This window comes from Colius striatus, chromosome 3 (assembly GCF_028858725.1).
Source record: "Colius striatus isolate bColStr4 chromosome 3, bColStr4.1.hap1, whole genome shotgun sequence".
Lineage (NCBI taxonomy): Eukaryota > Metazoa > Chordata > Aves > Coliiformes > Coliidae > Colius > Colius striatus.
The window spans coordinates 14,433,932-14,719,802 of NC_084761.1; the positions used below are offsets into that span (position 1 = coordinate 14,433,932).

The window sequence follows — 285,871 nt, forward strand, 5'->3', positions numbered from 1 at the left end:
TGTAAACAAATGTATTTGTAACCAATTTGCAAGCACTTTGCATAAGGGGCCCAGAACACTCGTGCCTGTTTGATGCATTTTGACATTAATTTGATAATAGCGGCTTAACAAGGAATCCAGGCTCCCTAGCTATAAATATGCTGCTTTTCCACTTCCTTTTATCTGCACAGTGAAATAATGTTTTTCCCCCTGCTGCAATAACCACCATCCAACCCTTTCATGAATGCCCTTTATGTCCTTTAGCATTTTCAAGGCTCTTTTTTTTTTCCCTTCCCCTCCTCCTCCTGGAGAAAGTAAAAAGGGTTTTATTAGTTGTATTTTTAATTCCTGTTCATTGGGAGGAGAAGAGAGGACAGAGATGGTGCTCTGATAATGTAGCTTGCAGGAGATGGGGATGAGAGACTTGTTTGTTCAGAAATGCTTCTCCATCCGTCTGTGCTTCATAGGATAGAGAAAGCTCATCCCTCTTCACTCACTGCAGCTCTACCTCTCCATGCAAGTCTTCACCAGGAAGCAAATTCAAGCACGGTGAAATAGGAAGGGGACTACAGAGTCTGCTCTGATGACAACCAACAAGCCACCATGGCTACCAGCCCTAAAGGTTGGCACTACAGGACCACTCTGCTCCTGATCTCTGCTGGATGGGACAGGCCACATCACCATGAGAACCATCACGTATCCCATGGGGACACAAAAGGGGCTGGATCAGGGGGAATGAAATGAGGCTATGGCTTACCCATGTCCTGACACCACCATTTCTCGTCTCCTGTTCCACTCCAAGACTATTCACCTCTTTCTGTGGTCAGAACCTGGCTCACATGCAGGCTCTTGCTCATGCACGCATCCTGCACCAGAGACAGCCTGTCTCTGGGGCCTGGGAAGTAGCAAGCACAAAATTAGCACCTTGGAAATTAATTGTCAGCTGCATCCTGCAGACACAAATGAAGCCTCTGGGAGATGAAGTAATCTGGCCTCTCTCCTCCACTCTCCTTTCTCCCCGGCTTCCACCTTGAAGCCGTGATGCAGAAGCTGCGAATAAATTGATCCTGAAGGTGATAAGTCACACTCAGAGCACAGATCCAGAGGATCTCTCCTCCTGCCATCCCAGGCCTAGAGACCTCCCAGAGAAGGTCTCAGCAGATAAAAGAACAAGCATTCGCTGCTGTAGGCTGAGAGTGAGAATGTAGGAGGTGTTTTAGCCAGCACCCTGCAGACCTGCCCCTTCTGAGGTGCTCTCACCTGAGACACATTGCATGCTGAAGAGCAGCTGCTGGGAGATAAGGGCCACAAGAAACAGATCAGGTGGACCAGTCCAGAGAGCAGCATTGGTGCTCATCCATGCTTCCCCTTTTGACCTGCAGTGCTCAGGTATCCAGCAGCAAGAGACTGTGGAAAGTGACAAGAGGACCAGAGATCTCCAGGCAGAGAACGGCATCATCTGGTCCATGTAAGTGTCCTCTTCAAACCCTGAACTACAATTACCACCAGCTGCTTTCCATGGCTAGAGATGCTACTAAAGCTGCTCTGCCTTTGCCTCCTCGCTGAAGCTCCAGGGTTTCTCCACACCCCAGGTGCATCAGCCCCCTACATTGACGCTGTTCTGCCCAATGAGCAGGCTGCAGAACTGCCACACCATGACCTGCTGCCTTCCCAGCAGGCTGGTACCTGTTGCCCAGTCAAACCAGGCAGCAAAAAGCCAGTTGGGCAGAGCACACGGGCAGAGAGGTGAAGGGAGTAGGGGACAGCCACCACCTCACCACAGCACTTTGGTAGGCAGTGAAAATTTTTGATCACCCAGACCCGCAGGTACCATGTCCCTGTTTATTTCCCCCTCTTTAAACATATCCTGGATTGCCATGATCCAGTCTGAGGCACTTGCCCAGCTTCCTCCTTTCCCACAGCAAGCAGAAGTGCCTCCTGCTCCCACTCCATGAATCCTCCTGGCAGAAATTAATACTCCTTTTGCTCACATAAGGCTGTACAGGCGAGGGCCAAACCAGAAACACCCTAAAACATCCAAGAGGGTGCAGGAGGTGTCCCCTATTCTAAGTTGAGCTCTTCAGTCCCAATCTTTTCACACCTCTGTTCTAGTTCCCCCTCCTGGAAACTGAGCCTCATCAGATATGCTGGCAGAGGGCCCCAGATCAGCATGGGGTAGGGAGAGCATTGCTCTGGGGGATCCTTCCCCAGGTTTTCCTTCACCCCAGCCCTTTCTGCCATTTCCCCCTTGAGTCCTCCTCTGGGATTGTTAATGCCGAAGAAGCCCCATGGCAAGCTCCAGTGATAAGTTAGAGGCTTAGCAGAGTCCAAAAGCACATTCTTTCCTCAGCCTCCTCCCTCCTTATCTCTTTCCTCCCTCCCCCAAAAAGACATTTAGATAAAAGTTATTGGAACAATAAAATCCATAACTTAAACACAAGGGCAGGAGTGCTGGTGGGAGGATCTCCGCTCCCTGCCCTGGTTAGTGGACCTGCCAGAGCAGAAAAACAGAGGACAGCCCCTGATCCCCTCTGAAACAAAACCTGATGCAGGACCTTGGATCCTGCAGGGAGATATCTCACAGTCCCACCACAGTCCTGCACAGACTCATTCACCTTTAAAAAACTGATCATACATCAATTTTGAGTGATCCCCTACTGCTTCACCTACCTGGGCTGCGCTGATTTAAGCACACGTGTACGTGAGCTGCACCATCTTCCGCTGAGCTCTTCCTCCTCATTGTTTGCTTTGTGGATTTTTTAATCCAAAGTAGGTGCTGCAGGTACCTGAAGGATGATTTCTCTGTGTGTCACTACCCTGCAGCTCAGAAACAGCAACACAAGAGGCAGCTCAATGTGCTGCATATGTTTTCTTTAGCATCCATCAGCCCTCCCACGCAGGCAAGCCCAGAGGCTGGCGCTGCCCCAGCTGCAGCGTTCACCCCCATCCCACTCCCCCCAACCCCTTACAGGTGCTTTCAGCCACCAACACCACAGGGCCCCAGGATCCAGAGAGCCTCACAATCTGCCACTGGCAGAAGTGCTGCTGCCAGGGCAAGTTAGTGTCTGCAGTGTCTCCTTCACCACGAGCAGCCTGCACTGCCCACTTCCAATGCCCCGGCTTCCCTTTCCCATAGCCTCAGCCATCCTGACTTCGCTACATCCACTCATGGGATTTTAGCCACCCCAGTTCACATTTAACCAGACCCTCGATTCCAGCACTTGGCTTCTTGCGAAGCAGCAGTGCAGGTCCAGACTGCTGCCCAAGTGGTCAGAGCAAGGTGGAGGTTGTAGCCCGGGGTTTCTTAGAGCAATGGACCTTCTGCAAGTCGCTTTGCTTCACTTACCCAGGGATAAGGGTTGTTTTGTCCCATGCGAACACAGCTCAGCAGTTGAGTGCTCCATGGAGGAAAAGCATTTCCAAACATAAGATAAACATAAAGTAGCTCCTTTATTGTGCTGCTGAGCTCACAGCCACAAGCATCGAGGTGTGCAGCATCCACAAAGCTCCGACCTTGGGGAATGGGGCTGCGAACCTCATTAGCAGCACTCAGCCCAGCTGTGACACTTGCACAGCTCCCAGTCCAGACTGGAGCTACAGCCAGGCACATCCCTGCCCACTCAAGCCTGGCCACAACAGCTCACCTCACACCCCTGAAACCCCATGCCAGAGCGTCTGTCCTTGGAGGATGGCTGTGGGCTTCAGCACTTGAGGGACACATGAATGAGGCAGGAGGCAACGAGAGAGACCTGCTTCAAAAATCAGTTTCACTCTTTATTGGAAGTTTTACATGCCACCAGCGTACATGAAAGTTGCACATTCAGAATTCGACTCACTAACTAGAACAAAGGGCCAGATGCAAACACAAGTGTCAGACGAGCGCACGGATGGAGGAGCCCGAACCGAGGAGCTGGTCGGGATGGGCGACGCGGCCACGCCGCATCCCGATGGCACTCGAGGCCTCAGAGGCAGACCCACAGTTTGAGGGGGGAGCCACTTCCCTTGGCCATCTCTAGGATTGTTAGCTGTGACCTGGGTCTTGTCTCCTAAAGCAGCACCGTTCTCTTTCAACAAGCTAAACAAGCGGTTTTGGTAATGTCTCTAGCAGAACCCAGGGGGTTTGGAGACCAACTGCCCATTTAATGCTTTTCTGAATTCCCCTTTCTATCAATGCCAGCAGCTTTTACAATGAGAAACAATTTCCACCCGCTGTTTATAGGGAGAGACGACAGAAATAGGGACTCTTACACTGACATTTTATTTTCAAAGAAAGTTTTGATAGAAAAACATTTTCCCCAGCAGCCTTGGGCAGGGAGTTGCAGCTTCCACTTCAAAGGACAAACTTCAAAACCAAATCCAGTGTCCTAATGGTTTTGTGCTACATTACTTAATTGTCATACAGCTAATTAGCAATGCCTGATTTCACATTCTCTGTACATAGATGAAGTTCACAAAAGAAGGGGCTACTTAAAACAATAAATAAAACAAGGCACCAGGCAGCCAGACTCTGACGACATGAACATAAAACGTTACACTTTACCATTTAAAAAACCGAAATAAAACCCCCATCACGATTAAACCTGCATTGATCTGTCTCCCCTCAGATCTCAGAGCTTTGAACCCCTGCAAGGAAGGTGGGGGAAGGCGAGGCGGGAAGCGGGGCCCCGGCTCTGGATCCAGCGCGCAGCACGGATCTTTACAATTCTAATTATTTCCCTATCACCGAGTGAGAGGGGGATCAATAGATGGTACAAACCAACCAACCCCTTTCCTCCAGTGTCAGGGGGAAGCTGGAAAAAAAAAAAAAAGGAAGGGGAGGGCGAAAGGAGAGCGTCAGAGGTCAATGCCACAAAACAATAGATATTGATGTCTCCATTCATTTCAAACAGCGGAAAGGTCAATGCCTCCCTTGCTTCGTGTTTTATGGCTGAAATCCTGCTGCTAACAGCAACAATGTTAGCAGTCAGACCTCATCCATCCCTTTTTATTATTATGATTATTTCTAACCGGGTTAGCCATTTTGAAAATTTGATGAAAGCTGGGAAGCAGCAGTGGGGGACAGGGGAGGAGGAGAAAAGGGGAAGCTGGAAAGGGGGAATTAATGGAAGGGATGGTTTCCATGAGGTTCTGAGCCTGCCTGTCCCCTCACCTGTGCTCCTATTTGGCCCTCGCTGCCCCCTAAAAAATGAAAAAGGCCCAAGGCAATGTCCCTTCACTATTAATCGTTATTCCCTGTGGAGCATCCTAACTGGTTTCTATGGAAATGATTCTCCTGCCGGAGCACCCCGCCTGCCTGCACGGCTCACGGGAGAGGCAGGACAGCGGCCATGGAAGGAGACTGGCCTGCGGGCCCCAGCACGGCTGGACGGGCCCCACACAGGGCTCCCTGCAGAAAAGGGCAGGGAGCTTCTGCCAGACACTCTTGGCCAGGCAAGCCACAGGGGGATTGCATCTCCCTTAGGCAGGGAGAACAACCCTTCCACATCCGTGCACTCTGCAGGGGGACACCCCATCCTAAAAAAAGGCTGCTGGGAGAAAACCAGCTGTGCACAGTCCCTCATGGTGCACAGTCCCCTTCCTGCACACCGCCCCAGGACTCTCACAGCTCTGAAGATCAGCAAGGCAAAGGGACAGATCCTGCTCTGCTGCCCTGGCAGTCTCACACCACCCAGCTGAGGAGGAGGCAGGCATGCGAGTGAAAGCCAGTAGGGTCCCTGCTCTGCTCTGCCAGCCCCAGGAGCAGCCCCAGGCCTGCCCTCTCCTCCCCAGGGAGCACCACCTCGCTGGAGGGAGTGCTCCCATGTGCCAGGCAGGTGAGCTCTCTTCCCTCTTCACACGTGGGGAAACTGAGGCTAAGTCTCACAGCACATTTCTGGCTTCCAGCTCGAGGCCCATGACACAGTCCTGCTCTGCCTCCTTTCACTCCCAACTCATCTCCTCCCGCTGAACCACTTGCCTGACTGACGAGCCACTGCAGTCAGAGCTCTTCAAAGGGAGAGGCCACTGCTAAACGGCCCCCTGTCCAAACTCAGCAGTGGATACACTGCCGTTTTCTTAAGGGACCATAAAATCAGCTTTGCAAAGCAGCCATGGAAGCAATCCTTTCACCTAGAGTCCTAAGAAACCTACCCAGACACTGATGAATCAGCCCCGACAAACTCCCCACCCCAAAACTACTGTCACTCTTCAGCCTGCAGGAACCAAATGCCACTTTGCTAAACGAGACTTTGGACATTAGGAGAACAGCAAACAACTGATTTTCCACACTGATCCAGAATATCCTTCTCTCAAAAAAGCACAAGCACCTCGTTGGTGGTCAAAACAAAGATTCCCTCTGCAGTGCCCAAAGATCAGAGGTCTGATTTGGAGCACAGCAAGAGGGATGCCAGCAGGGGCTGGGAATCCAGCAGAGACACTCCCTGCGAGAAGGGCACCTTCTGTAATTGAATTCATTTATTTTACACGACGGACAGTGGCATCAGCAGGCTCAGAGATCACCTCATTAGATGCTCACAGATAGCAAGAGGGAGATTTCTGGAGTGATGGGGACAGAGACCAGAGGAAAGCAGGTGGAATTTCTTCTTAAATAGAAAAAAATGAGGAACAGAACAGCCATGTCTCCATTCTCCTCTCCTCCTCTAACGCTGCACACCGGAGTCTCAGCGCTGAGTGGGCTCCAAGACCCATATATTGCTCTGCTCAGAACATATGGTGCTATGTTTAATAGCCCAGCTCTGCCAATTGGGGACTATTAGGGTGGGTTCTTTTCCCAGTGTAAATGTTGCAGAATATAAATTGTAATTAACACCGATGCCAAAATAGCACTTAGAGAAAATAAGCACATTATTAACATCTGGTGAATCCTGCCTGGAGTGCAGAAGCAGCGGAAATTCTCACTCACCAGAAGAGGATTTGTAGTAGAGACATCGAGCATTGGCTCGGAGTTGGGGAGCTGGGAGTGGAAGGAATTTTTAGCTCTTTATCATTATTTGTGGTGCTATCTTTATTACCTGTGGGCGACCTTTCCTAGCCACGATTATAACTGGTAGCATTTGCACCAGGACTTCTGACCCGCTTGTGTGAATACAGATGTCTAAACATCATACCCCAGGCAACAGAATAATGGCCTTATAAAACATGCCTGATTGCCTGCCCTGATCTAGCAAGACACGAGGCAGATGGGTATGGCTTTGCCAAGCAAAAGGTACAGCATGTTTTATCAGGTTACTCTAACCCCCTAGACCAAAGGGCTGACACCCCCATTAGGCAATGGCCGGGTTTTCCTGCACACCACTGCCCTCCACACAGGGCTTCCAGCAGGATGGGAACTGGCGGTTCTGCCAAGCTTCTGCCATCAGGATTCCTGCAAAGGACACGACAGGTCCCCTCAGGCATTGGAGAGCTGGCTCCATATCCTCAAGCCTTTCCTCTAACCCTGCCCTGAGGCTAGAGGCACAAGGAGGAGAAAGCAGCTTTGTAAACACTCCCCACCTAATCTTCACTATTCCAGGAAAGAAACCCAGACAAAAACTAGGCAGAGCTGAAGTGGCCTGAAGTGGACAGAGCAGCAGCTCACATTCCTGCCAAAAAGCACATCTGATTTACTGAGATGAGGGAGAGAGAAGAAAGCTGTTGGAGAAGGAGAGAGACTCAAACAGGTGAGTAACGTGACAAGAGCTAGAACGAACGACCTCGCTGGGAGAGCGGGAGAGCAAACAGTGGCAGGATGCCAGGAACAGGGCACCAGCTCCTCGTGCTCACCCGCACCGTGTGGAACCTGAGGCAGAGGCTCAAATACTTTCGGAGCAATGGCAGCTTTGCTGCAGCTTTCCCAGAGCAGAAGCCAGCCTTACCACCTTCTTATAGCTGCAAGAACCCTGTCCTGAGGGAGGAAGGCAGAGAAACTCGGGACAGACAGCAAACACGTGCAGGGGTTAGTTTTAGAATGCCCAGAGCTGTGCTAGTAGAAGGCTAACATTAACTTGCTCGTTAACACCATCGACTCTCTGAGCACAAGGGTTACTGCAGTCTGGCTGAAGATTTACATCAGCAAGACAGATTTCCAGGCAGGTTCACAGCTGACTGATGGGAAACTCTTCCAAAGCTGTGAAATGCATTCTGCTCTCAAAGCTAAACCATCAAACCAGGCTTCCTACCAACCAATGGCTGCAGGACACCAATTGGGAGACAGCATTTTGTGTAGAAAATGCCAACAAGGAGATGGGGATATCGTCTTTGGACAACACTGGGCCTCCCCAGAAAAGCACTGCTCAACACATCAGGGAGTGTTTGTTTGGGTAGAGAAGTTGCAGGGCTCTGGTTAGTAGCTGTTTTGCAGAAGACACACCCAGTGTGCTACCACAAAACACTCCAGCAGAAGGGAAACCCCACTGCCACCCAGAAATGTAGCTCCAGGAATTCGTCACTTGGCTTTTGGTACAGCTGCCTGATGCTTTCAAAAGTGCTCAGTAAATAAGGCAATATGAAAGTGATCCAGACCACTACTGATGCCTGAGGAAGTTCTGTGGAGCAGAGAAGCTGACTGAAATCACACTGTGAAAATACTTCATAACATCTCTAAAATTAGCATGATCTCAAAGCATGGGATCTAAGGACAGAACTGGAACACTGCATTCCCATCTACACTGCAAGACAGGCTGCATTTAAATCAGATCCCAGCGAGCCTCAACTTACTCACTGCAGGCACCATCTACCCTAGGAGGAGGATTTCCAAAACAGCTGAGAACTTTTTCCACCAGAGCAGTGGAAACAGTAAGAACATACCACAGTTGAGGTGCTAACGACCTTAATTTGTTATTCAAAAGTAAAAAGAGAGTCCTTGTGGTACTTCTCAATCCAAACAAAACCCCCTTTAAATATCTGTGATTGCATGTGTGTGACTAAAAAGGCATCTTTGTCACAGAGAAAAGATGTGATGCAGTTCAGTTGAGCAACACAGTTTTGTGCCTCTTAGCTGGCTTTAGGCTTTCTACTTTGCCAAAAATCGACCGAAGCAGAGAATGATTACCACCAATATCACAAAGCACACTGCCAAAGTACACAGGGGCCCTTAGGAAACACACCGGGCGACACAGGGGAAAGAGCATCATTAATTCTGTTTCTCTTACCTTTAACTTCAGTAAAATAACAAAACATTTCCTATTAACCACAAGGAAATACTTATCAGATTCCAGAAGCCTTTGAGATAGGATTTTCAGATGCAAGCAATATCCAACAGATGTTTCCCCACTGCAAAGGACCAGCATTTTTTAATTATTATTATTACTTTGCAATTGCACCTATTCAAAGTGATTGTACAGCATCCAGTGAGGTGGCCAGGAGCTGAAGATGGAGAATCCAGGCCAACAAGAAGCTATTTCACATGTTCACGCTGACTGTCCTTTCCATGATGTGACAGTCACCACCACAAGTTGGGAGGTTCCTCAGCCACTCTGCTTTTGAACAAGGTAATTTCATCCAAGTGCCGCATGGGGACATCTCTGATGACCTCTGTCAAGTCCTCATGAAGCAGAGGGAAAATGACAACATTTAATGCAGGGCGGTCCGCCTGGAAACTGAATCAGACACAGGTTATCAGCCGAGGCAAAACAGGAATTCTCCAGTGCAAGAGAAGGGGATTGATGGACATAGATCATGCAACAGTGGGGGCAAGGAAGGAGCCAGGAGGTGTAACTGGAAGTCAAGCTCTCCCACTCTCCTCTGTGTGTCAGCAGGGAGCACAGGCTGTGTTACACTCCTCTTCAGAGAGTCTCCTGAGCTGACACAAGGCCAAATTGGGCCTAAATTGGAGGAGGAGGAGGAAGTTTTAAAAATTAATAAAGAAATCACAACACACAGGTATTCTTAGATGACCAGAGATCCCAAGAGCTTTCCCCAAGCTGGGCAAGGTGCTCAGAGATAACAATTTAAACTGCCTACAAACCAGTGGCAAGTTGCAGAGCCATTATGAAAATCAGGCCAGAGCAGTGCCAGGCACTCCCCCGGGGGCTGAGCCTGGGATTATCACTTCAGGCTGGCTCATTCTGCATGCAGAGTCTACGCTCTGCAATTAGAGCACAGGCGAGTTTAGAAAGCTCAGATCTGCAGATAAGCATTTAAGGTTCGGCACACACACACACACACACACACACACACACTGCAGCCTCCTTTTTAATCCAAGTTGCAGAAAACCTGTCTTAGCACCACAGGAATTTGCTCAAACAGAAACAGACACAAGCATCCCTGTTTGCCAATTGAATTTTGGGTTCCAGTTTCTGAATCTACAGCCTCAGTGTTTTGGTCCCCTCTTACAGAAATCTGCATTCTCCTCCTGCCCTCCCAGCTCTTCTTGCCAGCATCACAGCACTGGCCCTGCCTTCCAGCACACATCGCAGACCTTGCAGGTGTGAGGCCTGATATGGCAACATGAGAGAGGAGAAGCAGGGTTATAACTACAGAGCAGAGGAAGAGAACAGAAAAAGTTAAAGCTATTTATACAATCTAAAAAGAAGCATTCAAAAAACCCTCAAGTCCCCATCAGCAAGTGTGCTACATGACGGCAATCTGGTTAGTAAGGGAACATGGGGAAAGAGAAACAGTGTTTGTCAGCGTAGCACAACAAGAGTTCATTTTTTTAAAGCTGGAAGGTAAAGGGAAGTTATGCTGTAGCTTGTTACACTCTTTTAAAATTAAAAGACTTGAGACTAATAGCCCCAATGCCATCAAGATGCTTCCTCCGAGCCGTACGACAAGGGCCAGTTCATTATCTCTCTAAAGGAGGCAGAGTCAAAGTGGCAGCATCAGTCCCTTGAGGCTGAACCAAGTTGTGTTGGGTCAAAGGAGGAGTTCACTGCTCAGCAAACTTCTCTTGGACAGATGTGTGTCTGGAAAATTCCCAGCTCATCTCTAGCTCTGAAACGGCCAGATTTCTGTCAGGCAGAGAGGGAAGGGCTTTAGATTTGGCTGCTGGAAACATGTATGAAAACCCCAGGTAGCGATACAGGCAGGTGAAGAAAAGGCCACAACAGACTGGCATTTCCCAGGAGACAGAAAGGATGTTCCCATGCACAAATGATTTGGAGCAGAGCTGCCAAAAACGTTGCAGAGAAACTCCCAGGCTAGTTGCTCAGTCCTGGTGGGTTAAATTAATTTGCCTGAACTTAAGTAGCTGCAGGAGTAAGGATTTGCAGCCACAAAACAACCCGGGGCAATTTTATATCTTTCTGCATCATAGACCTGCCCTTCATGCCTCATGCCTAAGGGCTGGCAGAAAAGGACATGGCTCCTTGAGGGGATCTGGGGGCTTGGGTGGGAGCTGCACAGCTTCTTACTTTCACAGCACTGCCTACAAAGAAATCAACCCAGCAAATAACCACTGATCTGGGAGGCAGCGGGTGAAGTCTGCAGTAGAATTACATAAAATAGAGCAAATGCTTTTTTGATAGTCCCTCCTCTGCCTCAGCTCTTCGTGTTTCTTATCCAACACCACAGTCCTGCAGAGAAAATCATGTTAATAGACCAAGTTTACTGAAGTTTAGCTAGGAAGAAACAGCCATCTCCCCAAGGCGAAGAAACCTCTGCTTCTTTCTTTGTATATAGACTCTCCCAAATTAGATCTGCGTGCTGCCTTCTCACCAGATACAAAATTGTAGTTTATAAGCAGGCTTTACATGCAGCTATAACAAACGAGAACCTACACGGGTCTACATGACAATCTGCCACCAGGACAACTGAAAAGCCTCAACACAGCAAAAGTACACCTTCCGATGAGGTTGTATTTATGGGAGAGGTTTGAACTTAAGCTAAAAAGAGAAGGGAAAATAAAGGGGAAGGGGAAAAAAAAAAAAAGACAGCTTTGTAATTTTCTGCCCCCCTCAACAGGAAACTGTATGTTACTGCAAACCTTGTAAATTCCATACCCCAGCAAGTTGACGCCGGAGAATTCTTTCCATGTACAATTTGCGTGATTTAAGGAAAAAAAAAGAATCAAATGCACATGGTTCACTATTATTCTCAGCTAAATGTGCGTGCAGAGCCTCTCCTTTAACTGCCTGTTAAAAAACACCCTGATTTTAACGAGCAGCTGTCATAATGTTAAACTGGGATTAGCAGTTCCCAAAAGCAGACTCCCTCTGCAATCTATGCGCCTTTAGTCCTTCCCCGGAAGGCAATTCCTTTCTTCATACACCTGTCCAGGTGGGTTAGATTAAGTGAGAAGCACTTAGAGCACCAGTTCAAAAAGCCCCAGGCATGGGGAGGAGATAACAAGAAGGGGAAGAGATTGAGTTAATGAGTTGCAGAATAGCTCCTGTAATCTTCTTGAGGGTTCTTTCCTCATTCCACACCTGGATGGACTTCAAACTGGATCTACCTCTGCAAGCATGGCTTGTAAAATTGAAACCTGAAGGACAGAGAAGGATGTCGACCTGGGGAGACAAAAGAGCTGCAGTTTCAGACATGAAACCCTGCTTTTTTTTACCAAGGGAAACAGGCCAAGGATATGCTTGCTTGCTCTCTCCTACAAAACCTCCAGACTAAACTCATCATGATTAATTAAATGAAAGCAAGTTTTCCAGGCAACTGACTAGCAGCCCCTTCAAAACAGATCCTTTCATCAGAAACAACCACCAGGATAACAAAGGAAATACGCCCCCCACCACATATTTTCCAGCATAGCCTCTGGTCCAGCAGACTCAACAACAAACCAACAACCACCCAACAGGAACTTTACAAGGAGGTCTCTGAAGTGTCTTCATTTGTCCATGGACACAGCAGGTCTGGCTTCAGCAGCTGGTTGGAATCGCTCAGGGAGGTGGGAAATGAACCGCAAAGCACACCCTGTGTCACAGACTCCTCCTGACATCAGCAGGGGAACAGCATGTGGCTGAAAGGGTTAATGCCACTTTGTTATTTGCCTCCAAAATTATCTCAGAACAGGTGTAGACTGGACATAGTAAGGTTATTTTCAAACGAACAGCTTGGTAAATAGCCTAACACTACAGCCTCAATTACTTCCAACCATCCTGGCAGGATCCAATATGTAGGTCAGGGACAAAGTCAAAAAGAAAGAGAACAAGTCTAAAGCAAGGCTGCACTTTGATCAAGTTTCCTCGATTTTAACAAGACAAAAGAGTCACTCCCTGGAATGCAGTTATCTCCTGGCAAACACTCTGTGTTTTCAGACATACTTCTCCAGAGAGGTCAGTGAGTCCCAAGACTCCACCTGCTGATAGCGCTAAAGGGCAGCCCAAAGCCACAGGAGAACTCACCAGCCAGCCTGTAACAACGGATTATGCCCCCTGCAACTCTCTGCACCACAGACCCCAGAAGATGACAACTCCACCACGTTAAGTGCTGCTCAAACGTACCTTCTGTTATTTGTAAGGCAAGGATAAGGCAGGATTTGGGACTTAAGAATGTATTTCCCCTTGAGATTTCCAGAGAAACCTAAGAAAAGCCCTACAGCAAATGCAGACGTTTCAGCACATCCCACTTCAGAGAAGCTGGCACGCAGCAAGAAGGGCACACAAGGAGGTGTAATTAAGCGTTGGCAACAAAAGCAGCACGCACCAGATAAAATGAGGAAACACAGTGTACCAGGAGTGGATCCTGGCCAGCTTTTGAACTTCATGTACAGAGATGAGCTTATGAGAAAAGAGGCTGTAGAAAAGGAAAGTGAGGAAGGAAACCAGGAGCAGCTTGATTTGAGGGAACAGTGTGGCAGAGACAGTGCAGAGGTAGACTCCGGTTTGCATGACTCTCACAAACACAAACCCATCTCTGCTGGGGTGACACAACGTTCTCCCCTCTCCATTTAGACTTCCCCCTCAGGGCTGGTGAACTGCTGCTGTTCTAGAGAAGCACAAGTTTCCCAAGAGAGAGACTTCAGACCAACTCACTTCCGCCCCAGCTCCCCAGCATACACAGCTCTTTCACCTACACGCACAAAGCCCCAGTTAGTCCTCTGCCAGGCACCGCATACGTCTGTTTTCTCTGGAAGACTTGCTCATATCTGAAAGTTCAAATGTGGCATCTGTTTTGAAAGCTTCAGCCAGCACACCTGAGCCAAGCTGGAAAGTCCCATCCCTGCAGCATGGCACGGGGCGAACAAAGGAAGTGCCAGGACAAGCTGGAGCAGCTGACAAGCTGCCATGACCCAACACACACACACACACACACACACACACTTTCCTCAGCTTTTCACTGAAGGCCAGACACACACTCAAAATGTGTTCCATAGGCTGTGTCATGAATTTGGTACCAGGAAACTGCAAAAGCTCTCCACGCTTTACAGTTACTGCCAATAGCATAAAATGAAGCTTTCCCCATGCACCTTCTAGCCATGCCAAAGAAAGTGCAGGTGGGATTCCCTCAGGCCCTTTCCTCTGCCAGCAAGGAGGACACTTTTGCCCCCCACTTGTCCCCCTGAAGCCTCTCAAGAGGGGTCTGAAGCCTCCACACACTGACTCTAAAGCAGAGCCATGCCCTAGTGCTATTCTCACTTTTAACCCTGCCAGATTACGAGCACTGTGCAGACTTCTTCTGACCTGTGCAGACTTCATCTTCTGACCTCAGAAACAGACTCCAAAAGCTCCCAAGGAAATCTGTTGTGATTCCTCAGGTTGCTCTGAACTCCATACAATGAGATTTTTCCTTCATAAGGTGTTTTCCTTTAAGACTGTCTTCCATCCCCTCATGTCTACACAGACCAACTGGCATTCTCCCAAGGCCCATGACTTCCCCTCACCTTAAGTCCCATCACTACAGCCTCGAACCTGAGATGAAGGGGCATAGATGGGACTCTAGAATCCACTTGCATCCAACACTGCCAACTCTCCCATTATCTTCAAGGCAGCATCCTTTGCCACTGCATCATGTCATGGGGAAGCAGCAACACACGTCAGACTCATTCCCAGTAGAGGCAAAATTACATCTCTCTGCTGTGGTTTCTCTTTGTGAGGCATAACGATGCTCCGCTACTTCTCCTGTGAGCTGAGGTTTATATCAAACACGCTCACAGGCTGAGGTTCTTACATTCTTTTGCCAGCTGAACTCTGCAGCAGTCAAATGTGACCGGACAATTAGAGAGGGAGGGAATAAGAACCCAAAGAACGATGCCAGAGTGCCCAGGACATGTCCTAGGGGAGTGCTCTGCCAGAGCAAGCTGGAAGTTATTTCCTAATCTCTTCCACAAATTAAAAAGCTGCTGCAATAACTGCTCAATTAGATTTATTTACTATGGAAATGCTTTAAAGCTGCAGTTAATGCTTCCGTTCAGCCTTTTACACCCTCATGAACAGAAGGCAGGACAGTGCTATTCCAGTATTATCTCTTAGGCGAGAGAGAGAGAGAGAGAGAGAGAGAGAGAGAGAGAGAGAGAGAGAGAGAGAGAGAGAGAGGAGGACTTACTTGAAACCCACTTCATGCACAAACCGATCTACCCTCTAAGGAAGGTTTCAGGACTGAATTCCCTTCAAAACACATGAGCTAGCAGTTAGAACCAGCCATTTGGGTCAACCACGGGAATGCAGTTAAGAAGAGGGTGTGTAAATACCCCTAAAAGAAGATACATTAATATGCCAAATTGGGGATGGCTTGTCAAATATGTGAACCCACCCATAAACAACATCCCTGGTAGAAGGGAAGGTGCCCGAGCCACACCTCATGCAGAGTCAGCCTTCGCCAAGGAATTCTTGGGTAACGCAAGCTGACAAGGATGCAGTTTGTTATTCAGTCTGTGACAGAATGATTCAGGGGTTTCCAAGAGCAGGAAATGAAACAGACAATGAAGGCTGGAACAGGATGCTAATGATTCACTACACCAGCTTAGCGATACATTAAGTCTTCCGCAATCAGAGGCAGGGCCTGAGCCCACAACATGCTTAGGCTAGCGGAGTGGGCTTGGCAGCTACCACGCTGGCTCTGGGATCCAGGAGAGGCAGCAGTGCACTGAGGGGGACTTTTTCAAGGTCAGAATGAAAAGAAGGTGGTGAAAGGATGCAAAAGCAGCTTGAAAATCTCAAATAAGCCCTAGGTGCTAATACCAGCTTTTTGCAGTGTCAATTCCATTGCAGCAGCCAGGTGGGCAGTGCAGGAGGGAGGATGGAGGACTCTGCTGAATCCAAAGATGGTCTCGCACTCACTTACTGCCCTAACAGCTCCCTCCCAGCCAATCTAACAGTAAAAAGGATTACTCAAAAGGGCTTTTCTGAGGCAGAGCACACAATAAGAATCCAGGCAAGAGGAATACTGCCGGGATATTCAGGGCAATAGCAACAAGGGCGGGGGGGGAATTAATCTGTAATAGATAGGGGCTGTGCAAAAATTTATCTCTGATAGTTCAGTCTATCTAAATGCCAGGAGAGAGACTGTCTCACTCAGCACTTTCCAAATACTCAGTCTCACCCCCATGCTCCCACCTGCAAGCTTTATTTCTGCAACTGAATCCCAGGAGCATGCTTCAATCTCTTCAGCGAGCAACATGGCTCTCACAGACACACTGGGCCACTGGAATCAGGTTAAGAAAGGGTAAGATCCAGCCAAGAGTTTCATGTTAAAAAAAACAACAAGCAGGGGAAAATTTAGGGTAAAGCTACAGAAGCTCCAATAGTAAGATCTAATTCAGACTGACATAGCTATTCCTGGAAAGTGGCAGGAGTCTTATTGGGAAAGTCACTTCAAACGAAGTGACCTGATCTAGGTGAACCTGCTTCTGCAGGGGGGTTGGACTAGATGATCTCTAAAAGTCCCTTCCAACCCCTACCATTCTATAATTCTATGATTCTAAGCGGTGCTCATACCTGACACAGACAGAAGGAAAGTTAAGGTAGAGTTTATCTTTCACTGGGTCTTGGATGCCCAGAACAGGCAGATTATCCTAAAACAGTAAATCCCTCTGCACTTCCCAGCACTGTTAACCAGAGTCATCCAAGTCACAGATTCACTTTGCAAAGCCATTGTGGCTAGGGGAACCGGGGCAGGGAGCTCGAGCCAGCACTGCCAGCTCCCCAGTCTGACCCTGCAGCTCTTGGGGAACGCTGCACCAGGACTCCAGTCAGCCCCAATCCCCTGCACCTTTTCCCAACAGCTATCGGACCCCAGGAGATTACAGCTGAGCTTTTGGGAGACACAGGCAGCTGAGCCCAGCTACCCACCCACCTCCCCAAAACACGTTCCAGCTGCACCGCCATCTCTCGCTGCCTGACCACACTCTCTACTGTGGCTCACCGTGGATTGCATTTCTATAAATCACAACTCACCTCTCTGCCTCGACACTCTCCTGTATATGAAGAATCCTTAATGGCACTGTGTTCTCAGAGGTTTTTTTGGGTTCCTTTGGGTTTCAGTTCTTTTTGGTTTGGGGTTTTTTTTTACTGTTGTTTTCTTGATCTTTTTTCCAAGGTGTTTTTTTCAAGGACTTTTCACATGCCTGTGTTGTCTGTTGTCATAGAGTCCTTGGAATCACTACAATGATTGGAGCTATCTAAACACTTAAGCTAAAACCGACAAAATTCTAAAGGAACACACTGAAAAATCAAATCTGTCCTTGAGACCAAGAGGATATTTGCCAAAGCATTTCCCATCCCCTCTTCCAGCCTGTTTTTTGTTGCTAAGCTTCACGGGAAAGCAGCTTCTCCTGCACATTTGTGAAGTGCCCACTAACCACGCCATGTAGCTGTGCAGTCCTGAAGTCATCCAAATTCCTTGCCCGCAAGATTTCTGGGGCAGAGAAATACAGGCGCTTAAATACGATTACTTAGCATGCAACACATCGGTAAGCAGTGAGACACCTTCCATAGGTCACAGCTCCATCTACTGACTATTTGCAAAATAACAGCGTGGAAACCCTCCGGGAAAGCTGCTCGAAACAACCCCTGTCCCCTTTGGGCACAGTGCTCTTCGGAAGCGCCTAGGAAGAAACACAGCACGGCAACTCAGCCCAAAAGGGAGTCGCAAATCTCTTTTTTTTCCTGCAAAGAGGCCTCTTTACACAGCAAGAGGTCCGGGGTCATGGCTGAACCTCCAACCGTGGGTCTACGAATGGTGGTATTTTAGTATTTCTGGAATTACCACTGCAGGGGTTTCAACGAAGAGTTATTTAGCCAAAAACAAGATAAGCACTTTGGCAAAGTTGGGGTGCAAGTATAAAAGGGAAAACAATTTGTTCATTAGATCTGCTACTGTCTGAAGTGTGGCAGCAGCTGAGCACCATGTGATAGGAAAAAAAAAATGTCATTCTACAGAGAAACTGAGACCAGACTACTGTCACATGTGAAATCTGAGGAAGATCAGGGAAGCAGATATGGATCACTCAAGCCACATCTCCCGCTGTAACCACTAGGTCCTTCGTATGTGCACAGAGTATCTCCCTGAACCATAAAGGAGGTTACCCCTCCCCTTCACACAGAAGAAAAAAGAATAAAGAAAAACACTGCAATGATTTATCTGCCCAGAGGGAAACAGTCTTCTGTAAAGCTCAGAGGAGACCTTGCCCTTGCAAGCCTCTTGTTTGCTGATGAAGGCTCCAGATGAGTGCTGCCCCGCTTACCGTATTTCATTGCAAAAGAGGTAGAACTGAATCACAGGCTTTCAATGACTTGAATACATAAACTTGTCTGTCCCAAATAGCTGCAAACTTCAACCAGAAAGCTGCTCACAAGAAAACTGGACACCACAGGGTCTGGTTTAGAGCTGTCACAAGACTAACAGACTCTCTTTTTGCACCAACAGAGCAGAAATACATAATACTACTCTCATTTTACAGAAGAGGGGAAGAGTTTGAGAATCAGTTCAGGCTTTAAGCCAGCAGTGTGATGCAGGAGATTTAATACCCAAGCTCCCATCACCACACCCTGTACATATACTATTTTCCAGTACAATTCTGCAGCTGAAACCAGTCTGTTCTCCCCAAATAGGTCACAGCCTCTTCTGTGCATCCACATCTGCACTAGATTGCATTTTCAAGCCCTCCCAGCTCTACCACCTGCAGCAAACTACTGGTGCATGCCCAGCCCAAGGCCTTGTCAGTTACCACTTGCATTTCTTCTCTTTTTTAGAGGCATTGGGAAAATGGGATTCCCTTTGGCCACATGTCTGTATTCAACAATCATTTGGCTGCCCTCAGCCTAATCAAGACCATCTCCGTAGCCCCATAACAGAAACTCGAACCCTTAATGGGATTCAAGGAATATGGATCAATTCCCTCAGCACAAGGAAGGGAGCAAACAAAGGCAGGCTCACAGCCTTGCCTTCTCTCCTCTCGCCTCCTCCTTCCCACCCACACTCCAAGTTTTCCCCACACAGGCAGCATCTGCACATGTTCCAAACAAACAAACAAAAAAGGATAAATCACCTTATTTCACTCTGGCACAAGGATATAGAACTTCAAACTTGCTGCCCAGCGGGCTCTTCCAATTTAAAACTTGGATTAGAGAGATACTAGCAGCACATTTTTAGAAGAAGCCATGCTGTGTGAATTAGAGCCTTATCCACAGGCTTAAGCAATGAACTAGCTCACACACAGATTTTACTGTGCGTCTCTTTGCCCTTGGAGAAGCAGACCAAATGCAGCCAACACAAAGTCAATTCCCGACCCCCTCTGAGGGCACATTTGTGCAAGGATGAGAATGGGATCCCTGGAAAAGTCACGTGGTTAAAGACTCACTGATGGCTCGTGGAAGACTCCAGGCTTTGCTTACACATCATTTTCTGTATTTTGTTCTTTCTATTTTATTACTGGAGACAGTTGCATGAGAACGAGGTCTCTGTTGCTTAGGAGAGCATCTGCTCCCACTGCTTATCTTCCTCCTGAAGTCATAATCTTACGTGACATCAAAACCATTTCCAGAGCCACCAATTACAATGTCACAGAAGATTATGACTTCAGGTGTAGAATCTGCAGTGGGAGCAGATGCTCTCTTGAGGGGGGAAAAAACAAAACCAGCACCTTTGAAAAACCCTGTTTTCATACCAATGTCTCTATTAATAAAACACAAATGAAGAAAAACAGTACGACAGCCAGAACTCTTGCTAAATATAAAATAGTCTTTAACATTTCCACGAGGTATCAGCTGCTCTTTGGAAAGTTCCCAGGGTTTAAATTATTAAGAGGTACAGAATGTAGTGAGAATCTGTCTGCAACAGAGAAAAAGAGAGAGAAAAGACTGCAGAAGAGCGTGTTTCTCCTCAGTAAGAGGACGTGAAAATTTTGGCCAGTGCTGCAATGGCATCTCAGAGGGGAAGGCAAAATGAAAAAATGGGAACTGCAGATCTTTGCCTCTTTCTAAGGATGCCCAAAACATGACTGACACCAACCAAGAAATGTTTTTACAGATAAAAAGCCCTGTGAAAAACCAAACTGAAAGCATCCTTGTCACATCACAAGGAATTTATTTGGATGTCTCCAACAATCACTATCCCAGAAGGACACAGAGCCTTTTAGAGGCAGTAACAAACAATCTTGTGTGCAGTTTGTAGGTAGCTAATATAGTCATAGGCTCTTCTGGATTTGATCCATGGAAACAAGCCAAGTGTAATAAGTCATTTTGAAGCTGGAGAAAGGCTGGGGGGGGAGGAGCACCCTTTTGGATGCAGTAATAATGCCATGTGATTTGAAATTTTTATTAGAGCTTAACAGGGCAAAGCAACAGTAGGTGACAAAGAAAACAGACTGAAGGTGGAGAAAAAGCCTTATAGGGAAGAACAAAAAAAAAAAAAAAATGGAAAGTCTGTTGCATGGGAAATATTTTGTAAGATGACTGCCACTATTAGAAGATTTCAAAATGCCAAGCATAATTAAAAGCTCTCTTTCCAAATGCAGTTCACGGCTCACACACAAACGTTTCCCGCCACGTGAGCCTCAGAACACTGCAAGGGGCAAGGCAAAATGCATTTAACAAGTGCCAAACTGCAAAGGCAGTTTGTAGGAATTCTCTCCTCCTGCACCCCCCCCCAAAGAAAAACCCTTCACAACAACCCTTTAAAGGCTTTGAATTGCACTGCCAGGGGATTATCAGTAAGTGACATTTACAAGTGATTAGAGGACAGAGAATTATCTTAGTCACTTGTGGGAAAGGAAGAAAGCTTCAAGGTCAAATCTCTCAGCACTTAAAATGTCGGCAGACGTTTTGTTTACACAAAAAGTGTCATTTGATTTATGGTGGAGCTTTACATCCAGAACTTCAACTCGGCCAACAGAACTGCAGAGAACATGGGTGGGAACAGAATCAAAAATTCATATCATACCTTCAAATATTTCACTGGTTCGCTCTTATTAAAATAAGAGGCCTGCTCATGTGCCAAGCGGTTACACAGTACCTATTAGCTTCTTGGAACAAGTGCTCCAAGCCATATAAAGCTTGGCAAGCAAAGGAATGGAGATAAATCTTCAAGAGCTCCAGAAATCCCACAGCAACCCCTTTCCGCACTCACCTCCGGACAATGGATTGCTGGAGATTTTTGCAAACGGTAAGAGATTCTCCCATAAACATGTGGCACATGATGACTTCGAGGCAGTTGGCCATGAATGACATCACTGCGTCAGACTGCAGAGTCCCGCTCCGGGAGACGATGCAAAGCCGCTGGAGAGAGGAGCAATGACTCAGTGCCTGGAAGAACTGGGCGCCCGCACAGAAGTACGGCTGCTCCAGCCTGCAAGAAGAAACAAAACCGAGTCAATGGGTAATTCATGTTTGGGCCACTTTCAGACCAGAGGGAAGGCAGAACATTCAGGGAAGTGCTGGCAAACAGAGCAACCACCGTCCCACACCGCCAGTTTCACTTACACACACGATAACCTTCTACCCGCGTGTGCCAATGCGACATAACAAACCCGACGTCCGAGCTCAGACCTCTTGCTTGCCAGTTACTCTTGAACACTGTGTGCTAAAGGACAAGACATAAATAGGCAGAAAGGCCCAAAACTGCAGAATTCCAGCCCCCACAGGGAGCAGCTCTGGTTTTGCAAGTTTTCCACACAGCAGGTTGGGTAAGACGGGCCTGAGGGCTGAGCAGCAGATCCATCCTGGTCAAGGACAACCACAACCTGGCTTTTGCTACTTGACATCCACCAAGCAGTTGATGTGGATTTTAAGGACTTATTGCTCCAGTACACCAAACACTGACCAAGTGGGGCATCTTCAGTTTACTGCCTAGAGAAGCAGGCATGAAAAATTCACAGTGCACCTGAATTCTGTGAATGCACAACTCAGGCCTCTGAGTCAACAGAGTGAGCACAACCCGCCCTCCTTAGTCAAGAGATGGCAAAGGATCAAAGTTACTGCTCTCCCACCAGGATAACTATCATCAGTCCAACCTTTATCTTAAATGCTTGGCCCAGAGAAGACAGACAGGATTTTCTATCATGGCTATCCACAATCTTATATCTCAGCCCTGAGTAGGACAACAAAATGACATGGTGAAGCCATACACGACCAGCAAGTGCTCCATGTTTTGTCAGCCAGCCATAATGGATGACTCCCTCATAGAACTCAGTCTGCAGGAAGCAGAACATGCTTGGGCCTGGTGTCACCAGAAGAGTGTGTCTGCTTAGTGCAGATTTACTACAGGCCCTCAGAGCACTTGCGAATCCCAGTCATTGGGTCAGCAAAGCCAAAACCTCAGAGAAGGTTAATCCAGGAGGTGATAACACGCTGTCGGTCCCAACCTGACCTGGATAATCTCTGTGGAGGCTTTTGTAGTACACGAGGGTCTCTCAGCAACTTAATCCTGTTAATTGATAAATTCTGTTTTAGAGTCTCAGCCTGCAACTGCTGGTCAGGCAGCATTGCCTGAAGAAATCCTAACAGCCCACGAGCCTTTGGGTAATCGCTTAAAATTCAGGAAATGGGAAGCTTCTCCAATTTTTAAGGAGCATTATTGGTCTATCATGGTTACAGGACAAAAAGCACAGAAGCCCCTGCACCCTCACAGAAGGTTTCTAGGTTAATCTCTGTGACACGACAGCCATACTTGCAATACTGCCTTTCACTCACTAGATGACAATGTTGCTTTGGGAGTAGCCCCTTGATCGAGTATTCTCAGCCTGGAAAAAGGGGAGGGAAAAAGACTAGAAGCAGCAGAGAATTAGACAAATGTAAAGGAAACTACATTATCGAGAGGAAGTGCTAAATATTAAAATCCTCTTAAGCCTTAGACTTTATTCAAGGCAGAACAATGACAGCTTACATGGAAATGCCTGGCTGTTATAAGGAGACACCCCTGGTTCGTTCTTTCTTCGAGGCTTTACACTGCCTCCCATCTTTATCACACTTGGCCTCCATCTCAAAGTCTCTGGAAGCTGCAAGGTCTTGACTGAGTGAAGCAAGACTGCATCACCCAAACCTTAGTTTTTCTATGGCTGTTTAGTCTCCTGAAGGTTAAAGATAACATTCACTTGACTCAACTCATTAAGCAACTGTGTTGCCAACAGCTGCTACCCCTCGCATGACTGATCAACGTGCTCCTTGCCCCTTATAAACGGGAAATGGTGGAAAATGAAAACCCTCGTGAAGTGTTTCAGCTACCCTGCCTCCCCTCACTATTGCTACGGATCAGGAACATGCACACAAACACCAGCCTCAGCTCATCAGCAATAATTTTAGTCACATTGACTGTGTGATCGCAGGAGTGACCTTGTGTTATCACTTGTAGGCATTTTAGACTCGTTTGTGAATGGAGGAGGATAATGGGACTGAGAGGTGGAGCAGTTTCACCAACAGAAGCCTATTTAGGGGGAAAAAAAGGAAGAAAAAAAAAAGCATCTTTCTAAAGTAATATCATTTGTGTTCATATAGACAGGTAGGAGGAAACTAACATGGTTCATGCACTTTGCTTTCATAAGCACATTTTGTCTACTGTGAAGCAACTTTGTGCAACCTTTAGGATCAGATCCCTGTTAGGATCCCTTAAATCCAACTGGGAGAGGAACACCAACAGGACAAACTTAAAATCAGGAACGTTTTCACTATATTATCAAGAAAAGAAAAAGAAAACATAACAAAACAGAAAGGCAAGATTTTAATACAAACCAAAGGAACTAAAATATCTCATTGGCAAACCTGAGGGGAATTTGTCGTTATCTAAATGTTGTAGGAGTCTCTTCCTTCCTGGAAATTTAGCAGATGTACGTGTACAGAAAGCCAAAAAGTCAGCAAAGGCATGTAATATTTAACCTAGCCCTGACAGGCTGTTAGCACCCAAATCTGCAGCATCCGCTCTTCCTTATCTAAAAGGAAGGCAGTTGCAGCACAGAGACTTTTTGCTCTTAAAACACTGGTAAAGAGCAAGGATGGCCTGTGATGCCTTCCTGTTCTCCACAAGTCAGGAAGGAAAATACCCAGTTTCCGTGACACTGCAGCTACTTTTGACCAGAACAAGCGCAACCGCAGTTTTCACGCTGGCCTCAACAAACCACGCACGACATTGGTGGAGATCCACAAGCAAAATGGAGATGTGTGACAGCAGCCCCTCACCTGAGATCTCTCAAACACTTGCAGTGTTTCAGCATGTCCATGAGGGCAGACATATAAACCACTTTCCCCATCATGCCCAGGTTGGCCAAGGAAAGAGTCCGCAAATGCTGGCACTGCAATCCAACGTTAATAAGCCCAGAGCCAGTAAGAATATTTGGCAGTTGTGCTAAGGTGAGGCTCTGCAAGTAAGTCAATTGGCTAATGGCAGCCACCTCTGAATCCCCCACGCTTTGTGCCCGTACACAAGGAGGCAATGAGTTCCGAATTGCTGGCTCATTGCGGGGCATTGCAGAGGAAAAACTGGACCCAATTATTTCCAAGGTTTCCAAAAACCGGAGGCTTCCCATCAGAGCCCAGAACACCGAAGACTCTATCTTCTGGTCAGCTAAGTTCCTCGGAAATGTCTGTATCCCAATCCGAACTTTCCTTCCAAACGTTTGGGGCACCAAATTAGATGCCGTGGGAGTCTTCTCCACGTTTGCAGCAACATCTGTGATGGAGCAAACGGGTAGTGCTAAGGACAGCAGGTGCTTCAGCCTGGACAGAAGCTGGCACAAGTGATTCCCTATGCTTTCGGAGCTGTGATGGTGAGCTGCAGAGAGGTTGAGGTGTCTCAGGTTGCAGCAAGACACTACCAGGCTTTCCAGAATGCTACTGTCAATGTCATCTTCTGCTTTTCGAAACAAAGATTCCGGAGCCAGACAGTGAACGCAGCCGCTGAGGTTCAAACTCGTCAAGCTTTTAAGATCCTTCCCACCGTTAATAACCCTCTGGATCAGGTGACCACCAGATAAGGTGCATCGGCTAAAGCTGAAGTAGAAAGGGTTGTTGAACTTCAAGTGTTGCAGGAGCCCAGAGCCATTAATCCAAGCTTTGGGCAATTGTAAAGCATCCAGACGTACATTTCGAGCCATAGAGTCCAGAAGGTTCTTAGTGGCTCCCGTCTCTGCAAAGCTCCCAGGGGCAGAAATAAGGAAGGCGTGAAGGTTCTCAGGTGTCCGATCACTCAGCACTGCCAAGTACAGCCTCACCACCTCCTGGTTAACGTAGCCAGGAGCCAGCCTGGCATAGAAGACACGGAGGTTCTGGTAATGGGGCACATTGCTTTCACCTACCATAAGCTGCCCGGAAAGCATAAAACCTTCTCGCGAGCGATCGAGGATCTCAAAATAAAGCAGCAGTTTCTCCAGGCTGGTGCAGCACGGAACAACTCCGTAGGAGGGCGTGTAAAGGGTTTGCTTCAATTCCGAGACACGGCTAAGAGTGGCTTTGCACTCACTGCTCAGCTGGCTGGCGTCGAAGCCCGGATTCACGTCTATGGCCAGGGAGCGCAGGTGCTGGAGCGTGGACAGCATCTTAGAGAGGCGAAGGGAGGTGACGTGGCACCCAGACAAGTTCAGTCTTACCAGGTTCTTGCATCGTGTTACGTGATCGATTGTGGAGCTGGGCAGCCAATAGCACCCAGCCATGTTCAGCTGGTAAATCTCCTTCCCGATATCCCTCATCAGTTGCTTCACTTTGTCTTTGTTTACCTGGACTCAAACAAAACCACATTCAATGAGATATACGGCAATGGTGTGTACTGACTCAGTTTCCCCTCTGACAACGGGGATGAGTGGCTAGCGCTTAGATTACATGGCTCATCCAAAGGTTTTGGGATGCTAGCACAGCCTAAGGATTATGAGACTGCTGGTAGCTGGCTTAGTCTGCCACGCTTTGGACTCTTAAGACTACACTTCCTTTAGCTTCTCAGTCTGTGCAGTTCTGCGTTACTGACTGTGAGGCCAAACCCATTCAGCAACTGACAGTGGAATGGAGGACCATCTCCACTTCCTAACACCAAAGCTACTTCAGCAGAACTAGCTATGTGCAGAAACTCAAAGCGAAAGAGGAATGCTTCCATTCTCCTTCATCCAGCTTCCTCTTTTGGAAATGAGTATGAGAGGCTTCCCCTTCCCTGCACTCAGCGATACCATCCTCATAAAACGTTATCACCCTTCACTCCCAAGCTTTATTTTTGTTATAACACACATACCATTTCTGGCTTAGCTGACTGCATGCCTGACAGCAATATGCACAAGATTTTTCTTGCACATCGTGGAAAATGTATTTTGAGAAAATGATAACTTTACACAACCACAACTGCCAATGGAAAGTCACATTTACTTTCATTTTGGCTTCCAGAAGCACAGAGAAGATAGTTTTCACTGACAGTATTGTATCTAACTAAGGGAGCACAGAGCTGTTCTAACAAAGCATTCTGGAAAACAAATGCTTTTATAAAACAGTTTATTGTTTATTTGATTTCAGAGGTCAAAAGCATTTCATATACGCAGACACACTGGCAAGTTCTACTTCTCAGCGTTTTTTTACAAGTCAGATTTATCTTCACAGCTAACAGAAGCAGCAAGCTACTCTCCCCACCTTATAGTCTTTCTGAAGCAAAACTGTATGGGTTAGACTCTTGTCAAGGCAAAGCATTGCGAGTTTCCTGCAGGTTCTCCTGACGTTCAGGACAAGGTCTGTACAAGGGACGTAGCTGAGGATGTGCAAAAGGATCTCATCTGAGAACTCCATCAAGTTGACGCCGCTACTTTCTTCCTCGCTCTCCCCACTTACGATCTCCTGGGGGAGGGAAAACAAAGAGAAGAAGGAAAAAAAAGAAGAAAAAACCAAAAGCCACTAGCTCAGAAACTGCATCAAAGCTTGTGAAGGAAATGCAGACCCTGGGTCTCATAAGGATTTATAAAGCGAGATGAAACAGAAACACTTGAATCTTTAAGTACGTCCATCTGCTCCCATGGGAGCCAATACAGAGGTAGTGCAAAACCTCCTGCAAAGCCACAGAACCTTCCCTCGCTCTTTCACTGTTGGCTACTTTGGAATGAGGAGAAAAAAAAATGTTTACACTCATTCCATTTTTGCCACTGACTCTGCAATTGGAAAAGGGACTGTCCCCGATTGTTTTCTAAACAAAACACAGCAGTCTCTTCCTATCTCTGTCCTCTAAGCACCATCCGTTTCAGTAATCCGTTTTAATATACAAATGTTACATAACCATTTCTGTACAGATAGATACGTACAAACAAAACTGAAGCCCAGCATCTGATCACACAAAGCTTTTCTGCAACATGCTTACACCTTAACCATACAAGACCACACCACTGACAGATGGAGCCCAAAGGGGACCACAGAGTCCCTTTGCTCCTCCACCCCACGCCCTCTTCCTTCGACACTCGGGTGACAAGGGGCACCTCAACAATCCCACCCCAAACCCTCCGAGGCCTGCCCGACAAGGCAGCAACTGCCTTGCGTGGTGCAGGGATCCGACATGGCCCCAAGCCCCCTCCACCGCAGTGATGGCCGTTCCGAGGGGGCAGCCGGGACTTGAGCACCATCTTTCCGAGAGCTCAAACTGGCGTTAATGTTATGGCACTCCCTGAAGGGAAGCGAGGAGCTGGTCCCACCTCGCAGCCCCTGTAAAACCCGCGGCACTCCAGAGGATGACGATTCCGGTGCCCGTGCCCAGCCCCGTTAGGCGGCGGCAGGCCCGCCTCAGAAACCGGCTCCCCGGGGCCTCCCCTCGCCGCCGGGCAGCCCGTGCCGGGCCCCACGGGGAGAGGGGCCGCCGGTACCTCCCGGTCCCACCGCCGCCATGTGATTCCCTTCGCTTCCCCCGGAGCCCAGCCCAGCCCCTCTCGCCTCGCTCCGATCCCTGAGGGGGGCCCGGCTTCCCCCAGCCCCAGCCCAGGGAGACGGCGGCGGAGCACGAGCTCTGCTACAGCCCCGCTTCACGGCCCTCCGAGGGGCCGGGGCGGACGGGGAAGCGGGGGGCGAGCAGAGCCCTCCCCCGCCCCGGCTCACCTCTCCACAGCGGAACATGGCGGCAGCCACACAATCCCGCCGCCGCCTCCCCCGGCTACGGCTTAAACCGGCCGCGTCCCGGCCTGGCTCCCCGCCGGCCCGGCCGCCGCACGGCTCTTCCGGCGCTGCCATGACCCGGCTTCCGCGGCTCGCCACACCCCTGGCGCCCCCTCGGCCGCCCCGCGCCGCCATCTTGAGCGTGGCGCGGCGGGCGGTGGGAGGGGACGCGCGCGCCAGCCGCTGCTCGGCGCCATCTTGGGAGCGGCGGCGGCGCCATGATGGGAGCGGCGGGGCCATGTTGGGGCGCCCGCCTCAGCTGCGCCGTCCCCTCGCAGCCCGGCTGTCTCTGATGGCGCCTTCGTCTTGAGGGCGGCAGCTCTCCGCAGAGGCGACATCGGAACTGTTTGCCGGGCAGCGGCCAGGCTCCCTCACCTTAGCTCCAAGGTTGCCGGTGCTGAGGCTTCAGAAACGGCGGGAGCTAGGTGGCAGCCTCTCGGCCTCCTGCAGCAGAGAGACGCCGGCCCTGCTCGCCACGAAGCGCTGAGTCGGCCCTGAAGATGTACGTTCACCCATCGAGGAGCCATGCGGGAGGGTGGTGGCTCAGCAGGGGGCAGAGGAGCTCCACTGGTGTGGGGGGACACGCAGGGCACCCACTGCCTCAGTGCCACGGTTTTCTAGGGAGGTGGCATCGCGATTGGGAGAATGGTCCTCTCTCAGGTCATGCGGTGGGCTGGAAGCAGCCGGGGTGTGGAAGACAGGACACCTGTGAGCACTGAAAGGGTTGGTGCCAGCAAAGGGGCTTCAGGTACCACCCCCTTTCTCCTGGGAATACCCTAAATACAAACCTGTCAGCTTCAGGGTCACTGCTCATGTATGCAACGATCATCAATCAGGTTCTAAATATCCTGACTCTGTGTCTGTGAGATATGATCCTTCCCTTTGCTGATGCACAGAGGGCCTGTGCAGCGGTTACCCAGGGCTGCTGTGAACGTGGCCATTGCACACAGCAACGTCCCAAGGGAGCAGCTGGCTCAGTACTGTTACTATTAGCTCCTGATCCCAAATCTCAAGTACAGGCAGGACTAGAGCTCTGGAATTTCCAGTTACGTGTATGCTTCGGGAATTTTGTTCATAGAAAATGTGTTTTAAAGATGACCCACAAAGGAACATTAATAGGTTGTTGCTTTCTTCCTGCTTCATCGTTGCCATTTAAGGCCATGAATTAGATTAAAGGTGAATTTTGGATTTCACTTAGGAAGAGCAAGTGCTTCAAGTCTTGATTACCTATTCTGCTTCTAGGCCTGTGAGAAGGCCCTGGAGTTAGAAGCCAAAAAAAACCCCTCTTACCGCTTAGATGAAGGACAGCTTCAGTAAGAGAATCTGTACCTGCTTTGTTTGTCATGTGGTTCACTTAAATAGAAGGTAGCGACAAATTAAAACCAGAGGCCCTTCAGTCAAGACTGACTTGTTTGACATCTGGGAAAAATACCAACCTACCATATTTACAGTCATCAGGGAAAGCAGAGAGCAGGGTGGAGGAGACCTGCATTTCCAATGCAAATGGTAAATAGAATCATCAGCAAGGCCCATCAGCAGAGTAAAAGCCCTGCCCAGAGAGCCAGATCGGCTGGAGCAGCCTGTGTTGGGACTAGCCACGAGTTCCTTCCAGGCCTGGGGCTTACATAGACCAGACAGGCAGTTGACAACCACAAATAAGAACTAGGAACAGAGATAGGTGTAAGAACCTCCTGAGGAGAAATCAGGCTTGCAGCAGTTTGTAAGAGGAGCTGCTCGTGGACTTGTGATCCACCAAATAAATGAGCAGTGTGGCAGTATAGGTAAAACACAGAGGCTGAACACAAGGCGCAGTGTAGGTAAAACACAGAGGTTGAACACAAGGCAGCAGCAGGACATCAGATGAGTGGTAGAGGAGGAAGGAAGTGAACAGCTGAACCAAACTCTGGCATTTCTCTTGATGCTCACTGGGAGGTGGTCAACTGGTGAGAGGACAAACCCTCGCTTCAAGAACACCCCTCTCAGTGTGGGCACTTGGGAGCCTACTGTGCTGGGCCATCTCAGGGTGGACTTTGTTCACCTTATGACTAATACAGAGTTTTCTTAGCCCAAAGAAGGCAGGCACATACCATGCTGCCTCATTTTGCTCTCTGTGCAAGACAAACTCTCTTGACTGTTTCAAGACCAGACTGACCTGGGGATTTTATACTTTTTCCCTCTGCAGAGTCTTGTGTCATTTCTCTCCTCTGATTATTCTTAAGACCGACACAGTGCAGACATCTCATCTTTTTGCCAACACGACTAAAGCCCAGCTGGACTACAGTGGCCAGAGCACTTGGTGTGCCTGAGTGAACTGCTAGCTCCACTGCCGTAAGTGATTTTTAATACTTGATACAGTTTAATACTCTAAGGCCTGCTAAAGTAGATTACAGATGGGTATAATGCAAGTCAGGGCAGGCTCTAGGTCAGCAATCCTTCTGCAAAGACAAGCTTCAAAGACCAGCACTCCTCCTGCCCCAAGCACAGCCAATACCCACAGTCCCACCCCTGACCTGATACCTCAGAAATCTCATTCTTCAAAGCTGCTGCTTTGTACCCCTGAAGGGGACCTCTGCCATTAAGGGGCTGGTTTTGTTTGAATGCTCTGGGATTCCCTGGGACTTTTGTGTGCAGCCAGCTCCTGAAGCAGCACATGCTTGCTAAGGAGAGAATGGACCACCCTCCCCCAAGATGGGGGGAGGTTGTGGCTCTCAAGATTTAGCCCTGAAGGGTCTTGTTTTCTCAGCTGTGTCAGGGGGTTGACAAGAAGACAACAAGACCCTTCAGGGCTACATCTTGAGAGCCACAACCGTCACCTTTGCCAAGGACATCACTAATTCCTGGCAATGGCTTGATTCCATAAGTGGCTCAGTGAGGTGACTTTCCAGGTCACCAGCTAATTGCAGGTGAAGTGCCTGTGACTGTCTCCAGCAGGAGCGAAAGTTGGGAGCTCCGGGGAAAGAAAGTGTAAAATGTGTCTGCTCAGCTCCCTTGAGCTGTGCCAGCTCCCCAGGGCAGCTGAAGGTTGGTGAGAAAGGACCTAGAGCCCAGTCCTGCCGCCTCTGCAGCCTGAGAAGTCTCTCACCGCTGCTGAGCCAGAGCTGGGGACACGCTCAGCCTGGCCCATGGGGAACTGTTTTAACCTCGTGGTCCTCCCACAACCCCTGGCTATTTGTGTGCTCGAGAGGGTAGCCAGGGGATTGATTATTCCCTACATATCACCTTTGAGCCTTGCCCATGACTGGTGGCTTCAAGAGAGCTTCAAGACAGCTGAACCAGCTTCTCCCCCGCCCTCCATGTGCCAGTCCCCTTGGCATTTCCCCGCCTCTGCGAAACTGAGCCCTCTGAAACACCATGACAGAGAAAACGCAGTTAAAAAAATCCCCCCTCTTCCAGCGCCTGGTGTTCCTGACAAGAAACCACCCTGGGCTCTCCCCTGCTTGCTGGAGTCGGCAGCAGTGAGTAATACTCACAGGCTTCCTTGCCCAACTCCACATTCTTTTCTCCAGCATGTAATGGCCCAGAGGAGGAATAAAGGGAGCCTTGCTGGAGCAGCCTGCATAGTGGCTGTGCACGCTGCGGCCCCGTGCCAGAGAGGCATCGGGGAGGGCTGTGAAAGGCTCAGCCTCATTTTTGGGGGGAGATCTAAGTGCCTGAACTAGTGAATGAATTAGGAAGAGAGGAGAAACACCACCCTGTAGAGCCTTGGCTAACATAAAGCCTTGCCTGCTGCACTCTGGAGCATGAAAACCATCCCATCTCCTCTTTGCACAGCAGCTCTGCACCAGCCCTTTGCTTGCCTTTACCCTTTGCCCACACCTCTGCCTGCCTGAGCTGCTCTGGGGTTTCTCCCTCACTGCTACTGTCATCTTTTCTGTTCTTTGAGTCTTAACACATTTTTCCACAATGATCAGTGACCATTTCAGGAAGGGCTGAAGGAGTCATAGAATCATAGAATGGTAGGGGTTCTCTTCTTGCCTCCAGGCCTTTTTCCTGCCCCATTCCCACCAGCTCCCTCCCCAGGAGCTGCCATTGCCTCCATCTCACCTCATTTCCCCAAGATATCAGCCCACTTTGAGCCTTGCTCCAACCTGTTTCACCTCCCCGGTTGCAAACTGGTGCTTCCAGTAGCAAATCTGCCCAGCCCAGTCTCTGCACCTACAGCCCTGCCAGGCTCCTACTGCACCCAGGGCAGCTGGGAGGGAGGCTGGGGAGATGAAGGGCAGAAACCAGCAGGTCCACCCTGAATACAGCATGATGCCAGAGAAGGATCAGGCCAGGCAGAGGATTAAAGAGCCACTGGAGGCTGTTCCGTACCTTTCATCTGCTGTGGGCATGACACAATCACAGTCATTAGCTCTTCAAAGCCAGGCAGGCTGGAGAAGCCTTGGGAAGCCAGCACAGCCTGTCAGCGAGGCCCCAAGGGCTGGTCTGCCTGAGTTGGCAACCACTGAGTAGTCACCTGGCTTTGCTCTCCCTGAGCTGGCAGCCTTGGTCACCTCTGCGGTGGCTTTGCTGTGCCCATCAGGATCTCAGCTCCCAGCAGTTTGTGAGGCTCCCCACTGTGCCTGCTCCTTTGTGTGAAACTGCAGAGCTTGATCCATCAAACAAGGCTGAAGCTTCTCAGAAGGTTCAGAAGCACAGAGCAGGACAGAGCCAAGAGGCCATGCAAACCTCCTTCATGGGAGAGGCTGGGCTAGAGCAGGTAGCAACCGGGCCCGCAGCAAGCCCTGGAAGCGTAGGTGGCACTTACCATGGGAGAGCTTCCTCCCTTCCCACACCCTGTTCCCAGCCCCACCCCTGTCCAACCATGTGTAGCTGTGTCCTTGTTATCTTCAATTTTTTTCCACTTCACAGAAGACTTTCTCTTTCTTGTATTTGAAAGTCACTCCACCCAGCAAGCAGGCTGCCAGAGAGCACGAATCTCCCAGCCTGAGCTCAGACCTTCCCTCCAGGTGCAGATCAGACATCAAGCACCTGATGCAGGGATAGGACACAGCCCAACAGGCCAGGGTGGGCTGCAGAATGGGCCCCAGGAGCCTTGGCCAAGTGAGAAACCCACTGCTGTGGCATACTTAAGAGCCTCCCCACCGCCCCCAACTTGCTTTTGCTAGGCCCCAGCCAGTCATACTGCATTGCTAAGGACACATACAGGGCAGTGTTATTTCAGGAGGTGCAGTTGGATCCCCACTAAGCCCAGCTCCTCCAGCATCTCCCCTCCGCACAGCAGCAGTATCTGGAGAGCTCCAGCCCAGGGCAGTCTTGCAGACTTGCAGGTCTGGCAGGCTCAGCCCTTCCCCCTTGTATCACCCTGACCCATCTGGCTCACACACCAGACACCCCCCAGTCAGATAGCTGGCCCACACAGGCTGGCAAGGCAAGATCACAGCATGCACCAACCGTCAGGAAGCACCACAGAAGGAAAGAAAATGAATCATCACCACCAGTCAAGCCTCTATGGTGTGCACTTTTATTTGAACTGGTCTTAAGTCAGTGTACAGGTAAGCCCCTCGCTCCCCCTCGTACTGGCACCACTTCTAGACCCTGCGGGGGACTGTAAAGCCTTCATTCACATCTATCACTGGGGAACACAGCCTGCTCGCTTGACAAATCGAAGAGAAAAAGGATCAAGTGTGTTTTGTTTTTTAAGGCGGAAAGATACAAAAAAGACACTTGTTGGGTTACATAATTTACAGACAAGCAATTATAACCTAACACCAGTAACTGGCATCTGCTCCCTCCGAGCTGGGCTGCTGCCTTCACAGAGGCGAGTAACTTCCTGTAACAATGCATTAGAACAATATTTGGAATGACTATTAAAAAAAGAAACAAATGTACAATCAAAGTCCTCAGATGCATTGTAGAACTTTGGGGGCGTTCGCTCCGACATGTTTCATTTTAAGACTGCTGCTGACACCTTCACCGTTCCAGTTTTTTAATCCTGAGTCAAGCGCCAAAAAAAAACAACAAATAAAGCCATGCCAATCTCGTCTGGTTTTATGCGCGTTTATGGGTTTTCATCTCATCACAAACAAGGGTGTGGGTGTTGGTAACAGTCCGGTTTAGAAGCATTTGCGGTGGACAATGGAGGGTCCGGATTCATCGTACTCCTGCTTGCTGATCCACATCTGCTGGAAGGTGGACAGGGAGGCCAGGATGGAGCCTCCGATCCAGACAGAGTACTTGCGCTCAGGCGGGGCGATGATCTGCAGGGAGAGGAAGGAATCCGTCAGGTGCCTGGCATTCATGCTACGCTCGCTGCCCACACAGGGCCCTGCCTGATGCAGCTGCACAGTCCCCGGATCTAGCCTTGTCCAGGATACCACCAAGCGCAAACAGGCTGAAGAAGCAGCCTCACACCCCCATCTCCCTGCCTTGCTGACAGTACTGACACTAATGCCATTATTCATAGTTGGGTGGATGCCATCTTGTTCACAGCAAAATCATTAAAGGCTGCACCAGACACTAGTTTCTAACTTCTCTGGCAGAAGTTAACAAAGGTCACCCTCCCTTCCACCTCCCCTGCACTTCAGTAGAGAGGTTCCCCTGACTCCACCCTACCTTGATTTTCATTGTGCTAGGTGCCAGGGCTGTGATCTCCTTCTGCATCCTGTCAGCAATGCCAGGGTACATTGTGGTACCACCAGACAGCACTGTGTTGGCATACAGGTCCTTACGGATATCCACATCACACTTCATGATGGAGTTGAAGGTAGTTTCATGGATACCACAGGACTCCATACCTGTGAGGAAGAAGCAGTCTCAAGTCAGCAAGGGCTCAGACACAGGCAAGCAGCTACTGTGTCCAACCCCTTCAGCGGGCCACAGCTGTGACAGGCTCAAACCCCCCTCCAGTTCTACTGCCCCAAGTCCCTCAAACAAAACAGCTTTTAGGCTGTGTGGAAAAGGAGGCTTAACTGGTGTGACAAGGACAGCCTTTGCTACGGACCAGCAGTTGCTGGCTGTCACAGTCTCCACATCACCCTTTACAGAAAACATTGTGGCACAGATCATCTTGGAACAGCTGCACTTACCCAAGAAAGATGGCTGGAAGAGAGCCTCGGGGCACCTGAACCTCTCATTGCCAATGGTGATGACCTGGCCATCAGGGAGTTCATAGCTCTTCTCCAGAGAAGAGCTAGAGGCAGCTGTGGCCATCTCCTGCTCAAAATCCAGGGCGACGTAGCACAGCTTCTCCTTGATGTCACGCACAATTTCTCTCTCGGCTGTGGTGGTGAAGCTGTAGCCTCTCTCTGTCAGAATCTTCATGAGGTAGTCCGTCAGGTCACGGCCAGCCAGATCCAGACGGAGGATAGCATGGGGAAGGGCATAACCCTCGTAGATGGGCACAGTGTGGGTAACACCATCACCAGAGTCCATCACAATACCAGTGGTACGACCAGAGGCATACAGGGACAACACAGCCTGGATGGCTACATACATGGCTGGGGTGTTGAAGGTCTCAAACATGATCTAAAAGAGATGAACAAAACCAAAAGAGTTAAGTCAACAGCAATAAACAGGGTTCTCACTACAGGTCTACACCAAGTCCATGCAAGTGGTTTTGACTTTTGTCCCTAGATAAGAGAAGCTTCTCTCCACTCCCCCTTCAAAGTCCATGCTTATCTTGCCTGGTCTCCACCCACATCTGCCAGGTCAGAGCCTGAGCAGGGATAACCACCACAACAGACCCATCCACGTGTCACGGCAAGGAACGAAAACAAATGTCAAGTACACTACAGCACAGTCACTCAAGGATGGTAAATGGGATTAGTGTGCCTAGTCAGAAACAGCAGTTAGACAAGTTGCTAGTTCAGTCTCAGAGAAAGCCAGCTTAGAAGAGCAAACAAAACCTGTCAAGATCCAGCAAAGAGGAGACTCAGGTCAGGAAAGGAAAACCCTGTAAAGATGGCAAAAGGGAGAACAGTGGTGAAGGAGGAGAGAGGGCAACATGGAAGAGAAGGGATGGCCTGCAGCAATATCTGCTGTAGCTCCAAGCTCCAGTGTTACACACCTGTGTCATCTTCTCTCTGTTGGCTTTGGGGTTCAGGGGAGCCTCTGTGAGCAGCACAGGGTGCTCCTCGGGGGCGACTCTCAGCTCATTGTAGAAAGTGTGGTGCCAGATCTTCTCCATGTCATCCCAGTTGGTGACAATACCGTGTTCAATGGGGTACTTCAGGGTCAAGATACCTCTTTTGCTCTGAGCTTCATCACCAACATAGCTGTCTTTCTGGCCCATACCAACCATCACACCCTGCACAACAAAGAATGAGCAGTGAGTACAGCTGAAAAACAAGTCCCACCAGACAGATAACCTGCTTTTCCCCTAAAGCTGGGTCTCCCAACTACTGTCCCCTTGCTGCCCCCACTATTATACACAGAAGTGTTCAGCCACGTGCTCCACCACCATACTGCACAGAAGCTCTCGGGAGGTCACATTCCTCACTGGTTGTCTTACAGTGGAGAAGTTCCTTGTGTTATAAAGCCAAATAAAAGGGCTTCTTGAAGCTCAGTGCTTCTAAGGGAACTGCTTCCACCAAGAACTCCTGTTACCCAGCAACAAGGCACCCCCAACCACCTACCTGATGTCTAGGGCGACCCACGATGGATGGGAAGACAGCACGGGGAGCATCGTCCCCGGCGAATCCGGCCTTGCACATACCGGAACCATTGTCAACAACGAGCGCGGCAATATCATCATCCATGGCTGGCTGCGGGAGAAGAGAGAAACGCGGAGGTGAGCATCAGCAGCCGGCGGGGAGGGGACCGGGAAGGCGATGGGAGGGCGCTGCTGCCGCCCAGGCCTCTCCCCACCCATTTCCTTCCTGGCAGCGCGGCACCGGTTCGCCGGGCGCCCGCTAGAGGGGGCGCGGCCGCCTTCCCGGCGCGGCTCGGGACAAAGGAAGTCCCTCACCCTCTCGCAGCATGACCATAAAAGGCAACGGCTGGAGCGCGCCGCGCCCGCCGGCCTCGCCCGCCGCCAGCCCGGGGGGGACCGCGGCTGGCCACGCCCCGCGCCGGACAGCGGCGCTCCGCACGCCTCGCCCGGCCCCGGGGCTCTGCGGGTCACGCTCCCTGCTCGCCCCGGCGCGGAGCGGCCCCAGGAGCGCTCCCGCCGCCCGCGAGCGCCACTGACAACCTGAGCAGCAGCCACCTCGCCCCGCCCGCTAGCCAAGCGCGACCAGGGCTCTGCCCCAAGCCGAAGGGGGATTAAAATCAGGATCTTAAGCAATTACCGCCTTGCCCGAGAAGGTGCTCGGCTCCAGCACCTCCGGGAGCCCGGATTTAATCCGGACGAGACGGGGGCGGCGGCAGCTACCAGCACGTGTGCCAGCCCCGCACGGGGCAGCCTGGGAAGTGTAGTCACTGCCCGAAGAGACAAGGGGGAGCTTTTCCCCTTCTCCCTTCCCCCCCCCTATACGCAGCTTTTGTTCCTCGCCCGCGGGAAGGGGGGCCGCTGCCGCCCCCACCTCCTCCTACCAGAAGACGCCACCGGGGCCGCTTGGATGTGGCCGGGGGGGCGGCCGCGCCCCTCCCCAGCGGGGGGCAACGCCCCCAGGCCCAGCCGCGCCTGCAGGAGGGGGCAGCGTGGAGCAGACAAAGCCCCGCGCCCCATTCCTTCCCCTCCCCGCTCCCCAGTACACAATAGCCTAGCCGCCCGCTCCCCCTGGCCCCTTACATGGCCGCCAGCTATCCTCTTACGAGGCGGATTAACCCCAGGGGTGACGGGGGCGAGCGACGCCCCCTCCATACAATCAGCGCCCATGAACCATTATTAAAGCACCATCTCTTTCTACATCCCTTAGAACACCGCAACGTTCAGCCAGCCTTGCTCCCCTCACCCCCCTCCTCGTCCTCAGCAAACAAAAGGCGCTCCGGCAGCGGCCACGCCATCTTCTAACAAGCTCAGTTAAACTGGTATCAATCATATCAATGGTTTAACCGAGCGTCGTCCTCCCCCTCCCTCCCTCCCTCCCTCCCTCCCTCCGCGGTGCGGTGCCGCCGTACCTTCGGGGAGCTGGGTGGCGGGAGCCGGGACGGTGCGGGCACGGAGCGACGGGCAGACAAGCAGAGCTCGCGGCGGCTGCCGCCCGCCGCCCGCCGCGCCTTTTATTGGGCCGCCGCCGCCGCCGCCTCGCCATAAAAGGAAACTTTCGGATCGCGCGGCTCCCATTGGCTGCGGCCGCGCCTCCCCGCCTCGCGCCGCCCCGCCCCCCCGCCGCGCGCCGCCCCGCCCCGCCCGGCCCGGCCCGGCACGGCGCGGCGCGCACAGCGGCGCCCCCCCGCACCCCCTGCTCTGCGAAGGGGAAGAGATCGGGGTGCGCAGGGAGCGGCGGAGCACGGCGGGGTGCGGCGGCGAGGGGGATGTGTGCTGTGGGTGCAGTCCCCCCAGTTTCGCTCTGCTTTGCTGGGGGAGGGGACTGTAGCCTCAGCTGCTCGCTCCCCCCACCCCACCTCCGGGGGTCGCGGAGTTGCGGCCGCTCCCGTGCAGCCCATTCGTGCGTCTCCGTCCTTCGCAACCCCCACACAAAGCCCCGCGCGTCAGGGGTCCCATCTCATTCGCCCCCCAGGCTGTGTGGACACTGGGTGGTCGGCTGCAGCTCCCCAGAAGGGTGAGGGGGTACCCCTGGGCACAACGTGCTGCAGGACTCCGCTGGCCCCAGTGTGTTGGAAGGGGGTTGGTTCCTGGTTCTTGCCTGTGTGTCCTGGGGGGGCCATATCTGCACCCCCAGGCGCAGGGCAAACAGCAGTAACCCCCGGCAGGATGCGGGCCCAAGTTCACTGCTGATGTCAGCAGCCGCGGCCAGGCTGGCGGCCCTTGAACCCCAACCGGGAACGTCGGGGCCACCTCGGGCACCGTTAAAGGCCGTGTCCCCACGGCAGCGGCCATACCTGGGCAAAGGGAATGCTCTGACATGGGTGCTGAGTCAAGCACAGGCCCTGCTCCCCGCTCCCCGTGCTGCCCCAGAGCTCACCACAGGAGCAGTGATTTGGTCAGATTGGGGCAATATTTGTTTCTATCCTGTCTGACCAAAAGCTTGCATGAGCGGTAGGCGAGGCTGCTCCTGCCCTCTCTGCGAGTCCCTCTGGCTGTTAGAATCAAAACCAGGTTGGAAATAAAGGCGAGGGCAGCGGCTGCGGAGCAGCAGGCAGCAGCGACAAGAGGGCTTCGAGTCTCCAGAGTGTTGTGCGAACGCGGGCTGATTAATCAAGTTAATTAAGCAGCCCTGTAAGTAAAGTAACAACAGCCACTCGCAATCTGTTGCCGCTTGGAAGCACACAGACTTCGTCGTGGGGACCTTGGATGTCGAATCTCAGCGGTCTGAAAACAGCAATGACAGGGGAAGAATAAGATTCCCTGGAAAAAAATGATGCTAAAAATTCCTGTTCTCCACAGCACACTCTTTGCCTGGAAATGGAGGGGCCAGCCCTGCTGTTAGGGTCTTGCAGCCCACAACCAGCAAGCTCTTTGTCAGCAGAGCTGCAGAGATCAGAGCGAGGATGAGGATGGGGCCTGGAGCAGGGGGCTTCCTCCCTGAGCCCCCAGCAGCCCTGCCTGGTGGAGGCAGGGGAACCCAGGTGTTATTCCCTCCCGACAATGTTGCTCCCTGCTGTGGAACAAAGAAAGAAGGAGAGCAGCTGGAGGAACCTGTGAAAGCCCGATGAGATGGAGATTTGTAATTACCTGGGAGGGGGGACACAGAGGGGGATGGGAGGAGATGGGACACTGGGTATAGATGGGAACACCAGGAGCAGCCCTTTTGCATGGGACGGCATCCCCTTCCCCTGGAGCACCTAGTCCAGGAGCTGGTGGCAGTGCCCCAAAAAAGATGGATCATTCAGAGGGGATGGTGTGGAAAGGAGACACAGGAGGCCACCCCAGAGCCACATCTCATCCCTCAGGGCAGAGGTGCCCATGGTGACGGACCTGCCCTGACAGGCCATCTTGGGATAGACCCTCCACATGGAGGTGGCCACGGTGGTGGAGCAGAGATACCCCAAGAGACCCATGGGAAGCCCTCAGTGCAAGAAGTCACAGTCTGAGGGGACGGGGGAGCGTTTCTGCAGGGCAGTGCTGGAGCAGAGCTGCCTTTGGTTTCCCTACCACCTCATGTGGGTCATGCAAGATCTCTGTATCGCAGCTTCCCTTGCAGGAAAATGGGAGTCATCACTGTTAATTACCTACCTCACGGGGAATTAATTAATGTTTGCGCTCCACTTTGAAAAGGCTGATTATTAATTAGAAGATTATATGTCGAATAGGGGAGCCACAAGGCATGGGTAGAGGCTGATGGCCCTGACAGGTGTAAAGCGTGGCCCAGGAACATGCTGATAAGGGATCTGCAGGAAACAGCAGTGGGGAAAACTCCCACAATAGCGCTGGGGTGATGGGTTTGGGGTGAGGAATGTCAGCAGGAGGTCAGGAGCCGGTGGTGAAGCCACCTTGGCTCACAGGGGTCTTGGTCAGCAGGATGGGGGGTGGAGGTGTCAGAGGGGTGGGAGGCCACACTCTGCTGCACTCCAGTGAGCTGGTTGGGTGGAGTGGGGCTGGGGAGCCACGGCTGGGAGACAGCCCATTAGGTGAGGAGAATTACCTGGCAATTAGTGTCTCTTGATTATTGGACTGGATCAGAAAGCAATCAGTCCGCCAGCATCCGGTGGGCAGTAACACCAGCCCCACATCTCCCAGCTTCTGGGGCAGTGGGATTTGGCCTCAGTGGGGCTGGCAGGATGTGGCCCACAGCACACAGCTGGGCACCACCAGTTCCTTCCTGCCACTTGAAGCCACCAGCCACCAGCCAGTTGCCATGTTCACCACCCTGACCACACAGGATGCGACGGACCAAGCCAGCTCTGCTGGCTGTGGCTCGGGGCTCTCCTCCTGTCTGCTCCTGGGCTGCTGCAAGAGCAGAGCGAGAAAAGGGAACTGACCAAAGAGCTCCCTGCACATCATGTTACTCTCAGGCAGACATGGCAGGAATCTGAGTTTCTCTGTTTTGCTTCACTTCTCGCTGTTTGTCCTTGGCATCTGGCTCGCCTCTGCTCTGGACAAAACTATCTAGGGGAGGATCCTCCTGCCCTTCGCTGGCTGATATGGCTGGGCTTGAAGTTTTGCACTTGTGAGACAACATGTGAGCTCTCCTTTCCACTCGCTTCTTCCAGCCCTTCTCCTAGAGCAGAAGCCTTTTACTCACACTGGGATGGTGTCTCCTGCACATATGGGGAGAGGAAGGTCAAGGGGGTGAAATAATCTCAGCAGCTTTTGGGGCTGGCTTGAATTTCTGCACATCCCCTTCAGCATCCTCATCATGCATGGGCCTCCACTCTCTCCTTCCTGCTGTCGTGACAATGAGAAACTTCTGCAACCAGCCCAGCTGCTTTAAATCACCCTCACGCAAAAATCGTGAAGGTTTTTCAGAGTACTGCCTTTCTCCTCCCTTCCCACTCCCCAAGGGGAAGAGCGAAAGGCCACATCCCCTATTTTGCAGGCACGGGGACCATCCCAACACCTTCCTCTTTTCCAATGCACTCCTTGCAGCATCAGCTGCAATGGGAATTTGCAGGAGGTAAAACCTAAGCAGGGACCCCATGCCCATCCCCCTCATTGACGATGTTTGGGAGCTTCACTCATCTCTCTCTTTATGTTCAGCATTAAAACTTGAAGCAAAACAGCCCTTGACATTTTCCTGACTAACCAGTTGCATCCCCAATGCCAGACCATCTGCAACGAGCTGCAGACTCTCCTCTCCTCCTTCAAGCACCACTCTCCACTCTTGCGTGTCCCTCCTTGAGGCTCCTGCTCCTTTGTATTGATCCTCAAGCTGTCTCTGATTTATCAGCGTTGTTTGCAGAGAGAGAGACGACAGCATTTCCCTCTGCAGGCCTCCCTGTGCGAGTGACTGTTCTCCCCTGATCTGCTGCACCCACATGGATGGGCGAATGGTGCATCAGGCATCTCTGCTGTCCACAACAGAGGTAAATCATTATATTGTGTCACACTGGAAAACTACACATTCACTGCTTCCCATCTTCAGGGCAGCGGGAGACAACCTGTGCCAGGTTTTGCTGAGGCTGTTGGAAAGGGCACAGCCCTGCCCAGGTAGCAGAGGTGGAGGAAGAGGACACGTGCCTGGTTTACAGCCCCCTGTCCCTGATAACAGGCCTTTGCTGGAGGGGTTGAAGCCCTCAGCACTGTTTTTTCTCTGCCCTTTTCCCCAGCTATGCCTGTCCTCACTGCCACCAGCCCCATCTCCCTGTGCCCTTGCGCCTTCCCTGCCCCTTCACTGTGTACCCCTGCACTCATCCCTGTCCCAACATTTCCAGATCATAGTACTGGCCCCAGGGCCCCCCAACCCACACAGCAGAGACCAGAGCTTCGTTCCCAGCCGTGGAAGCAGCCGTCAGCCTGTGCCTGCTGGGCATCATCTGCCCAGCTCCACCGTGGCCCCCAGCAGCCGTGCCACCCTCCCACCCTCCCTGGGCTGAGCTGCCTCAGCCGGAGCGCAGCAAAGCCCTCCCTTCCCCCACTGGTGAAATGTGCTGCTGGTGCTGTTTGGTGCTTGACCTTGACGCCAAGAACCGGTGAGGCCCGAGTGTTGAATTGTTTCCAGCCCAAGGTCGTTCCCCAGCGCAGCGCGATTGCAGCCGGGCCCTGGGGCGATGTTGGCCCGGCTCCAGCCGCAGCCCTCCCTCACGCTGGGCATCCTTGGGCTCTGCTGCTCCCATGGCCACGGCACAGGCGTAAGCTGAGCCCCTACGCCGGCCTCTTTCCCTGCCAAAGAGCTTCCCTGCAGGGACTGAGAGCAGCCCTGCCCCTCCAGCCAGGCCTGGCATCAGCTTTGGGGGACATTTCCTCCTGCTAAAAACAGAAGAGGAAGAGAAAAAAGCTGATTTTCCCCTGGGCTTTCTCTGCAACTCTCAGCCCCTGTGGCTCTGCTAACCCCACCTGCATCGCTTCCCAAGCACCACTGAATGACCCTGCCACGGTGATTTAGCCCCAGAGTGGGGCATTTCCCACAAGGAATGCTCCCAAGGTTGTTCCCTGGCCTGCCCACAGGCTCCTGAACGTGTCTCATAGTGCTGTGACAAACCCTACAGTGCATTCTCAGCTGCTCCTTAATGACTCTCGGGATCGATTTTTCTGCTGCTGGTGATAGAGGCAGGCAGGCAGCTGGATGGAGCTTTCCGCTCGCGCTGTGCCTAGGAAATGAAACAGATCCTGGGCTACCCATGCACGCCAGGAAACGTGCTTTGATCTCTGCTGGGCTAGCAGCCCTTTCCGTCTGGTGGCTTCAAGCCTGTGGCAGAAGTGACCTGTCCCACCTCGGAGAGGGTGGGAAGCGCAGTGCCTTTGTTTCCAGCGTGGGGAACAGGAGCGGAGCACAGAGGTGCCCGTTGCCCCCGCTCAGGATGGCTCTCCCACCCACACCAGGAAGCAGAAAGCATTTCTGACCCTGCAGGCGATCCCACTTGGGGTTTGGGGGTGTAGTCCCCATTTATCTCCAGCAACAGGGCTCATGTTGGCTTGGTGGTTAAATGCAAGAGAAGGGCCTGAGACAGCTGCGCCGTGCAGCCAGGGCAGCCCTGAGGGACTCCCGCTCCTCCAGCAGCTCCAGCCCTGCACCCCACTCCTTCACCCGCAGGCACTGGGGTGCTTGGGGAACAGGCAAGGCAGGGTTGGCCCGTTCCTAGAAGGAGGGATGTGGAGGCACCCGCCAGAGCCGTTCTGGGCCCTGTCCAGCCCCCAGCTCTGTTTGTACAGCCCAGCCCTGATGCAAGCGGCTCACCCCAGGCAGGGACTTGGTGATGGAGGAGTGGGACCTGCTCTTGTCAATGCCCCATCCACTGCCTGTGTTCCTCTAGGTTAAAAAAACCCTCAGGGGTAATTCAGCCTCTACAGAGCACTCAGCAGTGTCATGAGAACCACCAGTAATGAAACCCAGCTGCTGGGGAGTGGATGCATGGGGAGAGGACTGGGAGGTTTTCACCCGGTGCCAGGCAGAGTAGGCTTGTTTCTGGTCCTCATGGCAGGGATATCAGTGTGGTGATGCCTCCTCTCAGTCAGTACCCCCGGCAAACTTGCCACAATATCATCCCTCTAGTATCACCCATAGGCCCCTCTGCTCACAATCAGGGGCCAAAAGAAAACCACCACCACAAAGTCTGTGTGCAGAAGAATTGATCCCTGCTGCATTTTATTCCTCTCTCAGCCCATTGCCCCCAAAGTTTCCATTCCACACTTGAGACAGTATTTCCGCCTGTGCTTTGTTTGGCTCATTTCACACATTCCTGCTAGCAGCAGATAAGATCTCAAGAGAAAGGCAAACAGAAGCCCTGGGTGCCATGTGCTGGCTGTCACTGCCCCGAGGTGTTAAGGTATCCTGCCTGCTCCTCACCAGTTGTGACCTGGGATTACCAAGGACACCCACCACAGGCTGCCATGGGATGGACATCTGGAAGGAGAAAGTGAGATTGGATTTTGTGAGTTGTCAGGTCCCCCTTGCTCCCAAGGAAGAGGATGGCAGACCTCTGCTCTTGCCATCCACTTGCCGTCCATTGTCGAGTGCCGTCTCCGCTATCCCACATGCGTGATGTGTGTACAGGTGGGTGTTGAGCCCCTCTGGGGTAGTGGAGGTGTTATTGGCTCTGAGAATATCTGAAAAATGCACTTAAGTCCCATTAAAACTTCAAGGGCTTGCAAGTGGCCCTCGCTGGCATTGCCCTGGAGACTCCTCCCTGCCCTTACCCAGGCATCTCCTATGCCTGGCATGTACAGGATGATGTATAAACACATTCCCCGCTCCTCCAGCCCTCAACGATGAATGGGGTTAAGACTTCCACATGCCTGCTCTCCTCCCTTCCCCACCCTGGAGCCAGAGCCATGAGAAGTGGTTTCCAGACCTCCTCCATTGCTGGAGCACCACAGGCAGCAGAGCCACAGAGGAAGCCAAGCAGGTACAGAGGCCATCAGGGTCTCGATGGGGCTCAGACTGAAAATGCACCAAAACCTGAAGGGTAACTCTACAATTTCTTATTCCAAGGAAGAGGCAAGCCAGCAAGCAGAAAACCAGGGATTTTCCTACAGAGGCTTTGCAAGACCCTCCTTGGACTCCCATGGCTGTGAGATGGCTGCACGGCACCTTTCACCCTCTGGGAGCCCTTGTTCTTGTTTTGCAAGAGCTCAGAGAGGGAGGATACGCAAGAGGAAGGCTCAGTGACCATCTGAGGTGCCAGGAATGAGGAAGCTCTGAGCACAGAGCAGCTCTGGCTCTGGCACAGCCTGCATGTCCCTGCTTCACCCTGGCATTACCTTGCTCGGAGCCATGGGCACCACAGCCCCATGTCCTGACCCTGCAGCCTCTGGGACCAGGAAGGGTTTTCTCCTGTCCATCCAACACAGGGCATATCACTCCTTAGCTGAACCCAGATCCTTTCCCTCGGCTCTTTCCTCTGCTGTGGAGGTCAGGAAAAGGAGGAGAGAGCTGGGAAGGAGGGAGGTCAGGATGGCAAGGGTCCCCCTGAGAGCACCCACCTCTTTCATGAACACAGAGTGGCCAAGGGACCGACCTGCCCAGCAGCTCTCAGCACAGCCGCCAGCCTGGGGAAATGAGCCTTAAATGGCAAAACCTGGTCCTGTCTCTGTGTCACCACACACAGAAAGAGGCAGCAGCAACCAGAACCCAGAGAGCAGCTGAGGGCTGCCGCTCGCCGCCCCCTCCCTTGCTTCACAAACCCAAAACTCACCAGGAATACACCCCAGAAATGACCCACTCCTTCCTCTGCCCCGTCTGAGCAGTTGGGGTGCCCTGCTGTGGGATGGGAGCCTCGGATCATCCTGTGCCCCTGTTCCCAGAGCAGGCACGGGCAGGGAAAAGGCCTCCCTATTTCCCCTCCCTTGTGCATCAGCTTGAGGAACAGTGACAGAAAAGAACCCTCCCGGACCCCTCGTCACTTCTGCACATTAACTTCCAGCAGATACCAGGGCAATAGTTGCTGAAGTGCTGCAGGCTTCTGCTTGCTTCCAAGGTAACTCTCTGTGCTCAACAGTGAAAACATTCCACTCCCAAAGTCTCCACGTACTGGGATGGAAAGGAGCTCGGATGCCCACTCATCTCCTGGAGATTTCAAGGTGCCCATAGAGGAGAGCCACTGGTCTGCTGGCAGCCTGGACCCCTCCACAATGCTAGTATTCTCCACTGGCTTGCAGACAGAGTGGGGGGCTGACAGGGTAGGACAAGTCCACTAGCATCATGAATTCCTTCCCATAAATCACCGGTCACATCTAATGCACCCTGTGCTGGTTCCTGGCACATCAGGAGCTCCCAATGCTTACATTGGGCAGTTGATTGGCCAGCCCATTTTTGGGGGGATGAGCATAATTCTTATGCTTGCTCTGATCACATCCTGATAGCAGGTGGGCAGTGGGCTGCTAGCACGCTGCTCCTGGCTGTTGCTGGGGTGGAGAGCAAGGTCCTTCACCCAGCTGCTCCCATGGATGCATGTCTCTGGGATAGTCATAGAATCATTATGGTAGGGTTAGACTTTTAAGCTCATAGAATCCAACCCCTCACCTCACACTGCCAAGCCCACCACTAACCCTTGTCCCTCAGCACCTCAGCTATGCATCTTTTAAATATGTCTAGGGATTGTGACCCCACCACCTCCCTGGGCAGCCTGGGACAGTGTCCAGCTACCCTCTCAGTAAAAGAAGTCTTCTTAATCTCCAATCTAAACCTCCTCTGGCACAACTTGAGCCTATTTTCTCTTGTTCTGTCATTTGTTGCCGGAGAGATTTCAACCTCTACTTCACTACAACTCCCTTTCAGGTAGTTCTGGAGCCCTGGTATCTGCTGGCAGTTAATGTGCAAAAATAATGAGTCCAGGGGAGTTCATGTCTCCTTTTTCAGCCTCCACTTCTCCAGGCTGAACACCCTCAGCTCCCTCAGCTGGCACTCATCAGGTTTGTTCCCCAGACCCTTCCCCAGCTTCATTGTCAATCTCTGGACAGGCTGTAGCACCTCAATTTCCTTCTTGTTCAAAACTGAACACAGTATTTGAGGTGCAGCCTCACCAGTGCCGAGTACAGGGACATGGGACAGATAGCCCAGAAAGCTGCAAGATCCCATCGCTGAGACTTGCTGTGTTACCATTGCCCAGCACCTTTCTCCACGCCAGCAGGCTCATTAGCTGTGGCATCTCATCAAAGCGGCCATCCTTGGGGGAACTGGCGTGCACACAGCAGTGCTGGGCTTGGCGTTACCCTTCTCCTCCCCACCTTGAGACAGGAGCGAAGACAGGGCACTGGGAGAAGACTCATCCATTGAGATACACACAGCACCTCCCCTTGCTGAGAGGGAAGCTCAGAGGGAGAAGTCTACACACATCAAACAGAAATAATCTCAGCGAAGTCACGATTACTTCAAAACCATCACACAGACAGTCGCCTCCTTACAGAGGAGATGGGGTTCCCCTTGCCAACCCGGTGGGGATGAAGCTTTGCCTGGACTGGTTTCCAGGTTTGGCAGCCCTGTGGGGATGAAGCTTTGCTCGCCAGCCCCTCTCTGTTGCAGGGTTCCCACCGCAGCTGCTGGGGTTCAGGGAGTCACAGCACCCACAGCGCCTGGACTGGCAGCGTTTCCTCCTGGAGTGGTGTGGAAACAACCTGGAAAGTGGCTCTGGGTGGATTTAATCTTGTCTGATTTCCCCTTCTGTGAGCTTCAACCAAATCTTTTGAAATTGTTTCCACTCCTAAATAATATTTCCACCCTGGCATACACTCTTCTTCATTAAACGAGGAAACACCAGTCCCTTCATCTCTGCCACAAAAGTCCTGAAGCATCAGTTAAATAAGACACAGCTGTCTCTGTTGAGTAGAAACCTAAATCCTGTAATTCTGAACCCAGTTTTAACAACTTGAGGCTGTGGAAGACCAGCAAAGCTACCAATCCCTGCAGCCATCCAGCACTTTGCTGCCCAGGGTGGCCGATTTTCACCCGTTAAAGGTGGGTGCACCACCAGATCACCTCTGAGCTGCTTCCCATTGTTCAACCTTGCAGAAAAATCACATAAAATCAGCCTCCAAGGATAGAGACCCCTCCCCCAGACTGTGTAGGAAGGGTTTCCTCACCTCTAGCTCCCGTCTCAGCCGCTGACAGTTCAGCCTAGGATTTCGGCCATCGGTCACTGTGGCCACGGAGGACAAGGTGGTCCCTTCCCCTCCACCTTGCCCAGTTGTATCTCCTCTACCTCCTTTTCTCCAGACAGATAAGGAGAAGGATTGATTCCCTGCAGCTCAGGCACTGGGGATGCTCAGCAAGTTTCTAAAGCAGGTGAGGTGTTTTCCCAGCCCACCACAGCTGACTCTGGAGCTCAGGTCTCCCAGCCCCCCTCCACCTTGCTTTATTTCTAGTATTTCACACCTGGAATGTTTGGGCATCATCGGCTCAGTGAGGAGAAGAAAAAACAAACCAAAGATGAAAAAGTTTTCTAAATCCCTTCACTCTGTCTTTTTCAAGCCTCAGAGAAGCTCAAATCCTCTCAGAGAAGCTCAGAAGGGCTCCTGGGGCGAGTTCCTGGTCCTGGGAGGAGCTCATTGTTCCTCCAATGCAGGCAGCAGAACCAAGCTATACAGGACTTCAAGTCCCTTCTCCATGGTTTTCTTCTCTGCCAGCAGCTGCCAGGAGCAGTCATGCTGCTGGAGGAGGCTGGGCTGTTTTGTTTCCTCACGGGCTGCCTTGACCCGGGGTTGAGCGAGCCCTGTCCTGCAGCCAAAGGCGGCTGGCAGCAGCTGCAGCCGGGCACCCGCGGGGCTGTGGGGCCCTGGCCTCCCTCACGCCATTCCCACAGCCCCAGCCTTCTCTGAGGAGGAGCAGAGCCTAATGACAAGCGAAGGATGGTGCCACACCTGCACAAAGCCATTTTTGGAAGGACACCTGGGGAAGAAATGATTCCCATGTAGCTGCTCTGTAATTAGCATTAATTAGCGGGGCTTGTGAAACCTCTTCCCCACTCACTGCGGGCAGCACCTGGCGGAACCTGTGGGAATCCCGGCCGGCTGAGTCAGCCGGGAACCAGGGAGGGGAGGAGGGGGCCCCGGCCCTCCCTCTGCCCCACAGCCCACAGGGGTCAGGGTTTGGCTGGGGGGAGGCTGCAGGGATGCTTTATACAGTAAAGGAGGCTCATGCATCTCACCTTTCCCCACCTTAGTGACAACCTGGCACATCTGAGGACTAAAGGGCTCGAGGGGCTCTCATACACCCCACTTTAAATTCTCCCTAGCCCTGCCTCGCAGGGCAGAGCAAGAGGGCTGTCCCCAGCAGCACGTTTGCCTCTACCCCAGCTCATTGCCTTCAGCAACACCCCGAGGTGTTATTATAGACCCGGGGAAAATCCAGCCCAAAAGCCTAACCCCAAGCAGCCGCTCTGTCACCAGCAAATGGCAGGGCACCACTGCCTGAGTCACCTCTGCGTTAGGTTTGTTCGGTTTTTGGGTTTTTAATGTTAATGATTTGAATGAATCAGGATGTTTCATCATTTGGAGCTGCTTCGGAGTCATCGCACCCTGTCCCAGTGACTCCACAGTGGCCCAGGGCTGAGGACACATCCAGCCTTTCCCTCAGGGTTGGAGGGGGAGCTGCTGCAGCCTCACCCCCAAATCTACAGTGTTTGGCTTCAAATGAAAGTGATAAGATGGAAAAAACCCTTGCCTACCTGCAGGGGCTGTTTTCTCCCCGGCTCTCAGGGTATTACCTGAGCAGGGGTGATCCCAACAACCACCCTGGTGGGGGTCTCAGTGGCACAGGGCATCACCATGGGGGTCCCAGGGGTCCATCAGCTTTGCAATGCTGCAGTGATCCTCAGGGCTGGCTGTGGCCCCTGTCCCCTAGGCAGGACCCCCATCCCTCCCCAGGGACCCTGTCATGGTTTAGCAAGGAGCAGCTTTTGGCTTAGTAACAGGGCGAGGGGGCTGCAGTGAAGACCCGGTAAAGAGTTTTTGGACTCTTCCCCAGCTCCTGGGTTCAGACCCACCTCCAGCCCGGCTGGGCCAATCTGGCACCTCTGCCATCACTATTTAGGGACAGGAATTTGAAGTGCTGGCAGGAGGTGTATGAGTGATACAAGATGGAGGTGACCATGTGGATCCCACAGTTAAAGGAGGAAGGAAGGAGGAGCACCAGACCAGAGACTCCACTGCAAGCCGTGGCGAGAATGCAAGCTGTGCCCCTGCAACCTATGGAGATCCATGGCAGGACTGAGGTTACCAGCAGCTCCGTGTGAGTGAGCCCGGACGGGCGAGGGACTGTGTGGGGAGACGGCCATGGCCCAGGCCGTGTTGGAGAGCCTGCACGCCGCAGAGCAGCCCCACATGAGAGGCAGAGAGGAGCTGCAGCCTTTGGAGTAAGTGCGCGTCGGAGTAGACCGTGCAGGGCTGCCAAGCGTGTGAGTTACCCCACGGACTTGCAGGGAGGACTGGTGTGGAGCCCACCTGCCCCGAGGAGAGGCAAATGGCAGAAGCCATCAGGAATAGATTAACTGAAACCCCCAATCCCTGCCCCTCTGAGCCGTTCAGGGGGGAGGAGGTAAAAACCCCGGGATCAGGGCTCTGAGCCTGGGAAGAGGGGAGGTGTGGCAAGAAGTGTTGTTAAAGGGCTCGTCAGACTCTTCATGGTTGTACCACTCTGTGTTGGTTTATTGTGGTTATGTTTTGGGGTTTTTATGGTTATGTTTTAGTTGATGTTGCATTAAATTATTTTCTGTTTTCTTCCCCAAGCTGAGTAGCCTGGTCTGTTTTGTCCTGTACCTTAAGCGACAATTAAGCTCTCCCTGCCCTTTGGCAATCCTCAGGTCTTTGGTACTTGAGGCTAATCGTGGTCTTTTGTTCCCTGATGGGCCTAAACCACTAGAGACCCAGGCATCCCCTCACCCGCCCACTTGACCTAACCTCCTGTCCATAAATGGAGAGGTTTGAGAGCTCGTCCCCCCCGGGTGGAGGAGGAGGAGAAAAAAAGGAGAATAATGCTAAGAATGCAGGACACAACGTGAGGAGCCCGGTCCCAGCCCCCCCAGTGTGGGCTGGGGTCTAAGGGGACAGCCACCCTGGATGCTGTGGGGGCCAGGCTTTGGCCCCGCCAGCCACCCTGCCCACTGGAAGGAAAGGTGCTATTTTGGTTTCTCTTTCTCTGCATTTTTCACCATCTGGGGACTTTCTGAGGCTGGGCTGCCCCGTTTCCACCTCAGCCCAGTGGAGCAGCCCATTTCCCCCACCCCTGCTCTGGGGTGTCCCTTTGCAGCACTGTGTCCTCTTCAATGCCATCACCTTGCAGCAACGTGTCCCTGTGCAGAAGATGCTCCATCCCCTGCAGCAATGTCTCCTTGCAGCAATGTGTTCCCCTGGTTCCTCAGGACCCTGAGCCTGCGGGACAGCTGTGCTGGGGTGGCAGTGGGACAGAGGAGTGGCCTTGGAGGTGGGTGGCATGGAGGGTGCCTGCAGCCGTGGGCCCTGCCTGGCACTCTGGGCCAGGCTTCCACACAGAGCCAGCGTCCAGCTCCTTAAAATAGAAAGTGAAAACATTTGGGTGCCCGGTCCAGACGCAGAGAGGGGTTCCATGGTTCCATCCCTGCCTCCGCCAGCCGCACACTGCCCCAGTGCCTCACCTCTCACCCTGCTCCCCGGCCACCCCGCTCCCCAGCCCGGCGCTGCCTGTCCCCAAGGTCAGGGTGGATCCCTTTGGGTTCTCTTGGAGAATTGCTCCAGTGGCTCGCTCAAATCCTCCATAAAAGGAAAAACAGCCGGCAGGTAGCACTGCCAAACTTAGTCATCCCCAGTCCGGCAGCGCTTGCTCGCGGCTCCGTCAGCAGCAATTTCCTCCTCGCGCGGGGGGGACGGGGAGGAGCGGCTCTGCCTCACCAAACCGCGTGTCTGAGGCACCCGCCGCCGGCCACGGGCTGCTGCCCGCCTTGCTGGGCTTGGCCAGGGCTTGCGTGGCCCCACACGAGATCCACGGGGCAAACGCACGCTGCGGGGCCAGGCCTGGGGTGGTGCTGCAGTCCCTCGGGCACCCAAATCTCACCTTCTGCAAACAATCTGGTCTAGAGGCACGGAGGGAGGTGGGAATGCACCTGGGAGCACCCTGTAGCACCTGGAGACTGGTGGGTGAAGGCTGTTGGCTGCCTGTGGGACAGGCATCACGGAGCCTGCCACTAACACACAGGACCTCCTGCCCATCCAGAGCACAGGGATTGGATCCTGGCCTCATCCCGGTGCCAGGCTGGCTACAATGGTGACCCTGAGCTGGTCCATCTTTCCTCAGCCATGTCCAAAATGGGGCTTGAGGCATCCCTGCGTCCCCTTCAACGCCACCTCCTCCAGCCCCAGCCCTGCCTCAGTTTCCCCATGGAGGAAGCGGGACAGGTTGCCTGCTCCTCCCCGGGGTGAGTTAACAAGCCCTCAAGAAGTGACTGTGCATCAGTGCCACCACGGCTCGGCTCAGCCCTGCCAGAGGTTTCCCGTGTGACACACTCTCCCAGGATTATGTCACAGGAGCAAACACCTTGGGGTAAGAGGAAACCGTCTGCCAGGTCTGGGTGGCCCTGTCATCCACACACCCCTCGTCACCTCACCACAGGGATGAGGCTCTGCCCTGCAGTCCGGAGCCCTGCCCCAAACCAAGGGGCTGGGACAGGATTAGGGCGGTGACATCCCCACCTGCACAATGGGGCAAACACCCCCAAAATACTCATGGAGAGGCCAAAGCAGCAAAGGGACAACGGACAACTCTGCAATGACCCTGGCAGTAGGATTTCAGCTGTGTTCTCACTCCAGAGCTTTCCCAAAACCTCATTAAACAAACCCACCTTGGCAGCGATCTCAGCCATATGCCAACCATCCACCTCCTCCCCAAAATCTGTAACCAGCTCCCCGAGTAGGGCAGAGGAACTGAGGATGACTCCTCAGCTCACAGCTTCACCTGTGCAGCAAGCCCCTCTGTCCTGGCTGTGCTCAGCTGGCACAGGCTGTTACCAGGCTCTGGCAGGCAGCCTGCCCGCCCCAGTCAATGATTCACCCCAGCGATAAAACACCAGGGAAATGTTCTAGTGACGTCTCACAGCATCAAAGGGGCATGTGGGGCCATGAGGTGTGGGTGAAGGGAGCACTGAGGGATGGCCAGCGCTGCCTTGGGCTAGTTTATGCCTTTCTGGTGCAGGTTTCCTCCATGCTGTGGTGATCGGGTCTGTGCCAGGGCCAGGCTGTCCCGCTCAAGTCCTACCAGACACGGGGAGCAGTAGTGGGGATGATGCTGAGAGCATGATGTAGGGTGAGGGTCTGAGGGACCCCACAGCCTCTCTTGTGCTTGCACTGGGTGCCATGATCTGGATCAGGCTGTGATAGAGTGAGCGGTGGGTGACATCAGCACTTTGTGAAACCACAGCACAAGACAAGACAGCCCGAGCAATGGGGTTGGAGCCCACTGGCAGTGGCCCCAAGCCTCTGGCTTCACAGCCAGGGACTGGCTGGCCCGGGCACCCAGCTCCCTTTGCTGTGACACTGCCTCCCACCGCAGGCTCAAATCCTGCACCACCAGCTGCCAGAGTGCTGCAGAGTCCCGCTGTGCGTTAGCAACTGATGCGGGGGAGCAACAGCCCTGCTCCCGCAGCGACTCAGCATCGCAGAGGGCTCGGAGACGCTCCTGCAGGGCCCGAGCCGGCAGCAAAGCCTCCGCGCCTGCCCCCGAGGCTGCTTTGTTCTCCTCCATCATGGCCACCCTGCGAGGGCGTCCACGAGCCGCAGCACCCGCCCGTCCCGCTGCAAAGCCCGGCCGGGCTGCTGGGTGGCACTGTTGGGATGCGCACTGCGCTGCGCCGGCTGCAGCACGGCGGCGCACCCACGCGAGGCGCGCTGCACGGGGGCTCGGGCACGCCAAGGGGCGTGCTGCACATGGCATCATGCATGCCAAGATGCACTGCATGCCAGGCTGTGCACCCCAAGAGGCATGCTGCATGTGAGGTCATGCATGCCATGATGTGCACTGCATGCTGGGCTGCGCACTCTGAGAGGCACATTGCATGCAGGACTGTGCACGCTGCATGCAGGATCATGCATACGACGATGCACACTGCATGCCAGGCTGCACACGCTAAGATACACACAGCACATGTGATCAGGCATGCCAAGAGGCACACTGCATGCAGGGCCATGCATGCCAAGGTGCACGTTGCATGCCAGGATGTGCAACACCAAGAGGCACGCTGCGTGTGGGATGGTGCATGCCAAGATGCACGTTGCATGCAGGACTGCACATGCCAAAAAGCACCTTGCACACAGGATCATGCACACCAAGATGCATGCAGAATAATGCTGTGTGCAGAATCACACTGCACACAGGGTCATGCATGCCAAGATGAACACTGCACATAGGATCATGCACACCAAGGTGCACACTGCATGCAGGATCATGCATGCTGTGCATGGGATCATGCATGCCAAGATGCACACTGCATGAGAGATCATGACAAGATGCCTGCTGTGTGCACCAAGGTGCAGCCTGCACAGGAGCACCTCAGTCTGCATGATCTTGCCACACACAGAGCCGCAAATGCCCATGTCCACGCTGCACATGGGATTGCACGCTCCAGCACACACGTTGTACAAGGCTTTGCACACCAAGGTGCAGGCAGCAAAGCGCACGCTGCAGGTGGGATCACACACACCAACAGGCATGCTGCACAAGGAATTGCACATACCAAGGAGAATGCTGGAAGTTGTGCATGCCAACACACACACACGCACTAAACACTGAGCTGCAGGTGGGGTTGCACTGACCAAGGACAGCACACAGCTCCAGACTCCCCACCATAGTCCCTGCTCCCTGACAAAGGCCTTTGCTTTGTCCCACAAAAGGCTGACAGCCCTATCCCTCTCCCCATCCCCATCCCTCTCCCTCCAGCCACTCTCACCAAAGCGGACCTGTTGCCTTCTCCATGCAGGAATCCCAAGGTCCAGCCCATCTTTTGTCCCAAACCCCTCTCTGCTCCCCATGGACCCCTAGTCCCACACCATCTGAGGTTCCCTCTCCTTCTTGCCTCCATTTCAAGCCGGGAAGCTCTCGCCAGGCTTCACCCCAGCACGGGCCGAGGGGCCTCCGGCCTGCAGCCATCACTGGGCTGGATGCCGACACCCAGGGCCCCTGCGCAGAGGTTTTGGGTTTCAGCCCTCCCCATCCCGCATTCCTGCCTTCCCAGGGGCCTCCCTACAGCCAACCAGCCCGAGAAGCCTCAAGAAGCCCCCTCCCCACCTGTCATGTCTCCCCATAGCCCCTCACCCACCACCAAAGCCTGACAGCCCCTGTACTGGGAAGGGCAGGCAGTGCTGGGATGGAGGGGTGGGGGAGGCAGGAGCCCCCTCCTCAGCTTCCTTTGCCACCGGTGTCGTGGCAGCAGCCACCAGCTTTGCCAACCCAGAAATCAGATCCATCACCTCTTTGCAGAGCACATGAGGAGTCATGCTGAGCTCAAGGGACTCAAAATCTTGTGTGCTCCCCCCATCCCAACTGCCCCTCCTTGCAGGGCCTGCTTTTTCATCCCAGATGTGGTTTTCAACATGCCAGTTGGCAGTCATGGCTGCATTCCCCCTGCCTCAGTTTCCCCTTGCGCAAAACTCCCTCCAGCCTCACCACAGCCCTATAAGGATGCATAGGAAGCCCAGACACCAAAGGGAGATGGACATGGGTGTACCTAGGGAGATAAATGAAGGGCTGCCGGGACTCCCAGGCTACCAAAGAGCCAAAATCCTCATCTGTGACAATGTTCCTTCCCTGCTGCAGGCCTGAGCACCCACAGCTACCTCCAACCCTACAAAAGCCCCAAGCGAGATCAGGGAGATCTCTGCTCATCCCAAAGGCTTCCTCCTTCCCCGGAGCAGGTCAGTGGCTGAGGCAGCCCTGAGGGCTGCAGACCACTCCCTATCCCCAAAAGGGCTGCTGCTGCGGGGTGGGGGTGAAGTTGGCAAACAAATGAGAAAATGCAGCAAGGAGCGGGATATTGAGTCACCTGGGGACACAATTTGTCTCTCCTGCAGCTACCCTGTTTCTCAGCCCCACAGCTCAACAGAAGCCCCATTCCCTCCTGCATCCAAAAACAGAGGGGGGGGGGGATGGTGCCCCAAGGAGGCAGAGGAGGGCCCCCCAGCCCAGCCCCTGGGGGAAGCAGGGGACGGCTGGCTGGGAGGTGCAGGGCTAATCCCCAAAGGCCCTGTTCCTAATCCTGACTAATGGACTCTTTTGACCATTGACAATGGAGTTATCCATCTGGAAGGGGATCTCCAGGCCCAGGAAAGCACAGCTGGTGGGGGCTGTGCCTGAGCAGGGAGGTTAGACACCCCCCACCCCCCCCAAACCACTAGCCCTTTCCCTGGGCCACAATTCCAACCCCTCCCACCCCTGTACAGGTGTGGGTATATGCACTGTTGCTGCCCTGCATCCCACCCCAGAGTGCCCTGGTACCTCTGCCAAGGAAGCAAATAACCTCCTCTCCGAGTCACAGAGTGTAAAAAGCACCCTTGCCCCTCCTCTGCTTGTTATAGGGATCCCCTGGGTCTTCCCAGCTGGCTCCTATTACTGCTACCTCATCCTTAAAGAGGTGGGCCTCCTGCTCTTGAGTGTCTGGGGGGAAGTCACTGATCCTTAGGGTTTGGCCCTGGTTCCTCTCTTCTCACATGCATCACAGCCCCAAGGGGTTTGCACACCAGTTTGTGCAGCCCTTGAGGGGATGGGGGTATTGGCACCAGCACACTGCAAAGGATGTTCATGCATCTGCCCCAAAGTTGTGCCTCAAGCCTGCAGCAAGGAACTAGGGAGATGGCAAACACAAGGACATGAGCTGTCTCCTCCCCCTCTCAGTGGCTTCCTCCTGGCCTGCTCACCTATTCCTGATGTCCCTCCATACTCCCCACCACTCTCTGACTCATTTCCAGCTGCACTGAGGCTTCTCCATCCCTCTGATGTCCTCTGTGGGGTGTGCCATGCACTATCCCAAGGTGAGGCTGGAGCCCCTGCGGTGTGTGATGGCAGCGGTGCTGTGCTGGAGGTGGGGACTGCCATCTCAACCAAGCCAGACCTGCTTTTTGGCACACTGTGGGTTTGGAGGGAGCACCATACCCTAGGCATTGGGGCAGTGCCAGTCCTCTGCCCACCAAACCTTTGTCATACTGCGATGAGGCCATGAGCAGAGGCAGCTCTGAGGCTGTGCACCGGCCGCGGTGGGAAACGTGGCTCCGGGCATGATGGAGCGAGATGAGAGCAGCAAGAGCTGCTGTGGGGAGCTGAGTCACCTGCTCCCGTGGCTGGGGCCTGGTATTTTGGAGAGCTGTGTGGGCAGATGGCTGATAACACACTTTCTTCTTCGTCCCTGCAAATTCCTCTGCGCTGCCTCCGTGCTGCAGCAGGGAATGAACAGCAGGGCTGGGCAGCCGGGCTGGCGATGCACTTCTCTTGGCCTCCTGCTTTGGGTCACGGCTGAAGGTGCAAGATGCAGGCTAGAACTGAGCATGTGTGTGCTCATTGCATCTCTGGGCACCCACATGGTGCCCATCGTCTCCCTGCCACTACCACGGACTGACCTGACCCCAGCCCCAGCCAGAACCTCTGTGTCGGCATCACCTCCTGCCAGAGCCTCCTCTCAAATGGTTCTGGGGACACAATTCACTGCCAGGCTGTGTGTGGGCAGTCAGCAGGAGGCAAACATACCACGATGTGATCCGTGGGTCGAACCTGCCTCTGTCACACAGACAAAGCTTCTTTTCCCCCCTAAGGGCCCACAGAAAGCCCCCAGGACTCTCACACCCTCTGCTCCCAGAAAGTGCCACATTTAGCAGCAAGATGAGCAGCAAAGAATGGACACATCCCTATTATTTTTCATTCTTGTCCTGTTTTCTTTGTCTTTTTTTGAAAAGCTGGAAAGCCTTCCCTGCTACCTGATTAATTTAGCCCACGAACTGCCCTGCATCTCTCATCTGCTGCTCCTGGGTGCTTCCACGGGGTGAGCAGTGCCTCCTGTCCCCACAGAGACATTGGGACCAGGCAGGGCCGTGGGTCCAGCAGAGAGCATCATCCCCATGGCCAGGGCTAATAATCACTGCACAAAAGGTCTTTTAAGCTTTCCCAGTGAAATTAATTCTCCTGCTGTGGCTGAACCAGCCTCCGTCCCACCTCCACAGGGTCCTCGGGGGGAGCTGGAGGAAGGGGCAGGTTTTGCCTTAGCTTCTGATAATGTAAAAACCACACCAGGAAACGAGCTCAAGCAAGATGAGAGGGACAGAGGCCAGACCCAGGACTGTTCAGCCATACCTGCCTTCCCATCCACTTTCTTCATTCGCTTGAACCTCGCCTGTATCTGACACCCAAACTGCTTGAAATGGGGCACCTGGAGCATTTCCATCCCTGGTTGAGCTCTGGATGCAATTAAATCAGGCTAACAGGATAAGCCCAGCTGATAAAGCACCAGGGAGACCCCATGACCTGGGTACCAGGTCTGTTCCTGGCGGCTGCAGGGTGTGGGGACGTGTCTGAGCACCACTGATGCTCCCCTTTGCCTCCCAGACCATGGGCCCGAGCAAGCCCCTCGCAGCAGCATCCCATGGGAAAACTCCTCTGGAGCCTGATCTGCCACTCCCAGCCCCTCTCTTAGGGCTGCCCTTTGTTTTCCCCGGTGCTGCCCCTTGTTTTTTTCATATACTGTCTGATACAATGTTAATGAGGCCCAGGCGCCTGCCAACTGTCGGGAGAGCTGCTGGAGAAGCTCTGCTGAGCTGCCTGGTGGCATATGGCAGCGAGGCCGGGGCTGACAGGCACCTCGGGCTGTTCCCTGTGGCCCCCAGCAGCATGAAGGGATGTGTTGGGGACCCTGGGGAGATGCAGCCTCCACCTGGGATGTTGGGTCTGTTCTTGGGAGTTGTTCTCAGCCTTGGTCCAGCGGTCCACACTCACTGGGTGGTTTGGCAAAGCCTTTGATGCCACCAGAGAACAAGGGCTCCCGTTGTCATCAAGCCCTGGCCCACGTGAGGATGGTGGTGGCTGGAGAGACAGTGTCCACCTGGCAATGTAGTCCCTAGTTTCTGCCAAGGCCCTCCATGGATTGGAGTACTCATGCTGGAGGTGGGGTGGGAGCCTCCTGGGCCAGCCATGGCTATCTCACAGCCACTGCCACCACCACACAGGACATGGGCACCCCTGGGGCCCAAGCCTGTGTGCCAGCAACACCAAGATGGGCTGTGCAGCACGGAGGAGCCCTGGGGCCAGGAGCCAGCCCGTGTTCCCTGTGCTGCTGGAGTGAAAACCTGAGAGTGAGACCTCAAAAATACTCCAGCACAGACAAGGAGGGCTCAGGCCAGGCTGGCAGCTGAAAGCCAGAGGACAGCTGTGCTCTGAGAGGTGACTGGTGGCGGTGGCTCTGGACACTGTGACACAGTTGTGCTTGAAGGGGCTGTGTGTGCCGAGGAGAGGAGAGGAGAGGAGAGGAGAGAGGAGAGGGACACACAGCCCAACCTCAGGCTGCTGCCTCCACGCTGCCCCTTCACTCTGCACATCACCCGCTGCCCTGGCACAGCCCCACTGCCCTCCTGGGGAACACAGGGATGAAGCAACCCATCGCACGCCATGCCCTTCTCTAGACGTTGTCACACGCTGCATTTGCCACCTCTGCCCCCTCCAAGCCCCCCGTGCTGCCGTCGGCACGGTGCCGATGTGCCCTGCAGCCCAGCGTCCCGCAGCCGCCCTGGCCACCAGCTCCGCGTTCAAGCTCGGCTTCCCGAGCTCCCCTAGAAGCCCCGGGATCGCTCACAAACGGAGCCGGGGCTGCGACAAAAAGCGTCCAGGCAAGCATGAAAATCCGAGGCGGGCAAGGCAAGGGTCACTCGGTGACCGGGGCTCCAGTTCTCTGTCGGAGCCGCGGAACCTTTGAAGTGCCAGCGGGGGAGTCACGCAGCCGCTGCGCGCCGCAGCGCCCTTGTGCAGGATGCGGTGCCGGGGATTGGGTCTCCTGCGAGGGGCGGGGGGGTGACCTCAGAAGCGTTTAGTCACGGCAGCTCGCACAAGCGATGGGAAATGCGATGCAGAGAGGGAAACCCAGCGCTTCTCTTACTGCTCCAGCGCGCCCGGCACGCACGGATGCACTCGGGAGACTGGTTTTGGCCTCTGCATCCCCAGGCCAGGGGGCACCGGTCACTCTTCGTCACCAAGTGACACAGGGGGATGTCTCAGACAGCGTAGGGGGATGTCCCAGGCAGAGGGTGCCGAGGCAGGCAGTGCCAGCCACCCGCGCTGCTGGCCGGGGACAGAACCCGGTGGGGTTGTTTTTTTCCCCTGCACAATTGCTTTTTCTTTTCTTTTTTTTCTTTCTTTTTGTCGAGCAGAAAAGCTGTTTCTTGCTGGGCCTCAGCACCATCTGCCTGCTGCTGCTGAGGCAGGAGAAGGCAGATCCCTGCAGCTGTGGGTCGGAGGCAGCTGCTGGGCCTCGCAGCCGGGTCCTAACGCCGGGCTGTGAGGAGCAAAACAAAAATCCACGGATCTGCCTCACTGGAGCTCAGGGGGGATTTGTTTCCATCCCAGCTGGGAGGCTGTGGGGTTGGCTCTGGTTAGAAAGGGGCTGTCTGTCCGGATTGGCAGGGCTGTGCGTCAGGGATGAGCAGCTCTGGCTGAGGCACCCAGGAAAACAAAGCCCACGCAGGCCTGGCAGGTTTGCCCCGGGGGGGTTGTGCCAGCAGCCTCCGGGGCAGGAGTGGGTGGTTGTGCTGCAGCAGTGGCTCTGACCAGTACAGCCAGACCAGAACCAGTGGAGCCTGGAGAGCCTGGGGACATGGGGCCTGGATGCGGCCCTACCCCAGAAGGGCCTGGGAAATCCTTGTGCCACCCACACCCATGCTCCAGCCCTCACCTTGTCTCACTTCAGCCAGGGCAGGTGGCTCAGCTCCCTGATCTGCCCAAAGCCCATCCCCTATGGCCCTCCCATCCCTCTTTCTCCAATTTCTCGTTTCTGCACACGTCCCTGGCAGAAGGCTGGCTTCCCCCAGACAGCTGAGCGTGTGTACAGCCCAGGGGCTTCATATCTGCCACCTCAGCCACGCTCATCTTCCTCTGTGTTTATTCCCATGCTGCACACAAGGAGTATCCCTGTCCCCAAGGAGCAGCGGGCAGCACCCCTGGGCCGTGCAGGCAGCTCTCCCCCCTGCCCTGCCTCCCCATCCCAGGCTCAGCCCTGCCTTTCTTGGCAGTTTCCATCTTTATCTTCTTCTGTCCTGCAGCCCTCCAGCGTGACCAGCAGGCCACAGGGGTGGGGGAGATGCGAAGGGAGGGGCAGAGGGGTGCAGTGGGGAGCCAGCAATGTTGGCAGAAGCTTGTGGTGGGATGTGGGTTTGCAATTCAGGGGGATTCTTCCGATGGAGGATGGGGATTTGTGGTTCCAGGGGGTGTCTTGCAATGCAGAGGATGGTCTGATAATCTGGGGGATAGTGAGGGGTCTTGCAATGTGGGAGAGGGGTGTCCTGCAATTCAAGGGAGCTGCTGCAATGCAGGGAAGGGGTTTGTCACGTCAAGAATTCTTGCAATGTATGTGGGGGTCCCGAAATTCAGAGGGGCTCTTTCCGTGCCAGAAGGGGTCTTGCAGTGTGGTGAGGGGGTCTTGCATCAAGAAGGTGGAGTGTCTCCTGAAATTCAAGGAGGCTCTTGCAATACAGAGAAGGGTCTTGCAATGGAGGGAGGGCTCTCGCCATGCAGTGGGGGTCTTGCAATGAGGGGGGATGTGTATCCTGAAAATCCAAGGGGTTCTTGCAATGCAGAGAAAGGTCTTGCAATGGGGGGAGCGGGTATCCTTGCAATTCAAGGGAGCTCTTGCAATGCGGGCAGGGATCTCACCACGAAGTGAGGGCCTTGCAATGGGGGGAGGGGGTGTGTCATGCAATTCCAGGGTGCTTTTGTCATGCAGGGAAGGGTCTTGCAGTGCAGTGGAGCCTCGAAACGCGGGGCGGTCCTGCAGTTCCAGGGTCTCCTGTTACCCTCCGGGGTTGTGCAGCGATGCGGGGGGCGCAGCGGCGGGGGCCGGAGGGGTGTCGGGGAGGGGGCAGGCGGGGGTCGCGGCGAGGGGGGGCGGCCCCGGCGAGCGGGGGGGCGGGGGGAGGCGGTGCCGCGGCGTCGGGGCTATAAAAGCGGCGTCGGGGCGGGCGCGGCGGCAGCGGCGGTCGGTGGCGGCGGGACCGGGATCGGGGAACCAGGGGACCAAGGGAATCAGGATGACGGCCAACGGGACGGCGGAGCCGGTGCAGATCCAGTTCGGGCTGATCAACTGCAGCAACAAGTACCTGACGGCGGAGGCGTTCGGCTTCAAGGTGAACGCCTCGGCCGCCAGCATGAAGAAGAAGCAGATCTGGACGCTGGAGCAGGACGGGGAGGACTCCAGCGCCGTCCTGCTCAAAAGCCACCTGGGCCGGTACCTGGCAGCCGACAAGGACGGCCGGGTGAGCTGCGACAGCGAGGAGCCGGGGCCCGACTGCCGCTTCTTGGTGGTGGCTCACGGCGACGGGCGCTGGTCGCTGCAGTCCGAGCCCCACCGCCGCTTCTTCGGCGGCACCGAGGACCGTCTCTCCTGCTTCGCCCCCGCCGTCTCGGCGACCGAAAAATGGAGCGTCCACTTGGCCATGCACCCCCAGGCCAACCTGTACAGCCTGGCCCGCAAGCGCTACGCTCACCTGGGGCCGCGTCGCGACGAGCTGGCCGTGGACCGCGACGTGCCCTGGGGCGTGGATGCCCTCATCACCCTCCTCTTCGTCGAGCAGCGTTACAGCCTGCAGAGCTGCGACCACCGCCTGCTCCGCAGCGACGGCCGCCTGGTTCCCGCCGCCGAGCCCGGCACTGCCTTCACCCTCGAGTTCCGCTGCGGGAAGGTGGCCTTTCGCGACGGGGAGGGCCGTTACCTCGCTCCCTCGGGACCCAGCGGGACCCTCAAGGTGGGAAAGAGTGCCAAGGTGGGCAAGGACGAGCTCTTCGCCCTGGAACAGAGCTGCCCGCAGGTCGTGCTCCGAGCTGGCAACGACAGGAATGTCTCCACCCGGCAAGGTACGAGAGGGTGCGGGTGGGGGAACGACGCATCTCGCTCGCCCCTAAGCCGCTGGGGTGTCATTGCCCCGGGGTGCACCCCTGCATCCCTCCGGCAACATCATCCCTCGGGCATCGCTCACCCCGAGCCGCCCCTCTGCATCTCTCGGGCATCACCTTCTCCTCACCCCATGCATCGCTTCGGAATCACCACCCCGGACTGGCCTCTCCGCAGCACTGCTCCCCCATCCCTCCAGCATCCCCCTGCATCCCTCTGCCATCATCTCTTCTCCTTTCCCCTGACTTGAACCCCTTGTCTCACACTCTCCCCTGCTCCCCTCTCCTGAAGTCACCGTCTCCCCAGGGCACCCCGCTGCACCTCTCCAGCATGGCTACCCGCGGTCCCTCCCCCAACCCCTCCATCATCATCCCCCCCGCACCCCTCCCACATCCCGCTCCCTTCCCCCTCCCGCATCGATTGCCGGGGGGGCTCCCATTCCCCCCACCCCGATCCCCTCCATCCCCGCAGCATCACCCCCTGGAATGGCGAGGGGCCTGCCGTGGGGCGCTGGGACGAACTGGGGGTGCTGGTGGGGGGTGTGTGGATGGCATCTTTCTTCCCTTGCCGTGGAGGAGGCAGGGCTGCTGTCTGTGCCTTCCTGCCTTCGGAGCTCATTGTTCACCCAACAAAGCCTCCACCAAACTCCCGCTTCCCCGAGCACCGCAGAGCCACACTGGGGGGCTGTTCGCACCCCACCTTCCCCCCACCACGGGGCTGCGGTCCCCGGCGTTGCCAAAACGGCTTTGCCCAAATGCCCGCGTCGAGCCGTGGCCTACATCCAGCCGCACAAAGGCGGCCGCGCCATCCCGTCCCGTCCCGTCCCCCCGCGCCCCCCGGCCCCTCCGGCCGCCTCGCTCCCCAGCCCGGGCGCAGCGAGCATCGCCCCGCGGGCTGCGGGGCTGCGGGGTCCCGCCGCGGGGGCTGCGGGGCTGCGGGGGCTGCGGGGTCCCGCCGCGGGGGCTGCGGGGCTGCGGGGTCCCGCCGCGGGGGCTGCGCCGTGCTGCGGGTGCCAGGCTGCGTGCGAGCCCCGCGGCGGGGCTCAGGCCGGCACACGCCGGGCGCGGGATGGGTGCGAGCACGTCTCGCTGCAGCACCGCCCGCAGCAGCAGGGACCGACCGGGGAATTTGGGGTTTGTGTGTGTGTGTGTGTAATATTTCAAGGTTGCAGCCTAACCCCCGTCCGTGCCCGGGCAGCTCCTTGCGGGCATCTCGCTGCCGTTCTCCTTTATGAGAACCAATTCTGTGCTGCAAAGCAAACCCTTGGAAAAGCCGCAAAACCCTAAAAACGCCTGCAAAGATGGGCAGTGGGGACTATTTTCCCAGGCGCAGGGGTTTGAGGAGGAGGCTGGCGATGGCGGGAGGCTGCCGCAGCGCTGTGGGGGAAGGGCTGCTGCAGCCCTTTGTCACTGGAGATGGGAAAAGCAGATGGAGGGGGGAGATGTACAGGCTGGGGTCCCTCAGGGTGGGAGGAGACGGTGAGGGGGTCCCCATGGCGTGAGCCGGCTGCTGCAGCAAGACCCACGGGCTTTGTGTGATTTGGGATGGATGTGGGAGGGCAGAAGGGGAGGGGGGCACAGAAATCTCCCTGGCAACAGGGGGCTGTGGGCCATGCCCGGCCCCTGGCCAAGCAAAACACAGCAGGGAGGGCTGCCTGGGGCTGCACATCTTCACTCCAGTCCGTTTTGGCCGGGGAAGCCATTTCCACCCAGTTTATCCTGCCCGGCAGCAGGAGAGGCCGAGAGCTGCCGCCGGCCAGGGCTCACCCAGCCTCCTCCCGTCGGGGAACGCGCCTTGGCCCAAGGTTGTCGAGAAGGCAGCTGAAAACCAGCCCCGGTAGGAAGCGGCTGCAGACAGCCCTTCCCCCCGCTGTGCTGATAAGGGCCAGAGCCACGGGAGGTGGCACGGCTGCGGGCTGGGGGGATGCCTGTGGGCTGGGGGGTTGCAGGAGGTGGGATGGCTGTGGGCAGGGTTGTGGCTGCAGCTCGTGGGAAAAAAGTGTCTTATGCCCACGTGGGGTTGGTGAGGGAGCAGGGAGGGCAGTGGCTGTCCTCTGCTTTGCCCCATGGGGTGGCTTTTGTGGCCCCCCTGGCTGGGAGCTGCAGCTGGTTACAGGCACACAGGGCACTGGGGGCCGTGACACCAACCAGCGCGGGCACGAGGTGCGTGCCAGCCTTGCCCCTGCACCAGGGTGGAGGTGGCCCTGGCACTTATCCCCTGCCTCCAACTGCAGAAGAAAGGGATCTTCAGGGACCCCGTGCTTCATGAGACCCCCACCGTCTCCCCTCTGCCCTGCCCCTTGTCTCGGGGTCCTGCCAGCAGAGAGCCTCCTCCCCAGCTCAATGGCTCCTTTCTAGCCCTGGCTGTGGCAACAAAGGGCCCTTTGTGGGTGGAAGGGTCCCCGGGGCAGAGCGCTGGCATCCTCCCCGCACCACTGGGCCCCTGCCAGCCCCCTGCCTGGAGGAGGGGTGCCCCACACCCCCTCCTCATGCAGGGAGAGGACAGGCCAAAGCACCATGGGAGCAAGGCATTTCGGGAAGTGGGGGTCTGGGAGGGGGGCGAGTGAGCAGTGTGGTGAGGGGAGCACGCTGGGGAGTGCTGGGCTGGTGATGGGGGCACAGGCTGGGTCAGTTGCATCCCCCCCTTCATCTCAGTGCTGCAGTGAGGTGGGGAAACACGGATCCAGGGGCACTTGGGCTTGGCCACAGGCTTTCCTCTGTTGCATTGTAGTTTCCCAGGAAATCCATGTTTCACCCCCACTCGTGGGCCCCTTGCAGAGCTGCATCTGCAGCAGAGGAGCTGCATGGCCCCTCACTGCTCCAGGCTTCGATTTTAAACAAACATGCTTGGATTTATGTATGGGTGCAACATAAGCTCATCCGAAGGGCAGGGAGGGGACAAGAAGAGTCTTGGGGCACACGCATGGCTGTGGCTGCAGCGTGGGGCTGGGGTTGCCAGATCCCTGCAGGGGCTGGGGCACAAGAATGCAAAAATCCTGCCCTGCCACCTATGAGGGCTTGGGGGCTTTGTGAGGTGCTGCTGGTGCTCTCATGGAGGGAGCTGGGCTTGGGTTTGGGCTTGGTTTTAGGTTATGCCTAAAACCTTTTTGCAAGGGGGCTGCTTGGCCTCTGAGGAGCTGGAGGATGGGAAAGGTGCAGCTTCCCATCTGCTGCTGGTACTGGGCCATGGAAAGGCAGCAGGCAGAGCCCATGCACAGGCAGCTCCTAATGCATGGGTCTGCCCTCCTTGGGCCCAGGCGTGGGGGCTGCTCCAGCTGTCCTGTCCCATCAGCTGGCCGTGGTCTTCCCAGCCTCCTCCCTATGGAGCGTGTCCCACTGGCTCTCACCAGCAGCCCGGGATGGCTCACAGGACACCCTCTGCAATGAGCTTAATGTAGAGGGAGGGTCTTTAGCATGCCATAAATGCCCTCCGTGCTGTGTCTGGGGCCCCTCATGGCACAGAGGTTGGCATGGCCACAGTGGGCTGCTGCTCCTTCAGATAATGGCTCTTGAGAGGTGCAGGAAGGTGTGCGTGTGCTCTGCCGTGGCCATGGGCCCCCATGAGCATCTGTCACCCTGGGCTGGGAGTGCCAAGGGCTGGGGTGTCTGTCCTGCAGACCCAAGGGGTTGGCAGTGGCTGAAACAGCAGCAGCTGAGGACCTGGGAACCCTCCAGCGCTGCCTCTCCTCCCCATCACCCTTTCCCCAGCTCTCACAGGACCTGGAGCCCAAGGGCTTTGTTTGGGGGAACTGGGCATTAGGAAGCTCTTGGGACACAGACACCTCAGCTCCCAGCTCCCATCTCCAGCCTCCCCAGGCCCCTGTAGCAAAGCTGTGATGGAGCCAGAGGCCAACCCATGGGGTGAGGTTGGATTTGGGGGGCACAGTCGTGCCTCCACAGCCCCTGCCTTCACCCCAAAGTGCCAGCGTGCTCTCCTCCTGCCAGTCTCCAGCTGTAATTAGCGGCTTCCTCAAGGTCAGGCATTGTCGAGCCTGCTCCAGACTGTGAGTTTACTGGGAGTGGTAATTAAAGCTGATTGCAGCGGGAGCAGAACAGCGGGAGAGCGGCCGCCTGGCTCCTGCCACGGCCCTGGGCTGTGGGAGACAGGGAGAGAGCTGCAGGGACGGCCCTGAGCTGGGGGACACAGGGAGAGAGCTGCAGGGACGGCCCTGAGCTGGGGGACACAGGGAGAGAGCTGCAGGGACAGTCCTGGGCTGTGGGACACAGGGAGGGAGCTGCAGGGACAGTCCTGGGCTGGGGAACACAGGGAGAGAGCTGCAGGGACAGTCCTGGGCTGTGGGACACAGGGAGGGAGCTGCAGGGACAGTCCTGGGCTGTGGGATACAGGGAGGGAGCTGCAGGGACAGTCCTGGGCTGGGGAACACAGGGAGAGAGCTGCAGGGACAGCCTGTGTCCCACCGCAGGGACATCTCCCTTGGACCCACCACGGGTCTGCTGCCTCTCAGCCCCTGCCTCCTCTGGTGCTTCCCCCATCCAGCCCAGCTCTGACCTGCTCCCCCCAAACCTCCTGCTCCAGCTCAGTTACAGCCCTTTGAAGCCTCCTTCTGCCCCAGCCTAATTGCATTCCTTTCTGCTGAGTCACTGTAACTCAACCCAGCCCTGCTTTTGGGGAGGGGGCAGTGGGAGACCCTCCTGCTTCTGGAAAGCCAAATCTCTGCACAGCAGCAGGAGCATGGGCCTTGGCTGGGCTGTGGCGTGGGGGAGGCTGGTGGGCTTGCTGGGCTGGGAGTGGGGGTCTCTGAGGAAGAGGAATTGGGACTGGGAAACTCCTGGCATCATTGTTCCTTCTCCAGCCCACCCTATCCTGCTCTGCAGCACAAAGCACCACTCCCCTGTCCCCCATCAAGTTCTCCCCATCACCTCCATCACAGGGAGCTGTAAAATCGTGGAATGCTGCTGCCTGCTTCCCCCACACAAATCACAGCAGCAGCTCCTGCAGGTTTTGGGTTGCCAGCAGCCTTGGGTAGGGTGGGCTGCCCTCTGGGGAGCAGGCAGGCAGATGGCTCTCGTGAGGCCTGGAGCAGTTTGCTGCAGTGCTGTTTTCCTGCTGGGGTGCAAAATCGAACCGAATGTTTCCACAGGGCTCTGGCTCAGCCCCCAGCAGCCCTGAGAGAGTGACTAGGCAGCAGTGTGGTGGGACAGTTTGGATGTGGGAGATAGATAAGATTCCAGTCAAGAGAGCAATGCCTTTGAAGCCTGATCCCTTTGGGAAAGGTGGGAGGTGGACAGGCAAAGCAGAGGCTGCTCCCTGGTGCTGCTGGCCGAGGGTGCCTGTTTGGAGGTGCAGGTGGGCGAGGGGAAGCCCCAGGTCTCTGGGTCTGCCAGGTCTGCAGCGGGGTTATCCCCATTTCCAAGTCCAGTAGCTGATGTGTGGAGGTGGATGGTCCCTCCCCAGGCAGTTCAGCACTCACTGGGTGCAGCTGGTGGGACTTGCTGGTGGCTTTCCAATGCAGAAGGGCCTTCCTGGCACTGTGTGCGGCAGCACTCGAAATCCCAGAGGCTGAGGAACGAGCAGGTGATGCTGCCTGGGGGCTCAGCCTTCTTCCAGCCCCACCAGCAGCTTCCTGGCTCCAGCAAAAGGCACAATTGGGCAGGATTTTTTGCTTTCCATCCTTTCCAGGACCATGTGCATGGCTGGAATTGAGCCTGTAGCACCCATGCAGCATAGGAGGGAGCTGGACAAACTCCTCCAGTTCCACTAAGCCATAGTCCTTGTGGCCACCCCCCTCCCCAGTTACACACCCACATCCCACTGGTGGTACTGGGGCCCATCTCCACCCATCCCAGCTGCAGGTAGGCAGGGGGGAGCAGGGCTGAGCACTGCACCTGGCCCCCTCTCTGAAACCTGGCGTGGCAGCTCACCCTCCCTCCCTCGCTCTCTCCCTCCCTCCCGCCCGCCTGCTGTGCTCCAGCTCCAGGCTACGGCTTGTGACTGCTTCCCAAAATATTTTTAGGCAGAAAGCCACCAAGTGGGAGAGCTCTGGAGAGGATTTGGCCCCGCTAGCCCTGACTAAGCAGGTTTGCCTGGGCTCGGTGCCTGTGGGTGGATGTGCACATGGCCAGGCGGGCCAGCGGTGGACCCCGGACTGTGGCTGGTGCTCCCAGGACTGGCCACATCCACCTCCAGGGCTGCCGGGGCAAGGGCTGTCTCTGGTGCCTTTGATGGAGGTTGTCCTGGAGGACAGGCTGGTTTCCTGGGAGCCAGGGAGGGGCTTGGTAGCCCCAAGGCTTTCCTGAAGCTCCTGTCCCTGCAAACCTCACTGCCTCAATGGGCTGAGATGACTGAGTCCTTAAATGGGGTGTGGATTCATGGTGGCAGGGCAGCCTCTGCTAATGGGCTGAGTAACCTGGCTGTCACCTTCGAGGAGAAATGCAGCCCTTCTCCCTGTGAAATATCTCAGCTGGCCTTTGCTTAATTGTGGTGGAGCTGGAGAGTCCTGAGCTAGAGCTCATGGCTGCCTCAGCTCAGTCCAGCCCTCCTCTATGGCCTTAACACTTGAGCAGCCGAATGGAAAGCTGGATCTCAACCCAAAGTGCCAGAGGGGTGATGTGTGTGAGGGATCTGGGAGTCTCCAAGCTCACCCTGGGGAGCAGGAGCCTCTCTCGGGTTTCCTAGGCTGCCCCTGCACTTGGACCCACTGTAGTGGGTTGGGGGTCCCCCCACTGCTCAGCAGCACCCCCATCCTCCATCTCTCTGCCACACAGGGATGGACCTGTCGGCCAATCAGGACGAGGAGGGTGACCAGGAGACCTACCAGCTGGAGATCAACAAGGACACCAAGAAATGCGCCTTCAGGACCTACACTGGGAAGTACTGGACCCTCACCTCCAACGGAGGAATCCAGTCCACCGCCTCCACAAAGTGAGTCCCCTGCCTGTCTTCAGGGACCCCTCTGCCTCTCCAAGGGGGATTTTCCAGCCTAGGAGCTTGCCCTGGAAGGCTTCCCAGCGAAGGCCCTGAATTCGCAGGGAGCCAGGGCCGGGTTGAGGCTTGCCACCCGCAGTGCTCGGGAAGCGCCTCGGGCCGTGTAATCCTTCCCAGCCGGCTGGGGCTGTGAGTGCTTTCCCCTGCAGCTCAGCCCTGTGCCAGACGGGAGCGGGGTGCAAACCCCAGAAGTGTGTTTGGCTGCCTGCCTGCCTCCTGCCTGCCGGGCAAGGGCTTCCCATGGGGTTGGCCACCACAACGTGGCTCATCCCAACAAAAAGGGACCAAATTGGGGCTGCCCAGTCCAGGCACGGCCCTTCCCGAGCCGGGAGAGGTGTCTCTGGTGGGGTCCCCGTGTGTCACGTCCCGCTCACCCCCTCCTCTGCCCCCCAGGAACGCCAGCTGCTATTTTGACATCGAGTGGTGCGACAAACGCATCACCTTGAAAGCTGCCAACGGCAAGTATGTGACGGCGAAGAAGAACGGGCAGTTGGCGGCCTCCATGGAGACAGCGGGTAAGGGACCCCTCTAGGGACTCCTGCCCCGTGCTGGGGCCACAGCTCCGTCCTCCCCAGGGCCAGGCTGCTCTACCAAGCGATGCTCAGCAGTGCAGGAAATGAGTTGTTCTTGGTGGCTGCACAACTTCAAGTGCTGTGGGATAAGTGGATAGATGGGGTGGGTGAGAAAGGAGCGTGGGGCACAGCCCACCCGCCTCGCCGCTGCCTGCCAGCCACAGGAGCCGGGCCCTGTGCCCCTCCGGGCTGCTCTCACGGCCCCTCTCCCCTCTGGCGCAGGTGAGACGGAGCACTTCGTGATGAAGCTGATCAACAGACCCATCATCGTCCTCCGCGGCGAGCACGGCTTCATCGGGTGCCGGAAGGTGACCGGCACCCTCGACTCCAACCGCTCCTCCTACGACGTCTTCCAGCTGGAGTTCAACGACGGGGCCTACAACATCAAGGGTGAGTCGCTGGGCTGCCAGCTGGGCTGGGGGGACGATGGCCCTTGAGAGGAGGCTCACGGGGCCACCTTGTCCCCTCTCCCTCTCTGCCTCTGCAGATGCCACCGGGAAGTACTGGATGGTGGGCAGCGAGTCGTCCGTCACCAGCAGCAGCGACAGCCCCGTGGACTTCTTTTTTGAGTTCTGCGACTATAACAAAGTGGCCATCAAAATCAACGGCAAATACCTGAAGGGCGACCACGCCGGGGTGCTCAAGGCGTCTGCCGACGCCATCGACGCCTCCACCCTCTGGGAATATTGATGCACTTTAGCATACCTCCCTCCCGTTGCCAACTTCTCCTTCCCCTCTTCCCTCCTTTTCGGTTTTCCTTTTGGTTTGTTTTTGATTTCTGCTGGGTTTTGTTTCTCCTCTCTGTAACAGGATTGTCAGACTGGCCCTTCCTCCTGCTGTAGTCGGTGCGTTAAGTGAGACTCAGAAGTCTCTGTAAGAACTGGAAAAGGGATGGGGCAGCCTGCCTAGAGCTTTGTTAGAGGAGTCTGTCCCTCCCCTCCCCCTGCCCACCCCCCCCTCCAGGTTTGCTGGGCTTGGAAACTGCCATTCCCATGCACCCCCAACCCCAAGCATCACCTGAGTTTCTTTTCCTGGGTTGATAAAAGGGAACAAGCTCACCTCCGTGCTCTGTGCTCGCCTGTGCCGTGGCAGCGCTGGCACCGCCTCGGGCTGTGCTGCTGCTGCCCCCAAGCACCCGTCTGTGTCCACCTGCCCTGCTCCAGCCTGGGCAGAGCGATGGTGCTCGGTGCCCCCTTGGCTCCCCCAGCAGCTTCTCTCTGCTCCTGTCTCTCGGGGCAGGATTCAGCCCCAGCTGAGCCATAAGAGGTGACCTTACATATCGCAGCATCCCCGGGGCCAGGGCTGGCGTGTGCCAGCACGTGTCCCCGCGGAAGGGCCAGCAAGCCCACCCCTCCCCATGCACCTGGAAATGATTTTTTTTAGGGTGATCCCTTCTGGAAAGTCTCAGCCTTTCATCTCATGAAGCTCTGTGCTCCTTGTGTCCCTCTGCCCCTCCCTATGTTCCTGGCTCAGGACGAGCATCAACGAGCCCAATGGTGGGCCCAGCCCTGAGTCTGGTCCTATGCCATGCTGGGGAGGGGACAGCACAGAGGGGTGCAGAGCAAGCCTGTGCCGGGTGAGGGGCTTCCCCCAGTCCCCTCCAGCCCCAGGCAGGGGCCTTCCCCCAGCCCCCTCCATCTCTGGTGTGCTTTGCTCCCCGCAGGAGCCCGGCTGGCCAACACAACTTTCCCTGGGTGGTGGCTGGAAGCAGAAACTGCAGATTTTGGTTTACAGAATAGAAAAACTTAGCAAACTTTGCACAGTGATATTTGCTTTGGTGGTTTGTTTTGGGTTTTTTTCCCCATTGTTTTTTTTTCCTTTTCCTCTTGTAAAATCCTGGCCCAGGGAAGGGAATCCCTGAACACCTAATGCTGAATGAGGAGTCCCTGGGCTGGGCTCTCACGCCATCACAACCCTACTGGAAAAAAAAAAAGACAAAAAAAAAAAGAAGACAAAAAAAAAGACCAAACCAGTATTTTTGTTAGTCTCTATTTATATATATGCTCGCCATGGCACTGTGTGACCAGCTGTTGTCTGTACTAGGTCTGCATTAGAGTATAACGCTGTTTGTAACGGGTGATGCTGACGTGTTCGTTAGGGTGTTGAAAGGCACTTTATCCTTTGGGGCCTTCCCGGGGCCGGTATTTGCTCCCTGCAAACACACCAAGGAGCCTTTCTCCCCCCCCCAGCGAGTCCCTGCTGGGGAAGGGAGTGCTGGTGCCATCCCCCCAGCCCACGCCAAGGGTGCTCGCGGCATTGCTGCCGTGCCAAACCAGGGCCGGGCCCCATTAAGGGGCTCGTCAGCCTTAAAGCCATGTGGAGGGGGGACCCTCCATAGGAGCTTGGTGCTAAACTCTCAGCTGGGAGAGAGAGCGACCTGTCCCCTGCCTCGGGGCCAACGCCGGGTCGGGATCCGTGTCAGAGGATCCCGGCCGGGCCTCTACCTCGGCCCCGCGTCCATCCAGGGGCTGCCTGCGCTCGCACGGCCCCGCGCGCCCGCCCACCCGGGGACCACGATGCCCCTTCAAGGACCAAGTGTCTTGATGAAGCCCTGAGTGACCCTGTGACTTGGCACACACTTCTCGCTGGCCTTCACCCCCCTCCCTATCTCCTCCTCCTCCTCCCGTCCCCCGTCGCAGTCCGAACCGTGTAACTCCCACTCTGGCTTCTCCCGTGTGACACTAGGTCAACATCTCTCCTGTCTCCTCTTATCGGGTGTCGTGACTCTGAAAACATCTCACTCTGAACATTTAAGTTTTGGGTTCGTTCATTTGTTTTGTTTTGGGGTTTTTTTGTTGGGTTGTTTTGGGTTTTTTTTTGTAAGTGCCATTTGTATAACTTAAAACAGCTTCAGATGGAGAAAGGTGAATGAGAAATAAAACCTGCATTCGGATACAAGCGGCGGTGTGTGGTCTGTCAGGGCAGCTGCAGCAGCCTGTTAGTGAGAGGCACCACTCTGAACGTGGGGCATCTGAGGTGGCAGAGCCTTTAGGGACCAAATGGCTTCACAAGGCCTGAGTTTGCTCTGAAGGGAATGGCGACCAACAGGCTCATCTCCACCCAGGCTTAAAGGCAAAACTGGCTGCAGGCTGGGTCACCTCTTGAGATGCTCTGTGTATCTCGTTTGCCCCTGAGCCCATCCAAACCTCCTGCTGCCCTTGCAGCTGGAGGGGAAGCTGTGTTCCTTCCAGTCCAGCACTGCTGCCAGGGAGCTGCTTTTCTTCCCCCTCCCAGCTCAATTTCCCCCCACATGACAGCCCTGAGAAGTGCTTGCTGGAAGGACAGAGCGATGGGATGCTGGTTTTGGGTGCATGGCATGGCAAAGGGCAAAAATGAGCCACTTTCTCTGCTCAGTGATACAAAGGGAAGACAACAAAGCTCCCAAGGCTGGGAAGGAGATGGGACGTCCATCTCCCACAGCCCAGAACGTGGCATCCGTCCCAAGGAGCTCGGATGTGCCTCCAGGCCTCCCGAGACAGCCAAAAGCAGCCTTTCTACAACCAGTCCACGCAGGTTTGGTGCTGGGGTCAGCCTCACTTTTATCCATGGAGATGGGGAGCAGCATGTGCTGCTGGAGAGGCCTCATCTGCCCCCTCTGCCCTCCTGTCCCACAGCCTGGTCGCCAGCGGGCTCCTGGTTGGCTTTGAAAAGCCAAAGCTGGCTCCCTAAAAGGTTTGGGAAAGGGGGAGCTGCCCAGCTCCTCCCCAAACACATATCCCCAGGGAGGGTGGCAGGAGGGCAGTGGCAGGGGGGACCTTCAACTTCAGCCAGGGGCTTCAGGAGTGCAGCGAGGTCCAGATGGAGGAAGGATGTTCATTCCTTACTGTAAACAGGACGAAGCGAGGGCTCTGCAGGAAACGGCGACAGAGCAGCTCAGATGGGCACGGGCTCGCCCTCAGTCCCGGGCAGCAGGAGCACACCCGGCCTCGCACCCACCCTGACACGGGGCCTGTGGAGGAGGCAGGGAGGGAGGTTTTACTCTCCCCCTCCCCAGCTCACCAACACACTTTCCTTTGCAGATGGATTCTGCATTTACCATCACTCCTGCTGGGGGAAAAGCCCCCCCCAGCCTTCCCCCCACCACTCACACATCCTGGTTTCCATTTAAAGGAGTGACTGGAAACCATTTTCTATCCTGCCCAGTTCCTCCTCGCGAGCATGTGGAACAGATTAAGCTTTTCCAGGAGGGTCAGACAGGCTCTGCCTTGCAACTTGCTGAGGTTTCAGGCGCAGGGGCTGAGGTCTGGCAGCCCTGGCCAGCCCTGGCAGCAGCGGCAGAGCCCGGCAGGAGGGGAGGGTGAGGTTTGGGCTGTAAGGCAAGCACAGGGGTAAATGCCAGAGTGCACAAATTTATTTACAAAAATTCAAATTACAATATGATACAGGAACTTTTTACACACAGAGTATTAGAACAGTTTACTACCAGAAGGTAAAGAAAAATATGGTTTGTTTTCTTCTCTTTTTTTTTCCTTTTTTTCCCTTAATAAACCACCTATTTCTTTCAGCTATTGTTATACAAAGTTGCAGAACATGCACATCTTTACAGGGTTTCTTTCTTTTAACATAACGTTTTGCTAAGTGCAAATACTAAGTTTCTCTCTCCACCTTTAAGGCAAGTAAAACGGGACACTGCAATGAACCACAGAAGTACCTGTTGGGGGCCCGGCCTGGGCTCAGCCACCTCCCCGGTGCCATGGAAAGGACAAAGGGTTTCAAGGAGGACGGGGCAAAGGGAGTCAGAGACCACAACTCGAGGTCTCTGGGGTGGGAGGGGAGGAGTAGCCCCATGCTTGGGCTGTGATTTTTGGCGGAAGGGTGTTTCCTCAGAGAGCAGCAGCACCAGGAGCCCAGCGGTGCCCCGGGGCCGGGTAGAGGGGTGAGCCTGCGCCTCCCCATCACACACCAAGCACCCACTCCTGTCTGACTGAAACAAGCTCAGGGTTTGGCAGGGGACAGCAATCCTCTCTCCTGCCTCTATCAGGCTCCCCAGGGCAGTGACCGCTGCACCAGGGCAGCAGAAGACACCCACGTTTTAAGCAGGATGAGACCACAAACACCAACCTCCCTTTGCCACTGCTGCTCAACACTTCTCCATCCCTCTCACTCCACCTCCACCTCTCCCTCTGCCATGGCTCAGTTTCAGACATCCCACATCTCCAGCCACGCACCAAAAGCTGAGGTTGGGACACCGTTTCTGCCGAGTGCTCCCAGCTGCTGGGGCCGACCACGGGCCCCTGCCAGAGAAGGCACATGCATCAAAGCTAGGAGGGCTCAGCCAAGCTGCCCCTGGAGCCCACATCTTGGCTATTAAAGTCCCACAGCTGCCTTTCTGTAAGGGGCAGCCACTCATGCTCCTGACCCAGTTCCACCCTCTCACCAGCGCAGCCCTGCCCGAATCCATGGGGATGCCCTGCTCCCAGCCACCACGGGAAGCACTTGGTGCAAGGCAAGATCTGAACCTGGCTAAAGCCCAGCTGAGCAGCAAGCACTGAGCTCCTGCAGCCCCCAGATGACTTCCAGAATGAAATTCAAATCACAAAAGCAAAGGACAGCAGCAAAGGAACGGCACTTGGTTATGGAGGCTACAGAGAGCAGGGCACTGAGGAGCTGGAGCAGTGCACTGCACAGGGTATGACTGACCCATAGGCGATACTCTAGAGAGGAGGAATAGCTGATTGAGCTCTGAAAAGCATGGGAGATCCCTCTGGGAGCCCTTCCTGAGGACAGCAGGCTCAGCTGCTGCCCTGTGCCACGCTGGGGCTTGGCAGAAGCTGTAGGGAGGAGACAGGGAGTTTTACCTGAAAAACAAACCCAAGAGACACCTGGATGCTCCAGTTTTGGGGGGAAAGAACAGGAGGGGAAGCACATGTAACAGGTTCCCAATGGGACAGAGCAGGATGTGGCCCAGACCAAACCATTCCAGCAGCCCAGTGCTTCTGAGAGGAGGACGGTTTTCCTCCACTCAGCCATTTTCTGTTCTGCAGGGGGCCTGGCCCAGGCAGCAGGGCCAAGGGCTTTGTGCCAGCACTCCTCCTGCAGCCCAGCAACTGCAGCCTCCGCTGCTTCCCAAGAAGTTTTGTTTTTCCTAAGCCCAACACCACTCAGGTTTGCCTTTTAACACACTTTTCCAAAGCCAGTGAAGTCGAAACACACGTCCCCAGTCACCTTCCTGCAGCGCAAGGCTGCAGCTGCCCCTGGGGCTGCAAGGGGGGCTGCTGGCTCGGTTCCTAATCTTTCTGCCACCACACACTCACACCACTGCTCCCATGTCAAACTGGGTCTTTTCCCAAGCAGTTTTTGGAGTGAAGAGAGCAGCTTAGGTTCTGGGGGCTTCTAACAGCTGCTTGAAGAGTGCTGCCAGACTGGGGGAGGATTTGGGATGCCAGATAAGATCAGCAAAGCAAAGGCCACGTTTTGGAAGCTGAGAGGCACCCAGAGCCCTTCAAAGGAAGCGAGTTGAGTTCAAGACAAAGATTTGGGCACCCAAAGATTAGGTCTTCTGCTACTTGCTAAAGCCCCAATACAGAACATGGCTCTGGGCTTTCTACTGAGATCTCAGCAATGAGATGGCTGCTGCATCCCCTCACTCCACTTGCAGAGCGAGAAATGCCAAAAACACTGGGATTGGCTTGGTTTGGAACAGTTTATTTCTGCTAGGAGGTGCTAGCAGTGTGCTGGGGAACACAGGAGCCCCAGCCTCATGCCTTTCCACAGGCCAAAGGCTAATACAGCTGACTCCTGCTATCTTGTTCCTGAAGGCCAAGTCTCTCCTACCCTCCCCCAAGACTCACTTGACAGTAGCAGCTGCTGTGGCCAGCAGGAAGGCAGGATTTTTTGGAAGTCCCCGAGGAATGGCTCAATCCCCACACTCCAGTGTCTCATTTTCCCTTCCAACAGCTGCCTGAACAGGCTTTGTCAAATCCAAATCGCTGGATGCCCAACACAGGGAGAGATCCCTCAGCCCTGTGGCAGCACGGGGTGAAACGTCTGATGGCAAAGGGTGAGAGAAGCTCTAGAGAGGGCTGCAGTGCAGGGATGTGAGCCAGAGCAGGTCCCCTTGCAGCTGGCTGAACTGAGGGGGCTGGAGCAGGAAGAGTGGGGTGACGTTTCAGGGGTGGCTTTTGCTCTGCAGCAGCTCTTATGCCAAGTGCTGTTTGAATCAGGTCAGAACCGGTGTCGAGGCTGAGGGCCAAAGTGCATAGGCAAGTTGTGCTCCAGCTGAACATTGATCTGGGGAAAATCATAGTTCACCCTCATGTTGGGTAACGGGGGGACATAGGGGGCAGGGATGGGGCCAATGTTGAGGGGGAGGTTGTTGTACATGGGACGGACGGGAGGGAGCGGGAAGGGAGGGTGCACGAAGGGGTACGGGGGCATCCGGGGCTGGTGCAGGTTCTGAGGAACAGGCCTGGGGATGACTTCAATCCTCTGGATTTTCTCTACGGGCTTTTCTGCAGGAGGGCCGATCCTCTTGAAGCTGTTCTCTGCAAAGGGAGGACAGAAAAGAACCGGTCATCCCACAGAAAAACCTCTCCAAGCTTGGTCCACGGTCTGACATGTGCCCCCAGCACCTTCCACCCCCAGCATCCCCCTCGGCAGCATCACTCCCGCCCCTTCTGAGTCCCGGGCAGCACAGCAGCAACTTTCCAGGCTGGCTGTTTCATCACCACCACCCCACCAAGGGGAAACATGTCCTTTTGCAGGGATGTGGGCAGGCCCTCACATGTCCCTGTGCCGCCCATCACAGAGGCGAGAGCTCAGTGCAGCAGAGCAGGAGCTGGACAGTGGCCACGTGCCTCTCCACAGCGCCTGCAGGCAAACAGCACACCAAAGCCAGGCTGCTTCCCAGGAAGGGCAGGGTGAGGGCTTGCATTCCTCTCTGGAGGAAGCTTTGGAGAAGCACATAGAGCAGCCTGCAACCAGCCAGGCTGTGGGAAGAATTCAGTGAAGATCCAGAGACCTGTGAGTAGCTGGGGACCCCCTGCTCTCCCACCAGCCTTGGCCTGATCTCAAAGCACAGGTACAGACTGGGACTTACCCCCATTTTTCTTCCTTTGCTCCTCTTCAGCCTCTTTCTGAATCTCCTGGATTATCTTCTCATCATCTTCCTAGAAATCACATGAGTATCAAGTGTCAGTGGGCTAATTCCTGCTGCTGCAACCTTCTGTTCTCTCAGTGCTGCTTTGCATTTCAGCACATGTTTGTGTGGGAATGAAAAGGTAAATTCAGCTGGACTGTCCTCATTTGAGGTGCACCTGGGTTGAGTCAAAAGCAAGACTGCAGCACAAGTGACCTGCACAAAGCCAAGCCTACTCCACTGCGTACGTCTGAGAGGCTCAGATCAGCTTTCCGGGGAGATCAGTGCTAAAATTCATTGCCTTGATGGAAACCAGAGAGCTGCAACTCAGCTCTGCCCCTCCAAAGAGTTCTTAATCTTCTAAATGGCAACAGTCTATTAAATATTTACATTATGCTAGCACTTCTAGAGTTTTTGGCCCAACAAACCGGAGTTAACACAACTTAAATCCTGGCTCTAGTAGCTAAACGGTGCTGTGATGAGGCCATTTAGATCTTATCTGTCACTCTGAGGAGGGCATAAATCGCAACGTGTTTCTTTAATGTCTATCTAGAGGTTATAGCAAGAATATTCAGACCTGCTGCTTAACAAGAACGAGCCAGAAATGGAAAATGTCCTTCTGCCTCTTATCATCTTCAGCTTTTGCCACCCAAAGGAGCAGCAGTGAGACTAAATAATACGGCGAAGCCTCAGGTGGCTACAGGTATCTAAAGAGATGGCACTTCCAGCACCTTTTATTAACCACTGGTGGATGGTCACCAGTGGTGTTCCTCAAGGCTCAGTGTTGGGCCCTGTTCTGTTTAACACCTTTATCAGTGATGCAAATTACTGCACCCTGAGTAATTTGCAGATGACACAAAGCTGGGTGGGAGTGTAGAGCTGCTTGAGGGCAGGAAAGCCCTTCAGAGGGACCTGGACAGGCTGGAACATGATTAACAAAGTTCTGGAAGATGACAGTGAAACCTGAGCTGGGAAAGACTTGCCTGGAGGGATGGCCACGGGCACCAACAGCCCACAGGGTCTCAGGCTTTACACAGACCACAAGTGTGTAAGACACTTTACACTTCAGCATCAGCTGCCCACTCCCAAGAACGCCTGTCAAAAAGCAGTTTCTTTCCTGCACCGCGGCATGTGACAACAACCAGGGTGACAAACGTGACACCAACAAGTAAAGAAAGAGTTCCCTTTCAGTGCCAGGCAGCAGATGCTTCTCCTGGCCATCTGTGCACTGATGGCCACACAGGTCCTCCTGGTCTCTGCAGGGTTGCATCTGCTGCTGCTTCGTGTCTGCTGGGATGAAACACTACCTGGCACTTTCAGAAAACAAATGAGAACAGCTAAGCCTCTGGGACAGAGTTTGTACTCTGCATGGCAGTTATTAGGGAAGAAGGCCAAGACCGGGAGCTGTCGGATGGCACATCACCTGCACCAGGCACTCTGGGCCCAGCTGCCTCTGGAGGAGCACTCGGTTTGCTTCAGCAGCTCATCTGGCAGTGCTGAGGGAGGAGTGGGAGGAAAACCCCCCTTGAAGCCCCGAGCACCTCACAAAGGCTCCACTTCGGTTTGTTCATCCTAATTTCAGTGCTGCCAAACCCCATAAATTTCTTCCCAAACACTCTTAATGTGGAAAATATCCTCTATTTTGAAGAGTGCTCTGGGACTAAAGTCAAAACATGCTTCATGTGTTGAAATTAAGTGCAGCCAGTTTCCCAGTTCCAATCTCACGGTCCTGCACGTGTCTAGCAGCAGTGCCTGGGAAGTTTGCTGAGGCATCCCCCCTCCTCCTGCCACTAGATAAGGTTTCCCTGGGAGACTGAAGTTATCTTAATCTACAGAAAGCCAAACTCCATACTTTCCTCCCTTCTATTATTCTGTAAGTCAATGGTTAAAAATAAGACTTTCTAGGCCTCCTTCCTTTTTTTTTGTCTTCCAAGCAGGCTGCTTCCATGGACTGTTAATTACAGTCTATCCGTCTCCATAAAAACTGAAAAATGGCTCTTCTGAGCCTACACAGAACTTGTAATTGCCCTCCTCCCTGAGTATCAGATTGCAAAGTTCTCTGGCTGGAAAACAACCTGGGCATGCTCTGCAACAAGCAACCAGAGGTCCTCTGCCCCTCTGCTGCCCGAGCAGCACTCTCAGAGCGTGGCCCCAAAGCTTCCAGACTTGATTCTTTTTCTTTTCAGAATCATAGAACAGTAGGGCTGGAAGGGTCCTTTACAGATCATCACGTCCAACCCCCCTGCAGAAGCAGGTTAACCTAGATCAGGTCACACAGGAACGTGTCCAGGCGGGTCTTGAAGACCTCCAAGGAAGGAGACTCCACAACCCCTCTGGGCAGCCTGTGCCAGGGCTCCCTCACCTGAACACTGAAAGAGTTTTTTTTCTTATGTTTAAGTGGAACTTTTTGTGTTCCAGCTTCATCCCATTACCCCTTGTCCTGTTGCTGGCTACTATAGAAAAAAGGGATGTCCCAACTTCCTGACACCCACCCTTTAGATATTTATAAATGTTAATAAGATCACCCCTCAGTCTCCTCTTCTCCAGACTAAACAGCCCCAGTTCCCGCAGCCTTTCCTCATATGAAAGATGTTCCAGTTCCCTGAGCATCTTGGTGGCCCTGCGCTGGACTCTCTCCATTCTCCCTGTCCCTCTTGAGCTGAGGAGCCCAGAGCTGGACACAGGACTCCAGATGAGGCCTCACCAGGGCAGAGTAGAGGGGGAGAAGAACCTCCCTTGACCTGCTGGCCACACTCTTCTTGATGCATCCCAGGATGCCATTGGCCTTCTTGGCCACGAGGGCACATTGCCGGCTCATATTTAGTTTATTATCAATCAGGACTCCCAGGTCTCTCGCTGCAGAGCTGCTCTTCAGCAGTTCAATTTCCAGCCTGTACTGGTGCAGGGGGTTGTTCCTTCCCAGATATTTTTTGCAATGCTGTTGAGGATGAAGATTGCCACCCCTCCCACATTATTGCCCCTTACTGGAAAAGATGCTCCTGAGGGTTTTCCTTAGTTCTAAGACTACATATTTCAAGCTCAACTCAACAATATCACCATATCTCCTTCCCTCACACAAAGGCACAAACCTCACCTTGAAAGCCTGGAAATATGCAGAAGTCACTTCTAACTTAAAAAAAAAAAAGCTCTTACTTTCAGTCTAAGTCTGGGGTTATCCCTGTGAAACAATGCTGACCAGTGTCAGCAGCTCCCACAAACCCCGCTGCTGACACCAGTCAGTCCTGCAGGAGTTTGGGGACTCGAACACATCAACAACACAGCTTTACCAGATCCTCCTGCAGCGAGGGCTACTCAACCCTCCCCACATTTAAACTGCAGCTGACCTCCCCACTAATGAGAGATGGACAAAGCCATCTGCCCCCAGGGCTGGCCAGCCAGCTGCACACACACCCAAGGTGATGCTGGCTTCAATTACTGCAGCTCCCAGAGCAATAGGGAAATGTGGAACAGCAAATCCCATCTGCCAGAGCTCCAAAAGGACGTCTATCTTGTAAGGACAACGTAAAACACATCATCTCAAACGTGCAGGCCAGAGATCTCCACTCAACCCCATCCTATCTTGAGCTTGAAGTGGGGGTCACACCTTGCAGCACACCCTGGATGCAGGAGAACTGACAAGGGTCGGGATGACGAGTTCCTAACTAGTTCTTTGACTGCAAATCACAGCAGAGGCACAACAAAACACAGCTCCAAGAACAAAAGTTATCAGTTTTGCTGCTTCTCTGCTGATAAAAGTGTGTTCTCACATCGGAAGGTCAGAAGTATTTATACTTAACCTCACATACTGAGTTTTGCCTTAGAATTTATTTTGCATCAGTACCTCTGAAAAATTGGTGTCCATTAATAACAGAGAAAGAACAAAAATACACTGCACACCGTGCACCTTCCCATTTAAGGAGCTGACATTAAATTCGGCAAGTGATGAATACACAGCACAGTTCAAAACCTGCAGCATTTAGGAAAGGTCCACATCCCATCTGGAACAACTGATGACATGTGCACAGCAAGATGATTTCAGGGTACTCATGAAGCAAACAAAGCTGATGCTACAGATTCTGGCTATCACACACGGCATTGGCACAGGTCAAATTAGAAACCAAGTCTCAGCCCTGCAAACATTCACCACGTAAACCAGGGATTTTGGCAAAACACTGTTAATTCTTTGAGAAAACAAAGTCTGAGGTTTTTTTTTCATTCCACAGTAACTGGAGAGAGAGGACAAATTCATCTGGGAGTACAGCAACAATTCAGTTTTCACTAGTGCACTTATGGCTGGCTGCTGTGGTAAGGAACCATTTCATGTCACATGGGGTGCAGGCCGCAGTACGATTTCAAAAGCCTCTCGTGTCCATTTCCCTGAGCGGGTTCAAGTCCCTTAATAAAGGATTAGATTATAGTTTTAACAGCCTGCTCACAGGCTGTGTGGATTGAAGGGATCTGTCTTGTCAAGTTAACAGTCATCTTCCTGTCAGCTGCCTTGCCTATGGCAAGAAAGAAAGAAAAACAGCAAAAAGCAACCCCCTAAACCCTGGGGGAGTGTCTCAGCACCAGCCAGCCCAACTGACTTTTGAGCAAGGATGTAACTTGGCCCTCCTCCTGAGCAAGAAAATGCAGGGCAATGCTAGAGCCCTGTGCTCCAGTGCACCACGGGAGAAGGGAGGTGGCCAAGAGAAAAATGCAAAGGATGTAGTTGATGTAGTCACCCTTCTTATCTGCAGACTCTGCAGAAAGCAAACCCCGTTATTAGCAGCAGCTGCATTTTTAAGTGGCAAAAAAAGGACTTTGGAGCTTTGCCCCAAACCTCAGAGCAAGATGCTCTCTGCAGGAACCATTCCCTGTGGGGTCTGAGCCTGCCCTTGCGCTCCCCCACCTGCGGCAGGATCTCCCAAGGAGGAGGCTTTTCCTTTCAGCCCTCTGCCATTGAATGCAGGGAATGCGGGAGCATGGAGCCAATCACAGCAGAAAGGAAGGCTCGGTCTGTGGATGGATTAACTACAGAGCTGGGCTGGGTTGCTAAGAGAGGCACCTTTTCATAGCAGGGAGGCCCGTTTCAACAATGCTGGCACAGAGAAACCCCGCTCAGCAGCCACACAGGGCCCTGCGCGCCCAGGGAGGAACAAACAGCCCCCTGGAACCAGAAAATACAGCAGCAAAGGAGATAAAAGCTCCACCAGTCACACGGAGACAATCTCCCCCCAAATAAAACCTCCTCTGCCTAGAACAAAAGTGCCATCCGTGGAGCTTTTGAAAGCTCTGTTTTTATCTACTGCGCTTCTCGTTATCTTTAATTACTAAGTGTCACAGAAAAGCGACTGCCTGCCTCCTGAGAGAGGGAAAACAAGAGACCTGGTAACTATTTCTGGGCTGAGCCACCCCTCCCCTGTCTTTAGAAAGTGCCTACACCACCGCTGCCTCCCCCTTTCTGGCTTTTTTACAGCTCTGCTTTTTCCACGTCCGTGTGGCCGCAGCCGTTACTAATATACTTGAAATGATTTTTCACAACGGAGGCTTCCAAAAGGACTAAAGGGTTTTGTTTCAAATCATTCCCAGATCAGCTGCGGAGAGCCTGAGCAAGAACAGGCATGGGGCTGTCTCTGGCGTGTTCCTCCATGCAGCAGGAAGCAGGGGATAAAAGCAGGCTGTGTTGTAACTGGAGCGGGGCATCCGCAGAGCTGCAGGAAAAGGGGGGCCGGGCCGGGGGCCGAGCACACACCGGCGGTTCAGACACACACAGTGATTTTAGCAACGGGCCCTCCATATTGATGGCTTTCTGAGAATACCTCTGCTTAACTGGATGCTTATGATTAAGGCATTTTATAGCACGTCAAAAAACACACCACCCACACCCTCAATTTAGGGGTGCTTCCCCGCTCCAAGCCCTCCAGGCAGTGCTGTGTGCTTCATGCATTGCCTGAATGCATTTGAAGTTTCACACAGTCTTTTGCTCCACATCTTTGTAGAGCGCCAGAAGGAGGGATAATTGCAAACACCTTATAATGATTAGTCTTCTGCTTTGAACTTTAATGATGGGCCTTTGGGAGTGTTTTAAGAGTTTACCAGAAACATCTTATACTTTAACCCCCTCCAAAAAAGCTGCTATGCAATGTTATTGCTAGTCCAAAGATGAGTGTTGCATTTAAAACGAGACAGAGGAGAGCAGAACCCGGTTTGCCAAACCAGACCCTGTTACTCAAACTGCATCACAGGACTTGTGCAAATCGGTTGAATTAATGCACACAGGTTTGACACAGACATTTAGAAACCAGGGAAAAGCCAGCCCCGAGTCCCAGAGCCTGCTGTTGGCAGAGCTGATTCCCACTGCTCTGTCCCAGGCTTTGTCTCTGGCAATATGGCAGCAGCCTCGGCGAGCTCAGTCAAAGCAAGCGCGGGCTGCAGCACGGGCACACGAGGACTTTTGGCCAAGGAGCTTACTAAGAAGAGCTCTTGGCACGTGTTCCTGTGCTACAGGGGTGCAGGGCACGGGTTAGCTCTAGAAGAAATGCAAGGATGAAACAATTCCTGCCTGCTGCCCTGGGAGCTGCTGACCACAGCCGGGCTGCAGCTCGTTTCTGCGCCAGCAAATGTTGCAGCGATGCTTTCAGACTCCAGTCTGATTACAGCATAAGGACAAGATTTCAAGTAACCTTTTATTATGGGAAATTTTGAAGCCTCTGCTTTAGTCTCTCAAGATCATTTGAGACAAAGACTAACAGATGCTGCAGCTCCTAGAGGGCTGTCTTTGATTTGTTTTTAACCCAAGCTAATGAATGGGTTCCTTATACTTTTGCAAGAATCTTTTTGGACTCAGAAAACATTTGGAAAAGAACAAATGTTCCCTATTCTGAAGAATTTTGCTGTAAATAATGGGCAGTTACACCCAAACCAGATCCTTCACAAAGGTATGAAATCATCCAGGTCTGACAGAAAGCTGAAGTCTACGCCTGTGAAACGGAAACAGACAAGACTGTGGTACTGTGAGCGTGCCACTGGTCTGCTCTGAAGATGGTTCTAAGTTAAGGCTGTACATGAGTACATCAGAAATCAGAACAAAAACATCCTTTCACTCTCTGGAAACAAAAGGCTTTGCAGCCACATGTATGCCCTCCCTATTTTGCAGCAGAGCCTAACCCAGGGATAGCCCTAAGCCATGGGCTGCAAATTTCACAGGTCACAAGATGACCCAGGTCTTGTCTTCCCTGTACTTGCACACACACACAAAGCATGGCTGCAAACACAGATAGACAACAGACAGTCTCTTCCTACATGCACAGCATCAGCTGCCTACTGACTTCCACAGAACAGAATACATTAAGCCAAAGGAGGAAACTGAGGAGTTAAGACACAACAAGCAGCCACTGCAACAGTCAGCAGAGTTGAGATGTGGTTGTCCCTGGCAAAAGACAAGATAACTCGTGATGCAACAGCCTTTTGCCCTTTTATATACCCATGTCAAGACTTAAATTTGTTCACTCTCTACACCTACCACGTTAACTCTTTACATGTAGCATATGAGAGTGGACATGCCCCAGGTTGGACTGAGTTAGTGTCACTATGCCCCTTACCAAGGGGGACAAGGCACACAGGTATCCACCACTTCAGCCTCAGAAGCCAACAGCTGAGCTCCACATTACTCTCTGCAGTGCAGCGAGGACGGTCACCCAACGTCACCTTCTCAGCCCACCAGTGCCCCGTCAGCCAAAAGCAGAGGAGCAGGCAGTGCCAACTCTCTGCTGACGGTGGGAAATTTTCCTTTGCCACAACATTGGTTAATTAGAGAGCTGGAAAGGGCCCAGTGACAGTGTCCTCTTTGTGCTGGGCATTTATTTATTTATTTATTTTAAAGTACAGTATGAGCTTTTTGAGAGCCCTCATGTTTTCTCTGGCTCTGAACAAATGCCATCACCCAGCACAATCAGCAGCCTGAAGAGAACAAAGGACGCCAGCACTGTTAAACCCTGAATTGAATCCTGGTAGAAAACGGTGAGAAGTGGGACAGGAATCCAGGGAGGGAATATCCAGGTGTTGGAAATGCTACAGGGGTGCCCAGAAGGAGGTGTCTGCGTTTAGTTTGACACCTTGCATTGATAGGCTAACCCAGGGAACAAAGGCAGGCAAGCAGAGGATGGGCACTCCCACTGGGACCCTGCTGGGAGATCCACAAGAGCCTGAAAGCAGGAGGGAGAGACTTAGAGAAGCTTTTCCTTGGTTGCACTCAAGTTCAGGACTGTGAGCATCCCTTGCAGAAAGAGGGGTTGGCAGCTGTCTGGCAAGCTGCAGCAGCCTGAGACAAAGAGGTGTCAGGACAAACAAAGCTCAGACAAGTGCTGGGAAGGCAGATCTGCATTCACGTGTGCTCTGCCGCTTTGCTGAAATCAGGAAATTCAACTCCTGCTCCTACCTACACTCCCTGTGCATTTCTGGCATTGAAAACCTCTATTTACCCAGATGCTGCACTAAGTTTTCCCATGCTGGTCAAAGCTACAAGCTGTATTAAGTTACTACAGCTTTCCTTACAGCTCAGCCCATGCTTCAGTTCTCCCTTTGCAGCTGTTGACAACAGCCGTGAGAACAGACCCGACTGTAACTCGGGTCTCTTGGCTTGCAGGCAGTTTTCTCAGCAGCTCTAAGGGACTTAGAGACAGAAGGTGGGCACCAAAGACACAACTCCCCCTGCCTCCAGAGGCAGAGCTGTATCAAATAGCATCTCAGCTGCAAAAGCAGGAATGAGTCCCAATAATCCCAGCGCTGGCTGCGTGCCTGCTGCCAGCACATGCTCCCCAGCAGCGCCTTCCACAGGCCCCGCTCCCTAGAACAACACCCAGAGCACTTCCAGCCAAAGCCCTCGTCTAACGGGAGCTGCTTTTCCCTAAGGCAACACCAGTTCCTTCCAAGTTGTGGTCAGATGTGACTCTGTGCTGATGTAGACTTGCAGTGTGCTTTTTAGCTGCCTTGAGAAAGGAAAAAAGCCGTGCTGTCTAAACGCAGCCCTTTTCCTCTGGTGGAAGGTACGTATGTCAACACGGGGGCACCCGCCAGCGACCGAAACCAGCGTCAGGATCATTCACAAAAGTCCTTCTTTACTTACTGTGGGGTCTGTCCAGAGAGAGCACTTGGCACAGTCCTGGCAGGGAGCCCCGGGCGAGCGGGGGTGCTGGCAGAAGTGGTCGTAGCCGTTGATGGCAGCCCGACAGAGGTAGCACATCTGAGCGCCACAGCGGCAGGACATGCGGTTGCAGCCCTCCGACTTAATGAGGCCTGTCCCACACTTGTGACATTTTCTAATTCGGGCAGCTGTCATTTTCTCTTCTCTGCAACACGAGAGGGAGGGGAATAAAAATTAGAGATGGGGTGTCAACACCCACCAGCTTGCAGTAAAATTCGTGTTACACCATCCCGGTGATCCCCCCTCCCCACAGTGCACCTCTCCCCCTCCTCTTTCCTCCGACGCCATCCCCATGGTCCACCGCTGTTCCAAGGAGGTCTGGGCTCAGCTCCACTTGGAGCCAACCCACAACAATTCAAGAACAAATTAAGTGAAAGAAAGTCAATCACTGGCTGCATGCTGCAGTCCCAATCCTGGTTTCCATGTGAGCCAAAACGCCGCAGCGCTGGGCTCTGGCTTGGGAGGAATTTAAGCCCTAAGTCAAAGGGCCAAAGGGCACGTGGATGCTTGACTTGGCTGCGGAGAAATACAGCCCAGGAGATAAAGAGTTCAGGAAAAGCAAACCCTTGGCTGTCATCTGGTAGCTAGCTTTATGCTAGCCTGTTGCTCCAGCTACAAAGTTGCCACGACCACCTATGTTTTTTCCAGCCGTGGGCAGCTCCGCTCCAGACTTGCTCGGTTTTCGTTAAATTTCAATCAGTAACTGAAGAAGAACCACTTCTTTCCCCACAGACACTGGGCTTCCCCCCTTCTCTTAAGATTCCCTACATACATTTTTCTTCCTAGAGGTTATTGCTTTAGGTTCAAGACGTGGGTTTTACTCTGAGGGAGCACAAATGGGAATCCAGGACGAAGCACAGTCCCTGTCCCCAGGAGACACCCTGGCAGTGACACGTGCTCCAGCGCAGAGCCTCAGCTCATGACAATACTATTTTGGCACAGAAATGGAAAAAAGCCTCAGTCATTTAATTAAAAGACTTATATTCTTAAGTTGTCATCCTAGGGGCCAATTTTCTGACCGCTGGAGATCATGTTACAACTTAATTCACAACCTAGTAGTGAAATCTGATGACAGAGGAGTAAAGAGGCTGTGTTTTTGTTGAGGGAAGCACAGTCCTCTGGCTGCACTGACCTGACAGTGGGGAATGATCTTCCTTAGCCAGGCATCTCCACCCAACTACTTTAGTTGGACCTGCAAAGTCAACATCTGTTTGGGAGATGACAGGGAGGTATATTGCAGGATCACAGCAGCAAACCAGGCTACAGCATGGCCCGAGGAGCTGCTCTGTCAGCACAAGTAGAGGAGCAGGGAATGGCGAGGTGGGAACTTCAGCTGCCTTGCAGCTACCCAGGGCTCCCACGCAGTTACACCTGGCATAACCTGCACCCAGGCATTTGGAGATATGCTAAGAATAGGCACCAAAACCCCCCCAGCTTGAGACTGGCTTCCCTCTGAGCTGCAGCTGCTCTTCCCTCTGCTGCTCAACAGGATGCTGCTGATGCAGATTTTTTTTTGGAAACTTTGAGTGAGGCAGGAAGTTTGGCCTGAACTCCAGCTGTGCTTCCCTTTCCTTACACAGGGCTTCAAAAGGAAGCTTTTATTGTATCAGGCAGTTACTCATCTACCCACAGCAACCTTCTGCTGAAGGGTTTGAAACTGATGGTTTTTTCCTTATTAGGGACACGACAATTCATTCTTCCTCCCTCTCACACTCTTTTCTACAGGGAAAGGAGTGGCAGAGGAAAAGGTCCTATCAAATCTGTAAAGACTTGGTTCTGACTTAGGGACTACGGGATGGGCAAGTAACAGTCATTCTGCCTGTGGAGATTTCCAGCTTCTACTCATGCCAGACAGTCTCTAAGTCAGAGAGGAAAGGATTGGGCAATGTGGGCAAGTCCTGTTTGACTGCATCAGACAAGCAACTCCAAGGATGAACTCCTCCTTATTGCCTAAAGGCAGATGATTTTGTCAGGGACTGTAACAACAAGAGAGATTCAACTCCAAATGATTTTGGGAAAGTAGGATTTACACCCATGTATTTCAGAACGTGACTCCATTCAGTAACAACTCCTAAAATAGGTTAGACACAGAAACAAGCTTCTGTAAGAAAATGCATCCCCTCCCACGAAACCAGAAAGCAGCAACTGAACAAACCCCACATCATCTCAGCTCCAGATTTTCAAAGGGTACATGCAACTTTACTCTGACTCAGTAACCTTCTTTGTCTCTGCGCAACGCCTCTCTTCTCTCCCCCCCTGCCCACCCTCCCCCCTGAAGCAACGCTAATGGAGGGTTCTCACCTCAGAGAAGAACCAGGTGCCAGCCTGCAAGACACCCAGTCAGCCAGAGGAACAGGCTGGGCTGGTGACAACTCTCCCACGTTCTCAAATTACTAGCTAGATCTGCTGCCAAGTATCTTTCACAGAAAGAAATCCCATCCTGGGAGCCTTCTGACCTGACAGCTCTGAGGTCCTCCCCGATAGGAGGTAGTGACACCCAGCAGAACATCCAGGGCCTTTGTTACAGTCACAAGCATGAAGGGGTTTCTCACTCCCTTCACAGCAGAGTGTATTGCCTTTAGGAGTTCATCCACTCCCTGTATTTGCCTGGTTGTGGAATTTACTTACATGGATGTCCTGTATTTGATGTCATCCTTCTCAGCCAGCTGCTCACAGGTGAGGTTCATGTGCTCCTTCCACAGCCCCTGGCACTTCCGACAGGTTTCCTGAAGAGGATAATAAGCGCTAAAGAGGAGCCATCACACCATCAACAGCACTAGGAATTGGAAAAAATCCCATTTCTTCCCTCAGCATGCTGCAGGTTCTGAGCTGAGGATGGTGCTGGTGGTATGGCCACCAAATAATGGATGCCAAGGTTTTTTTTCCCAAGACAGAAGAACTTAGGTACAAAATAACCAGCCCACAAATCTTAATTCAGCCAAAACTCAAGGAACAGATAATCAGGTTTACCGGTTACACTTCAGAGGAGACCACAAAGATGAAAACATACTGCTAAAGGACAACAAGGTCATCCATTTCCTGACCAAAATCCTTCATCTTCATATAAAAAGGTCTTCTAGTTCAGCAGGTGATGGAAAACTTGCAGCTGCATAGAAACCTCTGCTTCACCATGCATACAAAAGCAAATCCATACTATGCTAGCAAAACCTCACAAAATAAGGTTAAAACTGCTGGTTTGGGTGAACAGCTGAAGAAAGCAGGATGTGGACAAATGTCCCTAAACCAGAGGTGGAAAAGGAAGAAATATTTATGAATTTAACCAGAATAGCTGAACTAAGAGCAAGTGACTGAACGTTCCTGTTCTTGTAAACTCTTGGGAACAAGGAGGCTCTAATCTGGGATTGGTAAACTGTGTGGAGGGGGAAAGCTATGGAGGCACTACTGGCAAGGGAACTTGGACTAACACTGAGGGTAGAGCTGATTTTTTCGCTTGGCTGGCCAAAGAAAACATAATTTTGTTTTGGGTCAAACAAGAGATTTTTCCTTTAATTTGAGGAAGATTAAAAAAGATGTTTTTTAATCAAACTTGGAAAAAGTACACGTTTCCTAATCCAAGTGTTTCATCTTCAGGATGACTGGGGCTCAAGGCTTTTAAATCCAACTTTCTCCTCCTGGCAGGAAAACCCATAGGGCTGTGAAGCATCCTCTTCCCCTCTACACCAAAGAAGGTCCCAGAAGAGCTTTGCCCAGCTCTGGTCGCATTATTAGTGAAAGACAACAACTGCAGAGACATCTTATTTGATTGCATCACCTTCTTCTTAATTTAATGAACAATTTGGACGTTTATATGAGAGGATAGAAGCAATTACTTAAAGACACACGTAGGCAGCAACGCTCTTTTGATCACGAATCAGACAAACAGGATGAAGACCAAAGCTTCTAGCACTAGGAGGGGGGTGCAAACCATTGACTTGTTTGTATTTGTGCTCCCTGGGAGATGTGTAACAGCTTGTGCTTTCATCCAGAGAACTAAAGGCTCCTCATCCTGGCTGGTAAGCTGGACATGTTTGCAGACTGCAGGGTAAGGGCTGTAGTAAGAGGAGAGCCAAGCGCAGAACTGTGTCCCAAAAGCTCAGTGGAGGATTCTGTGATCACTCACCTTGCAAATGCACCGTTTGGCAGGCAGGCACTAGTTTTAAGGGGCAGTAAATGCCTTGGTTCTGTTGATCCTCATGAATCATTCATTATACATTGTGTTTTCCTGCTAAAGCTGTTAAAACAGGCACCATTTTGAGTGTGCTCTTTGGCAGCCCATGTGTCTGCCTGTTATCTGCACGGGAGGATCACACTTGGAGCCGTTCACATGCCTCAGTGAGGATCCACCTTCCCCTTTTATTCTCCACACCTGGCCACATGCCATCCAAGATCAAGAGTGCTGTAGGTTTTGGGGTTTGAGATTATTTTTTACACATATCAAGGGTTAAAAACCAGTCTTTGGAGCCCTGCTACACAGAGCCACTTTCACATGCCAGCAAGAACGACTGAACAGCTTTTTGCCAGAAGGGTTGGCACACTTTCCAGCCAGGAGCCAACTATTCCCAATTACTTAGCTCCAGGAGCCTCTTTCGCTGCTGAATTAGAAACGATGTCCTTCTGAAGCAGATGGTGCAGCTTATACCTTGGTACCAAGTCATTCCCTTTGCCTTTTGCTACTGCCGTTGTCCTTGCTTTGCAGACTGCAACTATTTAAAAACAATGCTCTTCCTTGAGCTGAGGCCGCTGTTATTTGCCAAACAGTTGTCTCCTGCACTCAGGAAAAGGAATTTCTGTGCAAGGGAGGGAAAAAAAGAAGGGGCATGGCAGCATAGATTCCCCAAGCCATTGGGATGGCATGAGATAGGAAGTATCTGGTTCTCTGTGTTACTGTGACTGTTGCACAGCGGGTGCCATCACAGCTGAGCACATTTCTGGGATCCCTCCCAAGACATGTTGGTCACGGGGAACTGCAAACCCACAAGCAGCTCTGCCTGCCTGTTCCAATGCTCCCTGTGGAGGAGACGTCCCAATTGCTTCCTAACTTCTGAGTGTCACCTGGTGCTGCCTCTGACTGAGCAGAACAGAGGCAGGCTAAAACAGGTAAATCTTGTGCCACTAGCAGAACTCAGTGCCACCTCTCCCCTTGTTCTATCCAAGACGATAGCACATTGTTGGCAGTTACAGGAACCTGTGTTGGACCCCTTTGCACAAAAGCAGAGAGAAAGCCCACGGTTCAGACAAAGGCCACTGCTCCAGTGCCATAACTGAGGGCACAGAACAGAAAAGTGACTTCTTAAAAATGGTTACTCTTGCTCAATTCAACCCACTCAGGTTTTGCACCTCTCATGTGACAACAACTCCGATCGCTACAAGTTCCACAGGAGGTTCTTTTCTCTCAGAAACAGCTTTTTGTTTGATAAAGAAACATACTCTGCCATCACCATATTAACTAACCTAAACACAGCAGGAGAGATGATTTTTTTTCTATCATCAGAGCTGCTCTTGGCACTAAGACTGGCTACTGTAATATTAGGCAGTGCCTAAATCTGCATAAAGATGGACTGAGCCCTTCCCAGCCCTGAAATCTGCTATTCTAGGTATAGCAGCCAAAAAGCAAGTCAGCCCACCAAAATAAAAACCCTACCCAACTTCTGTGGCATCTTGTGCATTAGCAAACCCTGGCCTAGGGGTACCTGATGTGGGAAAGCAAATTTCGGTTTGGTTTTTAACAGCTTTTCAGCTAAATGCATCATTTCCATCTGTTCCTCCTGCCTTTCCCCAGCCCACGTCTCCTCACAGGCAGGTACAGCTAACTCAGCTCATGGTTTTGGTGCAAGAGGTGGCACGTTTGCAGAAGCCTTGGCATTAGCAAACGGCTCCAAACCAGGCAGGGATGCAAGAGATGAAGTATCTGCTGCCTGTTACATCTGCCTGAGCTTGGCAAGCAGCCTGGGACAGTCCATTCATGCGCCGGGCTGGGACGGCGGAGGGGAGGATGTGATGGAGAGGGTGTTTAATCGCACACCGTAATCTCCTCACTGTACATCTGTTGGAGGTAGTGGCTGCGTTTCCTCTCGCTGGCCGTCAGGAAGCAGCCAGGATTAACACAAACATGTTTGGGTTCAGGAGAATCCTTTGTTCCCAGGGTCAGCAGTGCGGATACGCGGCTTTCTGTGCTCAGGGCCAGTCTGGCTAAGGGCAAACGGTTTGCTTTTAGCATGGGCATCATTGTTCCAGAACCTAAAGTAGGTAGAAAGGAGTGTTTCATGCAAACCTACCACCTTCCTCAGCACTCCTACTGGTACTTGCGATGGATGCTACACAGTTTTAAAGCACAGCTAAACTTCTTTTCCCACTCTGCCGTCAATTAACTCTCCAAGGTCCAGCCCACATATAAGAGAGGGAAAAAAAAACCCCCAAGTAATCAGCTTCTCCCACCAGTCTCCATGTCCTTTTAGCTACAGTCAGACTGTTGTACCCACTGCTGATGATACAGATGCACCAGCTTTCCTAGTTTCAACCCAAACAAATGCCACGTGGACAAAAACATCAGATGACACAGACTGAGCAAGGCCCAGCTGCCCACGGCATTCCTGTGTGCTCGCTTCTTCTGTGGGAGTTTGCATTTTGCTTGATCAGTAAATGGCTTCGTGTAAAGGGAAGTGGGGGAAGTTCAATTTCAGCACCAGCAGGCAATGGCCCAGGCTGTCATCACCACCCTCCAGCTCTCAGCCTGGCTCTGGGCAGTGCCCAGGGCTTGCCTGAGCTCTCCAGCTGTTAATGAAATCCTTTTGCTGCCACACAGCAGCCCCTGGGAAGGGTGAGCTGCACACAGCGGGATGTCTGCTGCTGTGCTCCCTGCTCGGAGTGAGAGGGAGGTAAAACACACTGTGTATCCCTTCCATGGTCGCTGGAACAGAGCCCAAGTGATCGATTCTCTGCTGCTTCCTGCATTTAGACACACAATAGTACAGGCTAACCTCAAACGGGCCAAGCTTCACCCAAAAGCAGATGTGACTGCAATAGGCTTAGAATAGCATTTCAAGGCCAGGCCATACTGCACTGGTTTAATTAAAGGGCTGCAATTCCCAACCAGACGAGTTAATGGGAAAGAACCACACAGTCCTCCTTCCCACAAAGGTTCTGCTGTCCATAAAGCTGCACTGACCTTAACTAAAAATGGATGCAGAAGTAGCTAAATGAATACAACCTTTAAGCATGGATAAGCTCTTGTGAGCAAACTGCTTCGGGGCTGTTTCTGGGATTTCCTATACGTTAAGCTGGGATAAAGAGGCTATAATCCAGCCCAAGACAATACATTTTGCTGAGATGCCCAAACACTCAGCACAGGGAGCTGAGACTCAAACTACACACAGGTACCCAGTACAGAAAACACTCCTTCCAGTATGAACTGTTGCAGTAGCAACAGCCCCAGAGCCATTGGCATTGCCGCATGTAACAGATGGGCAGCAGGGACCAACCCCAAATGCATGAAATCCACACTGTGGAGAAATACATGCTGTGCCTTGGATAGGCGACGCGGCACGGAGCAAGGGGCTGGGACCACATGGGTGCTGGGTGGGTTTGCTCCTCCTCCCAGGAGCTGTGCCGGGTCCCCAGCAAGGCTGTTCCCCAGGCAGTGCTGCCGCTCAGCGGCCGGCAGCCACACGGCAGCAGGCGGGACAGCAGGGAGAAACACAGGAAAAACAGATGTCTCCTCAACACAGCCATCATTTCCTCTGGGAGGATAGAGGCTGCAGGAACAAACAAAGCAAAGGCACGAGCCTCTTACAGGTCCGGCACTTGGGCCACAACAACCCCAGGTAATGCTGCTGCTGAATGCTGCAGGCTTGGGGCAGAATGGCTGGAAAGCTCTGCAGCAGAAAAAGACCTGGGAGTGCTAATCATCAACAGCCTACTGAATATGAGCCAGCAGTGTGTCCAGGTGACCAAGAAGGCTAGATAATCTTTAGAGGTCCCTTCCAAGCCCTACCATTCTGTGATTCTATGACATGAGGAAAGGGGAGGTTCAGATTGGAGATTAGGAAGAAATTGTTAATTGAGAGGGTTGTTAAGCACTGGCACAGGCTGCCCAGGGAGGTGGAGTCACCATCCCCAGAGATATTCAAAAGACACATAGATGAGGTGCTGAGGGATATGGTTTAGCTTAGTGATGGGCTTGCAGTGTGAGGAGAGAGGCTGGACTTGGTGATCTTAAAGGTCTTTTCTGACCATAATGATTCAGTGATACAAGAACATGCCAAGGTGTAGAGACCAATAAGTGATGGAGAGTTAAAAGCTGGATAAGGAAAACATGCATTTATATCTTACACACACCTGGGGGGGCTGGTTAAAGTTTTTATGGCCATATATTAAATCCCATTATCTAAAACAATGACCCCAACCCCTGACTCCTGTTTTGCAATGCCTTTTAGCTTCCAGAAACGTGTTTCCACCAAGGTTTAAGTCATCTGCATTAGAATCAGAGAACCAGAAACACGTGGTAACTCCCACCCCATGCTTGCCTAAGTCAGTACTCTCTTGTATCTGTAGTTCAGAAGTTCCTGAAACACATATACCACACCAAAGCAAGCTTTTCCCCTCCCCACAGCTTGACTTTTAAAAGGCTAGATAAACTGCTGGTTTGGGTGCAGTGGTTAGAGACCTACAGAGAAAAAATAGCTGCAGCTTCATGCAAGAAACATTGCTCAGCATCAATATTACCCTATGGCTGGTCAGAGGTGGAAACCACGCTCACATAAATTGCTCACTGATCATGTAACATACTGTAACAGGAGCAAGAGAAACAGCTCTTTCACTGAGAAGGGTCACAATTTAATTTGAACTTTGAAGTTTTTTTTCATCATTTGGGATGTTTTGAAAGAAGTATTTTTGTTCAAAGCTATTTCTCTCTTGAGCTCCAGAGGTGTGAGGAACACATCAATAGTTGCAGGCAGCACGTCAGCTGCGGAAATGAGCTCTGGAGTATTTGTATCACACATTGATGGCACTGGGATCTCTTGCCCTAATCTGAGAAACAAGTGTTTCTCATAAGGATGAGCTTTTCCCCCTAAAGGAACATTTTTCAGAAGCTAGTCCCCTGCCCTGAGCAGACTGATACCACACATATCTCTTCAGCTCAGCACACTGCGCAGTTTGGATATGGCCAGGGTGGGTGACCTACCCAGAGAAGGTCACCTACCAACCTGATCCAGGCTGCAGTGTAGGGAGAGGAAACCACCCCTTGGTCACTCTATAAAGGCTGCTTAAAGACAGTCTGACACCTCACACTGAAGATGCTGTCTAAATCAGCCTACCTGAGGTCATATTGCTCCTTCCCAGGAAAAATAAGAGGAATTCATTAGAGGCTCCTGGAAACAGCTGTAGTCATCAACCAGTTGGACTGATTGCAGATAGTAACTATATGCCTTCCCAGCTAATGTAAACAATTAAAGAGCTCAAAGCAGTCAGTAGCTGACGCTCTTACCTCTCCCCCATACGCAGATTGCCTTATCCCATTCAGCAGAGCAGATCTAAGATTTATCATTTAATCCCACACACACCCTCACACAGAAAAGGATGCTGCTTCCAATAGCTGGATCTCTGACTGATGAAATCTGGCAAGGCTAAACAACAGCAACTGTGGGACTAGTGGAAACAATAGAGACCTTAGGAGAGGATCAGATTTAGATTTCAAGACAAGTAACATGATTTTTAAGAGATAAATCCGGAAGGTTGCACCCAACAACATCAATAAGGTTAAGGTGCAACAAAAGCAAGATATCTTATTTGCAGAGATACCTGCTAATGATTCATTGTAAGACTGAGAGGAGGAACAATTACTGAAGTTAATTTTAAAACTCCCCTCTTACACCACCCACCACATGATAAACAAATCCCCTATCACCCCAGCCCAGACACAAATCCCTGCCCAGAGTGGCAGGAACTGGAGAAAGCCTCCTTCTAACCTGCCCTGGTTTTTTTTTGGTCATGGTTCTCTCTCCCCCTACTGTCTCCCAGATTTTACTGTATTATGAAAGGAACACAGCAATAACTCCATTAGAAGTCCTCTCCTCCATCAACATGGAGACTCAGGTTTATGTAACACACTTACAGTAACTTTTAATGACTCTCTGCAATATAGCAATTTTGATGGTAATTTCCCAACATTAACATACTTCATTTCCAGTTTGGAGCCTTTTTAGCTGTACTCTCTACCTACAGAAGATGTTAACACTCAAGGGATGAGAAAAGGTGAGTGGGTTGAGCACAGCAGCTATGCTGATAGAAAGCTTTAGTCTGAGTACAAATATACTCTCAGAAATTGGGCAAGCATAGCTTGCTTTGCCAGGGAAATGAAACTCCAAAACCCCAAAGTAAAGTGCTCCTAGCTTTAAACTAGCCATAGTAAAACAGAAATAAATAAGAAACGTTGGGGAATTAGAAAGGATACAGAAAAATGAAAGCCAAGTGATGAGAGCCTCCTTGAAATCTCAGTTCAGACGATTTATTGTTTTAATATCTGTACGGTATAGAATCACCTGCTGCACCCCACAAGGGCTCTGTGCAGACAGTAAAAGGACAGCTTTGCAGCCTCTGAACCAAGCCACATGGCCTAAGAGCCACAGCAGCCACTCCTGTAGCTACAGTATTTATAGCAGATAAACTGAAAAGGTCCCTCTGAGCTCCTAACCTCCATCTTCCAAATTCACCAGCGTGACAGTGAGTCATCTGCAGCTCATTTGCTACACTGCAACTAGCTACTGGTAAAACCAAAGCTGATGGCCTGTACCAGCAGCCTGCTGAGACTTCCTGGCAAGAAGAACTTGAAAAAGCCAAACTCCCTGAGAAGTGGATTGTGAGGGAAGAGTTTACACCCAAAGCTCCACTGCAGACATCACCCTGCACCACAAAAGCTATTCAGATGCCTGTTAAAAATAACAATAATTAAATAAAAATATATTGAGCAAATGAATATGCACTAAAATAAAGCAAAGTACTGAAAACCAAGCAAGGAAAAAGATGCACAGGCAAACTCACCAATTCCTCTTTCAGAACCCCAGGTGACGTCTCCATTCCCTCCCATACCTAAGGCACCCATTAGCTCAGCCTATGCTGGGCCTATGTTTCTGTTTGGTGCAGATGTGGCAATAAAGCCTCAAAAGAGCACTTTGGGGGTGGTTTTGCCAGCTTTGCTAAGGCTGTTTGGCCCCACAGCTTTAGTGGATGCAACGTGTCCCCCTAGGGTTGCAGATGGACCCTGGGAAGGAGATGCAGTGGGACAACTGACATTCAAAGCCACCAAGCACAGGCTGCAGAGATTACAAGTATTTCTTACCCAAAGCACACCTTGCAATAGGGGAAAACACCCACCTCAGCCCTTGCCAGGTGTACACCAGCACATCCCATAGGTCACTGTGCCAGCACCATCTGACTGAATAAGGGTACTTTGCAGGCAGAACCACACCAGCCTTGACGCTTTGAAAGCCCAGAGCACACACCACAAACCCACCAGCCCTGGTAGGGAGCATGGCCAAGGGAAGAGAGTGACTGGAGGCAATTGTGCAGAATGCCTGTTTACCCCCAGATCAACCTCATCTTGGCCAAAGCTGATCAGCTGCCTTAGCTCCCGAGGGAGGACAGGCAGGTTAATAACAGTGGTGCTGCAATATCCTGCCAAACAAAGGTAACCTGGGAGACGTTTGTCTTCTAATTAGAAGACATGTTTAATCTGTAGTTTAATTTTCCTTTAAGTCATGGAATCCTTTTCAGTTCACTTTATTAATAGCCACAGAAAAATGTGGGGCTTGAAAACACCTTGGAATAAGAGGAAAAGCCTCTCAGATCTGTGGCCATTGAAGCTAAACCGAGTTAGCAATTCCAAGGGGATCTTCCCACCCACATCAGCTCTGAAAGGAATGATGGCAGTCTATCAAGACAAGCTCACTTCTGCATAATCACATGAGACTGGGCAAGAGGCAGGGAAAATGAGACTGAAAACACCTCCTCAAACCTCAAAACCTTTGTGAGACCCCAGTGTGGCACAGAAGACAGCCCATCACACCAGAAGCGAAGATGGGCAGAGCACACTGCAACCCTTGGTGTTGTGAAATCCCAAAGCAAGCAGTTCCCTTTCTGTTATGCTTACAAGCACTGATGAGAAAGACCGGTTCCCCTCTTCTCCTCCTGCTTCAAGTAGAGCACACAAGTTTAATTAAGCACCTTGGTCCAACTATTTGCATGGTATGACTTGTCTGCAAACCAGAGGTGTTGCAAGCTTGTTTTCTGTAAAATTTAAAAGTCCTCTTTTAAAAAAGGCACAAGGCACCTCATCCCCAGGGATCCATCTGAGACCCTGTAGTCATTCCCAAGTAGCAACAGTCATTTCTGCCACCACCTGACCACAGCAACAAAACAAACCCAAATATTTCACGCTGTACGGTCGTTGTCAATTCAGTTTTGAGGGGAGCATCCTGGCTGGTTCAAGAGAAGGAAAGCCACCCTACCACCCTGGGCTACTGAAGAATGCTGCTCCTGTTGTGTGATGGGGGTCCCCTCCCCCCTCCTCCTATATCCATACAGAAAGAAAAATTTAAGAGAACTGCAAGTAGGGAGTGCTTTGGTGTGGTTCACTGTAGGTAAGGATCAAGACTAGTGCTTTGGGGGTTACCTTATCAAAAGGGTGGATTATTAAATCATGCTGTACAGGCAGCTCCTCCAAAAGGATTAAGTATGATACCCTCTGAGGGGTATGAACCACAGAAAAATGCAGAGTGCAGGGTACTGAAAGATTAAATCAACAACTGAGGCAGCCCAAGTGAAGTATTTAGAAACAGGGCTGGTTTCATCCATTTCCCCAGCCCCACAGCAGCTTACAGATCCTGTTCTCATTTTCCCGGGACCTCTATTGTAAAAACAACGACAGGAAGGAAAACAAAAAGTGTGATCATAAACACACCATCATTAAAACAGAGTTGGAAGAATATGCGGATGCTACTGAAAACCATTTCCAAAGAGCTTCCCCAGCACGTGAGGAAGCATTTAGCTCTTACCAGTTAGTAACCCTGGGGAGGAGGTTTTCCATGTCAGCAAAAGCTGCTGCCCTTCCTACAGCCATCACGGAATGGAGATCTCCAAAAGGTCTTTCTCCAGAGGAGAAAGCCCAACTGTAGACCCGTGACTGGCAGTGGTGATCTAGGGAGGAGTGGCTGGAATAAAACAGGCAACCGAAACATATTGAGATGGTTGAGTGAGCCCGTGTCCGCTGCTCTTGCTTCAAATGACCACTGATTTGTTCAAAAAGACAAGTAGGGAAATAACAACAAGTTGGATCGGGGTAAGAACTGTCTTTGAGTTATCTGCCAAAGGAAAAAGGGGGGGAGCCCATAAATGAACCATTTTGTTTAGGTCAGCAGCTCCTGGAAGCAAACAGACAGTCCTGGGAACATCATGACAGACTTTCCTAACCAGTTACTATCTCCCCCCCCCGCCCTAATTTCATAGCCTAAGTGTTGAATAAGATCCAAAAGTAAAGCAGCAGACATCAGGTTTTGCAGGGAAGAAACATGAGCTGTACAACTTAAAAAAAGGAGCAGTGTACCCATTTGGCAAGCGAGCCATTTGCATTAACACCGTGAGACAGGATATGAAGCACTTTGCAGCAAGAAACAGGAGGTTCCATTTATTAGAAAAATACTTTTAAGGTTCAAATTCATTGAACCATTTTCAGCCACGGATGATTTGTAAGAGACATTACTGTCTGACGAAGCTGGCTTTTGGCTTACAAGCACCACTGGCAATTACCACCCAGAGGGATATTACCTGTTCTCAGCTAATGAGTAAAGCCAGTGCCAAGTGTCAGGCACAAAGACCACATTAACTGCTGTAGAAAATAGCTCCAGGAAGAAAACTGTTCCAACATCCATGAGAGGCCAAGACTTTCTTCTTGGTGTAAAAGATTGAAGGTGATTGTCAAGAAGAAGTGGATGTTGTCCCTCTGTGCTTACCTAGATTCAATCAGAGCTATCTAGACTCTATCAGACTATCTGAAAAGCATCCTGGGTTTGGACCAGATAAACTTCTCCCAGTGAAATTAGGGAGAGTCACAATTCTTAATTGCTATCTTAAGCAACAGGACTGGAAACTTAAGGCACCCCTTAAGCAAACAAACCCAGCACCTCCAGGTAGATGTTGTAACTTGGTTTATTTTAGTCTAGAATTTGCTATGTTGCAAATCACATCCCCACCCATTCGGAGCTGGTAAGACCAGTCTCTTCCCCCTGCCTGACTTCTCGCTTCCACTTCTGACCCAGGATTTTATTGCAAAGGGAAACCATCATTATTGGCCATAAAAGGAAAAAGACCCATCTGTCACATTTCTGCGAGGGGAGTCAGTGAGGAGGAAGTTCAGCAACTTCCTTAAAACTCCGGAAACACCAGAGGCCACCGCCATCCGTGTCCTCCCCCTGCACCAAGGATTAAAGAGGTTTTCTCCCACTTCTGTCAGGGATGCACATGGACATTCATATCAGACTGTGGAGGAGCACAGATGTCCCATTTTAATGGAAGACAAAAGGGAAGGGAAACAAGAAAAGACGGCAGCAAACAGGCAGAGTCTGGCAACATTTGGGGAGCTCTGTCCTGGGCTCCTGTGCATGGTCCAGGAGGGCACTGCAGATGCACGATGCACTGTTTTCCCAGGTGTCAGTGTACTCATTTCCATACAACCTGAGTTACACATCTGCTGGAAAACCGTTTAACAAGCTGAGAATTTCATTGGCAACAAGAATTTGCCTTTTAGTTAGGGCATGTTTATGTTTGCTTAACAAACCCCTATGTTTCTTCCATCAAGAACTGCTGAGCTCAAATGCAGACACACTCAATCCAAAAATAAGAGCAGTCAGAAGTGACTCTATACAGGAACAACAACTTTGCTTTTATGCCTTTGGTTTTTGTTGCTGTTTGTGTTTTTTTCCTCCAACCATTAAACACAGCCAAGACGAAGGTCAAATGACCCTGCACTGAAAATCACTTGCTGGTTGCCATTAGTGCTTTCCACATTTCACTTCAGATGCACTATCAGCAAAACAACCTCACTTTTTTGTTTGGCCTTAGTTTCACTTTCAGAATCATATAAATCAGAATCACATGCAGTAGTGTTGGGTGGAAACCACAAAACTGATTATCACTCCAGAAGTAAAGATGAACCCGAGCTTCAGTTTGTGAAGTGTTATTAAGGGAGATGATGCCTGCATGATGGCATTCAGTGAGAAGAGTCTGTGTAACGCTCATAGGGCACGTGAAGATCCCAAGACATCACCTATTGTGGGGTTCTTTTGGGAGGAGGTTGCTATTACTGAGGAAGGTACATAGTTGTAGGTTTATGGTGAAAAGGCATTTTAGAGAGAGTCAGAGAATCATCACTTTGTACTTACAAAAGCTCCAATTTTCTTCTCTACTGTGATTCCCATGTGCACAACTCTAGTGCATCCCACCTCCCCAGCACCAGTCTCTCAAATCAACTTCCAGACAGAAGGGAGCCACACAAAACTACAGGATCTGTGTCCTTCCCCTTTATGCCAAAGGAAATACTGCTTTATCCCATGCCAGGCCTTGGGACAAGCTGCTTCACACTCCAGGCATCTCCCAAACATCTCCAATTACTCTCCAGTGAAAGTCCCACTAGCAAAGCACCAAAGACCACTTCCACTATTTTGAGTTTTGTTTAGCCTTTTTCAGATGCAGAAGCTTAATCTTTGGTAAGACACATACTACAACTAACTACCTCTGGGAAATGGTTTAGTGTGGTAGGTTAGATGCTGCCTGGTAGCCTGACTGACCAGCTACAGAGATCCTCAACCTTTTTCTATATATAAACACTGCTACTTGGCTTCCTAGGAACAAAAAGAGGATATACTGTAACAGAAAATACTCAAAAACCCCACTTTTCGGTTTTGGCTGCTATCCATTACCTCCCCCTTGGAGGAGCAGCTTTTCAGAACAACTCTGAAAACCACTGTCTTATAGGGGAGTCTCAAGGCAGGAAAGCTGACAGAAAAAAACAACAACTTACCCTCCCCAAGACACAGTAAACCACCAAAATTAGACACAGATCAGATAGACACATAGCTGCAGGCTGCAAGGTTTATTTGGGTGTATTCTTTAAACCATACTCTTCTTAAATCAAACCTTCACTACCCACAAAGTGTTTGGCAAGTTGTGGGTCCCACTGCTAAACCTGATGCTGATGTCCCCCTGAAAGCAAGCCAGGAGGCTGTGTTAGCTACTCCAACAACTTCCAGTGCCAACTTATTTTATGAAGTAAGACTTCAGCACACATCATACTCAGAAAAAGAAAAAAACAAAAGCAGGTACATCACCTCATTTTACCATTTTCTGTTGTAAAACCTCACACAGTCTTTTTGACATTCAGCTGCTAAAAGTAACTCATCTTTAAAAAGTAGTGTTATTTTTATCCAGTCACAAGAATCTCTGGATTGCTTCTAATTATCCCATTCTTTATTGGGATTTCTATTTGTGCTCACCAAGACACAACAGGCTGCGACACCAGTGCAATCATCACCCAGCTTGAATTACAGGCAACTGGATAAGTTTAGTTTCTCTTTCTAAAAAGTTTTGAGAGGAGGACAGTTTAAGGGGGAAAAAAAAAAAGCCAGTTTTACTGTGGTCTTTGGAGTTTATGTTGAAAGGGAAAAGTGGACAGCTAGGTATCAGATCAAAGTGGAAACAGATCCTACACTGGCCAACAAAACCAATCTTTAATACAGATTCAGGGTAGCATGAGAGCCGTTCCTTCTAAACAGGATTAACAAAGAGATTCCTAAAAAGCCTCTAGAGCAGGACAAAGTCTGCTTGACTTTGCTATCTTTGTTGTAAACATACTCTTACTGTTTTTGGCTTCCAGGGGACATTTACCTTCTCCCAGACAGTGGTAACATGAAGAAATCTGCTCTAGGCACAACACATATAAATAGTTGGCCATCTGCACCACCTGACTGTACCAGACTGGCAGCTGTATCTCCACTGGTAAGCATGTTATCAGTGCACTGTCCCTGCTCTCCCAGTACCTCCTACGGTGAGAGTCAGCAGTCAGATATTACTGGGACTCATTGCTGCCTGTCCAAATATTTGCATGGAAAACTTGCTGAATGCTTACTCATAGGATGCCTGGCTCCTGCATGATCACTTTAATGCTCCCTCGACTGCCCAAGGAGAAGAACGTTTCCAGAATTAGCATCTACAGCTCCAGGTTTTTCTAGCAAGCTGCATCTACTTCAAGCTAAAATTCAAATCGCATTTCATTTGCTGTTATTTTACCCTACTGTTTTTCCTCCTTTCCTTTGAAAAATGTGAAGAGTCATCCATTACAATTGGTATTGTCATGGCAACAAAACTTCCTCCCTTGCCCCAAACTCCAGCCCCTAGTCCCATTGTGTTGGTTACCAGACTGGCAATCAGCACACTGCATACAGATGAAGGGTACCTCTCACAGTGGCCTCAGGCCTCCTCTCCCTACAGCTGTACTGACACAACTCCTGCTATGGGCATATATTTGCAACAGGAGAAGAGAAGAAGTCTTATCAAGTTAAATTTACCTAATCAAAAAAATAATCTTCATTAGTACCAGGTATTTTTGTGATACACACAATTATACTGGTTAAACTTAAGAGACCAGGTTCACAACCAGTCTTAGCAATGCAAGAAAAAACCCCACATTTACAGCAGATGTAAGAGGGTTTTGCTGAGGCAGCTTGGACATACCCATAAATAAAAAGTGGAAGGTCGCTTCACAAAGGAGTGTACTCAAGAACAGGGCTCTGGAGCCCTCTTATGGCAGCTTGCTCTCAGCTTCCCCAGAGCAAAATCCCTGGTATGCCTTACAGCATCTCTGTGTAGACAAGGATGCAATGCCATTGAGATAGGGTGGGAAAGAACATCATCTGTCTGGAACTGAGTTTCGATAACACAAACATTAAAACCGCACAATTCAAGCTACTTGACTGCTCCTGATTAGTGTGCAAAGACTGGACAGCCCTTGTGTTTAAAGGGATTGACAGAAGACAGAGACACCAACCTCCCTCAAAGCTAAAGTGCTGCTTTGGCAATAGAAACGCACAAGGGGTGCTAAGGAAACAACTAAAGCTACCGCTCTAACAGTCACTCTACAGGGATGTCAGGCTGGCCCAGTGCCATGCAGGAAGCCCAGACTGGTTTCACATCAATCTTTTGCCTTCTCCAGGTGAGTAAGGTCCATCAGAGCTCAGTTACTGACAGGTCAAAGATGTGCCCAGCAGATGCTCAGGGAGTGCACAGTGAGGAGGCCACTTGCTGCTGGCAGGGAAGAGCTTGGCTGCTGAGCTCTGAAGGAGTTACAAACATTCAACAGCCGGGAAATATTTATGGAGGAAAGATGCTGAGCTGTGCATGTTTCCCAGGCTGGAGATGGTTTTAATTTACCTCTTGCAATGGCTGTGATTATTTGCTGCTGGCTTTTGCTGAAAGCAACTATTTCAAGCTCACTTGCTCCCTCTGGTGTCACAGCTCTGCAGTTGGTTTAGAATAAAGCCAAACCCACACAAACTTCAAGGAATCCTGCTCTATTTTTTTCCCCCTCTGTGGGGAAAAAGGGGGCAATATTTATAAGCATCAGCGATTACCACAACCTTGTCAGGCACAGAACATTCTTTGACTATGGCACACAAAGGACATTACAGGTATCTTCTAGAGTTTAGGGTTATATCTGCAGAGACTCCTTCTCCTAGCTCTGACCCCTTCGGAGGAGACTGGTCTCTGCCTGACTTTCGCTGAACTGCAACATTTGCCATGGACCTCACTACATCTGCCTCTGCAGTAGTCCCTCAGTGCATGGTTCATGTATGTTGACATGCTGCTACTAAAATCTTAGCTTAGACCTTCTTATGAGCACAAGGATTTTAAAATTAGGACACCATCCTCATCATTAGCTAGGCTGGAGTCTGGCACCCAGTCACCAGGGACTAGCTGTACTCTGGGAGAAGCAGCCACACTTCATTAGCCCTCTTGTATTATTCCCTGAACTCCAGAAACTTGCACAGTCCCACAGATAAAAACCCCAATCATTATTCACCATGATTAAAACTATCACCTCCCAGCCAATAGTGCCTGCCCAGGTTCTTACTGGATGCCACCTTGCTGTATAACTTCTTTTTTCCAGCCACAAGCTGCTCCTTCACTGCTTTGCCTTTGTGTTCCTTCGAGCACAACTGAGACACTGGTCCCTGTCCCCTCTTTTCCCTGTGTGGGCTGCAGCTGCTTCTCTGTCCATCCCACACACCAAGGCTGCCTGGCCCCTGCATCCCCACCGTGTACTCTCACCAGCGCTGCAGTGGCAGCAGCACCTTCCGCAGCCTGGCAGAATCCCTTCTCAGCCCACATAAGCAAAGTTTCCCAGCTTGCCTCATAAACCATCTACCCCACTTCACATTCTTGGATTAATGTGTACCTTGAAGGGAATCATAAATATTTCCCTGGATTTTCTGTTAGTCTTGCTATGACATAGCTATGAAGATTACTGAAGTGTGGGTTGATAAGCAACGGGGTGGGGTGCTGGAGTGTTCCGTGAGATGACAGTAAGTTCTCACTGTATTTTACTGATGTGGATGCCTTGGTGATCTGTGCTAATCCACTTGGAAAATTACTATGAGAGAATAAAGAGCCTTAAAATAAGAAGCAGGAAGTGGAGTGCTGCAAAGAGGAGTTTATTTCCAGACCAGCCTTTTCTAAGTATATGCATAAACATCTGTATTCAATGCCAAGCAGAGAGTGACAAAGAGAAGAGTCAAACACAAACATGAAGAGAAGAATCCAGAGCAGGATCTTCCTGTACACTCACCTCCACATACATCAATGCCCTAGCAAGAAAAACCAATGAGCCCTAGTTTATAGCATAACCTTTCCCTCAGTATATATGTACAGAAACAGCTACATGCAGTCTGGAACAACAGCCACTTAACAAACCACTGTGCCAAAACAAAGGCTGTTCTGCAGTGTTTAGGCCAAAAGTAGAGTTTTATAAGCAGTGATTGTCTACAGCCCTTTACAAACAGATCCTCTTACTTATGAATACCAGGATGGTGTTGGTTTTCTCCACCAGCAAAACAAGTGTGACCTAGTGTGGTATGTTCCACAAGTCCGTCTAGACTGATCAGGCATGCTGCTCCTGCATGTTGCTCCTCACAGGCCAAGGCCTTTCTACACCATCAGTGCTACCTCATCTACTGTCTCTTTACTTTCCGCCCCCCTTTGAGTCTTTTCTGTGGCCTTTGAATCACATATGTTCCAAGGTTGTCTCTCTCCTGGTAGTGCTAATTAACACAGCACACAGGCCCCAGGAGGGCATTACCTATTGAATCCAGGCTACCACTTCTTGCAGTTCTTTAGCTCCTTGGCTGTCAGCCAGCCACGTCTGTTCACACCTAGTCTGGCTTAGCCTGGACAATCTAGCTGAATCACAGCTTGAAATGGTGGGGCTACAGACTGTAATGATGTTAGAGTCATAGACTTCAACTCAGAATGAAGCCAAAAGCAACCCTTAAAGTAGGGAGACCTATAAAACTATTACCTATATCAAAATTTCCATTTACAACTAACTGTCTAACTTCTCCCTTCGTCCTTCTTAACTGAGATATCCAACTTGACCTAATAGCTCCAGGCTGACTCAAAGCATGGGTTTACAACCAGCTTTACCCTTTAGACTTTTAATACTGTCCTGTCGTTATCTGTTACATTGAAGATGTTACATCTCTCAATATGTAGACTTACAGACTCATCAAGCATTATCATAACGTTGCTTTTTCAGAGTCCGCTTTAACATCTTACCATAAAGCAGGATTTCTAGACTGCAGATTACTTTAAAACTTTTTCAAAGGGTCTTCTAGCTTCCTGTCATTCTTGACTAAGAATCGGAACAAAACATTGATGTCACTAATGCTGTAATATAAAGTAAGAACTTTGTACATGCCCCAGCACACAAGTCCAAGGACTACATCAGCTTTTCTGGGTAACTGCATTGCTTGCTTTCATTTCTCCATGGTGATGTGAGGTATTTCAGAGGAACTGTCCAGTGCAAGTTTTAAGGACAGCATCTGTCATCAAACCCATAGGAAGCAACGAGAAGGCGCACCAATACTCTAAGCACAAACCAGAGAGGCCCTCTGAACAGAAAGGAACCTGGAATAACACATGCAAACCCACCATGGGAATTTCACATCTTCCTGACAAGTAGTTGTAATGAGCCCATGTAGGAGACAAGTCAGAGGACCTTGGTCTGTTTCAGTACAGCTGTGCAGCTGACAACTCATTACATACAACAACAGTCCACCCAGTGTACTGAGGAAATACCTTGCAGCTTTACATAACTAAATCAGACAGGCTGGCCTTTCCCCCACAGCCTCTGCCTCCCCAGTGCCTTGGGGCTCAGGGTCAGGGCTGTTTATCCAGTCTCACAGGCAATGAAAAAAACTGAGAGTATGTGCAGGCACACGTGACACATCAACACCAGCTTTTACAGGTACTTTCTGGTCACTGGAGATGACAGATAGTCATTTCTATTTTATAAAAAGCTGAAGAATAATCCTTGATTTCAAAACAACAATAATTGATACACCAATCAATTGGTGTCTTAGCCGTGGCAACTTGCTACGTATAACATGATACAGGCAAAGGATAACATGTCTCTTATTCAGCAGCTACTTCATTCCCCTTTAACTTTCAGAGCTCACAGGAGGGAACAGAAAATCTACCAGCTACAGCTAATGCACAGCAGCTTTTGCCTGATCAGGTCATCTCATTCCTCACCCCGGCTCTGCTCGCAGCTGGACTTTCAGGCTGCCCCTCGCAGCGACTGAGATCTGAGCCAAGTGCAATTTGAGAAGGCGTGTACACTCTTACACACATGGCCCTGCACAGCTATCACTTGCCACTCCTTTTCTTCTGGTACGAGTCACCCACACTGGGACTGAGAAAACTGATTTTATACTGCATCTTCTAATTTATCTACTTACGGCGGTAAAGCACAAAGGAAGGCAATTGCAAGTGTCACAGCAATAAGTAAGAGGTCACCTTTCAGACAAGGAACTCGATCCACGTGTTTGGTGAGTACCCGGGGCTTGTACCTGGTCCTTAGGGGATCGCCTGCATTTCTCCCTATGATCAACACTTTTCCCCATTTGCACACTTTGAGCTCATCACAGCACTTGGATCAGGAAGAGGAAAGTAAACATCATTATATATATAAAGCATTGCCTTTGAAAGAGCAACGCTTGTTTTTTTGTAGATCAGGGGTCAGCTTTGACTAGGTAAAGGGTACTTTGCTTTTAGAGGACCAGCTCAACACAGCTGTGTTAAGTCTCCTCTGCAGAACATGGTTTAGTCTGGCAGATGGAGATGCTCAGTAAAACTCATTAATCTGTTATCACTTTCACCCACCCACAAAAATCCCCATGGTCTGAAGTCATGGTTTTCTGACACAATTCTAGAAATCTATAGCTTGTACAGCAGCTGCAACCAGAACACAATTCCAGGAAAAAAAAAAAAAAGCTGCATTTGATTGCATGGGTAAGTCAGAATTATTCCAGACAGGGATCTCTTACAGTAAAAGAAATCTGCATCTCAAAGTATTTGCGTGCTTGTTTGTGGTACAAAGCCCAAAGAGTTACCTAACGACTCCTGCAAAGTGCCTATTTTCCACTCTGAAGTATACCACAAAGGGTTAAAGCCACAAGGTAACAAAATACTTAAAGAAAACCCCCAAATCCCAGCTTTCACATGCAGACAGAACAGCTAGAAAAAACAACTCTTGTTCACATAATGTCATCTAGCTATCCTCTACCCCAAACACGGGAATGGCAAGGGCCAAAGCCGCAGAGAAGCTGGCATGCTGTTGTTCAGAGCTGGTCATTGTTGTGACTACCTCCATATCTAGAAAAGTTCAATGCATTCATTCTGAGAGGCCAAAAGAAACTAAATATAGTAGCAGGCTACCAGCAAACACACAAACTGGCACAGCTTCCAGCTACCTGAAAGATCCATCCCTCTCTTCGCAGGCTACTCTGATAGCTGCAATCCTTTCCCTTGTTTGGGGAGAATGTGCCATAAGGAGGCACTTCCAGGTTTTACTTACATGGATAATTGCATACACAAGCTTTAGGATGGAGGTAATGCAATAACATCACTGGTGCTCCTCTCTTGCCCCACTTAGGGGGATCATCTGGCTCTTTCAGATTGGTTTTCTTTATTAAGCCTGACATCCGCTTGCAAATAGGAGGCAGCATCCTCACTTCACATGCCAGAAGCCAAGGCAAGGCCTCTAAAAGCAATGGCCTCTTAGCAGAGCACAGACACCATCCAAGAGCATCTGCTTTGTTTTAACCTCTGCCCTTTACAGAGGGCCCAGAAAGGAAAAAAAAACAACCCCCCTCTAGCTGCAGTCCAGCTTTGTTGGTTTGTATGAGGCTGGATATCATGGCGAGGCTTTTCAATACAGAAAAGCCCTTGGGGAGAGATGCTCACCTCTCAGCTTCTGAATGGCATCTCTGCCACCAACAGCCCATGGATATTGTGTTTTAAGCAGCAACCCTGAAGACAGACCCCAATTTGATATTTAGCTTAGAGGCATGCATGCTCCCAACACACAAAAAAAAAATGAGGTCAAAGAAGCTTCTTTTGAAAAAAGAAATAGAGCAATAAAGCATTCTTTCAGATTAGCTTCACAGAGGGTAAATCACTGAACAAATACAACCATCTTATCTTGTTGGCAAATGGTACGTTACAGTATCCAGCTTTACAGGAAATATGTTGGTTGGTCTGGAGAGCAAACTGACTTTTCATTGTCTAGAAAAATGCTGCTCGTGACTTATGAGATTTGTTTGTTTTTAGAAAACCATATGATGTGTAAGCAGTGCCAAGCCTGCTTTGCCTCCTGCCTCTCGACACTTTCCTGGATGCCCTGGGACTTCCTAGCAACCTCGTGGCAGAAACATGATCCATCTCCTCTTACCAGAAGGACAACTTGTTTAAAACAAGACCTCAGCTTCCCTCCTGCGATTCCCCAAATGAGTGGATGCAGCAATCACAGGACTCTACAAAAGCTGGGGGAAAGGTGGTAAAGCAGGCATGGCTTTTCCAGTACAGGCAGGCAAAGCGTTCCCCAAACCCTCTGTTTTCAGCCTCTGTTTGCCACTTCTAAACCCAAACACTAAGAGCACTGGGCTTGAGAAGCAGCCACTGAACAGCTAATGGGTGGCTCCAGAAATGTCGCTGGCTGCGGCATCCAGCAGCAGCTCTGCCTGCTCAGTATTTTGGCACTGATTTATGACAAGTGTACTTGTGTTTCCATTAGCTGCGGCTTTCTGGGTTGACCCCTCAGCTCGGAGAGGCAGACTCGACATTAAACTCCCATCAGCTTTCAGTACCGCTGACCTCATCCCCAAAACTCGCAGCGATGTTTTACATCAGCCGGGGCTGATGCATTCCATTAATGCTCCCCCGACTCGGGGAAAACATCTGCTCTGTTTACACTGGTAGCAGCATGGAGACCACTTAAGCATCACCTCTGCTCCCCAAGCTCGGGGCAGGAGGAGCAGCTGCACATGGTTCAGGCCCTGGACCTCTTGGCCCTCCGCAGAACGACCCAGCCATTAGTTATTCAACAGGGCAGAGGTTGCTTAAACCATCAAGGTGCAGGAGAGGTGTTATGTAGTAGCAGAGGAGGAGGTTTCCTTTAGGCCAAAAGTGCAAGCTTGAGAGAGGTATTTGTGCTGACTCCAGCTGAAGACAAACAAGCTGATTGGAAATAAGAAAGGATTAAAGAATGCCAGGAAATATCAAGGGTTTTTTTGTAACCCCCATGGTTTGATGGGTTCATCTGTTCAGGCAGAGATTCAATGGATACAGTTAACACAGGTCAGAGCTCACACGAGGAGGGCACCTCTCTCTGTGTCCCCTTCTCCAAATGCATATCACTAGGGTGCTGGGTGCCAAACTCACTCTCGCTCTCCATGGCCAGGGGTACCTGCAGGGTGACTCTCAGGGTGACAGAGCAATAGGAAGAGATCCAATCTCTTCCCAGAAGCAAAGCGCAGTTCACCCAAAAGCAATCCTCCCAGCACCCCTAGAATGTACCCCAGGCACCACAGCTTACCAGCAGCCACCACCTTCTTACTGGGAAAGCCCAACAGCTCTGTGATATCCATTCAGGGAGGGGATCATAAAACCATAGAATCATAGAATGGTAGGGGTTGGAAGGGACCTTTAGAGATCACCTAGTCCCAACCCCCCTGCAGAAGCAGGTTCACTTAGATCAGGTCGCATAGGAACATGTCCAGGCGGGTCTTGAAGACCTCCAAGGAAGGAGACTCCACAACCCCTCTGGGCAGCCTGTTCCACTGCTCCCTCACCCTCATAGCTCGTCTGTCGTGCCAGACAGTTGTGGCAAGTTTCCACCAGATCAAGCAGATGCTACTACATATTTTCCTGAGGATTTTTGACAGATAAGGCCTACAAAAGACAGCCCCCTAAAAAAACCACTTGTTGCTCCCATTGGTCCAATGTTAGACGTGCATTAAACACCTGATGTCTTCTGTTGCATCTGGAAGCTTTATTTTCTACTAAGCATCTAGTCAAGGCTATAGTTACTAACAAGCCTACAAGGACACACAAAGACATACGGTAGCCTTGGAACATCTGACAGCATCTGTCACAAGTGGAGACAGAGAGTGCCTCATACAGAGACATTCACCAAGGGTTTTAAGATTTCATTACAGCAAAGTCGTGAACACCATCAGCTGTTTCTACCACTGATCACTTTGCTGGTATGTGGATTTGCTCTGGTTTAGGTTTTTGTCCTTCGTTACAGAGTTTCACAGAGCCTGAACTATAAGCTCATGTAACAGATAACCACAAAAAGACCTTGACTCTCACAGAGGTCTTAGACCCTGAAATGACTACTCAAACATACCTGTAAACAAGCAAGAAATCCACCCCAAAACCAGCTTTTTAAAGAAAGCTAAACATCCTGCACACTAATGAAGACTGGCTTGATTTGAGCTGTGGCATGCAATTCAGGTAACTTAACCTCACTGATCCCAAATGTGATGGCAAGTATTGGGATGGGAGATTAAAAACCGTATTTGCTCTCCCTCTTCTGCAATACCTTAGGGATGAATGACAATCTGCACAAACACTCCCCGTTTTTCACCTCATTCCCAGTGCCCACGGTAGTGGAAGCTCACAGCTTCACCAATTTCACTGCAAAGCTAAACCAGTGAATTAAGAAAGCATTTTTACCTAATCCTCTTTCAACCAGATAGATGAATAATCAGAAGAGGAAGAAGCTGGCACTGAGTGAGACAATTCAAATCGTCCCTTTCCAGTTCCTTAATTCACGTGTTAGGGGACAACCACAGCTGGGAATTTCAATCTCTGGAGCAATTAAAGAAAATTAAATTCAGAGAATGAGGCCTTATGCACTCAAAGCTTCATTAACCCTGTTGCCTTTCAATTAAATATGCGCACATGAAATTTTGGACAGGGAAAGCACTTGCCTTCTTGACAATGCTTGGCTTCAATGGCAAAACAGTGCTTGCCTTTTGAAAGAAGAGAAAAAAGAACACTGAGTTCGTGAACTCCAGACCATTCCATCTCCCCAGTGGCTTTATTAAATATGTGGTAGAAATTACTGCCTGCTTGCTCTCCCTCAAACTCCTTAAACTGCACTAGCAAAGCTCTGCCTTGGGCTCGCTTCAAGATAACAGACAGCCCCACCAACACCATGGATAAAACATGAGCCAGGATTTAAGAGTCCTACACTTACTATGACCAGTTAGAGAAATAAAGTTGGCTAGCTACAGCGAGATGGATTTTTCAGCCCACGGAGAGGAGATTAGCCAGCCTCTCCTTTAAATACTGTTCATCCCTACAAAAGGCTGCGGCAGGCGCAAAGGCGGTGTGTGACTAGAACAGTTTAAGGGATAATCTTTGAAAGGGGATATTGTCAAGTCTGCCCAGCCTAAATATCCAGCTCACTTTGGGCAAGTTACCATCTGACTTGTGAGGAAGTCATGTTGCTCACGTGCCAGTCTCCTGGCTTTGTCAAGAATATAAATGAAGCAGGCTGGTAGTTTATCTGGATGCACAACCACCTAGCAGAGAGCAAGTACAAATCACTTTGATGCTTTCCCATACTCATCCAAAAGCAGTGTCACCTAACAGATAGATGCACAGGCAGTAACGTGTTCTGGGATCAGCAACACAGAGAGGGAAGCAACACACAGTCCCTTCCACTGTCTCCAAGAGATTTCTAAGGAATCTGTCACCTTGAGCCAACTCCTTCACCAGAGACATGCTCTCATCCCCTCAACACTAGCAAGCAAATTTACGCCTCTGGGAGTGATTACACTTTGTCTTGTTTCTTGAAAGCATCTTTTTGGGAGATGAACTTAAGTCTTTCACCAGCACACACTGATCAGTTTTGTACTCCTGTTTTATTGCTCACCTATATATTTTAGCTCATTTAACTATTTCAAAGAAGAGAGCATGTGTTTAAGAAGATTACTTTCTCAAGCTGTCACTTACCATAAGAGTTGATGCATTTTAGAGTAAATGACACTTCCCTTTTCACACTTGTCCCTCTCTCAAGGAGCCAGCTAACACGACAGCACAACTGTTCACACAAGGCCTCCAAGGGATACCAGATTCCCAAGCGGATGCTCTGCCCAATTGAGCAAAGAGGCACAGCTCCATTAACCAGAAACAGGATAGATCGACAATTCCTTATGCTTACAGCAGCCCAGAATTCACGGGTTAATTGCTGCAGCCCCAAAATAATGTTCTCATTCTGATTTCACAGCAGCCACGCTCTCTTACACAGAAAGCTGTCTGTTGCTATAGGATGCCCTTGGTATTACCAAGGACAATTTGAACGCATCGAGTGTGACAGGCTCGCACTGAATGCAAAAATAAATGCAGCCACTTAAGCTTCCTCAGCCTTTGACACCAACGAGGGGCTTCCTACTACAGCACCAGTAATGAAGAGCACACGAATTTTGTGATGCTTGAAGTGCTACCAGGCAGAAAGCAGCTTATCAGCCCGTTTCTCTGCTCCTGGAAACTGCAGGTCTGTTAACCTTTCAGTGCGTGCGAGATGGTCTTTCCATCTGCATGCAGCACATGAGCAAGGAGGACGCACGCAGTAAACATCCACAGGTATGCTACTGGGTGAAGGAGGCCATTTCCAATGCAAACCTGCTCATATGAACCATGCTGCTCTCCAGTTCTGATGCTATCGGTTTTACGAAGACAATATTTCTTGACCCACTTTCTATCTTGCTCCTCATTCCTCTGCTACAAGTAGTAATTAGTAATGTCAGTGTTCTGGCTGAATTGCTACAGCGCCATTAATAATGCAAGAGTAGTAACAGAGAGAGAGAGCACAAGAAAGAGACTTGAAGGTTAAAAGCAATCAGAGAATGCATTTTGGGGGGGGGGGCATTGGAAGAGGAGGGAGGAGGAGAAAAAAATGCTGGCCTATTGAGATTACAAACTATGCACTTCAAAACACACCATTCTTTTCAGGTGGAAGTGGTGGGTGAGTCAGTCGTGGCTAATTAGAAGATAAGTATGCAAATAAGAATGACACACAGAGGTGAGTTTTACTAAATTAGAAGAAAACTTTTGTTTCATCTTCCCTTTCCCCCTCTAAACTTGCTGCCTCACCACTTCGTGTTCCCATTCCTCCGTTACTCATGTTTCAGAGGTCAATGGTAACCTGGCATCCAACACGACGCACACTGAAGGTTCCTCTCTCCACAGGAACTTCTGCAGCAACCAGCCTGTACCTGCCTATCTACAGCCAAACCTTTAACACCAGTAATCAAGCTGCTCCTGGTGCACCTTCACCTGAGGCTCTGCTGAAGCTGGTTACCACATGCACTCTGAACCTAAAGTAGTGCTAGGTGTGCTTCCAAGCCCAAGGAGTCTTCTCTGACACCAAGAAGGAGCCCTTCAAGAGGAATAGCTTCCCCACCATGTATGACACACAAGCCTCTCAATCACCCTGAACACAGGTGCAGCCTCAACTGCATCACCTGGAAGCCTTCCCCCCCCCCCCCCCCCCGCCTTGCTAAGTCCAGCATAGAAATAAAAGTATTAAGGGAGTCCACAGATTTGGTATTGATTCTTCAGTTGTTCCTACTGCTGAATGAAAACTCACACGGAGTGGAAGGGCTATGTGGTCTCCTGCACATCAGCAAGGCAGCTTGTTTGGGGCAGACTCTGCTCCAACACTGAAAAGCAGGCATCTGCTAAAGGGGCTGGCAAGCCTTAGTTTCCATGAGGATTTGCAAGACACATGAGCTAACTTTAAAAGGCCTTTTAGCAGAGCTGACCAGTCACACTATTTCTCTCCCAGTGTTTGGCATTTACAGCTTCTTAATGTGGTATCAGGCCTCTAGGTAATGACAACATCCCAACCAAAACACATGCTCTTTCAATTAGCTCAAATCACACACATCTCTGCCTCTTGCAATACATATTCCAATATGTATTATACATGTTATAAGCTGTTATCCAGCTTATCCATGTTATTATTTAACTGCAGCAGAGCTCACTATCACTTACGAGAACTACTCCAAAGTCCTCCAGCACAAAGGACTCAGACAACCACCCAGAAGGAATAAAAAGCTACCAAGCTCACTGAGATGAGCTCCTGAAAGAATGGCAAAGGAATAAAAAATAATGAGAAGATCAGCTTCAGAACAGCACTGCTTTTTCAAAGAGACCTTTCAAGTATCACTTCCTCCGCAGAGAGGAAGTGAGAGGAGCTGGAGGTTCTCTGATACAAACAGCTTCCCCTCCACCACAATAATGTGAAAAGAGGGGTGTTTTTTAAAAGACCAAAAAAAAGAGAAAGGAGGAAAGCAGCCCTGAGCACACTGTGACCAAATTAGGAAACAAACTCTACTGACAGCCTCCAAAATGGACATCGTCTGCAGCAGCCTTCTGTTAGCTCAGGAAGTCTGATGACTGTGTCATCTGCTGAAATCTGTTTATGTGCAAACAGAAAGCAGAACCAAAACATCTCCTTGCACTAACACAGGCCAGGCTAGGCCACCTCATTGCTCTGGCCTGAAGGAGCCAGTCATCAGCTGCCCTGACACGATACTATTCACAGCCTCCACTGCTGACTCACACCCCTCCAAAGACAACTCTGCCTGGGAAGCACTAAGGTACAGTCAGATGAGGTACAAGCAGAGAGCTGGGGGTTTTTAAGGGCATTTTTAAAGTGGTTGACTACAGCAGAGGAAGCTGAGGGTAGAGATCAGTGATTACTATGACAGGAATGTGTGGGGGAGGAAGGAGAGGGAAGATGCTGCTTCTTGAGTAAGGTCAGAACAATGCATTTCATTTGGCTTGGTAATAGCCTTTTTCCATCCTCTCCAACCTCCATTTCCGCTGCAGCAGCAAAAGGATAACTCTGCTCCAATACTCTGCAAATTCAAGCAGCAGCACGCAGGGTTTTAACCTTAACCTCAGTCCTGCTGCCATGGAGGGTACGTGTACCAATCTCCCACAGCAGGCCCAGGGCAGCTCAGTGGCACTGCTGCCTGTTGCAAGGACAGACTAGTGACAGAGGATAAGTTACTTCACTGCTTAGAAATCTGACAAAGGAAGCAATCTGAGCACTCTGGTCTGTACAGAGATGTAGGGTTTTGTCCCTGATGTTAAGGTGATCAAGTTATACGATTCCCTGGGTGGGAGGCTGTACAGTGAATGTGAGGAGTCTCCTCTGGAGGTTTCCAAACCCACCTGGACACATTCCTGTGCCCCCTGATGGAGAAGAACCTGCTTTAGCAGGGGGTTGGACTAGGTGATCTCCAGGGTTCCCTTCCAATCCCCATCATTCTGGGATTCTGTGGCATGGAAGAACACCTCTTTCTCTTTCAAAGGGATCTAGGAGGAAAGGGCAAAACTTACAGCTCAACTCAGCCTGCAGTGGGTCTCACCTCTAGTCCACCCTCAGGGCAACTACAGCCTTCAAGGTCCTTCCAGCCACAGCAGTTTGGCTACAGCACTACTCTAGTGACTTGCCACAGCACTACCCACCCAAGGTCCTCTTATCCAACTCCTATGAGTCCATCAGCTTATTTCTAAAGACACTGTCATTGTACATCTGCAGTGACCATCAGTTTGCAGCTGCTCCCAATGACTTCTCTCCCTAACTGGTGGCCAAGAAGTGCCCTGGGAGAGGTGGTGAGACAAGACCATTGAGGCTGAAGTTTCCATCCCCACATGAAGTTGTGTTCAGCTTATTACATCTGGACTTTTCCTCAGCAAAGGACAAAGCCACAAAGGGAAGATAGCACTGCTACCTCTTAGGGACCTGACAAAGAGGTATTCACTGGTCAGTAACAGCAGGAGAACTGCCTTTTCACTGAATGGATATTGCTATATAAGGCAGAAAGCAAGCACAGGAGTAAGCTTTGTTGCTTGAAATTGTACTGACTTATACAGTCTATTTTTAAAGGCACTAGTTTGAATTCTTGCTTTCAGCAGCTTTTTTTCTTTACCCTCTAAGAGGCAGATACCCCATTTAAACTGACTTCTTTCCACAGGTCCATTTCCAGCCCGGGCTTCACCCTCTCCCTCCTCTGTCAGACTCATTTATCAAGTGAAGCATTTCCACATACCACTGCATAAATAGACTTGACCTTGTAATAGCAAGAGTACCTGAGCTCCCACTGATGGAGTCTCTCCACCACAGCAGTTATCCCAATCCACTCCTACCCTCTTTTCCAGGTAAGGTGTTCTCAGAGCTCCTACAGCCTGTTCCTGTGTGTCCTGAGGAAGGACGGCAGTATATAGACAAAGCGAGGAGCGATTTGGGCTGACCATTGTAGCTTTTCTGTGGAAAGCGCCATTTAGGAGCAAGCTACTGCTGGTACCACTCAGTTCTTGTAACTGGTCCCAGACCAGAGCAAGCATACACCTGAAAGCAAGGCAAGAGAGTATTTCCAGAGGGACAATTTGCTCCTGGTCCCTGCCTTTCCTATATGCTCCCTCTCAGCTAGGGAGCAAGCTGTGGGCATACACCAGCCAGCTTCCAGGGAAGCAAGGAGAGCCCTTGACATGCAGCCTCTCCTTACCCTCCTTTCAGCCCCCCACAAAAGGTAAGTAGCTGACCCAGCCTAATGCTGGGGATGAAAAGATCTCCTGTCTCTCAGCACTCCCCATACAACTTTGACCATACACGTCTCGCTGGGACCATACCACGTGGTTTACCACGTGTGATTCTTCCTACACAGGACTGTACTTTTAAGGCTTTGCTGTACCAGGAGCACTCTCCTGTTATCTACCTTCCTTTAGGACTTGGCAATAAAACCTACTGGAGTGTTATCTGCTGCCTACAATCACCTCAACCCCACCTTCGGCCTCAGTCCCTCCCTCTCACCCATCCCTTTGAGGAGGGATACTGCAATGATGGGCAGCGCTGCCGCCGATAGCATCGCGGCTCGGCCTGCCTGCAGCACTCGGCTCTGCCGCTGCACACCGGCTTCAATCTCCTTTTATGGAAGAAAAATGAAAATGGGCTGCCCAGCCATGGAGCGCCTCAGAGCAGGGCCCAGCTGACAGACGGAAACTTGCCATTTGTTGTGGTTTTGGCAGTAACAGAGCGGAGCGTGTTCCCATGCGCATGGCTCGGTTAAAAAGGGTGCAGGGAAGGCACTGAGGAGGAAGAGAAAGGCTGAGAGCTCCAAAGCAGAAGGTTTCAGGGATGCAGTGCTGATGAGGAAGATGGCAGACTCATGAAAAGATGCCTTAGACTTTTCTGACAGCTTGGAGAAGTGGAGGCAGGCCTTCAGACAACAGCATACACAGGCATGAGCACTCCATTTCCAGTCTCCTAGTAGGACAGGTATTAAGCTCCTCCACACTTCATTTCCCTTTCTTCCTCACCCCCACACATTCTGCTAAGCTGCACTCACACAGACACGGGAGGGTGAAGCTTTAAATGCAAGAGCTGGGCCTTGAAGTCATTGCCACCAGAAAGAAATAACAGAGGCCTGCCATAGTGAGTGCCACCTTCATCACTGCTCTCTATTACAGCTGTGGTGCTAAGCTAACAATCAAATCCAAACAAGTAGGCTCAAACAAAACTATACAGAGAACAGCAATAAGAATGGCAGAACAAAAAAATGAGAGGGGGCCATGGGACCTTTGCTCTGCTGTCAGGAAGCTGAATGAGACAGCAGCCTTCAACAGCTGGGAAAACATGTTGCAAAACAAGGAGAATTAAGTAATTCTCCACATGCACATCCTACTCTGAGGCATTTTGGACAAGCTCAATTTCTCCAAGCAGAACAATCCTTTTTTTCCATGTTGCACACACACCCTGCCAGTGACAAATTTTTATATAGTTTAAGCCTAAAACCACAGAGCATCTGGAGTTGGGGCAGGGCACCTCTCAGCAGCAACAGGCCAGACTCTAGCACTGAAGGAACGGGTCCTGTGGTACCTGTTGGATGACACTCTTGGAAGGCACATCCCCTGCTGCTGGGTGCTTGCTTACACAAACATTTCCCCTTGTGCCCTAGAAAACCCTTTTAACTGGACTGTGGGTACCTGGGGCTGTCTCCTTACTTCCCTGTGAACCACAAGCTGCTGTGTGCCCCGCTACCACGCCAGGTACAGAGACAACAGGCACTGCAGTACACCCCTCACTCCTCCTGGAACTTATAGTCTTGTTGATCACACAACAACCTATTTCAGGCAAGGCCACTTAGGTCAAAGTTGCTGCAAATGGTACAACATGACTTAGGCTTATTAACAACAGTTGTGGATGCAGTGTTAGCACCCTGCTAAGAGAAGCCATGTTCAGACACAGCTTGCAAGGCAGAGCTTGCCACAAGCTTAAACCTGTCTCGCTTCCAACAGAAAATGAAGGTTAAAAGCAGCTGGATGCATCTCTTCCTAGCCAGCACCTTGAAATCAATCCCGAGACATTCTGGCAGCTTAACAAGCAGCTCCCTAAAATATCAAGTCTTAGTGCTGCAAATTAAAAGTGCACACAAGAATTGCAGTGTGACAGCCTAACCTGAAGACAAAACAGCAAGAGAGTGAAGGTTCCATCCATCTGACACAGGCACATCAATGCTCATTTTTTCCAGTGTGACAGTTCAGAGGCCCAGCAGGCAAACCCAGTCCCCTAAACAACCTCATTACCAGGGCACACTGAGGAGCCCTGAAGAAGAGAGGCAGCTGCCCAGTTCGAGGGCAATGAGATTTAGCACTATACCAGCCATTGCCTCTCTGTAGCCAGGGGCACAGAGCCAGACAACAACCTGGTACAACAAAGTAACACAAATGTTAAACTACTCAAAGGAGGGTTTTAAGGAAAAAGTCTTGGAAATGCAGGACCCTGCAATGTGGCCTGGCTAGGAAATGAATGTTGAGGGTTCCCAGCTCATCAGCACCAGAGGACAGCACTGCTCCATGCACGCAATGTTTCCATGGCAACAGCAGCTTTCACCTCCCCATCTCTCGGCTGGCTGAAAGCCCTGCAGTGCTTTGTGCTGAGACTGCAAAGAGGGGAGACATCCCCCCACCCGCAGCACTGCGCTGGGGAGAGCAACAAGCAGTCTGGGAACAAAAGCTTTGCCTTCACCAACAATAGGGGGTCTTGGGAGGAGAGAGGCAGAGCAGAAAGGATGGACTACCGTTCCTGGTGGGAAGGAGTACTTCCCTCAATATACAAAAGTGCACACTCACTTCCCAGTGCTGTGCAAGTCAACAAGCTATGTGTCTTTCCTAGTTTGACCAGAATGGCCAGCTTTGGTTTGCTCCATCAGAACAATGGAACAGAAATGTGCCTCATCAGAGAGGAGAAATTCAACGGCCACTTCCATGCAGGGATCCCTGCACAGAGTAAGACGCAGGTTGACTGAGCAGGTTGGCAAACCTTATTGCCACCGGGAAGTCTGGCCCTCTGCACAGCCAGAAATTTGTCACAGAGCAAAACCTCAAAACTCCAAGTCTGATCAAAAGCTGTCTCTCCCCCAGCATCAGTTCAAACTGTGCACATCCGTAGGGTGGCTTGGGCAATGTTTCACTTCATCTAATTACACTTTTCCTCCACTCCACAGTTTGTGATATTACGATTCAAGCCCTGGCTACCTGCTTAGGAGCCAAACATCACACCACACAGCTGGAGCCAGAGTGTTTCTGGCAGATGGTGCAGGCTCATCTGCATGCTGCCCGTGCAGCCCTTCAGCCACACAAGGCAATCGGCCGCTCTGCCCGTTGCCGAGGATACAATTTGCCACATTTTGGTCCCTGCAGGGTGCGACTGACTGGAACTACAGGTGAGATGTATAAACACTGACCTGGGTATTCTTATAGCTCTTCTTGTTATTGAGTCTAACATACATAGATACAGCCAAAATGAAGGCTTCCAGCTGGTTCCCATCACTTGCAATACATCCATAGTTGGCCCAAATAGGAATCCATCTTTCTGCAAGATTTTAAGGAAAGCCTGAGAGTATCAACTTGAACTCCCAAAGACAAAGGATCCAGGTGATGGAGCACAGAAATACAACAGGTTCACCATCTGGTCCTCTTCTCCCCACCCTTGAAGAGCCTTGAGGTTTCAGGAGAGGCACACTTTGACTTTTCCCTTTCCACACTTCCCCTCACTTTAGGTTCAGCTGTGCAAGCACAGTCCGTCCAACCAGAGAGGGACTCTTTCCAGGATCAGTCATCACCACCACCGAGGCTGCCAAAGGTACTGCTAGCAAAGCCAATGCATCCTCTCCAATCTCTGTATAGTTCCCTAGATTAGCCCTTTCCTCCCTAAGGGCAACAGTTTCCTGCAAGCAAGAGCAATAACTGAAATTCTTCAGTCTGGAGAAGGACAAGATAGTGGGAATATGAAGAACCACTGCAGCTGATGTTGTGAGACAACACCACATCCTGCTATCCCAATTCCTCAGCCTCGACTTCAAATCCTCCAAGAAGAGCACAAAAGCTACTCAGCAAATTTTCAGCTAATAAAGCGACACAAGCTATCCAGGAAACCCGAAGTCCAACCTACTGGAATGCTGTAACCCCAGGAAGCAGAGCAGGAGGAACAAGCAGTATGCTAGGAAGGAAATGAAACAGCAAAGCAGAAGGAAAAGGAACATTTGAGTGCTGACCCCTCTTACACAGTTACTGTGCTGTGTTACACATTTTAGTAAAAGAAGTTATTTCAATTTGTTTTACACATTGAAGTGTTCACGTTCTTCAAGCCTGAATTTTGTTCCGTGGTGCTGACATACGTATATTTAGAAAACAGCTCGGGTTTTGGAAAAAGAAGTAATTCAAACGTGAATCAACATTGCCACCTAGCGCCCAGCAAGCCTCCTTGCTCGTGATCCTTGGCTGAGCCACCAGAACCACACACATCTATCCCAAATGCTAGAGGAGGATGGTAGCAAAACACATCTGGAGATTAGACATCTAAATTGGAACTGTAAATCTTTCATAATCGGCTTTCCCCTGCCAGTAAGTTCAATTTTCACTACAGAATGCAAAAATTCACTGCTGGCAACTTCAACTTTTTCCACACAGTGGAATTTTACTTCCTATTATTTTCTTAATACAGGCAAATGGTGGTCTGTTGGGCTATTCAGGATGAGAACCCAAAGCTACAGCAGCCTCAAGGATAAGGCTAATGCCCTCAAGAGGAATTTCAGTGCTTAGCAGAAATCTCTGCTGGGGGACAGGCAGTTCCCTGAATATGGGAAGAGAATTCATTGTTGTGGCTAAAGTTATGGAAGACACCCTTGTAGCTTCGGAACTAAACATTGATACTGTCCTGGCCTTGGCTCCCTGGCACCAGATGTATGGAGGTTCTGCATAACGTTCAGGAGACTGGGAAACATTTCTATGCTTCTATTTTTTTTCCCAGAACAGATGGTACAGGAGCAGTAAGTTTCCCCCACTCTGTTCCTCCATTGGGCCTGACAATTCTCCTGTTATGGCTATTAGCAAACTTTGAGAGGCACAAAGATCTGCCCTTTGAATGGCTCACATTTTATTGAGCTCTTCCAGTAAGTTTTCTGTCTCTTCCAACTGAATCTGTATTCAGGCAACAGCATAAAAGAAAAATGCAGAAGCTAATTCTTTTCAGGATAGCACATAAGGGTTGTTTCATCTCATTGTCCAGAAGTTTCATTAGATAAAGAATTGCAATTTGGTTTTATGCTTTTTAAACATCCAGCTCCCTATTCACTTAAAACATTTCTGTGCGTGAAAGACAGCAACCTATAGCATCCATAAGCTTTTTTTAGCCAACATTTCCAAGGAAAGAAAGGAATGTTGCTGTCCTTATCAACAGCCCTGAAAGTCATTCGTCCAACCACACACTAACAGAACATCAGCAGGATCCAGCAAATACTTTAATTGCTGCCCCATGCAGCCACATTAGATATTCATTCACCTGCCACTTCAGGAAGTGTGAATTGTCCTCCCAGCTCTCCTGCCCAATGCTCCAGAAAAGATCAAATGACAAAGTATCCCTCAATTACCTTTCTGCAGCGAGGATTAGGGCAGCTGAACCGCTTCACATCATTGTCCAGTAGAGCTGGGAAGTTACAGAACGGACACCTGCAGCCCAAAATAAGATTATATCAATGCAGAGTGCCAAATATCTCTTTGCTGCAAGTGGATTTAAAACAGCTATGTGGTAGTTCATAAGCTGCCAACTGAACACCTGCCGCCAGGATGTGCTGACTACTGCCTTTTTGCTCATATTTCTTCGATCACTTCCCCATTTGCAAATCAAAATATTATATGCTCAGCACTGCTTTTGACTGTGTAATTTAGAGGATCAGCACAGAGCTGGCAAGCAAGTCTTGGGGGAGACAAGTCTATTGAATTTTAATCTGCTCCTAGTCAAAAGCAGACCAACCTGAATAAAAACAGACCTAGGAAGGCAGAAGTCTGAATTTACAGCACAGCTCTTAAAATGCTACCTATCTCATAGTCAGCACATGTTTAGGGTTTCAGGGAACACTTTTCTATGACAGTAAGTGCAGTCTGCATCCCCTGCTGGACACTTACCTGACAAGCTCATCTGCACAGGCAGCAGCCACCTCCTCCTCTGCTTTCCGCTCATAGTATTTACAGAGGATGTTCTCTGGCAGCACTTTCTCCAGCTCGCTGGTGGGGAATGAACACGTGCAACTGCCTTCCATGCAGCTGAGCTCTGACTAGGGTTGGAGGGAGAGAGCTCAAGTTCAGTATGATACCAGCAAAAGGCAAGACTCAGTACACAGAACATTTCCAAGTAAGCCAGCACAGAGCCTTGCTTAGAGGGTACAGAGCTTACAAGAGCGGGTGACTGCCAGAGAATGGGTTTGTTATGGAAAGAACAAGACCAGTTAAATGAGGTCTCAAATAAAGACTAAGCATGAAGATGCTGTTGATCACTGGGATCCCAGTTCACTCCCTCCAAGTCCACTGTGACCACTTAGAAGCCTGTTACAGGCTCTGCTGAGAACTAGCACTCTGCTCACAAAGAGCATGTTGCATTCTTTTCAATAGGATCATATATAACACAGCTGCCAGTTTAAACCTTTACATGAAATATAAATCTCAGAGTACAAAAGTGTCCCAGTTTTGCCATCATATCACAAGGCAAAGAATCATGTACACCTCAGCAGGTTAAGGACCTGTTTCTAGCATAGCTAAGTAATTGCTGGCTAAATTGGAGGCTAAGAAGGTTACCAATATCATAGAGGAAACAACTCCCAAACTAAGTTGGGATGACGGTGACATTATGGACACTCTTAGCTAGGAGGAGACTGCCCAAGTCAGAGATGAGATTGTGTTCTCTGTGAAGATACCATTGGTTTATTAAATAGAACATAAAACCCAGACAAGTGCAAGTTATCACTACTGTAAATGCTGCAGAAATGTTTCCTAATTAACCAAGTTGCTAAAAGCACAGAGCACAAAAGAGGTAGGTCAGCAGAACTTAAATCCTGTTCAGCAAAGATCCCACAGAGAAGCTGTTGGCTTCACTTCATGGTGAGACTGACTTGTTGGATTTGGATTTCAGGATGCAATTCCACTGAAGTATCTCCTGGGAAGCACAGTTGCATCTGATTTTAGCAACAACACTAAGCAAACAGCAATGTGATCTTCTGAAAGCAGATTACCCGTTCTTTCCCCCTGGCAAAAATTCCCATTTGGGAAATTCTTACCTTCCCAGAGCCAAAGACTGCCTCCTGAGCATATTTAATTAGGCACTCCTTGCAGAACAAGTGACCATCAGCACACTGAGTTAGCTCTTCAAAGGCAAACTCCCCATAACAGCAGCGGCACTCTATCATCTGACCATCCTGCAGCCAGAAACAGAGGTATTAGCAGCAGCATCAAAACACCAATAGCTGTAGCAACACATGGTCACATACAATTGCAAGTCACAAACAATGGCAGCATTAATTCTTAAAAAGAGAGCAACAGATATACATCATTCCAGTAGATATCCTATTTGGTGATCCAAGCTAAGCACAACTAGAAACTCAGTTTTCGGTTACTGAATATCCATGTCCTGCTTGACAGGATCCAAAAAGCTGCAGAACACATGGTGTTTAATTATTGTTAGCTCACAGGCAGAGGAGCATCTCGGGTTTGTGAAGCTGCAATCACAGGAGAGAAGGCAGCATCCATACACAGATGCTGTTGTCCTCTAAGGGCACAGTTACCCATCTGCCTGGAGAGACCTTGTCTGCACTGCAGGGATGGAGAAACTTGCCACTGTTAAAAAGTTACGCGTGTCCACTTCTTCAAAGGTCCAACATCTCCCAAGTTTGCAGAGCAACAGGTATTGAGAATGAAAAGATAATTCACAGCTGCTGAGCTGATCTCTAAATTTTATTCTTTGTTTGAAGGGAAAGACCTGATTTTCAGGTTTTTAAAGAGTCCTTTCTGCAAACGAGGAAGGCCTTTCCATTGGCAGAGCTCCAACAACAGCAAACCTGTTTTAAACAGCCATCATGGTTGCAGCAAGAGCAAACCTGGTACTATTCTACTGTAACGTTTGTTCAGCACAGTAAAGATAAAAGCAGCAGCTGACTGAATTACTACAGATCATTACATGCATCAATACTGTCTTGCTGGACTCAGCTCTTGTCTACCTTTTCTAAAAGCCAGCCAACACACACTATGCAGGTTTTGCCAGCTCAGCACAAGCAGCACAATGTAAATGTTGCTTCAGAAAAGCTCCATTCCAGAAGCCAAGAGAGTGTGTGAAGTAATAAGTGCAAAATGGTGTCTATGCAATAAGCTGAAATCAACAAAGCCCATTATGGACACTGACCTTCTGGTACTGCTCCTCATTCATCTGCAGAGCAAGGAGAAAGTCTGCATGCTGCAAGAGAGACATGTGCATCTGTATTTACAGAATAAAGCCATTCTCCAGCCTCTAGAGTCTTTTACATTATCTCAGGACTTACAAACCACCATAAAAGGCTCCCTGTCTGCTTACAACATCACTCAGCCCATTCTTCCAATCCATTAAGCTATTTATGATTCAGCTAAAACAGATGGGAGAAGCAAAGGCAGCAAGAACAATGAACCAAATTCTGTATTAGAGGGCTGCTGGTTCAGGTTTCCTTGGGCAGAGATGATCTCACTCAATGGGCCCCTCCAGAGAAAGCCCCAAGGAACATTAGCTGTGTTAAAAGGAGACACTCTCCATCTGCTTACAAGACAAGGATCTTTAAGAAGCTACTTTAGAAAGAACTGTAAATACAGAGCTATGAATCCAGCCTTTCCTCAGAGTACAAGGGGAAGACAACCCACTAGCAGGTGTTGCAAGGATCTGTTTTGAAACCACAGTCCTCAGCAGAGGATAAGACATTCTGGAGTCACAGGACTGCCTACTTATGGAAGGCAGAATGAGCAGACAAACTGCTTTCAGCCTGATCATTATTCATCACCAGCACTGAGCTGCAACTATAAGTCCTAAAGCAGCAGAGAAGCTTACTAACAATTAATTGGTAGAGCTTTTACTGCTTTCTGACAAAAAAAAAAAGTCCAGAACAGTATTTGCAAAAGTAGCAGCCACATATCTAAGCAAATACAAAACTCTTGTGCTTGGCTTTTTTCCTTCAAAAATGAGTTTCTTGGGAAGTCATGCATGTTAACAGGTAGTAAAGGGGCAAAGGTAGTCAGTTATTCAACATTTTGTTCAGCGTTTGAATTTCTCTGAGAGGCAGATTTCCATGTTTAAGGCCAAGACCGCTACAGTAGCTGAAGTCATTTGAACCACAAGATCAAAGCAGCTCCTACCACTCACCTCTGCCATCTCTTTAACTTTCTGCTCATAGAATTCCTGCTCCAGTAGCACTGGTGGGAGAAGAGAGACCTTGTCATAGGACCTCCAGTGCCGTCTCTTATTCTCCAGGAAGAACATGCGCTTCTCAATTTTCACATCCCCTACAGCAGAGTTAAAAGCACAATGAAATGAGGCAGAGCAGCCAGAACAAAGGTTAAATCCTCCTTCCACACACCACTAGGTGCATAAATTCAGCATCTTAAGCAGTACTGTATCAAGTAGAGTACTAATGAAGAATATCTCCAGAACAGATACCAGACAGTGACAGAAATAGCTGTTTGGAAGCACATCCCTTTCCAAGAAGGGCACTTTCCGCTGCAAGCCAGCTCTGCTTACTATAATGATGCAGAGAAGACAATACATGCAAGCTTGGACTTTACCTTGCTCGAATTTGAAGTCTATATATGAATACTGATTCATTTCTTTCCTCCTTTTTCGTTTTCCACTGGTTTCAGGAGACAGCTCCTGCCATTTTTTGATAGCATCTGAAAAGGCCTAGAAAACAACATACAGACTTAAGTCCTGTCTATTCCTGGAAGAAAGCAGAAGCATATCATAGAATCACAGAATGGTAGGGGTTGGAAGGGACCTTTAGAGATCACCTAGTCCAATCCCCCTGCAGAAGCAGGGTCACCTAGATCAAGTCGCATAGGAACACGTCCAGGCGGGTCCTGAAGACCTCCAAGGAAGGAGACTCCACAACCCCTCTGGGCAGCCTGTGCCAGGGCTCCCTCACCTCAACAGTGAAATCGTTTTTTCTTACGTTTAAGTGGAACTTTTTGTGTTCCAGCTTCATCCCATCACCCCTTGTCCTGTTGCTGGCTACTATAGAAAAAAGGGATGTCCCAACCTCCTGACACCCACCCTTTAGATATTTATAAATGTTAGTAAGATCTCCCCTCAATCTCCTCTTCTCCAGACTAAACAGCCCCAGGTCCCACAGCCTTTCCTCATATGAAAGATGTTCCATTCCCCTGATCATCTTGGTGGCCCTGCACTGGACTCTCTCCAGCACTTCCCTGTCCCTCTTGAGCTGAGGAGCCCAGAGCTGGACACAGGACTCCAGATGAGGCCTCACCAGGGCAGAGTAGAGAGGGAGAAGAACCTCCCTTGACCTGCTGGCCACAAGCTTCTTGATGCATCCAAATACTTCAAAGAACAGCACAAACACCTTCATAAGGCTTACCCAAAATCAGAAAGCCAAACAGCCCATTACAGATGCAAGTACACCTCTTTCCTTCACTCACCATCTTGCTTTATGCACTCACAAAGCAATCCACAAAACCAAAATATGAATGACACGTCACAACATCTCAGCTATTAACTGTAACACGGCTGGTGTCCACTCTGATGCAACAGAGCTGGTTTGGCTTTTTCTTGTTGTCAGGTTTGGGGGTTTATTTTTTCAAAAAAACTCAACAACCCAGAAGCTCAAATACTCAGTGATCAACCATACAAGTGAGAGACATGGAGGTTTTGTTGTAGTAAAGCCCTGGAACTGTACAGAAAGAAGCTCAAGCAAGAGAAGCGTATCAGAGGAGTAGAACGAAGTCAAAAGCCTGAAGCCTCATTTACATTCAGTTTGTTGATACTTAAGTGCCTTCACAGCTCCATTACAGTGCAACTCTTTTATGAGCAATATAGGACTCGTTCCACAAGTCATAACAAGAAACAGGACAGTGACACTTGGGCTTTTTTTCAATTACATACAAGCAGTTAACTAATAGCAGCAGTTAAATGCTTTAAGATGTAGCTAAATGTCTGGGCTTTATTGGCAATTACGCTGCACTTCAGCAGCGAACACTTCTCACTTTATTGCATCACCCACCATCAACCAGCTAGTCCTTCCCCAGGTCTCTTATTAGGGAAAAGTAAAAACTTCCTGCAGCATTCTGTCTGGCCAATACCTTTTGCAACCTTCTACTAAATGGATTAATACTGCTTAAAAGGAAAGGAAGGTTATTAAAAAAGCTGTAACCACACACTAGCAGATGGTACAGTAAGGCAAAAAGACATCACACTGTTCTCCACAGGCATGGGAGAGAACCCTAGGAAAGAAAACAAGACTTGGACTGCAGAACCTTTCGTGTGATTGCATAGTGTCCCTTGAGTTCATGCAGTGCCCACTTAATGTCTTGGCTGCTCAGCATTTTGAAGTCTGCCATAAGGAGGTCAGCTGCCTGAATAAAGCACCGCTGATCAAGAGGGGCAAGTTTGGAAAAGTCAAAGTAGTCCACTTTAGGCACCTAAGGAGAAAATGCAAAAGATATAAAAAAGCTGACATAAATACACCCAACAACTCCAACCCACTCTTTCAGTCCCACACTGCAGCTCTGCTCCTTGTCAGGATCCACACAATGTAGTTTAAAGCCATTGTGTGTAGCTGCAGGAGACAGAGAGGAGAGGATATGTTTAGGTTGCTATAACAGGTGAACAAGTTCATTGGAAGCATCTCTCAAAGGCAAGAGTAGAAAGAGTTATTCAACATTTCTCTCAGACCACACACTGCTATTTCAATACACTTGAAGGGGCTCAGAGATGACTTTTTTTTTGTCAAATGGACTTTAGAAAAATAAATAAAATCAAGAAGCTGTAGGGAGGTTCCCAGTTGGGAGGCTGAAAGGCAAAGCCTCAAGGCCACACAAGAAAGACCTGAGGGCCAGGCCTACTTCATGTGACTATGAGTGACCACGGAATTGTTATATTAGTACCCAAAATGAACCCTTCAGATGGGGCAGCTGGCAGGCAGGGGCAGAGGGTCTCACTGGAGGCAAAAGAGTTGACATGGTGCAGTTATGCAACAGTGAAAAGGAAAATCTTGGAAGATATCTTGCAAGTAACTATTGCTATTTAACACTGTCTTCAATGCACCCAGAAGCCTCCTCTGACAATATGGCTCAACCAAGCACTCTACAAATATGCACTAATAGAATCAGACATCCCAAGGTCTACTCAGGTACGAGTGGCACACTGTAGATAGGATACTCTCACTTACCTTTGTCTCATCTTGGCTGGCAAGCAGGCTGCTACTGGGATTTAAAACCACTCTGCCTTCCTTCTTTGGGTAATCTGGATTTTCCAGAAGAAAGTTACAAAGTCTGAAAAGATAAATACAATTACTTCAGGGTTTGGGAGCCCAGGTTCACTCCTCATTTATACAGTTTTTAGTATCCTATAATTATGAGGATAGGCAGGTAAGACACAGCCTGTCCTATAAGAATGGAGGCCCTGGATTGGAGCAAACTGCAAGCAAATGACTGAGAATTAAGAATGATTGGTTGTACGGCTGCAGAAAGAACAGTAAATAGATTTGTCTTTCAACAATTACATTTACATACATGAAGTGAGTAAATGTGGGTGAGTTCTAACCAGTCTACATCTCTCCATGGAGAGGTGAGCAATTGGACTTACTTCCCCACTCACACCCAGGGGTAAACCCACGGGAATTAGTACCTCCTTTGAGCACGTGTCAAATTCTGCATGACTAGGAGTTAACTAACTTTTGGCTAGTCTGGAATTAACATTATGAAGACTATACAGGAGAGAACAGTCACGACGTTAGCAGCATTAACTGAAATCTAGCTCTCATCTACTGTGGCTAATACAAATGCATCTATGGGAAAAGCAGCATAGGAACCCCTACAAAACCCATAAAAGGTTGCTGTATTCCTCAACAGAAGATTACAGATTCCAATTGGAATTAAAGTCTCCAGTCTTGATCTACTTTCACATTAGAGCAGAGACAGAAACGTGTTTAAACTGTCATGTGACATACAGTCATATACAATACATCCTCTTAATACAGGTTTCATTGTAACAGAGATTGAAATCACAGCAGCATTGTTCAACTTCCACTAGAAAGTGGTCTAGTGAGAATGGCATTTAGAACAATCACTAAAAATTGCATGCTAGCCTGTCAACACTGCATTACCCAGGTCCTATCACAAACAGCTTAGAATTTCAGATAGAAAAGACTAGCATTTGTTTTCAGAATGCCCCATTGCTTGGAGATCCACAGATACTTCAGAAGCCCTTTTGAAGGGAAAGTTTACTCTGGGCTCTCTGTCTGAATCAGCCTTTCACATCTTATTCTTAGCCATCAGTAACCAGCTGTGCTAGCTGGGTCAAGTAACAGAAGCTGTTCCTCAGTTTCCCCAGCTGTAGAATAATAACCTTCTGAAAGGAGCTAGGACAAGCAATTAACATTTGTAAAACTTTTTGAATGAGAAGGTGCTAGGTTGCAGAAGACATAATTGCAGTTAATTTACATTCCTGATGTCAGAAATCACTCCCTAACTTAGAAACCTGAACTGGCTTAGAGCATTAACCCACTATCAAGGCATGACTACTCTAGCCCTGCTTTCACATTCAAAGAAGAGGCATTTCTCTTTGTTTAATCAGGTATTGACATCTTGAGCCAAAGGCTTTTGACAAGTGTGAATGCTTCTGCACACAAAAGCTGAATAGATGATACCCAGCTAAGAGGAGCTCCCACATCTTACCTTTCACATCAGTTAAAACTTTTAAGACCATCATTTCAGAAAACAACAAAATATCTTGGCACTGAGCATTTAATAGCTTCCAGCCACCCCCTCCCCACAACCCTTTTCGTAAAAGATAAGTTTTTTTTAATCCAGCACCACGGAAACTTCAAGGAGCTCAAATCACTGCAGTTCAAACACAAGGCTTTCAGCTGGGGCACAGTCAGAACACATTTGAGCTCTTCTGCACGTTGCCATTTCAATGCTCAGGATTTTCAGAGACGTTAACCTTCAGTGTCTGACAATTAGTTAAGTGGGTCCCAGCGCACACTGCACGCACACTTGCAGCACTGTTCATTAATATCTGCACCACAGGACATAGAGACAGTTAAAAGCCTCATCCCTGAACAAACCCAGCCACCCTTATTTATTATATTTCAAGCCTGATTCAGCTTGACATACCATGGAGATCAAAGAGACCCTGCCAGCGAGACTGACCAGAGCTTTGACCCATTTGTTCTCACACAAAAGGTGCAGTGGCAACTCAAAAGATAGTTTGGTTAAAGGAATAAAAATACAGAGAAGAAATCTTTATTATCCAGTAAGTGGGTAATGCACTGCTGAGCAGGCACTGTAGACAGCCTACAGGGAAGCCTGTAAGCACCTTTTCATCTCATTGGGTCTGGGGCACACCATAGGAGAGAAGTGATTTCAGGAGCAAAAAGGGAAGGAACGTATTAAGACTGACGGAAGCCAATACTGAGGTTTAATTCTATCAGGCTTTGCAAAATCCCACAGCACACAATAACATGTTCTCTCACAACAATCTGTGGGAGGGTCCTGCAGCCAGATGCCTTAGTGGCCTGAACACTCTGAGGAATGGCACTACCTGTGTTCCACACTCCCAAGGCAACCAGCCATGCTGAGGCACACTATGTATGTGGTGCAAGCACTTGATGACTTTCTAACCAAGAAGCCCTACTTTGGAGACACGACTTCACAGCACAGACAAAGGCAGCAGAATAGGAAATCTATGCCCACTGGATGGGACCATCCTTAGTCCCTTGCCAGTTAACTTACTTATGGTCCAATAACTAATTGTAAGCCTCACGCACTTGCATATTGCTTAATTAGTGCCCCAGTTAACTGGAAAGGCATCAGATTAACACAAGATAGTGAATGTTCTGGCAACCAACACTTATTCATCATTTCTTGTATCACATAATAACTAGTTTCAACACATTTGAGATAGCAGTGGCAGCTGCAGAGAAGGACCACCTAGCATCAGACACAAGTCACAAGTGATTTACTTCAAACCACTCTCCCCTCTGTGTTGTCAGTGCCAACGCACGCAATCTTTTGCTCCTCAGCTGTGTGAACTTTACCCAAAAGCACTGAGATGAGGCAACTTATCTATAAGGCTAGTGACTGCTTTTAAACTTTTGCTTCTAACTTGACTCTCAGAGTTATCAAGCATGATGACAACTCAGGTATTCTTGAGCTGCTAAGACAACCAAAAAAGCCACAGGCCTCACTCTGATTTTCCACTCCTTTTACTTCCCTTCTTGGCTCACACTTCTGCCTAGTTCTGACCAAAATCAATCCCTTTGCAGACATCTACAATCAATCCTACCAGTCCTTAAATGTGTTTGCTCTATTTCATACGCAAAAAGTGATGTGAGAGAACTCTGTACCACTGCTACTTGATTAAGAGATCAAAAGCCAACATCATGGCATTAAATAATGGAGTCCAAAACAGCTTTATCTGAAAAGAGCCAAAAGCTAGTGAAATGAAGTAGGAAACTATTTTCTCCAACCCAAAATTCACCAACCCACCTTTGTACCATGTTTTTATAGAAGTCATATCAACACCTACATCTTGACACTCACTCTTTTAAGAATCCTAGTTAAGAGGAAAGCATTTGTAATATCTTTACGTAAGCAAATAATCTTAAAAGCAGAGAAGCTACAGCACAAGTGAGAATTAGAGAAGAATTAACAAAAGCTCTAATAGAAGGGTAAAAAAAAAGAACCCTGTGCTCTTTGGCACTATCAACTCAGTGCTGACTCCCAGCCTGGATCTGCTCTACAACAGCATCATTAGCAGGTGGGGAAATGGAAACGTGACTGCAGCCAGACTGTTGTATGATACACCCTGGCTCTTAGCTCCATACTTACACATTTAAGTCATAGCAGTTTTTGATGCTGATTAGCTCTTCAATATATTCCTCCTTCACATCTGGGAATCTTGCTTCCTACAGTAGGAAAAGCTAAAGGTTATGTAGGTATTAGAGGAGCTGTGTAGCACAACCTAGCAACAGCACCAAAGACAGAGATTTATAGGTAATTATCTAGCATGCTCCTGAGACAAGGGCCAAAATGGATTTCCAGAGACCATTTATATCCATCCAGCCTGGATACTGAAAGCTGCTGGCTTTCCTTTGCTCCACAGAATGATTGCTAACAGTTCTTTCTCACAAGAAGAGTATGGGCAGTGATGTGAATGGTCATGAGCAGCTGGCCTAAGGAGTGATTGGGTTGGATGGAAAATGAGAGGCACAAGAAAAGCTAATATTTACCTTCACACAGAAGATTAAGGAGTTCTAGGTTGTGTACTGAAATACAACATTCCAAAGCAAAAGCAAAAAACTCAACATGTACACCCACTCAAAGCACCCAGACACACTAGCAATGAGATCAGGACAGACAACACACTTCTACTGGCATTTCTGTGAAAGCTCTCCCAGCATTGGCCTCATAGCAAAGAGCCCTTTTGCTGCACCCTTGTTGAGTTTCTGCACAGGTATTGCAATCAATTGCACCATATGATGTTTTGCTTTGCAAGACTGGACTGGTCAGGGTTGCCAAGCAACCCTGACAACACAAGACTTTCTACTTGTCCATCTCAAAGCAAGCCACTTATCAACAAAGTCTTGCTTTGAAAAGATTCTGAGTTGAAAACTGAATTTTGTTGGACTGCTACTTAAAGAATATTTTCTTCAGTTTTCCCAAACAGAATCAGAAAAGGAAAAGATTACACATGTGAAGCATCACCACATTTGTTTTGTTTTTTAAATATACACCATGTTGCTCAAGTTGCTGAACATTCCAAAGGTTAAGGAGTATCCTCCATGGTCGTTCCGTTCTTGTAGCTAGTGTCCCTCACGCTAAGCTTCACACACAGAGGAGCATGTGGAGCTAATATACATGAATCCTCATGTTGCTTATCCAGGAATCACTCAAGAAATCCACACTACAGGGGCAACAATGGTGGTAGGCCATGGACCAACCTAGAAGAGCCAGCTGAAAGCAGCCATGGCTCTCAGTCATGTGTGTCTCAGCCTTCTCTACCCCACACTCTGCCTCTCAGCCAGTGTTCAGTGTCTCAGTTTGGCTTGTTTAGCTCTACACCCATTCCTAAGCCAGCTCTACAGAGTTGGGTTAGCAATCGGCCAGACAAAAATCAAACTAGGAGAACTGAGTGGGCAGTAGCCTTTGAGGGAACAGACACATTTATTTCACCCTGCTGTGTCCTTGAGACCCTGCAATCAGTTCTGCTAAATCTCTGACCAATAGAGATTCACATCTCGAGATTCACATCTTCTCACCACTTCTGCCATAGTGCTGGGGTTAGTCTTTCAAAGGAAAGTTTTCCAAGACATTCATTGCATGCTTCTCACCTGGAGTCTCAGCCAATACAGAACCATAGAATCATTATGGTTGGGAAAGACCTTTAAGATCATCAAGTCCAACCTCTAACCTCACATTGACAAGTCCATCACTAAACTAAACCATATCCCTCAGCAAGTTTATTTGCAGTTGAATTTAATAAGGCTGCACTTTTAGCATGTGAAACACTGTACATCTTGAAGAATCTACTTGAAAAAGGCACAGAGAAGGCAAAGAAGCCCTGGGAATACTTACTGTCTCTCTGATGAGCAGGGCAGTGAGGTCTTGACCCTGTCCAGCAGCTCCTTGTTCTGGCACGTTACTACAGCCAAGCTGGTGAGAGGCCTGTGCAGGGAATGCTGGCCCAGGCTGTTCATTGTCTCTCGCTGCCTGCTGATCCGTTTCCTCTGGTGGATGTGCTGGCTGGGGCGAAGCAGGGCCTGGGATCCCATCCTGCTGCGGTGCAGGGCGCGGGAAGGCTGGCCCAGGACCTTCCTCTCCATATGCCCTCAGAGATCCTGGGTCTGCTTCAGGCTGCCCTTGCTGAGGAGCACAGCCACTGACTACAGCACGTGGCTCACCTTCTAGTGGCTGGAGGCAGGGGGGATCCAGCTGGCTGTTCTCATGGTGCTCCTGGGCTGGGGCAGTTGAGGCAGCTGCTCCTCTGAGGTTTTGCTCTGGCTCTGATTCCCCTCCTTCCCATCGCTGGGCTTCCACCTTTTCTTCCTGTTGTGCTGGAAAGTCTGCATTTTCGAGGCTAACAGCTTCTCTGTTAACAACAGGCTGTAGACTTGGCGTTATTGCTGGAAGCAAACTTGGGCCAGGCTCCTGGTTACTTGTAAGTTCAAACCTGGGGCCCTTAAGCTCAGATGGTCCAGGCTGCTGCAAGGCAAAGTTCATATTCTCATCCCTGCTTGGTCCAGCACTGCTCTCCACCATGTGGTTATACTGGTCTCCCTGGCACAGCACACCTGAGGTCTCATCTTGCACATGTGTGCTTTTCAAGGGCTTGACAGTACTTTTAGATCCTCCCTCTCCCACAGTGTTTGCACCCTGCCACTGAGCAGCAGGTCTGATGACATTGGGACGCAGAAGTTGCTGATGCTTTCGAGTCTAAAAAGAAGACAGATAAGAGTAAGTAGGAGTTCTTGTCTGCGTGTCAGAATCCTTGCTCCAGATGATCTGCATCTAATCAAATTTCTGATGGGAAACAGATGAAAAGTCTGTTTAGCAAGGTGCTTAAGGCATAAGACTACAATCCACTTACTGAGGATGGAGTTCAGTGAAACAAAGGTAAGTTCACAGGTACTAAGACAACATTTGACAGAACTGGGGATGCACAGGCTTTTCAGATTGGAATAATTTCCTGAGCCCACCTCAGTCCCCAACTCCCTCTCAGTGAAACAACCCAGGAGGGAGGAACTAGCTGATGGCACATTTACATTCTCAATTTATTTAAACAGGCATGAACCAAAGCACAAAACATTAATCTCTGGCCTTGTTCCTGCCTCTGGCGGACAGAGTGCTGCTGGTATTGTTTCCAACTAAGAAACAGAAAGGTCAGCTTTGCAACTCATTTTCTCAATGCCTAGGGTTTATATAGTGAAATGTATTCTTAATATAGCTTAGATATGAAACTAGATACTTAAAATAATCAGGGTAAGCTAAAGCCTTTGGGCCTCCTCTGTGTGACTGCCTGTGCTGCTGGAAAGAGACTTATCAAGTGGGCTGGGTTTGTGAAACCACAAAACTAAATGCCTGCAACAGCCCAACGAGAATCCAAATATCACAGAGGAACACAAGACATACAAGGTCAGACAAAGCATGTTTTGAAAACATGCCTGCTAAGGAACTCTTATAAAGCAAGTCCTCTTATAAAGCACTCCACCTTTCTGGATTTAGACAGATGGCTACAGCCTTCCTTAAGTAGAACTTTCAATAGAATGCGGTTTAACAGTCTAGTTCTCCCCACCTGTGCCCAAAACACCATTAAACACTTCAAGCCAGCAAAAAATGTAACTTCAACATTGGTTTCAGACAATCTAAGTAAGTTACTGTAACCAGACATGACTTTCAAAGGAACGCAGCAGATATTTGCACAAGAGATGGCTATAAAAGCCATAAATAAAGGAGGACAAGTACAAGAATGAAAAGTTACCTCAGCCAAGATGACTACATCATCGTCATCTTCCTCCCGCTGCTGCTCCGCTGGCGCTTCCACCAGAGGCAATTCTTCGTCTGAGGAATCCGATATGGTGATAAAACCTTCGTCTCTGCGGTTTATCCAGTCTGGAGTAAAGTAGGTAAAGTTCACTATTTGCTAAACGCAAATAACTGAAATTACAAGGCACAAGCACTGAAACACCTGAAAGGGCAATCTTCACATTTACACTGCAGCAACAGGGAAGAAGCCTCAAAGGTCACTGGTTCCTCTGGAAGGTACTGTTGCAGCCACTCCTACTACCTCCCTCTGCCCTCTGAGTAAAAACATCAGCACAACCTAGAGCTCACCACCATGGCACCTGCATGAGGCAGTCACTCTGACACCTATGCAGAGATTCTTCTGTCTCAAACTTCTGCACGAGTCAAGTTGCTCAACAATTATTCTGCACAAGCCACACGCACGGCACTTCCTAATTTTTGCAGAGAAGTCCTGAACTTTCAGTATCTGAAGGACATTTCCTTTTATTAATGTACAGTGTATTCTAGAGGAGAGATGAGGTTCCCCGTGCAATTTGGCCTCTTCTGCAAGAGTGTGACTTTGCAGGAGTACCTTATGCAAGACTGAGATAGGGCTCTTGGCTGTGGGTGCAGAAGATATTCTGCTATTAGACGGTGATCTTGTCCCTCAAGGTTTGTCAAGAGGAGAACACAGATGCTACTAACAGTTACTGGAATGCAGGAAAGACACTCAAGCCAGAAACAGAGGGTTTCTGTACTGCAGAGACAGCATACAACCATGCTCTCCCTAGATTTGACACATCTTGGCTTATGCTTTAGCATAAGTGTTCATGAGCGTTCATTTATCACCTTCCAGGCACACACAGAAAGCATCACTTTGAATTCCACTCTTGGAGGAACAGGTGCCAAAGCACACAGCCCTAGGAAGATTGGAATGCAATGCCAGCCTCTCTCCTACCAAGTCCTCAGAAGGGTGGAACACCATAAGCCCCTCAGATCTGCTGAAAAAACTCTACATGGTGTTCCCAAGCAGTTTGTAATTTGCCTTCAGGCAGTACAACAGGAGAAAGACAAGAGCCAAATATTTTGCATGTTGGCACAAAATAAGAACGTTTTCTGTAGGTGGCTGTGAAGTGCAACAGAACAGCGTATGACACAGCAATCCAGACCACTAGCAGGTTCCCATTAGCAGCACCCTTGCAAGTTTGGCATCAATGAATCCTGCTGCTTATAAGCCCATTTTACAAAGAGAGGTTCAGAAACACACACAGATGGGTACTCACCTTTCCCTCTGTGACTGCGGAAGCTGTTCAGGTTAATTACTTCTTCATTTCTATCTCTCTCTGCCATTTTAAACAACTGGACCCAAAAGTGTCAATGGCCAGGCATGGCAGTCAGGCTCACATGAGGAACTAGAAAACAAAATAAAACCAGGTGAGAGTAAGTCTTTCCCAAGACTAAGCCACTAGATCATTTTGGGGGATCTCCTGGCTCTCCCAGCACAACCTTTTCCCATGAGGACGTTTTTCTGTACCTCCTCAGTGCCTAAAAGCAGGCATGTTTCTGTTATTTTCTGTTTCAACAGTAAGAGAGTCGGCTGATGAGTGCAATCAGGCCTGAGAAACCTCTGTGGAGATGACATAAAGATGCTTATGGCTCTGCAATCACAGAAAGGGTGCCAGGGGTCGGGGGAGATGCAATTCTGTCCAATCAGGACTCAAACCGTTCCCATATGTGGATCCTCTCCGGTTTCCAACAAGTTCCAAAAACCTGATGCAAGTGCTCATAGAGTGGTGTTTCTGCCACCATCTACTGGTGAGAGGAGCAAATGCCATTTGGTGAGCTAACACAGGGGAACCTCACACAAGCCTGCCTGCATTTCCAAGGTGCCAACTGATGCCATTACAAACATCCCCTCTGGCACTTCAGCCTATCAAGTCATTCAACACACAAGCAGTGCAGATATGGTAGCCTCGAGGTGAAGAGCTCACATTATGGGTCAGACCTGACAGCCCAGCTGAAGAGGAGCTGAACCATGATGTTCAGCATCACCAGCATATTCCATTGTGTCCATTGAGGCACAACTTCAGAGGGGCCAGAGATGCTTTGAGTTCACTTCCATCATGTCTATGTTGTTGGGACATCCCTTGGCAGGGCAATATGCAAGTTTTTTTGTGTCTGCACTGTAAATGGGCATAGGAACAGGTCACATTTACAGAGCACATTGTCTCACCACCATCTGCTATTTTAAAGAGGAGACTTCCCTGATTTATGACACATTCCCTCTGAGGGCTCAGTACAAATTCCAGGGTATGCCACCTGCTCTGCAACTGAAAAGTGAGCACAACAGGCATCACAGGACTGAGCTTTTGGGACTAAAATTTGCTTTTCCCACCTGTTCTGAGCGGCACAATGACATGGCTGGAGGCTCTCAAAGAGGGTTAGGTCAGAGGAATCCTTGCAGCCTGAACAGTAGGCTTCCATTTTATGCTCTGTCATCTTATAGCTCCCCATTCCCACTACTGAAGAGCAGCTGAAAACATATGGGAACTTTGAGTACACTGGAGTAAGAAAGGAGGTCTTTTTTAAAATGGTAGGGGTTGGAAGGGACCTCTAGAGCTCATCCAGTCCAATTCCCTGCTAAAGTAGGTTTCCCTCCATCAGGGTGCACAGGAATACGTCCAGGCAGGTTTGGAAACCTCCAGAGCAGGAGACTCCACACACTGCTTGGGCAGCCTGTGTCAGGGCTCCCTTCATCTGAACAGCAAAGAAGTTTCTCCTCATGTTCCAGTGGAACTTCCTGTGTTCCAGCATGTGCCTGTTACCCCCTGTCCTGTCACTGGGCTCTATGGAAAAGAGATTGGCCCGATCCTCCTGCCACCTGCCCTTTAGGTATTTATCAGAATTGATAAGGTCCCCTCTCAGTCTTCTCAAGGCTGAATAGCCCCAGGTCTTCCAGTCTTTCTTCATAATAGAAATGCTTCAGTCTCATCATCTGTGTCTGTTTACTGAGAAGTACTCATGTCATTATTAGAGCATGGAGCAATCTGTATTATTAAATATTTACTAATGCCTAAGTTGGAAGAAAATGGCAGATCTGCTATGAAATCCTGTTTGGTAGTAGATGAGAGCAGTGTAAATTCCTCCTCAATAATTCGACTTAATCTCCTTTGCAATGAACAGGATCTACAGCTAGGACAGCAAAATGAAGGAATCAGTTCAGATGCATACTATGTACTCTCATCTACACTTGCCCCCCAAGGAAGTGGTCACGAGTATCCTCAAAATTTTAATACAGGATAATATAGTAACAGTGAAAAAGTATAATTTAGCATTTAAAGGCAAAACTCAAGGCATATTGCAGGGCAGCACTGGGTCAGCTGGCTTTGGAGAGGAGTGAACCCCCCTGCACAGCAGCTAGTGGTCCACAGCCTCATCCATGGGCTGCAGGGGAAATGAGAGAGGCAGCAGCATCTTGCTCTTTGCAGAGCAGGGCACTTCCCTAAACACACACATGGAGGGTGCCAGCAGCACGGCTCAGTGCTTGAAGCAGCCTTCTCCAGAGCCATGAAGGTTTTCAAGGCTTGGCTACAATCACATTCAGCTGGTCCCAGCACTGGTGACAGTCCACCTCTGAGCAGCATGCTGGGTGAGGGAACTGCAGAGGCCTACTAAACATGCAACTACCTCTATACTTGAGCCCTTAAACCTCAGTAGCACATCTCATTTCCAGTAAGCAGGAGTATCAGGGATATTGATGCTTTGAAAGTGCTTCAGAAGCAAGACTTTGGGAGAGTTCCCACCAGGTTCTTCAGCTTCTGCCTTAGAAGAAAGGAGAAATAAATGTTATGGCACAAAAGTGTTGATTTCATCACTGCAGACAGGTGCTGGAGAGGCAGCTCAGTAGCTGGGTTGCTGTAAGCATACTTGGTGAAAATCCTGTCCTTTTAAAAAGGTCACAGCCATGTTATTGCAGTTGTATTTTCCCTGGTACTTGTGAATAGCTACCACCTAGACCTGCAAAGCTTTTTTCCATCTGCAGACCTCTCAGTACTTTAGAAAACATGATCAATGCACCTCTTGTCATTTAAAAGATGGAGAAATGGAAGCACAGGAAGGACCAGTGTGGCTAAGGCCATTATAAGCAAGCCATCAGCAAAGGCAGGAGTGGCACCCAGGCTTTTTCAGCTCATGTACCCACACCAATTGCTCTGCTTCCCAGCAGGTTCATAGATTCATAGAATGGTAGGGGTTGGAAAGGACCTTTAGAGATCATCCAGTCCAACCCCCTGCAGGAGCAGGCCCACCTAGATTAAGTCACACAGGAACATATCCAGGTGGGTCTTGACCTCCAAGGAAGGAGACTCCACACCCTGGGCAGCCTGTGCCAGGGCTCCCTCACCCTCACAGTAAAATAGTTTTTTCTTATGTTTAAATGGAACTTTTTGTGTTCCAGCTTCATCCCATTACCCCTTGTCTCATTGATAGACATAACAGAAAGAAGGGATGCCCCAACCTCCTGACATCTACCATTTAGATACTTATAACTATTAATGAGGTTGGTCCTACAAAGCACTCCTTGCAAGCACCAACACCCCTGCAAAGCTAGCACTGCCCCCATCGTGGCCACCTTCACACAGACTCACACTCAAAAGGAAACTCTTGGCAGGCAAAAATTGTAAAGGATCACTCTCACATGGGCTGGGGAGGAATAAGGACATTTGCGAAAGGCACAGATCAGCCCTTGCAGCATCAAGTGATGCTGACAGAGGCTAGACAGGTGTCTGCTTGGATTTGCTCCGAGCAAAGCAAGGTGGCTTGGATGTCTCTCCTGGCCAGCGGCATGCAGTACATTATCAGAGTTGGGTACACGTGCAGGTGGGTTGACAGCCTAAATGCTCAGGACAGTCACCAAAAATTCTTCTCCCAAATAACTCAAAGGCTGCTTTGTCCAATGCTGACTAAACTCCAGCTGTGCACATCCAAACAGAAGGGATAAGCCCCAAGACTAACAGTAAGACCATACTCTCTGTAGGCAATTCTGGTTCCCATAGAGAGGAACTTGCACACTCCAACTTTGAGCCTCAAGAGAGAAGTACAGGAAATAATCTGAAATGAAGTTTGAGATAACAGACTGTCTGTCTCCCTGGTACAAGAGATGTGCACACATCCAGACTGATGGTGGTTTCAAAGCACAGGAACATAATAAATAGCATTAACTGCAGTACACAGACAGGGCAATAGAAAAACAAAAAAAGGCAAGCCTGGAAAGAACTGGCAATATACCACTTTTCTATTTCAAAACACACTGCTTAAAAACCCAAGCAGCTTAATAAAGCACTGCTTTGAGGGGAAAAGCCAAGATTCCACGGAGAGCTAGCAATTCATTTTGTCAATACTCAATACAGAGCTAAAGTTTAAACAAATATCTATAAGCATGGGCCAGTTCCATCTAGTGGCATGAAGAAGTAGTTTATTCATGTTTATAGCACTAAGCTGCCAAGAATGTGAAGTAACAAGATCAAAGCCACCCTAGGGTCTTGCCCTACATAAACAACATAATAAAAACCAAGCAAGACAGATGGAAAGAAGCTATCCCAACACTAACTCAGTGATTTCAGTGCCTATTTATAGGTAAAGAATAAGGCTACCTATAACCAAGCTCTAACATGCCCGTCAGCTTTTTTGCAATAGCCAAGGACAGGACAGTAAAGCCATATTAAAAGACCTGGCAACAGGCAGATATGCACTTTGCAAGCTTCTCCCCTCTCCCTTTTTCTTAAAATCTCCCACTGGCACTACAGCACACCAAACTGCATTTGGGACTCAAATCCCTATCCACAGTATCCAGGTGACACAACTCTCGTCACGGCTTCAAAGCCACCCACTGGCAGCACAGTGAAGAATTGCCACGCTGAAGATGTCGTTCCACGAAATCTCCCCCCTCCTTTTCTACACTACTCCACATATTCATGGCTCTGCACATCCAAGTTGTTTCACAGCACAGGCAATAAACCCCTCCCTGTTAAAGTTTGTTCCTACAGCAATTTGAGAAACAGCCATTAACAGAACAGCTACTGGAAAAAGAGAAACACAGAGCCCATCAGGGACTTACGTGTAACTGTTCTCTGAACTGACTAGATCTCAGGCTGTCAGTTGAAGTCACACATACTTTCCAAACAAGCTTCTCATAACATGCAAAAATATCATCTACAAAACCACCGGTCCCAACCACTACTAGGAGCCGATGGTTCGGCTGCTAAGAAGTGAAGCAGGTCTCAGGTGCACACAGAATGCCGACACAAGAGATTTCCAGAGCCCACTCGAAATCCCTGCAAACACCACGTTACATATTTTTAGCATAACCTAAAAATAGCCAGCATTGGTACTGTGCATATATTTAAAGTCCCAGTATATGCAGGCGTTTTTGGACTGCAGTAACTGGAGCAGAACTCAAATCTGCTCCCTCTACCTCACATTTGTGCTGCAATGAGCATCTTCAGAGGGTGCTGGAATTTAAAGTGACAGTCGAGGAGAGACCCTCCACCTTCCAGACACAGCGTTATGTGTTCTCCCTCCCTTATAACATTTGAAAACCTGAACTCCCACATACCCAAGACAGGACTAGACTCAAAGTGCTCGTTTCTGGCTCTAGCTCAAGGCAACAGAACTAGACAGAAAGCACTGCAGGGGAGGCAGGAATTGAAATCCCAACCGAATAGGGGGAGGAGAAGAAAAAAAGAAAAAGAGCAACTTGAAAGAGATGTGAGCAACATCAAATCACTGTGTGTTTTAGCCTCTCCCCCATATAGCAACATCACTGTTGCTCACCTACATTGACAGAAGAGCATCAACTCCTACTTTCTGCCTGCGGGCAGAAAACGTGTCTGCTAGTAGCCTGCAAGCAAGGTGAATTTCTGGCTCGTTTCAAGCTGCTAAAACAAAGAGAAGCTACTTAAATAATGCATGGCTTGTGACAACCAGCAAAATGAAAAGCTAAATATTCAGCCCTTGGAAAAAAAAAAAAAAGCAGCACAAGGAGGGAAATAAAGGAGCCCAGCTACTGCCAAGCACTGCGCTAAACATTTCAAAGGGTTCACCTTTGCTGGGGGCTGCTCCTTGTAAGAGCCACTTTGCAAAAGCAGGGAGAGTTTAACAGAGGTTGATCCTGTTAAGTGGCATCATCCCAACCAAAAATTAGCAATCCCCTGATCATAAGCTCGACGGGAACTGCTGTGCACAAACAAGCTCCGTTTGCCACGCACGAGGCATCGCACCGCACCTCGCCAAGGGATAAAGCCAGAGGTTAAAACAGGGGCCTGCAGCAGGGCTTCTGCTCAGCAGGTTTGCCCAGAGGCCTGCCCACAGCTCAGGCAAAAGTGGGAAACCACAGGGAAACACAAACATTGGCCACAGCCCAAAAGTCTGATCCCTGGCCTCCTGAAGATAGGAGTTGTGTGGGCAGTGGCTGGCAGGCAAGACCACCTGGTTTCCAGCAGCGCCTCAGTCTGCTGCTAAGAAAACAGCACAACGGGCCGCAGATCTCACACAAAAGCTCCTCTGAGGAGCACAGAATGGGGTTACACTTGTGACAACTGCGTCCACGCAGCTCTGCCACCAATCTTTGGACCTGTAGCACGTGCTGAAGAGGAGTAACATACCGGAAGGTCATTTAATAACAGAACTGGCTTGTAAGTTTTAAAACACTCCCCATTTCCCTGGCATTAGCAGCTGGCTTGATTTACCAAATTATTTTATTACATACACCCTTGAAGAGGAGAAAACAGGATTCCCAAGATCTGAGAAAAATCAAGGAACAAAAGCTGAAGGGAATTTTCTTTTCGCTGTTAAGAGCCAGGTTAACACAGTTCTACTGCAGAAAGCCAGAGAATTGATTTTGTCACACCAAAACATAGAACAACATAACATGAGAAGCATTTTGTGGCAAGTCAATCAAACCTGAACAAGATGGTCAACACATATATTGCTCAGAAAATACTTCAGAAGACTGGACTGCAATTTCTGTGGCCACAGCAGCATCGTAATTGGCTTCAGTAGCACTGCTCTGGGTTAGAGCATTAAGACAGACAAGAGGGACAGGGAGCCTTCCAAGCTTCTCTGGCAGCAGTCATGACTTCTAGCTACCTCACAGAAGTTCCTTATTTCTCACCCTCTCTTACCCAAGAAGAAACAAGCACCGAATTGAGGCTCCCCATTGGTGGGAGCTCTCCTGGAAGCTGCAGAGCGCTCAGCGCTGGCTGTGTCAATGAAAAGCAAACAAGCAGCTAAGGAACGTGAGGCTGCCTGGCTTTACTAAAATCCAGTATGATGTGTTGTAGCCTAGTTGTAGCTCTCCTGTGCATTTTTACAGTTAATTTTCAGTCAATGGCAATACCAAGAACACATCAGAAAGTATTTTGCTAAGAAAGGCAATGGATTAACAAGGTATCAACTACATCTATGTGCCACCGCTCCAGTCAAATGAAAATTGATTAGCCAGTAGCAATTAGAGAGCAGATTTTTAGAGGTCACTTGAGTTTAAATCCCTAACTATACCTTTCACATTTTTGCAAGTCAACTTAGGACTTACAGGAAACACGTAAATGGTCTGTATATCACAAGACTTCTCATCAACCTCAACTGCAGTTCATCATTAAGGTGACAGTATCACTTAACCATCATTTCTTTTTAAACAACCAATCTCCATTTTTATTGCACCTATTAACAAAAAATACAAGGGAAAGGAAATCTGTCCATGTTTATCATGTTCCCTCAACAGTTGGCCACCTACAATGCCACGAGTGCTCCTAGCAAAACCGATCTCTGCTTCTGTGAGCTCTCCTCTAAAAAGGTGAGACTGTTCTGAAACAGACTTGTTTGTTTTCCAAAAATGGGCAACTACTAATTCAACTCAACTGAAAGTCTGACACCTTCAAGCAATTCCCTGATGACTGGCACCAAGGTCGACTGCTGGACATTACAGTGACATCCCACAACCTCCACCAGTCCTTCTGCTAAATAACAGGGCTCCGTATCATCACAGCTCTCTGACCTGCACGAGACAGCTAATGTTGATGTATGCAAAAAACCACCCTGTGCATGAGAGGTGGGGGGCTTTGGATGAGTCACTTGCCTCCTCTATCAATCTGAGCCTTGGGAAAAAAAAAGTTTACAAAGTCTGGTTAGAAAGGGTTGTTAATGCACTGCCTTGAACAGCTGAATTTAAAAGCAAAACGAAAATTCAAGGCTTTGAGGGAAGAAAAGGCATCTCTGCAGTGAGCTCCTGTAAAGAATACAGCTCTGCCTGCCTCAGGGTTCTGGCATGTGCACGATCATACGGTACAATCCCCTCAAACCAAAACCTCCCTCCCATCCCACAAACAAAGGTGTCAGATTGGCATTTCACGTTCAAGCAACAATTCAGACACCAGCTCAGCACTTTGCTGTGGCAGCACATTCACATAAACCCAACCTCTTTAGGCTCACAGCCCATCTCCCAAGTCATCATTTTAAGACTGTTTTGTTTTGATTTTGGGGTATATGGGTGGGGATGAAAGGAAGAGAACCTGAAACCACATGATTTGCAGCTCTGCCACTTCCAGAGTAAGTTTTACTTCTAGTTTACTTGCCCTGAACTCACGTGGATGCCAAGAGAAGGGGGCAGAGGTTCCCTTCTCCAAGCAGCATCTTTATTAAAGTCACTAGTGTCTGAAATAGCTGACTCCACACACTGCCAGGTGCTGCACATATCTGTCATAGCTCTTTGTAATATTGGTTGCAACTGCTTTCCCTTCCCCATCAACCCAGTGGCTACACAGAAAAGGAGAAATGCCCTACGTGCCCCAGGATGTATGTGAGAGTGCTCTTCTGTTACTTGTACTTCACAGAGCTCTCCACAGGAAAGGACACAGCATTTCCTCTCCAAATCCTTACTAGTTTTTCTCTTTTTTTTCTTTCCTTTAAGGGATCCTGAATGTCACCTTTAAAAAGTACAACAGAACAAAGAAAACCAAGGGCAATCTTTTAAGTAGTTATTTCATGAGTTGAATGCACATCTTCAGGAGCTTTCAGGTTACCATCTTGGCACTTTTTTTTTTCCCCACTGGAAAGGAAACATGAGAAATGAAGGAGTTCAAGGTTCCTGGATGGAGTAACCCTAAGAGGCTACACCACTGATGTTTACGCAGATGAGCAAGCAACAGCCTGCTCTGCTTCCAGCCCTGTTTGCACAGGGCACTGAGAGCAACAGGAAGAGAGAGAAGCCACACACACCACCATAGCGATATTAAAGACAGCAGCGAGGGACTAAGTAGACCAAAGTCTAGAAAGCGCTGAGAGTCACTTTCAGTTGCAGTAACAGCCAGAGGACTTCAAAATCACAAAGGACTGATAGGTTGTGATGGCATCTGAGATGTTACGCCACTGCTCAGTAGAGTAATTCCGGAAACAAGCATCTAAGCTGCACTTGGGAAGCTGTGGTGCAGAAAACACACAATGCACCACCACAAGCAAATCTGGAAAAGAAAGGGGAACGTTTTTTGTTGTATTTTAAATGGGACTTGAACCTGTCACAAGAAACTTTGCTTCCAAGGATGGCAGCAGTCTGTAAAGCACACCTCACTTCATTTCACACAGCTGCTGACAAGGTAAAAGCTAAGATTTGACCTTGAGGTGCCACAGAAGGGAAGAAAAATCGACCTGTTGCAGTAGCCCACCTCAGCAAAAAAGGAAAGTTTACGTCAATCTGCACAGTGCTTCTATAAGTATCGACTTAAAAGGTAGGTGTCAAACATCCCAGAACTGAGGACTTCCAAAAAGAATGACTTCACAGGTCATAGATTCAGGTTATTACAGTCAAAACCTTTTTTTGAGCCACACTAAGCACCCACACTTGCCAGAATTTCAAAGCTCAGTGGCTAGGGGTGGCTTCATATTAAGAAGGAATTTAGTGCAACACCTGCTTCAGGTGGTCACAGTCCCACACCGCAGCCTGTTGCCTTGTCTCACACGGAGGTCCACCAGTATTTCTTACAGATTTGAAAAGAAATGGCCTGGAAAACCTTTTTGTAGGATTCATATCAGATACCTTCTCTACTCACACATCCACCATGGCTCAACTGGGAGAACAGAAATAAGGTGTTAAAATAAACAGCAAGAAGGGGGAAAATCTTAAACTGCAGCCTCACAGTTGACCACAGCAACCACAACCAATACCTAATGAGCACTGAAACAGTATGTGCTCCTGTTCCAAGATCAGGCACTACCTTTGTGCATTCAACTGAAGGCCTTGAATACACACAGAAGTCACCTTAAAGCCACGCTGAGACAAGAGGCCAGGTTCACTCTGCAGTGAAACGAGTCTTAAACTGCCTTAGGTACCAAGAGCAAAATACTGATGGAAACTTTGCAGAGCACGTGCAATACCTGAGCAACAATGGGTACACCCTCTGCACCCATCTCTGCTCAAAAGAGGAAAAAAACCCATCCTGCACAAGAAAGATTGCCATCAACACACCTGAAGAACAGTAACTTACTGCTCAAGCACCGCAGATGACCAATTGATAAAAGATTTCCAAGCCAGCCAGTAACTGCTTTTGTAACACTGGGTTTTGTTTTGTTTGCAGTTACACGTTAGCCATGTGGCCAAGTGATTCCAGCCCAAGCCCTCAGCAGCCAAAACTGAGGGCAGGCTTCCAGGCTCACGACAGTTGTCCAGTCTGACTTCATCCAGGCCACGTGGCAGTGGCCATTGCAGGGTTTAAGCAGAACATGAAACAGCAGAACAGCAAACAGGCTGTATTTGAGGTAAGCATGGAAAACAGTGAAATCGGATCACGGCCAGATTTAGAGATGCTCCACTTCCAGCATTATTCTCTTCAGAGACTATTAAAGTTAATGAATGAATGAATGATCAGCTGGCCAAATAAAAGGCAAGTAGCTCTGCATGTTAATTCTCCAGGCCCACAGTCATGCAGATTGAGGAGACTGCAAGGTACCTCTCAATTTCACCTCAAGGCAAACACTCTGCACGTGCAAGACTACAAAAGCCTCGAGGCCACAGCTAAGAGGTTACACAGGATGCAATCAGACCATTTGCTAAGGACATAACAGCTTTCAGGCTGCAAATTTGAGTGCCTACCCCTTAGTCGTCACAGTCAAACATCCAACACTCTTTAAGCCTTCACATAGCAGAATATAAACTCTTTTCCTGGGTGCTGCAACAGTACAATATCAAACAGATTATTTAACCATCTGGGACTGCGGGTCAGTAAAAGCAGCCACAAACTGCTAAACAAACACATAAACATTGAGCTGAGGAGCACTCTTCAGACAGTATGTTCAAGTTGGAGGTGCGTTCCAGCCGTTGCAAGCTGGTTTGTGCTCATCATGGCTGATCCAAGGGCACCTCCCAGTTTATACACAATGAAGCCTGCTCCACTACAATAGGATTCCGGTTTAACAATATAGAGGGGACATGAACTATTTATGCTAGCCAAGTTACTGCTAATGGGTCTTGCCAGTCTCCTTCATCTGTAGCTGGAAATCCTAGCAGCAGGGGAGGTATGAAACGCCCAACGCTGCTGGTTTCCCGCAAAGGGAGAAAAAGCTTCTTTTCCTGCCTCCCCGTTATGCTGCTGCTGTCATCTTCCTCAAATTGCATTACAGCACACTACGGCAAGAGCAGGGAGATGAGGAAAGTCTTCCAGGCAGCACTGCTGCAGGCAGCTGTCAACATCACTGCCCATTTCGCTCTGCCCTCCCGCTCCAACACGTTCATCGAGCAGCATTTTGTACTTGCCATGGGTGTGTGGGCAAGTGCTGCTTCTGCTACCGGCCTTCGGCTACCTTCGAGGAAGAATGATCTGCAAGAAGCATCAAGGAGAAGTTTCCCTCCCCTCCTCCATCAAATACAGAAATGCATCACAGCTTTGGGATGGTATTTGGAAGTAGAAGGGTAAATCTGTTCCCAAGTCTGGCTTTGCAGAGGCTGCAGAAAGCCAACCACTCTCTTCCTTTCTCCAATCGAGACGCAGCAATACCAGTGCTCACATCGGCAAGAGCCCGTCAGCACTGACAAAGCAGCATGTGAGCCTTGTGAGAGAAGTGCTAGAGACACAGTACATCACTTGAGGCCATTTTCCATCCTCACATCCCCCAAACAAAGACTGCACCTAATACAAATCCTGATCACCTTACACTACAGAGTACACACACGATATCCCTACAGATCCTGTCTAAATTTTTATCTAAGTAATGCAAACAGTAGCATGGTTTCCATACAGAGGTAGCCAGGCTGAGTGTGAGCAATATAGCACCTATCCTCAGCAGCCAACTGAAAACATTTCAGGTCACCCTGACAACTACAGATTTATTTTGGCTCATCAACTTTGCCTCTTGTTACGTGTGACAAGAACAGCCTCCAAAAGTCACCCTGTGAAGACAGGCACCATCAGCAAAGGAGCTGGGCTCCCCCAAAGCCATTGAGGAAGCCCTGTTTAATTTAAATTCCCCCTGACCTGGGGCAGAAACTCTACAAGATGGCATCATGATTCTGGGTAGCAGCTGCTCTGTGTTGAAATCTTTCCCCAAAGCCCAATGCTTTTTCCACTTAATCAGGCACTGACAGCTCCCCTCATGAACACAGGGAGGGAACCACAGCAGTGCCGGTAATTAGGAGAAAGGTGTCATTCGGCAGGAGTATGATTTCTAGTCCTCAGGAATTAAGCTTTCTCAAGGATCTTTACAAATTCAAAGCCAACGCAAGCTCTTAAGCGCTGACCAAGAGGAAAAGCATCACTGCTGAGATAGTCCAAAATAAACCTGAAATTCTATAAAAGCCACATGGAGGATGCTGAGAGCAAGATTATCCCAGCTCAGTAAAACATTCCTTATTATCTCACATCTCAGTGTTTTGGCAAGGATAACTTATTCAAGCCACCAGGACACAGCTAAGTGGCCTCCTCCTTTTCCTCCTGGCCTCCCTGCCTACCCCTTCCCAATTTCTAAGATCTCCCTGTCCCAGTAACCTGCTTAAAACCCAACTATTCCTCCTCAGACTAATGTTGATCAGCACTTGATTTTAGCTCCACTTTAAACACAGGAACTACCACATCAGTACACAGATAATCTTATCTCCTGGGCTGCTACTGGAAGATAGCTAATGTCATGAGGCACCTTCCACTGCTCACTGTGTTTAAAAAAAAAAAAAGGCACCTACGGCACTGGAGTTAGATCCCACTGGGAGTGAATAAAGTTACAGATAGGAGCCTAGAAAGCCCCTCCACCCACCAAGGTAGGCAACACACAACAGTTTGTGTACACAGACTTCTGGGACTATTAACATCTCTCCTTTAAGTAGTTAAAGAGATGTCTGAACTCAATAATTTAAACAGACTTAAAATATCTCCAGACCAAATCCACGTGCAAAAGAAAAAAATCCAAGCCAAGCTTCTGAGGAGAGAAGGAATTAGCAACACAGTTCTGACTGTCCCAGCAAGAATGCAGCCGGTGGCAAGCCCTGACGCCCATGGCCGCGCTGAGCCACTGGCACCATGACACAGTAAACCACTCACAATGGCTTTCAAAAGAAATAAGTAAGACACCCATTACAAATTAATAAATGGGAGCTTCTTCCAGCAGGCACTAAAAAAAAAAAAATACCTGAAGGGCTCCAGGTCTCTCACACTTGGGTTTGTGCTGCTCTGGTTTGCTGATCAGCTCCCCTGAGATACACTTCCTGCCTCTCTCCAGCTGAGCTGAAGTTGCTGGAGCTGTCTGCTCACTCCACCTATTTTTGCCACAGGACTTTTTAGTGATTTGTGTCCAACCTCAACGCACCAGCCCTGCTGCCAACGATTGCGGCTCAGCAGCAGCAGTAACGCCCACTGCATTCTCAGGCAAAGCAGGAATTTGGACTTCTGAGGCAGTTTCTGAAACACGAGCCCAGGAACAGGCTGCTAGAAATCAGAATGTACCTTATCATGGGTAAGGCCTGCCCCAACTGCTCTTCCAGGAACTGTTATTCTAAGTCAGTGCCCTGACTTAACAGGTGCCTGAGAAGGATGCCTGAAGCCAGGCTGATGGGAAAACATCCTAGGAAGCAAACAAAAAGAGATGAAAGAAGTCCTTTTACCAAAACACAGCACTACCAGTACTGAGCAAGCTGAATATCTCTACAGATCTTCTTCAGGAAGTGGCTCTGAGTCCTTTCCCAAGTCTCAGTATTCCAGGCACAAACTCCTGTCAAGACAATTGTTTAACAGCATCTAGTCACACCATGCAGACACTCAGCACATGAAATCCATTAAGATGTTTACAGTATCAAAAGGCCTGATGTAAGGCAGTGGAATTTTTGTAAGGCATTCATCCTAGAAATGAAAAGCTCCGATTAAAGCTGTAAATTCCACAGTTCTGTAATTAAAAGCTGTCCCTGCAATTCTACCAGTCATAAAGAAAACAGCTCTCAGTTTGTCTTGCACCCTTCTACAGCCCAGTATCTGTACAGGCTGGTACCAGAACCTGCTCAAGATTTGTTTCTGCAGAATGATGGGTCCCAGATATTCCCCCTCGTCTTCCAAACCAGGTCACTGGAGGAGAAAAGCTCTTGGGTCATCCTCTCTGGAAGAGCGAGGAGGTCACTTTATAGCTGAGGATACAAAGTCCAGTCTATCCACCTGCACTAGGACATTTGCATTCTCCCCCATCGTTACCACTGGAAATCTCCAACAACTCCAAAGTACGTCAATCAAGGGAGCTGAAACTGCAGGAGAGAGGAACCAACTACCATAGAGAACCAGGAGAGAGAAATAGTGGATCTGCTCATAGGTCTTAGCACTAAGACTGTCCATGCCTTTCAGCCACCAAGCTATTGCTTTTAGGATCGTTGCCTGAAATACAGCAAGAAGAGTCTGCTGTTCTGTGTGGCAGCCAGTGAGCTGGAAAAGAAACACCAGAGACTCAGTGAAAAGCACAGAGACAACTGAGCTACAGTCTCTCAGCATTATGTCTCGATAACGGACATAAAAGCATCCAGCAGAGACACTAGCTTTTCTTTTCTTCAAGCACCAGAGGTCTCAAACCAGTCACCAAGCTGTAACACTTTGCCTAAGAAGCTGAATCTTGCTGGACAAGCAGCAAGGAAGCTGAAAAGAAACACTGAAAACTAAACCTACTCCCATGAAAGCTACATTTCTGGTAAGCTACATTTTTCTGTAAGACTTGAAGATAACATATTAGGAGATATTCAGGTCACAAAGCAAAGGTGAGATGAAAAGGAAAGCCTTCTGAGACAGACTCACAGGCACATGGGGTTTTGAGCTGCAAAGCCAGTGGATCCACGGGAAGCCAGAGATTCTTTAAGCCGAGCTACAGCTACATCTGGCCCAACCCAAACCCGCACAAGGTAGTGCCGAAATCAGCTGCAGCTCTGCAGCTTCAAAACACTTGGGTGAAACCCCAACCTTCCTCCAACTGTGTGTGGGAACAGGTACAGCTCCAGAGACAGAAACACCCTCTAAAGACCTCTGTGGTACAAACTCCATGTACACTAGCACTTCCAGCATTTGTTCTCTCCCATCAAGCTAAGCTAACACACAAATCGACAGAGAGGGGGGAAGAAGAGGAGGAGTATCTCTTACACAGATCTCTCAACTCTGAGGACAGCTGTGTTTTGGGTTTCTTTTCTGCAGCAGCTTCCACAGCAGATGCCTGAAATGTCAAGATGTCCCAACCGCATGAAGTATTTCCACAACAAGACGAGGGTCAGAACAGAAGAATAAGCTTATATCCGCCTTTCCCCACCAGCTCCGGGGCCGACGCTATTTTTCTTTCCGAGTACCAACACATAGCCCGGGGCACCTGAAATGAGCCGGTGAAGAGAGCTCACGGAGAACAACGCCGGGAAACTGTACCTGGGTGTCCTCCACCCTCTTCACCTTCTTACTGAGAACCGGAATGGGGGATTCCAACAGGACTCCAAGGCCGGGAGAGAAGCGAGGGCCTGGCGCTGACCCCGGGGGAGGCGGGAACCCGGCCCTGAGGGGAAGGCGTGGGGAGGAGGAAAGGGCCCGGCGCTGAGGGGAAGGCGGCGGGAGGCGGGACCCCGTCAGGGACAACGAGCGGGTCCCTCCGCCGCAGGGGCGGACGAGGCCCAGGGGACGACGCGGGGAGCCCCGGCGTGAACTCCGGCGTCCGGAACGAGCCCCTCCCCCTCCGCCCGGCTACCGCCGCTCGCCCCCCCGGCCCGCCCGGGCCCGCAGGCGGCACTCACCGAGCCCGTCCGCCCCGCGCCGGCCCCGCTTCATTTAACCGCCGCTGCCCGGCTCCTTCCGGCCGGCCCGCGCCACGTGACCGCCCCGCCCCGCACCATAGAGAGGCGCGGCGGGGAGCGGCGCGCGCCGGGGGAGAGGCGGGCGGCCCGCGCGGGCCCGTCGCGGACAACCTACCATAGAGCGGGGGCGGGGCTCCGCGGGGCCGCGCCCCCTTCCGGGGCTCCGGCGTGTTTGGGGCGGGGCCTGAGGGGAAGGGGCGGGGCTCGGCGCCGCACGTGTTTCCTCGGCGGGGGCCGCGGGGCGCGGGCGGCGGGACTGGCGGCCCCCGGGGTGCGGTTCCGGCCCGGCCCGCAGCAGCCTCGGCGACAACGCATGGCTGTGAGCTTTTGCTGACGTTAGTTGCTCCGTCGGTACCTGGAGCTGAGCCCAGCCGGGGACGGCGAGGGACGGGCCACATCCCGCTCCCACGAAGCCTCCCAGCGCGCGATCAAACCAGCCCCGCTGAGTCCCGGAGAGAGCTGGGAAATGGGGAGAAATGAAGGAAGAAAAGAGAGTGGTTATTAAAAACAAACCTCCTAGAAAACGATCCATCTGCAGCTGTACACGCTCTGGAAGGAGTGGAGCAGGTGTCTGAGGGCAGCGGGAAGGGCTGGGGGACTGCTGGGGTGTCCCTGGCATCCCCAGTGTGAGAGCAGAGGACAAATCTCGTGTGCCCTGAGGCTGGTGCCCTCCTGGCCTGCTGCCGGGATGGCTTAGCTGGCAGCTCCCACTTTCCTCCAGAACTCGCTGGGGTGGCTCTCTGTGAGGGAGGTTAAAGCAAAGCACGTGTGTCAGTGCCCTGCCACCCTGAAAAGGCCACCAGCCCAACATCCCTGAAAGCACCTGCAATCTCTTCGTCACCTCTTTCCTCAGCTGTACCCTGTCCACTAGGTGGGGTGGTGGGAAACATCTGCATGCTAGTGATCACAACCATGAAGGTGCACATCACCACCATCACCACTTACCCACCATCCCCTTCATGGGCTGCATGTACTTCGTGTGTGTGCAGGACTGGTGCAGAGATCTAGGCTGCAGGATCCGCTTCAGCCTTGACCTCACCATCTTCACCCATACCACCACAAGCACAGAGCACTACCTGTCCATCATCAGGCCTCTGGGCATCCCACACTGGCTGAGGGACCCCCCATTCCCAGTCACCTGCCTGGTGTGGCTGCTGGCCTTCCTCCTTGCCCTCTGCACCGTCATCCTCACCATCCTGCGTGCCAGCCACCACGATGAAGTGACCAAGTGCATGTTCCACCCTGTGTGGTGGATGGGGACCTTCGAGGTGTAAAGCACCAAATATGAAGAGGTTTGCTTGCAAGTTAAACCCCATCCTGCTGGGCCTTTTTAAAGCACATGCTGGTGGGCAGGGGCTGTCTTTCACTGATTGGGCAGAGTTCCAGGACACAGGAGTATCATCATCAGTCAGAAAAGAAACTGCCACTATGAGACCAGTGCTTATGTGCAGTCTGGTGTCTTGTGTCCTGCAGAAAGAGACAAACACTGGAAAAAATAACTTGAGGAATTGACTTGTCAAACTTCCAGAAAAGAGACATTCAGATCCTTGAGCTCTGGAAGATTTCTTAACAGAAATATTAATTTTGTATCATGTTTTGCAAAAGTTCACATAGTGCAGAAGTCCTACAGCCACCCCTCCACAGCATGCCACGTACACTGGGGCGGGCTGCGGGAATCCTATTAGCTGTGTCAGCATACAGAAAGGATACCAGAAATTGGGAAGACTTCCCAAAAAGCATTTTTTCAAGGAAACACAAAGCAGGACCAGTGTTTGTCAGAGCCCTGAAGGGCTGTCAGCATCTCTTGCTCCAAATCATCAAGGAAAAATTGTTCAGTCGCTGCTGCTGGCTGAAATGAGGGGGTGGGTGAAAACAGCTCCCCAGTCACTTCCTCATTAAGTATTAGTTATTCACAACATCACAGAACCACAGAACCTTAAGAGTTGGAAGGGACTTCGAAATATCATCCAATCCAACTCCCCTGCCAGAGCAGGGCCACCTAGAGCAGGTCACACAGGAACTCATCCAGGTGAGTTTGGAATGTCTCCAGAGAAGGAGACCCAACATCCCATCTGGGCAGCCTGTTCCAGTGCTCTCACCCTGACAGTGAAGAAATTCTTCCTTGTGTTTCTTTGGCATCTCTTATGTTCCAGCTTGTACCCGTTGACCCTTGTCCTGTCATTGGACATCACTGAGAACAGCCTGGCTCCATCCTCCTGACACCTGCCCTTTACATATTTGTAAACATTAATGAAGTCACCCCTCAGTCCAAAGAGCCCCCCAGCTCCTTCAGCCTTTCTTCTTTTTTCATACACATCCTTTTCTAAAAAAGCAAAAAACACCAGCCCCACAGATTAAAAAATCTACCTTTCAGCTTTAGAAGGGATGACCACTGCCAGTGTACTACCAAGTGACCACTGCCAGCACCAGTCAGACTCATACAGGTCTTACTGCACCTGGAAGCCACTACTAATTAGAAAAAAAACCCCAAACAAACAGGAAAGCAGAGATTCATCAGCATTAATGAATCTTTCTGCTACTCCTATTAAGGGGGGATTACAGTTTCTTTCCTGAAAACTGAGGTCTGGAAAAAAATAACAGGACAAATAAAAGGGAAAAAGGTTAAGGCTGGTAATGTGTCAGTTAAAGAATGAATGAAATGTTCTGCCTGCAAAGGAGTTTTATCTGTGCAATCCATACAGATCTGTCAAATCCGCTGCATTCCCAGACCTTGCTACCACAGGACGACCCCGGTGCAGAGGCTGTTCTGTCAGCAAACGCTGGTGCTCAGTGGGAGAGCAGTGCCAACACCACGACAGCCTCAGCACACGACCTCTAGATCTGTCACGCTAACTGGATTTATTATTTTCTTTAACCTTACTCTCTATTTCCTAACACTACATCATTTCCACTAACAGCAATGTTTTTTTTTCCTTATTGCTGCCTTTTAACACTCTGCCTTAATCCTGCACCCCCATCTCCAGCTGAGCTAAAGCAGAGCTCTACCATGCTCCTGAATTATCCACGTTACCAATTTTCCTTTGACTTCCATAAATATTATAGTAAGCAAAATGGTGGACACCAAGAGCTTAAAGTTGTGAGTTTATTGCATATGTAACAAAAATGAACATGACCTCCTGGGTCCAGCCTACTATACAATCACTGTTTATTCCAGCTGGTTCCGTAACCACATTAAATAGAACTAGTATTTCTTTAAATACTTTGATTTAGACATAAAATGAAACATTAGTGTACAACTTTCACAAAATAAATCTGCAATAAAAACAGTGGGAGGAATAACAAGGATAGCAGCAATACTTAAACATGACATTACAAAATAATAAATTAAAAAAATACATTATAAAGTGGTTGAGGAACAACAAATTAACAAATTAAAAACCAGATCCATACTGTGTTTCTGGGAACTTGCTGTGCCACGCGGCCCCGAACCTGGGCACTGGCTCCAGAGGGCCCGGTGGCTGGAGCACTAATTTACAAAATGTGTTGGATTTCACAACCACCTCGACTTGAACTGAGTACATACTGCTGAGCCAACGCTGACGGCGCCATCCGCAGCTCCGGGCAGCCTTTTTGAAGCAGGGTCTCCTCTAACATAATGCCCAAGTTAACGCAAACGTTCCTAAAACAGTCTCGTTTCTTCCCGATTTCAAACACGAGTGAAGTGGTGGTTTCCTACATCCCTGAGCATATAGTATAGGCTGATGAGCAGTATCAGGGCAAGCACGGAAGGTCTGTGCCGATGGACCAGCTTTTAGGTTTGCCTTCAGGACAGGAACAAAAGACACACCATACCTTCTATCTCTTTCAGGTCAGATCCAAGAGTATCCATGTACAAGGTGGAAGGCGGAATGACAAAACAAACACCGGACGTGATGTTATTCTTTGGGCAAGTTTGAGAAGTAACAACCAGTTCAAGTGCTGGCAGACCAAGCGGGAATGAACGTATAAATTCAGACAGCTGAGGTTATCTGAGCGGCTCCCGAGACCTCTGAGAGCCAATGGCTCAGGCCGTGCAAACTCCTTGTTTGCATTTCATCCTCCCCTGGCCCTGGATCCGGCCGCGAGAAGGACAAGCCGTCGCTTACAACCCATTCTGCCTCACTTCTTTCTTTTCCTCTGTCCACCCAACCAGCTTTAAGGCCTGCCTCAAATGCATGTACAGAACAACTCAAAAAGATGTCTTCATCGTCACTGTAGTGGCACGAAATTGCAAAGACAACACGATGGGAGAGGTGGTGAAGCTGTTTGAGAGAGAACTGAAATAATTAACAGGACAGTGCCCTATTCTCGTTACTGTCAGCACGGAGGAGGTACCTTGACAAGGGCTTTTAAATACAGCAAAAAACAGACGGACTTTTCAAAACAACAATCCTTGCCTATTCTTATTTTGTGCATTCAATAAAACACTGACCTAGCAAGACATTAGGAACTATCATATGTCAACTGTGTCATTGACAAAAAGCTACTTGACCTATAGATCTCCAAATCAGGGGCCTTCACCTTCACCTCGCTTGGATTTTCACCGAGCCAGTTGTGCTGCATGTAGAGCTTGTGTGACAGGATTTTTGGGAGTGGTGGGCTTCGGTATCTGGGTTGGTTTTTTAAACTCTTTTAGTGAAAAATCCACATGAGACTGCATGCAAAGCTTTTGGGCAATAATCCATTTTGCATTTTTCCTATTCTGACTGGTTTATTGCACATTCAAACGTACTGAAAGGATTAAATACACTCTATGAACAGGTACGACTTCACAGCCATTTTGAAAAGCCAGGGCTGTGGGGATTCTGCTACTCAGCCCAAGACTGGACAGATTTTTGTCTGCTGACACTTGCATTTCCTCTCTTTTCTGCACAAAAACAAATAGTCACATAGTTTCATTTACGTCCCAACAACCAGTACTGCAGAAACTGGTCCCCAAGTGCCAAAAGATTTCTACAGAACCTGGGCCTAAACATGCTTCTCCTGTACAGTCTTGCAGGATGAGCATCTTTAGCCACCCCGTGCAAATCTCACAATATGGTACAATTTTACACCTCCGATGCAATCCTTACTCCCAACGACAAATCACAAGAATGACGGTCAATGGAAAAAAAGAAAGCCACAAACAAAACAGAGAAGGATGCCAGGGTTTTGATAAGTGTCTACTGCCTGTCCTATCACAGTTTAAAGCTATTATCAAATTCAATTAAAAAAAGACAAAATAGAAGTATTCCAGTAGACATCTTCTAAGAACGATCTCTTACCCACAGCTGAATTTCAATACACTACTCCATAAACATAACATCTGTTAAGTGTTTCAGTAATGAATCTCTCAAAAAATCAGGCTTGCCAAAGAAAAAACAATCCTATACAAGCAAGTCTGCTTTCCTTAAGTTTAGACACGTTTGATGGATAACCGTGGCCTTCTGAAGCCGTGTTATTTGTTAAAACGCCGTCTCATCTTGGTGTGCAAACTGGAAAAAATGTTAGTGATTCAGGTATTTGATTTGCTTTTGTTTCCCCTGGGAAGTCATTTTAGCAATGTGTTAGAGAACAAACCTTTTAGTATTAGTTTCAGATATTTGAAAAAATCGCCTTATATGGCTCTCTGGAGAAATTCTCATCCCTACAGAACTGAAGTCATAAATTCTTCCAATAGCTTTCCATAACATTTAAAATGTACTCACTATGTAGTTACCCTTTTACCTCAACCTCCAAATAAACTTTTCCCAAGGCCAAAAACTTCAGAACAGAAGTCTGCTCCGTTAACTCAGCTTTCAGCCATTTCCACGTGAGTCTTCGAAGTCACCCAAACGCATCTCAGGTAAAACAGTGGCACAGAAATCACAGCTTTGGGATTGAAGAGATTTTTATCCTCTGTCCTCCTTACAAGGCTGCTCTGCAAGGTACTTACATCTGAATGAACCATGGAAAGTAATTCTGCAGGAGGAAATAGTTGTTTTCATGTGCAAAACAATTAGATTTCAGCCAGGACAACCAAAAAGAAATCATACAATACCGTTTAAGCTGTCCCAGATTCCTTCACTTTTCTCAAGGCGAGCCACAGCTTCCACTGGGAGCTTCCTGCTAAGGCAGAACTTGGATTTCTTTACCTTTCAGTTCAGTGTTCATATGGAGGTATTTTCTGCTAGAAGTTTACTTTTTAAACAGATGTTTAAAACGTGCAATGCAAATTCTAGTGCCAGTCAGATACTGTGCACCCGCCAGACTCTACGAGAGCTCAAGCTCGATTTAAGACGAACTAACCAGGTGTACACGTACCAGTTGCAAGTCCTCAGCAAGTTAAGCTCATTCTTAATTATGCTTTGATTCTCCTACTAAAAAAACTCCACAGCTCACTGACCCTATCACAATATGTGTTACAAATCTAGCAGAATATCCTGTGTAACCAAAGCCAAATGCTGAACTTGGCTGCATTTCGTTTTATGGGGGATGGAAGAAGAGGGAAGGGGTTATTGTAACAAAGGGGAGAAAACAGAGGAGTTGGAAACCACCAACAAAAGCCCCTACCCCCACCCTCATCCACCAGCAGTGGAAGGAAAACAGCCCCATCTCTAAGTTGTCTAGAGTTCCAATGCTTCAGACAGCTTAGCAGGAAGTTCACAGCAAGCCTCTTCTAGCTTTTTTTTTGGTGGTCCATGAGCTAGCATCTGTTTCCTTTGGTTGCTTTTTCACTCCACAGCAAACCCACATGTCTCTTCCACAGCTGTCAACAGCTTCTCATAAAGCTTCTCGTATGACTCGTAAGGCGGAATGTCAATCCGGTTAAAGCTAGAGGTAAAATAACAACACATTGCAGCCTGTGAATTTAAAATACTTATGGGGGAAAAAAAGTCTGGATCAGCTAAGTATAGATAGATTTGTTTTAAATCACAGAAAGTCTCGGCTATTTCAGTGGCCAAAAGGGACAAGATAAAACCCAATGGTACTTCTGCAGCAGGACTGTGTGGCTCAACAGGGCAGTGTTTGGGAGGAGGCAAGTGGCAGATGTAGACTTGCAAATAAAGCCAGCCATCAGACAGGCCCCCTCCCTGCTCTGCCTGCAGACAATCTGTGCTGCTGCTGAAATGATTTCCTGTCTCTCAGAGAGTGAGACTTCCGTACGAGAGCTCAGTTTTGTGCCCATGCCGTACCAATAGTGCGCTTCTACATTTTACATCTGAAGATTACTCGTTGTAATCCTGCCTGAGGATTCTGTTGCTGCCAGTCATTTCTCGGTGAATACTTCTGCTGAACAGGTAGAAATAAACTTACAAATGTCTCACTATAAAAAATAGTAACTCTGGGATAAACAAAAGCCACAGGCAGAAGACAAATCAAGCTCTGAGAAGCTGATTATTTTTTCTGGCTGCAGAGTACAAGTGTTTCCAAGCTAACAGAGACACTCGGAGTCATCTTTGCACGTCACGTGGTTAATCCATATCCATACCCAGGATAAAGAGAGATGACTCCTTTAAACCAAGACAAAGGGAAAGCAAGCACTGACAGGCAGAGTGTTTTCATCTTACCAAGTGTGGGCTTTTGGAAGGTTGTCTGTGTTTGCATCTATCAAATGGATGGTAAACAGCCTGGGTCCTGCAGCGCCTGTAGAACCTTACAGACAGACATTCTAGTTAATGCACTTCAACAAAACATCACTCATGCACACAATTTTTTCTACTTATAAAAAGGCAAGGGAGAAGATTACAGTTCCAGGCTGAAACTGTAGATCAGATTTGCAGCTGATGAATGGATGGCAGAAGCAACCAGGCTGCTCATTAATTTGCAGACCAGTATTTTGGAAAGCTGCTAAATTTTATATTAACAGAGTTGTGCCTTCAAAAATGAAAAGAAATTACTTAAGTGCAAGAAGGTTTTACTTTTAAAACAGAACTAAGTATGTTAGTTTGAACATCAGTTTACTGCCAGCCAAGAGATGGAAGCTACCAGGGGAATCACAACAGCTTAGGACACTGCCACCTCTCGGATGATGAAAACTGCAATTTTCAAGAAGTTGTTTTGCAGTCCAATGGTTTATTGCCAAATAATTAAGGGAACACAATTTTCATATTAAAAAGTTGTTTGGTCAGCTCTGTAGTCATGTGTGTACTTGCACACAATTATTTCAACATCAGTCCAAGGAGCCAAAGGAGATTGATAAGCTGACATCAAAGTGCTACGCGATGACAGATTTACCAGCTTCTATCACTATCAGCAATGGCTGAAGTGTTCACCATCAGCAGAGCTGCTGACAAATGAAAAACTACTCTTGGGATTTAAAGTTTGTAAGTGCTTGAGTTATCCAGCAATATGCTGATACTCTGAGGGGCTAGTAAATACTAGTTTTTTTATCTCCTTCTCCCACCACACCACACATAAACTTGGCCTCCACATCAGTCACCTTGTAAAGCCTTGAAACCTTGAAGTGGGACACGCGTTGAACCCGTCACAAACTGCAGCAGCCTTGCCCTTCTTTCTTCATCAAATGTTTCCACTGCTTGCCAGAACCACTTCACAATATTGCTATCTGCCATGCAGTGCTTTAGACGTGTGTTTGATTTCCAGTCGTTCAGGTCTATCTTATCCAGGCCTCCTATGATTAACTGTTAAAGGATTAGAAAAACGCTTTAACATTCAGAGTCATTTCAAGTTTGCAGCTATAAAAACATATATCCAACCATTGCACAAAGCCTAGCATTCTTTACGTGCTTGAACCACCTTTTTGGCATGAGGTAACACTCCAGAAGAGTTTAGAGCAGGCAGTAAATCTCTCCAGTTTGAGGCCAAAGAGTACACTTAGCAGAACTAGAATTTTCACAGGAAACTAGCCAGAAGTCCATTCAAGACTTGCTTTGATAAATCTGTGCTACCTGAAAAGTACAGCATATCTTTGTGAGGGTTCAGCAGAGACTTGGCAGAAGGCCTATGTTACACATCGTTGCCCTGATGTAAGTTTGTCCTAGAAGTGCCCCAATGCCAACGATGACACAGTCCTGCTCGGTTTATGGTAACATCCTAGTTGGTTCCTTGTTCCACAACAAACTGCAAAAACTTTGCATCTGTTGTCGTTTGTGAGAGACTCTGACACAGACCAGACACATTACTTCAATCTCTTTTCCAGATGACATCACGTTGCAGAATACTGTAAAAGGAAGTTGCTGCTGGCCATGAATCTAACCACCTCCCCTGGCAACGACAACTAAATGGCATCGAAAAAACCTCATCACTCAAAACAAAACGTGCGTCATATTCGAAATTCTGAGAGCTACCATTTAGCAGTTGCCTTTTTGTGCCACCAAGACAGCACCCAGTTCCACTCATTTACATTATTAAGACAGTTGTGACTGTTGTGACGCAGAGAGCAGTGAAAAATTTAATGGATTTTTAATCTGTCTTTTCAAGCAGCTACCAAATGGAATGCAGGAACCTCATGGGATTAATCAGTACAACCAGCACAAAGCCAGGGCTTCCAATACCACAAATGGTCTGTATTCCACAGGTTGCTTTGTTCAGTTAAAAAGGAAAAACCACAGGAAAAATTGCTATTTCAGGAATGACTTTAAGAGGTAGCATTCTGCATCACAGGATTAAATGAGATGACAAATTCATTTATTTTCTCTATGCGCTGCTTCTATTTTAGTTCCTGTAAACCATGCCCTGTGTGCATATAGAAACAGACAAGTATGAAAACAGTTACTGAAGAAAACAAGTTCTGGGGCAGATAACATGTTAGGTCTTGCCAGCAGTTCCTCAGACTTGCAGTATGCCTGCCCTGCCCAGACCACCTGCTTTGAGCATTAGTCCTTGGTTAGACAACATGGTGCTTTTGTCTTCCCTGACTAAGTAGCCTTTTCAGTAATGTTAACCCAAAGAATGTCTACAATAAATGAAAAATAAATGGTTTGGTTAAACAAATAAACAGCTTTCTGGTATGTCAACTGGAATAAGATTAGTGGGGTTGTTATTCTGTTTGTTTTGTTATAAACTCACTGCTTGATTGTGGCTCAAACAAATTACAAAACAATATTCCATGTGGATAAAACACATACCTCAAGTTCCTTCTGGTCGAAAGGCTTAAGGAGATGCTGAGGAATAAGTTCATTAAAACCCTTCTGCAGAGCCAGGAACTGTGCCTCTATTCCCCTCATAAATCGCCAATTTACATACAACCTGGTGAGGGGAAAAAGAAAATCAGGGATGATGAGCTACACAGGACTGGGCTTCTTATAGCTGAGCTGGAAAACACTCATATTACAGAGGAACTTGTTTTAATATACACATTATGTATTATGGGAGAAGTGCTTATCAGTTCCTTTTTCCATCAACAATTAATTATTGCACCATCAACAAAAAGAAAACCAAAGTACAATTCACAGCTTCATCTTGCCAGGTCTTACAACAGTGCATTGTGGGCAAACACTCATGTTGTTTCTGACTCAGGTATTTCCCCCCAAAATACTTACTTCATTAATTTCACGATTTATAGTAAAAAAAGATCATTTGTTTTCTACCTTCTCTCCACTACATTAGCAGGATATATTTTTGTTCTGTATTTACCTGACATATTCTTTCTTGTTTTCCTCTGTCACTGGAATATTCCTGCCATTTGGTTTGAGTTCATGTTGTAAAATCCTCCCAAAAGCATTGTGTTCCACACAAAATGTATGGTCCAGAACTGGGGTGATATCGTTCTCTCTGGCAATGGAAACACAGACTGTAACCCTGGTCTTTTTGATCTTTTGATAAGTCTCAGCAGTGATGCTGATAGTTCGTTATTTGAGCAGTCAGTTAGTCTTCAGGATAAACCAACTGCCTAGCTACCTGCATTGCACACCACTAGAAGAATACTGACACCATCACCAATTTCTGTATAGCTTAATGCATGTTGAAGAGCCTGTCTGGGGGTCATCCATCTCATTTTAGTACTTCTCAGGATAATCAATAAACCCCTACACACACAAAAAACACACAAACATATGTATACAGCAATAATCTGAGCTGCTGTTATGGATCAGTGTGAAGCACAGAAGAGATCACATGCAGTGAACTTCAACATCAGCAGTAACTACAAATACCAAATTCAAAACAGCATTTGGGAAAAGAAAGTGAGAAAATGTGAAACAGAGCTGAGGAGTCCCAAAGCTACACTGAATGTTGGATTTGGTTCTGAACTGTAAGCACATAGAAGCCAAAATTACTTTATTTCCATCTTAATAAAAATTGTTTTTCTTTTGAATAAGGCTGTACTTCCCCTCAAACTCGGCCCTGAGTGTGGATTTCAGTACTGTGATAGTCTACCATACCCATGCAACATTTAATGACTTAGCATCTACTCTGCTGCAAAGAGGGCCAAGACAGAGTTTGCAATGAGAACTTTTTCCTCAAGTATCTTGAGCTTTTCGACATAGCAACAGTAGTTTAATAACTTTGTACAGATCTCCACCACTGTAAGATTATTGCAAACATTTTCAGTAAAGTGTTATCTCACTATTGCCAACGTACTCTACCCTATCTTCTCTACAGGGAGACAACTGATAAATACGGTACTTACAAGATCCAGACTAAACTTTTGTGTAATTCTGGGTCAACAGATTCCAGATCAGAGAGCTGAATGGGCTTCCCTAGAAGTTGTTTGTAAAAGGGAACCGTGAACCCCCCATTGATATAGTGTCCATGGAACACAGCCAGACCCATTATCCGACCAACAAAATGGAAATAAGACAAATGGTCCTGCAGGGAGAGAGGAGAGAAAATCAGGCGGCAGGAAGACACTGACATCTCGTGGTTATCTCTGAGCCATCAGCTGTATGTTCTGTGCAAGTTATCTGCAACCCTCTCAGCAAGAGGAGATACCATTTTTCCTCATAACATTACCAAGAATAGAAGTATTTAATGATTAAATGCCTCAAACAAGCCTCTGTGCATTAACTGACTAATAAATTGGATGTAAATCCTCTAGACCTCTCAAAGGGCAAAACTCAGAAAAAGAAAACCCCTATGAAACTCCCAGAAACCAGGAAGACATGACAATTCCAAACAAATTGGTTAATTCTTTGTTTATCCACCAAAATCTTTTTGCTCTCAATGAAGCAGGCTGTGTGCTCATTTCCTTCAAGTCTTTTATATTGCTTATAAACTGACTTTTGAAAACAGAGGCAGGAGTCCTAAGGTTGAGATTCTTGCCATCTACCTCCCCCATCTGACTGAGCAAATGTCAGGAAGTATCATGTCAGGAAAAATTCCCCCTTTAGGGTCTGCGTCAATACAAATCCTCCAGAAAGAAAAAAAAGCAAGGGCAGGAGCGTATTGAGAAAGGGCAAGCAAGGCATGCAAGCCCCTGCAGTCAAGGAGTGAACGCTGCTTAGAGCCAGCGCTGTTTACAAACCCTTCTGTGTTCAGACTGAAGATGAGCTTCACCTCTGTGGATTTCCTCAGAATCATCGTGCATTCCAATCAGAACAGAGGAGTCTCAAACAAATCACTTACTAAAAGCTATTTCTATTCAGAAATAAAAAGACCTGCTTTTTATTTCTGAACAAAACCCCTCTGCTTCATACTACATCAAAATAAGACTCACGAACATATTCTTACCTTGCTTTACCCTTCAGTTTACACTCTTGTAGTGGAAGAACAGCTCTAACAAAACAACTGCATGGGATATCTGTTAAAGTAGGTATGTCACCTAGAAGTTAATACTTACAGGATTGATAGAAGAGTCTGGATTGATTTGCAGCATGTAAATATTATCTGTGGAGTACTGGAAGAGTCCGTAATAGGGATTCAACATTTCATGGCACAGTAAATACAACCATTCTCTGTCAAAAAAGAATTAAAAAAGAAAGGTCTTTTAGAAGGGTGCAACTTCCATTTACATTTCAGACACCACAATTACTGTGAAATATCAGTTATGAAATGCTTATTTCAAAATCAGATCACTCTGTACTGGGCTCCACGTGCAAAACGTATGCTTAACCCATAAAGTCTCTTACTCCTCTCACAAGAAAACTTGTTTTAGTTTAGAAGTACTGAAGGGATTAACATCAATTAGAGAAGCTATAGCATGGTGTTAGACAACACCATGAACAACTTCCAAAACCACCTTGACTTTGTACAGAGTTCAGATACTTGTAGACTCTGAGATCTGCTCCCCTGCAACCTGTACAGGGTAAAGAAATGTTAACAAAAAAAGTTGTTGAAAATTGGCTCCATCTGAGGTGTCTAGAAAATCTGGTTTTCTGCAAATGCTTGGCAACTAGACAATCTGCTTTTAGAAGAGGGAGAGACCAGTAACATCAAAAGAGGAGGGGTTATGGAAATTCTCTCACCTCAATAACATACAAGGACCAGAATGGAACTTAATCTATTTCTGCTCTCCCAATTCACCACAGAAGTACTCCTTTATTATTAAATGTGGATACCCATCCCAGATGGAAAACATTCTGAGAGAACTATCAGCTTGAATGAGCCATACAGATCTGAAAGAGTCTGTTGCAGCAGATGGGCAATTATGAAAGCCATCAGGGCAACAGGATGTCAACAGTGGAGGCACTCAAGGTTGCCAGGGTGAGACAGCTCAGAATATTCTTTCCTTTGTCTAGTGATGGGCTACTGAAAGACACCTAAGTGGGTGATGCAGCCAGCCTTTGTGGATTAGAGAAGTTTCTCTGTGAATTTACATGTAAAAGATGAGCATTTTGGCGATGCTACAGTCAGCTCCAGAATTTCAGGTCTGATGTGATCCACAAGGAATTATTATTTTTAAGAGAGGGGCACGTCCTCTCTAAAATTTTAGCCTTTGTTTAGGATTAGTTCATCCCCACTGCTGCTCCCAGATCAGGAGACTCTCCCGAATGTGGCTGAGATATAATAAAAAAGAACCCCTACCATCTTGCAACCCATTTGCTGGAAATCAGACAGCTGTATTTGACAAAACCTTTACTGTGATCTGAATTTTACTTCAGCATCTTATACGCTTCCTCAAAGACCTCACAATTTAACCTCATCACTCTTTCACTTATGAAACTGGAGCCTGTCGCTGAGATCAGCACTTTCTCCAGTAAGATCATCACTAGCCTACCCTAAACAAGCCTTTTACACTCACTGGGTAATGGTGATGAAAGCAGAAACACCTCAGTCTGGTGTTAACTGCAGTAATGTTCCCAACTACAGGGCATATTAAGTCATTTAATATGAGCCTTTGACATCAGGAGGGGTGTGAGACAACTGTTTCCAATCTCCCATGATATGAAGACTGAAGCTACAACTACTACCTATAAACTAGATCACAAATAACTTACATATACCATTAAGAGATAATTTGAAAGGTAATTGTATCAGCCATAGGCCACTTTAAGGGCTATTTTACAGTTAAAATGCCCAAATCTCACCTTGCCACTCCTCCATAATCCAGGCCTTCCTCTCCTCGGAATTTCACCATAAGCCTCTTTTTCAGGTCCTTCGGCCTCATCTTCATTATCTGACGGTAGGATTCCTGTATGTGTATTTTTACAGTTAGGTATTTTATTTCTTTCTTATAATTCAGTCTACTAAGGTGCATTACTGTAATACATAGATTGCTACTCAACTGCAGAAAACATTACTCTATTAAATCTGAAACAAATTCCAATGACAACTGTTTAACACTTGGTGGCATTCGCTGCCTCTCTAGTGAAGCAAACTTGCTGTAATCAAAGATCAGTTTTACTTAAACCCTTAAGTGACAAAAGTTTTCTTAGTAAAAAGTCAAACAAATACCTCAAATATTTCCTCTCTGGATACTTCAATGCGACAGTGACCAGCCTGTGGTTGCTGAAGAGAGAGCTCGTGTCTAAGAGCTTTCAACTTTTGTACCAAGTCTCTTTCATATCTCTGTGCAGGCAACTCCTCACCGTCTTCTAGTGACCCCTCATTTGGAGCTGGCAGAGGCTGCTGGCTGGGCTCTTTTAGCTGGCATTGATGGCTTTGAAAGAAAAGTAAAATACTTATTCTAGAAGCGTAACAATAAGGAATATGTGAAATGATGATGGAAGAACTGATTAAGCTTCTCTAAAGCAACATCGAGTGAAATGTGTATTCAGCTGGGTAACTTCTATAGCATCATTACCCTGCTTTCAGGGACATAAGAAGTAATTACAATAAAGAGTTTCAGAACTTTTCACTTCAGTTTTTATATGGTGATACATTGTGGAAGGCTGTGGAGCACCATCACTGAATGCTGACTGAACAGTAATTAAAAAGTTCACATGGTATCTCTCCCATAGAGACGACTTTCAAGAGTTGTCAACACAAAAGCAGAACAAACAACAGGTTTATAAATAGAAGTATCTAACAACCACAGTGAATTTTATTCCTTCTCCATGCAAAAGAAGGCTGTGCATTCTTGGCACAGTAAAAGCATTTATGGTTATTAAAAGGAAAGATATAAATTGTCCCACATAGTTGCAGCTTCATACATTCAACTATCCTTATCCATCAGTGCTTTATTTGGGCTGTGGAGCAATTGCTGTTTAGATACAGAGACTCCCCAGCTGGCGTCAAGCACAGACAAGCCAGATACAGGAAAAAGTCTGATCTTGGGCACAACAAACACTGTCAGGCCACTTCCAGGGTCAGTTCTGTAACAGTTCAGCTGCCTTTGCATGATGCAGAGTTTGAGCTCATTAAATCCTGCTAAACCCAAACTGGCTGTGCACAGTGACCAGACTCCAGCTGGCTTTATATTGCTGTTGTCTGGAGCTCAAGGGAGTGCGAAGCCAGTTCAGGTCTAGCACAACTAGCACAGAGCTGGAACTGCTAACCCAGACAGGCATGAGCCTGTGCTGAGGAACTGCCTGGCAGATCCTCCACGTAGTTAAAAATCGGACAACATAAAACACTTAAGGATTCAATCTTGACAGGAATTATCAGGTTCTTACTTCATGATGTGATGTAGTCGTGGATCTGTGAATTGTGTGGTTCTGTTGTTATGATCTACAAAATATATTCTTCCTGAAACTGTACTTCTAACTTCCCAGCCTGGAGGCAAAGGTCCTAGTTCATCACAATTCACACTGTTAAGGTCTCTGAGGAGAAAAGGGAACAAAAATGTGAACAAAATGTTAAAGCACTTCTAAAGTTACGATGAAACCAATTTACATTTGGGGAAGAGGGGGGAATGATTTTGTCTCTCAGTGCATCTAGGCTATGTCTTTGGAAGGACAGAATAGCTACTTTAATGTTGTCTTCTTAGAGTCCTCAATCTAAGCAGTGTGACATACATGGATAGAAAGGTAAATCAGCAAAACACCTTCTGTCTTTGAAAGGCTTTGAAACTAACAAAGCCATATCGCTTAAAAGTAATTTCTGTGTGAACTGAACATATAACATCATCTTTTGGGTGATGACAGGGCTTCTGAGGGCTGTAAAAGGAGGAAGAGACTTCTTTTAAATCAAAAACTTCACAGAAAAAGTCCCATTAACACTGATGTGATTCACATGCAGAAAACCATACATTTAACTAAAGGCCTCTGCACCACTGTCTCCAAACACCCAATGAGTTAAGAGGCTAAGGCAGCCAAATACTAAGATCACCAAAAAAGAAAAATAAAATCTCCTCTTTAATAAGACAAGGTTAGAATCCTAACTATTTGGCTGATAAATCACAGAGAGTAAAGCTTTACTAACACATTCACCCCTTTCATCCTAGATAAAGTTCAGGTATCATTCTAAGCGCTACTGAAGGTAGTCACTGACTTTCAGTTAGTGCTTGAATTCAATACGTAGGATGGATTTACACCTAGAAAATGGAAAACACTTCAGGCCCCAGCCACCTCATAGAGGAAAACACTAAGAGCAGCAAGGAAAGGAAGGAGAGAAACCTGAAGATTATTTTTAGAAAACCTATTGTTAAGTGTTCTCTAGACAGCTGGCATGGATTCATCTGTTATGCAGGGTTGAAAACACCAGTTTATATGTTTCCTTACCTAAATCTAGCCATGCAGCACCAGTATAAATGAGTAAACTGAGAGGCTTAGAAAGGTAGAAACGCTTTGTACACCCAAGGCTTCATTAGTGTCACGGTGAGTATAAGCCAGCAGGGGATACACAGACAGACAGACAAGCCTTTGTTAGGCTCCTTAAAGAAGATTATGGTTGTTACCATTTGTTTCAATCAGCTATGCATCTGAAAGTACTGTAGAGATCTGATTACAAGTTTTAACCTACATCTGTGCTGAATGCCAAGGTTAGGTTTTTGTAGTGCAAGTTGGTAGTATGAAAGCCACCTTTAACTAAAATTAGAGTAACCTGTGACTCACAAGACATAGTTGTGTCCATTTACATGGCTGGTCCTGAAAAGTTGTCTCTTTAAGATTTGTTGAGAGAAGCAGAAATACCTTCATTAGGCCAACCAGCATCACTTGAAGAAGAGACAAGTTTTTGGGCACACAAGCCTCCCACGAGTGACATGAAGAATGAGCACTGTCATTTCTTCTTCCAGTTATACCAGCTATCTAACATCAGCTATTTTCTGTCTCTCTCAATTTTGTTTTTCATATCCTTCCATATACTGTGGTTTTATCAACACTCTTGCCCACACTATATCATTTTTATAATATCCTGTATCATATTCATGTATTCTCCCATCAGTGCAGCAGCTGAAGGAGACACAAACGCTGTGTTTAACTCTTGAATCTGGTGTGCAGGTGGTCCAGCCAACAGCCCGGATTCAGAGCTCCTCAAGGAAAGGCGCCAGACCTTAGTCACAAAGACCTGGATTAACTGCAGGTTAAGGCTTAAAGAGGCTTTACTAAATTAATCATGTGGAGGATTCAAAATTTTCTAGCTGCAAATCACTGGCCTAAAGCATGAAAAACACTGACACGACTTAAAGTTTGAAGACAAGTAATTTCTGCCTCACTTATACACGAGTGAGCACAGTTAGAACAAGAGTTGGAGGTCAATACTCAAAAAATAATGGCTTTAAAAAAGTAGCATTTTTTCTTTGATTTGCAATCCACGCTGTTTTCATTCAAAAGATATAAAAGTTATAAGATTCAGAAATCTGTAGCTTCACCAAAAACCATAGTCACAGTGACATGTTAGGAAGAATTTGTGAAATGGAAATTTCTGAGGGACTGGGGATTTTTTTTGCCTTTTGTTTTACACGATTCACAAGTAGATCATTATTTTGTTTGAAAAAAGCAATCCTTAATGTTTGCTGGAAAGGTATCAAAAAAGATTCTAAATTATTCTTCTGCTCATAGTTGTCTCTTTAAATTGAGACAGGCCATTTAATAGACTTCTGCACTTAGAAGATTCAGCTTACTGCCACAGACACACCAAAAACAACCTGACTTCGTAACTACAAATACATACCTTGGTATCCTAGGGTCATGCCATGTGCTAACTCCAGTCTGTGTGTGCAAGAAGTAAACCTGTCCCTGTACCGTTGTTCTTTGTTCTATGAAAAGGGGAGAAAGATTATTCTTAAATACAAATCTGAAAAAAAATCAGAATAAAGCATTTGTTCAAAGCCATTAGCATATTGTCTTTCTGTCAGAGCTAGGAGAAAGTACTTGAGCCATCCCCTCAGTCTCTTGCAGCATAGACTGTTTTGTCCTTAAACACTGTCTATATAAATTCACTTGACTACACATTTCAGTGTTCTTTTTGAATCTCACAAATCCTGCACCAGTATGTTTTAGTTTGCATTTTTATTTTTAGATCTTTGAGACAACCCAAACCCCCAAACTGGATTTCTTTACTCCTAGATTTGGTGTGCTCTTTTCCAAGATTTAAATTCTCCTTAATCTTATCCTCCCTAATCTTCTGTATTACTGGCTTCTTTGTTGCTTTTAATATTTTCCTGAGCTTTTCTCAAATGTGGGCTCAAACCTACACAACATGCCAAGGGGGAAGGAAAAAATAGCATTACTGCTCTAGTTTAAAGAGCTCTTTACATTCGTTCTCCCTAGATACACAGCCAAGATTAGCAGTGAATTTTCTGTAACAGCATCATACCACAACCTCATGTTTAATTTACCATCAGCCCCTGAGTGTATCCTGGCGTAGCCAACTGCTAATTAGCCAATCTCAAACTCCCATCTGTACTGCTTAGCTTCTCTTCCAAAATGCAGACCATTAGATGCACATGGATGCCACATGTTCCAACAGGTAAACCACATTTCTATATTAAAATGGGAGAACTTTTCTCTGAAGTCTTTTGAAAAACACTATCCATTATATAGTCTGGAAGACTCTTACCGTAGCCTTCTGGTAGGTCAGGTGACTGGTGACCGTGTGGTCTGTTCTGAGGTGTCTGTACATGACCTCTGACTTCAGGAGTCCGAAGTCGCTGTGCCTGAAGCCTCTGGTCTTGACTGGGGGACTCTACAAAGCGACAGTTGCCTCCTCCAGCAGCCCCCGTAGTGTCTGTGTACGGTGCTGGTTCTTCCATAAAACAGCTCAGCGGCCTTCCCGGACCGGAATCTTCATAAACCGTTCTGAAAACGGGGAAACTTCAAGAGTTCCCATCACAAGAGAAGTGAATGCAGAAATAACTGTTTCTTTCTCTGTCTCTCTCTCCATTACTTCAAATATTGCAACTTTCAACCCAAGATAAGCCACTTTTCTAACACAAAACTGCTCTTGGAAGCACCAGAAAAACCGGTAACAAAACATATCAAATCCTACCCAGTTTAGCTTATTTTGTTCAAGTAAATAACCAGCTAGAACCTTACTGCCTGATACATATTCCCAGATAATATATTAGTCACGCGGATATTTCACATTTCTAGTGTTAATTACATTCTTTCCACAGAAACCCCATTTTTCTAATTAAGTGCAAAGAAAACAGTCCTTACCCTTCATTCTCCAAAAGCCCTCTACAGTCTACTACAGAACCTCCTGTGCCTATTCTGTCCCGTGTCTGTAAACTGACTGAAATAAAAAACCACAAACACAAGTTAATACTAAAAGAAAAACTGTTCCCTTAAAAGCAACATGAAGTCAAACAGCCTACATTTACAGGGTAAAATATTAATTTCATCCTACATATATCCTAATATATATACATATCCTCTACATGGGAGCACATCACTTACCAAAACTCCTTCTATAACACTAAAGCATTACTGATTTTTTTTTTAAAGGAAGAAACCAGAGGCATCAGCCCCTGAAAACTTAAGTTGAATCTATTTCTCCAAAAATATCAGACTAGTCTGGTTCTACAACAGTGTTTTGTGAGGACTCAGAAAGAGCAAGTGGAAAGGGATTGCTCACCACTAGATGTCATCATTACGGTGAGAATTTGGGGTTTCCCAAAGAATCTTTATGTATAGATGAAAAGCTTGGGTTGGGGCAGCAAAATGTGGCCAGATGGGGTAAATCAGCCATAAAACTAGCACTGCTTTGTTGAAACGCCTGGTTGAAATTTGGAAATGGGTTACAGGAGACAAAGGAATTAACATAGCCGTTTGCAAAACTTCTTTTATCTCCTCTAGATCCTGTTTTCTGCATAATATTCTCTTTGCTTGTCACCTTGGTCCAAACACAATCAGTTTCACAGGAACATTTACCTTTCCAGAGCTGCATTAGCAATCTTGCCAGATGCAGTCCCTCTTTTTAATATTATTTCCCATTATCATCTGAGAGAAAACAAACTCCTACATAGAAGCACAATGAATATGCTCAGTTTATGTAATTTAATTCCATTACAGTCAGAAGAAATGACACAGAAACGGCACAGAAGCAATAATGACTACAGGTTTCTTTTTTAACACAACCTCTGTCCATATAGTGTATTTGCCCAAGAAGATGAAAGTTTAATCAAGAGTATTCTTACCCACTATTTGGCCTCGTACAGCATCGGTATCTGTGGGATTTAGTTTGCATAGATCCAAACGCTGGTCTGCAAATGAGAACAGGAAAGATCAACAAAGCACTGGGGTGGGGTGGGAATAACACTATTCACTACTCAGACACAAGGCACCAAAGGTTCTTGATTGCACCAGATACAAATTGCTCTTACATCCAGTATCTTTTAGCCTGCTGATGACATTGGAGAGGAGTCGGACACACCCCAGGAAGCCAGCTCCCTGTTTCTTGTGGATTTTTTTATGGTTCCATACACTGATGGTTATGGAATCTGTCTTCCCAACATATCTAGAAAAATAAATATCAGAAAAGGCATTTTAGAAAAAAATAATCTGTCTTCACGCCGCAGAATTTATGTTTTATTTGGTACAACTTCTGATACGTTTTAGTGCATTGGTCATGCTGCTTTATTGTAAATACAGAAGTGCTTAATCCTGAAATGGTGTTATTAATGAATTACTGCACTATGATTTCACACAGCATGTTAAATTGATATTGCTGCAGCATGAATTTAACCACAGCCTCATTAAAAGCTACACAACAAGCCGATTAATGTACAAACTTTAAAATTTATGTTTCTAATAATTTGAAGAAAATAAATCACTACAAGAAGAACAACCTTTTGTAAAAGCTGGGCTGCACTGCTCCAGTAAAACTCACACTAAGCAGTTGTGCTATGTACATGACACACAAGTATTTCCAAATTCTAACCCCTAAGAGCAAACTACCACTCCTTTATGAACAGGTAATTTCTTGTTGCAAAAAAATCATTCCTCCTCAGCAAGTGTGACTCTTTTTGTTAACACGAAATGAAGCCACAGTGCCAACTCTTGCATTTCTTTTACTAGATAAATCCCTGGAATTTTTTTTACTGATGACCTTTAAAACAACTCACAGATCATAATGCTGGTTCCATTTGGGGTCCAATGTGTTCTTCACAGTGTCAGTTGAATGGCACTGACCTGACCCATCAACAACTATTTTTGCAAATGGGTCAGGAAGTCCTATGGAAGAGAAACGGTGTTATTATAGTATATTTTGAGGTTTGTTTCTTCTCAGACAATGCTGTCATGAGCTTCTGCTTCCCATCTCCCTTAAGAAAGGAAAGTTGTCATTATCTTAAAACTATTTTAGTAAATCCAAAAGAGGGAATTGAAGTCTTAATTACATAATGTATTTCTGTCATACAGATTAATATTTGCCATATATCGTGGAAGTTTTCAGAATACAAAAGGCTAAATGTGCTTAACTGAACAGTGCTTTAGTTCTTAACATACTATCAAGATTGCAGCACTGGGATATTTTACTCATACACCGATTTTACAAATAGAGCTGTCTTTGAGATAGATGCCCTTGGTACCCTCTCAACACAGAACTGTAAGCAGCAACTTGCTTGTGGGCTCATCAGCTGGACGTTCAACCAGAATGTGACAGTCCTCAGTCTTTCTAATCTTAGAGTCTACACCATCTAAATACAATTCAGTGTTAAGATGTACTCATGCAGTAATGCAATGTTACTGCAAGAATGGGACACAGAACAAATGACATACGCAGATGAGCCACGACAGTAGTGCACAATCTACAAATAAACCTGATTAATCGAATGCAGAAAGTTACAGAATTAAAGTATACTTACTGAAGAAATCTTTCTTTGCAAGATTCTTGGCACATAATACTGCAAAACAAAATATCAGATAAAGAAATCTTAAAACCATTAATACAACTTTCTGGCAATCATACCAGCTGCAGTTATCACCTGATCCTAATTCACAAAAAGCCACCCAAATATTAAATACGAGCATTGTTTTCTTTATCTGTGATTGGAATAGGGATTTCCATGAGGTGAAAAATTCTTTTGCTGCTTTTGTTCTATTGTTACAACATACAGAAGATTTAATGAAAGTCCCTTTGCATTAAAACCTCCTAATTTTCTGTACCGCATGCTTACACAAATGCTAAACCAGCTTTTCTTTGTTGCTATTTCAGAACACGCCCATTTTAGAACAAAGACTAAACAGTTTCTGAACTGAGAAGGGTTCTGGGACTCCTGGAAGAGACCTCTCTGCCGAGTCCCACCAAATGCAGTGCAATCTCCTCTGCTTTGCACACAAAAGGTACGTGACACATCGTAAAACAAAACCTGGGAGGTATGCTGTAATGATGTAAGCAAACACAAGATGTGTTGTGCTAAGTATGACAGGACTTCACTCAGGAGAAAAACAAATATACTGGGGGAAAAAAAAAAAAGCATTAAGAGGTTTTCCTTAGAAAGAGGCACAAATGAGACATCATTTCCCTCCCTCCAATTCTACTAAATAGTACAGTAGTTTAAGTAAAAATTAGATCAGGAAACTGGCATCAATCTCCATTTCCACTAGGCCTGTTATCAGCTACAATTCTAATTTTGCTTTTCAACATGGACTGCTCGGTACAATCTCAAAGTTCAAGTTGTTCAGTATCGATTAAACTCTTCTAACAGGCCAGGAAAAAAAACTACACTGCCAAATATGAAAGTATTAGGGCTCTAACTTACCTAAAACTAGTATCCCAGAGAAGAAGAGAACTACAAAAGCCCTATTTTGAGGTAGTCTCTTTCCCACCCAGTTCTGATCTTTTGGCAGGAGAATGAACACTCAGAGGTACTCAAATGGCCATTTCCCCTGGGTGGACCGTTTCTCCTTCGCATCTCTATCTCACCTTGCTCCTGACTTACACTCACTCTCACCTTACCTCTATATGGGGGAAAGTGAAGATGCAGGTGTAAAAAATATGGAAAGAAATCTGTATGTTGATTTTCTACTAAAATTTTTTACTTTAACTAGTATTCCACCTCTCAGCTCCAGCGTTATGTTCTCCGCCAAACATACCTAGTAGAGTAAAACAGCCTCACCTCACATGTCAAGCAAACAGACCAAAGACGTTAATGGAAAAAAAATCCCAAAATCTTCCCTTTTAATAATAATTAAAGCAGCCACACCAGGAAGCTATTTTTAGAATGGATTTCAAATTACTTGTTTCTTACTTTGGCTAACTGAATAATCAGAGAAAGTGTCTCTTTTAGTGTTGAGAGGGTTTTTTTTTAACAACCGACCAAAAAAGAGAAATCTGCAGGACTATGGCAAATCAATTTGAAAGAAAACAGGATTATAGAGTCCCCATCCGCTGTTCTATGGAAGCAGGACAGAATAACCTTTAATTTCCTCTTCCTGTTGCGACTGTTTCAGAGGAAAAAAAATACCAGAAAACCAGGGAATAAATACAGGTAAAATCAGAACTGGTATGTTCTGGTACTAGGCAAAAGGAATTTTGAAATCCCTGTGAGTGGCAGAACTTTTCTTGTTTTTAAAAGAAAAAACCCCACATTTTACTTCACCATCCCCAATTTTAAGACTACATTATTGAGCCGAAAAAGTATGCCACCTGTATCTGCATATAGTCTGACTATATAATTATTACCTTTATTCTATACTTCAGGTGTGCTTTCTAGAGCTAACTAGCAGCCTAAGTTTCTAAAGCTATTATTCAAGAATTGTATTCTTTCATTTAACTCTTTTCCCTCTGCCACAGGCATTGAGGCTACAACAGGTGAGCACAGCTGCCAATTTTCCAGTTGCAGCCTGTGAAACCCTCAATTTTAGGTTGCAAAAACCATTACTCTTTCTTGTAAGAAAAATATTGGCACAACAGTTATTAGCTGAAATAAACCTTTATGGAGCAATCTCCAGAATCAGGCTGCCTGAGATGGACCATTGGCTCTGTTCCACCAGTTGCATATGAAACCCACTAGAGCAAGAAATAATTTTCAAGTGCTCTATCATTTAAAAGCCCTAGATTTCTAAATTCCAGTAAAGAAACAGGTGACAAAGGTCAGCAACGGGAGACTTGGACGTGAAACCATGCCAGCAGCAGAGCAGACAGCCCCTCCCTGCTCTGTAACGTTGGGTATATGCCAGATTTGCTTCTTAAATGCCTTGTCTCTGATAACACTTCAGCAAGACTGCTAGCAGGAGCTGACTGCTGCTACTTGAAGCCCAAAACTTGTCAACTCGCGTAGATTTAGCCACAAAGGCTTAAAAAGTTATTCATTTTATCCTCTCATCAGAGACTGTGTAGGAGAATAGGATGGATATTTATCTGCAAACCAGGCATGCTTTGCACAAGCTTTTCACAACTCCCTCTTTGCCTACTTTCCAAATTGCTTTTTCTTTTACTTTTTTTTCTTTTTTCCCCCCTCTTTTAAACAAGCAAGGTTTAGGGCTTGTCAGCAGGAGCACTCTCCCTGCATTTGTTGCAACCTTACAAAAGGTATTAATTCTCCTGACTCGGGCATTTACATTCTGCCTTCTCAAAGTCAACCGACTTGTTTCAGCTTGACACAGTATTTGTTTATACTCTGCTCTGGATTGCTGCACAGCACTGAACAACTTTCTTTTTTTTGAATACAACAGATCCCAAACAACAATGAAACAATGTCTTTACATCTAGATTATAATATTTATAAAGGGATGGGAATGTTTTTTTAAGTACCTGACATTATTGAGATAATTTCAAAGGCCAAATTAGCCAGCTGGGTAGAGTACTAGCGTGAAAGCATATTTGGCAGGAGGTGAGAAAGGATGAGCGTTATACAAAGTCAGTATTCACCCTGGGGATGTCTTCAACACAGATGTAACTTGAGCTAGTTGAGTGGTTCCTCTGCCAGCCCCCGGTTGTCCTCCCTGCTTCCAAAGCAGAAATGAATCATCTGCTGTGGTTCAGGAGGTGCCGCAGGAGCAAGCTACAGACGGGTGTAGTAAGGAAAGCACAGAGTGGCACCAATGTCTGAACAACCCAGACGAGAATTGCATCAGAAAGCTGCTGCTTTGTCACCGAGACATCCATCTCTCTGCAGCAAGACCGGCATTTTCAGAAAGGAGGAGGAGAAAGGCAGCTGGGGTGAGGAACCATTTCAAACATCCCCAAGTAAACAGACCAAGCCTGCAAAATCAAAGCCCTTGCGTGCAAGTTCCTCCTCTTGAATTGTCAGCACTCAACGGACAGCAGCTAGTCTGCAAGAGTCCTCACACTGCTGCCTCTGCATCAACACTGGATTTATTCACATATTACATACCCCATCCTGTAGCACAATGCTAAGACACTCTGATTTTCAGCTGCAAAGTGTAAAAATGAGGTAGTTGTGTTTTGAGACCTAGGGAAAAAACCAACCAACCAACCAACCAAAAACCCCAAAGATAAGCAATGAAAATATTCCGTAGGTCCCAGCCTGTAGCAGGGGAAAACAGCAAGGAAATCTGCACCAGGGATATAATTCATTCACACTTTGCGAGTTAAAAGTAAGAGCCTCAGTGCTCAAATTAAAGACTGCTACACATAGATGAGATCTGAGCTAACGATGGCCTTCAATTAGTATTCAAGTTAATTTTGAAGACAATGCAAACCAGCATTATGTCCACATCTTCTTAGGAAAGAGTGGGGGAAGGTCATACTGAACGATGCTAGCAAATACACCTTTCAGCCATCTTTGGCCTTCCCTTTGATATTCCAGGTTAATCATTTGTGTTTGTACAAACAAGCAGCTAGATTCCAGGATACATTCGTTTTACTTTCTGACAGAAGATAAACACAGGCCAGCAGGCTGATGACGTAGAAAAGGCTTTACTTAGTATTTACTTCTATGTAGACCACCTTTAATCATACAGATACACAGCATAATCATTAAAAGCATCACAGTTCAGTTTGTTTTAAGATATCTGCAAAAAGCAAAGAAGAACAATGAGACTTTGGAGGAGAGAGTAATAAACATCTTGACATAAAATTAAATTACTGTTACTGCATACAATTAAAAAAGGCCTCAAAGCAGGCCAAATTTGATGCATCCAAGTAATGGAAATATCTCCCCTAATGCCTGAGAGTCTGTCTAGCTTTTGACCTGTGAAGCTGGTAACCTATGTTAGAGGTAGTGTTGCTCCAGCTCTACAACAGCAGGACAGCTCCCCATGCACACCAGCTTACAGGCTGCATTCCACAGCAAAAATTCCCCATTCTGAAAAAACACGTTCAGAAGGCCACACAGCAAAAGTAGTGTACTTAAAGCATTGAAAAAGAAACAAAGCCTCCAAAAAAGAGAATAAAGCAAAGATCAGTTATTTAGCACATGCTGCTCTAATGCCCCAAAGTGCTGTGGCTCACAATTACAATCTTTGCTGAATCAGTTATGAGAAATCACGTCTTGCCCAAACAGTTTGGCGGATTTTGTGGCAAATACTCTGAATACCACCAGCCATCCCTTCTGAACTGCCTTTACAAATGACTCTGCTTACTGTTCCTATTCTCTGCACATAACTTTAAACGAGATTTCAGTGCAGATAAATGGCTGGTTTTATTTCTACTACTAGGCAACTCAGTAAAGTTTTTAAGTGTTCTGTGTTTTTTTAAGGGTGACAATCAGTTATATTTGGTTGGGTGCAAGAGAAAGGGTGTAATGGGAAAGGAAAGATGTCTCACGGCATCAAGTGTGTAAAAAGAGTTTCCTTACAGCTAGCCACATCACTGAATTGAAATATACCGCTTTATTCACAAATGGGAGTTTAAATTGTCACCACAAAGGCCAAGGTTTCTATTCCAGTCCTCTTTTTGTTTGCTTTAGGAATACTTTTGGCCTTTTGCTTCATCTGCTTGAGACTGAACTACATAAATCCTCAACTGCTTCAACTTCCCAGTAACTGACTCAGAAGCACTGCAGCGCCCAGCACGCAGAAGAAGATAAACAAAACTCAAGGCTTCCCTTACATTTACCAGAAAAACCAATTAGATGTACAGAACTAATGTTATACAGACTTGTACACTGACTGACCTTCACTAACAATCTTAGCATTGTGGTACCAAGGAGATTTGCAATCTGACATGTAAGCCAACCAAAAAACCCCCAAGTCCCTTCAGGACTGGTGTACATCACTCCCTGACACTGGAAGACTCTGCCTGAACTCATGCTAGAACAGATCTTGACAACCAGATTAAAGCAATGCTTCATGAAAAAAAAAAACCTCAATTCTCAAAGAGTTACTAAAGATTTGATACACGAAGCCTTTTTGCGGCCCTTTTGTGTAGGCTGCAGTAAAAATCAAAGCCTCTTTTCAAGGCATGCTTTTCTCGTGGGTTGGAACTTGGCTTCGTGTAGCCAGTTGCAAACACTAGACAACTTTAAAGAGATCTTCAAAAAAAACACACACACAGAAAAAGTCATTTTTATTAGTCTATTAACATGTCATTAATGTATCTGCTTAGCCAGGAATCAAAATTCCATCCTACCTAAGCAGAAACCTATCATGAACAAGAGTCAGTCCTCCTAGTGGAAACAATACGAAGTTGACAAAACAGAAGAGTTTCATCTCCAGGGTTCCTAAGAATTACTGAAATTGAAAAATCCTTCCCAGCACTGACCAACAATAAGTCTTCAGTACTAAAAAACTGCATAGGATTATTGGAAGAACAAGAACAAAACTCATTAAATTTCTAGTTAACCAAGTCTGCATGCAACTGAAGACCAGTAAAGAATGTTTAGGAATTAACCGAGATGTAAAACTTGGACAAACACTAGGAGTTATGGAATTAGCTAAAGAACTTTGCAGAGATAAAAACCCAAGATCAATAGGAAGCTGAACTAACGCTGATGTACAGAATCAGAGAAAAGCACATAAATCAGAGAGGTAGAAATAAGCATTTCCAATTATCCCTCATCCTAACTTTTCTCTTCATCCCCCTCAGCTCACCCATAACAAATGCCTGAGAGAAAGGCTACCTCCCAGATTAAATCTTTCAATAAATCCTAGCTATTACATCAGTTTTCTTACAACTTTGCTTAGCTTTCCTCTAATTAAGGAAAAGAACCTTCTCATACTCTACACACAGCCTCCTACTTCCTAGCTAGACACAAACCCCAAGCATCCCTGACTGCTCGAGTCTTACAGACATGCCTTCACCCCAGCCTCAGCTCTGAAAGCAGAAGCTGCCCATGGGATTTATTTACTCATGTACACCACAAGGCAAATTTCAGCTACATTAAATTCCTATTTCTCACTCAAATTGTATTTTTAGTGGCACTTTTTGGTTGGTTTAAAATTTATGTTTAGAGGAAAACTTTCATAAATTGCTGCTTCACCATCTTCAGCTACTTACTCTTCTTGGCCCTATGGTGTCCTCTCGGCCATAAGAAACAGAGCTGGAGACACATGGGTCAGAGTAAGGCAACAACTGGTGAAACTTCCTCTGCCATCAAGAAGATGCCCTTGAAGCACCGTCCTCCCTCATCATCCTGCCTCCCAACACTTTCAAAGCACAACTACTTTCTTTGAGAACTGGAATTTAAGAGGTAAGTCAGTCATTAGTATAGCCATTTTACAGCCAGAGACTGCCATTTGCAAAAAAGTGCCTTATTGATCAGACAAAATGTTAGCAGAACATAAAAGTCGTTCATATCCACCTTATGGTTTTTAAAGCTTAGTCCTTCACCCCCATCAACACATCTGCCAGAACCACAGCCAAGCAGAATAATATTTTTTTAGAGAGAGATTTACTAAATTCAGTCAAGTTTTTCCTTTGTTAAAAGTGTCCACAAAGAGTCTCCCAGCCCTTTGGAAACATATAGTCAGGCTTCAGCTATAGTGTCAGCCTCCGTATACTCTAGTAAGAAACAGAAATATCTGGAAAGCTCTCAAAATTTCTGTAAAAACCACACAGAATAATACCCCATTCTCAGGCCAAATACAGTCTCTTGGCTGACAGTGAAACAAAACAATTTCAATGACAAAATTCCTACTGGAAATACAAAGTGGCATTTTACATTTGCTCCACGCTTCATTGTGCAAGTTACTGGGATCGACATAATTCTGTATTTCTTCCCTTACATCTCCCGTATCTCCAGCCACATGGGCTTGCATTGAATAATTTGTATTTTCAAGCAAGTAGTGTCTATCAAGATAGGCTTATCTGCATGGCTTGCACATACTTGTCCTTACATTTTGAAAGAGACACTGACGTGTGCTGTGTGACATCGTCGCCATAATAAAGCTTAAAAACATGCCACGAAGGTATGTAGCCCAGTTCTCTTAAATTATATTAAAACTAAGGAATAAATCCATGCTGAAGTGTTAATACTTAGCTTTTATAGTTACTCAAGCACTGAAAAAGCATCTGGAAAAAAATTCCTAAAGCATGAAAAACATGTTCCTCCACCCACATGCACTCATAACTCAGATTCCAAACTGAATTTTACAAAGATTGCCAAAAATATTTCGTACTTTTAACACTTGGGAGCTTTCAAAGCACCTTTTAAAATCTCTACAAATGTCAATACTTAACAGGACCATCTACTCAACCAAATGGTGCTCCCAGTAGGTCTCAGGCAGAGCTGGGGATCAAGTTCCCATATTCCCAGTAAATAAAAGGTCCTTTCTAGAAACACTGCCCAGCTCTTTAGATTTCTTTTTCTGGAAAATAGTAGACAAATCACAGTGAAATACTAATCAAATATAGAAAAAAAGCACTAAATAACCCCACCCTGAATACTTAGGCAGACATTACCTATGAAATAGTTGACATTGCTGTAACGGAGAATGAGAGCCCCTGTGCAGCACAGTCTGCTGCTCAGTCAGCATTTCATTTAGGTGTGTTTAATTTCACATGCCTCTGATCTCCACTTTTGTGAGTTACAAGTAGAAAGCATTAAACACCTTCTTTTCATTACCAAGAAACAGCTTATAAGGACTCTCCTGTGCAGGTGATCATTTGCTTACTAATTCAAATACATAAAAGGCTTTTCCAATAAATATTATTTCACTATAAACCACATAAATTTAGATTCTCCTTCTTCCCAGGTATCCTCAATGGGGCTACCCATAGCACCACTACAACTATATGTTTTATAACCAGTTTGTGAGTCTCAAGTTACAAGCACATTTCTGTATTAACAGCAACTTCCCTTCCCCCAAACACCATCCAATTAATGGATTTAGAACTTTTACAAGACATTCATTTCCTAAGTCCAGGAGGAAAACCTGCACGATTGCTCTCTGTTGTTTTATAAAGGAGGAAAAAGTACAGAACAAGAGAGCAAAACCAGAAGCAACACAGTTGCTGATGCTTATCAGACACCTAGAATTAGCAGAAAGCCCAAGCAATCAGACCAATTAAACCAGATCCAGCCTTGGGGTCCTGTCCACATTTTTCAAATGATTAGGAACAGAATACACAACTTTTGTACTTTCTAACCCAGTATTATCTCCAGCTCTCTTCATACACATCTCGTCTTGCCCGAAGTATCTGCCTGTTTTGCAAAAGGACAAAAAAAAGACTGAGCTTCCACTGCAAAACACGTAAAACCTGTGAAAGCAGAAACCTCAGTACTGAAAATCTTGGCAAAGTTTGACTAGATAGAGCCAAGCAACATTTCAACAGAAACACTGAATTTCTGTCAAACAGTAAAAGGTGTAAAACTTCCAAGCTAAAATTAAGCATATTTTTCAGTTTAAAACCTAAACCATATGTTTTCTATCTCCAAAGAGTGGCTGGTGTTTACAGCTCCTCACATACAGGTAGTGTCACCATTTCAACAAAACAATTTTAATGTTAAACACTATTGTAAAGGAGGAAAACCAAATGCAATTTAACACATTCGCAATCTCAGTTTAAGAACTGAGGTTTGTTTTTCCAGACAGAACGTGTCTTTTGCTTCATTGAGATCTTAAAGGTAGAAAATCAATTTTACAGAACAAATTTTTCCAAAGAGGGTATTTTAATAAACAAAATTAATGCCTGGTTTTCATCGAGCACTAAGGAGATTGCTTAAAAGCAAAACCATTGTTATTTAAAAAATGAATGGCGTTAAGCTATGTGAAAGCTGTAAACTATGTAAACTATTAGTTCATCCCATGAGGGCTTAAATGTATCAGTACAAGAATTTTAGTTAAACAACTCACATGGAACATTGCCTTAAAACTAAATATACAGGTTTGGCTCTAGTCAAAGCAGGAGTGCTCAACTCAGTGCTAAACAAATGCTGCGCTGTGAAGCAAGAACAAGAAGCTTGCAAGAGAATTGCTTAGGAGATCCAGGATGCTGCTGATGTTGATACCAACTGACAGCAAAATGAAAAACCAAAAATCTTTAAAAACATTGAAGATAAGAAGAAATAATTTTTGCCAGAGTAGTTTTTAAAAGACGCTGTTAAGTGTACAAAACACTGATTAACACCATGGCCACGATATTTCTGGTCACACGATTTCTTCGTTCATTCTGAAAACATTCCGGTGAAGAATCTTGGATACAGAAATTCCACAGAAAAAAGCAGTTTATCCTGTGGAATATTACATACATCAAAAGGATGTACTTCAGGCAAAAAAAAAGTGCACTGGGTTTCAACCTTTTTAGTAAAACTCAGAGACGTTTCGCATTTCTTTAATAAATGGACAACTTTGTAACAAGCAGTTGCTAGAAATCTCCTGCAAAGGGTAACACCAAGCACCCAAGGTTACTAACAACTTCAGTAACTGCTGCCAGAACAAATTCCAACAGGTCCTGGATGACTTTTCAAGAGGTGCAGTCAACACACCAATTTTTTTTGCAGGTAAATGAAAAGCATTCTTTCTTTCCAGCAAGGCATCAATGCTGTATCATTCCTTTAAAGTCACATATCCCGTGTTAACGAATGACTTACAAGCTTTACCTAATTTCTAGAAAATGGAGTTGTTTTCTATGCTCGTATTTTAATTGAGGTAATCTGAGTGGTTTTTGTCATGTTTGGAAACATAAAAAGCCTCAATTCTTGTCATAAAAAGCTTTTCAAACCATGGGACTCACTGTCAAAGCAACTTCACGTCCCTACAATTTTTGCCTTCCTAATTTGCAAATCTGTTGTTCATTTTGTGGTAAGCGTAACAAACAGATGCAATGGAGTAGTATTTTCTGAACAGACCAAGTGAGTTCAGATTTTAAAATCAGGGCAGTGAAAGTCAATATTCAGTGAAGAGTTAACAGTGTGCAGAAGCCTAGAGCAATGAGTTCATTTTGTTCTAGGCTACTTAGCGAATGAATAGCCAAAAATTGAACTGGCTAGAATTCATTCAGAAGTAGTTTTTTCATCTCCCTGGGTTGTCCTTATCAACCTGAGAATAACAAAGATATAGATCATCAAGATCAAGTTGGTGCTGGAAAGAAGTGACATAGTCTAGTAGACCATAATAAATGAAGTTTTGATCCTAACTTGGATCTTAGTACTGAGATATAAATGCTTTTCTTGTCTTGTGGGGAAAAGTGCAGGATTTACCCACACTATATGGAATTAAAACGTTCTGCTGGTTCTCTTCTTGGTGACCATCTTGTTACCAGCTCTTGTACATGTAACGTTTGGGGAACAATTTTAACCTCCATTCTTTTGCCAGGTTTCAGCTAGTGTCAATACAGAACAGTAGAGATTAGTGAAATTGAAGAACTGGATTGGTTTTAAAATACTCAAGTCAAATAAAGGTATTACTGCAAAAATCCCACCACAGATTTATTCAAAACACCACCTGGATACCTTGTTGTAGCAAATCTGTACTAAAAGGGAGGCGAGAAGTTTTATTCGTCCTGCATAACTGACAACATGTGTTGGGAACGGAGCAGGGTTTCACGTAAAGCACCATCTAGTATTTCTTCTGAGTCCTTTCAGCTGGACTGAGCTGGGTCATTAGTAGGGGCATAACCACTCCATGACTAGTCCAGAGGAGGACTGCCCCTGCAACAGCCACCCTCAGACTGCTGTTCAGCAGGAACCACAAGCCTGTTACAGCAAATGTGTACTAACATTGGGCAAAATACAGCCAGGCATCTGTTTTTGTCTTCATTCCCATTTTATATTCAAATTCTAATCATGAGGCTCCAGACAATTCAAAAGGCACATGTGAAAAGCTGGGAAAACGACAGCTTGACTGCCCAGTTAAATTTAAAAAATAATTCAGACTGATGAAATGCTTAGCTACAAAAAGCTAAAATAAAGGTGCAAAGTTTAAATTTATGAAGAGTAAATAAAAAATGTGTTGGCCCAAATCGAATTCCTGGCATTGCTTCAGGTTTTAAGCATAGTCCATCAGCTGGTTTAGAATATTGTTCTTAATTCCTAGAAATGTTCAACTCTAAAATTGTCAATAATTTGTTTCATGATTATTCAGCCTGTTATAATCCCTTAGAATCTGCCCAAGATGTTGCAAATTGCTCTGCACTTTCTTTAGGCAGGTTTTTTTTTTCCCCATTTCTTCAGAGAGCTCAACTTAAACCTTCTTTATTTACAAATGAAAACAGAGGAAGCACCAAACCTGTGCCTGTATTTGTGAAGGGCACTGATGGTAAAAGGTGAGCAGTGAGGCTGGATCCCTGCCAGTCAATAAGCTTGTCTCAGTTTGGTAGCCTGGGCCCCGTGCCAGTAGTGGGGAGTGGGAGGTGACAGCAGTGGCCCCAGATCATGGGGAAGGAGCGGGGGTGCCTCTCCGTGTGCAGGAATATGGAAGTTGTGGCAGAGAGGAAAGGAGAACAGGACAGAAACAAGGTTTCAAAGAAAAGGCTGCAATTACAGCAATATTAATAGCTGTAGGAAGCCAAACCTTTTATCATACATTCACCTACTTTTGTTCTTTCAACAGAATCACTATTTTCTCCTATATGACAGTTATCCATCTGTTGCAGGAAAAAACATGCCTATGTATCAAACTTTCCTAGTATGAAAGTTTTTTTAAAAAAAATGATTTAATAACTGGTTCTATTTAAGAGCTACAGTAAGAGAATGATGTATAGGAGCGTGTTTTGATGCTGCCATTGTTATACGGGAAGTCTTGTCTACAAGAAGCACATGCACACCCTCTCTACAGTCCACCTAATCACATATTAGTCACACAAGTGGTAAATCCCTAAAAGCACTCCTGCTCAGGTCATGCAAATGCTCGATGAACCAAGTTACATCAGTTCTCATCTGATTTCCAAGCAATGAGACGCACGTGACTACTGCTCTGCCTGAGGAAATGTGGGTCAATACGTGTGCATCCTACTGCTGAATTTGCACGCTCTCCAGGGACTGGCAGCAGTGTGACTCAGGAGCACTGGGCTGTCTGCAGGCACACGCTGCACATATATTAAGGAGATTATCACTGCTCCTTGCCGGGGCATTCACACCACGCTGCCGGTCGTCTGTAACGGATCTTCAAGGAGTCCAGCACACAGACAGCAAAATACGTCTCTTAGGGCCATGCTCCGTCTAGAATGTGAAAATGCTTTAGAAGGCTGACATGCACATCACACAACGGCAGCCACTAATAGGAAACGTCTTCCTTCAGAAATAATTAATCACCCGTTGTGTTTGAGTGTAAACATCCAGATGTAACAGGCATGTGTTTCTCCCAGCTGAGCAGCAGTGAGATGGACAATCAAAAACCACTCCTGCCACAGAGCTGGAAGGAATGCTGCTGGCGTGGAGATGGAAGGCAGTGCTGAGCGGTAATTCCTCCCAAAGACATGCTCTGGCTGGATGTGGTTAACCAGTAACCTCAGGTTAGCACCCCCCCCCCCCCCCCCCTCCAAATACAATTCCCAATTAGTATCAAAGGTCAGAAGATCCATGTTATATCAGTGTCATCGTTCTCTTACACAAGCAAAGCCATCCCCTTTGCTTTGGGTATTTTAAACAAAATGTCTAATTCTCGTGTGACCTACAGGAGGCACAAAACTCAGAGCTGAATAGTACCAAACAAGATTTCATGAAAAGAAGGCTTTTATTCCGAATAAAGCTGTATCAGCCTATGTGTTACTCCCTTGTTCTAATTATATAGGACACCATCTATTTAAACTGCCAAGTTAATGACTTCAAATTTGATCAATAGTCTCTGTTTATTCAGCCCAGTGCTACTGACAGTCACCAGGGATGAACAACAAAACAAACAGCCTGGTCAGAGTCAGTCTACAGTTGAGCAAGAAAAAACCCCAATCTGCAACGGCAAATACCCTTTGATTCAGTTGGAAGGTGGGGAGGGAAGTCTGTCACCTATGGACATTGACACAGTTCCTTTCTTCCTTGTCCGTAAAACATATATCCACATTATTCTGCTAACAACCAAGTCTTGAGTTGAGTGAGCTCAGGCAGAAGTAACATCACAGCTACAGAGTGAATCCAAGCTTTATTTTGTACCATCTAGCCATGTTAACTATTTCAATTTGTATCCAGAATAAGCATGGCAGGGCACAAGAAGAGGCTGTCCCTAAGCCTTTGGACCATAAGCAGCGACTTCCCTCATTGTCATCATACCCACTATGGAAGGAAATTTCTTTTGGAGCAGCTTCAAGAAACGTTGGAACTATCTTCTTGGAAGCAGGATGAAGAACGTCCTTGACTAAATCTCCAGCCAAAAGATGCTAGGAATGTTTTAGTTACAGACTGGCTTAAGAGAGCAAAATAAAAATAGAGTTCAGAATGAAACCATGCATGTAACATTCTAGCAAAGTTGTTGGGGTTTTTTAAATTTAAAAAAAAAAAAAAAAGCTTTCATTGTAAAGGCAGGTTCTGAACAGTGGCTTCAGAGCAATCTGTGTACCTTCAGCCCTGGGCAATTTTTAGGAACTACTTGCAAGGTACTCAGTAAAGGAAATCCCCTTTCTAATTCCAAGGGAATCTGCAGTCACAAAGGCTGGGATCTTGATGAAAATGTTTAGTTTAGTGCATTATTCTGACTGGGGTATTTGGTTACAATTTTCTCAACATTATACATTCATCACTTTGCCTGAAACAGTAACTGTTAGCTATTCTCTTGTACAAAATGTCAGTGTCCAAAACATCAATAAATTATAAGGCTACTACTGCTCTGAGATACCCTGATCAAAGGCATTCTATAAATAAACTGGAACTTGAATGAGAAGATGCCATGTCTTTTCCTATACGACCTTAACGTATGTGTTTCGTATTCAGACACAGATTTTATGCAACTGACACCATTCAGCTGCAGGAGTCTGCAACAAAATACAAAGAAAGTTCTTCTAAACAAAGAGTTCTTTACCAAACTACTACGTTAACACATCCAAAGTCCAAAATTTTATATCTGAAAAAACAATATATGAGGACAGATGGTTCAGTCAAAGCCTAAGACGATTACTCTCCATTTTCAATTGATGAAATAGATCCAGTACACTACATTTCGCATGGATGGTTAACAGTGCTAATATACCAGATGAAATGAAACACTGTATGAGGAAAATTCTCACTAGTGCTAGCTCTCACTGGATATATTACTCACTCTCACAGTAATTTAGTGTAACGGAGGCCTAACAGTTTCACTGAACAGGATTACAAAAAACATCTTTTCACAGTTCACAACACAGAAGCTCCCAGAAATCTCTCTTCACTATCTTCTTAACACAGGGGATGCACTTGAAGACAGGCTAATGCTTGCTTTGTGGGAACCATAAAATAACACAATGCTTTTGGGTGTTTATTTTAAGAACACGATTCCTATTGATCAAACAGTCAAGATATTAAAAGGAAGCCTCTTATTTGCATTCATATCACTACCAGGACATACACACCTAGGAATCTGATACTGTCCAAGCACTGAATGACAAACTACTAGATAGAATCAAAAGAGAGCAAAATTTAATAAAAACAATTTTCATAAGAGAAAAAGCTTTAAACACCATTTTGTTCCTTACTAAAATAAGCTATGTGGCACTAATTTGAAGTGATAGTGCTCTTCTTTTAATTAAAAAACGCCAGTAGGAGGTTGATGCACTAGCTGATGCTGTAAGCGACACGCTCGCAGGAAGCAGATGAATCTTTGTGTAAGGAATTAATGCACAGTTTCATTTGGGTTAAAAAGCAAAACAAACCCCTTAAGTCAAAACAAACATAGAGAGAGTGTTATTACAGGTGCTTGATAGAGCAATCTGGATGCTTCCCTCAGAAAACGCTGTTAAGGTCTTGGGGAGTTGGGGAAACCCAAACCACTCTCAGCCTGGTTGTGCAATTAAGAGTTTAGTTCACAGAATCATTTAATGGTTCAGGTTGGAAGGGATATTAAAGATCACTTCATTGCAACCCCCCTGCCTGTCTATGGGCAGCTTCCACAGACCAGGTTGCACAAAGCCCCCATCCAACCTAGCCTTGAACACTGACAGCCATGGGGCAGCCAAAACCTTTTGGGGCAACCTGTGCCTCACCATCCTCACAAGGATGAACTCCTTTTTTACACCACATTTAAATCTCCCCTCTTTCAGTTTGGAGCTATTACCCCTTATCCTATCACTACATGCTCCTGTAAAAAGTCTCTCTCCAACTTTCTCCTAGGTACTAGAAAGCTGCTATAAGATGAATTCATGAAGCCTGATTTACCTATAGATGTGTGGTGGACTTAATATGTATAAGCCCCTCCCTATTCTATCTCAGAGCTCCTCTCCTACTCTCCCAGGTTGCTCCTTCCACTTCTCTTGTCCAAACAGCTGGGACTGGGAAGGAGCAACCCTCCTTGCCCCTTCCAGCTGCTCCAGCAGACCAGAGGAGGGGGAATTTGTTCTACCAAGCTACTCATCTCCATGAGTCTTGGAGACTTCGATATGCTTAGCATTTCTGCCCTTATCAAATTTAACTGAAATCAGATGAAGAGCCAAAAATTAGTTACAGGAGAATGACAGGTGTGATTCCTTTTTCAGTCTGGTAATTTTTTAGTCTGGAAAGAAAATTAAGCTTGTCCCATAAGTTTATGGTCAGCCTGATGGTCAACTAAGGCAGCACCGTCTCCTGAAATCTGCAGACAGCTTCCCTGATTTCACTGCTGATTTGTGAAACCACCAAAAGCCCAGGAAAAAAAAATTATTAATATCAGCTTTCCAAACTGAAAGAAATCCCTGCAAAAATATTTGCTGGATCCTTTGCCCCTTAGTCTTGCAACATCTTAACTTCAGCATCCCAGAAGAGGTTGGCAGCTACAACTGGGACTTCCTGCACCAGTCTTTAGTTGCTGCTATCATAAAAAAGAAAGAAAGAAAGAGTTCTCCATCGACATCTGGAACCATGAGCATCCTTAAAAGTGGCAGCTGCTCTGCCTGATACAGCCTCCCTGGTGAAGAAACATCACAGAAACAAGCAGGACATTTTGTCTTTACTTGGTATACAGACCATAAAAGAGCAGTCAGTTTATCCAAAGGCTTCTAGTATATTTACTCAGCACTCCTACAATGATTATTTCAAACACGTTTACACTACCAGCACCATCTCAAACATCACAGATTAATCTGTTTCCTTCTGGTGTTTCAAAGTCTGTTTTCTCCCTGCACACTTGTAGGATTTACATCCTAAGGCAATGATAAAAAAAAAAAAAAAAAGGTACTACTTTCCAACTGGGCTTTATTTTCTTTTTTCTCCCTCTTCTATCAAAAATAGTTCCCATCTATGCTCTAGTTCAATTTGGAAGTAGCACATGCAGACTTGATAAGCATCCTGCGAAGGAAATGCCTTGAATTGCAGACTGCTTACAACACATTTTCCCAAGCAACTTTTTATAAATCCCGTTTGATGGCTGGTTTGCTAATTTCTATTGAAGTTTATCAAAACATTATTTGTAGACAAGTCAAATTACTTCTGTGATTGAACAAAAAAATAATAATTTTTCAAATTACAGTGACTGCAAGCCCTAGCCAAAGCTGTGGAATTATACTGAAGTATTATTTATCCTGGTAACAGACAGACCTTTAACTCTGAGAAGGTATTTCATTTGAAAACCAAAGAACACAATACAGAAAAGCTCCCATTTACATGTTTCTTTTGTTTGCCTAAGTCTCATTCTAGACCATGTAAAGGCACTACTACTAAGAGCTGGTGACAGTGCAATTATGGGAACTGATGACATTACCCTAAGCAGGTCTAGGGGTTGCACACTGGTGTCAGTCTGTCCCACTGACTCTCATACCTGTGCTCATTTATCATGTAACAGACACATCTAATTAATATGGCTCAAAAGGAGTCTATTAACGTTTCTAAAAGACTTGGAAAGGAGGAATAAAAGATGTAGGTGCTCCTATTACAGTGTATAAGCTGTATAACATACTGTGTTTTAACCAATTACTGCACAATATGCAGAAGTCAGTCATACAAAGATCCAGACATTTATTCCTACAGCCTGTGCTTTTACAATAGCAAAGTTAATGTAGGACTATTTAATGAATTATAGGATCTCTGGAAAAAGGTGCAGGGCCAGAGATTTAAACATGAGTGTGGTTACATCACACACCTCAGTTACATCCCATGACTATCAAGTTGAACAAAGTCATTGATCAGACAATGACTCGAGGACATCAAAGGCTGATGGCCCACATCATGTTTCGAACAGTTGTGTCTCTCACTGTTTCCTACTAGCTGCCTGACACCACTTACGCCTTTTAACCTGCTTCACCTTATTTCAGCACTCACCTGCAAAAGGGGGACCTCAGCAGAAGTATTTTCACTCTGGTTAAAAACCATTTTAGGAGTGGGTGAAGTGCATTAGCAGATCACAGCATAAAAATACTTCATGAAAAAACAGCTGGGAGATGAAAAAAGAGATACGCACAAGCTCTCTGCAAATTCAGAGCCCCAACACTTCAGGCATTGTTTTTTTTCATCAAGACATTCGTGTTCTCTCTGATCTGTTGTTTACTAGAGTGTTTACAGACACATGAAATATGAACATGCCCATCGTAGTACTTAGCGTGATGATTACCTGTCTGCAGATGTTTTTAAGAAAGAGATACAAGAGATAGTGCTTGTCATTTCTATATATAATGCTGAAGTACATATCCTTTCAAGAGCCCAGAAAATTCATCCAATTTTTCTTTCAAAGGCTGATGTCAGACCTTCAGCTCACATACACCTGCTCAATTCCAAACCCAAAGATTACCAAATCTAATAGATTCTTTCTTTTAATGCTAAAGAAGCCTTTTTCAACAATGAGGCATCTGCTAATTAGACTTAAGACATGTTGAATTTGACACCTTTGCATTGTAATTCTGAGTTTAAACCAAAGTTCCCCCATGCTCATAAAAACGTCTGCATGTGTGAAAAATACACAAACCACATCAGCTGCAAGGCTTCCCTGAACATATATCAATCACTGCAAGTCTGAATCGAACTGAAATTCCTTGCTTTTCTACAGTCTGCACTTGTGCAGTCAAAAAATGCCATTAAAGCAACTGCACAATCCAATCATTGTTAACTTTCATATGCAGCCTGGACTTTTGCTTTTTGCTTTTACTCCTCAGGAAAATGGAGCACGTGCATTTCAAAGACGTTTCCTTTTCCATACATTTTTTGGGTCATACATCCTAGGTATTGGAAGATGTAAGAACATTGACCACTGGGATGGAATTTTCTGCTGTAATGTCAGGTTTGCTTTGGGGATACAACACAGATCACACTCAAGGTGTGAGGAAGAAAAGTCACAACTATGAAAAAAAAGAGAATTTGGTCAGATATTGCTTTGAATTAACAAAAAGGCAACTATCTTCAGTGGGGTTTTAACCTTTATTTGAAGGGAGAAATAAGAAGGAGAGCTTTTAATATAGTGTCCTGGAAAGTAGGGAGAAAAACTAGAAGAACAGGTTTTAACACATACAAATTTAATTTTGCCATTTTGTGAAGTAAACAAGAGATGGAAACTTTAAATTGATAAGAACACATGCATTTTATTATAGCCTAGCCATTAGAGGAAATAGGCAGCTTTTTATGGAAGACAAAAATGCAAACATATGAAAAGGTCAAAGAAAATGCTACTCCTCCTAATTCATCCATATAAAAACACCACTTTACTCCAAAGAACAAACTGAATGATGAAGATGACCTCATCTACTTGAGGAAAAGAGATTGCATCCTATCAAAAATATTACTTTACCTACGATTGGCTACCTGTAAAAGCAAAAAAACACTGCAAGAAAAAGATAACACCAGAAAGGAAAGAAAGAGAAAGGTTTTTTTCCTCAGCAGGACTTCTTCACGATCAGTTGGGAAAGAAACTATTCCCAACTATTACTCAAAAAACCATCCATGGCTACAGCTGCACTTTAGTGAAGACATTCAGGGACACATAATAATCCTGGAATATTCAAGTGGTCAATAATACCTGAAGACATGAGTGGTTTGACATTGCCCTGGATTGCTAAATGGGCCACTGTATATTTGCACGAGAGAATCAGGAACCAAAGTGTAAAATCACCCGCTATTACAAACATCTCATTCCACGGCATTTGCCATCGTTTCTTACAGCCAGAACGGCACGATTTAGGATTATGAGCTTAACCCATCTGAACCGCTTCATCACAGAACAGCCAACGTAAAGGACTGGTGGACTGGTGCTCATGAGGCCACGGTGCTGGAGCCCCTCCAGCTGTGGCAGAGGTGAGCACAGCTGGAACGGCCCAGCCGCCTGCAGCACCATGCAGTCACAGGGGGGATTGTGCATTATTTTTGCATTACTCCCAAACAACAATTGATTGTTTTAGCCACAAACAAACCTTCCATTTAGATATTTTCTGTTAAATTGTATTAGCATGCATAATAGTGTCCATATCCTCAAAAAAACCCAGGCAAGAGGATTTTTCATGGGGGAGGGGAAGAAGAGCAAGCCATGCTCTGCCAGCTTTATCTATCTATGCTGTGAATTGGGTAGCCTTGGGGATTTTTGTCTGCTGTGCTTAGTGTCCTTGACAACAAGTCAGTTTGAATTTTGGCCTTTAACTTGACAAAAATGACTTACTGAAGAGGAAGGCATCAAGCTATTACAGCCCTGTGGAGAGATTCTTTCTAAAACAGCATGCATGCTTATTCTGCCAATTCAACTAGAGGACCAGCAGATTTATCATCCAGCTCCTACACCTCAAATACTCCCAATGTAGTTGCTGGTTCCTAAGAGAAGAGCTGGAAGAAAAGCTTTCATTTTTGCTATGTCTTCTCATTGCATTTTAAGACTTTCACAAAGAGATAAAGAGAGAAAAATATCCCTGGGGATCCCCTCTCAGAAATTACTGAATTTCCCTTCAGAGAGATGTGAAATAAAGTTTAAAAACATGCAGCAGGTAAGGGCCTACTGACTCTCCTTTAGCAAACATATGTGAAGGTTTCTTCTTATATTACCATAATACTTTAATATATCTTTTGTAAATAATAAGCAAGCTAATAAACAAGTTCTAGCAAAGCTTGTTTTGTTGTTTCAGAAGTCACTGCCTTCTCTCTTCTGTTTTTCTCTCCAAAATCAACTCTCAGCAGAAGGTGACATACACACGTACCTCAGTCCAGCGTCTTGTTTTAAATTCTTGAGCTAGACTTACATGGGGAAGCTACGAGCACAGGTTTTCTTCAGCCAGTTTCCTTAGAGTGGGTGACAAATTTTTGGCAATGGAGATGAGATGACCAGCAAAGAGACAGCATCTTGAGTTACTGCAGCAGCATATGCAGGAACTCATTTGTAAGCACCTGAAACACGACAATCAGAACACAAGGCAGCTTCCTCACCACCAGCCATAACACGAATGTTCCACATCAACCACCTGCATGTTTAGCTTCAGGCTTTCCAGTATACATGTTAAAGAAGGTGAGGTGATATCAAGGGATAAAACAGCTCGAAGTCAATCAACTGTAGTGCTGTCCACAGTGTCACAAGAGGAGGCATCCTGGCATTGGCAAGAGCATCTAGGACTACACACGAGACCTCAACACAGACATCCTAAAAACCTAAACAGATCCACAGCAACAAAAATTATGTGGTGGTTGTCAACAAATGTCTTGAGAATCAAGACCTCACCAACTCCCTTCCCTCTCTGCAACTGCTCTTATAGGAAAGAAAAAACTATTTTCAGTAGCAGCTTGTTTCACTTGAGACAATAAATCTGCATCAGTTTTCATTAAAAATATGAAAGCCCTAATACAGGTAAAAGCTTTCAATGATATTACATAATTCGGTCCTTTTCACAGTAATATTCTGACCATTTCCAGAAGAAGAGTGATGGAAAAATCCAACAAAAAGTACTCAATTCCTAATTTGGGAAAAAAAGGTGGCAGATGGACCTGTTTCTTCTAGCCCTTTGGGTTTTTTTTAATATTCTCTTTACTCAAGTCTTAAATGAGTAGCTCTGCTGTGTACACATTTAAACGTCACGTGTGCCCATTTCCCCACATCTTTTCCAAACCACTCTGCCCTGTCATGCTACCTCAACCAACGTGGCCCAAACCAACAAGGCAGCTGAGTGAGTGGTTAACTTTAGAACCATAAATAGCAGCAACTAATCTAACCAGATTAATCCAACTTCACACGTGTCAACTGGACTTGCTTCAAGTCAGGCAGCAATTCTGATAAACCCACAAAACACACACAAACACACACATGCAGACGGTATTTCCATACATTACTTTTTCCTTCTGTGACCCACCAAGCACACACACACACATGCATGCACATACATGTGCAGATGGTATTTCCATACAGTACTTCTTCCTTCTGTGACCCCCCAAGCACACCTCCGGCCAGCTGCAGAAACAACTAAGGGGGCTCATTTATCTTTATTTACAGTGGCAGTTTTAGCACTCTCCAAGTTGCTGTCAGTAAGAGGTCAGCTACCCAGCACACATAAAATTGTGGTGGAAAATCGACTTCCTCGCTGAGAAATTGGAAGGACTGCTTAGCCTCGAACTGATGCTTAATATTGCAATGCAAACAGAAAGGGTGATGCTACAGACTTTTAGAAATGTGATAAAGCCATTTAGGGAAACGGATGAGAAAATTTTCTTAAACTGGTGAGTAGTATGGAATAGAAAAGAAAGACTCACTACATAACCGTGTAACACATCCCAAATTGCATTGCTTTATATGAAGACATTCAATTTGAGAAAAGAAAGTTTCAAGTTAGGAATAAAGTAGTTATTGTTTCTACTTTTCCTGCCTGAGGGGGATAGTCAAACAAACTCCTTTTGGATTTTGATTTACTTCCACAAGGACAATGGTGCTGGCACAGCTCTGACTGACTGGGAGAAACAAAAAAAAAGAGACTTGCTCCCCATAGCCTGCCCAGAGGAAAAGCCTGCTCTTTGGATTCCCACTCCGGCAGCCCAAAGATGCCAGCTGGCTGGCTGCAAAGGCCACCCTCGCCACTTCCCCCCATCAAAGCAAGACTATTTTTTGTGTTCAGGTCCCCGTAATTCTATGTCCCAAGCCTCTTTGCCATCCCTGTCTCCACCCCAAGATGGAGATCCAAGGGCCTCTGAACAACCACAAATTCACCTTCATGAGAACACTACTACTTCATAACAGAAATGGGGAAAGGAGGCAGAAGAGGATCAAGCGTCTCGCTCAGCATTGCACAGGAAATCTGCGGCGAGGCTCAGTGTCGAGTTTCAGCCCCACACTCCAACCACAGCCAGGAGACCCGCTCCTAGAAGATGCCGAGTAGAGAAAATCCTTTTGAGAAGGAAATAACGAGACATAGATTTCGACACACTCCCAGACTAACATGCAAAATAAATCTGGAGCTACAGAACTGCCACTTCCCACCATGTTCCCCATCGCACGAAACTAGCTCAATGTCAGACTCCAAATGCCAGGGCGTGCTGGCTGAGCAGCCACCTCGGCCTCCTTGCTCCCACACTCCCAGCCTGTCACCTGTAATCTTCCTAATGTACACCCATAAAACTACAGACAGCTGATGAAGTATTTATGACATCTGATATAGAGATGCCTATGCAGACAGTCATTGTTTCTGAATGTGGGATGTAAAACTGTCCAAGTCACCAATATCCATGTTGCTGTTGATTGGTCAGTTAACTTTGCTGCGTTGATCAAGACATCAGTCGTGAAAGGGATCCAAAACATAGTGGCACTTGTGACACATCTTAACCTCCGTCTTTATGACAATCCCATGTGAACATTGCTCTTAAGGTACTGTAATATCTTATTCTCTACTTGAAGTCATTGTTTTCTTGTCTGTATTCCTTAAATTACAAATGCATATCTGCAAAAAGACCTGAAGCCACCCGTTTACCAGCTAACTGGTCAGGTTTTGTGGATGTGACTTCCCTAAACTTTGCCGACTACAGTGAACTGAAAGTGGCATTCAGGACACTCGTCTGCATCATCTCTTTTCTTTGCCACTGCTGAACACCATCACCTTTCCTACAGGAATCAAACTTGTCACTTACAAATCCTCCCACCTCACAGAAACCGCCTGCTTCCCCATCATCTTCCTCACTCCTCAATGCTTCCAACACGCACTTTCCTCCCCCTCCCACCCAAGAGGGCTCTCGCCTGCATCCAAAACCACCTCCCCCAGCCCAGCACCTTCCCAGCCCAGGTCTCCCAAGGCAGAAGGCATTTTTACTCTTCCAAGTACACGAGCCTTGTTAAGTGAGATGTTTGGAGACACCTATTTGTATTCTCCTGTTACATCAACTCCTGCTTTTCTGTTAAAGAAATTGGTTTTGCCATCAGCCCTCGACATAGCCATCTGATCTCATACACAAGATCTTGCCCCATTCCTGCTCCATCTGTGAAGGGATCCATAAAGTTTCAACTAATGCCTTTTCCTTCTCAATCTTTTCTCAGTTCCACAACGGTACCAGAAACCTGGCAGCTTCTAACACCTCAGCTGAGACACTGCTGAAAAAGCCAGTACTGGTGAAGGCAGAACACAACTTGCAGTTATTTTTGGAAGAAAAGTTGTATGGTTAGTCCACTTCTTCACAGTCTTTCCAATTCCATCTGCAACCTCCACCTGTGAGCTATGTGAACAGGGACATCTCTGATCCCCAGCACAATGAGACTGCAGTTTTCACTGGGTGATGGAACACTATGAGCAAGACACGTGTAAGCCTTGGAGATGATGAACCCTTTGGAACCTCCCCAGAAAGCAGCGACTGCAGCAGCAAAGAAAGGTTTCAGAGAAGCACATCAATAAAAACGACCCATGCTGAATCAATGTCCCCTGTCCTTCCTCACCCAGCAGAACCAGAGCTGGCTCTTTGAGTGTCTGCACTCATAAGATCACTTTATTACTCACATCCCTGGTTTGGTAATTCTGCCACCATTGCCCTACCCTGATGACAATACGGATACAGAGAGGGCATGGACTTAACAATAAGTTTCACTTTACTTTGCCTAGAACTGCTCCAAGCAGTTCAGGAGACGAGGACATGAATATTCCTGGCTCTACACCACCATCAGCAGGAAAGGAAATAAGAGGGATGGGCTTTTGAACAAACTGAGATACAACACAAGATTAGTGTGTTCCAGATCTGAAGTCATTTGAACCTGCCATCCAGCTCACTTGCTGCTGTTTGGGTTTTTAGTATTTCTAAGCAGGATGCATTATTTCCCATTTTACCTCATTATGATTTGTATAGGGATAGGACTGATACCATCCCATACAAGCTGGAAGAGAGATTCTGATAATCATCGAAGGACCCAGAGTTTTTAGATACAACCACATAAAAAAATCCCAACACGCTGCTAATACAAATACCTATCCAATATACAAGGGGAAAAAAAGCCTTTAAAAAATGCATGAAAGGTTCTATCAGCGTTCACTTCCCATTTATAAAGTGACTCTCCTCAGAGGCATCCTCACCCTGAGTGGTATTTACACAGCTATTTTCAATAGTGCAACACCTAAATGGCTTCTAATCACGGGAAACACAATGCAGGCTGTAAATCATAACAGAAGAGGCCCTCTGTCTTGATTTAAATCTGCTCAAATCTCCCAGCAGCAAAAGAGATGAGAAAACAAAAGCCACGCTAGCTACAGCTATCTGAAACAGGTAAGTCAGCACAGTAGTCCCCAGTGCAGCCAAGAGTGCAGCACTGCCTAATAATTCTAAAGCTAAACCTCTTCCAAAGCAATTTATTTCTTGATTAAATACAGCAATTTTTGTCACACCACCCAGGTTTCCTGCCTGTAAAAACAGAAGATGTGTTTGAACAAGCAGGAAACTTCTTCAATACAGTTAAAAAAGGAGAGTTTAAAAAAACATAACCCATGAAGTTGCTCAACACACTGAAACTTCAGTCCCTTCCAGAAAACGTTCTCGGCTAGGAGAGAAGACAAGTGGACGCTGAAAGTGAAAAAAGCACTTTGATGCAGCACTCATCCTTTAAAACAAAAACAGCTTGTCCCCGTTATCTAAACGGCATCCTCCAGCTCAGGGGAAAGGCTGTGACCATGGCCTAAGTTACTTAACTTTCAACATTTTTATTGACTGGCTTGCATTTTATGACCAAGTTGACATTTTGTATCCATTACCACAAAACTGATTTCAGATCAAACATTACCCATACAACCTAAAAATATTTTCAGCCTTCTCACGTTCCAGAAAAGGATTTTCAGATTTACATTATCCTCACAAACTTTGGTCTTCCAAAGCACAAGCAGTGCAGAAGCAAAGGAAAAAAAAGGATTAAAAGAAGACCAGGATTTCTTTTGAAGGGTTGCTTCTGATTGATTGCATTACACACCAGAAGCAAGTTAACCTGTAACTGAAGTTTAACTAGCCCCATTTTCTCATTATTTGACAATGTTTTATGCAGCCACAGAAACTGGTCTGTATAAGGTCAGTGCCAGTGACCCGGAGTAGCATGGTGGCTTCTTCAGCCAGAGGATCTCCAAGCATCTACCTGTTGCCTTTGGAAGGCTGGATTGGAAATTATTTATAAATAATTCACACAGCAGCCTCAAGAAGCAGAAACGTGTCTCTTCCCATTAAAGAAGCAGTCTCGGCATTGACCAGAGCAGCTTCCAGAAGACTTAATCCAGATCTTTGAGGGCACACATAAATTGGCTTATCCATATGTGTGCACCCTAGTGAAGAGGCAGGACACACACTGCCTTTAGTGTCACCTCTCTCTGTGGGAAGGTACTTGAAAAGTTGAATGCAGGATTTGCCAGGCGAGATCAAATTGTAAGGAAGGAGGAAAAACACTCCAATCAATCCACTAAAAAAAACCTAAAAGCAACTCAACACATGTTTTCGCATTAGTAACTGAGTTCTCCTCATCAGCTTATGGGACGCTTGGGGGGGTTATCAACAAAAGTGAAGCAAGGCAAATTAGGAAAGCCTTTGCTGGAAGCCACTCTGCAGCAGAGGTGGCCCTGGAAACCCCGGGGAAGATTGCAGAAGAGCGCCCAGGAAGAGGCAGGGTGGCCTGGCCTGTTAGAGGAGTGTCTGTGTATATAGGGGTTGTATTACACAGGGACCTCTCACCACTGGGAAGCTGCAGAAGAAACCCCAGGAAGGAGCAAGGTACTCTGGGTTGCTGGGAGGGGGAAACCACAATGATCACCCCACCATGGGGAAGGTGCACAATAGATCCCAGGAAGGAGCAGGGTATGGGTACCTCGGTTTGTTAGGCGGGTGTCCCTGTGGCAGCCCATCCCAGGGAAGATGCTGAACAGACCCCCACGAAGGGGAAGGATACCGGGGGAGGGGAGCTGTCACAGGGATCCCCCGATGGGGGAAAGTACAGAAGAGACCTCAGAAAGAAGCCAGGGTACCTTGGCCTGCTGTAAGGCGAGGCAAGAGACAGGCACAATCCTCTCTCTCCCTCGAAAGAAAAGACCCCTGCAAAACCATTGTCAGACCAAGAGCAGCCGGCGGAGTCCTCACCGGCGGGGGAGGGGATCGCGGAGGAAAAACAATTACATATAAATAAATAAGAATTAAAAGAAGCACCGCCGGGCCACGGAGCTGGAAACAGGACTGAAAAAACGGCGGATAAAAGTTAAGCGACGATCCGAGCTCGGCTCCCCCCACCTCGACCTCCTTGGGTCCGGTCTCCCCTCCCCTCGCGCCGCCAGGCCGGGGAGGGGGCGGCCTGGCGGCGTGAGCGGAGGGGAGACCGGGCCCCAGGAGATGTCGGACACACACACACGTATGGTCGCCGCCGCCCCGTTACCTGTGAGGCGGATCTTGATGCTGGAACCGTTCCGGCGGGTACCGGGATTCGACATCGCGCCCAGGCGGCGGCGGCGGTGGTGGTGGTGGCGGTGGTGGTGGCGGCGGCGGCGCCAAGATCAACCGACGGCCCCACGCAACCCCGCCATAAGGGCCCGTCCGCTCGTCGCGATACCGTCGATCTCCGGCTTACTCCGCCCCGTAACTCGCCTCAGACCCCGGTACGGTCGCCACCGCCAACGGCGCCGCCGCGCGCGCGCGCCCGCCCGGCCCGGCCTCGGCCGCGGAGACCGCGCTGGCCCCGCCCCCGGCCCCGCCCCCGGCCCGCGGGCGGCTGTGACGTCACCGCGCGGCGGCGGCGCGGCCGCGAGACGCCATGATGGGAAGGTCGGGCGGTGGGCGGGGCCCCGCGAGGGAGCGGCAGCGCCCCCTAGCGGCGAGCGGCGGGATGGGGGCGTAGGGGGTGTAGGATAGAGCGGGGAGAGGGCTGTCGGGGATTGCTGGGTGTATAGGGGGTATAGAGGTGCACAGGGGATGCGGGGAGGTGGGATGGAGGGGGCATAGGGGTGTATAGGCAGTGTGGTGGGTGGGATGGAGGAGGTAAGCGGCTATAGGGTGGGATGCACGGTGTATGGGGATGTATGGGGGGCTGAGGTGGGATGCAGGGTGTATAGGGATGTATGGGGGGCTGAAGTGGGATGCAGGGTGTATAGGGATGTATGGGGGGCTATAGGGTGGGATGCAGGGTGTATGGGGATGTATGGGGGGCTATAGGGTGGGATGCAGGGTGTATAGGGATGTATGGGGGGGCTATAGGGTGGGATGCAGGGTGTATAGGGATGTATGGGGGGCTATAGGATGGGATGCACGGTGTATGGGGATGTATGGGGGGCTATAGGGTGGGATGCAGGGTGTATGGGGATGTATGGGGGGCTGAGGTGGGATGCAGGGTGTATAGGGATGTATGGGGGGCTGAGGTGGGATGCAGGGTGTATAGGGATGTATGGGGGGCTGAGGTGGGATGCAGGGTGTATAGGGATGTATGGGGGGCTGTAGGGTGGGATGCAGGGTGTATGGGGATGTATGGGGGGCTGAGGTGGGATGCAGGGTGTACAGGGATGTATGGGGGGCTGTAGGGTGGGATGCAGGGTGTATAGGGATGTATGGGGGGCTATAGGGTGGGATGCAGGGTGTATAGGGATGTATGGGGGGCTATAGGATGGGATGCAGGGTGTATGGGGATGTATGGGGGGCTGAGGTGGGATGCAGGGTGTATAGGGATGTATGGGGGGCTGAGGTGGGATGCAGGGTGTATAGGGATGTATGGGGGGCTGAGGTGGGATGCAGGGTGTATGGGGATGTATGGGGGGCTGAGGTGGGATGCAGGATGTATGGGGATGTATGGGGGGCTGAGGTGGGATGCAGGGTGTATAGGGATGTATGGGGGGCTGAGGTGGGATGCAGGGTGTATAGGGATGTATGGGGGCTATAGGGTGGGATGCAGGGTGTATAGGGATGTATGGGGGGCTGAGGTGGGATGCAGGGTGTATAGGGAAGTGTAGGATGGCAGGGCTGTGGTGGTGTATAGAAGGATCTGGAGTGGGTTGGGGAGTGTATAGGAGTGTCTGGGGTGACATGGAGGGTGTATAGGGGCACAGGAGATGGTGTGGAGGGTGTCTAGGGGTGTGTAGAGCAGCACAGAGCGTGTATAGGGCTGTCTGGGGTGGCATTGAGGGTTCCCAGGGGTGCATGGAGGTGAGGGGAAGGGCACGAAGAGGGAACAGGGGTTCTCAGAGGTGATGTGGGGTGGCATGAAGGGTGTGTGGGGGTGCACAAGGGTGGTGTGAAGTGTATATAGGGGTACATGGGGGTGAGGCAGGGTGGTATCAGGGTGGCATGGAAGGTGAATGGGAGTGTATGGGGTGACATGACATATAGGCTGATATGCAGGTTGGCAGAGGACTGGCATGGAGGGTGTATGGAGGTGACGTGCAGCACGCAGGACAGCATGGAGGGTGCCTGGGAGTGGCACTGAAGGTCACATTGGGTGACACGGCTGCAGCTGTTGAATGTGTGTGTGTGCCAATCATGGGAGGTCTGGGAGCAATGCCCACAGCTCTGGGCAGCTGGGACCACCAGCCCAGCCCCCAGGACGCACCCTGAACGGTCCCCACATCCCCCACCTTGCAGCCCAACAGCCACTGTCTTCAAGTGCTCCTGCCCACCAGCGCCACCATGCCCCATCTCTCTGTGCTTGTGACCAAAACTCAAACTAATGATTTAAGAACTGCCAAAAAACTCCCCAAAGCATCCCAAAAAATGGGAAAGAAAACCCCTAAATCCTGAACTTCTCCACGGGCATGAGCATCCTCCTGGCTCCCTGTAGGGAGGCAAATGTCGGGGCCAGCCTTGCTTCACGCCAAGGGGCTGAGGCTGGGCTGTCTGCTCTGGCAAGTGCTGAGAGGCCTCGTGGCCCAGCATGAGCAGTTAAGTGCTTGGCTTTTATTTCCTTGCTCTACCCACCCCTTCCCAGGGGCAAAAGAAGGAAAAAGCCTTTCCCCATAAATTCCAGGGAGAAAGCGAAACGGCAATGGGTAAGGGGAGAAAGCCTTAAAGATTTACAGCCAAGCATCAGGTGTGGCAGCAGACTTGGAAGCTCAGGCAGTGCTTTTCACCACCCAAATTCCTCTTCTAAATCCCCCCTTCCCAGCCTTCCCCTGCCCTGCAGCCCTAGCCTGGCTTGGTCCCCACATCAAGATGCTGCCTGCCCCAGGCAGACTCCTGGCTCCTGCCCAAAGCCCTCTCTCCCACCTCCCACTAACCATCAGTTTTCAGCTCTCAAACTGACTCCTGCAGGCTCTGGGTAAGCAGCCTCAAGGACAGCCACAGAAACCCCCTTCTACCCACTCCTGCAAGTCCTGACGTGGGTAATGGGCCTGCACGGTGCTGGGGAGGCTGCAGGGTGCACCCATGGTGGTAGAAAATGAAGAATTAAGTATAAAAGTGCTTTAGAAGAGCCTCTGCTTCATAAATATAAATTAATTGGATCCTAATTCAGGGCTAACAGGCCACCATGGGCACTGGCAGAACCTTTCCTAGCTCTCCAGCAAATATAGCTGTCGCTGTGCTCCTCTGGGGCAAGGACACAGGATGCTTTAAATAGAAGAACTACTCTTTTCTGTGCATCTCAAGAGTGAGGTTGAGCTTCCTTGGGGAAGCATCAGAGCAGCATCTCACCCTCCCTGGTCCCCACCAGTTGCCTCATCCCATCCCAGCATCAGGAGTGGATGGCTCCAACCCCCCAGAGCACTGAAGCCCAACTTGCCACAGTGGCTGCTGTGTGTGCCCTGGGCAGGGGAGCTGGGAATGACAGTGATCAGAGGAGAGCAGCTCCAATAAACCAGGCAAGCAGATGCCTGTGGGTCGCTCACGTGCCCACACTGCAGCAGCCTCCTCGGTGGGCCAGGCCCTGCTCCTGCTTCTCTGGCTGCTGTGAGATAACAGCAGCTGTGCCACCCCAAACCCCTCCTCTACTTTGCTTGCCCAGTGGCAGAGAACAGCAGGCACATAATGATACTCTTAAGAGAAGGGGGAGGATTTTCTCTCCATCAAGCTCAGAGCTACAGGGACACTGTTTTATTACAGCTTAAGGACACAACAGGGCAAGTGAGCAGCTTCCCAGGTCCCAGGGCTCTGTATAACACCACCTACCACAGGCTCACCTCCAGCACATGCAGGAAAGAAGCAAAAAAGTCAAATAACTCTGCCCTTTCTCTTCTTCATTTGCTTTAAGTCAGCAGAGCATCAGCAAACAGCAACCCTGCTGCCAAAGCACCTGTAAGGGACAGTCCTGCCTGAGTGTGGGCAAAGCCACATGAGGAGTGCTGAGCTGGACCTCAGTCCCAAGTGAGGGTGGCTGTGCAGCCCCAGCTCCGCTCTGCATCTCCATTTACACTGAGGAAGCACCTGCCTCACATTCATTGTACCTGGTGAAATCCAACCCTTTCCAGACACAGCCTCAGCCTTGTCAGCAATGAGTATACACAGCCCCAAGCCTTCTCTGTTAACCCATGGGCACAGCCAAAGGATTTTCACAGGCACTTGTTTTACCAGCCATTGCTTTAGCACAGCTTGAAGTACATAGTCTCAGATCCAAGAGATAAAACCCAAGAAGCACTCTGCCATTCATCAGTTCCAGCATTTTAGTATCAAATAAATGACACCCAGTTCTGGGACAGATGATGGAGGCTGCACACCACCTTGCAGGGCACAGAGCACAATCAGCCTTTAGCTATCAGCTTCCTCATTCCAATTGGCCTGAGGAGAGATACATAAATTCTCTGATGAACAGACATAGGGTAGATAAAGAGGTTCTGCTTCCTGGAGAGAAGATTTTCCCTTCAGATTAAGGTACCTGTCACCCACTGCATCTGAGGAAGCAAAGCCCTGAATTGAGCCTGGTTCATTTTGAAGAGCCCAATCCTCCAGAGCAGGGAGGAGAGAGTTGCCACTCCTCTCTTCCATGGAGCAAAGTCCTTGAGATCCCTTCAGTTCACAGGGGTCGAAGCTATGTACACACAATCCCCCACAATCCATCAGACTACAAGGATGGAACAGCATCCAGCAGCCTGTTGTGAACCTGCAGCACAACATTTGTTCAATGCACAAGACAGAATAGCACATATAGCTGTAGGGATGGATCCAGGGCACCAGAGCTTGCTGCAAGCTAGACTTAAGAGCCACATCAATTCTGTCCTCACTTTCTGCTCAGCCTACAGCTAGAGACAAAAGTTGGAGGGCTTAGAGAAGAAGCACTCCTCTCAGTAAGGGGCAGTGACATGCAACAGAAACCTGAAATACAGGCCTTCAATATTAAAGGGCAGCTCTAGGCACATCAATGGGCTCCAGGCCAGGGGAGAGCATCTGGGAAGCTGCAGTGGGAGGCAAATTGCTCCCAGTGCAAAAGCTGCCTCAGGCACAGTGTTACTGCCACAGGACCAGCATCTACTCCTGGCTGCACAGAGTCAACAGTGACCCACCTCCTGACCCATTTCTGTCAGAAGCATCTCCTCTCACATAGAGGTAGTTTTGCCTGCCAAAGGGCGAGCCACCTCTTGAATAGCTTTAGAGCTGCTTCAGCCACAAGCCAAGTCTAGAAATTTCAGCAGAAGTGCTGAGACCCAGCTGGATTTGGTGGTAACACCCTGAACTCCAGCAGCTTAATACAGTCAACAGAAAGAATTCCTGCCTGTGCTTCCCACCCAGAAAACACGCACAGCAGCTCCAGCACATTTCTGCAGGGCCTTAAGACACTATGAAAGATACAGTTTGCAACAGCAGCTTATAAGCAAAAAACAAAAAGAATCAAAAGCAAGAAGTACAAAGCCAGAGTGCATTTTATTGACAAGTTTCAGAAGTAAAAAGACTCGGAATCTTTGCTCATCTTGGTTTGGATGTCTGAGCTCTACAGCAAGACAGCTCCACCAATGAGCTCAGACCTGTTTCATGCTTCATCTTCAGAAGTCAAAGTCTTGCTTCTCCACTGAAAAATCATATAGCCCATCTTGGCCAGTCCCAGGCTGCAGATCTGGATTTTCCTAGGAGGAAGTTGATAACCATCAATTAAAGGTTCTGCATCTTAATAAACTTAAGCTTTTTGCACCAAAGTTTGCCTGAAGCCTTTTACAGCAGCTTACCATTTTATTCTTGTTTTAAAAATTCTGCTGCTGTAACAAGCTGTTAAGATCAGCTTGACTCTAACAGGACCCATAGAGACCAGACCAACTCCTTCTGTCCTTTACAGCACACCAAAGCTGCAGGAACCCTGCATCTCACAACAAGCAGCCAAGTCCACAGGCTCAGGCATCAGAGGTAGAAGAAAGAGTGGCTGGAGAGGCAGAACTGAAACAGCCTGCTTGAAACAGGACTGCTTTGGAAAGATGTTCCTCTGCCATCCAGGCCCCTCAGGCAGGTGCCTGTGTGTAGGAGAGCTTCCTCCACGCTCTCAGTGACGTCCTGCAGACCCTGTTCTGGGCAAAGGACTAAACAAGACATTGGCTCCCTGCTGCTGCAGTTTGTATCTACACCAAGCCTCAGCCCCGAGACCTGCCAAACCACTAAGCCTCTTCCCTGATGTTTCCCCATCTGCAAGGCTAAGGCAAGGACCAAGTGTGGCATCTGTGACAGTGCAACTGCTAGCTGGTGTCCTATCTCCTTTTTCCATAAATTCATTAGTATGAGAAGGGTCAAGCAATCCAAGTGCAACCTGAGCACTGTTATCAGCCGAGTAGGAGGCTTCCATTCATAGCCACAAGCTAGCTCAGCTCTGGAGGAGGAAGCTTCTCCACATTTGGTATTCATATCAGCAACTGCAGTAACTCCAGCTGATGCCAGTTTAAATTCCAGCAGCAAGATGCTATCAAGGCATCCATATCTGTTGTGCAAGCCATCAGCTGACAACTCAGAGCTTCTACAGACCTTTAAAAGCAGCTGGAGCAAGCTGCAACTGCTACTCTACTCATGTAGAAGTCTCTTCCCAAAACCTATTCAGCATCCTTAACATCTGTGTTTCATTCCAGTGTGTAATAGCTTCATGTTTCCAGATTAGAAAGAGCCCACATACCTCACCAGAGAAGTATTTCTCTATGATATTCAGTGCAGCTCGGTAGACCATGTTGTTCTCATGGGTTTGCAAGGCTTCAATTTTCTCCAGACCATCAAGTTCTTCCACCAACAGACACAACTTATTTGTCTGTCCCAGCTTCTCAGCTGCCTGTGCCATCAGATAACCAAGCACAAAAATATCACCTTACATCAGTAACAGCTCCGAGATGGTCTTTACTGTAATACCCTGATCTACAAGTCAAGGGACCACAGTCACCACATTTACAGTCCCTACCTGGTCCCAGGGACTGTCTATGAAACCAGTCCCTGCTGGGATTGCTGCCCAGTGGTTTGACTGCCAGCCAGACAAGCTCACTAAACAATACTTGTTCACATCCACACCTGGGAAGCCACAGGTGTGACCTGCCACCCACTATTTCATTTGCAAAAGCCATTTTGCTGGCTCAAAGGTGCTCTAAGAGACAGGCTTTCAAGAAAGAGGCACACAGGTACCAGCTGGCAGGGAGCTGAGCTGAAGTGCCCCTCAGGACCACTTGATTTCTCCACAGTCACGTTTCTGCAATACCTTCACCTCTCTCCAGCTTAGGGAGCCTCTTTTCCTTTACAGAGGGAGACTAAAAATCACAGGTGGTGACAAGGGGCACTTTGGAAACAATCTTGTCCAGTCTTTTGGACAAGCCAAAGGTGTCCAAGAAGTTAGACATGAAATCTACTTCTCACTCCTGCAAGATCGGCAGCTGCTGTTCTAAGCACACAACATGAGCATTCAGCTCACTTCACCACCCTTTTGGAGAAGAAATGCAAGATATACATCTTACCAGGAAGAGATTGGAAATGGTATCAAGGATGATCAGAATAGTTTTGCTGTCTTTAGATGAGAGCAGGTTGAGCAGAGGTTTGAGGATGCCAGACTGGACAAGTTCCACCACCTGCTCTATAGTACCTCCTGTTGTGAAGTTGGCCACTGCCCATACAGCCTCCTTCTGTGCTCTGAAGTCCCCCTGGAAGAGCAGCACAGTGAAGACACTCCCAGGCTTTAGCATCCCTTTAGCTCAGCATGAGAATAGACATTTCTCTCATACTCAATTTGGGCTGAACCACCTTCCTCATGCACTTAGAGGGATGGGTGGACACCAGCCATGCTTTCATGCAGGTGTACTAACAAGTCTGAGCACCCAGGCTGTTCCAAGGATCCCAAAAGCTTTGAAGCAAGTTGCTTAGGTGGCTCTTGGCCACATGCTTGCACAGATGAGGCATCAGGTACCCCATGAACCCCAGCCTTGCTTTCAGAGCTATATATCATCCCTCACCTTATCAAGCAGCTCCACCAAAGGTGGCAGTAACCCACAGGTGATGAGCTGTTGGATCTGCCTGCAAGGCCCTGCTGCAATGTTACTGAGTGCCCAGGCAGCTTCCTTCTGTACAGTGGGCTTGACATGTCGCAGGAGACAGGGCAGCACAGCCAAGACACCGGCATCGATCGCTGCCTGGGTCTGCTCATCAGTTCCCGTGACTACGTTCCCAATGGCACGGAGGGCTGGAGTCTAGGCAGAGATTAAAGGAGATGAGAATCGTTATCTCAAGGGATACACACCAGAGTCCATCAAGGTCCCTCACTAAATGCTTGAGCCCTCAAATAAGGCAAGCACCATGGGTGATTACTGTTGTATTTACAGACACATCGCCTTCCTATTTTGCTCTAAGCAGCTTCACAGTCTGTCCAGTCTGGCAGCCACAGCAAGCTGGAACAGAGCAGTGGCTTGACCACAACTAAGTAGCACTGCAATCTGAGGAGACAGACCACACTGGCCAGAGGCAGTATGGCAATGTGCCTTTGCTCTCCTCAGATGTTCCTACATTAAGGGACTGCAGATTGCCAAATGTTTCCTACCATGACAGTCAACTCTGGGCTGGTCATGAGTTGCACCAGCCTTGGGAGAACCCCTGTATCCACCACAATCTGGATGCGATCATTGGAGCCATCAGTCAGGTAGGAAAGAGCCCAGCAAGAGTCAGAGATTATCTCCTTGTCCTCATATTCCAGGAGGTAGATTAGCACTGGCAGTATCTTTTTCACCACATGCAGAGGAGGGCAGGGGTTCTTGTTCCTACAGAGGTTTGATAGTGTCCATGTGATGTTCCTCAGGAACCCAACCTGAAACAGAAGAGAGGTGTAAGGCCCTCACTGCTGTAACGAGTGAGGAAGAGGTAGCACCCTGCTTCTGGTCCCTGCAGCTCAGGGATGTCATCTAGTAGCCAGAAGCAGCTTTAAAGGCTGAGGCTTATTTGAAGGGAGATGAAACAAGTAGATTCCTAAGACAGTAAATTCACTCCCTCCTCAATATTAAGTTCCAAGAACTTCAGCTGTGGTGGTGAGAGAAGCCACCATGACTAACACCACTGCCAGACAGCTGGTTTGCTGGGTCCTTTGTCTGGAGACAACGCATTAAGAAATATTAGCAGCTCATTGTTCTACAGTAGGGCACCTCAAGGATTTGATTAAATTGCATCATCCTGACAGTTCATCCCAGAAAAGATGCTGCCCTGGACAGCAGTGGAGCTGCATTCAAAGCACTGCAGCTACCAAGGTGTGAGTGGTTATGAACTGGTGTTTTGTCATGACTCTTCCACATGGCTCCCTAAGAGGTGGCAAGGGGAAGCTGGGTGAGGAAGAAGAGATAGTTACTTTAAAAAGGCATACAAAAGTCATCTTGCAATACAAACTCACAGAAGAATGAGGTGCTTAACACTAAAAAAGCCATAATTGTGCCTACAGAAAGCATGCACCTTCCACCACTCCCAGGGTGGGAAATCTGAAGGCACCAGTACTGTTGAGAACGTCCTTCTCCTAGAGGGTTGTCCCTGCAAGAAACTGAGAAAGCAGTGTGGCAGGCACCGTGGCAGAAGAGCAGAGATAAACCACAAATCCAGCAGTTTAGAGCTACGCAAAAAGCAGCAGGAAGAAGCTTGAAGGGCAAGCTCCACATTCACATGTGAGTGACCCTGCACCAGTTTCATCTTATTCCTAGCTTAAGATGGTCAAAGCTGGATAGGAAAACTAAGACTAGAAAGCATCACATTGTCTTGGAGCTTGGCATATAGCTGAGAGGTGGGGCCATTAAGAGCAGCTTAGGACAGGGTCTCATTCAATTATGTAAACAGCAGGCTGTTTGTAAGGCAGAGACAGACCACCTTTTTCCCATTACCACCCAAGTGATTAAGAGCCATTAATTCAAGAAAATGAAGGTTATTTACTGGAATTACAGGTGACACCAGAGCCAGCAAGGGAGGGACCGCATGGCAATTGATAATAGCATCTCTGTAGAGAGGACCATCACCTGTACACATGGAAAAAGGGTGTTTATTGCATTTGCCCAAGTCACAGGCCAGTCAACATCAAATAGCCATCAAACCTGCATGCACAGGCCAGGCTGTGCTCACTCACCAGCCCCACACCATGAAGTATTTTCAGGTGGGGAGGATTTACCAGGTGCCATCATGGCTAGCTTGGTGCAGGCTAACCAGACACAACCCACTCTGTTCTCCCTACTGACAACATGAGCAGGTTAGGCCATCCCAGCAGGATGGAGCCTTGCACTTGGCTTTGGCCAAAATCCTCTTGCAGAACCACCACAGTCTCAAAGGCTGCCAGGCCACTTGAAGGGACTGAAGGGTTAAGGGTTTCAACAGGGGTAGCAGCTTGGAGACAAAGCTGCAGGGAGACAAGGTTATCTTGAAGAGCACCAATATTTTTAGCTGCCCAGCAGTGTCTCGGGCAGTGCCCCAGGCCTGGAGGCCTCCACTCACCTGCAATGTTGCCCAGTGCCCACACCGACTGCTCACTGATGTGCATGTGAGGGGAGGACAGGAGGGAGACAAGGGCTGGGATGGCTCCTCCCTCCACCACAGCCTTGGTGTGGTCAGAGGTACCAGAGGCAATGTTAGTCAGGGCCCAGGCTGCCTCAAACTGCAGAGAAGCATTGTCAGCACGGCTCAGGAATTCAACCAGCCTGGGGACAATCCCTAGCTCGATGATCTGATTGATTGGGGGGTCCTTCTGCCTGGACAGCATTCTCCTGCAAGAGGACACAGGACAGCTTGTTGTGAGAAGCCATGGAGCACCATAACAGACCATAACCCTGTGGCCTTCAAGAGAAGCAGCACCTGTAAGAGATGCCAGTTCAGCATCCCATATCAGCAAACCCTCTGGCAGAGGAGTTGCCATAGGTGTATCTCCTGCAGAAGTCTCTCTAAGAAGATGCTGAAGCAACAGCAGAGCTTCTGTTAGGGTGCAATACTTCACATATCCTTTTGGGACCATGACAGCATTATTCCATGCTGCTCACCTTGCAGGAGCTTGAGACTAATACAAAAAATAAATTACTACCTGCAATTTGTTGCCTTAGAGCTTGCAAGTCTGATCTGACACTCCCTGGCCCAGGAGCACTGGCCAGCCCTGCACAGACCAGAGCTCACCTCTAAAGTGATCTTTCAGACTCTTTTCCAGCTATAAACCAAAATCACCAACTACTTGCTGCTGTTTCCTGCCTCATACTGGCACTCTGTGCTCTTGGAGCTGCCAGGGAGATGGGATCAGGGCATTGGTTGAGTCAAAGAGGGCCAGAAAGAGAAACACTCAGCCAGATCTGCTTCCCAGCCTGGTTCATGAGTTCCAACAGAGGGTTGCATAGATGTGTGAGCTCAGGACTCTGTTAGTGCAGCCCCTGCTAATCCACCATGGCTTGATGTGCTGTGAGGGCACCCTGGGCACAGGCAGGCTTGGTTTGGGCAGGCAGAAAGCCAGCTCCACACTGCACAGCAGGTTAGGGAGCTAGTCATAACTTGCCCCTTTTTGGGAAAGGTCTGCTCTGGCCAGCCTCTGGTTAACACCTTGGGAGCAAAGCTTTTGATCTGCTCACCATGGGCAGACACCCATGGTGATCCCCTGGCATAGGGTCAGATTGCTGATCCTGTGGCTTGAGACAGCCAAGGAAGCACAGCAGCAATGCAGCTTCTCCTGCACTCTGTGCTGCCAGCTGGATGATGGCTCCCTGTGAACCGTCTGGCCCTCACCCAAGTGGGGACGACCTTTACAAAGCCAGGCTCTCCAGCCCTTATCCTGCCCAAGCCTTTGGCACATGGTTTCTTCCCAACCACCTCAACAGCCAGTGGGGTTCAACGTAGTCCCTGCCCCAACACAGGCACAGCAAGGAGGTAGCTCCAGGAGCCACTGCCAAGCCCTCGGTTGGGTCGCACCAAACAGGTCCCTACAAAAGGCACTGTAGAGGGGCCAAGTAAGGCACACAGGGCACAAACCAGGCACCCACTGAGGTTCCTCAGGACACTTTGGGCTACCAGGCTCCTTCCTCCTTTGTCAGAGACCTCTTCAAACAGGAAGAGACGCCTTCTGCTGACAGGCCCCACCACAGCTCCCAGGCCGCATACCTGGTGGCCTGTACAGCCTGCAGCTGCAGCTCCGTGTCACTCCCATTCACGGCTCCAACGATTTCCTCCAAGGACATCTGAATTATCTGTGTCACAGGGGATGATTCAGAGTCAGACAGCAAGCCAGGACGCCCTCCAGTTTAATCTCAGCAGTCAATCAGCTGTCTAGACCCGAGTCAGTCACCACTTCATATCTAAGCAATGCCTATTCTTTATGCAACAGTTTCAAGACGAGGCGGAGGAAGAGAATCCACAAAAGCCTTCAAGGCAACTAATCCTTATAATCAAGCATGGAAAGAGTCATTGACACACCATAATGGGCCTACAAGCTCATTAATTACCCCTCACTGCACAGGGAGCCAGACAGGAGCTTCCCCATCTCCCAGCGAGCTGGAACACCAGCCTGTTCTACCTGCCATCGAGGGAAGCCACACAGGACATCATCTCCATGCAAAACAACACAGAGAGAGGGCTGGCAGTCTGAAACACTCCAACACCAGGCATGGCAGTCACGGTGGCACCTAGCTATTTAACCCAGGTCACCTGAGCTGGGCTTGGTAGCAGCCCAAATAGATGATACCAGTGCTGTTCCTGCCCAAGTGCAGAGCACACAGCACTCACTTCATTTTTCTTGTGTTCTTCTGGAGAAAGGTTCTCCTCCATCAAACTGATCAACACACTCCTGCGCTTCAGGATCTGCTCATCCTTCTTGGCCTTTCGCAGCTCAACGCTCACCTCCACTCTCTGCCTCCGCAGGGCCTGGAGGGAAGAAAGGCAGCACCCCACTGGTGTTTGCATCACCTAAGAAGCTCATCTCTACAACCCTCCACCTCCAGTTTCCTACACAAGGGGTGCAGGGAGCCAACATCTGCTCTTAGGTAGCTCCCTTACTAGGACCAGGAGGGTTATGAAGGACAGTAAAGCCTCTCACTTAGTGCCTCCCAAGGACACTGGCTGCTGTGTGAATCAAACCAGTGGGTGTTTTTAAAAGTAGATTTGCTGAACCTGAAAAGCAAACCCTTATCTTCTCTACTGGCTTAAAGCAAACAGACAGATCCTACAGCCCAACATCCCAGCCCCCTCTCTGCAGGGATAACTGCTGCAGGGCTCTGCCATCTCCCTTCCCCAGCATGATCACCAGCACAGCTCAGAGTCACCCACCCAAAGCCCACATCCCCCTTGCTTGTGCCACCATGCTCCTTGCAGCCCAGCCAGATCCACATCACATTTCAATGGCTAACTGAGCCTCCCTGCTGGCAAAGCCATCCCCACCCCCTTGCTACCCCTACAGGTATTTATATGTAAACATTTAGGGGCAATTGCTCTTCAGTATCCTTCACATCAACTCCTGCCAACAGGAAAGCCCCAGCAGGGGCCACTGCCCACTGGGGATGGCACAGGTAGGTGGTGGGGTTGGTACTTACAGCTGCATCCTTGCCCTTATTCTTGAACTTCCTCATCCGCTCACTGCTCTTGTCCTCAAGGGGCATCTTGGCAGATTAGGAGAGGTGCCAACTGAGAGCCTTCACGTGCTTTTGGGTTCAGGACAGAGCAGAGTCAGGTCACAAATGCCCCAGAAACATCCACAGAGGGGTCTGGGACCATTTGCCCTTGCCCCTCCACCTCCCCAGTACAGGAGAAGCTGAGGTCCTCTGCCCTAAGCAGGGCTCAGCAGGATCCTCACACACTGCAGCTGAGCCACTGAACTAAATGCAAGCACAAACCACCACTTAACACCAGCCTACAAAAATTACTGCTGCAGTCCCATGAGGAAGCCAGACACACCACTCCTCATGCTTACAGAGACACCACCTTCCTCCAGTGCTGAGTTTGGGGCTTCTAGGTTTACTCAGACAGAGCCCAAGCCTGGCAAGGCCTCTTACCCCCAGAAGCACCGACTTAAGGTCCAGTTTAAGGACAAGTAGCCACATCCAAGCCCACCCTCCCACATCACCACACAGACCAGGTTGGCTTTCTACACCATGGCCCCCCTACTAGGAACAGCACAAGGTCACAGGCAGTGGCATGAATTGACCAAGTTAAACTAGGCAAAGAGGCCTCTGCTTTTTGGGGAGCTTCCTCCACCTCAGCAGAGGTGTATCACATGGGAGCCCTGCCAAGCAGGAGACCCACCACAGTACCAGATGGCCAGGAGAGCCCAACCAACAGCCTCATACTCATCAAACAGGAGAGAAGATGACACAGCACCCCAAAGATGAAGAAAGCCACTCACCACAACACTCTCATAACCTCCCACCCTCCGACTGCCTCTTTTATTGCCCCCGTGGAGCCACACACCCTCCAGTTCCTCCCTCCCCGATTGGCTCTCCCCAGGACAGCCTCCCCGTTATCTCCAGCTGCTCCTTGATCATGGCCACCTGAATGCACCCGGAGGAGGAAGGATGGGGATTCCTTCCTTCCTAAGCTGGTTTCCTGCCTCAGCTACCCCACTCAGCCCCCCAGTTTCTCCATCCATTTATGTTCTGCCTACTTTGGCCTTATTTGTTGGCAGATCCTTCATGGGAGATGCCAGCCTGTACACTGTCCCATGACATGGGGGGCTGTTTGGGTGCTGCCTCCCCATCGCTGTGCAGGGCACAGACAGTCTGGAGATGCCCCTTTTTTGTCCAGGTAGCTGGAAGGTCCTCATGGTGATGATGAAGGCCAGGAGAGATGCTGCCTTGAGTTCTTGGGGATAGGGACCATGGATCCAGGCAGTAGCTGAAGGGAACTAGCTGAGCAGAGGTTGCAGGTGAGATGAGACAGGACTAAGAAACCTGGAGCAGCAGTGGATACTGAGCTGGTGGTTGGTGCAGGCAGGAGCCCATTGTGGCTGCAGCAGAAGCTGGCACAAGCAAAACCCAGCAGGAAACTATCATCTCCATGAGTCCTTTAGATTCTGGCCAGGAGCTCCTGGGCAGCCCTTACCATGCTATGTTATGTGTCTATCACAGTCTCCATCAGCTTTGGTCAGGAGATTTTGCATTTCTGGTGCCCTAACACCAGTTGCACACCGATGCTCAGGCTGCTTGCACAGCTTCTCCTCCTGCCCGTGCCTCCGTGCCAGCCAATGCAGACCACAGCAGCCCTGCCCTCGCAGTAACCACTTGCAGTGGGGCTTGGCTACAGCACTGTGGGGGGGTTTGAAGACTCTGAAGTGCTAAAGGCTCCTGGTTTTGCAAGCACTCCAAGCCTTCACCCTTTTCAGCAAAGCCCTGTAAGGCCCACTCCATGCCCCTCCGTGTGCAGAGGTGCCAGCCGGGTCCAGCCAATGGGGAGAGGAGGAGCACTGTTTGCAGGGAAAGCAGCTATTCAAATACCTAATAAAAACCTGCTCTTAAATCACTTGACATCTTTTTCTGCGAGAGACATGAGGAGCACAGTGATTCAGAGCAGGCACCTGGGCTCACTGCGGGGAGAAAGGAGCGGGTTGGTGGTGGGAGCAGCACCCACCACCGTGGTCTGCACCCGGGGAGCATAGCCCGGGTCTCCTTTCCCCACCAGCCGTGTACACGGGAGCCATTGCAGGCTAAATGATAGGAGTTACAGGGAACAAGTAGTTCACTGCATGGCTGTTTCCAGCATGGATGCCTGTGGAAATATGCTGTGAGGAACCTTGACTGCTTTCAGCCCTGGATTCACATCCCGGGGCTGTACTAATTCTCTCCTTCAAAGCAAATGAAACGAGTTCCACAAAGCTTTGTGAGGCGGGTGATGGGGAAATGTTTGAGAAAAGACCTTTAGATAAATCTGTTCTTTGTGGGCATTAAAAAGCCAGTTGTGCTAATCCAAGATGCTCTATTTTTAAGCTTCAAGTGCTGCTGTTTGCATTATCTTGTTTCTTGGCTGCTTGAGACAGGAAAATTACATTTCAATTGCTTTTTAATTCAACTTAATCTGGTGCAAAAGTTAGTGTGCACCCTCTAATTTTGTTTTCTGAGTGATTTGTTTCAGCTAATTCCTAATCAGCCAACGCTAAATCAAAACAGACCTGGCTCAAGCTGAAATAGACAAGTCCTCGTAACCTTTCCAAGTGATTTAATTAAACTGGCTTAAAACCATTCCCCAAGACAAGTGGGGGCTGCTTCACTCACAGACCAGCCCCCAGCGTTTGCTACTCTGCCTGGAGAGCTCTCACCCAAGGTGCTGCAGGATACGGATGTGCAACAAGGCTGAGAGAACATCGTCATTATCCTGGGCTGCTCTTTCCCTCTCTGCCCTTTGCAGTTCCACCTGCCAAGCACAATCAGAGCCATCCTGTTCAGTTGCTCTGTCACTGCCAGCACAGGAAAAGAGAGGATGGGGAGAGAAGAACACGTGGAAGTTGATGAGCAACCTCCCTCTGCCTGGCCTTCGCTTCAGTCGCTGCTGGCATGAGAGGTGTCACTGCAGAGCCAGCCCCAGGAGCGGGCAGAGGAGGAGTGGGGCAGGTCTCAACCCCATGCCAAGGACACGGGCAGATTGATATTTGCCCGTCAGGAGGAAAAAAAGCTGGAGGGAAAAAAAATCATTTCAGTTTTCAGCATAATAAGGGGGTATCACAGCTAATGGAGAGGAAAGGAGATGAAACCTTAAATCTACATGACAGCGTCCCCTGAGCTCAGGCTTGTGTGCTCAAGCTGAAAATCCACGTCATGACAGGTACGAAAAGCTGTGGTTCCAGTTTAGAGGTTTTCTGTGGCTGCTCTCTCCCAGTGTCCCACCAGGTTGGTGGTAGCCTCACCTTAGTTGGACTGTGGCTGGTGGCAGATTTGAAATCCCCGGTTTTAAGCCCCGAGAGGAAAGTCCTGCTTCTCCCTCCTCTGTTTCTTTCATGTCTGTGTAACGGGTTTACCCCGAGTGCGTGCGGAGAAGGGTACGGGTCAGGAAAGCTGTCAGCACATGGCATCTCTGCAGCAGGGTCAGATGAGGCAGGAGCAGCCAGGGCTGCATTGCGGGAGCTTGCACAGCCACAGCCACAGCAGCTGCTCAGAGCAATCCCTCTGTGAAAGGGGAACCTCACCTGGCAGAGAGCGAGCAAAGGTGGGCATTCCTGCCAACCCCCCAGACGTCTGCTCTCACACAGCCTATTTGCTCTGTCAGCTCTAATGTAGGCCATTAACAAATTAATTGTACTTATTAGTTACAGTAACACCAAGGAAATATCTGTGTGGGTTCCAGAACCAGCTGCCGAGGTAACTGCTGGTGGCTGTGGGGCAATTCCCAGCTGTGGCAGGGATGGAGCCTGGGAATTCCTCCTTTTTCACTTGGGATGCATCCTCCCGGTGCACAACCCCACGGGGAGGCGGCGGGAGCTCTGCAGCCTGCACTGGTCCCTGCCAGGGAGGCAGCCACTTGCTTCCCCACCACAGCCATTAGATTCATTTCACTGCTATTGTTGGTGCGGCAGGCTCGGGTTTGAGTGGAGATCAGAGCTGCATTGTGCCAGGCACTAAACAAGCACACAATCAGTGACAGCCCCCGTCCGTTACAGCCTGCCTAATCAGGACATGCAGAAGGTGGGAGAAAGGATTTATTGTTATCCCCGTCTTACTGCTGAGCCAGAGGCAAAGCCGAGCTCCGCAGCTGGATTTTCTGAGGCTCAAGGTGCAGCTTGTTGTTTCCCCTAATTTACTGTAGCAGCCTCCAACAAACTGGTCCTGCTTTTCTTCTCCCCCTCTGCTTTTCCCCTCCTGCTCCTCTGCAGCTGGGGAGCCATGGGGATGCATCAGTTCAGACAGCTCATTTGAAAGGAAGGCAGCCCACAAAAACGAAGAAAGAAGTATGGGTTTCCATCAGTTGGGTTGAAATGGCTCCTGTTGTGGCCAAGGGATGGTTCGAGGTGGTGGACCAGGAGAGGTGTCCCCATGGGTGAGGGGCAGAGCAACGTCACACCCGGCACTGCTGGCAGTTACAGCAGGTCAGGGCAAACTGGTCCCCAGTCCAATGCCTCATCCCTCAGTCGGTACAGCAACGTACCAAGGCTCTGCAACAGCGTGGCACTGAAAGCAGGGAAGCCAGTCTTAAAAGTCAGTTTAATTTTGTCCCAGATGCCTGGGAATTTGTTCAGCTAAAGTGGGTTTGATAAATACCAACTCTGCTGTGGTCACCCGCTAGCACTGTGGGACACCTCCATTCCTGTGATCTCTTCACATCTGTGTGAAGCTTTTATTTGGTTGAGCAAATAGACTGTTCACATCTGACACTTCCACGAGGTGACACGGAGCAGAAAGCTTGTCCCTCTGTGTGGTGCTCTTCAAGGCAGAGTGTTCTCCAGTGCCTTTTTTCCAGCCACAAAACAGGATCACTCACTCAGAAATGTGGGTGCTGAAAAAAACCATAAGAAGAATAAAGATCACATTGATGTTATACAGGAGAGATCTGTATTTATTGATAAAGGCTTGGCAGAGCTGGGAATTCCCTGGGAGTTAAGGAGAAGGGAATTGCTGTTTGAGAAGAGAGCTTGTAAAGTGAGTAACACTGTGAAGTGTGACACGACCCATTATCCCATCAGCCGGGCTGGAGCCAGGGGAGCTCCCACCGAGCTAAGGGAGCCTCAGGAAGGAGAACAGCCACGGGTGAGGGTTGTGGGAGCCCTTTGCCACTTCCCAAACGCAGCTGCTAATGTCCATTAGGCAGACGGGGTAAGCAGATGCCCCAGAGAACCAGCAGAGCCCCGGAGGGCCTGTAACTCCACACCAGGCTGCACGTTAAGGAGCTAATTTTAACCTCTAAGCAGCATCCTTTCTGCCAGCCACCCAGGGATTAGAGCAACACTTTTTGAAATTATTTAAAAATAACATCAGACTTAATCATAGCTATTTATTAAATCCATTATCCTCTGTCAGTTATGGGACACTGATTTATTCAGCTATGGAAACTATAATCACCTATGGCCAAAAATCTTCCTTTTCTTTTTTTTTTAACCCCTAATGGGGCCCAGTAATAATTGTTTCTTTAGTTCCTGAATCTGTAACTCAAGGAACCGAAACAGAGAACTCTAAGGTGAATTTGGGGATGAGGCACACCAGAGTGATGGAGAAACTTTGGAATAACTACAAAACTCCACAGAATTTTGTATAAATCGTGTGTGCCCTTGCTCCATGGCACCTAGTGGGAGAAAGGCTAAGCAGTGGAGGGCCTTGTAAATCATGTAAAGGAGAGAAACCCTATGAAAACACCAGAAACCCCACATAAATCATGAGGTCTTGAGCCGTTGGATGCCCCTTTGAAGGGGAGTGTGTGTGGAACTCAATCAGATGAGGAGATGAGCTTTACCATACACACCCAGTGCTGGTCCTGCAGGCTCCTTGGCAGGGAGAGAGGGCTGCCAGACGCTGCTCACCTTCCTCTGGCACCTCTTGGAGGACAGCATTTCAACAGCAATTAGTGTCTTTGTTTAAAATGTGTATTATGGGGACTCTGTTTGAAAGCCATGCTTAGGAAATCTTAAAAAGAGGGTTGAACATTCATATTCCACCTGATCCCAGGAGCTGAGATAATTTTTGCCAAGCCCTAGAGCAATATTCATCTCTGTTTCAACTGCTTCATGTCTCATATACACACTGATTTGGTAATGAGCTTTCAGGGGTCCCCTCAGCAGCTTCATCTCCTCATGCCATCTCCTTCCTGCCACTCCACTGCTCTGAGCTGTCCTGGACAAGGTGGTGGGAGCAGCTCCCTCTGCACCAGTGCAGTCCTGCTGGTGTGCTCCTCTGAGCAGAATTATTTTAACTGGGGTGGCTTGTATTCAGGGATTAGATGTGTAAAACATACTCCAATTCTGCATTAATCTGTGTGGTCTGTTTCTCTGAGGCTGAGGTACACAACCCCCTGGGAAAAAGGACAACAAGGAAGGGAAGGAGGCATAGCAGAGCCCCCTCGCCTTTTCTCCTCCTGAATGTTCCAAGCAGGCTGAACAGGAGATGCTGGCAGCAGAATCATTGAATCATTTTGTTTGGAAAAGACCTTTAAGATCATTGAGTCCAACCATTCACCTCACACTGCCAAGCTCACCTCATTTATGAGTTTTTTCAGTATCTCCAGGGATGGAGACTCCACCATGTCTCCACTGTGCCAGTGTTCAACAACCTCCTCAGCAAAGTTCTTCCTACTCTCCAATCTAAACCTTCCAAATGAGAATGAGAATGGAGCCTCCCAAAAGACAATCTCCCAAATACACACGGTGAAGGCCCTGCAGACCTGCTAATGAAGCTGCTGGTTGCCCACACTTAGGCCATGGTGATCATAGCCCATGGTGAGGAGTATGATTATGGTTTTACTGGTGTCCTCACCCTGGGCTATGGATGGTGGACCAGTTGGTGATGGGGTGGAAAGAAGCTTGTGCTGGAAGCGACTGACCCAGAGACAACTCCAGGTTGGAGTCTGGGATTCAGGGCCCTTTTGCAGGTTGAGGCTGGCCCCACTGCTGGTCCTTGTCCAGAATGAGGTTGTGGTTCCTGATAACCTCTGGCTAAGTGTAAGGATTTGGTTGTTGGTGGTCCCTGGCCAGAAGTAGACATGGAGCCCTGAGGCTGATGGCTGGGGCTAGGGGAGAACTGACTGATAGACCTGCTTCATGTTTAGGGTGGGCTCTGAGGGTTTTGGCTATTCCTGATCCCTGTGCCAGATAAATTTGGAGAACTAAGGTAGGGCAGACAGGAGGGGATGGGGAAGTGCACTAGCTGCTAGTCCCCACTCCCTTCCAGGTCTGGACAGAGACGTGTTTTCTGACTGTTAACGCTCCTCTGCTTTGGCAGCCGCAGCTAAACCCTGGTGGGACAGTTGGCTTGGCCTCCGTACAGCTGGTCTACCCAGGGCAGCCACAGCAGAGCTCTCTGTCACCCCATGAGCTCGTGGCCAAAGTCTGTGCTATGGATTAAAAATTCCCAACCTTGCCAACGGTCTATGTGAGGTCAATCTGATACCACATATCAGAGGTTTCAGGGGATTTTCTTCCCCCATCTTTTTCCTTTAAAAAAAAAACCCAAACCCTTCTAAAGTTTTGTGGCTGTTTGTTTTACCTTCATAATTCTTTGCATTAAAAGAGTGCTACAGTTGGAAAGCTGACTTTAACTTTGCTTTCACATCTGTCCACTTGCCTGGAGAATTTTTGATGGTCTGACTGCAGACTCTGTCTCCTGCAGGACCCATGACTCCCTGGGCACCTAGTGGGATTTGAAAGCACTTGGCCTCCTCCCTGTCAGACCCTCTGTGCCCCAAAGTCTGCCCTTCTTTGGTTAGGAGCTGGTTGTGTCTCTGTACAGCCAATACCCCTCCAGCCCCCACAGGAATACACTGATCCTCCCCAAGCAAGCAACAGACAATAGCTGAGACTGAGGACACAGCTTTCATGACAGAACCAGCATTATTTTTTAAATGACTAATAACATCTTGCAGTCTCCTGGGCCAGATCTTTATATAACCCTGTGATCCTTCAGTGGAGCTTTCTGAGCCAGACACCATTCCTTCCCTAACCATCAGAGATCAGTTTGCTGCTGCTGCTGCCACTGCCACTGAAATGCAACCCCAAAAGGCAGCATCTGAGCTGACCTCCTTCTTACTCCAGGTCTAGTCACTACAGCACAAAGGCTGAGGCTCTACAGTGAGATGTCCAAAGCAGGTTTGTACTCCCTCTTCCTCACTTCCCCTTCATTTACAACCTCCTTTGTAACTGGGAATGTCACTATGGACACTTGGGCTACTGTGTTTAGCCTGGGATCCCTGGCAGCACTAAGAGGGAGAGACTAGACCTGTTTTTCCACATGGTTGGGATTATATGTGCTGATTTGTCCCTTCTCTGGAGACTGTTTTCCAATCTGAAACATAGGTATGCTCCCAATTCCTTCAGGCAAGAAGGCTGGACTCAGTCTCCCCTTAACACGATGAATAAATCTGTGTCAGGGTGAGAAACTGAACCCACAGCGAGGGCAAACATCCTGCTTAGCAGACAGCTCCCTCCCCATGATCCGTTGTCTGCAGAGCTTGCTGTGCAGTGCTGTCAGGACACGTCACTGTACAATGTCTCTTTCATTTTCCTAGATAACCTTCAAAAACCTCCTCACCAAATTCTGTAATCACAATGGGATGGGGCTGGATGAACCAGCTGTGGCAGCAGGATTCATGGCACGGTACAGGACAGAGCCTGTGCTATGGAAGCTGCAAGGACATGTCATTAAATCCAGCAAGAGGCATTCTAGTTACCCACCAAGCAATTTGGCTGAGTTCTAACTGTTGCTGATTTGTCCATGGGCTGAGTGAGCTTGTAGCTATTTAAGGTTTGCCATTTTGACCTCTATCACTCATGGAGAGATCCAATTGCTCCCTTTGCAGCTCGTTCCTCCTCCTGTGTGGTCAAAACAGACATTTCTGCATGTTACACGTGAGTGAACAGCTCACAACCCATTATTTATTTGATGCATTTCACATCTCTCTCAAAAATGTCTGAGAACTGTTTCCAACCTTCATTCACAGATTCAGGGTTTGAAATAATGACCCAAAAAAGCCCAGGAAACACGACTTGCTCCGGATACATTCCCGAGAAGTTAATCAGAATTCTCAGTTTTCAAGACTCAGGCTGGCCGTGGTTTCTGTGGTATTATTCTGCTCTTGACAGGACATGCTGAGTTCTCAGAATCAGATTTTCAGGGTGAATAGTCAGTTAGAAATTCAAGAGGTGGGTGTAACATGAACTCTCTAATTTTCACCTCAAAGTGGCTGTGTAGTATCTGAATCCTCCTGCTCGGAAACTCTATCCCAAGAGTGTTCACCCGAAACACCCACAATGGCAATACTTGCAGAGTAACCACATCCCAGACGCTCCAGCTGAGGCAAATATAGCAGAGAAATGCTTAAAGCTGACACAGAAGTAGTTGTCTTTCAGGGCAGTTCACATCACTGAGCAACCGAAGTGCACAGGACTGTAACGCAACAGCCTGTATCCTCTCTGCTTGCAACACACACAGAATTTATTCATTTGTAACACGAGGCCTAGGAATGATTTGAAAATGAAATCTAATCCCATCACCAATGTGGCTGTTCCTGCCAAGGATTCAGTTTGAGGTTTGTCTGTCAAAGACTGGCTCCTCTCACCGAGGAAATCCGCTAGTCCACCTTGGTGAGGTGATGTGACTGTAATCGAAGGCTTCATTAGACAGTCTTTTCTACTTCAGCTCCATGTCCCTGTGCTCCAGGAGCTGAGTTCATAAAACACCCTATAAGGAAAGACAAGGAGAAATCCCCACAAAACAAAGTATTATCTCGTCTCTCCTGAGGGCTCAAAGCTTTCCCAGTCAGGCTCCCAGCACTACAGTCTGCTGAACTTACAGATAAGGAACATGTTGTCTCTTTTCAAACCTAAGGGCTGGCTCAGGCCCTTCAGACAGCTATGAAAGAGCCTGGCCAGCCCCTCAGCTCATCTTTCAGAACCCTGGTCGGTTTTTGCTGTGTGTGATTGCTGGGTGGGGTGGAGATCAGCAAGGACCTTATACCTCCACAGGTCAGAAACTGCAAGCAGAGGCAGAAAAGCAAAATGCCTGCAGGTCGACACGAAGCACAGTTGGATTTATATGCAGTGTCCTATAACAGGTACACATGAACTCACAAGTATTTGAACTGTAAGTTTATTAAATTCCATGTGACTTTGGGGAAGTGCACTTTCAGAATTTTAAGTCCCCCTCGATTGTTGGCATGGGCTTATCACTCCCCTGGCCCACAGCTTTCGGGCCTACATCTACACTTAAGCTTTTAAAAACATGTACTGTCACTGGGTATCTAAACCCCACAGCTGAGGGCTGCCTTTAGAGAAGCGATGTGCCAGTCACTCCTACTGACTTCAGCCTGAAAGCCCAGAATAAAAGTGTCTCTTTACAGGTCCAAAGGCTGGACCAACAGTGGGTGGACAACACTGAAGATTTAAGCTGTATTCATGCCATGCCTCAGTTTCCCTAAATGTAAAAGGATAGTGAGGCATAAAGGATTTAAAGTTCCTTAAAGGTCTGAAACCAGCACTCAAGGAACTTTGATGCAAGTATGGTCTACCTTCTGTATTTATCTTCATTTATCTTCTGTAGGTGGTTGGTTTAGCATTTCATTGATCTGTTTCAGAGACCATGCCTGTCCATGTATTTCAGGGAGATGACACACAAAGAGTTGTCCTGAGCCTTCTGTGGAAAGGGGCCAAATAATCAAGTCCCAAGAATACATTACAAATATGGGCATGTAAACCAGCAAGTGTACAGATTTAACTGTGTGGACTGAGTGGGGAAACGACTGCTGAGCTGTTATAGCTCCTTATCTCTGCCTGATCAGAAGTGGAAGTGGACAGAGGAGAGTTTCTCCTTCCTGCTTCAGGGGTGAAATTAATGCCAGAATAGCAGGCTGCAACTGATAGTGTTACACCAGAACCTTCCAGATAGAGCTCTGAAACCGGTTCCCAAGGGTGCAGCACTGCTGCCTAGTAGTCCTTGCATGCATGTACTTTTAGACCACTGAGGTTTTCAGGTGGATGGTGGGGAAAATGAGATCACCAGGACGGCCAATGCCATCCTTGTCTCTAGCCGGTGCCAAGCTGACTTCAGCCCAAGCAGTAGCCTCTAAATCCAGACCTGCTGGCAAGGTATCTCCCCCAACCCCCACCCCAGAGCTTCTCCCACTTCCCCCAGACTAACTCCTGTGAGGAGCTGTGACTCACAAGGTTGGTGGGAAGCGTTGCTTGGGGCTGTCATCACGGGGCTGCAGAGGCAGCAGGAGAGCAGCCCTTGGCCTGGGCAGCGTGTCCGAATTGCCAGCCGAAGCCACAGCACAGCCCGTGTTCCCTTTCATCTAAGTAATGTGGAGTAGTGATGAAATCGGCTTTGCCTCTGCAGGGAGCAACGAGTTAGGCAGGTATTGTGGGTCCCCAGAAGGCATGTCTTTAGGCAGCTGGACACTGACAAAGACTACTCACCATCAGCAGTTTGGCTGTTGCCTTGACAACATTAAAACTAATTCAGCTGTGTGGGTGGGGGAAGGAAGACTGCCTGGAGTGTGGGACATAGTCTGTTCCCAACATGGAACAGGTCACAAAAAATGCAAAGCCTTGGGACATGAGTCATGTCCTTGAACTCCCCTACTCCATCTCATGGAATGGCTTTGCCATAGGTATGGTCTCAGGTTGTGACAAGGGTGAAAACCACTAAGGGGCACATGAGGTGGACGTGCCATGGACTCTCCTGGGTGATCCTGAGGGATTCTGATGACTGGGGACAGGAGCTGATGAACCAAGTCCTCCTTTTCAGGTTCCTCTGAACCTCTTTTGTGGCCATGCCTGTACTTGTGCTATTTGTGCACGAGGGCTATGCCCATACTGCATAGGAGGCATCTGCACAGGGGTTGCCTCACCCCAGGGAGGGAGTGAGAAGCTCTGTGGTTGCTCTGACTTACAGCTACCTCATGGGTTTGACTGGCAACCACAGAAAACCACCAACATCCTCAGTACTTCTGAAACCTCACTGGCACTGCCCATCCAAGGATTCTGCCCTCACCAGAATTGGGTCTTACACTGTTCAGGCAGAAAAGCTGGGAGAAAGGCTCCCCTTCTCAGCCACAGGCAGGTTCCCAGTGGCCCGGCCCTGGACAATAAGGAAGGCTGAAGAGAAAGTGGAACTATTTTCCTGGTTTCTCCCCAGCTCATCTCTTGCTTTCTGGTCCCTCTTAGGAACTACCACCCAGGTTTGGGATGTTGACTGTTCCTTCTGCTGCAGGTTCGTATTGAACTGGAAGGTATTGTTGGTGTGAACAGGGCAGCACCACGAGAAATTCCAGGCTTCTTCAGTCTGCTTTCTTGGCAATGTGGGAAGCACTGTTCCCTTTCTCCTTTCCTAGATTTACCTTCTGCCTAAAACAGAAGCCGAGACATCTGATGGTTATAAGGAAGAGTATGTGAATGACACTGACCCTGTGCAGTTCCTAGCTTCTCCTGAGAAAGAGAAAACTGGGTCCATGAACAAGCCCTATGACACCAAGACATCGTGCTGGGTGGAGGATGAGAAAGGGGGTTTCCTTGCTGAGAAGATGCAGTTTCAAACCAATGACAGATTCATGGTGAAGATAGTAATCAACCAGCTAAGCCCTACTTTATAGGTGCAACAGGAAAGCAGCAGCCTGCTGCCCCCAGAGGAAGTGCAACCATGTCTGAGTCCAGACCTATTTTGGGTCAGTCAATCTGTGGGGCTCCTTTCCTGAGGCCACCAGCCACAGGCAGTGGCAGCTAGAACATGACTTGAAGTGGAAGCATGTCCAAGAGAGCGTCTCCTCATTGTAGTCCATGGAGACCTGTCTGAGATAACATCACCTGTAGCCAACACTGCAGACTATCAGAGTGAAGAATGTCCAGCAGATGGATGGAACAGCAGATGATGAACCGGGTTCGGCCAGATCAATGACTTGGCACATACACCCTTCACGAACGAGGCTGGTGTCCCAGACAGCCTATGTCAGCACTACACCCACGTGAGGATCTAGCATTTGGAAGGGCAGAGGGGAATGGTGTAGCAGCAGGATAGGAACCAGTCCTGACTCAGAACACCAGCCTGTGCTGCTGCAAATTTTGTGTGTGTGTGTGTGACTTAAATCTTTCAATGACAGCTCATCTCCAGGCCCCTTTTCCCTGCCTGTCTGTCACTTGTCAAAAGCAAATGGCAAAGCACCAGGATGTTTGAGTTCTCTGCTTTGCACTGCCCTGTCTTCAAATGAATTCCCTGCATTTCTTTTTTCCCATTCATAAACCAGAGGGTGATATTGATCTGCAGCTGCAATGAATCTACCTTCACACAGAGCTCTGGGGGCCTGCAGGTAGTCTGGAAACTGAAATAAATAGCAGTGGGAGGAATAATCACAGTGTTTGCAGAGAGCATGGAGATTCTTGAGGGAACAGGGCTTGAGAGCAGCCTCAGGGATCCTTAGCCGGGTGGGATTTCCCAGCACTTTATTTTCTGCCACCTGCAAAACTAAAAACATAGTAAAAAGTGTTTTATCTGGGTAAAACATTGTGAAGAGCAAGTTATCCAAATCATAAAAGAGACATAAGCATCAATAGCCAGGAAGGGAGACTTGGTCTTTTTATGTTGTTTGGTAGCAAATAGAAGCTCTCATCTGCTTCAGCATGCAGACACACTGCAGCTTCTAATGCTTAGACTCCTCTCCTCTCCTCTCCTCTCCTCTCCTCTCCTCTCCTCTCCTCTCCTCTCCTCTCCTCTCCTCTCCTCTCCTCTCCTCTCCTCTCCTCTCCTCCTGTTTCCCTTTTTCTTATTTTTCTTTTTTCTCATTCTCTTTTTCCTTTTTTTGTTTTCTCTTTTTCCTTTTCATTTTTCTTTATTTTTCCTCTCCTCTCTGACTCCACTATGGAGGCCAGTAAAACAATTCAGAATGAAAAGACATAAATAGCAGCTACATTTGGCCTTGCAGCAAAAATCCTGTTATTCTAGCCTCGTGGGATTCCTTTGGTGGCTTCCTATTGCTCCTTCCAGCTTCCTCACCACTAGAGCTCTGGATTGTCATGTCCCAGCTTGTACCTCTGTGCCTGTTTCCTCCTCCACAACCTCTCCCCAAGGCTGTCCCTCCCCTCCCCGCATTCCCAGCCTGTCTCATGCTGCCCTCTATCCTTGGAATAACCCTCCTCTTCCTACAAGCAATAAAGCTCACTCCTCTTTCCTAGCTTTCTGCCTGCAGATCCCAGCTTTGCCCTACCATTCCTCTGTGGGTCTCTCAACACTGGCACATCCCAAATCCTGTTTTCTGGAAGTACTAAGCACTCAAAACTGTGTTACATTTTGCATTTGGTGTGCCTTTTTGGAACTGGGGACATCAGCCAGATCCTGCATCCACAAGGCTGGACCTCTGTGGAGAGCTTTTGGTAGAGCTGAACCTGAAAAGAAGGGGCACATCTTGAAGATGACCTTGTCACCTGCCAGGAACCATAGCAAGTCTAGGGCACATCAGATGCCTCTTCAAAGCAATTCCTGCCTGCCTGACACAGAGCAGGGGAATGGCACCACTTCTCCCTGGAATCTTCTTCTTTATTGCTGTAAAACCTGCAGATGTCTTTTTTCTACCAAGACTATGTTTGTTTCTGTGCTCTCTTTGCCTAGTGCAGAATTTGGTGCTGGCAGGACAGAGAACATGAAAAGGTGGTTTGGTGCCAGGCCACTGTGGGCAGAGCTGGCAAAGAGGCTGCAGATGGGGAGGGATGAGCACAGCCTGAGGAGCTGCTCCCAGCAGCCATTCAGCTGCCACGGGGAGCTGCCTGGCAGAAAATGGGGTTGCTTTGGATACTCAGGAGGAGTTGTGCTCAAAGACACAGTCTTCAGTGTTGGGCATCCTGCTGATGCTGACTTCTTTTTGAAGGAAACCCTAGAAGATCAAATCATCCAGGTGAATTCTGTTCTGGAGCCCCTTGATAATGCTAAAATCTCAAGGAAGAACAGCTCCTCCAATTTTAAGTACTAGCCCTTCACTGGTAGGTCACTGGTAGCTCATACAAAGATGTTACCTCAGAAGAAATAAACCCAAAAATTACTTCAAACTGCTTCCTTCAGCACTTCAGTCAGTTCAGGTCTCCTAACATCTCACATGAAGCATTGTTGCTTCTCATGTTTTTGAACTAAGTTTGTCAGTCCATTTCGGTTTGGCTTCATATTTTTACACTCCAAAAGGAGAAAACCAGTTTTGATCAATCCCAAATGAATTCCCTTTCGACTGTTCACTCCTGCAAAGATTCACAATGATTGCATTTTTTTTACAGATTATTTTTCATTTTGAAATCGTCAGTGGAAAGGTAAAACATTGGGGTTTCCAACTGAAGTCTCATGCCTCTGTTTCTGAGCCACACGCTTCTGCCATATGCTGCAGAGAAAGGAGGATTTCTTTAAGCTCTAATACAGAATCCAAGAAGAAAGAGGTTTTTTTATAGATCTGATCTTTGAAAAGATTAAATTTCCTCTCACTGACTTGCAAATTTGCCCCTACAGGCAATGCTGTCTGTCCCCGATGAACGCTCAGAACCTCTCAGCTACTTTCTGTTTTCCTACAGATATTGCAATCCTGATTAACAGATTCATCTTTTATTTTCTCATTGAGGGCAAATTTATCTAAATTCACTCTGGTAGCACAGGCAAGCTGGCCAGGGCAAACACTGAGACTTCTAAGTAAGCACATAATTCTCTGTCTAAATTTTGCTTTGGATTTTTTCTCGTGTTGAATGGGCCTTGTTCTGATTACATCAGACACGTGCAAATCTGAAATGAATTCTGCTAACCTGAGGGAGCTGCAGTGCTGTAAATGAAAATGAAATCTGACCCTACTTCCACAGTGAAGTTACGTGCTTTAGATGATGACAAATTTACTTCTTCTTGCTCTAGAGGCCTATGAGACTCTGTGAACACATAAAAGGCACAATGCCTCCCCCAAACACTGTGTGCTTTTCATTCTAAAGTAATATTGCAACCATTACTCACATTCATCAGTACAACACTATAATTGTCTTGCCACCAAGACCCTAAAAATAGCTATCCAGGGAAGGTGCATTGTTCTTTGTTTGCACATGTGCATCCAAGAATAAACCGAGAATCACAGACCCCAGCTCTCAAGGTAAAAGGACCTCGCCATGTTTCCTGCCTCAAGCCCTTTAGCATGCAGAAAAAGGAGAGAGGAAACATATGGACTGGTTATTCTTTAATGTGGGATTGTCTGCATCCCTCCTACTTTCATCTCATCCCCAGTTTGCATCACACCCAGAGACCATATGTTGGATTTGCCTCTCTGGACAGTGGGCCAAGGCAAGTTTCAGGTTGTTTGCTGGCAGGCTGCTGCCTTTTCCAGCCTGGCCTGGGGAGTGAGGGCGTGGACAGACCTTTGCTGTGTGAGCAGCAGAATCACAGAATGGTAGGGGTTGGAAGGGACCTCTAAAGATCACCTAGTCCACCCCTCCCAGCCCCTGCTAAAGCAGGTCCACCTGCAGCATTGGCACAAGGTCCTTCTGCACCGTCAGTGGACCTCTGCCCACAGAAGGAAATCTATTAGTGCTCCATGAAGTCACCTGGACTAACTAAAATTGACAATAAAGATGGTTTGAGTCAACCCACATTTGTATGAAGAACTCACATGATGCCATTCAGCAGCAGAGCTATATGGACAGAAGACTTCAGCCAAGAAGCAAGGATGAAACGTGCCCAGCAAGGTCTGTGTGATTTGGTACAGCTGAATAAATTTATACAGTGAGGTCTAGAGGAGGATCTTGTTTTTTGTTAGGACCTGACACAAGGTATGGACAGAGTGATCATAGGGTACAAAACATCTTTTCCAGAGCTCTTCTCAGGAAGAAAAGGCAGTATAAGGACACGTTTCACAGGTCAGTCTTACAAACCATGCACTGGCAATTCAGAGGATGCTTAGAAGCAGGGTGAGTTAGACTAGAGATCTGTTCCTGAACCCAGCAGTGGCATAACTGGACAAGCAATGACATCTTTTGCCTCCACCATTTCACTAGCTGACAAAACAGCTGTACTAAAAGCTTGTGCCAGTGTGAATGCTGTGAAGCTTAGGAGCGTGTTCTGAGAGCATCACTGAAGGATACTGTGGCTCTTGCTGCACTCACAGGACTTCCAAGGGACACCGGAGAAATGCTGATTTCACTGATACCAAAAGCAAAATTCTCACTAAAATCCACAGGGCCATAATTTTTCTGGCTGCCACTTGTACCTGGACGTGTTTGCCTTTGTGTTCCAGGTCTGGAGAAGTCATCTGTCATTTCCCAGGAAGCAGCTGAGATAGATTATCATATCTTACATGAGAATCTGTCCAAGAAGAAACCTGAACTTGCTGGTATGCCACTTTGTGTGTGTTGGTCATTGCCTTTAATGCACACACCCCTGCTCAGTCCTCTGCTTCCAGAACAAGAACGCTCCTCACCAGAACTGTACTTGGCTAGAGATTGAAAAAGGTTCTTTACAACAGGGGGTTATTCCTAATTACCCAGGAAGAAGAGGATCACAAGTGACTTTTCCTCACACAGGCCAGAGTGAGAAATTAAAGCTGTCATCCCTTATCTTGAACGATGCATGGTGAGGTGCTGCTTGGTCTGGCAGGGCTGCCACTAAGGTGAAAACAATCATTTCCAAAGTGAAATGTTGAGCTGCTTCATGTCATTTTTTAACATCTCCTCAGGACAGACCAGACAGCCAGGACAGGTTTTCCAATGCTGTTGAAAAAGTTTGGGTGTTCAGTCCCACTTACTTTGACATGGCTGCCATGTCAAAATCTCCCAGGTAGCCTAAGCAACTCATCTCATAAAAGGGTGTTTTCTTCAGTGATACACTTCAAACGTGTTTAGGAATTAAAGCCTAGAAGAGCATCCAGCCCAAAACCTTGTACTATGCCTTGACTGTACTGATGGCAATCGGTGTAATCACCTCTCGGTCTGTCTCTTACCGCAGAGACTGCTTCACATGCCCAATTCTAACCATCACCACTGGGTGCATTCAGGTGTGATGGGAGCAGACAACACAGATGGGGAGGAGCTGCTTCTCACTAATGTGAAGTCTGGAGAAACATCACTGAAACTGAAAACACAGCAAACAGGATGCTGCCCCCAGCCTGTTTCCCCAAGGAATAAAATTAACCTTCTTCAGCCTGAGGGTAAATAAGCTCCTGAAAGAGCAGCTAGACATAGTCTACAGATCTGTTCAATTGTCTGTGAGCTGAAGCCTGAATGTAAAAGTTCTGCTCTAGAGCAAATGAGCTTGACGTGGGAGTTTCTGGTTAACATTCAATGGCCTGGGGTTTGCAAGACTTCAAACAGGCTAGTTACAGGGTTTGTTTGAAGCCTCAAAACTGACAGATCTGAAAGCTGTGGCCGAGACCATGGGTTAAAACCTGCTCATCTCACATACATGTGTAATCTCAAGGAGCAGCTTTTGTGAGAGGAAGACTTGACCCTTTGCCTGTTTTTGACACACATTTTCCTTTTTAATATCATTTTGAAGAGTATCTGTTACTGAAAAGAGCTTATTGGGAATATATGCTGGGTCCTGAGTCTATTATCATGAGCGGGACTTGAGCTACAGAGAGATCAAACAGTCTCCAGCTGCTGAACTTACAGTGCCCTTTCTAGCAGCTGCTGGTATTTTACAGCTTCCAGGATTTGTGCATTGCAAACAAGCCTTTCATACAAAGCAGATATGATTTTCACAGCCACTGAGACAGGCAGTCCCAAATCATGGCTCCAAAGTAACACGCTGCAAGATTCTCCAGCAGGCTCAGAGTTGTGCACTCCCCCTTCTCCAGGCCTGCTGTGAGAGCAAAGCACAATGTTCCCAGCGAGCTACACGTCCTCCGGATCTGTGCTAGCTGAGAGAGGGGATAATTGCTACATGGGGATGTTGCTGCTCATGTCCTGCTGATTTTAAAAAGCACAGTGAGGAGTGGAAGGAGCCGATAGTCCAGATGATACGGTGCGTTTTGCTCATGGTATCAGACACACTCAGAGGAAATGCTGTCAAAGGACACGGTTCTTAGCCAGCATAAATCAGTACACGCAGGGAGAGCAGAGTGCTGGCTTATGGCAACACTGAGCTACTCTGTCCCGTGCTAGTCTGGAGGGACTCGCCTGGTCAAACTTCAATGGGCTAGAAAATCAGATGTTGAGCACTAGGGGCTGGCTTCCAGCTTATGGTGCAGATTAAGAACTCCCTTGTGTGGGTCTGTGTCCCTTCTGTCAGGTGGCCTTTGATGTCCTGGGCTCCAGTCCAGAAGAGAGGATCTGTGCTTACAAGCTGAGTAGGGGTATCATGCACTTGGGCACTATGAAGTTCAAGCAGAAGCTAAGAGAGGACCAGGCAGAGCTGGGGAACATGGAGGTAGGTTGAGATCTTACTCTTAGTGACAGCAAACCAGGACAAAGGCAGCACGCTAAGAGCTCACCCAGTTCGTTAAGACTGAAAAAGCTGCTAAAACCAGACTCTTATTTCCAGGGAATATAAAATGACCTTAAACAACACACTGGTTTTGGTTGGGTTTTTTTTAAATGAACAGATGTGCTATTGAGAGCCAGAGCTGGCATTGACAGCTGCCAGGGGGCAGCAGGCCTAACCAGATGGCTGAGCTGTCAGCTAAGGACTTGATCCTTCTTTGTTGAACAGCCCTGCTTTGCAGGTGTTTGGTGGAGCAAACAGGCACACACCTCCCAGAGCGTATGGGAGCCCAGACACCTTGTCTGTGGTGTGTATTATTGCCTCTGCCCTATCCAGCAAGCTCTGCTGAATGGTGTATGTGTGAAGGGACAGAGCTGAGACAGCTCCCCTTTCATCCTTCCCAATGAGTCCCCAGCAGGGCTGGAGAGCTTCCCTGGCCCCAAAAACACAGCCTGGAACCATTTTCCTGAGTATGCAGCAAGGGGATGGGGACAACAAGAGATTTTCTTCCTGTTGCTCGGATTAACATGTTAATCTTCCCTCCCATAGGGCTGACAAAGTTACTCAGCTCACTGATCTGAGGTCTGGAGAGCCCCAGAGGGAGCATTCCCAGGCCCACGGTGAATGCAGAGAATAAGCTGGAGTAGAAAAGCCCTCTTAGCACTACAGCACCAGAACCAGGGATTTGGCCAGCTTGCACATGTTCCTCAAGGCCACCGATGGCCACTGAAGGCTGGCAACCAACCATCTGGGCAAATCACCCAATTTCCTCAAGCCCCAGGGAGGCAAAGGGAGAGGAGGAGAGGCTCACTTGGAGCACTGCAGCCGTTCCATGGCACAGCAAGCACAGGCCAGTGCTGCTTCTGTTGTAGCCCTGTCCCTAGCCCTGAGTAACCCAGAACACACACCTGGAGAGGTAAGACATGAGGCCAAATTGCAGAGCCTAAGCCCTCTGCATCTGACAGAGATGGTTTTAACATACAGTGATGCTGGGAAAGGTACTTTGCTGATGCAAAGGAACGTGTCTGTGTCACCTTAAAGAAGCATCACAGCCAGAGACTGCCTGTGCTCACAGAAACGTGCATCTCAGAAACCCCCTCCAGTAGCAATTAATTGAAAACACTGATTGTGCAAATGTCTGACCAGTGACACAACAGTTGAGCATTTTAATGCCCAAAGAACAGCGAGGCTGTTTCACGACTCTTTAACATGTTGCCACTGGCCTTGATTAAAAACATAATCCTTACAGATAGTCTGAAAAGGAACAAAACTCCTAAAACTCAAGCCAAGGCTTGTTTCTATTACTGCAAAGCTGTAGGGAAGCTACCCAAAAGGTACATCAGCCAAAGGATTCAATTCATTTTTGCTTCTGTTGCTTACGTGTTGCTGGAAGAGCCAGAGTCCTGCAGCTCTCTGCAGCTTGTCTGGCCTTTCCCGGAGGATGTGACTTGCCTCTCTGCTGTGTTGTCAAGCAGCCATGCTAATGCTTAGCAGCAGGAACAGTATTTAAGCATATTATCAAACTCCACCAGTTATTCTTATACTCCACTGCACAGACATACTGACAGAACATGATCAGAACATGAATCACAGGCCCCTTGCTTTATCTTTTTTACACTCAGCAACTATTTCCTTTCTTTGCTACCAAGCAGGTTTTAGAAAGTGACATATGACTGTGCCAAAATACGTTCTGATTGTGGTTGGTTATTCCAGTCTATAAGCCACAATGTCCCCTCTGTCAGTGTATCAAAGCATGAGCCTAAAAGGTAAAAATACAATCTCTCTGCAACATCCTTTCCTTTGTCAGTCCTGCAGAATGGTTTATTCAGGGCAAATGGGCTTTCCATGGCAATGCCCCCCCATGAATCCCGAGACTCTAGGGAGTGCAGTAATGCTATTCCCATGCCAGCATTAACTCACTTCCTTTCCCTGAACCCACAGAGAGTTTCTCCCTCTCTCTGCAGGTTAACAATCAGAAATCTACTTTCTCATGCACTGCTATACCGGGCTTTTCTCTCGCTGTAGCTGAACTGCTTGTGCCTTTACTCCTCGTCTCCTTTCCAGGTGTGACACAGCATCACAGGGTGCTTACAGCAGAACAAGGAACCCCTAAATGGGGCAACAGTGGGCTTAATCCTGAAATGCAGTGTGCCCCTGCTCTGTACCCTCCACAAAGAGGAGGAGGATGCAGGTAGAATGAACATGATGTGGTACAATCAATACAGTTAGCTTAATGTATTAGCAAGCAAATGTCATCGGTGCTGGTGCCCGGTGCTTCCCCAGCATTCTTTTGGGGAAAGGATTAAGCCTGTCATGGTAACACTCTTCATCCAGGTAACAGCCTGTGTCTGCCTCTGCATCCTTCTCTTCCGTGCTGAAAGACAAGCTAGCTCTGTCCTTGAAAATTCCACCCCTCCAGCACTGAGAGGCAGACAGTACACACTGTGTTCACTTTGCTCGGTGAAGGCACTACCAAGCACTGCTGCAGAAACATGCTTGCACAGATGGAAGCGTGAGTGCAGCCCCGGCTTAATGACAGGCTGCATAATCCCCTCCTGGCAGTTAGTGGCCTTCTGCTGCCCAGACAAATGTCAGCTTTCTATCAACCAGAAAAACTTCCTGCCTGCTAGGGTTGTCATCAGCCCAGCCCAGGACTCTGCAGTTGAAAGGTGAATGCCAAACAGTTTAGGAAACTGCTTTTCAGATTCTGAGCAATCAGCTAAGACAGGATTGGATCTTATTTCTACTTCCAGCATGTGCAGCCCTATCTGAGCCTATCCTAAACTGGTAAAACAGCACCAGCCTGAGACAGAGGGGACAGACTGAATTTGAGTGCAAAAAACTACCTATGCCAACATATTGTGAATTCAGCTTCTCGTCTTTTCCAAGGACTATATTCCCTTCTGGTTTGAGTATCTCTTTACAGTAGTAAACAATGAAAGAACAACTTCTAAACCAATGCAGAATGCAGGTAAAAGGATGCATATTTTCATTTGGTTAGTAGTTTATCCAGACAGCACTGAACTGCTAACTTAACTCGGTTAAGATAGGTTTATGTTGGAGGCTACAGTACACTACTGCAGTGTGGCTCCTCTTCAAGAGCATCTCTCACACGTTCTGTGCAATAATATTTATTTTAGCTGGTGGCAGGAAACAGGGTCCTCTTTTATGACTGCCTGCAACTTCTACAGTGTAAGCAATCATCCATACCTTTGCATTTAAACTGCCATCAATGGCTTTGTCTCCAGCAGCAGCTCAGTCTCCTTAGTTTACCTTCAACCCTGCCCAAGGCTGGCTAATGCCCTTACCCTGATTTTACCAATGCAGAACTAAAAGAGAGAAGGGTGGTGTTCAGTTACAGAAACTTCAGCATCTAGTGTCACTGGTGTCATTTAAAATTCCCTTGAGTACCTCGGACATCCACAAGAGACAAAAAGATACAACGTGGGACTTAGCCCAGTGCTCTTCTGGAGCTGGTGATACAGGAATGCATCTAAAATGTCACCACGCTTAGGCAGCTCTAAGAGACTTGCAGGCTCACACAGGAAGGAGATGGCAGAGAATTCCAATGTCCTGAGAGGCAGGCCAGCACCTGGAGGAGGTGGTAGACCTTTCTGAGGCTGGTGCCACAGTATTTACATTAGCTGTCATGAGTGCTAAAAGGAGGAAAAGAAAGGGCTAAACAAGCCTGTTAGTATTTTGGTTTGAAAGTCACAGACGGAGACAGGAAATATATTATGGGGAAAGTCCCGTGTTACTGCTTCTGTGGTATCCAAAGCTGAATGCCACTTTGGAAGGCCAGTTACGGACAAACTCAATCTAGTCCTTTCAGACACCTTTGTTTGCTTTTATTACGCACTGTGCTGCCATTTCACCCACTTGTGATCTCTGACAGCCATGCGGGAGTTGTCACAGAAGTCCAAATGAAGCTACTGTGTTCTGCTTGTCCTCTGTAGCTGCTTCTGTCTCTAGGGACTGGTCCGCTTGACAAAGCCAATTGCTGCTATTGGTTCGTGGAGTTACTCCTCTGGGCTTGCTGGTGGAGAGCAGGGTGTTCACTGTTAGCTCTTTGTAGGACAGTAATCCCTTATGTAACACAGCAAACCAGACTCACAAAACATTTACCTAAAATTGGTTCAGATTCACTCCGTGTCCAAGGTTGCTCCCATGCATGCAAGCTTGTTATCCTGGGCCACATAGGACCAGGCTCACTTCCTACTTTACTGTGTGAAGGTGTTTGGTATTTTTCCCCCCAGTTGTGAAACACAAATGACTTTATAAAAACAGGTTTTCTCTCTCCAGCTGTGGTAAGTCCTGTTCGTTTTTTAACTCCATTCCTTTTTGTCTCCTTCCAGGAGCAGCTGAACTAGCTGATGACCATTTCGCTCAGCACATCTTTGCATTTCATCCTCTGCATTGTTCCAAATAAATTCTGTCTGGTAAAGCAATATTCAGGCAAAGCCACACAGTCCCTTTGGCCCAAGCTGTGCCTGGCTGAACAGCAGGTCTTTATTCAGGAAGGAAAGAAGTTGGTTCATCACTTCACAGACTGCCTTGTAACCCTTCAAGGGAATGTTAGTCTGAGAGATACTTCCAAGTGCCAGACCTAGAGACAGGATGTCTAATAAACCTCTCCTGTTGTGAGAGAAGCACAAAGAATTAGGAAATACACGACCTGGAACTAGGCAAACTGGCACCATTATTCATCAGGCTGCATTGCCTCCTGCAACTCATTTTGTTTTTGCAGGATCAACCATGGCAACAGTGAGTTGCAGAGGGGAAGAGCAGCAGAAGTTTTTACCTATGATACGTAACAAAGTAGAAGGGCAAGTAATGGAAAGCAGCAAAGAGCAATCAAGCCTGCTATGAATAGGCAGTTAGTCACGTTTGAATTCCGACACCATGACTGGATGCACATCTTCCATTTGGAGATGAAGGAGGAACGCACGCTGCGCAGAGATCATTCCATGAGGAATCAGAAGTGGGTACGAATGCCCACTTCTAAAGCTTCTGCAGCCCCCTCCAAGAACTTCCATTTTGCACAGATGGGTAGAAATGCCCACAAGCTTCCTTACCAGCAGCATTTCAGTGCTTGTGGGTCTAGGAAGTTAAACCAGAGAAGATCTTAAGCAGTGATTAGTCTTTCTGCACTGCTGCTAATGTAGCTCTTTTATCATCATACCTGTCTTTCTCATTTGAGATACCAAAGCTTGAGTCCCAGCATAATCCATTCAGGGTTTGTAGACAATAGGAAGACATCAGAGCTGCTTCTTGGCTCTACAAGCCTGGGGGACATGGAGGACAGAACTGGGTATAACAAGGTACTGTTTACTCCTACCAAATTGAGCTAAAGAAATTGATGGCAGTTATGACTCAGCATGCCTTTAGTGTAGATAGAGCTGCAGAGTTAGAGTTTCTACAGCAACCCCTTTCCTTATGCACATAACATTCTCTCTTACACATGCTCCCCTCAAACTGACTTTTAATCATACAGTGCAGCATATATAATGCAAATGAGTGCACCTTCAGCTGTGCCATAAATCTCACTTGCTCTTTACTATTCCTTAGTCAGGCAAAAATGCTACCAACTGATAGTTCATCCAATTTAAGACTGGGAAGGAAAATGGAGAGAGTCTCTTGTAGCTGTTTAATATTAGCAGCATGCATCATTAATTTTGCACATATGTTTTTGTCATAACATAATGAAAGTAGCTATTGTAACAGCCACTCAAAAGAGAGCGTTCTGTTCTCTGTGTGAACCTCAAATCTGCATTTCCCAACTTCTATAATAATTATGCAATAAACATCACTCCTCCAGTCTATTCTATCCTTAAATGTTGATTAATGGATGGAGGTTAAAGTAGGACAGACACTGCCCTGATATTACTTTTAAGGCCAACAGCCACAAGAAGGCTACTATTATTTTTTTCAGTGTTACTGAAACTGCTTAGTACATTTCATAACACAGGAGAGCACAAGTACATTTGTGTTTCACCAAGGAGAAGAATTCCACCCCTGCTTTACTATATGCCACTTAGATAGATCTTACATTGACCCTGATGTTATTTATTACAGATACACACTTTGGGCACAGGGAAGGCTAAAGGACTCCAAGCAAATCCATCCTAAAGGTGAATGGAAACCATTTCCTAAATATTAGTCTTCCATTGCCATAATCTCCCCAAACTTTATTCTTTTCGTAAATGTAAGCAGAGAAACAGACAAGATCACCACAGGATAAACTGACATGTAAAGACTAAAGAAATATCCTCATTTCTGAGTGCTAATTCACAGTATGTCCAGAGCTTCACAGTCCTGAAGGTGACCTAGAACCTCCTGTCTTCCAACATATTTTTCTCTGCTGGGACCTTGGACATGCTGGAAGACATGAGACGCAAAGCTCTGGCAAAGATCATGACCATGCTGCCATGTCATGCTCACAGCTTCCTGACAAGGACTATGTACAAAAAGATGGTATCCTTGGAGAAAAAGAACTAGAAATTATTCTGTGAATTCAAAGCAGCATTAGAATCATGGAATGGTAGGGTTTGGAAGGGACCTTTTAGATCATCCAGTTTAACCCCCCTGCAGAAGCAGGTTCACCTAGATCTGGTCACATAGGAACATGTCCAGGCGGGTCTTGAAGACCTCCAAGGAAGGAGACTCCACAACCCCTCTGGGCAGCCTGTGCCAGGGCTCCCTCACCTGAACAGTGAAAGAGTTTTTTCTTATGTTTAAGTGGAACTTTTTGTGTTCCAGCTTCATCCCATTACCCCTTATCCTTTTGCTAGAAACAATAGAAAAAAGAGATGTCCCAACCTCCTGACATTCACCATTTGAATACCTGTAAATATTAATGAGATCCCCCCTCAGTCTCCTCTTTTCTAGACTAAACAGCCCCAGTTCCCGCAGCCTTTCCTCATAAGGAAGATGCTCCAGTCCCCTGATCATCTTGGTGGCCCTGAGTTGGACTCTCTCCAGAAGAAGCCAACCAATACTGCAATTCATTTACTAGCAAGAACCATGAAATGAAACTGGGACTCCTAAGTTCTTTGTCCCAGGACACAGCAAAGAAATAAAGCGTTCCTGCTTTTTCTGCACTATTGCATCTAGACAGCTGGGCAGCACCTCCTGTGCATCCACGTGCTGTGTATCCATTCCAAAGAACAACACCAGGAGGATGTCTGTAATTCAGTAGCATTATCCCTCTCAAGAGTCTCTCACTCACATAGTGATTCTGTGAGTCTCCTGAAACTCAACCACAATACATACCTCTGAGTCACAAGGTGTTGGTTTCGATCTGTGTACTTTTTCTGTCACTGTCTATGATACCCGTGGCTGCAGGACAGAGGAGAGATGGAAGGCAAACCCCACATTTTCAACTAGCTTCCAGGTTACTTATCTATTTGTCTATTTTTATTTGTGTGTTTCCAGCAGTATTTGTTTACTGTATGAAAGCTTACGTTTCTACATCATCAGTAGCACTTTAAAAACAAATTCAATCCTGTTGTCCTTTTTCACCAAGCCATGACTCTTCTCATATGCCAAAATATTGTGGGGCATCAAGGCCTACCCCGTTTGTCTGAGGACATTTTGAGCCCCCTTACATGCATTGCCTGGAGCAGTTTCTATGCCAAACATGTTCTGTTTGCTACTGGCTAGGCCTGATGGCAATTCAGAAGAATGTGCAGAAGTTTCTACAGCTGCTTTTCTGGGAAGGGTGGAAATTGTACATCAGGGTGAGGAAAACATTCTGAGGTTGTCCTGTTGTGCAGAATTAAGCAGTAGCAATTACAGGCATTGAGAACCTTGGGATGTCTGGGCGGAGAAGATAAGGGATGGGAAAGAAAATAACAGCCACGTTCACTTAGGTAAAGACACTGAGAAAGCTAGTGACTTTCCTGTTAATTATTCATAGGGCAAGAGGCCTGAATGATTTCTTTCCAAATCAATGCCAGAAAAGTGAGTAAATGGAGAAAGCCCTGAAATTTGAGTCTAAGCCTGCTACCTCCAGGGAGTGGAAAAAGAGTGTCTCAGAAATTCAAGACCTGGACTTTCTACTTCTCAAAACAGTACGGATGGAATTGGTGAGGTTATGAGCATGGGAATACAAGATTTCGCTATTCATTAGCACCTAAAAGCTGAAATAAGCTGCTTGGTTTACTTCTTTTAAGCAGGACTACGTTGTCAGCATGAAGGGGCAGTTCCAGCTCAGACTCTCTTCACTTATTCTCAGGATGGATAGTTCAGTTGGTTTCCTGGTAAGAGAGGAAAGAAAGTGTTGAGCAAGATACTCCAGCTTACATGACACAAAACTCTGTTGCAGCCAACTTTTCACATACAGGTGAATCAAAATCCACCCTTTTGCCTGGAGACTCACCTTCCCAGCTCCAGTGCGAACCAAATTAACTTCCACAGCCTTAAAAAGAGTGAGCTCTCAAAGAGTTCTGGTCCCATTTGGACTGGTATGAATCTAGATCATTATAAGAATAATTCTGAATTTATATCAGTTCAGAGTCTGGAATACAGTACTTATTTCTATGCTGGCACACAGATCTGCTACTGTGCACCATAACAACCTTTCTTAGGAGCTGTATTACACTACAGGTATAAAACCCTCTGCACTAAACAGGCATTTTGGGAAACACTAGGCCTTCCACTGGTATGGAAAAATGACAAAAACTTCATAATGAAACAACCACCTCAGGGCTTTCAGGGACCATTATAATAGAAAAGACTTGTTCAATGCTTGAACTCCTTTACTTTCAGGTGAAAACTGCTGAATATGGCTGAACAGGAGAAGAAAAAGTAACTGAAGGAACTGAAGCTGAGAAGCATCATGTCAAACTTGCCAAAGAGTAGAGGAGCAGACAGCCACCCTCAGCCAGAAGAATGACCTCTCCATGAAACTGCAGACCCAGTGTTATCCCTGGGAGCTGGTTAAAGGCTTGGTATTAATTTAAGCAGAGCATTGTCTTTCTCAAATCATTTGTAAGAGGCTCCTTTTCAGAATATGGAACAAATAAAGAGCACATGAGGATGATGCATGAAATTCACAGACAGCTTGACTCTATTTTGAATAGTTAAGTCCTTAAAAAAACAGAGAAGACTGAGAGCCCTCAATGGCTAAAGCAAAGGAGCTCCTTGTCACAAGTCCTGATATCTTTTCCTGGTCAACCACTGCTGCACAGTATTATCCACAGCAAGTCAGGGGAGGCATCTTTTTAAAATGTAAACTCTCCTTTAAGGATCCATGTGTGTACAAACAGACAGATTTTTTTTGATGCCTAACTTCAAGAAGCTATGGCCTGAGTCACAGAGCTTTAGATCAACTGTAACAACAGGTATGTTAAAGGAATCTCAGAAACTGTGCAGAAGAGGCAAACATCTTGCATTTCTTGCAAATGGAAATTTCCTGCCCTAAAAGGCAGAGGCTGTTGGAGCCTTTCAGAGGATGAACATCCCTTCATTAGGAAAAAGAGAACATCTTCGATGCTGAGGAGTGCCTGGCCCAAATGATGAAATCAAAGACAGACCTGCTGAGACAGATCCTGGAGCTGAAGGGCCTGACATGAGTGTCAGCAAGCAAATGCTGGAGAAATATGACCTGGAAGGGTTGGAGACTATCTTGGCTAAAATTGGGAAGGAAAAGCAGGTATGAAGCATGACAGGGAAGACTTTTCCTGCCTTATTCTTCAGGAAAATTAACCCCCACAACTATTATAGCTCATCCTGTCAGGACACCTTTTGAGATGCTCAGATTCATTGAGGTGATTTCCCCCATAGTTTCTTATGTTGTTTTCCAACATCTCACATAACCTAGAATGGATTTAATTCTATGCTTCACCCTTCCACCCCATAGTAATAGTCATTTCACAGCCATTACCAAGGATCCCTCTACATAAAGACATCTGCATCTCCTCTACACTCTTTACAAATTATACCCACTTTTACATAGCGATGCTGTCATCCATAGCCGTGTAACTCCTTTCCACCTAGCCTTGGGGAACACCTCTTCCTCTCCTGCACCTGAACTGTTTTTTATTTAACATAATTGAAAAAGTTTTAAATCTGTACTGGAGCAGCCATGTGGCTGGCTGCTGCTGCTTCTGAAGTCAGTGTTAACATCCACAGGATGTTAAACTCACAGATGCCTCGTATATCTCAGAATTTATTAACTGAATCTCAGATTTCTTCCAAAGAAATACAAGTTTCCAGTGACATTTTTGTCCTGACACTGCTAACGGATTGCATGATCCACGAAACCTGTGTGATGTTCCCTTTCCTGTCTGCAGGCATTAGAGCACAGAATTTGAACTCTAACATCAGATCTCTGCTCAGAACGGCTCAGTCACTGAATTCCAAAAAGAGAAGAGGGCTTGGGAGTTCATCAGGCAGAAATAACTGCTCCCTTTTTCTTTTCTCTCTCACATTCTCATTCTCCCAGTCTGGGGAAAGGAAAAAAAAACCCTGTTGTTTGCTTGCTGAAATACGGCAAGACTACAGCGTGCTGCACAAACAGGAAGGGGACTGTGTTTTTCTAGGTATTAACTCATGGCAGCACAGTGAAGCGTTGCCAATTTGTGAGGCTGCCCAAAAGAGCTGTGTGAATTGCTGAGGGCGAGCAGGATTCTTCTGCAAGAGTCAATGCTGGACCAAGTCTCTGGGCCTATTGAAAGTGCACGCACGAAGCACACGCTGCTCTCAGGAAGCACCTCGGATGAATCTGTTCTTTGGGTTTTCAAGCTGTTGCCAGGGCAGGGCAGTTAGTTTCTCACCCAACCCTGTGCACTAGTCATGGTCTCTCCCTCCCCAGAAAACTGCCTGGTGAGAAGAACAAGGTGAACCACAGGACCAACTACAGCAGCAAACCAGCAGTCAGATGTATGAGGTGAGGTGCAGTTGCCATAGTTTATATTTTAGATGTCACTTTTTGGTCTGGCTTTGACATCTTGGGCCCTTCTGATAAACATCACCTTTATGTATGTTACAAAGTTCTTTTTGACACTGATTCCACTTTTTTCCACTAGTTGCAGTACAACTAGGAACAAGAAAAGAAGACTCATGGTGAGGTGGAAAAGGTTCCTCATAAAGCAGAGAGTGACCGCAAAATGACAACTGTTAACCCCAGTGAGATGAGACAAGCCAAACTTGGAAGGTGTCCTAAGGAGCTGTCAATTGTAACAGAATATCCCAGGGTACAGGATCCTACTGGGTGCAGTTGTGCTCTGACAGCATTAGCTGACTGCAAAGTCAGTTGATCATAAAGTCACTGGGAAAATCCACGGTCGTACCTTGATCTCTTCAGCATTAACCGAATGACAAGCAGCAGTAAGTTCATTAGTTCAGGCAAGCAGAATCAGAAACACGGGATTTCATTTTCTAAGTCTTCATCAGACTCATTACCTGATATTTGTAATTCATCTTCCACACGCACCCACATCTGAAATGTGTATAATCACCGGGAAGTTACGAAGCTTAAATGAGGCATGTTTATGTAAGGCCTTGTGATCCTCAGATAAAAACTGCGTTAGAAATGCAAAATGTTATCACCAATTAGAACTTTATTTTAGTGTTGCTGTTGACTGCTTTAGTGATGGGTCTGCCAGCACTTCTCTGACAAACCTCCCCTTAGAAATTAACTTCCCAGAATATAAATATCCAACTCTATATTATTCCAACCACTAATTTACCTAGTTAAAGAGCTAAGAAGCTAAGGCACTGTGTGCAATCATAAATAAATACTGGCAAGCTTTGCTAATTCAAATTCTGACAGAGAACTCCATAGGGAGTACAAGATACTGGTGCTTCAGAGCAAGGCCACTGCGACACTTCAGTGACAGAAGGAAAATTAAGTGCTTGTGTTAGTCCTTCAGAGCTGCACACAGACCATTCAGCCTCCTGGGGTGCTTGTGCCTGTATTTACAGAATGGTCTATGATGAGGTAAGGAGGAGCTTCATTTAAAGGAGTTTAAGTACTCTGTCAGCCCCACTGAGGAGACAGGACACTAGATCTCAACCCACTTTCAGCAAAGATAGAAACACTTGGCGTAATTCATTTGCTGTAACACCCCACCTTTCCTTACCCCACAGCAGCTTGCCTGCTCAGCTTTGGATTTTTGTTAAGAATGAGTTGGCAGTAACGATTAAGATAGACTTTTAAAATCTACTCTGTTAAAAAGGAACCTGTAGCCTATCACTCTTTAAACCCTTAAATAACAGAACTGGCTGAGGTTTAGTATTTCTTATTCCCCAGGTAGATTTTGACTTCTTTTCTACAGCAGATACTGACTGCTTCTCCAGGAGCTTGTGACACCTCTTTGCTTGGAAATTGCAAGCTTCTTTTTAGCTTCTACTGAATCAATAGTTAAGCCAGCTTTGAGATCCAGCTTGTGTACCATCCATTCATGCTAAACTCCACTTTCTTTGAAGTGTGGGGAACTGCATATCTCCTGCCATGCTGCTACAGCCGGAGGACAGGTGACCTGCTGCAGGGATCCTCTCTTCTGCTCCCAAGCAGCCAGCAAAGACAGGTGGTAGACCTCTTCATCCACGTTAATGCCAAAGGCTCCTGCAACATGTTCTCCCTCTCACTAGGGAAGGAAAGGTGTCAAAACCAGAAATGAGGCTGCAGGTCACAGGACACAGTGGTACCATTGTGAATTCAAATATTTCTTTCATCCAAAGTATTTCAATCCCCAAATATTTAATCAAAAACTTAACATTTCAACACAAACATGACCCACAAACCTAGACTGCAGCTATTGCTAAGAACAAGCCTTTATTTCCCACAAGGAAGCAATTCAGCTTGATGATATTCTTAAAGGCCAAATTCCAACGTGATACAGGAAGCCGCAGATAATGTCAGTTGTCTGCTGAGACACCTGGCCAGGTCTTTCCTGGTTTATTGGCTCAGTATTCCCAGCTGTAGATCCCTCCCAGGAAAGAAAATCCAGTTGAGCTGACAAACATATAGAAAAGGAGTGGTTAAGATTCTTGCTTGTATTTGCCCAAATTTCTCTTACATCTCTTGCTCATAGACACAGCCATGCTTGTGAGCACCCCCCAGACTCTTAAACTGAAGAGTAGGAAGAAGACCTGGAAGCTGAACATTGTGTAAGAATGCAGGTAACAGTATCTAAAAGCTCTTCTGGGGAGTCATTACACCTCTGAAAAGACCCAATGACACATCAAACTACTAATCAAAACCCGAAATTCCTCATGAAAGAGTAGTAAGATGGACAACACTCTTAAACTCTAATTTGAGCCTATGCAGACTCACTGTTATAAATTGCAGGTGCTACTCCTGTCACAGAAACCTCTGCACAAGCCAGTTACTGTCAGGGCAGTCCTCCACAGTACAAGAGCAGCAGGTCAGGGAAAATGGGCATTTCTCTGCCCCATGCTTCAGTTACCAAATCACTCCACTCACTTTTTACAGTTCTCTAGTGAGGGATGGATCTACTCTAATAAATCTTATGTAAATTGCCAGGATGTGGTTGTTAAATACATAATCAGGTTCATTAACAATGGAAAAGCCTGAAGATAATTTAGTCTCCAAAAGGTTCTATTTTAATAGAATGCTCTGAACACATTCTAATGACTAATACAAATTAATAGCACCAGTAATAAGTAGCATTTCCATTTCAATCCACTTGATAAATACTAGCTAATTAATTCTCAATCCAATCAGGAGGGGGGCAGTGTTGTTAAACACCTTGCACAGGTGGGAAAGTAGAAGTAAAGGAACTTGTCCAGTGGCACAAAAAGCAGCAGTATCAGTTAAAGCAGAGCACAGCATTTGGGAACTCCTGTTCCCTCTCTGATGATGCCTCACTCTTGCCACTTTTGTTTCCAAAATGGTCATGCTTCTAAGGATACACAGGCTCTTGGCATGAAATAAGAATTTCTTCCCCCTTCCCACTCGGTGAAGAATCAAAGTTACCTGGAAGAAGCTGGTGCTGCAACAACTGCTAAGGCCAGAAACCTTCCCAGCATCTAATTTTTCTTCAGAGAATGAGAAACATCACTGGGACTCTCCAGAGGAGAAGTTTCTTCAGCACCTTCTTGGAGCTTGTCAGTGGGCCAGATCCTGCAGACCTTACTCAGCCTTCCCCTCACACTGCAGACCTTGGAAGGGGTAAAGAACTGAGGTTCCATAAAATTCACTATGAGTTTGTTACTCCTATAGAGTTGGAGTGGAAGGCAATCAGAGATTCATGAGGAAGTTGCCAATTCAGAAGCTCACAATAAAAAGAGGAGGCAGAACTGTTACGTGTATTTTCTGTTGTTTTGCAAGGAAAACACATGGCCTGCAGTCCAGAGAATTCCTCCAAGCTTTAGCCGGGAGGCCTAGAGATGGTTAATCTTTCTGGAAGATACCAGTCATTGGCCTTCTAATGGATTAATACCGAAGATGAGATTTGTCACAAATAAATAGACTATTAAAGCTAAATAAAAGGCTTCCAGACGCCTTTCTTATAAAGTGTCCCTGAGGGCCTTACCAAACGAGACTCCAGGGCTGCCAGATCCCAGCTGACAACATGTACTTGGCCCTTTCTCAGATCTAACAGAATCACTGGCAGGAAGCTGGGCTGCTAAAGCTGCTCCTTGGGCTGGAAGAGGCAGCCCTGCAAGTGAGGCCATGGGCTCAGCCCCACGCAGAAAGCACATGGCTGCTACGGCTGAGATAGCAGAGCTCAGTGAGAAGCCTCAGAGCAAAAGCAAAGCTGGAGATAGACAACCAGGGCAAGAAAGCAGAGATGGATGACCTCAGTGCAAGCACAGAATCTGCAGAAATCCAAGGTGAGAGGCCTGCAGGGAATTCTTAAACAGACTACCAGTGCAGCCATCTGTGGAAGGCAGAATTTAGCCCTCTGCAGTGATACCAGAAAGCAGCTGTTTGCAGGGGCTGCTGAGCACTGCCTGTCCTGGCTGAGGGATTGGGCCTCCCTCTTGCTGAAGGTCAGGACACTCTGCATTCCCCCTGGCTATTATAGCCACCCCATTCTAATTACAACTAACTGGAATAAATTGAATTTGCAAGACAGGGAGGATATTCTGGCCCTTCAAGACTTACTCAGCTTCATATGACCAACTTCTCACAGCTGAACTCAGATGTTCATGTTGGAAGATAACCTATCTGAAGCCAATGCCCAGCTGGCTGAGGTGGAGAAGAGCCAAGCTGAAATTAATGCTACCAGGCTCCAAGGTAAACTCCTAGACAGCTCTGTGCAATGTTACCTCCCTCTGACCCTCCTCTTCTCCTGTATTTCTTCTAGCTCTGGCAGCCCTGCCCTGTCTCTAGCAAATCTGGCCAGTCCTTCTAGCCTTCACTTCTCTCTCCATTCAAGTTGACCGAGTTCCTCTCTTGCTTCTTTATGCACTTTTCCCACAGCCTAAAACAGCTGAGTGGAGAGTACAAGGAAGCTGAGAGCAGGCTTAACCAGATTGTCCACATGAAGCACCTCTCAAGCAGATGACTTTGAGGCAGCTGGATGAAGAGTCAAAGGTACTGGGGACCATCAACTGCCTAGGGAGGTTGATGCTGTCATGGTACATGCAGTGCCTGCTCTTTTGCATGCTGTCCACTTCAGAGTAACAAATCTGTTATGTTAGCTCTCACAAGGGAAAATCTTCTCATCCAAATTAATCTCTGGGCTTGTTACCAGCTGATCTTGAAGGTGGTGTGGGGGGTATGAGCCGTGTATGGGTATGAAAATAAGATACAGAATCTTCTATGAGTCAGCAGCAAAGAGCAGAACAGACACCTCGATTCTCAGTCCACTGTCCATTCAGCAGATTGTACTGCAGCTTATTTACATAGAATGGCTCAAAACATACCAGTATGTCAAGCCTCTGACACATCTGTCTTGGAAATTTCTGCTTATCTCCCAAATAGTAATTCTAGTGCTGCACCTGTAGATCAAAAGTCTGGCAAGAATTACCTCTGTGTTCAGAACAATCAGCAAATGGGTTCACTGTTGTAATTCTTTTGAAACACTATTTGAAAGAAAACAGTGATGATGACAAGCCAAGTTCTGTTTTCAGTGGTTATGAACTCAATTCACTGAAGTACAGCAAAAAACAGGTAAGGAGAACAGAAGCTTGGCTCCTGACCAGGAAGATATTTTGAAGCCCAAGATGTTTTTAGCTGCTCTAGAATGGAGCTGTTGCAGGTGAGCACTCTGGCTCTGGGGAGCGAGGTCAGTTCACTCATACTTCAGTAGGACAGAGGCATAGTAAGGGCTGTGTTATCTCTAGACCCTCATGGCTGCTACAGTGAGCCTGGCCAACACCAAGCATGATTTGGACCCAGTAAAAGTGTAGTGGCAAAGAGAGGAGGAGAGCAAAGTTGAACTGAAGTGCCTGGTCTCTAAACTCAATGCTTAAGTCACAGTCTGGAGGACTAAATACAGAACTGATGCCATTGAGAAAACCAAAAAGCTGGAAGAAACCAAGTGAGCACTCAACTTTCAGGGAGTCTGGGATGGGACTCACAGCAGTCTCATTGTTTAGTTTGGCTGCTGAGTCATAGCTTATAGAAGTGATCTGTTAGCACTCCATTTTGGTAAGACAGATAGAAAGCAAAGGGCTCCAGCCAAAAGAAAGAAAATAATACTTGCAACAGTAAACGGAGAGTATTGAGACCTAACACGTGTACACTGACAACAGAAAACCAACGCTGATTCTTTCCAACAAAGGCTTGAATTTGGATAGCCTTTCTTTATTCCAACAAGGACTTTACTCTTCCAGCAGCACTAGCATTTCCTAAGAATAATGCAAGCACCAAACCAGATTAAAGCCCTTAGAAACTGATCCTTGAGGTCTGGTATTACAGGCTAGAAGTTAAACTGATCTTTGTAGCAGTCTCTCTAAGAGAGCTAACATAAAGGTGCTTTCACATAACAGCAACAAGAGTTAAGGCATCTGGAGGGTTTCACTGTGTGCCTGAACAAGTGGAGACAAATGGAATAGGCTGCTACATCTCTACATGACTTTGTACTGACACCCAGGGATATTCACAAGGGAGGGAAGCTGCTTTTCTCTTAGACAATATCCTACCTGAACAGAAGGTGTAAAAGGCAGGTAACAATCCAGCCACAAAGACCTGATGTCACATCTACCAGTGGAGGGGAAGAAACAGCTACATCCTAGTAATGGTTTTTCAGTCTCTTTTCTGAGACTGCTGCCAGGATTTCATCTTCTCACTGATGAAAACAGTGATGGTGCTCTAGGAGATGAGGAGTGCTGACTCCTATCACTAGTCGCTCCACAAGCTACTCACCAGGATTTCTGCTCTCCTTCCCTCAGGATAAAGTTGGCTGTGAGGCTCTGAAAAGCAGAGGATAAAGCTGAATCAGTCCAAGCCTGAGTTGCCAACACAGAGAAAATGAAGCAGAGGCTTCAGAATGAAGTGGAGGACTTCACTGTTGACCGTGAGAAGGCAGGAAATCCAGCCATTCAAGAATGCATCCAGCACAAACCTGACCAGCAAGATCTAAGACCTGGTATTGGAAGCCCTGGGAGTCTGTTAACTCAGGTCAGCTTTGCACTGGTCCCTTATTTCTTAAGATATTCATATCTCTCTGTTAAACGTCAAGTAATCTGTACGGCCATGAGAAGCAAGGCTGAGATTTATCACATCGAGAGAAAACCCAGATGAGAGTCGCAGCTAATTCCTAGGAGCACACAGCATGCTTCTCGTAAGCTCATTAGCTGACTTCCAGAAACAAGAGTACAGCTAAAGCAAAAGCCCTCCTTTGCTGCAAGGCAAAGTATTCATCTTCTTTTTAAGGATAATGATATCCTGCTTTGAACTTTTCAGTGTTGCAGTACCAGTGGGTTGGCCACTGGTTATTAACTACCATACTCAAAGCAGATCTAAACAACACGTAGCTTAAACACTAGCAACAAATGCTCCTTCATTAAGTCGGTATTTCTACTCTTGCTAGTGTTAGTGTAAAAGCATGAATAGTAGTGCAACTGTGGGACATTTGAATAAAAATGTTTCTTAAAATAGGCACAAAGGCTGCTCCCAATCCACTGAAGTCCTTGGGTATCTGCCAACGACTGCAGTCAGCTTTAGAACATGTCTCAAGAGCTGAAAATCCCACATATAGCATAACATTACCAGGCTGGAAAAAAAAAATGTTTCACCGTCACTTTCTTTAATGAAGCAGTTCTTTATTCTATGGTTCCTGTGGTGTGCTTGTCACCATGGTATCTGAACGCATGTGCAGATCAGAGGGATATGTAGAATATTTGTGATTAACAGCTCCTAGGAAAGAAAAATGTACCTTTATTCATTCCTTTCATGACAAGCAGTTAAACAGAGTCTAAAATAGTCTTGAATAACATCTTGTTTGTAACCGAATTGTCTTTGAAACAGAGAGAGTCACACTAATCAACCCAGGCAATTACTAACAGCACATCTGCACAAGGAATATCTGAAGTGGAAAACATTTGCTCCACAGCAGCATCATTATAAGCACAGAAGCAAGGACAACTATCACACTGATGGAAACTGGGTGATCTTGTTAAATTCCTAATGGTAAGGAAAGAAAGCCTCATAAACATTTTAATCATCCATTCAGAGTGACCGAGAGAAACTCTGCCAGTCATTAGAGTGGCTGCCAATTTAACTGTGACTAGCTGGCAGGACACACAGAGAAATGAAGTGTAAAGAAAACTTGTGTCCAGTGAATGCTTGGCTTTATCTCTCCAGGCCAATGCTGCTTGTGCTGCCCTGGACAAGAAGCAGAGAGCCTTTGATAAGATGCTAGCAGAATAGCAACAAAAAAAATGCAAAGAGCTGTGGGTGGAAGGGGATAGCTTGCAGAAGGAATGCACACAACTGAAAATGTTGAGCTTAAGACTGCCTATAAAGAATCCTTGGAGCACCTGGAATCTATGGAGAAGGAGAAGAAAGCTCTTCAGAGTAAGGAGAAGAAAGCTCTTCGGAGTAAGTACTGGTTTGATACTAAAAGCCTCAGCAAATCATAAGCCCCTTGATTCCTACTGAATGATCTGTGGTGTCTTCCAACACCAACTCCACTTTTCATATTTCAAGCAGTGCTTTTGCTGTCAGGGGACATACATTGGATGCACTTGAAGTTGCAGGTCAGCTTCTGCTCTCACATACTCACCAGCCCTTTGGGATCACCCAAGATAGTAACTAGCACCAGTGGACTGCTTCCAGGGCACCAACTCCAGAGAGAACATTCAGGGTAGAGGTCCTTCCTGAGTCCTCAAAATGCAATCACAATAGCAGCTTGGTTGTACTCACTGTTATCCTAGGAGGTTGTCACTCCATGCTGGACCAGGTACCATCACTAGATCTCCACATAAAGGAATAACGGACCCGCTACAGCATTAGGTTTAAATAAGACACAGGGTGCAGCCTCACTTCTGGGTACCAGCGTTCTCTCCAATTCAAAGCAATTAACTTCAAGGACTAGTCACAATGGCCAGCCCTACTCTGGGAAGGTAATATTCCCTTTAACCTCAGAAGGGAGAAGTGGGCATCTCCAGGAATCACTTCAGAGCAAGTCAGTTCAATTCCTTTTCACAATCTCTTTCTTGGCATCACTTCTGCCCCACTGGGCTGTACAGGGACACCAGCTGCCTTGGCTCCTCTTTTTCAAAAAAACCCAAACAAAACAACAAAACCCAAAACCAAACCACTTCTGTACACTGCAGACATTGATCTCTTACAGGAGGCTGGAAGATGACACTGTAAATATTTAGAAGATGCTACAATCTGCTGCCCTGTGGCCAACAGAAAACAGTGATGGACTCTCTGGCACAGACCCCATGTTTTCTGGGCTACTTCCCCCAGCCCTGTGCTCTGCCCTACATCAGCTGGCAGAGAGCCCCATTCTGCTGTAGAGAGACTATATGGTGTCCTGTTTTCATTTTGTAAAAGCAACCATCTGAAAGAGGGAGAGGGGAAGGCTGGACAAAAACTGGAAAAAAAAAATTCTTGTGATTTAATGGGCTTCATTCTTCCACCTCCATGAACACATGAAGCTAGCAGGGCTCATTCAGAAATCCAGGATAATATTTAGCAAGGAAAGAAAAGGGCTTGATATAAAGTGACTGGAACCATTTCATGCCATCTCCATTCAAAGAATGTGTCTGGTGCACTTAGTAAAGTTCAGAGTCCTGAAATAAACCTATCATACGAAATATCCATTTTCTTCCCTAGAGGAAATTAGGGATCTAATCAGTCAGCTGGAGAGGGAGGGAAGAGCATCTGTGAGCTGCAAAAGACGGAGACTGGAGATTGAAAAGGATGAACTGCAGGTGGCACTGGAGGAAGCAGATTCTTCCCTGGAGGTACCAAGGCTACAGATGCAAGAGCTGCATGCCAGCCTGGTGCCTGCTGCCCACATTCCATCAGATTGTTTTGTACATATAACCCCACAAAGGGCATTTATTCATCCATCTGTTGCACTCTTCCTTGCAGGTTGAAGAAAGTAAACTGATGAGCATTCAGCTCAAAGTGACTCAGGTTAAGGCACACATTGACAGGAGAACAGGAGATGAGGTTTAGCAATGATGTGACATTAAGCCACAGACAAAGGCTGCAGCAGGGAGGATTTAAGTTAGACACTAAGAAAGTTCTATCATCATTAAGAGGAATGCCTCCTTGGACAAGACTGCCTGGAGGTCGTACAGTCTCCATTACTGGAAGTTAAGAGCAGTCTGGTAACATGCTGGTGAGCAGGACTGGTTTAGCAGGTGGTGATCCAGATTTTAGGCAGTAGATTTTTAAGCTGGTCCCTTGCAAGCTCTCCTAGCCCTATGTTTTAAAAGAAGGTATTCATGAATGGCTTGGTGCAAAATCCTGATAACTCAGTTTGAACAGGTTTTAAAGATTATTTTTATTACTTGATGGGCAATAATTTCATACAAAGGCTGGATCAGACTCAACATAACAGAATGCTGTACCATATGCTTCGCTGGACTCTGCAGAAATAATCACCAGTGTGCAACTGAGTCTCTGCAGGCGAGTCTGGAGATTGGAGCGGAGCGCTGAAGCTCTCAGGCTTAAGGAGATGGGCACTGACCCGATGGGCATGGAAATGCAACTGGATTGTGCCGACAGGAACACCAGTGGGCTTGTCAGGGCACTGAGTAAACTGCAACAGCACATCGGGGTAAGCTGGGGAGGGTGGAAGCAGGTCCCTGGATGGAAAAGCATACCAGTTCTACATCATAGCTTAAGCAACAAAGCAGTAGATGATGTATTCTTGTTTAGACAGTAATGTTGAACAAATTGAGAATTTATATTCTAAAGCCTCAGTTTCCCCACTCATACCAATTTAAATTTGTGCTAGTTCCAACAAACCTTACACAAGACAAGCATTACTATCAGCTTTTATCAAACTAGAAACCCAAAGAACTATTTCTACATAATTAAAACAAAAATGTTCTGCTCTTAAGAGAAGCTGTAATTGCTGTTTGAGCAGGACAGCCAAGAAATGGACTAGAAACCAACAGAGCTGTAAAACTAAGGAGCTTCCTTTGGCTCTTCATTTCTAAAAGAAAACTAAGTAAATTAATTAGTGAAAGGGTAGTCTCTTTGTTGGAATAAAGTGATACAACTGCTGCCAAAAATCCAATTTTAGTACCTTAAAGAGTAACAACAAAGATTTTCTTTCTCTCTATGCACATATATATATATATACACACACATGCTCAAACCTAACTTAGCCTCAGCCACATCAGTCTCCGTCAGAAGCAATTTGAAAGTCAGTGTGGCTACAATGATGTAAGACAGGAATTCATGATGCTGGGATGCAGTGCTGGGAGGTTTTGTGGGGGGTTGATTTTGGCTTTTGCTTTTTTAAAAAAAAAGCCAAGTCTGGCATCAGCTTAAAGAATAGCTTTGCAGAGACCTCCTGCTCTTTTCAGCTTCCTCTCCCTTCATTATTTACATTAATCTTTCATCTGCTTTCAGGACCTTTGGATCCAAATGGATGGAGGATGCTCAGCAGCATGAGGAGCTGCAGGAACAGCATGTGCTGCCTCTGCCTGCTACAGAGAAGCACAGAGCAACCTCTAGGGCTGAGAGCACCCTCTGTACCTCCAGGAGCAGGCAGAGGCCATGGAGAAGAAAAATGAACTCCATGTCCATGCACAGAGAAAACAGAACTACTTATGCAACAGCGATATTGGCAGAGGATTTATGCGCACCTGGTTTCACATTAAATCTTAACTCTTCGTAAGAAGTGCAGGATCAGACCAATAATGGATGAATAATGGATAAATTTAACAGTGGTCTGTAACACGGCTGACAACTCTGTGGAACACAAAGAGCTTAGTCTTTGGAGATGTTACACTGGTAGTAGGATTTGATAAAAAGGCACCATCCTGGCCCAGCTTTGCTCCTAGCAAAGCCTCTGAAAAGGCTTTTAGCAAATTTTGTTGAAGACTTAAAATAAGGCCGAGCACTTCTGCAAAAACTCACCTTAATAAAGGACGGTATAAAACTCAGCCTCCATTGAAACTCCCGTTTTACTTGTTGTTTCCATGGTACTCATTTCTTCCACAGACCATAGCTCACAGTGAGATCCATTTTAGGGAAGTTTTAAGCACCCTTGCGTTACAGATTGCAGAAAGAAGTAACATACCTGCCATTTCATTTTGTGCATAGATTTAAGCAGCTATTTTAACATTCACCCTTACAGCCTACAGTTCTTTTCTGCAAAGACCACACATGCTTACGCTTCCAAGGAGAAAAGTGTAACTTCTGGAAAGGACTGATAATACAAAGAGCATTTCTCAGCTGCAATTATGGGACATCAGCTATAAAAAAAAAAAGAGCCATAAATGTGGCTTTTATTCAAATAGGTTGAAAAATGCAACCAATACATTCACTTCCAATTGATTGAATGTAAGGGGATACATTTTTAGCAGGTGAACTGCTATTTCCATACCAAATTTGGGGGTTTAAACTTATTTGTTACACCAAACCTACAAAGCACAGCACTTGTGCAGCATTCTGGAACACAATGCTACATTTACATGACATTTTGCTGAAGAGCAGCTTGTGTTGCCAGAATGCAGTTTTTCTACCAAAGCCTTTGTACTTCTCCTTCCTTAGAGTGTTGGGGGGGTTAATTATTTATTATTTTAACAGCAGCAACAATAACAACAGTCCTCCAGTGATTCATATCAGTAAACAGTAAGCAATAAGCGAGTTGTGGGGCTCATATATTCCATGAGCTAAAAAGACACATACATATTGTAAACTGTAGAGCAGAGAATGTTTATTGAGAAAGCACTCAGATGTAGTTTCAGTTGGGTCTAAAGCCAGCTGCTGCTAGTGCAGCACAACTTTGATATAAATAATATTAGTATATAAACTCAAATCTATACACACAGAAATTCAAGAAAACAGACTCAGACTCGAGGCCTTCATAAACATCAAGGTCTATCATCATTTTATCTATTACTGGTCATAATGTGCCATAATGTAGATCCAATGAGGATGAATCACAATCGGCTTAACAGTGCACAATTTTATAGAGAAAAAACAAAGTCTACAGAAGACAGTGATGGGAAAATCTCTCTGGGAGACAAATGGAAGAGCTGAGCAGGTAAGACGTTCAGGCTCTCTAAGACTTCTTTCTGCTCTCTAGAATCAGTCTGCTTACTATTAAATGGAAACTGGAATCTGATCTTCTACACACCGCTAATAAGCATAAGGAAATCATCAGCAAGTACTGAGCAACTTATGAGACAGCAAAGCAAGCTGTGGCTGATGTAAGTCACCTCCCCACCTTTTGCCCTTTACATTGGTAGCCAGAAACCTTAAGATATATATTTCACTATTTCTATCCAGTGCTAATTTGAAAGCTAAGTATTAATAATACGTGTAAGCACTTGTGTTGCTTTTCATGATCTTGAAAAGCAGAATGCATGTTAGCTCACTGATTGCAGCCTGGCAAAATTAATCCACAAAAGAAGAAATCCACTTCCTCTCTGCCTCCCCAGTAATCTACATCACAGATGGCACCCTGAGGAATTCCTCCATTTCCTCTCAATTTGTCCCTTCTTTCACTTATTACACAACTCCACTCATCACACCTATCAGGCCTCCAACAAAGAGTAGGCTGGCTTCCCTCTCTAGCTAGTCAATGGCATTCATAATTGGCACAGAGGGGAGAAAAGTTGCCAGCACCGAGCAGATTGCTCCTTTGGCACTGTGCTGACAACTGGCACTTCAGAAATATCATAGCTAGCTGTGGATTTAATGCACAGCATTTCCTCCCAAAGTGAGGCTGAGCCTTCTGCCACCTTTGTACTTTCAGCCACTGCATGTTCAGACAATATCTTCACCTTCCATCTACAGCACACTCTCAGGCACCTTCTTTCCATTGAAAGGTGGAAACAAAAGCCTGAAGTGTCATTAGAACTAAAGCTATTGATTTAATATGTGGGAATAATACCTTTGACTAATCCAGTAGTACTAAGGGAGGATACCATGACCTGGTTTAAGGTCTGATCTAGAGTTGTCCAAGTCAGTTGGGATTACTTCCACTGATTTCAGTGACCTGTGGATCCAGTTGTTTGAAAGGCAGCCCATGATACACATTAAAATTAAAGATATGACAAAATTTGTCAGAAAGTAACATGCAGATATCTGGTCTGCATATCTTAGCTGTCAATGATCTGTATAAGTAGCTGTGCTGTCAATCTGTTTCCTACCTTCCTCACAGGCTTTCTGTGTGGCATAAGATCTGTCAGGAGCAGGATCGTTAGGTGCACCTGGAAAAGTTTAAGAACAACTACTAAACCGCAATAAAAGACCTGTAAGTCAAGATGGAATAGGCTGAGCAGTTAGCCCTGAAAGAAGAAAAAAAAGAGAAAGCACCATCATGAAACCCCAGAGTAAGAAAAGCATGTACAAATATATTACAAAGATCATTCCAACAGAGCAGCTATGACACTCTCTCTTGCACTTGAGCTTCCACATTCAGCACAAATACTTGAAAAGAAACATTTCCATTTAACAGCAAGCATGTCCCAAAGGGAATGCACTAATTTAAGGAAATCCAGAGTAGGCAGAAAAGATGCACACAGGACACTCTCAGCCCACTGGAGCGCAAGAGAACTTCAACACTTTGCACCTTGTGCAGAGCTCATCAATCAGAATCTTCACAGTGCTCGAATATAGTGGCAACAAGCCACTGGGATCAGCAGCTGGTCTACACTCATGAAGGAGAATTTGCAAGGTGTACTGTCATCAGCAGCACAACTTGCTGTTTATTTTTCAGCTGCAACAAAACACTAGAACACAGCTAGCTTCAAAATCTTGGGGCAGACACCACTTTCCTGTTTCTTTTTCTGTTCCTCACAATCACACATCAGTTATCTTTCTGCGCCTTTTCAGATGAAGGAACCAGAAATAGAGCTAGACTCTAAACAGAAACTCTGTGTGGAGACTGAAAATTCTGCACAAGAACAAGAGTCCTCTAAAGGAGACAGTCTTCCTCAAGAGATGACTAGAAAACCAATCAGTGCATGCAGGAGCAACTGGAGAATCACAGAATGGTTGGGGTTGAAAGGGACCTTTAGAGATCATCCAACCCCCCTGTTAAAGCATGTTCACCTAGATAGGGTCACAGAGCAATGCACCCAGGTGGCTCTTGAAAATCTTCAGAGGAGACTCCACAACTTGGAGGAGGCAATCTGAGGAGCTCTACGTACTGCCTGCTCCAGCTCACTGCTTCACCACTTGGAAGATGGACTCAAGGATCCTCATGGGTCCCTTCCAACTTGAGATATTCTCTGATCACACAATCGCACCCAGTGCACACCTGGACATGCTGCCTCCCCAAAACACATACTGCAGGGAACACACATTCCATTTATACTGTCTGCATCCCCAAACACATGGCCCATTGTAGGCTTGCACACACATTTTGAGGCAGTCACCCAAAAGCATCTCATTGCGTGAAACGACACACAAAGTTAAAAGATCCATCTGCAAGGGGGACATTAAGTAGCAAAAAAGCAAGACATTGGGACACATTGTCTTTCCTCACTTAAATCCCAATTTTGCAGTTGATTAGATCATCAATAACTGTATCTAGTCTTAAAGCAATGTTCTTGATAGTTCAAGAATATTACTGATGAAAACCGCTTTTGACAAACTACCATGATCTACATGGCAGCTGTAGAGAAACGTGGAATACAATTAGAGGGGAGAAAATTACATTTGTTACCTCTTCCTTTTAAACATTGTGCATGATAAGACACTCTGCAGGGAACTGCTACATTTTCAAAGACTAGAGTGAACAATCCACATCTAGAATGCCACTCAAGGCAAGTATTTTCATCTGCAATTACCTGTTTGTATATGTAACAGCCTGTTTCCAAAAGACCTCTTTTTGACTAGCTGGTACCCATCTGCCTGCACTTACTGCATGAGGAGGCCCCAGCTTGATTTTCTTTTCATACATATCTTAAGGTCAGACTGCATCCAAACTACTTTCACTAATACCAGTTCAGTCATGCCTCCGAGGCCTTAATCTCAGAAACACTGGCATCCTTTGTAGATTAGCATAGCGAAATTGTATCAGCAATACAGCAGGAACAACAGCGGAAAATTCTCTGGGAAGCTTCGCTGGAGAAAGGGCCTTAGCTTTTAAATGCTTAAAAGCCCCACAGAGTTCTTCATTTAGATAGTTTCACTCCATCTGGTGACAATCATTTTGTAAACATAAAACCATACTTAAACGCAATTTCATTCCTGTTACGTAATTTCACTTGGCCTAGTTGCGGATCTTTAATCTGTGCAGCCGATCTAGTTTTATCGTTAAGCCAGCGAGGGCTGCAGTGATTACATATCTCACAGTTACAGAGTCATAGTAACACTGATTTAGGAGACCATGGACTCTAGCCTGTTTCCCAAATGAAAGATACTGCATTTTTGCCATTCTGACAAGTATGTCTGATCCATTCTTAAAAACCGCTAAGAGCACCCCTATATCCCGTGAAATCAGTCCAACGTAGGGCTTGACTACTTCAAAGAGAACACTGATAAATCTTTTTCACTATAACCTAGATCTGCCTTGCTGTTATCTTCACTTCTGACTTCCCGCCCTACCCTCAGAGGACATAAGAGAACAAGTTGTTCCTTTCCTCATAGCGGCAACCTTTTATCTATTTGAAGACTTAGCACATCTTTCCTCAGTTTTCTATCCTCACAACAGGCTCAATAAAAGTCATCTGTTCAAAGACTGATCATTATTGCCACCTGTTTCCTCAAAATCATCCATAGTTCTCTTGTGCAGAGCACAGGACCAGACATACTCTTTAATTCAGCTCAGCAGAGCAGGATTCCTGTGCATGCATTACCAGCATTTTTCTTACCTATATGGACCTGCATGGTGTTTGCCTCTTCTGCAACAGCAAGATGTTAAGGGCTCCTATTCAGCTTATGACCAGGGCAGTTCCCTATCCTTTCCTGGGCCATAGGCAGCTGCCTAATTTCTCTCAGTCTTGTAATTCTGTAGTTGATTACACTAAAGCATAAAGCAGTGTGCCCCTTCCTGAATGACATTCTATTTTTTCCACAGTGCTCTTCTTTTGCATCCCAGTTCTACAACTGTGTTTATTTCTGCTTAAAACTTGATCTCATTTTCAAATGCAATATTTACACTATTTCATCATGGATGAGCAATAGGCACGGGGTAACTCCCTGTACAAGCACTGGTATCAAGTACATTTTTCCTCAAGAAGTTTTGCAACTCCCTTAGAGTGGTATCATGTAGACTAGTTTATTATTAGACTATTCTGCAAGCCAGCATCAGAACCTCTACTAAAAAAAAACCAAGAAACAAACCAAGATATTTGACATATACTGCTCTTCCCTTATCTGCAAGCCTTGTTACGCTGCCAGAAAAGGAAATTAGATTGGCTCAATTCATTCACAACAAAGCCATACTGGCTGGCATTTGCTTTCTTGTTTCCTTCTACATACTTATAAATTGTTTCTTTTCTTTCAGTCTCAAAATTAAGCTCACTGCTCTATTGCACCTCAGTATATCTGAGAGTCACGAAGCTCTCCCCATTCCCTCAGATGAGCAGTTTTGTTGTTGTACTTGAGCTCGCAAAACCTTACAAGCAATGGATTTTAAGTTTCACAGGAGCCAAATCACACCACCTCAAACGGCAAACAGCCCCTCAAAGGGATTAAGAGTGCAAATGCACTTCTTGCTATATTCCAGACAGAAAGGAGGGAAGGTCCTACAGCATCCAAGTTGGGAAAGGATTGCTATACCCTGAGGTGGAGAGTGTCTCCCTTCTGTCCTTCAGCCTCCGAAAGGAAGGAATGTCACAAAGACTCCTAGTGCGGTAGCTCTCCAACTCTAAGTCAACCTACGCTGAAAAAGCCCAAGTAACCTCCCTTCAACTCCTCACAGCTTCCTCCCTGAGCCAACCTCTTTCTCGGGGAACCTCTCGGGGAGCCCCTCCAGCACCGCTTTACCAGCTCAAACCCAGAGAGCCCACAAACACCTCAGTCCTGCCCCTCCCGACACCGGCAGCCGCAGCCGCCTTCCCTGACCCGAGCCTGTGAAACACCAAGAATGACAAGAGCTCCCGTCCCCGAGGAACTTTAGCGCCGTCCCCTGCCCACCCCCGACACGCTCGTCCTCTCCCCGCCCTCCGTGAGGGAGCACGAGCCCTTCGCCGCGCGTGCGCAGCCCCTAGCGCGCGCCCGCCCCCCGCCGCCGCCTTTGTGTGAGGCGCGGGCGGGGCCCCGCCCCCGCCCCCACCGCCCGCCACCCGCCGCGCAGGCGCAGAGCGGCTCCCGGCGCGCCCCGGCCTCCCCCCGCCCCTGCCTGCAGCGAGGCGCCGGCGCATGCGCGGTCGGCCAGCGGCGCGCAGGCGCAGAGCGCGTTTCCTGGCTCCCTTGTCAGTGCCGGGCCCCCCCTCGGCCTCCGCTGCCGGCCGCTCCCTCTCCCGCTGCCCGGAGCGGAGTCGCGTTGACTGACCAGAGTCCGCGAGTCCCGCTCCGCTTCCGTCGCCTCAGGTGAGTCCGCACGCCGGGGACGGCTGTCTGTGGCGCCGCCGGGCCGGCCTGCCCGCGCCCCGAGAGGAATGGGGGGCGGGGAAGGGGGAGCCTTTAGGCCCGCCGGTGCTGAGGGGATGGCGGCGGGGAAGTCACCTTGGCCACGGCCTGCCCGGACGTGGGGGGCCGTGCCCGGCCCTGCCGCTGCGCGGGTGGGGCTGGAGCACCCTTCTGAGGGTGAGGCGATGGGGGCCCCCTCAGCCCTTTCACAGTGGAGGCATAGGATGGGATGGGGGTGATGGATGGGGCGGGGAAGGGCGGGAGCAGCCCCCGCCGTGCCCTCCGCAGCAGCGCCGTGCACCTGTGTTATCAGTGCGGGGCAGGGCCGCAGCCCGCAGTCACCCCAACCCCGTCCACTTTATAATGCTAATAGTGTCCTGTGTCAGTAGGTTTGCCTGTGAGGAGCCATCCTCTTGGGAAAGCTGCGCAGAGTACTCGTAAGGGAATGACAGCAGTAGGAGGCAGTCCTTAACTATAGGCACTTCTCTTCCAGATGTTTGAAAGTGATATAGGGGCTCTGGAAATAGAACTAAGAACATCTCTTTCTCTCTCACACACACATGCAGTCTTCACTCTGAGTCTGTGTGTTGCTGCTCATTGCTTGTCCAAGGATGGCCTCACACTATGTATTTCTCACCCCACTGAGAGATGAGAACAGCTGAGTCCCCTGCTTCTCAACCTTGATCTTTTCAGTCTATGTACTGAAATACTCCTGCTTTACAAAGGTGCAAGATTTCCTTTTATTTTCCCTTTTAAAAATATTATTGAAACTCAAGGACAGTTTACATTTGAAAAAAACTATCAGGGATAGCTGCATTAAGTACTCAGCTAACAAAGTTATAACAGCATCTTGCCTCTGAGATTCTGAGGATGACTGATAGGAAGACATTGAGAAGTTTACTACATATGAATGGTATTAAGACTCAGAGAGCCAGCTGCATTTCCTTTAGTGAAATGTGAGTTTGATTTTGTTTGTTTATTGGTAAGGAATAAATATATGGAAGACTTCATTAAGATTTATCTTCCCAACGAAAACAGCAGAGTATCTATCAGATGACAGAAAGAGTACTGCTTTATGAGATTATCATCCCTTTTGTATGAGTTTACTACCAAACCGAAATGGGAAACAGTCTCTTGCTACAAGTTACAGTGCTCAAGAAACTCAGATCAATGGGAAGGAATGCATCATATTGCTTGTCTAGGCTGCCTCTGGGAACAGCATGTAGGTTAGTCAGATTCTCTGAACTAGGAGTCAGGATGGGACCATATCGTTTAGATGTGCCAATCTGCGGAGAAAATACCAGGATTGTGTTAGAAAGTGTTTCAAAATAGCAGCGTTCCTTGGGGAGGGGAAATTGGATATTTTTACATTTTATATCGGAAAGAGTAGAAAAGACTGAGCATTCCTTGTTGGCAGAACAGCTCTTCAACTTTTCCTGTATATGGAAATGTGCTGCTACTGAATGTTGGCATGTACTAAAGCAAGATCGTGGAAAAAGCAATTTGCAGTTGTCTCTTGCTTTCATTAACACGTGGAATCTCCAATCATAGCTGTCCAAGGTTAAAGGTGACCCAGATTATGTCAACATTTTCACATTAATAAAGAGTAATTATTTTGTGTAGGATTGCACATACTTGGTAGCTTCATTTGGTTGATAATATATGAAGAACTAGCATGAAAGTCAGGTTGGCTAAAATTATGAACTGGATTTAAACCTCACATAGTTAAAAGTTATATCTGAGCTACATTTGAAGTGTGTCTGTAAGTTATGTGTTTTCAAGTAGTAATGCTTGATTTTAAAAAACTAAACCCAAGTAAAGGAGAGGTGTCTTTACAGCTATTTACATTGGTGATGTACTGTATCACCTCTGCTCCAGGATTCAGCACTTTCAGCACAGTTGTTCAACTCATAGTGTGGTTATAGGTGCTGTGTAAGAATGTATTCATCTTTCATTCACTCCTGAGTTTCTGTTGGGCAGCCATTCATTTCCTGTTTGCTTCCAAATTCCTACCTTGTCCTGAAGTCTCCACCCTCTGCTAACATGGCCATACTTGGGTATGTTGTAATTTCAGGCTGTAATGGGTGTGGATGTCTTGGAATGACAGCACAGAGATATTTCTTTTTAGATGGATATGCAGGGGGTAAAAAGACTTTGATGCATCAGACAAGGATAAATTACTGTGAAAATGATAGGAATATATGGGAGGAATTGAGAAAACCAAATTGTATGAACTGAACTAGGCACACTTTCATTGTTACAGGTGACCTTGAGTTTTTACAATGTTCTCTTCCAGCCATTTATGCTGCCTTTGCTTAACACAGCACAGAGAATGTGACATACTGTTTTAAACAACTTCATATTTGCAGGTTGTTGTGCCTCCAGTTGCAGACGTTCAGTGCTGTCTCTTGGAGCAGTCACAAGTGAAAGAAAAGGCTAGGTATCTAGCTTATTAAAAAAACAAATGAGAATACTTCCAAACTAGAATGATTCTCTTTGTTCTTTTGGTGTTTGAATCTCATGGGGGCAAAAACCTAACTATAAAACAATTAAGTGCCAGAATTAATTTTAAGAATGGTAATTAGTTACTAATCTTAATAATTTTTCCTTAGGATACATATGAATGGCTTTATCAAATAATGCACCAGCAGATTACAGTTACATATCAATGTCCTGGACACACCAATTTAACCTCCTGGAGAAGAAAAGGATTTTATTGTAATGCTGCCCATGAGCCTCGAGGCACGTCAGAGTTTACAATTAGCTCTAGTAGACAGGATGATGAAAATTCACTGGCCTGCTGAAGGTATCAGGGCATGAGGGTGACAGAGCACTGCAACAGGCTTCCCAGGGAGGGTGTGGTGTCTCCTTCCTTGGAGGTCTTCAAGACCCACCTGGACACTTTCCTATGTGACCTGATCTAGGTGGCCCTGCTTCTGCAGAGGGGTTGGACTGGATGATCTCTAAAGGTCCCATCCAGCCTTACTGTTCTATGATTCTGTGTAGCAAAGGCAGCTCTTCAACTGACTTAACACATCCACCCAGCAAATTGTGATCTTCTGTAAGCAAAACTGGACTGAAAGAACCTTGTGAAGTGTCAAAGGCTGATTTTGGTTTAATAATTACCCAATTTTGAAGTGTTTTGTTTTCAATTTTACACCTTTCAGCTTGTTCATTTTTTACCACCTAGGAATCTCTTTAACTCGGAATGTCTCTACATCAGTTTTTACTAGAGCCAATCACCTGCCACGCATGGAACAGAGACCGCACCCGTAAGTAATCTGTTACTTCTCTTTCTGCACTTTATTTCAGTTGCTGTTTTCTCTTTGCTGTCAGTTTGTTATCTTGTAATGTTCTGGATCGTGTTTAAGAGAGATAAGTTCAAATACATAGCACTACATGTTACGTGTTCCGATTCTAAATCTGGACTTTTCTAACCCTGTTACTGGAACTCGGGCATGTGAACAAGTCTAGTCCTACTAGTGTCCCAGGCAGCTTTGCCTCTTGCTCTGTACCTTGGGAGAGTGACTTGGCCCTTACCCTCCTCGACCCTCTGTTTCCATACTCTAAACCAGCCCTTTCTTTTAATAGCCCATTTTTCTCCTTTCGTGAGGACTGTTACGTCCCAGACGTGTTCTTTCTGTGCAGTATGCTCATGGCTGTGCTGTGACCATAATTATTTGAGATTATCCAGGGATGTTGGCTCTTTGTTTGCAAAACCCACATAATGCTTTGAACGTGGAGAAAACAAGTGATAGACTGGAAAGACATTCCAAGTAAAGCGTTTGCTCTTAAAAAGCCTTCTATACTATTGAATTGTTTTGTTTCTCCTTCAAGAGATTGCCATTAGCCCTAACAATCATGAAGTCCACATCTACAAGAAGAGCGGGAACCAGTGGGTAAAGGCTCATGAGCTAAAGGAACACAATGGACACATCACAGGTAGGAGAAGGTTGTTCAGTGCCAGACGTGAAGTTTGCCACCCTCTGTTTTCCCCAGATGAGAATCAGCACAGGAATTCTGCAAGTGTTAATAGATCTTTTTAGAGGTTGGCATTCCCACTTGGGGAGAGCTTTGCAGTGTTTTTCTGGACTGTGTATTAGGAAGAAGAGCCCTATTTAATTCCCAGGCATTTTGAGGGAGTAACTGAGTCTTTCTTATCTATTGCTTGTTTTTCATGTATAGTGACATAATGAGAATAAATGTTCAGTCTACTGAAGTAATCTGGTTGTGTTATGAACTCTCCTGGTGATGCCTGCTGCTCCCTTTCAAATGTTAGTATTAAAACCTCACCAAATATACAACTGTTGGATTGGTTCATGGCTGCTGACAGCAATAAATACCCCTTTTTTTAGGGACGGTGTCAGTCCTGAGTTTAAGACCGTTCATGAGTGAGCACATTTTACTTCAGGCCAAGAGTATCTGTAGATCCACAATGAAAATGTAAGAAGAGCTGCCACAATGAGTCACAAGGGTTATTTTTAAAACGAGATTGTCCTGTGGTAGTCTTTTAGATTACTGTTGTTTTTAATGGAGATACTTTTATAAGGGCTTTACACTGTAAGGAAATGAAAGCAATTAATACAAGCGCTTGCTCAAAACAGCAGTAGCCTTCAGTCTGTTCTCAGCCCACTAATGGGCAGAAATATCTGCCCAACAGCATTTGGCAAGAACTTTATTCCATTTATCTGAATCTTGCTGTCAAAGAACATAACTGTATACCTTCCTACGTGAAGAGTCATTTAGACTGAATTTAGGAAGGATGCACTCTTCCCCAAAGGTGTTTCTCTGCATTTTACTTGAATCTGTTAGTGTTAGAAGCCAAATATTGATCACTTGGGAAAAGAGCCCTCCCTGCTTACCTTTGAAATGCTAAATGCTGTGGTAGTTGTAAGGAGTAAGCTGTGGTTAGAGGAGTGATTCAACTGCTGCCACCCCAGCCTCTGGTCACATGGGGCAAGATCCTTTGTGTTCCTTCTGTGTGTCGATTCAGAGATTTGTGGTGAGCTGCTTCTGGTCACTTGGAGAAAGGCATCATTCACTCTTTTTGCTGGCTTAGTTTTCTGCTGAGCTGAAAACCAGATCTTGCTGTGGGTCAGAAGAACATGGGTACTGGTGCAAGGGAGGTGATGGGCCAGAGAAGAATAACAGGATGGTCCCCCTTCCAAAGGCAGTGCTAGATTGACTCCTGTAACTATGGCTTCAGACTACCAACCTCTTCAAAACGGAACCTAAGCATAACCCTATTTTGAAGTAGACAATATTAAATTAGTAGTTCTTACTCCATTTTTTATCCTTTCTTTCAGTTTGTGTGCTTAAGGAATGTAGTAGCACTGAATGCAGTTATGGAAAGCCATTAAAAAATAATTTTGTGGTGGGAGAGCTCAGGATTGCAATCTGCATCTCAAAGAAGGGTGCTGAAGAAAAGGTGAAAAAAAAATACTGTTACTGTAAGACTTTCCAGCTGAGAACATCCCTCATTACATAGGAGGGGAAAGAAGCAAATGGCAGGCTTATTAAAGGCTTAGTTTTACTCTTTGAATTTGTTGTTTTTGCTTGGTAAACATTCCTTTCTTGTGGCACAGCTTAAGTAGGCGTAGAAGAAATGTGAGGATTGTATCAGTACATAAAGATTGATAACTTCTAACCAAAAACCCACCCCTACTAACTAAACTTTTGGATCATGACCATGGTCTGGCAGCAAGCAGAGCTGTGCCAGGGATTTGTGCAGAGTTTTGGAATTGCTGGGTTTCAGCTGTTGGAACGAGTCTCTTTCAGGAGTCAGAGTGGGTTGAAGCCTGAGAGTGGACAGGCCTTAGCCAGTCTGCAGACTTAACCAGTCTCCACCTCTTGGCCAGCTGTCAGAGCCAGTTCCTCAGCGAGCAGATTCCTTGTGGAATCTGCACGTTTGGGATCTGTGGTTATGATGAAAGCTAGAGGGACAAACTGATATTCCCAGCAGTTTAACATGGTGCCTGGAGAATAAGTGAACAAGGAGAACGTGAGCGTAACAGTCATAACTGGCTCTGTGGTAGAAGCCTGTGAGACTGCCTCTGTTTTGGCTTGCTGTAAAGCAAACAGTATATAAGGGGAAAAGTTTATTCATGTGAACTCTAAATTGCAGGTATTGACTGGGCTCCCAAAAGCGATCGCATTGTAACTTGCGGTGCGGACCGTAACGCCTATGTCTGGAGTCAGAAGGATGGCGTGTGGAAACCAACCCTTGTGATCCTGAGAATTAACCGTGCAGCCACCTTTGTGAAATGGTCTCCCTTGGAGAATAAATTTGCTGTAGGAAGTGGAGCTCGACTTATATCTGTGTGCTACTTTGAATCTGAAAATGACTGGTGAGCTGTGTTTGAGTTTGATTTCCATTTGTACCTTTCAGGTCTGCACAGGCAAGCTGAAGCCTGGAGCTTGCTGGTAGCTAGGTTACTATTTCCCTACTTACTAAAGTCTTCAGGAAATGTAGAGGGGTAGGCTTCATCAGTTCCTTCATGGACTGTTCACATCATAGGGAGAAGGCTCCCTCTTATTACTTCTTCACTCTTACTTCTTCACTCTGCTGTATCACTAAGGTCCTTGGACTTAGCTTTTTTCCAGGCTTCATGTATTGGTGTAGATGTGTTCCACCTGACTGCCATAAACATATGTTGCTTTTCTAAAAGTACAGGAATTTCTACCACTGTGTGGCTGAAAGAAAACAGAAAATGTTTCCTCCCCCTACCTCCTTCCAGAGTGAATGAAGAAATGTTAGCTTGATTCTTTCTGCCAGAGTATATAGAGTATTTTGGACCATTTCTTGTCATTATTTCAAGTCTGTCATTTATCTCCAGGGTCTGTTAGGTGTTTGAGCTCATCATCTACCTGTTCTGTAGTCTGTCATATATTTTTATCACAACTTACAGGCTTCAGAGAGGACTATGCCAAATATTTCCACCATTAACATTTTTTTGTCTTTGGCATCTAATCTCAGTGCTCTTCATCTTTAATGGATCTACATTTGTACATGTTGGAGCTCCATTTACCATATCATCTGTAGGTGAAATCAATATGTTGAGTATCTTTTACTTTAGGTTGCATAAACATGCATAAAAACACAGGTGTCTGTGCCTGCTGTGCTATGTGCAGTCTTCCTTGTGGAGATGGTAAATAGCAAGACCATCTGTAAAATACATTTTAAAGATTGTTTTGGACTTTTCTGCTTCCCAACATATTCAGTTATTAACGTTCTCTCTGCCTCACTTGTCTGCAGAGGAATCAAAACCCCATATGTTGAAGACAAATAATTTAATGCAGTCCTTAAAATTGCTTGTTCCTGATGGGAGTAAATTGAAAGAAAAAGCACCATCATCCCAAAGGCCATCAAGTGAATAACAAATTTCGTTGCTATTTGGTAAACAATTCAAACAAACTAAATCTGCTGAGAGCTTTTTGGGCTGATATTGATGTGTTCAACATCAGAACCACTCATCACTGTCCTTCAAATAACTGAGATGGAGACACTGGTCATATCATTGCAGTTCACCTGTTTCCTTGTTGTAACTTGTTATTGTATTATTAAACAGAAGGAAAGTCGATAGGCAAGAATGATGACAGTAAAACTCGCTGGCAGGAGCTGGAGAGGACTTGTACTTGGTGATCTAAGGAAATGGTGCTTTTTAGCTCAGTATCACAGTCAGAGTTGAACTCTTATTTCTAGGATGTAAGGGACCGAGAAATTACTGTGCAAAATTCACATTGAGGAGTTGTGCCCGATGCATTGTAAAAAGTATTTAGAAGGAGAATGGGGCTCAGGTGGAGAGATACATATTTAACATGAGTTTGTTCATAGTAGTTAAAATTTTCATGAAGATAACCAGCTCAAGTTCCCAGACTGTGCATGGGGAATATGAAAGGTTTGGGCATAATGTGTGTTTTGCAAAACTGATGTGTCTGGTCACTGGCAAGGGCTGATCTTTTTGAGGAGCACTTTGTGGGTTTGTGGGAGTCTGGTAAAATATTTTCACGCAAATTTTATATCTCTGTTTTTTTCAAACTTAGGTGGGTGAGCAAACACATTAAAAAGCCCATTCGTTCCACTGTCCTCAGCTTGGACTGGCACCCCAACAATGTTTTGCTGGCTGCTGGATCCTGTGACTTCAAGTGCAGGTGAGAGAAAATAAAGCGTCTGTAAATCAATGTGGATTAGTGGTTCAAGTTAGGAGCATGAGCATGTTGATCATGCATTTGCTGTTAGAACAGAAGACAGCTCATTGCATGCTGTCCTTGTTACCAAAATAAAATATCCAGCTTGAGAAGCTTTGGTGCTACTGCCTGCAGACTTTGGACTACTAAAGTGTATCTCTCGAGAGACACGTTTGAATTTAATGAAGTGGATTTAATGAGCTGGAGGGTTTCTTTACTAGCAGTACACAGAAGTAGTGCTACTATGCATGCACTGAGTGCTGAAATCTAGTTGTTAGGCTGAAATTAGACTAGCAGGTGCTATCTGGTAGAACACTAACACTGCTAGTTAAGAGTTTGAAAAGCAATATCCTAATGGCATGGTTCCAGAATTCAGAGTAACATGGCACTTGCAAAGGCTGTATCTCAGCTTTTTCTTCCCCAAGTAGCTGGTTCTCCCCCATTTGCCTGCTTTAGCCTTAATGTTCTGGCAGCTCTGTGGTGGGCTGGGGCAAAAAGAATTCATTCACCTGAAACTCAGTGTAACAAAACACGTTTTTGAAGAGTGTAAAAAAAAACCCAACCGAACAACAACCCAAAGCTGCTAAAAGCAGATTGGCATGTGAGATGGATGGGGAGCCTTTCAAACTGCCTGTGAAATTACATCATGAAGGATAGGTCCTGCCAGTTGCTCTGTGCTGAGTGATTGGGGTAACTGCAATGGAGGCTGCATGGGGAGCTGTCTGCGGAGTGGGTGACTTTAATTCATATTTTACTTAATCATTTGTGCCTTGAATAATAATAAAAGCTCCTTTTCTTAAATTCTTTATATAATAGAGCAATTTTTAAGCTTCCAAGTGTGTACTAAAAGTGACTAAGAGGGAGTAGGAGGGGGAGGTGGGACTGACTATTACTTTCCCTATTTCAGAATGAAAGCCGTGCATCTAAAATCTGTCCTTTGATACCTTTTTGTGTAAGGAGAGATATTAAATGAAAGCTGAGAAGAAGAAAGTTGGCTCCCTTTCCTGCCTTATCTCCAGGTTTAATTAGATAAACTATACATAATCACTTGCTTTCACACACAAAAAAGTGATGTGAAATGTACTCATTCATCTTCAGAAGCAGCCGCTTTTCAGCTGTGTTCATAAAGCTTGTTGGGACTTTGGCATTAGGTTCAGCTGAGATAGATACAGCTATATAGATATAGATAGATATAGATATGTCTGTTGCTTCGGACTTAAGCTCTTTTGTCCCCAGGATTTGTTTGGTGCTTTTTATGTAAATTGCATCCCTTATTATCTCCTCTTTCCTGTTTCTAGCTTCTGTGCTAGCTGGACCAAACCACAACAGTTGAGAAGTGAAATTCACATCATTTTCTGTTCAGTCTTATTTTGTTATTTTACAGATTTTCTTAGGAAAGTCAGGGTGTAGTGCAGCAGTCTTTTGTTTCCCATCTGAAAACTCATTCTGTCCTATATCTTATTTCTCTGAAAATGGAGTTATATTTTTGAAAAAAAACCAACCAGCAAATGAGATGTTAGTTTAAAACATTTGGGGAAACTTTCTGCTCCTCCTTAACATTGTACTTCAGGATGAATCATGTAACAATTTTGTTGCGTTTACCATAGAAACCTTCATATAGAAATAGTAAAGAATTAGTGAGTTCTGTGATTGATACTGAGTTTATATTTCTTCCTTAGGACCATGAGAGAATGGGCTCTCTGGTAAAGGATGAGTACAGTTCTCCAGAATTTCCATTCTAGGTGGTTCAGTTACATGTTAAAGATAATACAAATATCTAGGCCTGAAGTATATGTCTGTTCTGATAGGTGGTTCTGAAGAAAATTATGAAATGGATCCGCCAGAGCCACTGCCACATAAGTAGGAGACATTTTGGCATGAGGATAGAGGGCAGAAGAGGCTCCAAGTCAATAGGTACTCACCCTGGTGGCTGGCCTAGATGAGCTCCTCTTACGTTTGCCTTTAGAAATATCTGTCTATATATATAGCTAACAGCATCACAGAGGTGCAGGTTTTATGTTCTGGCTGGAACAATGTTGCTGGGGGAATGAAAGTCATTTCCCAGTGTTCTTTGAAGGCTGTGGCCTTGAAGCTGAGATGGTTTTTGGTTTTAAAAGAGCGGGAGACTTTAGTAAGGGAAAAGACTTTTTTCTTCACTAACAATTATCTTCAAGGTCTGTCACTACTCAGGAATGATTTTTCTGCCTTGTGTCAGGCTGTTGCTTTAAACATCTTGTCCTATTTCCATACATTAAGAGGAGTCTCCTTTTAGATGTCTCTAAAAAATTAAGTTTGGTGAGGGATTATCATTAGATTATATTTAAACTGATAGAGCCAAATATAAATTCATACTTAATTCTCTGCAAATCTGTACCTAATATAGCTGCAGTTAAACCCTTCTTGTTCCCAATGATCAGCTTTGTTCAAATAAGCTGAATATAGGTAGCTTTTGAAGTGCATACCCCTCACATGTGTAAAAGATTTACAGAGAGGCAGGAGCAGCATTTTCTTAGACTCACTATGAAGTAATTCCTTTTTGTGTGTGACTGCAAGCATGAACATTTGATTATCAGTTCTTCATTTATGCTGAGATGTTTCTCTGGTAGTAGTATGGTGTAGCTCACTTGCTCCTCCTGTTCAATGGACTCTAATCCTATGTTTGTGACGTCCCAATAACTCCCATGGTAACAGTCCAGAACACCATATTGTGGCATGTCTGAATCATGCAGAAGGAATTTCATGGAAGGGGGAGGCTTTCTATTTAAACATATCTCGAAAATCATAGCACTGGGGAAAAAAAAGACCTGTAAAAACACTGTGGTATTTCAGGTTTTCAAGGCATACTTTCAGTAATGAGCCAGAATAATGTGGCTCAGAGCCCTTGTGCTGACGCTTGAGCATCGAGTTTTTTGTCTTTGAAAGCCAGCTAAAAAGTGAACGTTCTAAAACAGTGGGTAATTTTGTAGGTGTTTGTATCAGCTTCTAATGATACAGTGCAGTTCCTGGGTTTTTCTCTAACTGAAGAATTGACTCTGGGAGTTGTTAGCAGCTCAAAAGGATGAAAGGGGAATCTTAGCACAGTGGGAAATGCACTGATAATGTGGGGTTTTGTGCCACCTTCTGGTGAAAGAGAGAATGATACAGGACAGGACATTAATGAGGAGCCTGCATGCTGTCCATCCGTTGTACTACTGCTTCCTCTCTCTGTCCTGAAGCCTCCCAGCTGTTAGTGGCTCGTTGTTTAAAGATACCCCATTATTTTGTGTTGGTAGAATTTTTTCCAGTGAGAAGTGTGTGTGCAGCTCCCAGGAGGGCTTTTTTTCTGTCTTTGTTCATGCTGAATTCTTTTCTTTGCAGGGTGTTTTCTGCTTACATTAAGGAAGTGGATGAAAAACCAGCCAGTACACCGTGGGGCTCCAAAATGCCTTTTGGGCAGCTGATGTCAGAATTTGGGGGCGCTGGAAGCGGCGGATGGGTTCACAGTGTCAGCTTTTCTGCCAGCGGTAACCGCCTGGCCTGGGTCAGTCACGACAGCACCGTCTCTGTTGCTGATGCCTCAAAAAATATGATGTAAGTGTGCCCTTTCTCCTAGTTGTCAACTGTGTGACACTGGAGGGAAGCGGTGTATGGAATGATGTCTTGCCGAAGCAAGAAGGAGGCTCTGACTGCTGTTTCCGATTTAGACAGTTTTACTGTAGGTTCAGGAGTCTCTTTGAGTCCTGTCTCTAAATAAGGTAGATTCTTCAGATTTTAGGTTATACAATTCCAATTCCTGATGAGATAACTTCTAAGAGTGTGAAGTCATTTACTTTGGGGAAAAACCAAAGCATTTAGAAAGAAGATTCTGTTCTAGTGATTAGGGAAACAACATTTCCCAGTGTAAATAGACCCAAGAGACCTGCAGAAATGTGCTCACTCCAGAACTAAGACCCTGTCCCCAAACAGAGTCTGGAAAATGAGTTGTTCATTTCATTGTTAACTTCAACCACTGTCCTTAAGACACTGCTCCTGCAGTGCTTCACACCTTCCAGCTCAACAAGGTATTTTATTAACAGTTCCTCTTTCTGTTCTTCATCTTGATCTGAATAACTTTTGAGTCCCCGTGGCTTTCTAACCATGAGGGAAGAGGTTCCCCATAGGTTTGATAGCCAAGGCCTCTGGTGGGTCATCCCAGCAGTGCTGTGCTTCATCTTGAATGATGGTTCTGATGGCTGCAACCTGCCTGGGGATACCATTGAGTAGAAAGTGTTGTAGAATTTCTTGCTCATTTGTTATGAAATCACAAAGGTGGATGGAATGTAACATAAAAGCTTTTTCCCCCAAAAAGATGACATCAAGCACTAAAACTTTGTGGTTTTTTAATATGCAAATTAATTTAATAGCTTAATCATTCTGTACCTTTTTTGGGGGGGTTTCTTTTGAAACTCTTGCCACTGTTAACACACAGCGCTAGATAACTTCAGCCTTTTACCTGGAACACCCCATGTTTGTTAAAGATTGTTTTATAGGTTAAAACTTCTTATTACAAATTACAACCTTCTGGTGTCACCTCAGGACAACTGAGCTACACTGACTTCTAATAATCCTTATGTGGGAACAATCTCTTTTTCTTTGTTGGAGCCAAGGGTGAGAGGTTTCAATGGAGTCCTCTAACAAATGTTCTTGTGTTCAGGGTTTCGCAGCTGAAAACAGAGTTCCTCCCACTCCTGAGCGTGTCATTTGTCTCTGAGAACAGTGTGGTGGCAGCTGTAAGTGTCTATTATTTTCTCCTTGTAGAGTGTTGTAGTGTTTTGGAGAGGGACAAACACCATAAGTGATGAAGTTAGTAATAAGCAAGTTCTTCTGTTGCATCTGTCTTTGCATTTCCGCAATGAAACAGCAGCAAATGGAACTGGTGGTCATGTCGGTTCTGTTTCTTGACGTTGCTCTCGCGGTGTGTGGTTGCAGGGCCACGACTGCTGCCCCATGCTCTTTAACTGTGATGACCGTGGGCTGCTGACCTTCGTATCCAAACTAGACATTCCAAAACAGAGCATCCAGCGCAACATTTCCGCCATGGAACGCTTCCGGAACATGGATAAAAGAGCCACCACGGAAGATCGCAACACCACCCTGGAAACTCTGCACCAAAACAGTATAACGTGAGTGCCCTGGCCACCGCTACCAGGGGAGGAGCACTCTCCTTACCACTGTGGCTTCCCAGGATATACCACAGACTACAAGAGCTGAGATTTGCCATACCACATGGGTGTAGCTGATACCCTGTTTTCATTCTAGGCTTTCCCCACCAACTCTCTATTTCCAGGACTTAGATGGAAGCTGGTAAAGCTAATCATTAACATGGCCTGCACGCTACTGCTTGTTTGCTCCCGTTAAACTGTGTTCACATTACAGAACGCATTAATCTCATCAGATACATAGATAGCTCACAAGAGGTTGGTAGCACTGTGTCAAATGTCGTCAGCAAAATTTGCCTGAAACAGGTTCAGATGTTATTTCTTTGTGTACTTATCGAAAGGACTGATTTGGGTTAGTCAGGTGAAATATCCCTGCATTTAAGAAAGAACACGAGCCCAGAGGATGCAAACAGCTCTGAAGCAGTTTGTCTTTATTCAGGGAAAGTGTTTAGGTGACGGCCCCTGAATGATAAAAGAGCTTTCAACATCCTTCTTCTGTGCTTATTTTTCTGAAGCATTGTACCAAGAGTCTAGCATAAGCTTTGCTGTGCTCATGTCTCCCTTTGAGAGAGTAGGAGTTGAATTGAGCCCAGATTGCCCAGCTTTCTGGCTGTCTGGGCTGGGTGTCTGTGTTACAGCTCTCGCTCTCTGCTTTCAGCCAAGTGTCTATTTATGAGATAGACAAACGAGATTGTCGCAAGTTCTGCACCACTGGCATCGATGGAGCAATGACCATCTGGGATTTCAAGGTAAGCTCTGCGTACTGTGCTTATGTGAAGTGGGTGTGATGGACGGGGATTTTTGGGGTGGGGTTTTTTTGGTCCTTGACCTCAGCTTCTGGAGCCCAGCCCTAATGCAGGTTTGATTAGCAGTAGGAAATCCAGACTGGAATATTCAAGACCATTTGTGAACTCCACAAGAAAGGCAGATCCAGGATTCAGCAGAAATACAGATACACTTTGTTTAGCAGATGATGCTAATCCAGGCTTAATTATTTTAACTGAATCACTTAGTGTCCCTTTAGGAATGAATCCCATTGATTCTCCCCTTCTCTGACCTCTAACTCAGCCACAACTAGGCTGGAGGGGTCGTTGGTGCAATACAGCTCTCTGCCTTGTCTTCCTGACATCCCTTTGGATTCTGCTCGATGTCTTTTTGCAGAGCATGGTCCTGACATCTCATTGTTAAGTTAAAGTAGTAATAAGTTACAGAAGTTACCTCAAACAGTGAGAAAAAGCAGTCAGCACTGCACTGAGACATCTAAAGAGATTTAATCATGTGAGTGTGGACTTGGCTGAGGGCTGGCCGAGAGTCTCTGCTGGCCTCACCAAGCTGCTGAAAGCTGTGCCCTGCCTTACAGAAAGGAACTGTTTCTCTTCATTCTGTACTGCCAGAAAGCTCCAGTGGAGCCAAATAGGAAGCTGAGGTGATGGATAAGCTACTCTAGTGCAGTTTTGGGGGAAGGGGCTGAAATCGTCAATCTATTTATATGTGAGGCTGAAGTGTTTGTAATTATCTCTAGCTCTTGAATGATTCTAATCTCAAGTATTCAACGGGTTAACCTTTTCTTTAACCTTAACATCAGCATTTTCACTGAATTATTTAACACCAGCCACTGTAACAGGTCGTGATGAAGATTTTTCTCTCTTTCAAGACCTTAGAGTCCTCTATTCAAGGTCTACGAATCATGTAAAGATGGATTTCCGTGATCTAGCAGGACAAACTGCTTGCCAGAACGCAGCTCCCACATCTGCACAGACCCCAAAGGGGAGGAGGAAGGTGGAATATTTGGAAACGCTGAGAAAATACAGCTTGGCAGATTTTCTTTTGGATCAAAATTTGGTGAATTGTGTTGGTTTCAAAATCAGCTGTGATTGTTCTTTTTTTTTTTTGGTTGTTTTGTTTTTTCTGGTTGGTTGTTTCATTCCATTCTTTACCAAAGCTGCTCCTTCAGTAGTTTATTGCGAGAAGTTATGAATCACTAACTTAAAAGGGGAATTTTATGTAAATTGTCTGCTAGAAATAATAATAATAATAATAATAAAAAAAGAGAAAAACTTGATTCTTTACTCTGATGCCCATTAGCAGTGATTAAAAAGGGAATGAAGGGAATTTACTGTGAGTGAGAGTGGGAAAACCCTGCACTGAGACTTATGGCCTTAAACCAGTAAAAGTTAATCTTAACTGAAAGTTTCTGGAAGTTGGCAGGTGAAGACCTGGAGTTCTGGTGATCTGGACGTGCTGGGCTTTCAGGGGAGTTATTCCCTTGAGGTGTGATGATTTTGGAGGATGAATGATTTTGTCCTACTGCTCTCAATTCTCTCTGCCTTGCATTTCATCCACCAGTCACAGCAAATGCACCTGAATGCCCTTTTTTTATTATTACTGTCTGTTTATTGGGTTGTAGTTTTCCCAAAGGTGAATGACCAGAATTATCTATCGTAGCCTTTTAGGATTTGTCCAAAGCCTTCCCCAGGGCAGAGCCTCGGGGCTGGGGTAGGAGGCTGCACGTGGAAAACAGAGGCAAAAATCTGCTGAGCTGGATCTTGGGGGGACAAATGAAAAGCAAATCCCCCTGTAAGTGTGTGGAGCTCTGTGGGCCTGCGTGGCGCACAGAGCCGGGTGCTTGGCACCTACATCTCTGTGGTTATGTTGGCTGGAGGAGGAAGGAGGCCCCTAGCAGAGGTGTCAGTGTGGTCTGGCTTCTGGGCAGCCCCTCTGTCTCTGCTGGTAGCACCTCTGGGGTTGAGCTCCGTGCCTCTGTGGCTCATGGAGGGAGGTGTCTGCATGTGACTGGTTTTATTCACATGCTGCAGTTGCTCTGAACGGTGCTCCAGTGGGGGCTGGCTGCCTCACAAGGCTTAAGATTTTGTCATTTCTGCTGAAAATGCAGAAGTGTCTTAAAAAAAATCAACCCAGTGACTAAATTTACCACTTCCTCTGGAACCTGAGTTACTTCATACACTGCTCGTTTCTCAGCTCTGGGGGAGTGAGGAGGGAGGGTGACAGAGAAGCTCCCAAAGTGACAGCGGCTGCTGTACTGTGGGTGACCCGCGTCCATCAGAGCTGGATCATCTTCAGGCACAATGGTGGTTGCATGCAGAGGATTCACTGTTTCTCTGGTTCCTTCAGGGGTTTTTTGTGTCTCTCGCCTTCCTCCCCTGGCAGTCAAACAGGGCTTTGCAGTCTTCTAAACATAAACTGAACTCTTTATGAGGAAAGACTGTTTAGCAA

At 47.7% G+C, this 285,871-nt stretch overlaps 7 protein-coding genes across 13 annotated transcripts; 2 read left to right on the plus strand and 5 right to left on the minus strand.

Annotated features, from left to right (window-relative positions):
- Nucleotides 1–3,732: 3,732 nt before the first annotated feature.
- Nucleotides 3,733–28,644, minus strand: FBXL18 (F-box and leucine rich repeat protein 18). The gene is made up of 5 exons (XM_061994121.1): nucleotides 28,314–28,644; nucleotides 26,874–27,074; nucleotides 24,450–25,981; nucleotides 21,409–21,627; nucleotides 3,733–9,554 (listed from the first exon to the last, which is right to left on the minus strand). Exons 1-5 carry the CDS (start codon nucleotides 28,608–28,610, stop codon nucleotides 9,398–9,400), a joined length of 2,406 nt encoding a protein of 801 aa, XP_061850105.1. The 5' UTR covers nucleotides 28,611–28,644; the 3' UTR covers nucleotides 3,733–9,397.
- Nucleotides 28,645–33,814: 5,170 nt separating this feature from the next.
- Nucleotides 33,815–38,483, minus strand: ACTB (actin beta). The gene is made up of 6 exons (XM_061994122.1): nucleotides 38,376–38,483; nucleotides 36,950–37,078; nucleotides 36,382–36,621; nucleotides 35,402–35,840; nucleotides 34,929–35,110; nucleotides 33,815–34,573 (listed from the first exon to the last, which is right to left on the minus strand). The coding sequence occupies exons 2-6, from the start codon at nucleotides 37,070–37,072 to the stop codon at nucleotides 34,430–34,432; spliced, it is 1,128 nt and encodes a 375-aa protein (XP_061850106.1). The 5' UTR covers nucleotides 37,073–37,078; nucleotides 38,376–38,483; the 3' UTR covers nucleotides 33,815–34,429.
- Nucleotides 38,484–62,613: 24,130 nt separating this feature from the next.
- Nucleotides 62,614–72,520, plus strand: FSCN1 (fascin actin-bundling protein 1). The gene is made up of 5 exons (XM_061993440.1): nucleotides 62,614–63,466; nucleotides 70,229–70,385; nucleotides 70,842–70,963; nucleotides 71,243–71,410; nucleotides 71,508–72,520. Exons 1-5 carry the CDS (start codon nucleotides 62,644–62,646, stop codon nucleotides 71,708–71,710), a joined length of 1,473 nt encoding a protein of 490 aa, XP_061849424.1. The 5' UTR covers nucleotides 62,614–62,643; the 3' UTR covers nucleotides 71,711–72,520.
- Nucleotides 72,521–75,363: 2,843 nt separating this feature from the next.
- On the minus strand, nucleotides 75,364–157,383 carry RNF216 (ring finger protein 216). Of its 4 annotated transcripts, none has more exons than XM_061993789.1 (18): nucleotides 157,316–157,358; nucleotides 156,684–156,753; nucleotides 141,330–141,458; nucleotides 140,024–140,154; nucleotides 138,121–138,978; nucleotides 136,375–136,451; nucleotides 132,711–132,813; nucleotides 131,797–131,961; nucleotides 130,096–130,210; nucleotides 129,677–129,816; nucleotides 128,696–128,746; nucleotides 127,578–127,715; nucleotides 126,433–126,581; nucleotides 125,898–125,976; nucleotides 90,910–91,007; nucleotides 88,204–88,426; nucleotides 79,059–79,128; nucleotides 75,364–78,504 (listed from the first exon to the last, which is right to left on the minus strand). In XM_061993789.1, the coding sequence occupies exons 3-18, from the start codon at nucleotides 141,394–141,396 to the stop codon at nucleotides 78,185–78,187; spliced, it is 2,784 nt and encodes a 927-aa protein (XP_061849773.1). In that variant the 5' UTR covers nucleotides 141,397–141,458; nucleotides 156,684–156,753; nucleotides 157,316–157,358; the 3' UTR covers nucleotides 75,364–78,184. The 4 variants fall into 4 exon arrangements, with proteins under 4 accessions (XP_061849773.1, XP_061849772.1, XP_061849771.1 ...); XM_061993788.1 differs by having other exon boundaries at nucleotides 156,684–156,903; nucleotides 157,316–157,341; XM_061993787.1 differs by lacking the exon at nucleotides 156,684–156,753 and having other exon boundaries at nucleotides 157,316–157,383.
- Nucleotides 157,384–160,464: 3,081 nt separating this feature from the next.
- On the minus strand, nucleotides 160,465–207,463 carry SMURF1 (SMAD specific E3 ubiquitin protein ligase 1). 4 transcript variants are annotated; one of them, XM_061992533.1, is made up of 18 exons: nucleotides 207,190–207,463; nucleotides 179,865–179,903; nucleotides 179,124–179,232; nucleotides 178,383–178,516; nucleotides 178,197–178,262; nucleotides 177,217–177,292; nucleotides 176,618–176,856; nucleotides 175,730–175,814; nucleotides 173,290–173,436; nucleotides 172,130–172,334; nucleotides 171,763–171,866; nucleotides 170,076–170,190; nucleotides 168,927–169,105; nucleotides 167,933–168,070; nucleotides 167,425–167,545; nucleotides 165,777–165,978; nucleotides 164,905–164,980; nucleotides 160,465–164,167 (listed from the first exon to the last, which is right to left on the minus strand). In XM_061992533.1, exons 1-18 carry the CDS (start codon nucleotides 207,242–207,244, stop codon nucleotides 164,068–164,070), a joined length of 2,190 nt encoding a protein of 729 aa, XP_061848517.1. In that variant the 5' UTR covers nucleotides 207,245–207,463; the 3' UTR covers nucleotides 160,465–164,067. The 4 variants fall into 4 exon arrangements, with proteins under 4 accessions (XP_061848517.1, XP_061848516.1, XP_061848515.1 ...); XM_061992532.1 differs by having other exon boundaries at nucleotides 164,905–164,989; XM_061992531.1 differs by having other exon boundaries at nucleotides 176,618–176,871.
- A 5,241-nt stretch (nucleotides 207,464–212,704) lies between these two features.
- On the minus strand, nucleotides 212,705–220,747 carry KPNA7 (karyopherin subunit alpha 7). Its single transcript, XM_010196734.2, has 10 exons — nucleotides 220,682–220,747; nucleotides 219,879–220,016; nucleotides 219,258–219,343; nucleotides 217,620–217,888; nucleotides 217,068–217,150; nucleotides 215,704–215,967; nucleotides 215,123–215,356; nucleotides 214,631–214,813; nucleotides 213,811–213,960; nucleotides 212,705–212,785 (listed from the first exon to the last, which is right to left on the minus strand). The coding sequence occupies exons 1-10, from the start codon at nucleotides 220,745–220,747 to the stop codon at nucleotides 212,705–212,707; spliced, it is 1,554 nt and encodes a 517-aa protein (XP_010195036.2).
- A 48,343-nt stretch (nucleotides 220,748–269,090) lies between these two features.
- ARPC1A (actin related protein 2/3 complex subunit 1A) lies at nucleotides 269,091–284,669 on the plus strand. The gene is made up of 10 exons (XM_061993800.1): nucleotides 269,091–269,234; nucleotides 272,464–272,545; nucleotides 273,111–273,215; nucleotides 275,398–275,620; nucleotides 277,317–277,424; nucleotides 280,818–281,030; nucleotides 282,133–282,208; nucleotides 282,408–282,601; nucleotides 283,296–283,386; nucleotides 284,292–284,669. The coding sequence occupies exons 2-10, from the start codon at nucleotides 272,482–272,484 to the stop codon at nucleotides 284,328–284,330; spliced, it is 1,113 nt and encodes a 370-aa protein (XP_061849784.1). The 5' UTR covers nucleotides 269,091–269,234; nucleotides 272,464–272,481; the 3' UTR covers nucleotides 284,331–284,669.
- The last annotated feature ends 1,202 nt before the right edge of the window (nucleotides 284,670–285,871 follow it).

Bases quoted from the DNA above. Each gene is read 5' to 3' on its own strand.
- FBXL18 (XM_061994121.1), bottom strand. From the start codon at position 28,610: ATGGCCCCGCCGCTCCCATCATGGCGCCGCCGCCGCTCCCAAGATGGC. The intron at 27,075-28,313 runs GTGAGCCGGGGC...TCCCTCCCCCAG, and splicing joins CCATGTTCCGCTGTGGAGAG to GAGATCGTAAGTGGGGAGAG. The intron at 21,628-24,449 runs GTGAGGGGCTGC...TTCTTCTTGCAG, and splicing joins AAGTGTTTGAGAGATCTCAG to GCTGGAGCAGCCGTACTTCT.
- SMURF1 (XM_061992529.1), bottom strand. From the start codon at position 207,244: ATGTCGAATCCCGGTACCCGCCGGAACGGTTCCAGCATCAAGATCCGC. The intron at 175,815-176,617 runs GTAAGAGTCTTC...CCCTTTTCATAG, and splicing joins TGACCTACCAGAAGGCTACG to AACAAAGAACAACGGTACAG. The intron at 171,867-172,129 runs GTATTTGTTTGA...ATACACATACAG, and splicing joins CCAGAGAGGAAATATTTGAG to GAATCCTACCGTCAGATAAT.
- RNF216 (XM_061993787.1), bottom strand. From the start codon at position 141,396: ATGGCAGAGAGAGATAGAAATGAAGAAGTAATTAACCTGAACAGCTTC. The intron at 127,716-128,695 runs GTCAGTGTCCAT...TTCTGGCTGCAG, and splicing joins ATGAGGAGCAGTACCAGAAG to GATGGTCAGATGATAGAGTG. The intron at 88,427-90,909 runs GTAAGTAAATTC...CTCGTGTTGCAG, and splicing joins ATCAAATACAGGACATCCAT to AGAAGAGAAAATGACAGCTG.
- KPNA7 (XM_010196734.2), bottom strand. From the start codon at position 220,747: ATGCCCCTTGAGGACAAGAGCAGTGAGCGGATGAGGAAGTTCAAGAAT. The intron at 219,344-219,878 runs GTGAGTGCTGTG...CCTGTGACACAG, and splicing joins AAGAACACAAGAAAAATGAA to ATAATTCAGATGTCCTTGGA. The intron at 217,151-217,619 runs GTGAGTGGAGGC...CCATGTGTACAG, and splicing joins GGCACTGGGCAACATTGCAG to GTGATGGTCCTCTCTACAGA.
- FSCN1 (XM_061993440.1), top strand. From the start codon at position 62,644: ATGACGGCCAACGGGACGGCGGAGCCGGTGCAGATCCAGTTCGGGCTG. The intron at 70,386-70,841 runs GTGAGTCCCCTG...TCTGCCCCCCAG, and splicing joins CAGTCCACCGCCTCCACAAA to GAACGCCAGCTGCTATTTTG. The intron at 71,411-71,507 runs GTGAGTCGCTGG...CTGCCTCTGCAG, and splicing joins CGGGGCCTACAACATCAAGG to ATGCCACCGGGAAGTACTGG.
- ACTB (XM_061994122.1), bottom strand. From the start codon at position 37,072: ATGGATGATGATATTGCCGCGCTCGTTGTTGACAATGGTTCCGGTATG. The intron at 35,111-35,401 runs GTAAGTGCAGCT...TCTTCCTCACAG, and splicing joins CTTCCAGCCATCTTTCTTGG to GTATGGAGTCCTGTGGTATC. The intron at 34,574-34,928 runs GTAGGGTGGAGT...CTCTCCCTGCAG, and splicing joins CTAGCACAATGAAAATCAAG to ATCATCGCCCCGCCTGAGCG.
- ARPC1A (XM_061993800.1), top strand. From the start codon at position 272,482: ATGTCTCTACATCAGTTTTTACTAGAGCCAATCACCTGCCACGCATGG. The intron at 272,546-273,110 runs GTAAGTAATCTG...TTCTCCTTCAAG, and splicing joins ATGGAACAGAGACCGCACCC to AGATTGCCATTAGCCCTAAC. The intron at 282,209-282,407 runs GTAAGTGTCTAT...GTGTGGTTGCAG, and splicing joins AGAACAGTGTGGTGGCAGCT to GGCCACGACTGCTGCCCCAT.